This window comes from Nomascus leucogenys, chromosome 16 (assembly GCF_006542625.1).
Source record: "Nomascus leucogenys isolate Asia chromosome 16, Asia_NLE_v1, whole genome shotgun sequence".
NCBI classification, from domain to species: Eukaryota; Metazoa; Chordata; class Mammalia; order Primates; family Hylobatidae; genus Nomascus; species Nomascus leucogenys.
In genome coordinates, this window is record NC_044396.1 from 31,005,509 (window position 1) to 31,293,866 (window position 288,358).

The 288,358-nt window shown below is 35.6% G+C and overlaps 1 long non-coding RNA gene across 1 annotated transcript; it reads right to left on the reverse strand.

The window, feature by feature from the left end:
* Window positions 1–69,510: 69,510 nt before the first annotated feature.
* LOC105737658 lies at window positions 69,511–186,820 on the reverse strand. Its single transcript, XR_001113349.2, has 6 exons — window positions 186,036–186,820; window positions 159,429–159,539; window positions 117,985–118,083; window positions 83,087–83,181; window positions 74,996–75,070; window positions 69,511–70,662 (listed from the first exon to the last, which is right to left on the reverse strand). It is a non-coding gene; the product is annotated as an uncharacterized LOC105737658 (long non-coding RNA).
* Window positions 186,821–288,358: the final 101,538 nt, after the last annotated feature.

The window sequence follows — 288,358 nt, forward strand, 5'->3', positions numbered from 1 at the left end:
CCTCACTCTCTAGTAGGAAAGATGAACGTAAGATTGGTAATTAATAAATAGAGTGATAAATGTTAAATTTGCACAGGCTGTTATTGAGTACAGAAGACAAATACCAACTGTCTGAAGTAGCCAGAATCAGTCTGCCGAGTTGACAAGGTTGAGAAGGACATTTCATGCAGAGGGAATTAAAGCACAGAGGCATAAGGGCAAGGCTCATTGGACATCCACATGTAGTTCTGGGTGCCTGGAGTGAAGGACATACAGTCAGGAAATGGAGTAAATGAGGCAGGAGAGGTTTGCAGAGGCCAGATTATAAAGAACATTTATATGACATAGAAAGGCATTTGAATTCTCTTCTATGCAATATATGTGTTAGAAAGCCATTCTTGGGCTGGGCACCGTGGCTCATGCCCGCAATCCAGCACTTTGGGAGGCCGAGATGGGTGGATCACCTGAAGTCAAGAGCTCGAGACCAGCCTGGCCAAAATGGCAAAACCTTGTCTTTACCAAAAATACAAAAATTAGCCCGGCGTGGTAGCATGCACCTCTAATCCCAGCTACTTGGGAGGCTGAGGCATGAGAATTGCTTGAACCCAGGAAGTGGAGGTTGAAGTGAGCTGAGATCACGCCATTGCACTCCAGCCTGGGCGACAGAGTGAGACCCTGTCTCAAAAATAAAATAAAATAAAATAAAATAAAAGCAAGCAAACCACTCTTGTATGCCTTCCCCTTCAAGATAGTGTTTCTTCGGAGAAAAGTCTGTCCTATTCATCTCTGAATATCTAAGGCCTAACATGAGGTAGTCACTCAATTAATATTTGTTGAATGAATGAATGAAGGAATGAGTGAATGAATAAGTGAATAGTATTAAGCCCATTATAATGTTTACTTTTTGATCACTTTAACTGCAGGGGCACAAAGTTCACGGATGTCAAAAATGAGATAATGGCTGAGTGCAGTGGCTCATGCCTGTAGTCTCAGCACTTTGGGAGAATAAGGTGGGTGGATTGTTTCAGCCCGGGAGTTTGAGACCAGCCTGGACAACATAGGGAGATCCCCTATCTACAACAAAAATACAGAAACTTAGCCAGGTATGGTGGCATGTGCCTATGGTTCCAGCTACTCAGGAGGCTGAAGTTGGAGGATCACCTGAGCCTGGGAATTTCGGGCTGCAGTGAGCCTTGATTGTGCCACTGCAATCCAGCCTGGGTGACAGAGTGAGACTCTGTCAAAAAAAAAAAAAATGAGGCAAGAGATAGGAGAGAGGGAATTATGCAACAAAGGCATAGTGAGGAGGGTATTGGAAAGTTATTCAGGAGAGTGACTATTATTAACCAATACAAGATAATCCAGAGTATTGGCTGGGGGCAGAGTGAGGTGAGGTAAAGATGGGGAGAAGCAGATTTTGGGAGAATACAGTTGAGTTTTGGACGTATTGAGTTTGAAGTGGTTGGAACCTGCGGATGGAGGTTCCTGGTTGTCACTTAGATTTAGAAAGTAGGGCAAAGGGTCATTGTACTAAAACTAAGGCCATGCCTGTTTATAGTGAGAGAATGTGTAGAGGCAGACTGGAGAGTGTTCTTTATTTTATTTTATTTTATTATTATACTTTAAGTTTTAGGGTACATGTGCACAATGTGCAGGTTTGTTACATATGTATACATGCGCCATGTTGGTGTGCTGCACCCATTAACTCGTCATTTAGCATTAGGTATATCTCCTCATGCTATCTCTCTGCCCTCCCCCCACTCCACAACAGTCCCCGGAGTGTGATGTTCCCCTTCCTGTGTCCATGTGTTCTCATTGTTCAATTCCCACCTATGAGTGAGAACATGTGGTGTTTGGTTTTTTGTCCTTGCAATAGTTTACTGAGAATGATTTCCAGTTTCATCCATGTCCCTACAAAGGACATGAACTCATCATTTTTTATGGCTGCATAGTATTCCATGGTATATATGTGCCACATTTTCTTAATCCAGTCTATCGTTGTTAGACATATGGGTTGGTTCCAAGTCTTTGCTATTGTGAATAGTGCCCACTGGAGAGTGTTCTAGGGTCAAATTCTAGAAAAAAAAAACAAGCACTTTCAAGAATTTGGTACATGTTATCGAATCTTATTTACTGTCAATGGCAGAGAAAGAGGAGCCAAGAATGTGAGTTTAGGAGGAGTATGAGATGATATGAACCTTGTGTCATGAAGTCTAAGGAAAACTCAAGGAGGTATGCATCTAACAGGTAAATGCTGCAGAAAGGAGTAAATTTAGAACTATTTCCTTTATATTCTTTGGCAGAATATTTATTGGGGAAATTAAATAATATCTATGGAATTAATTTTAAAACAGTTTTAAGTGTCTGCTTTGCCTGGTGCTATATTTTTTTCCATGAGTTGGGTACATTTTATATTCAGCATCTGAAACTGAGGATTTAAGAAAAGTAAATCACACCTACAAATAGCAGTTCTTTTTTCATGAAAAAAAAAAGAAGAATATTAACACAGTATAATACCAGGAGGATACAGTGAATGTAATTGCTTGCTTGCTCAAGACATCATTAAGTTGGTGGTCAGTGCAAAAAATAATAGGACCAAATGGAAATTTCTGAGCAACTTGTGTGCTGACTTTTCTGGTGGTAAAGGCTCTCTATGATGACCATGAGAATATACTATCTCAATAGACTAAATTATTACAAATAGAAGCATAATGGAAAATTCAGCACGGTAATTCATTTATAAAAATAATGATGATGCTTCTCATGTTTTTAAAAAGTGTTAAGACTTTTTAGTTTTTTGCTTTTTAGAAACTTAAATTACAATTCAATTTTTAAAGTATTTGTTGAGACTAAGGAAAACTTGTGCCTATTCTTTGTAAAGGATAAACAAATCTATACCTTTAAAAATTTTAATCAAAGTATAATAAGTATGAGAAAAGTACACATAAATGTGTAACTCAATGATTTCTTCACAAACTGAACACAATTGTGAAACCTGAACCCAGGCTAAGAAACAGAACACTAGGAGCACCCAAGATATTTTCTCTGAGTTTCTGTTGAATTACTAAAAGCAAACACCATCCGCCTTCTACAGCATAAAATCTAAATTTTTAAACGCTAGATTTTTTTTCTGATTCTCTACCATGCAAAGGGGTAACAGTTCATTGAAGATAGTGCATTCATTCATTTATCTCATTTTTCTCCTTTATTTAGGCTTTAAGCTTGTCCACAACAGGAATTATGGCTTATGCTTTCATGTTTGCCTGAGGGCCTAGTGCAGACTTCAGAACATACTAGATATTCAATAATCACATTGACTAATAAAATTGGAAAGCAATGGAGACGAAAAAAAAAACCTGAGAAAAATTGGAGCCCAGAATTCTTGTGATAGAGATGTTTTGGTCTTGGTGACACTGAAGTACAATGTATGCCTGGACCAGTTCTCATCCTGAACATGACTCAGAGCAGGGCAAAAGAGTCATTCTCTAGAGCTGGTTTTCTGGTCTCCTTTGGTGCGGTAGAAAGAGGAGGCTTTATTACTGCATCACATCTAATGGTGTCAGGACACTCAGAGTGATTCTCTAAATAATTTGGCACAAATCTTACATAGTTGAGAATGTTAGCAATTTTTTTTTCCTTTCATTCCTAAGGGAGATTAAAATACTTACTTTCTAGAGAACCCAATGAGGTTGCAGTTGAAAGAAATGACTTACATTGCTAATATTTTATCATTGCTATTTGTTCTACGTATATTTTAGAGTTTCCTCTCAATCTGATAATTTACTGATAATTATTAGAGATAAAATGAATACAAAAAGGAGAATAGTTGGCTATATATTTTGCAGCATTTAATTACCTAAAAGTGTCAATAACCTTGATTTAAAATTTTTTTTTTTGCTGTACAAATGACATTAAATTCAATGATACTAACAATCATTCCGGTTAAGTGAATGCTTGCTGTAAACCAGCCTTATAATTTACATAAATGAACCCATTAGAGCCTCACAATTATTATACCTCCCATCACATTGTATCCTCATTTTAAGAGAATGAGGCTTAGGGATGTTCAGCTACTGGTCAAATCAAGTAGGTTTTTGAATATGGATTCAAACTATGTCTTCCTAGCTCCTGAACCTGGACTTCTACCTATGTATTAAAATCTTATAAATTTTAATATTTTGGGTTTTTACCTACTATTATTAGGTTGGTGCAAAAATAATTGTGGTTTTTGCCATTACTTTTAATAGATACTCAACACTGTTTACTGAAGTTTTTTTTTTTTTACCTTAATGTGATTAAGCAGATAAGCTTTCAACTAGAAAATACAAGCTCAAAGAGACAAAATACAGCCCAATAGTGATAAAAACAGCCCAAGAGTTTTTATCTTTAAAGTTTTGACCATGATTCACAGAGAGGTTTCTGTATCACACCAGGAAGGTTGGTTGTGAATACACAATTACAAGAAAAAAATCCCAATTATTATATACAGCTTAAAATGAAGTGTGGAAAGGCATCCTTGACCATTATATGCATAGATACAGTAGCTGAAATTCTGACCAATTTAGTCATTTTTTTTTTCTAGGTGAAGACATTGTCTCTAAGAGTTCCCATTAAAAAGCAAATGATACCTGTTAGTTTCCATTATGACATTAGCATCAATTAAACTAAGGGATTATAAGAAACGGACAAATGGTATCATAACAGTGAAATGTCTTAGTGAAAGGCCACCTCTCGGCTAGGGGGCCTCAGAGAGACAAGTTAGCCTCTTGAGAGAAGGCAGTTTGTTAGGCTCTTCCAACCTGGGGAGTTGCAAAGAGAAGGTGGTTCTAAGTAACGTCCAGTTATACCCTCAGACTAGAGTCGGGAACTAAGATTTAGTTGCTCTTCTTCATAAAACCCTTCCCAGTCTCGCTTTGTTTTCAGGTTGAGTCATCCTCTTGCACTTTCCACAAGAAACTCTTCATGGCCTCTCTTCTCCAGCCTTGTTTCACATTTTGCCAACACACATGGTCTTTCTAACCTACTTGAGCTTTTCTCAATATACCTTGGGCATTGGCTTTAAACTGCTTGAGAAGTATTCTGAGAATAGTAAACAAAGGCATATGCATGTGTATTTGCTAAATTTCCTAAACTACTAAAAATCCATGCAACAGAATTTGAATGCTATAAGATACAACTCTCTCACATGTCATTTGAAATACAACAAGACACCAAATAGGTGACAAAGAGGCAGATAGTAATAAAAATAACATACTATTATTTCGTCTTTTGAAAATAAATCACATGTGAAGAAGTAAAAGTATTCCTATAAAATCTGGTAGATTATGTTAGGCCATATCCAGAGAGAAATAGAATGTGTTCAATTAAAAATGATTGAGAAATGTTGTTCTTTACTTTAAAATAGCTGTCAATTTAATTATTTATAACTTTTATTCTCTACTCAAGATAAAAAGACAACTTTTATATAACTGGATAGCTATTATAAAGCTAACGAGATACCTTTGTCTTTCTTTTTGCTTTCATATTAAGCTCTATAGACTAAGCGTCTGGCTATAAATAAAACTATTGATGTTAAAAGGTCATGGCTGTGACCTTTCACATGTTTCTTCTCCACTATATCTATATACACTGGATACTTTACCCAGAAAAGAGATTCTTTATTTAAGAGAGCTTAAACTGTTCAAATTTGTAATGTACTAAGGATTTTGGAATGTCTAGGGGACTTAGTGGATAAAAAACTGACCTTTCATCTCTGAACCCAGACACAGTCCAACCTCAGATAAATGAAAAAGTTTTGTGTCAGTTGCCTCTATGATAAACTGGTACTCTCCACTATCTTCCAACCCAATTAAGCATTACTGGCAGGTCTGGCCTCAAGAGGCACATGGAATATAGAAATGGAATTACTTCTGCTCCTGGAGAGGGTGTCTGAACCTTCAAAATAGGATTTTAAGGTTATAAATGGGCAGTGTTGGCCAAAGTTATGTCTACAGACAGAAATCCATAAACTTGTATGAAAACCTCCCCCAGATCCCATAATTATATGCAAATTTGAGATACTGTGATACTTTTCATGATTCATACTTTTGGCTTTTATTTGGTATGTTTTCAAATTTATAAAATAATTTTATTCTATTACTTTACAGAAAAAGGATAACTTGAATGTAGTAGATAGTAGCAATTATGTATAGAAATAATAGCATACAGTGCAGTTTGAAGCTGTTACAGCTAATTTAGTTTTCACAGAGAAGTATGGACAAGATTTTCTAAAATATTAAATAATACACAAGTCCTGGCATTTTATTTTGAGTATGTAATACGAAGTTGTAAAAAGTTTTTCATTTTCTTGTTTAAATTTTACTTATATAACTTTAAATAAACAGATTTTTGGCCGGGCGCGGTGGGTCACACCTATAATCTCAGCACTTTGGAAGGCCGAGGTGGGCAGGTCAGGAGGTCAGGAGATGGAGACCATCCTGGCTAACACGGTGAAACCCCGTCTCTACCAAAAATACAAAAAATTAGGCGGGCTTGGTGGCATGTGCCTGTAATTCCAGCTACTAGGGAGGCTGAGGCAGGAGAATTGCTTGAGCATGGGAGGCAGAGGTTGCAGTGAGCCGAGATCGTGCCACTGCACTCCAGCCTGGGCAACAGAGCGTGACTCTGTCTCAAAAAAATATAAATAAATAAATAAATAAATAAATAAATAAATAAATAAATAAAATAATAAAATAAAAAAATTTTCATTTCAAATAAACATTGCAATTAATTAAAAGAATATGTAAGCTTCTAGTGGGCATAATTGCTGTTTCTTATAGCTTTGATTTTCAAGTATACAACCCAACAATACGCAGTGGATGCTCACTACCTACTTTATGATGAATTAATAAGTAATGATTGAATGCAGTATTAATGTGTATCAAGGAAGGCCACTGTAAGCTGAAAAAATCCATCAGATATTTCAGTTATGTAAATATAATGGAGGGGGAGAAGTTGAATCATTCTTATATTTAAATGATTTAAAATTTCAACAATGAAACATATCAGGTTTAACTTCAGACGAGCCTTCACTTTCATGGAGAGCGATAGTGATTGAGGGTCTCTATTTTTCTCCCTCAGAGAGAAGACAATGGCTATTACTGAATTGAATTGAAATGAGTTGAATTGCAACTTTAATTTACATATTACTAAGAACTTTGTAATGTGCATTTATACATTAATTTATTTTAAAATTAACAGAAGAAAAATAAATGATTTTTTTCCCTGTAGATATACCACATGACACTAATGATGAAAACCACTGATCTAATCTCTTTGGTTGGGTTACAAGTTACTTTCATTTACTTCTTTGCATTCTTCTGTATTTTGTAAGCCTCATACCAAATACAGAAAAATGGTATGATAAACTGGTACTCTCCACTATCTTCCAACCCAGTTAAGCATTACTGGCAGGTTTGGGCTCAATCTTTTATTCATACAATTGTACAACCTTTTATTTATTTTATTTTTATTTTATTTTTACCAGGAAAAGTAATCTCTGAAACAAACAGTGCTCCCTAAATTCTACCTTATTATAATTTTTTATGTAGTCATCCACCCATTCATATTTGGAAAATGAAATGTAATATTCACTCTGTAAATCTGAAAATCATTAAGTCCACTGGACATTACAGGAAGAATATTTGAAAATTTTTATGTGGTGAGTAATTAGATTTGTAAGTTGAGTGAAAGTGAACTCAATAAAGGTGAAAAATTAAAATTCAATAGCAGAGAAAAGTGGCTCAGAAGGGGCTGGGAACTTGACAATACTTGAGAGGTATGTATTGAGTGGTTTCAAAGAAAAGAAAACAAGACTAGCTTGATCTATGTACATAGATGATCTGGATACTTTATATTATTGGGTTTGGCCAAATTGATCAAATTAACCAAATGGTTACTCAATCACACGTTAATAAAAACATGAAATATGAACTGCAAAATATTGGGTAATTAGGAATAACACCCTGAAGAAAAAAGAAAAACACAGAAAGTAAAAGACTGATATTTCAAGGTATGAAATATCCAAATCATTACCAAATTGGAAGTGAGAAAATGATGCTATACTGTGAAGATTAAATTAGACATATAAGCTAAAATCTGAGAAGGATTAGAGTAGAACACTGATGTGAGAAAAAATCAAAAGCTAAAATCCAAGTTTTGTGACTAAGGATTTTTGTTTTTATATTTTAATATGTTCCATTTTCACTATATGGCTTTTCAAAGGGATATCAGATATAATTATTAAGGACCATTTAGAAATGGCTTATATACATACATATTATATATATATAATTGTCTTCTTATACTGATTATTTTTCCTACTTAGTATGTGAAACTAAATATGAAACTCAGAATTCTGAACTCATAAATACAAATTTTATCATCCCTGAAACCTGTCATTTGCAATCTTATCATTCCCATCTTGTTTATAGGTAGATGTTTTATTTCTTTTTGGAAACTATAAATATGAAATTTTCAGTTATTTTACTTAGAATAAATCATAGCATCCTTATGTCAGAGCTATACAAACACAAATGTTGGCAAAATTCACATTATGTGAATTTCTTATTTTCATGACCCTTCTCTATGCATCCCCTTTACAGCCAGCTAATTGTAGTTTACATAGTTATTTACTTAATTATTAATTTAATGTGTATGTCTCTCACTAGACATGAAGGCAAAGCTATGTCTGTATTTGCACCCTTGAATGTGAAGTGCCTAACTGAATGACACGAAGTGCTTGAAAACTAACTTGAATGAAAGATTGACCCAACGACTGAATAAAGATCTCTTTGAGCTTTCATTTGGACTTAAGCCACATGTAATAAAATAGATGACTGCAATTAAGGGCTTTCTGTTGCTCAGAGATGATTTTCGTTACTTGAAGGAACATTAACAGTTTTAAATTTCATTGACTTGGATAATTCATTGAGTTGGAAATAAGCATTTTCCCACAAAAAAAAGTAAATATACAACCTCAAACTCCAGGAAAATATTCAATAAAATAAACTACCAATTTAACAAAGAAAATGCAAGTCACTGAAGATCATTATGCATTTTACTTTAAAATGGCCTTACATTTCTCTTATATAGAGAATTGTTTAGAGATTCATAAATTGTAATTTAAAACGATGTCCACTTATTTAGTGTCTGTGAGCACTCAATGCATGTTAAAGCCAAGAGAAGACCACTTGCTTTAAAGATGATAACACCTTTGGAATGTTAATAGTATAAAACTTTCTAAAGGAAAATTATTTCTTTACTGAACAAGGAAAGAGATTGGCTTAGTCCATTTTGCACCTTTGTGCTAAGGAATCTCTGGGTTTAAATTACAGCAGCCTCAGTCTTTGCTTTTCAATCCCTTAATCCTTAAGGAGCATAGGTTTCAGTTCAAGACAACTTCACACAGAACACAAGAAAAGATTCTGTGAGCCTACCTCAAGTATGATGATCTTTTTTTCAGCTGTGATCTTTCACTTGCATCCCATAGTAAAAATGACTTTGAGGCAAACCAGTGTCAAATAATTAATGCATTTTCAACGAAGGACTTTTTTTTTCCACTATACTATAATGCAATGCATGAAAAGCAATAAATGCTTTCATGTAAGCCACTTGTACCTGTGGTTTTCATCACTGTTTCACTGGAATCCCTCACATTAGAGAATCTATGTGAGGTGCCTACGCTGAAATGGAAAGAAAAGCTGGCCTGGGAGGTTTCACATCTGGTAGCCTACCCCATTACTTAAACAGGCTACATCTTAAAAAAAAAAAAGAAAGAAAAAGAAAAAGAAAAAAGTTATACAGGTTGAATTGAGGCAATTATGTTCTGATCTAAGACATATATATTTGTTGATTATTTCCAGGTGTTTCTTGAAAAACATGTTTTCTTGATCTATAATTAATATTCTGCTAATGGAACTCTAGCAAAATGCCACAAAACCACTCACCATTTCTCCATGCCATAAATGATAAGAACTAATAGTAACCATATTAAGATTCTTAGGTTTTTAAGCATTATCCTAGTTTATGTCACAACTATTATTTAAAATTATAATATACAGGTGCTGTATATGGTATTTGATCAAAGGGAATCAAAATGTAATGAGTTATAAGTTTTCTCCCTGAGGGCTCAAACTGTACATAAGGGGAGAGGGTGTGATTTATTTTCTGAGTCATTCTGGAAACAGTTATGAAAACCTTTAGTTAAATGTTGGTGACTGGGGTTATTGAATCTGCTGATATTTACCACTTATAGGAGGTTGTAGGAGTGTATTATTTTGAAGGGAAAACTAAACCAAATTGTCTTTTAAAAAACTCAAAATATCATAAGGCATTACTACCAACCACTGATTTTTTTAAATGAATATTTTCAGACTCTATATAACGTGTTCATAGAATCACACACACACAAAATCAAGACTTCAAAACTGACCTTTAGAGATAACAAAAAGTGACACTTGATTTTTTTATGGTGATGAATGCATGCTCCAAATTACAATGAACAGTAGAGCTATAATTTTATGGGAACATTTCTAATTTTTCTCACATTAACCTTGTATTAAGAAATGCTGACAACTTTGAATTGCAGAAGTACATCCACTTCCCATTCTCTGCCATCAGTGAAAATGATCAGTCCTTCCCCTTTAAGCAAATGCAATAAGGAAGCATCAGAAGAGGGCTGAACATTTTTCTTTTTTTTTTTTTTAAAATTTTGATCTTCCTCAAATATTGTTTGACCTTAATCACTGTCTTCCAACAAGCTTAATGTGACATCACCTTGAAACAAAAACACACAGCTCTCAAGTCTGGCTCTGGAATGAAAAAGCCCTGATTATTAGTCCTCTGTGTGATCTTTTCAGATTGCACTGATGAGATGAAGTTTAATCTCGTTTCTCTCCTCTCCAGTACCACAAACCACAGGCAGTTTAAGGCAGCCTGAAAATCTCTTACATCTGGAAGAGCAATAATTCATGGGATTTCGCCTGACAGCCATGACAGGCAGCAAGGCAACCAGAAACAACCATCTCTTATGTTGTGCTATTTGCAAAAAATCAGAAGAGGAGGAGTCGGCACATGACCACATCCTTCTTTAGCATATGTTAGTGGAGAAAACCGTTTTATTTTCTGCCAGATGCTTCATAAATAGGTCCTAAATATTACATAGACAGTAGCTATCACTTCCAAACAAAATTCCTGGGTGTCTGCTAAGCTGCAAAGCATATGAAGGCCTATTGTCTGGCAAAGGGTCATGGTTAGATTTGCACAGATTTTTTTAAATAGATATTTCAGATTCTACATGTGATTTATAGGCATTTGCACACCCTGCTGTGCATGAATATGATACCATCTTCTGAGAAGGATTATTTCATGAAATGTATATGGGATTTAGCTACAGTAACTTTTACTGGGCAGTTTAGAATGGCCAACAAAGTACTAGAATTTACTGCAGCACAGCTTGGGCTGTCAGGCTCCGGGTTGGTGTTTATGATTTCTGCAGAAGCAGAAATAAACAACTTCTCCTTAATGGCCTTCTTTATGTGTAGGCAGCAGTGGCCCTATCTGGTCTCACAACAGTAGCTGGTGCAGCAGTCTGTCCCATTTCATGTGGAACCAATGTCTGAAGATTTGCATTTCTGCTTTTCTGAGTTTTCTGTAGTAGCAGCCAGAAATAGGGAAATAGACTGCAAATGTTTGAATGGGTAGGATTCCACTCTACTGTTTTCAGTGCTATAAATACATTGTGGATAGAATGACTCAATTTTAAGACTCTGACTGAGAGAACGGAATGGCCGTATTCATTTTCAGATTGTACATTGTCAATAAACCCTATAAAAATACTCATCAAAGAAATTTTAAATGACTTCTCTGAGAGGCCTGCTTTCCCCAAAGTATGTGATATAGTGAAGACTCCATTCAGTATGCATTTCAAGGTATATTTAAGCAATATTCAGAATGATACCAGGCATAAGCACAAGCATATGAATATGTTAAATATGCATTTTTCTATTTAGACAAAAATTATAAAAAGTAATTATCTACAAATTTCCTGATATAGCAACAGTTTTTAAAGTTCAAAAGAATGTCGACACACATTGTGTATAGAAGCAGGCAGAATATACATTTTTAAAAAACGAGACAACCGTTTCATGCCAAAGAAAAACAATTCCTTTGCCAAACTACACATTGTTAACTTAAAATGTGTTCCATGTGGAAATACGGAGACTGATTTTAAGGAAAGACTAGTGATCTTAAGTCAGCTGGCTCCCTGCCTGTCAACTATACATTTTGGCTTCTAGTTTTACAGCTAGAATTGGAAATATTTATTTCCCCTATTTAAGACTAGTTCTTTTCCTTTGCCTAGTAAACCAATGAATTTGCCTGTAAACATGCATATAGCAAAAACTTTCAGGCAATACACAAGGGAAGAATAATTCAAAATCTCTTGTAGGCAGCATATAATAGGTTGGAAAGATTGTATTTTATTCTGTTCTCGTTTTGTCCAGCCCTTTTGCCAGCATTTTTGTATACTCATCACATTTTCTGGAAAGAAATTAAATTACCGAAGCCTTCAGCTCTTGAGTTTGAAAGCTTACGACCACAAGACAGATACATATTTGGAAGGCTTATATTGTGATGACAATATTTACCCATCACCACTGCTTAGATTTATCAACATCAACAAGCCTTCACACACCCGTTACGGGTTTCTTTAAAGTAGTCATTATATTGTGGTCTTATGCTGGTTACAGATGAATTCTGAAAGGCAGCTTGAATACACAGCGATGAGCAGTCATTGGAAAGACCTTGCAAAGGGAGACATTTTTGATAGTGTTTAGAAAAGATGATCTAATATTCATTTGCTAGTCATAGCAAACTTACATTGGATAACTTTATACATATTTGCAGCATTTGATCTTTTCAATAAAGAATACAAATGATTGACCAAAACGTCTTATTGTATTATTTTACATAACATAAAATAGCAGGAATTCGAATTTCATGTATATGTGGAAAATATACCATATTTATTTCAGTTTCATTTTCTGAAAGGCTAATCCAGAGGCTTTCAGTAGCCAGATTTTAGTAAGTCTGAGTGGGCAAGAGCTATTTATTGCAATTCTGAGAGCATAAAGCTCCTCCTTTTCACACATACCCCTTTGCTGGAATACCCAAGTTTTATTTATGATTTTGGATTTTATTTCACAGCATTCCAGTTTAGTTTAGCATGATGTATTTAATAACCATGTCGACTGTCTTAATTACCCTATAAAGCAGGGTTCCATTGGCATTTGACCCTCCACGGCATTCCAGAGAAACGGCAGGACCATGATAATTACCAACCGCCTGTGAGAAAATTAAACAAAAGGCCCAACTTTTAAACCACCATTTTAAATGACCTATTACATCTCAGAAATAAATCATTGATGAAATAGCCTGCTTAACAGGAAAATAGCTATTCCATAGCAAAGAATTTCCCCTTGTGTGATCATGAAGAGAATATTAAGTATTCTTCAGCTCAAAAGGTTAGATTTTATGTCTGTCCAATGTCTTTTAATGACACATTTTTGTGTAATTTTACTGTAATCAAAGTCTTTTCCAATAGAGGTTACAGACTGTGGATATTTTGTCAGTCTCACACATTTTTCTATCCATAGAATATTAAATGCACTTAGATATGGCTGGGGGTAGGGAGAATCTGTTTATAATTGGAGAAAATTCAAATTAAAAGGAGATCTATGAATAGTTTTATTTCCCTTGATTAGCATAGCCATTTGCTATACATTCTTCAAAACGTGCTAATCAATCACTCTGTGATAAGATTGATTTATTAATTGCTGCCATAGTCCAAAAAATAGTGACCTGCTTTGAAGGTCTAAATGTCTGGATTAATTTGAGAGTGGTGCCAATATGTCATAACTAATCATGATATATCTTTATGTTCATTTCTACATAGCAGTTCTATCAGTCTGATGCTCGACAAATACAAAGCTTAAATTCTTCTCCCCTCTCACTCCCTATCGACAAATATTTGTTTTGTGAAAATTGATACTTTTACATATGCTTTCTATTATGATTCTCAGTGTGACATTAGAGATATTCTACATAATTCTTTTCTGATCTCACTATAATCTAATAATTAGGATCATCACTTTAAAAAATATGAATACAGCTCAAGTAAGGACATATAAAACTTCTAAGCTTTTGTTCTTTTTTGAAATCATTTTGACTCTCTTCTTTGCAAACGCCAGGGTAAGGAAATCTGCCTTAAGGTCACATAAGGTCCATTTCCAGGTTTTTCACACTAACGATTCTTTTTTTTCTATTGGCAAATTGCCCAGAGTACAGGGAAGCTGGCCAATGGGTACAAGAAATAACTGGGTGAGCAAGTGCGTTTCTTTGGCAAGGAGCTATGATAGCAAAGAGAAGTACTAGATTAGTAGTCAGGCATCCTGGCATCACATATGTATTCTGCTGTTTACCAGCTGTGTGATCTTCAATAAATTACTCACCTTCTCTGAGTTTCAGTTCTCTCACTTGTAAAATGAAAATAATGGTAGCTATTTCACACATTTTGAGAGGATTAAATAAATTAGTATCTGTAAAATGCATTCCATAATGCTTGACTGATAGTAGTTACTCAGTTTTTGTTGGATTTGATATTTTGGCTCTTCCCTCACCTGAGTTCACAATAATCTGGTTAATGCTTTGGGAAATGCTTTCTCATTAAAATCCACTCAGAAGCTCCAAGAGATTGCCAAGAAGCAAGGAGTAGCTGAACAAGGATCCTAAATCTATTTCCTCAACCATTCACATCACATAAATTACTCTGGCTATCAATGCCAGTTCCCAGGGGTGCATTCTCATTGTTCTTCAAAAATTCTATCCCAAACATAAACTATTTGTTTTTTCCTTCTTGGCACAGCCAAAGAAGGTTAAAGTCTTAAAATAATTTAAAAATACTATGAAAGAAAAAGAGAGAAATAAGAATTTTTTTTTAAAAAATTAGGTTTTTGAAGTAGATATTTCTGACTCTGTTATCATTAGCTCTTGCAGGGTTATCCAGTTCTAGACTGTAACCTCAAAGGGCTAGTGTCCGTGTATCTATGGCCTGTACTGCTCTTCTCCTTGTCACCCATTGAAAACAGAACACCTCCACTTCCACCAGAGTTGAACTGCTCTTCTTGATACTTTAAGCTCTACTATTCAAGGCTTAGTGCTAAATATAAACCTTGCTACCCATTTAGGACTCAAACGCAAACCAAGGTGTAGGTCTGAGAAACAACCTTTTCTGAACAAAGTGATGTCACAAATTATTTCACTTCAGATGAGACATAATAGGAATAGCTAGGTCAAGAAAGGCCTACATCACAATCATTTAAAATAAAATCTCAATTTTGGCCTTGGTGTAAAATTATCCAGGTGAAGATGGGCAGCTGGATCCAGTAGCTCCTGAAATGCATCTTTTCTTAGGGAGTTTTCAATTCTTACCTCATTGACTCTCTAGTTCAGCAGCTTCTAGCCTGGAGTCTATGGACTCTGCAGTGATCTATGAGCAGAATTCAGAGGGACTAAGGACTTGGGTGGGTGAAATTGTAACATTATTTTTACTGGCTTCAAACTAAAGTGTATAACTTTATTCAAATTTTTAAGCAGGAAACAAATCACAATAATACTAGCAGTATCTGTATTGTTACCAAAATAAATCACAAATATTTTTATATAACCTTACACATGTGGTAAATACTTATGGTCATTACTACCTGAAAATTACATGAGGAGTGATTAGGCATGTTTCCACGTCTTATCACTTAGTGTATCAGTGATAAAGCATGCATGTGATTGTATCATAAATTATTTTTAATATATTTTGATAGCTATATTTAAATATCATAGTTTTTCTTTGCAATCTTATATGTTGTGTTTTAGGAGTTTAAATACATTATTCTTAGATTGGGTTTTTTGGTTTCCTCCAGACTGCCAAAAAGGTCTATGGCACAAGAAGTTTGAGAACTAGTGCTGTGGATATCATCTATACAGCAAAGCACTATGCTTGTGACAATAGACCCTGCTTTCCTAATTGATCAAGAGATAAGTAAGTGATTCCAGCTGGCTAAATGTGAGTTTCTTCCCTTGATTTTTCAGGCTAGAAATGATAATAAAATGTCCTTTCCTTTCTGATGAAATGATAGGGATATGGGCAGACAGCCATGTGTACCACTAGGTGAAGAAAGTTCAGTGGTAGAAGAAAATAAAGCTAACGAGTAAAATAAGTCAAAGAGCTGGAGAGCAGAAGGTCCTGATAATTTTTTTTCACCATGAATTCAATTCCTGAGGCCAGCCCCACTCTTCCGATGATTGGATTATATAAAGCCAATTGGTTTGCTTTTCAAGTTAGTTCATGATGAGTTTTTGAATCTCCTAATAACTACGACAACAACAGCAAGCATCCTAACTTATAAAAGGAAGCATCACGGCTTCTTTCATCTCTCACCCAGGCAGTATCCCAGATTCCTTTCCTTGGAATATATTTATTGTGGGCATCATTTTTTCTTTCTTTCTTTCTTTCTTTTCCTGTTCGGAATCCTTCTCTTCTTCACTTGTAAAAGTAAACCATTTTTCCTTGTGAAACTTCCCCCACATCCCACATTCTCTCTCAGTCTACTCCATATGAATGAGGCTGACCCACTTTAAGCTGGAAATGTTGGGATGTGGTCCAGGATTAGCCACTCAGCACATTTCATGACCCTGGTTGGGTTCAACATAAGATCTAATCTAGGCCATTGGGAAGCAAGTCCAGTGTTCTTATAAAATTTGAGAACAAATATAGCTCTTTCCATTGGGGCTACTGACAGTAATGAAGAAGTGATGCTGGAGGCATCAGGACCCTCTCAGTGGAACACTAAGTGTTGACTTTGAGATGGACCAGAGCCTGGTAACATCATTTGAGCCCCTTCACCTGGCCATGCCAGTGGTTGATTACTGTGCACTTAGCAATGTTCACCTAGATTTGCAATTCTATGAAACAATAAATATCCCCCACATTGCTTTTTGGCTTAAGTCAGTTCGCATTTGGTTTCTATCTGTTGAAACCCCAGTAGTCCTGAATAATATACCACAGTACACCCTAGGCAGACCAAAATACTCTAAAATCTTTTTGCTAAATACTGCCAGTTGAGTTGTGTGCCTGGAGGTTCATCCATCTCTAGAAACACAGGTGATGTCTGTAGTCACTAGATCAGTAAACTTTCCCTGTGAACAAGGAAGGTTTGAGAATACTTCTTGCACATTGCTTAAATTCTGACCCTGTATGTTTCAGGAATACCACTGAGCATTGATCAGATTTCTTGGTGGTCAGATCTAGGTGTTTACCATGGTGGTGTTACTGACTCTCTACCATCTTAGGGAAGCCATGTTAGGGAAAGATGAGATGTGCCCTAATGGTCATGTTTTCTGGACTTTTCCTGTCTTGTCATGGGATGAACTCAACTCAATAGTAAGAAAACAAATTGAAAAATAGACAAAGCGACAGGTATAAGAAAAAATGTTAAACATCACAAATCATCAGGGAAATGCTTTCCTGCCTTGTTATAGGATGAAATTCTTTAAATGACATAGTCTGTTATTCCTATTGTCTGTCCTCAGCACTTTCAAAGCTATATCTCCTCCCTATTCTTCCCCTTATGAATGAACAAACAAGTGAATGAATAAATCAGGTCTCTTTGAAGTTGGCCTGAACCTATAACTGGCCTGCTATGCCTGTGACAATTGCTTCCTCACCTATTTACCTTTGTTCATTTTGTTTCTTACTTACCTTCCTCTTCCCCAAGCTCAGCAACTTTTGGCTCTCAGTAAACTGTGTTCCTGAGTTTGTCACACAGGATTGAACCTCAATCTCCAGACAAATAGAGATGTCAAATAGGAAAAGACGCTAAGATAAATAAACGTAGAGAATGCAACAAGAGTAAAAATGTCCTAGCTTCCACAGTCTTCAACACCTTAGTCTTTCAGTTCTTTTGTAGAGCATACGCCATTTGAATTATCAACACCATTACCCCAAGGGCTGACACATATTTTCAGCATTTTCATATCCTAGTTCTTGCCTTTTCTTTGAATAAAGGACACCATCTTACATATTATTCTATAAAACGTCTCAGTTTCTTCAGGGCTGAAACCATGAGGGCCATATTTTCATGGACCATACCTGCTGTATACCTTCTTGGGTCCTATACCTACTCTGAGAAGCTCTTCTTCCCCCACTTACTGTCAGTGTGAAAAATCTCAGGCTTACTGTGCCTTTTATGTCTTTACAGACTCTGTGCATAAATGAGGTATCTCAAATCTCTCCAGTCTGTAAAAACAAATGAATACATATGATTATTAATGCCAAAGGTATGATTCCAGTTAAATATACAAATAAGCATTGAGCACCTCCCTAGGGTCAGGCATTGTGCCACATGCTGGGGATATATTAGTTGAATGAGACAATATTGTTACATTCTACATGTACTTAGCCACTTAAACAGAAAGGCTGGCTTCAGACAAACCTTTAAAAACATGCAGAATATTAAAACTGTTACTAATCTAAGCTAGTGCAGGAAGTCAGGGAAAGCTCATCAGATTATGTAACATTGAAGGATGAATAGTCAGTTAAACACAAAAGCAAGAGAAAGGCTTCTCAAGCACAGTGAACAGAATATCTGAAGGGGACAAGAGAGGGAATGAAAAGTATCAGTGTGGCTACAGCCCAGAGAAGCAAGAGAGAACACAGCCCTTCGGGAGATTGGTGAGGTGGGAAGGAGCCAAATTTTGGAGAGCCTGGTAAGCCATGTTAAGAATGTTTTTAATTAAAGTAGACTTGAGGAAAACTACACAGATTTGGAACAGATGCTGTGGGAAATGGGAAATAGCTGTCAAGAGAGGAGCGAAGGGATTGCCAGTGTTTGTGAAGGCCTAGCTGAGGGTGGACATCATGACAACGTAATGAAAGCAAACAGCCCAGCTATTTAATTTTCTCCAACAACACTTAGCAGCGTGGAAATAGGCATGATGAGTACAGGCAACTAAGTTGCTCCAGAATTTGGGACTGGCTTAGTATGTGCAAACGAACTGAAGGCAAAAAAATATAAGAATGTTGGTGTAAGCAGTGGTGCCAACATTGACCAGGAGATTCAGGTTATGCAAGAAAGGAGTATTTAGAAAAGATATTCAACATAAGGACCACAAATACAACCTTGTAAGTCCTGACCGCCTTGTTCACTTCCGGGTCCTACCATTTATAAGCTCTTAGGGAAGTTACTTGAAGTGTTTGAGCTAAAAAGGGAGCATGATAGTTCTTGTGTCATAATTTGTGGGGGAGGGAAAAACTGACAAAGTTTATGCAATGAGTTTAGCCCAAACCCGGCACATAGTAGACACTCAAAAAGTATTATTTTAAAAGGGAGAAGGAAAAAATATGTCTGTGAAGAGACTAAGAGATTTGGAGAATTGGTAAAGGACAGGAGGTCCTGGGGTAGTTGAAGCTCCAACTTAGTAGGATTGAGGAAGTAATAGAGGCAGAAGGTTCTCAACAGTAAGATAGAGACTGACTTGCTAAAGAGTAGAAAAGAAAACTATTACAGTAACCATGAGAACAGCCTGTTCTATAGGCCATCATCTGTGAGCCATGAGAACAAAAACAAAAAAAGAAAAAAAAAAAAGAAAAACCATGAGCCAGGGACCAACATCCTCAGCCAAGTGTCTGGTGGAGGCATGTTGTAAAGCCAGGTATACACAGTTCACAGGGAGAACAATCACATTTTAGGATTTCACTTTCTTCATGATTGCTTTTTCCTTCTTCAGTCTTCCAGTTCTTCTACTCTTCTCAGTCTTCCCCTGAACTGACTGTCATGTTTCTGCCCTCATGACAAATCTTTTCTGGTTATGATCCTCACCTGCCCTCTGCACATGTTCTCTAGGAGCATTTTTCATTTTCCATGGTCTGATCATGCTTCAAACCCGGGCAGCAATCAGGATTGTCTGATTGAAGCCCAGAGTCTCCAAACGCCCTCCTGTTCACTAAATTCCACCCTGTTAACCATGCCTACTCTCGTTTACCAGAAACATTTATTGCATGGGCCTATCTGCTGCAGCTGGGTGTTGTGCCAGGTGCTGGGTTGGAATCATTCCAGTACTGAGTGATATGGTTTGGCTGTGTTCACACCCAAATCTCATCTTGAATTGTCACTCCCATAATTCCCATGTGTTGTGATTGGGACCCAGTGGGTGATAATTGAATCATGGGGGCAGTTTCCTTCATACTGTTCTTGTGGTAGGGAATAAGTCTAATAAGATCTGATGATTTTATAAGGGGCTTCCCCTTTGGCTTGGCTCTTATTCTGTCTCTTGCCTGCTGCCATGTAAGACATGCCTTTCACCTTCCACCATGATTGTGAGGCCTCCCCAGCCACACGGAACTGTGACTCCATTAAACCTCCTTTTCTTTATAAATTGCTTAGTCTCCAGTGTGTCTTTATCAGCAGCATGAAAACAGACTAACACACTGGGTTTCCTCCCTTTCAATGACACTCTGCCTGATACTAAATTATCTAATTTTGCCAACTTCTAATGAGCACTGGTTTTTTGTGTCATTGTCCTTGACCAGTTTCTACAGAGAGAATAAGCTCAGTGTTTATTCCTGTGTACTCTTACTCAGGAGTTTTCTTTCAATTCTAATTTATTGACCTGTCACTTCTCTACAGGTGATTCTCAAAGAGACTTTCCATTGCTGACCCTGCCCCATGCTTCAGTCTGCATTCTTGATAACTCATCTACATGAAAATTTAAAAAAATGCTAAGGGTGGCTAGTATTTGTTTCAGTGCTCGAGGGTTTACAAATTACTTTCACATAATTTCTCTTAAGGCTAATATAAAGTTTATTTGCATAATGAGTGATTTACATTTTTTTCCTTTTTTTCTATCTAGATTCTAGAGGAAGAGGTACTGTTCTCCTATGCTCTGTGACATGCTGTTTGCTTTAATTTTATTCTTGGTGCAGTCCCTGCCTCTCTCACCTGGTACCTTTTCCCATCAATTATCTCCTCTCTCTCCCATGTCTTCAATCTCAACTTTTCCCCTGGCTTCCTTTCTTCAGCCAACAAGCATGCTCACCCTATCCACCATCCCCATTTCTGAAATGACCTCCCTGCAACCTTGACTCCCTGGACAATATTGCCTCATTTCTCTGCACCTGCTTTCTTCACTTCATTACCCTCAATTCTCTCCTCATTACCATCAGGTTTCCACACCCACCACACCATTGAAGCCTACGTCTTAAAAACAGTGACTTACAATGAAATTCCTGCAAAAGTGAATTTACCATTTTGGAATTTATTCCTTCTATGTCAAAAGAAGGGAGAGAAAATTTCTTCATTTCTATACTCTCAACCTCCTTCGAATCAGGCTTTGGCCTCTTCTAACCAGGAGGAAAACGCACTGTAGCTTCAATACATAGAGAAAATAAATAATTTAATTCTCAGCTTTTGAGTTTCCAGAACCCAAATACTGAAGACATAAAGGCAATTTGAGAGATGTCTTAGGATGGTTTTGATCATGTGAGGTTATCATCTCAGGTACAGATTTTGGAATGTCTTCCTTGTAATGTGCTACCCCAACATATCTCTTCCTTGTAAACACCAATAATCTCTCAAAAGTTTTCGTTTCATTTACTTCTCTGCAGCGGTGTACACATTTGACTATACTTCTTAAAATATCTTTTTTTGGCACATAAACATCACTTTTCCATGTTTTACTCCTATTTCTCTAACTACTTCTATTAAGTTTATTTTACTCCCTGTTCTTTTGTTGTTCTCTTAAAAATTAGTTTCCTCCACAAAGTCCATCTTCAATCCTTTTTGTACTGGACACATTCTCCCTGGGTGGTCTCACTCTGCTCAGCCCCCATTCAGAACCCCAGGCCCGTATATTCCACTGCCAAGCAGGTATCTGCACTTGATATACCAGAGGCATCTTAAACAAAATATATCCAAATGTCAACATCTAAATTCTCCCCTTGTTTTCCCCCACTTCCAAAGTGCATTTGAATGCCATTTCTGAAATAAAAGCAGTAATGGGGTTTTCTGCCCTACAATAATGTCTGTCACCTTTTCACAGCCACTCAGGCTAAAAATCTCAAAGTCATTGTGGACTGATATATAATTCCACACATCAGATAGTTCGAAGTTCTACTGATTCTATGTCCTGTATATCTCAAAATTTAATTTCTATATCATCACTGCCATTTGGTTTACTATACTTCTTTTCATTTTTCATTTTACCCATACTATATTATTTGGCTCTGACAAAATTATTTTATTGTACAACCCTTCAAAATCTCAGTTTATTTTCAGCTGAAGTTATATGTTCATCATGGGTTGCCTTTGGCTCTTCACTCTGGGCTCCTTGCTGGTGTTGAGGCACTAAAAAGAAAGAAGGCAGAGCCATGTTGTGGGTTTTAAAGTTTTGCACAGAAGTGGTTAATGTTCTTTTCACTCACGTTTCACTGGCCAAAGAAAATCACAGGACAAAGCTTTACTTTAATGAGGCAAGAACTCTAATTTTCCCTCAGGGACAGAGCTGGTAAGGGCACATTTGGTAGAGATGCATTCAGTAGGAAAGGGCAGTGGATATTTTGAATAAATACTGTAATGTATTTTACACTCTGAAAAGATTCTAATGACTGCATTCTTGATTCACTTGTAATTTTACTTACTCATTAGATGACCTCATTCACAGCCATATGCTCAACAATCAGTCATACATAAAAGGCAGTCTAATCTATCTCTCTAAGTCAGCTACCTCACCTGAGCTTTAAACTTGTATTCCAAATACTACTAGCAAGGTCTATGCAGATATCCCACAGGCAATTAAATTTCAGTAAGTCTCAAACTGAATATACATTCTTTCCAAATCTGTTTTACATTTGCTCTTATATTTCTTATTTTGCTTTTACATTTCTTATTTAATCTACATTGTATTAAAGCACATGTCACATGATGTTTTAATAATGTTGTTTATTTAGCTATCCTTATCTCCCCTTACCCCACGTCTACAAGATAGTGAGCTTCTTGAAGTTAGGACCATGTTTTAAATTTTTCTATCCCCATTATTATTTTTGTTTCTCCAGCTTCATGCTTATTCATAACAAATACTCTGTAAATGCTTCCTTGTTGAATAAGTGAGTGCTGAGAGCACCCTTCTAAATGGCCTGTTTCTATTTCCTCTCCTTTCAGTCCATTCTGTACAATGTCACTCTATTTCTTTTCTGAAACTCAGAACACATTTAATGACTTCCTTTGCCCATATTGTGAAGAACAGGCTCCTCAGCATAGTATATAATTTTCATCCTAATATGGACTGAATTTCTCTTCTGGATTCATTTCCCCCCACTTTCTCATGTACCCCAGCCCCCACCCAGCTAGTCGTATTTCCTGAGGGTACTGTTTCTCTGTATCTACCTACTTCCCTTGCTTGAAATGACTTAAAGCTACCATTCCTCATCACGTCTGTATTTTTTCCGTCTGATTTCTACATACGTTTCAAAGTCAAATGTCAAATCTAAAAGTATTCTTACTGAATCGTTCCTCCATAACCCAATAAAACTAATTTTAGTTTCTTCTTGCATTTCCCCATTTTATTACATAATTATAACTTTTAATAAACTTGTTACATTGTATCACAATTATTTCCATTCAGGTTTCCCTCAACAGAGAGTGGAATTCTTGAGTTTGGGGGACTAGGTCTTATAATCTTTATTGCTAACTCCACTTGAGGGATTGGCTCATAGTTCAGTTGGAAGTGAACAGATGAGTGCCCGCATGAATAAAAAGGCTGGGTGTGATGAAAGTGTGGCCTCTTTCTCTGAACCCATATGAAAGAGGAGATGGAGAAAAAGGAGGAAGGACCAATTTGAGGTGTTTAGGAAGCTCATGCTCTCATTTTCGAGAATGAAAAGTTTGGAAAGAGGAAGCTCAGGAAAATGACAAAGGCCTGAAACATAGTATAAAATGTTCTCTGCAATAGGAATCTGCTAAAATACATCAACTGGTTAGCTAACATTAGGTGTTATGAACTTATTAGGAAAGTTCTAATCATCATAGTTCTGGACTTTTTCAGTAATGCACTCCTGCCTTAATGCAGAGTGAGAAAATGAGATAATGGAAGTGCAAAGATTTGGAGACTGGTAAATACACGTATTTATGGATTGGTAAATTACACCTGAAGCTCAAGACAGCATTAAAGATGAGCAGGAGCAGAACAAGGTGTGTCCTTCTGACAGTCAATCATGAAACTTTGTTTAAAAATCTCCTTTTTTCAAGTAGACAGAAAAATGTTTATTATATTAATATGAAGTAAATAAAATCTTCTGAGCATCATTACTGTGTCTTTTTATAAAAGTATCACTCATGCCAGTAGGTGCTAGGTGCTCATTCAAACTTTTCATGTTGGTTATTCTAACTCATTTATGTGTGTGTGTATTATATCTAACTAATTTACATTTATGTTAAATATATACATAAGTTATATATAAACCTGAATTAGCGCTATAATATAGAATTACATATATATCTATATATAAAATTAGATAATATGTATAATTAGATAGTTTTGATTCCCTAAGGCAAGGAAACCTCCTTTGAAGTTTTCTTCAAGTAATTTCTGTTATTTCTGTAATTGTCCATATAATACTCCTTCAGTGACTTATTTACATATAAAAAAACTGCAGGTGTTTGACAACAATCCTGAATAGTTAGAGAATATAATAATGACCAATTTTAGATTTGAAACAATCTAAATTTCATGAAGAGATTTGGGTAGCAGTTATAATTTGAAACAGCATCAATTAAAATACTTAGCATTGGTTAATAATCAATATGTATTATAATATGAAAGTGCTGTAATTTCCCAGAGCAACACTGACATTCAGATATAAAGCTAAAATTTTAAAGGCAATTTTAATAAACATCATAGTACTTTAAACAATTCTGTTATTGTAGGCAATTTTTATACTGAGTATAGCGTTTTAAATTACACTTAGTTTGCAGTAATAGGAGACAAGGCAATGTTGAATCTGAGATATCCTCACATGACATAGGAAGTTAAAAAAATTTCAAGATACACCAGAATTTAATAAGGGAAAGGGTAAATTCCTATTTTAATTCCCAATACTTTCCTTTCTTCCAATATGTTATTAAGGATGAATTTTGGGGATAATATTTTTGGTGGAATGATTGGAAAGGAATAGAGGGTGATTATTTTGAGGTATGAAGTTGTTATAGGGAAGAGGATTAGAGGTAGAGTGCTCATTTGAGTCAAAGCCCATTATGTCCTGTGGAAAACTGGGTTTAGCCCATCTTGAAACTCTTTTCTCTAAACCTCCTTTGTCCCACACATACTAAACCAAGTAAATAACCAAAAATTGAAGCATCAATTATTTTTATAATAGACAGTTAATATTATATGACAGAGATAATATTTGTGGATTTGTATTGCTTATTGCAGGGATTTTGATATAACTAGATCAAAGAAGCATTAAAATTATGCACAAACATTATCTGGAAATACCAGATTTGGTTTACTTTAATTTTTAAAAAGAGATTTTAGCAGATTTATTTAATTTTTCTTTTTTCTACACATTTACTCTGGAAAATTTATTAAATTAAGAGGCCTCAGGAGGTGAGACTAAATTTGGTAATTCAGTTAAAACCTAAGGCTTATGAAAAAAAAAGACGTGAAATCATAAATGTTTTTATTAAGTTAGTCTTGTATTAAAAGCATAACATAACTTTGGAAATGAAAACTCAAACAATTTATGAATTAATTCCTCTTATTGTTTGCCATAGATATTTAATGTGGTCATTCATTAGGCAGAGAAGACATGCTTTACCTACAAATGAATACATACAAAAAGTCTAACTTTATGATTTTTTCCTTCTTGATTTTGGCTAATGCTCTTCTACCACTATTTATAATAGCTTTTTTTCCCTCACCCGATGTGAGCCTTCTTTTAGATTAAGGAAATATTTATCAAAGCTTATGAATTGGGCTTCTGTAATGAACATAGATAGAGAAGAAGAATAAACACGCATTGCATAAGCCTAAGCTAAAATTTGAATATTTAGAATTCTTCAAGAAATATTGGGAAACCTGATGAAACTTAGCATACTGAATATGGTATTATTTAGGGTGAGGGGACAAAGTGTGGAATAAATGGATGTAAAATGGAAAATGGCTCAAATACAATGAGCTAATGCACCATCCCTCAAATGGCAGTGGCCATTGAGGCGCTCTCCTCTGCATGGTGAATTGGGGGTCAGCTTCCTTCCTCTGTGCCTCTGGTTGCCTAGGTTCTCATTATCATCATCTGCTTCCCGCTGGAGGCTGGAGAGAGAATAGGAAGACACACTGACTTTTTATAGGCTGTAGCCCAGAGCAAGGATCTGGCCCTCTGCTTACCTTCCATTGGCTGGAAATAAGTGATAGGACCATGCCTCACTGCAAGAGGGGCTGTGAAATATATAGCTACAATTGTTTATATGCTAGGAAGGAAAGAGCGGATTTGAGGGAACACCTAGCATTTTGCCTCACATATCTACATCTTTGAATTCAGTCTTTGATCTTAAAATTCAATTATCTTGATATGGCAAATTGTTTGATCTCATTGCCTAAATTTTTATATACAGCTCAAGTTTTCATCATTTGCAATTCCTCAATAGTTATAGTAGAAGTGTTATATCAACAAATAGTAAATAGATTTGACATTGTTAGGAATAATAAGAAATTATTTCAGTAAGAAATAATAATTATTTAAGTAAGAAATTATTTCAATAAGAAATTATTTAACTTCTCATTCAGAGGTAATATAGTGAATGAGATGAACTTCTGTATGCCAAATGTTTTTCTGGATACTAGAATACAGTGGTAAACAAGAAAGACACAGAGCTTATGTGTCAGTAGGTAGACCGATAATAAACAAACAAGAAAACATAAATAAACAATATGACTAGTTACTGATAAGTGCTGTGAAAAACAGAGTGAGTGGTTTCGATTTGCATTTCTCTGATGGCCAGTGATGATGAGCATTTTTTCATGTGTCTTTTGGCTGCATAAATGTCTTCTTTAGAGAAGTGTCTATTCATATCCTTTGCCCACTTTTTGATGCGGTTGTTTGTTTTCTCTTGTAAATTTGTTTGAGTTCTTTGTAGATTCTGGATATTAGCCCTTTGTCAGATGAGTAGATTGCAAAAATTTTCTCCCATTCTGTAGGTTGTCTATTCACTCTGATGGTAGTTTCTTTTGCTGTGCAGAAGCTCTTTAGTTTAATTAGATCCCATTTGTCAATTTTGGCTTTTGTTGCCATTGCTTTTGGTGTTTTAGACATGAAGTCCTTGCCCATGCCTATGTCCTGAATGGTATTGCCTAGGTTTTCTCTTAGGGTTTTTATGGTTTTAGGTCTAACATTTAAGTCTTTAATCCATAATCATCTCACACCAGTTAGAATGGCGATCATTAAAAAGTCAGGAAACAACAGGTCCTGGAGAGAATGTGGAGACATAGGAACACTTTTACACTGTTGGTGGGACTGTAAACTAGTTCAACCATTGTGGAAGTCAGTGTGGCAATTCCTCAGGGATCTAGAACTAGAAATGCCATATGACCCAGCCATCCCATTACTGAGTATATACCCAAAGGATTATAAATCATGCTGCTATAAAGGCACATGCACACGTATGTTTATTGAGGCACTATTCACAATAGCAAAGACCTGGAACCAACCCAAATGTCCATCAATGATAGACTGGATGAAGAAAATGTGGCACATATACACCATGGAATACTATGCAGCCATAAAAATGATGAGTTCATGTCCTTTGTAGGGACATGGATGAAGCTGGAAACCATCATTCTCAGCAAACTATCACAAGGACAAAAAAGCGAACACCACATGTTCTCACTAATAGGTGGGAATTGAACAATGAGAACACTTGGACACAGGAAGGGGAACATTACATACCGGGGCCTGTTGTGGGGTGGGGGGAGGGAGGAGGGACAGCATTAGGAGATATACCTAATGTTAAATGACGAGTTAATGGGTGCAGCACACCAACATGGCACATGTATACATACGTAACAAACCTGCACGTTGTGCACAAGTACCCTAGAACTTAAAGTAAAATAAAAACATATATATATATATATATATATATATATATATATATATATTTATATATATATAAAGAAAAACAGAGTGAGTGGCAATGGCAAGCAACACTGGAAGGCTAGTCAGAGAGGCTTTCTGAAAGGGTGACTTTTACACTGGGATGTGAAGGATGAAAGGAAGTCACCCATGCAAATATTCAAGTGGAAATTGCTAAGCTAATGATGACGGCAAATGTAAAGCCTGCTGTAGGATTGAGCTAGGAGCATTTATCAGATGTGCTTCTGGATAGCGAGTTGAAGTACAGTGATCCTGGGTATGGAAGAGGGTCAGAGAACTACGCAGGGGCCAGTCCACACAGGGCATTGGAGGCCGTTTAAGGATTCTGGCATGTTTTATTTGGAGTAGAAAATAATTGGAGGATTTGAAGTGGGACATTAGTATATTCTAATATAACTTTATTTTTATTTTTTTGAGACAGGATCTTACTCTTGTTGCCCAGTCTGGAGTTCAGTGGTGTGATCACAGCTCACTACAGCCTTGACCTCCTGAACTCAAGGGATCCGCCCGCCTCAGCCTCCAGAGTAGCTGGGACCACAAGCATGCACCATCAGGCTTGGCTAATTTTTAAATTATGTTTTGTAGAGATGGGGTCTCACCATGTTACCCAGGCTGGTCTTGAGCTGCTGGGCTTAAGCAATCCTCCTGCCTTGGCCTCTCAAAATGCTGGGATCGCAGGCATGAGCCACCATGCCCAGCAAGATGTAACTTTAAATTGCTGCCACATATAAAAGTATAAAAGGACACAAGACTAGATGCAACAAGAGGAAGAAATGGAGGGATACAGGATATGCACCTAACACAGAAATGGGAAACTGAGAATGCTTTGTTGGAGGAGGCAATATATGAGCTTGGATTTTAAGGAGTTAATTGTAGTTGAACAACTGAAGCAGGTAACCTGGCTGATAGAGTAGAGCAAAAGACAGCAATGAGGGCATAAAAAGCCATAAATCATTCTATGGCAGAACATGAGGTCCAGAGGCATAACCAGAACCCATAATGAAGGGTCTTTTGTATTATGCCATGGTATTTGGGTTTTATCTTCAAAACAATAGAGCAATGAGAGGACTTAAGCCGGGCTGTGTCATGATCCACTTTCCCTTTCAGAATTAGCCCTCCTGAAATCCTGGGAAGGATGGACTGGGTGGGTTTTGCATGGAGAATGGTTGTCTACATGAATAGTGACAAGGGCCTAAAGCCCTAAACTAGGACCATGGATGTACATGTGGAATTATTAAATAGGGGTGGGAAGAAAAGGAAACATCTAGGGGTAGTTTCTAGTTCTGTGGCTCTTGTTGGTATTCTCAAAGACAGAGCAGCAAACATGAGTTGGACAGGGGAAGGAAGGGGCTAGAATGAGGTGGTGGGCTTATATAAAAGAAGTATTATTTGCAATAAGAAATATGTCTCCAGGAGCCAATAACAGTGTAATAGTTGGAAAGTCACATACATTGAAAGCTATTGAATTGTTTCTGTCAACTTAAAATCCAAATATATAACATAGGGTCAGATAGGTGTAGTTAAATAATGTATTTAGTTAAAAAAAAAAAACTCAAGTACATATCATAGTAACATTTACAAAGCTGCACATGAGGCTGCATACAATTTTTTATCAATCAACTAGCTAATGAAGATACGTATTTGTTCAGCATTATATCAACTAATATTAAAAATCATAATCATATATTTTTTATTAAACACACTTGTTAGACACTATGCTAAGAACTTTACATATATTAATTTTCTCATTTAATCTTCTTAGCTGTCACTGTCAAGTTAGAACAAGTATTATCTCAATTTGTTGTACAATGAAGCTGAAACTCAGAGAGATTATGTAATTTGTCCACAGTCACTGGCTAGTAAATGTGGGGTACAAGAATCCTACCCCTATTCTGAAAAACAACCAGCAGCCTCTAACACATATTTTATTCAACACAGCATGGTGATTTGTTTAGATGCCTCCTTGGGGCCTCTAATCTAACCACATGAAATAATATATTTTTAAGCAAGCTATTAGCTTTGGAATACAGAAAATATAAACCTGCTTTTAAAATTTTAAATAAATTTGGCATCATTTTAATTGGATAAAGGCCCTAATAAAAGTAAGAGTCATCAGGACTGGTTTCTATGGTGGAAAAAAATGAGGGTTTTGGAATCAAGTCTGGATTCAAATCCAATTCAGCACACATTGACCGGTTTATCTTAAGCACGTTTCTTTTCCTCTTAAATTTCACATCTGTAAAATGAGGGTTGTAACTCAGTGCTGGGTGCAGAATAGGCATTCAATAAATGTAGTCATTCATTTTCCTATATTAAGTGCATTAACCATTGAGTTAGAAGCTCAATTGTTAAACTAGCTTTTTCTTCAGCAAAAATGAAACTAGCAAGCTGGTTGCAGAATTTTCTTTCTTCGTCTCTGTTTAAATCAAGATAAAGCATTCTTTTTTCTGGTCTGGGTAACTTTGCCAGTCTCCGAATTGTCCCTCTCCTCCTAATGTGGAAAAAAACACACAAAATTAATGGAGAGCTGGCTGGCCTGTGCTTTTAGAATCTTAGGGTGTGGGTGCTGGGGACTGGAACCTGCCCTGCTGAGTGTGTTCGTCACCAGCTCCTTCTCGCTTTCCGCTTGGCTTTTTGCCCTTCGTTCCCATGTGTTGGCTGTTCTCATTTCCAGATCAGAGTTGACCTTTTTTGTAAGGTTAAAAAAAGCGTTAAAAGCCTCTGCCTTTTTACTGTCATACATTATTAGCTTTCTCATCCCATCAAATAAAAGAGCTGCATTCTCCTTTACCCGGCTCTTGTGACTGATGTATTTAAAGAAAGGCCTTTTTTCCCTGTCCATTTTCTTACAGTTTACAAAGAAAAAAAAAAACCACAAAAAACTAACATCATGAATTAATTTAACAAATGTAGTAAAATAGCCTTCTGTCTTCACGTAGAACTCCCTCCACCCACTGTAATTAAAAATTAATACGAAGTTGCTTTGAATCAATTACCCTAAAAATGTCACCATAATCACAAAATTAGGGCTGTTTCTCTTTTATTGTTAAGTATATGCATTTTAAATATTTCAGTATTTATCAATGCATTGAGGGACAAACAGATAGCAAAAAAACATATTGCCATTGTATGACACAACTTAAAAAACTTTTTTGTTTTGAGATAACTGCAGATTCCCAGGCAGTTGTAAAAATAATACGGAGAGATTCCATATACCCATTATCTCATTTTTCACAAATATTTTTAAACACAATCATTTCTATTTGTGTGTGCCTGCATAGTACTTTAATAGGCCCAATGTACTTACTTTTTTCTGAGATCTGAAAAGAATCTCTTCATTGTCCATACAGTTTTTGCCTTCTCAGCAGTCAAACACACACAAATATATGCATATATATGCATATATATGTATATACATATATTATATATACATATATGTATATATATATATATATATATATATATATATATATACTTTCTGGAAAATTCTTGGAAAAAAGAATATTCAAGAATCCCAAAATAAAAATACCAGAATTGTTTACTATAAATGTATTGTTTAAAGTATGTAAAATAATTAGAATATTTATCATAACACAAAACATTTTTGTTACTTAGTATTCAAAGCATATACAAAAGGTCTCAAATTTCATTGTGTTACAATTCATATAACGGAATATGATGTATGCATGTGTGTGCACACACACGCCTGTTTGTGGTTATTTTAATTTGAAGATCATAAGTTGTGTATGTCTTTATTGTGGTAATCTCTGCTATTTTCCTTGTGACATTTATTTTATCAACTTTTCTATAGGATTAGGAATCTCTCCAAAGATGCATATCTTTTGAGAGAGACAAACTGAATAAAATCTCTTTCAAAATAAAAGGGTTAAAACTCTCTTCAGAATTCTACAATGTTTTCCATGATCTAATCATAAAACTAAATTATAATGGTGACAGCCTTCCATATCTTGTTCCTCTGAGTCCCTTTAAATTAATTCAACACCATTACAATTCTGGGAAGCTAGAGGCTGTGACTTGCAGTCCAATTAAAAACATAACATAATTTAACTATTGATAAAAAGATAATCTTAGAAAGTTCCTTTTCATGGGAATTATTAAAAACTTGATATATTCCACATGGGAATAACAATTTTATTTCACCTCAGGTAAGAAAAGTAAATGGAAATAAATTCAATTGTAAGTACAACTCAAAGAATTGCCTCCAAAAATATAGTTTTGCAGACTTAACTGGTGTTCCTGATGATTAACAAAAAAATAATGCTTTTCTTTCTAAGTTAAAAGTGAAAAAGCCAACAGTAAATCCTAATATAGCTTTAGCCTCTGACTCTAGCAAAACAAAACCACTGGATAGAAATTTCTCAGTCCAGATTGGAAAAAGCTACTAGGTCAGTGAACAATTTTAGAAATGAATTTATAGACCACTTGAGTTCTTAATAGCTGAATAATATGTGCAAGGATTTGGCACAAGTGTTAAAAATGACTAAACCTAACTAATGAGGTAGACAGTAGTAACTCACTTTTGGTTATAGCCTTTGTTGAAGCTCTAGTTTGTAATAACTTTTATTAACTATTCAATAAATCCTTAACTAGTAGAGTTACAAATTCTAGGGGATCTTATCAGGAAGTAGCAGCTCTTTTTTATTTTCTCTACTTGGTCTGGAAATGGCTGACCTCTGGGCTCTGGCACAAAGACAGAGAAATGTCTTCCTTGAGAAGGCAGCCGTGGGAATATCCACTAGGTAATGGGAAAAACAGTGCCTACATTTTTTTTTCTTTTTTAAAGAATACAACTTTTTTGTTACTTTTAAATATATTATGAACAAGATGATTGACCGTCCAAAAAACAATATCTACATAAAAACAATGACCTTTGTTCTACACTCCAAGTTTTCATTATCTTAGACACTGGCAATGACCAGGTTTCCTTTCATGACTCGTTAAAAAGAAATTCAACAAACAAATTATGTCAATGATATCAATAAGCAATTTTAAGATATTTATTTTAAGCCTCTCCTCCCTTCTACTTCATCTCCACACCACTTCATCAAAGCATCCTGATTCACCTTGTCATCTTCCCTATCAATTTTTAGCTCCAAGGCAGCCCAAATATTGAAGAAATGGATCCAGATACTGGAGGCCACTGGAGGTCCAGGCTGGTGGGCAAAACTGTGATGCCTCCAGGTTAACACAGTTACTGAACTTGGTCTATCAAATAAACAGTAATGGTGTTGTGATGTAGGTTTCAATAGAAATACAACAAAGAGGCTGGAAAGGTAGGCAGTTAACAGCTGAAAGAGCCACAGATGATGAAGGAAGATTCTAAACATTGGATTATGGCAGAGGCGGGTTCCCATAACTGAAATGGGGGCTCACAAGAGCAAAGTGATGTCATTCTGGGTCTAGACATAATGTTGCAATAAATCTTTCTGACCTTGAGATCCATGAAGAAGCCTCTTGGGGTACACAGTCTAGTGTATTTGCAGTGGACTTGCACACAAGACTCTCTTATTCTAATGATGCACCTTAGGATAGGTGCCTAGGAAATACTACAGAAGTCTTGAATGTTCCCTGGGACATTTTATTGTTGACTTAATGGCAAGGCAACTGGGTACATAAGCTAAAGCAATAAAATAAATTTCTGCTTCAAATTAGGATTGATCTGAAAACTGGTGCAGAATAGCTATACTTGAAGGAAAGTAAGTTTATTAGTGGAACACAGGATTTGGAAGATAATGGTGTTTATTGGAGTCAAAGAACAATAAGATGGGGCCTGATGTTCAGGGTTTGCTGTGAGAATCCAATGAGGTAATATTTTTAAGAGTACATTCTTTTTTTTTTATTATTTATTTATTTTTTTATTGTACTTTAGGGTTTTAGGGTACATGTGCACAATGTGCAGGTTTGTTACATATGTATCCATGTGCCATGTTGATTTCCTGCACCCATTAACTCGTCATTTAGCATTAGGTGTATCTCCTAATGCTGTCCCTCCCCCCTCCCCCCACCCCACAACAGTCCCCGGAGTGTGATGTTCCCCTTCCTGTGTCTGTGAGTTCTCATTGTTCAATTCCCACCTATGAGAGAGAACATGCGGTGTTTGGTTTTTTGTCCTTGCGATAGTTTACTGAGAATGATGTTTTCCAGTTTCATCCATGTCCCTACAAAGGACACGAACTCATCATTTTTTATGGCTGCATAGTATTCCATGGTGTATATGTGCCACATTTTCTTAATCCAGTCTATTGTTGTTGGACATTTGGGTTGGTTCCAACTCTTTGCTATTGTGAATAGTGCCGCAATAAACATACGTGTGCGTGTGTCTTTATAGCAGCATGATTTATAGTCCTTTGGGTATATACCCAGTAATGGGATGGCTGGGTCAAATGGTATTTCTAGTTCGAGATCCCTGAGGAATCGCCACACTGACTTCCACAATGGTTGAACTAGTTTACATTCCCACCAACAGTGTAAAAGTGTTCCTATTTCTCCACATCCTCTCCAGCACCTGTTGTTTCCTGATTTTTTAATGATGGCCATTCTAACTGGTGTGAGATGATATCTCACTGTGGTTTTGATTTGCATTTCTCTGATGGCCAGTGATGATGAGCATTTCTTCATGTGTTTTCTGGCTGCATAAATGTCTTCTTTTGAGAAGTGTCTGTTCATGTCCTCTGCCCACTTTTTGATGGGGTTGTTTGTTTTTTTCTTGTAAATTTGTTTGAGTTCATTGTAGATTCTGGATATTAGCCCTTTGTCAGATGAGTAGGTTGCAAAAATTTTCTCCCATTCTGTAGGTTGCCTGTTCATTCTGATGATAGTTTCTTTTGCTGTGCAGAAGCTCTTTAGTTTAATGAGATCCCATTTGTCAATTTTGGCTTTTGTTGCCATTGCTTTTGGTGTTTTAGACATGAAGTCCTTGCCCACGCCTATGTCCTGAATGGTATTGCCAAGGCATTAGCATGTGTGGTATCCAGTGAAGGCTACCCCTGGCTTCCAAGGTGGCACTTTGTTGATGTGTCTTCACATGGCAGAGAGGTGAATGCCCTGTCCTCATGTGGCAGAAAGTGGAAGGGCAAAAAAATATGACTTGTTTCTTTCAGCATTTTGTAAAGGCATGAATCTCATTTTAGAGAGTGGAATCCCCATGACCTAATTGCCTTCCAAAGGCCCCACCTTTCAATACCATCACCTGGGGTTTAAATTTTAACATATAAATATTGGAGGGATTCATACATTCAAACCATAGCATTCCACCCAGGGCCTAAGCCTCTCTGAGGCATCCTTTGAAATTGCAGTGGAGGTAGCCATGCCTGCACAGCTCTTGTGCTCTGCAGAGTCAGCACCTCAAGGATGTCACCAAGGTTTATTACTTGTGCCTTCTGGAGGGGTGGCCCAAGTTGCACAGGGCCTGCTTAAACCAAAGCTGGTGGGTGGCCAAGGGGCTCTGCACCAGAATGCAGGGAGCAGAGGCTTGAGGTAAAACTGGGCATCTGTCCTTGAGATCTCACAGATGCCCTGGGCCCCTCTCTTGAAACAATTTTGCCCTCAAGTCCCTGGCAGTCTGGGCCTATGATGGAAGTGGCAGCCTCAGATATCTCCAAAATGCCTTAGAGTCGTTCTTCCATTGCCTTGGTAAATATTATCTGGCTTCCTTCTATCCAGAATAATCTCCTTATCAAATACACTCTTGGCCACTCCCTCACTGTTCTCTCCTAAACATGCCTTTTCTTTCTTTTTTAAAAACATGGCCAAGCTGATAATTTTTTAAATTTCTAACTTCTGCTTGTCTTTTGATTATACATTCTATCCTTATTTTGCTTTTCTTTTTCCGTATTTTACTACTGGCAGTCAGGAGAAGTCATGTCACAGCTTCAACACTTTGCTTAGAGATTTTTTTTTCTGCTAAATGTCCTAGTTTATCATAATTAATTTCTGATTTACATGAAACAATAAAACATGGACATGATTGAGTCAAGTTCTTTGCCACTTTATAACAAGGATGGTCTTTCCTCCCATTTCCAATACCTTATTCCTCATTTTCATCTAGGATCTCATCAGAATTGCCTTGACCATCTATATTTCTATCAACATTCTTATCAAGAGCATCTAAGTAATCTCTAAGAAAATTGAAGCTTTCTTTCTAGCTCTCCTCTTTTTCTGAGCTCACACCAGATTAGCCTCTATAGTCCAGCCTCTACCAATTACCCAGTTCTGAAGCTGCTTCCACATTTTTAGGTATTTGTTATAGCAACAACCAGGTTCAGTGTTGACTGATTTCTGTTATAGCTTGCTCCTGCTGCTATAACAAAATACCCACGACTGGGTAAATTATAAGAAGATAAATTTATTCCTTACAGTTCTGGAAGCTGGAAAGTCCACGATCGAGGTGCTAGTAGAGTTGGTGTCTGGTGAGGGCTGCTGTTTTCTTCCAAGGTGGTTCTTTTGTTCCTGTGGTAAAGCCTTCTGCCAGACAGCAAAAAAGGTGAATGCTGTGTCCTCACATGCGGGAAGCAGAAGGGCAAGAGGCCTAGCTAGTTCCCTTCTGCTGTTTTATAAGAGCATTCGGCTCATTCACTAGGGTGGAACCCTTATGATTAATCACCTCTCAAAGGCCCCACCAACACAGGAATTTTGGAGTGACACATACATTTAAAACATAGCACAAAGATTTCTAATCTATGCCTGCATATACTTCTTGGCCTTAGTTCCCTCTGGTCTCTTCTGCTCTCACCATTAAAAACTCATTCCATCTTCTCACTTTTCATGGTGCGGCTTTCACCTTTTTTAGTTTGACTTCCTGAATCCTAGCTACAGTTACAGCCCGAGGTATGTGATGACTCTCAAATTGTTTTCCGCTGTTTGCCACGGTAGAGAAAGTTGCTTATCTGTCCCACAGCAAGGATGTAGTGAGGTGAAAATCAAGGGTTCTTAAAATATTTTGAGTCCCAGAACGCTTTGGGATCTAGTTAAAATTGTTATGAACCCTCAAGAAAGAAAGTATCCCATACGTAAGTATTATTCTGCATACAATTTTAAGAGATTTACCCCTGAAGTCATACATGTGTCTGCTACTATTCTTTTGCCCAATATAGATCTACAATCTTTGCCCAAGGAGCTTGCACCTGAGGTTTTTTCTTATGCAAAGAAAAAAGATCACAGACTTTGTAATAATCCGGAGAGCAAATCCTGATTTTGACTATGTGATTCTAAAAGAAAACAACATTTCACTGAGCTAAAGCTCCAGCTTCTGTAAAATAAGGTTAACAATATTTATATTTCTGTGTTGTTAAGGATTAGAGATAATTTGATAATATCCTGGCATAGGGAAGCTCCTCAATAAACATAATATCATAATTAAAAACAATGTCTCTCATTACTTCTGGTAGAACATTAGGTCCTGCATTAAGATAACAATATTCGGTGTGTAGTGAACTAAATTAAAATTGTATTTAAGAAATTGCTGTGCCATATATTTATCCCCCTTCAGATTTGAACTATGGGCTTGTGCTAATTTTCACTGCTATGTTACTGTATTTATGTGCTGGTTATGTGAATAATAACCAATGTTGATTCAAGCCTGTGATAAAAGTTCTTAAATTCCTTCTAGTTACAGGAAGGAGGATTTTTGGATAGAGTTTAAAGCAGATAATTTATTCAACAAAAACTTTACTCCTGTAGGCTTTTAACTCTTAATTGCAGCTTTATACATTGATTGGGATTTGTACAAATTTGGATTCTAAGTTTACAAACTGTCTTATGACCATTAAAAAATTTCAGATATCATTCCTGTTATAATTTATTAAATTGGAATCTGAAGGTTCTCAATAATTAAATAGTTGCTTACATACTTTGTACAATTTTATCACAAATGTGGAAGGAAAGAGCTGAAACTTGCCCAGGTTAATGCTGCTGAGATCTCAATAATCATGTTGATAGATGCTAACATGTAAAGATGGTAATCACACACCTCCTGACCTCTGCAGAGAATACAGGAACATGAACAGAGAGGCTCACCTTTTGTCTACACTGAAACACAAGCATAATCATATCCTTTTGAGCTAAGAGGGAGAGAAAATAAAATCCCAGTTTTAGTTGTTTATGCTCTTGGTGTACTCGTTTTATCATTTGCTCACAAACACCCATTATGGGCCAGTCTCTTTGCTTGACCTTAGAGATAAAAAGATATATAACACATAGGTCTTGCTTTGACAGGCAAAGTAGAGAATGAGTGTTTGATTCTCATTTAGAACAAGACTGCAAAGTGCAGTGGTTAAGAACACAGGCTTTACTATCCAACAGACGTGGTCAACATCCTGCCTCTGATATTTACTGTCATGTCAATTTAGCCACATTTTCAGAGCCCTCTGTGAATGGTATGTAACTTGCAGGATTGGTGCAGGAATTAAATAGCATAACGTATGTGACATGCTTAGCAAAATGGCTAACATATACTAGTTGCTCAATAAACAATGGTTATCTTTATTGCATCTACATCACGTTAATGCCAATAACAGCGACAGCTTCTCAGTGACACCATGAAGATTTATTTTTTTGCTGAGTGAGCACAGATACGAGTTGCTCTGGAGCAATTTTTAATTGCTGATTACTATTAAAAACAATAATCTACTTATTTCAAACAAATAATCATTTTCTGTTAAAGAATCTCATAGGGTATGCTTTACTAGCTATTTTCTGACAGTAATCTAAGGCTGAGACATTCCAATTAAAATGATCTATTGGTTTTTTTGAAACCCTCCATTAAGAACAGGTACTATGAAGAAAAAATAGAAAATTAAGATTAAATAAAATCTGTATCTATGTTTTGTTATCCTAAGCTCTGAAACAAATCTACAATTTATATTTTATTTCCAAAATGCATCCATTTATTTGTTTCACGAAACTACTGATGTATTCATATATACATACATACATTTACACTTACACATACACATATGTGTATTTATCAACCAAGTGCCCAAATCTCAAGAAGATACCTTATTAGGCAACATCATGTTTTCTTTTTTTTTTTTTTTTTTAAGAGACAGAGTCTCACTCTTTCACTCAGGCTGGAGTGCAGTGGTGTGATCTTGGCTCACTGCAACCTCCCCCTCCTGGGTTCAAGCAATTCTCCTGCCTCAGCCTCCTGAGTAGAGCCTCTGAGATGCTGCTGAGATCTCAATAATCATGTTGATGGATGCTAACATGTAAAGATGTTTTATTTTTTGACTACAGGCACACGCTGCCACGCCTGGCTAATTTATTTATTTATTTTTGTATTTTAGTAGAGATGGGGTTTCACTGTGTTGCCCAGGCTGGTCTTGAACTCCTGAGATCAGGCATTCTGCCCGCCTCCCAAAGTGTTAGGATTACAGGCGTGAGCCACCGCACCCGGCCACATCGCATTTTCTTGGTTAGGCATGAGCACATCTCTTTGAGAGTAACTGCCCAATAGCTGCAATTTTTTCTCACTATAGATTTTCTAACGATAGCAAGTAAAAACAAAATAATCTCAAAACTAAATTTTAAAAAACTTCTTACTTCAATTACACATCAGGAGCCATAGAACTTAAATGAAAAAAACCAAATCTCCTGGTTTCAAAAAATTGTTATTAAAAATAAAATTGTCTTATTTCCTCCTATATTTTCTTAATAAAATATTCTTCCATGACCCACAATGCATTGTATAAGAACATGTCAAATGTAAGTGACCAATTCCTTATATAAACCTTAATAAATATATATTTTTGCATGATACCTTGTATAATAAACCCTTAAGTTCTGGAATGCATTTGTAGACACAATTCAATTTTTCATAGACGTAATGTGATCTTTTAAAAACATTATTTTTAAAAGCCACAGTGCTTTTTCTTCTTCTGCCACTGACTCTAAAGTTATTGGTAATTTCTTGAATGTTTCCACGACACCTGACAAATATGGCTAAGTATTTCCATAATGTCTATCACAGTGATATCTAGGTGCTCTGAAAGAAGTATTAGACTATAAATGTAACGAATGAGGGAGAGTGCAGAGCTCATGTGTTTCCACAACTCTGTTGGAGCTGCTCAAGTAGTTATGGGTTAGAGGAAACTGTACAGGGTCAGTGCTTTTGGTTTATAGAGTTATAATTGCCATTTGGCTGGAAAAGGGAGAGAGTTGCTACTTCACTGTTGTGGCCCCAGGACTTAGGGTATTAACATTTGTAAATTTTATAATCAGTAGTTTTAGAATTTGATTTTTCAATTTTTAAAAGTAGTAACATGAACGTATTTCTAATTCAGCCTTCATATGAGAAGGGATTCCTAATGGAGTGACAATAATGAATGTATAATTCAAAGTTGAAATTAAGTAATGATAAAAATGATATGTTTATAAACTGAGATTGTTTAGTCTAAACACATAGGATAGTAAATAATAATAATAGTAACCACAGTTAATAAAGTACAGTGGACTGAATGCTTGTGTCCACCCAAAATCCATGTGTCGAAACCTATGTGATGGCATTTGGAACCGGGGCCTTTAGGAGGTAATCAGGTCATGAGAGTGGAGCCTTCATGAATGGGATTAGTGCCTTTATAAGAAGAGGCCAGAGAACTGTCCAGCTGTCCTTTCTCCATGTGAAGATACAGCAATAAGATGGCTGTTTGCAAACCAAGAACAGGACTTCAACTATGCTGGCACCCTGATTTTGGACTTTCAACCTCCAAAATTGTGAAATATAAATGTCTATTTTTTTAAGGTTTCTAGTTTGAGATACTTTGTCATAGCAGCCCAAGCTGGCTAATATGCTAAGCATAAAAATATTTAGTCTTTTGGAATTGCTCTGGTGCTTTAAATTTAAGCAAGACTTTGGTTTGTCTAAATAAGCCTTGCAGTATGCTTGCCATGTTATGACTGAGGAAAAAAAAAAAAACAAGTAAAATTACAGTCACAGTTTATGTCAGCATGAGGAGTTAAGCTTGATATAACTGTGAAGTTTATTAAGAATTAAAATGAATTCCTAAGGGGAAATATGGAATTTTCCAAAAATATATTTAAACATTTCTTAATCTACCTGACAGTTTTGAGGCTGTGTGTTAGAAAAGCAAGAAGTTGGCCGGGTGCAGTCGCTCATGCCTGTAATCCTAGCACTTTGGGAGGATGAGGTGGATGGATCACAAGGTCAGGAGATCGAGACCATCCTGGCCAACATGGTGAAACCCCGTCTCTACTAAAAATACAAAAATCAGCCAAGTGTGGCGGCATGCACTTGTAATCCCAACTACTCAGGAGGCTGAGGCAGAAGAGTTTGAATCCAGGAGGTGGAGGTTGCAGTGAGCCAAGATCACGTCACTGCCCTCCAGCCTGGCTACAGAGTGAGACTCAATCAAAAAAAAAAAAAAAAAAAGCAAGAAGTTGCATACTAGGTCTCTTGTCTCTTTATTTTCCATAAATTTGGCACATTTTAATGTATATATTTGAGTTGCACAACATGAGGTTTTGATATACACATATATAGTGAAATGATCACTACACTCAAGCAAATTAACATACGTCACTTCACAGTTACCTTTTTTTATGTGTGATAAGAGCACTTAAACACTACTCTCTTAGTAGATTTTCAGTATCTACTGAAATAGTTCTTAACTATAGCCCTTATGCCATACAGTAGATCTTTAGACCTATTCATTCTATATAACTACAACTTTGTGCCTTTTGACCTATATCTCCTCATTTTTCTCCCCCCTTAACTCCTGGTAGCCACCATTCTGCTCTCTGTTTCTACGTATTCAACTTACAGAATATTAACATGTAAGTGAAATCATGCAGTATTTTTCTTTCAATGTCTGTCTTATTTCACTTAGCATAATATCCCTAGTTTTGTCCGTGTTTTTGCAAATGACAGGATCTACTTTTTAAAAGACTGAATAACATTCCATTGTGTGTTTCTGCACGTGTGTGTGTTGTGTGTACTTCTTTATTCATCTATCAACAAATACTTAGGTTGATTTCACATTTTGACTATTGTGAATAATGCTGCAGTAAACATGAGAGCACAGATATCTCTATGTAGTGCTGATTTCATTTCATTTGGGCATATACCCAGAAGAGGTATCACTGGGTCATATGGTAGTCCACTCCCTATTGTTTTGAAGAACTTTGATACTGTTTTTCATAAGGAGTATATCAAATTACATTCCAACCAACAGAATGTTGTTGTAGGTGTACAAGCATTCCCTTTTCTCCACACTTTGGCCAACACTTGTAGCTTATCTTTTTGATAACAGCCATTCTAACAAATGTGAGGTGATATTGACATTTCACTGTGGTTTAGATTTGTGTTTCCCTGATGATGAGTGATGCTAGGCACCTTTTCATGTATCTCTTTGCCACTTTTACGTCTTCTTTGGGAAATGTCCATTTAGATATTCTGTCTATTTTCTAATCAGGTTACTTATTTTCATTTTGTTTGCTATTGAATTGTATGAGTTTCTTGTATATTTTAGATATTAACATTTTATCAGATATATGGCATGCAAATATTTTCTCCCAGTCTGTAGGATTCTTTTCATTTTATAGATTGTTTCCTTTGTTATGTGGAAGCTTTTTTATTTTAATGTAGTCCCGCTTATTTATTTTTGCTTTTATTACCTGCACTTTTGGTGTGATAGCCAAAAAATAATTGCCAAAGCGAAATTTATTATTTAATTATAATGTGAAACTATTTCTGCTTGATATAGTTTGGATTTTTGCCACTTCCAAATTGCATGTTGAAATGTAATTCCCAATGTTAGAGGCGGGGACTGGTGGGAGATATTTGAGTTGTGGGAGAAGATCCTTCATGGCTTGGTGCTCTCCTCTCAATAGTAAGTGAGTTCATGTGAGATCTGGTTGTTTAAAAATGTGTGGCACCTCCTCCTGTCTCTCTCTTGCTCCCACTCTGATCATGTAATATACCTGCTGCTGCTTTGCTTTCTGCCATAAGTAAATTCTCCCTGAGGTCTCCCCAGAAGCTGAGCAAATGCTTGCATTATGTTTGTACAGCCTACAGAAACATGAGCCAACTAAAACTCTTTTATTCATGAATTACCCTGCCTCTAGTATTTCTTTATAGCAACATAAGAACAGACTAACCCAGCAAATTGGTACCAGGAATAGGGTGTTGCTATAAAGATACCTGAAATAGTGGAAGTAGCTTTGAAACTGTGTAACTGTCAGAGGGTGGAAAGTTGAGAGGGCTCAGAATAAGATAGGAAGATAAAGGAAGTTTTGATATTTCTTAGATACTGGTTAAATGGTTTGACCAAAATGCTGACACTGATATTGACAATGACGGCCAGGCTGACAAGGTCTCAGAAATGAGAAACTTACTGGGAACTGGAGCAAAGGTCATTCTTATTAGGCCTTAGCAAGGAATTTGGCTGCATTGTATTCATACCCAAGGGATCTGTGGAAGTGTGAACTTAAGAGTGATGACTTAGCATATATGAAAGATGAAATTTCTAGGCAACAAGGATTTCAGGATGTGGCCTGGCTGCTTCTAACAACCTATGCTCAGATGCAGGAACAAAAAATTCCTTAAAGTTGGGACTTATATTTAAAAGGAAAGTAGAATGTAAAAGTTTGGAAAATTTGCATCCTAGCAATGTATCAGAAAAGAAAAACCTGTTTTCAGGGGAAGAACCCAAGCAGGCTGCAGATCAATCACTTGCTAGAGAGATCTGCATGACTAAAAGGGAGACAGGTTCTGATAGCCAAGGCAATGGACAAAAGAACTTGAAGGTATTTTGAGAGATCCATGAGGCAGCTCCTTCTATCACAGGCCCACAGACCTAAAAGGGAAGAATGGTTTCATGGGTCAGACCAGGTGTGCTAAAGACCTGTGCCATCCCAGGATGCTACTCCCCATCTCCCAGCTGCTCCAACTCCAGCTATGGCTAAAAGGTCCCCAGATACAGCCCAGGCTGCCACTTTGGACAGCACAAGCCATAAGCCTTGGTAGCTTCCAAATGGGCTTAAACCTACAGGTGCACAGAATGCAAGAGAAGGCTGCTTGTTGGCTTCCATCTAGATTTTAGTGAATGTATCAGAAAGCCTGGGTACCCAAGCAGAAGCCTGTCACAGAGGCAGATACCTTACAGAAAACCTCCACTAGGCCAGTGCAGAGGGGAAATGTGGGATCAGAGTCCCAACACAGAGTCAGCACCAACACACTGCCTAGTGCAGCATGGGAATGGGGCCACCACCCTCCAGACCACAGAATGGTAGATCCACTGGTAGCTTGCATCCTATGCCTGGAAAAGCCACAGGCACTCAACTTCAACCCATGGGCGCAGCCAAGTGGGCTGCAGCCTGCAAAACCATAGAGGTGGAGCATCCCAGGGCCTAGGGAACCCACCCTTTGCACCAGTGTGCTCTAGACGTGGGACATGCAGTCAAAGGAGATTATTTTTGAGCTTTAGGATTTAATGACCACCCTGCTGGATTTCAGACTTGCATGGGAGCTGTACCCCTTCTTTCAGTCAATTTTTCTCTTTTGGAGTGGGAATGCATACCCAATGCCTATACTACTATTATATCTTGGATGTAAATAACTTTTTTAAAATCTCACAGGCTCACAGATGGCAGAAACTCATCTCCAGATCAGACTCTAGACTTGGAACTTTTGAGTTAATGCTGGAATGAGTTAAGACTTTGGTGAACTGTTAGGAAGGTATGATTGTATTTTGCAATGTAAGGAGGACATGAAATTTGGCAGGGGGGAGCACAGAGGAAGAATGATATAGTTTGGATGTATGTTCCCTCAAAATCTTCTGTTGAAATATAATCCCCAGTCTTCGGGGTGGGGACTGGTAGGAGGTATTTGGGTCACGGGGAAAGATGTCACATGGCTTGATGCTGTCCTCACAATAGTGTGTGGCACCTCCCTCCTTTCTCTCTTGCCCCTGCACTCATCATGTAACATCCCTGCTTCACCTTCCACCATGAGTAAATAAATCTCTAAGGCCTCCTCAGAAACCAGTACTATGCTTGTCTAGACAGCCTGTAGAACCGTGAGCCAATTAAATGAGCCAATCAACCTGTCTTTCTTTATAAATTACTCAGCCTCGGGTATTTTTTATAGCAACACAAGGACAGACTGCCACACTGTTCTTTCTTCAATTTTCTCATTGAATATCTGAATGTTGATAAGTGGAAAGGTACATTCTAGTCATTCTAGTGAATAAATAGATGTTACTTTCTGGCATTATTCTGGAAAGATTACTAAAAATCTATTGACTCACCTCAAAATGAAAAGGAAGTTATGACTAATAGTACCTAGTACATGTGCATTAAGAACAAGTGAAATCCACTGGGCAGCCAAAGGATAATGTACCAGGGCAGCATGAAACATCTGACAAAATAGCTCAGGGATCCCAGTGTGAAAGCTAGAGAGACCCAAACCCTATGGTGGCAGTTTTGAGGTGAATGTTTTAATTGGCAGCCTTCTTCTACAAAGATTCTCTCTTGGGCCTTCCCAACTCAAAAATTATACTAATGACTTCAAAGAAAAGAATTATGGCATTCTGGTCACACTTTGGAAAAAGTGAACAGCCAGTGAGTGACTTTTATGATATTGTCAGGATTTTTACAAACCAAATAAATAAAATAAAATTTAATAACCTTAGAAATTGCCTCATAAAGATTAAATAAACCAGTTGTACTAATGTATGTGATGGGAAAATAGGTAATTTAACAGTGATTAAAAAGTGTTAAGTGAAAATTACCTTCATTCAACAAATATTTGTTGGACATCTAGTATCTGCCAGTCACTGTGCTACAGTTATGAATGAAAAGGTAAAGAAGACAAATATACTTTTCTTTTTAACCTCATGGAGTTACCTCCTAGTTAGTGAGATAAAAAAATTAAACAGTAAGTGAATATGTAAACAAAATAATGATTTTGAAAGTGCCAGAGGCAGAGGAGAAGGAAGGGCTATCAAGAGAATGTCCAATAGGGAAGGGATATTTTAGATAAAATACCCAGGGAGGTCCTCTTTGACCATGTAATATTTAAGTAGAGGTGTGAAGAAAGAGAAGAGGCTAATCACATGAAGAGGCATGGGACAAATTTTTTACATAAAGAGAATAACAAATACACAGTTTCGGGGGCAGAAAAGAGCCTGATGTGGTCTAGAAAGAGCTAATAGGTCAGTAATGGTGGACTGTGGAGATCCAGGAGGAGAAAAGTATATGATGACATTTTAAAGGTAGAAGGATGCTGAAACACATTATTATGGTAATCATATAAAACATCATTGTGGTCTTAATTAAGGTAGTAGCAGAGATAGAGAAAAGAGGACAATTTGAAATATACATTAGAGGTAGAACAGATAAGATCCACTGATGGATTAGAGGTTAAGGTAAGAATTAGGGAGCAGAATTAAAACTGTCTCTCAATTTTCTGGTTTGAGATAGCATGAAGTGATTGTGCTACTTCATAGAGATGAGTTAGGGTGAAAAAGATTTAGGGGAGATTCAAGATTTCCATGTTGCCATGTTTATATTAAAACTGAATGTGAGATCTTTCAGTGGAGTGCAAAATAGTCAATTAAATATAAGAGAAAAGGTCTGAATTAGAGACATAACTATGAGACTCATAAGCACGGAGATGGCATTTCAAGCTTTGTCAATATATGAGACTACCTTGGGAGAGAGCTAGAAAAAGCATTAAAAGAGGGTTCAGGACTGAGCAGGTAGAAACTCAGCATTTAGGGGTTGCAAGAGAAAGAGGTGGTGAAGGAGACCAAAGACTGGCCAATGAGGATTGTAAAATCATGTAGTTTGAGGAGACATGGGAGGCAAGAGGGAAAAGTATTTTTAAAATGAGGGAAAACATCAGCTTAATCAGATGGAATAGGATGAGAACCAAAAAGCTACCGGATTTGGCAATTGGGATGTGATGAAGATCTTGGCAACTGCAGTTTCGGTGAAGTTAGAGAGAAATACGATAGATAACAGGAGGTGAGAATAGACAGAAGAGATAGAGAAAAGAGAAAATGGAAGGCAAGGAAATAGAAACATTACATTTAATCAAATAATTTTAGAAGTTTCTGTAAAAGGAGCAGCAACAGGGTGGAGTGTTGCCTGGAAAGAAATGTAGTGTCAAGGGAGGTGTTGATGTTTAATGAAAAATCTTAACACATAATAGTATGCTTATGTAAATCTAAAAGTAACAAAGAAAGTTTGATAACTGCATGATCAAAATTCTTAATAATGCTAGAGGGAAAAATCAAAGAGAGACACAAAGTACAGATAAACATTGGTTTGTAGCTTTGGATGTAGGAACCTGAGGAAGTTGTACTTTCTTCTGTTTTCTCAAAGAAGTATGAGTTGATGTCAATAGCTAAGTCTTAAGGGGTAGAAGAATTTGTGGGAAGTTTGAGAAGAAAATATAAGGCATAAAGTAGTCATTGTGTGGGAAATATAAAAATTAGACTCCTGGGGAAACACAGTATTATTATATGGAAGGACTGAGCATCCAATTGAGGTTTGCGATAATGAATTTAAAGTGAACTAGTTAGCTTGAGTGGTTTACTCCAAATATTTTCAGCTACATTTTTTTTTTTTTTGGTGGAGATTTATGGACAGAAAAAGGGAAGTGACATGCAGAAAACAGAAGTGTTGAACATAAACAGATAGATTAGTTACAGCTCGGCATTTGCCTTTTTTGGACCTGGTTTGAAAAGTTGGCTGCTTTTGATTGGCTGAAACTCCAAGATTGTAACAAGAGTAGGCTACAGTTTGTTTACACATCAAGTTAGGTTCACTGTAACCAGTTAGGTTACAGTTAGGTTAGGCTACAGTTCACTGTGCACTGAGAAACCTTAGGCTGAGCTTAGAGTATGTAAGGAGGCAGCTTTAAGCTAAACTGCGAAACTGAATTTAACAGTTTCCTCATTTTGGTCATCTTTTCAATTTTGAGAGATTGACCTTAGGCATTGCTGTCACACTGTCATCATTCTAAATGTACTTATTTGGTCTCAAATCTTACTGGGGAATAGCGGGTCAGTGAATTTTGTAAGGTGGGAATAAGGACTTCAGGTTACTTTTTTGTAATGGTTAGAGTACAGGGGACCTCCTTGTGCTGCTATCTCGTTTTCAGAAGTAAAACAAAACCAGGTCTGTTTTAGGACTCATCTGCTTTCTTAAAGTTTTAGTTTGATTATGTCACATTTAGCATGAGTGACTGATCTTGGTTTAGTGTGGTCTGGTGTGTTGGGGCCTAGTGTACAAACTCAGTCTAAAACAATGGCCTGCCATAATTTTGTTTAACAATTACCCTTTTTTGGTCAGCTTCTCATTTAGGCGAGAGTGTGACCAAAACTTGGGGCCTTAGCTCCACTCTCAGTTGCCATCATTTTGGGTTTCTGGTCTCAGCATGTCATTCATAGGTTACTGTGTTCTTAGAGTTCACATTTCAGTTTTTGCCATTTTAGTTGAGGAAAGATCATTTGACATTCTACAGATAGCTACATGTGACCATTTAAAACTTCTGAGAGAATACAGTGCACCAGGGAGATGACTATTATGCCTATCAGGAGGATAATTCCAAGAGCTCAGAATATGCTCCTTAGCCAGGGTCCTCATCAGCCAAACCAACTAAAATCAAATAGATCAAAGAATGAGTTAGACAGGGAGTCTACTCATTTTAACCAAGCAACCTGTTCATTAATCTCCTACATCTGAGCCTCTATAATACCCAACGTACTCCTCTATGTGCAACTAGAACTATCAGCAACTCTGTAGAAATTTCTTTGCTCAGCCAGTAAGTAATCTACAGCAATTCTACTATTTAGCACAACTTTCACAAGAGAATTTAAAGCCTTGTTGTGTAACCATAGCCTTTGCAGTAGAATCTGCTATAGAGCCGATTGTGGGGGATAAATTTCTAATCATTGCCTCATTTACTCCAAGCCATGGATAAAGAGACCTAACAAATAATGCCCATCCAGAAGAGTAAAGGCCTCTGGAAATGTTTTCTTTAACCTATGCTGGCAATGTTCTCTTTAACCTATGATGTAGTTTAAGCCGACCACTGTTCTTCTTTTTCTGACTGATTATGAAGCAACAAAGGTACTATTAACATTTCTTGCCAGCTTCTTCATTTCCAGTACTAAAGAAAATGGTAAAGCTCCTCTACTGTTGTGATTTGCCAGAGGAACATTATGAAAGAAGAGAGTAGGAAGGGAATTGAAGATGTTTTAGGACAGGACAGAAAATGAGCTCCATACTGGAGAATAAGGCACATAAGGATAGGTGTAAACTTTTGAATGGTGAAAAAGAGGTAGGATAAAGGGGCTCACTTTTTTTTAAGAAAGTAACACCAGGGTCATTAGGGCAGGTTAACTTGTAAGACTATATGTCGGAGCTGAGCATGGTGGCTCACACCAGTAATCACAGCACTTTGGGAGGCTGAGGCAGGCAGATCACGAGGTCAGGGGTTCTAGACCAGCTTGACCAACATGGTGAAACCCCATCTCTATTAAAAATACAAAAATTAGCCAAGAGTGGTGGCATATGCCTGTAATCCTAGCTACTCAGGAGGCTGAGGCAGGAGAATTGCTTGAATCTGGGAGGCAGAGGTTGCAGTGAGCCGAGATCATGCCATTGCACTCCAGCTTGGGCAACAGAGCAAGACTCCATCTCTAAATAAATAAATAAATAAAAAGATTTTATGTAGTGACTAGAGTGAGATGTTTTATACTAAAGTTTCAACAGCTTCACAACTTCCAGTAACGATGAAGTCTAGAATGTGATCATGGCAGATGGTGAATAAAGGGGAAGAAAGAAAATTATCACTGGAGTTGAGGTAAAGAACTAAGAGTCCAGGGTCCATCACATGGATGTTAGAATGTTAGGTCAACACTGTACTGTGATTGTGCTTCCTGAGTGATTGTGCGGTCTTAGGCAGTATTAATGAAGGTATAGTAATTAGAAGAAGGGAGATGGTAGTTATGCTCTGTGGGACATTGGAAAGCCTTTATTTCAGTAACGTCTTTAACTCTGTGTGCCACACTTTGAAAGAGATTATGCCAAACAGAAAAAGAATCAAAGCAAGAGAAAAGGATAGTGAGAAAAATTTAAAATATATCATAAGAGAAACAATTGAAGAGATTAGGAGTGTTTAGATTAGAAAAGTGAAAAACCTTAGGGGAAATTGAGAATTGTTTCAAAATATTATGTTGCAGAAAAAGCTGAATTTGTTCTGTGTTGTTTCTGAGGAAGAACTGATCGATCAAAGCCTGTATCTTACAGGAAGAGATATTTCAGAAAATGTTCAGACAATGAAGTTTTCTTACAGTCAAGTATGTCTAAAGACAAAATAAGTTTCCTTGCAAAATATTAAAGTCTGTCATCATTGGAGGTGTCCAATCTGGTAGGCATATGGACAAGGATCTTCAAGAATCAGAGGCTAATGTCCTTTCAAATGTCCACGGTCCATAAGGTCATCAAATCCAGAATAACCCAGCATTCAAGACCGTAAGTTTTAATGTGGTGACAATTTTTACCTGGTCTATGTATTTGGGTGTGTGATACTATTTTATTTTTTATTTTATGCTTTCAAATATTTGTAACAAAATGAATGCTGTAAAGTGTAAAACTTATCAGACATAGAATTAAAATTTCCGTATTTGTACACCAACTATGCTGTTTATTACTACCTTCACTTCACTTCACTTTTACACATATGTAACGTGAGAATAACCACTTGGTTAATGAGTTGATGGTTAATAAAATATTTTTTGTAGAAAGCAGGCCAAAGAAAAGTGCTAAGGTTTATAGAAATTAGTGAATTTTCAAAAGGAAAAGAAAACATACTGATGTTTAGAATGGCATGGAGAGGTTCTAATAGCTTTCCTGATATTCCCATTGTATGGAGAGTCACTAATAAGAATGAGGTGAAAAAACAGAAAGGACTATAGCCAAAATAATAAAGCTATTATCCAACTTATAAATAATTGGTTCTTTATATATTCTCAGTACCTAGAATAGTTTTTTTAAACTTAAAATATCTAGCCTAAGAATATATTGGTTTTATGACAATTTACAAGATGAGAAGTACTAAGGCTTGATAATAGTATGGTTACATCTTCAAGTTCATGGCCACAAAGGAGCCTTTAAATATACAGAATACAGTAGAAAACTAACAGCCAGATTATGCCACCCTGGGGACTTTACATAATAGTATGTTACTTTCTATACCAATCTTTCACATTTTTACATTGACTGCCTCTGTTAAGAATTTTCCTACAGGGCTTGAGAAAACACAGGAAAAACATGTAGACTGACACCCCCAAGTAATCCAAACTAACTAAGAGAATGGAATTTTTCATAATTTAGTCTCAGGGGTTTAAATTTGGCACCAGTAGTATATTGATGACTTGGCTGGATGGAGCCTCATCATGTCATGGGACTAAGAGCTCTTGACTTAGAATTCCTAAAACTTAAAGTATAATAATAATAAAATAATAAAATAAAATAAAATAAAATAAAAAGAAATGTTGCAGTTGAGCTGTTTTCCACTAGGCCTCTTTGAATAAATCTTTTAGTGTTCTTCAGCCTCAGTTTTTTCCTGACCTGTGCTAATAATTCCATCTCACCCACCTCATGGTTTTTATGTGAGGAACAAAGTGGAGGGCACATACATTTCAAGGAGGAAGTTACAGGTGGATGTTTACACATGTTACTTTTAAAAAAGCTTCCTATATATAGTCTTCAAAGAAGTTACTGATTTGCACATCAGAAATAATTGCCAAGGCTCAGCAGTCTAAGGAACCTGCCAAAGGTCACAAGCAACAACACAGCCAACATGGAATACGAGTTTACTAATTTTGAAGCCCAAGATTTTTCTACAGCACAGAAATGCATTGATGTGTGCCAGTGTTTGCAAACAGCAAAACATTCATTTATTCCAGGAATAGCAAAAAGTTATACTAAAAAACAGATTTAATGATAGTACATTACTTGGCTCTGTAGTGAATAAATATTTACATAAGTATAATAACTTAAACCATGTCTACTTATTTAACTAAACATAGTTTTATCAGGAAGACACAGTTTTAGAGGATAATGACTAAATTAATAAACCAAAAAAAAAACAGTAGTACTAGCATATTACTTAAAAAGTTATATGTAATTACTAAAAGAATCAGATAAAACAAAGAAGATGAAAATAATGGATTGTACTAGGAGCAGAGAACACAGGAACAAAGAGCTACTGTTTACTATGATGAGATTTTTATTGCTACTTGATTTTTAACTGTGTCCGTGTATTACATTGAGAAACATACAAGATGGAAAATACAGAAAACTTTGAAAAGCTTCCTGAGGCCACCCTGTAAATATGCTGCATTTTATGTTGAGCTTTTGAGAACATTGTAGCATTGATCTTGTTCTTTACATTTTCATATTCTGGCAAGTTAGAATATTTAGTGTCTATTAAGATATTTAAAAAGTGAGAGGTTATTAGATCTTTATGAAAAATAAGTTTACTAAGTTTGAAAGCTGAATTCCTAGTCTGTGGCCAGTCTTTGTTTTTTAACTATTGCTCGTAGTTAAAAAAGCATGTTGCTTTTTTCTGTTGAAGAATTTTGGTTAAGGTGAAAACTCGCAGCAGGATGAATGTGGAAATCTATAGTAAAGATGCAAGAAACCTTGCTTAAGATATGTCCAGAAATAATCTCATAATCTTGCATCCTTCAGTTAGGCTGCCAAACTCACTCAGTATTCCTGGAGTTTAGGTACCACTAATGATGAAATGATGAGTGAATTCCTTAAGGGCTAAAATTACATGGCCAGGAAAATGCAAGTCTTTCCTGAATCACAATATGACAGGTAAAGTACTGGGTTTTATGCCTGGCCATACTCAAAAAGCATAGGGGAAATAGGTATCTTTAGCTAAAGGCACCTCTCTATTTTTAGTTGACAGATGGATAAAATGAAAATATATGACAATCAAATTTATATTTCCTAACTTTTACAGAAAATATTTCCCTCTGTGTACACGTGTATTTATATATAAGGATGCCCATACATGTGTATTACACATTTATATTCAAAATATGAATATGTAAAAAGTTATGAGTGATTTTACATCCTAACTATCAACATTTATGTATCTAACTACATGTTGTCCTTTGGAGAACAGTTCTCTTGGATAGCATTATACTTATCCTAATATTCTTTCTAAATGTAGAAGTCTCCTTTCTAAAAATTGGCTTCTTTGGCCGGGTGAGGTGGCTCACGCCTGTAATCCCAGGACTTTGGGAGGCTGAGGGGGGCAGATCATGAGGTCAGGAGATCGAGACCATCTTGGTTAACATGGTGAAACCCTGTCTCTACTAAAAATACAAAAAATTAGCCAGGTGTGGTGGTGGGCGCCTGTGGTTCCAGCTACTCGGGAGGCTGAGGCAGGAGAATGGTGTGAACCCAGAAGGTGGAGACTGCAGTGAGCTGAGATCGCTCCACTGCAGTCTGGCCTGGGCGACAGAGCGAGACTCCATCTCAAAAAAAAAAAAGAAAATTGGCTTCTTTGATAGTACATCCTACCAAAGACCCTTGGAGATAGATTGTAGAAAATCAATGATGTCTGGGAATAGCCGAAAGTATTTGGAATGAAATCTTGTGAAGGTGAGTGAGAGACCTGAGTCATAGGGTTATGAGTCAACTATAAGGTTTGATGATAAAAGCTAACTTTATGTTTCTTGTTGGTTAAACTAAAAATCTCCAACAGAAATCCAATAAAGCAAGTTCCATGTGTGCTTCTAAAAATGTGTCCTCATTGGTATATATCTCAAATCTTGAAAACTATTCTCTTTCAGTAGAAAATTTTGATGTTGCCCAATGCAGCATAAAGAAATAGGCATCTTACAAACACTTCATGCGTGAGTCCAGATATATGAATGAGAAATAAGTCTTATAAAAACAAAAGATAATGAAAAAAACATGGCTGAAGTTAAAGAAATCAGCCAGGAGGCAATATAAAGGGGAACTTAGGCTGGTAGAATGCAGGTTGATGTGGTTTGGCTGTGTCCCCACCTAAATTTTATCTTAAATTATAGCTCCCATAATTCTCAGGTGTTGTGGGAGGAACCTGGTAATTGAATTATGGGGGTAGGTCTTTCCCTTGCTGTTCTTGTGGTAGTTAATAAGTCTTATGAAACCTGATGGTTTTATAAAGGGGAGTTTCCCTGCACATGCCCTCTTGCCTGCTGCCATGTAAGATGTGCCTTTGCTCCTCTTTTGCCTTCCACCATGATTGTGAGGCCTCCCCAGCCGTGTGGAACTGTGAGTCCATTAAATCTCCTTTTCTTTATAAATTACCAAATCTCGGATATGTCTTTATTAGCAGCATAAGAACAGACTAACAGAGTAATACATAGTTCTACCAACCTAAGTTGTTAGTCATTTTGCCAACAACTATGGAAACCTTCCTAAGAAATGAAGGTAACCCAGAAAAAAGCTGGTCCAAGACAGAGAGAAAGTACATGCTTGATGACAATCTTTGCTTTCCTTGATCCAGCCATTCATAAAGACAGATATCTCTAGACTTCACAATTAAGCAGGCCAATAAGTATGCTTTATATTTACATTTATGTTTATTTATTTATTGGCGGTAGTAGTCAAGGAGGAGACAGAGAAGAGAGGAAGTGAAGATGGAGAACTAGGGATAAGAATGAAAGGAAAGGCTGAATCTACCCAGGGGAAATTATTGCTACCCTTGAGAAACACGAGAGAGTTGGGAACAGTAACCAGTTTGAGGAATTGAAGAAAGGATTAATTCATTATCTTAAAAACTTAATTTTGAGAGAATGATGTGATTTATTTCTTCCAATGAGCTCCTACTGCTTACTTATGATTATGCTTCTTATGTAACCTCAGTTCACAAAGTTACAACCTGAACGGCCCCTACCTTAAAGAAGCTTGCTGTCTAATAGCTGAACATATATTTCCACAACCCTTCTGAAATAAGTACTGTTATTCTTCTCATTTTCTAGAGAGAAAATATGGGGATTAGTGAATTTAAATTTGCTCAAACAGTAAGTTTCAGAGCTAGAATCTGACCCCATTCTTGATTTCAGATTACAAGCTCCTGAACATCTCCATTATATGTATATACTCTTTCCAGATTTCTTGCATTTTCTGCAAGCTAAATTTAATTATATATTTCCTGTATCTTTGGTAATAAAAAATATACTAGGAGATAAATGTAAGTTTCCAAGACTATATATTTCAACTTAATACACTCGACAAAACTAATAATGAGCCATACACAGCTTAATTATAATACAGTCCTGAAATGAAATAAACTTAATGTTTCATTCCATATTTATCTACAATACTCAAACTAACAATACTGATAATTGTCATCCGTAAAATACTTCTTTAAACAAGAAAACATGCAAACAATACCAGCTATAAGGAATACAAATTTCTGACTGGAAATTATATCAGAAAAGTCTGTATACTTTCAATACACTCTAAATACTACATATTGTCTCTGATCTGTGTACCAAACAAAAATCTTAATGTTATTGCTTTTGCTTATCACCTTTACCCATAGCATATCTTTGAACTAAGCTAATAGTACTATCTGCATGGTGCTTTCTACTTATTAAACACTTGAATTATTAAAGTCTTTCTTTATCTTCCTTAGTACTACTTGTGGCAATGTCAGCACTGATCTGCCCTTTTTTTCCAGGTAAAAGTTACTACTTCTTTCATTTTCCTAAAACAAATGCTGTTTTGCACAGAATAAACTAGAGGAACGGCATAAGAATGTCAGGAAAAAGGTTTAGAATTCTATGTTTCCTCTTATGGGCAGATCTCACTTTCATGGATAACCTGTAGGGATGATCTCATATGCATAGCCAGAAGAAAATGGACAGACTTTTCAGTCAATGTTAGAGTAATCTAGGAAGCTCTTCTCCAGCAGTCCTAAAGTAAGCTTCAATAAGAACAATTGGATTTGGAAACTTATGGCAGCCATTATTTTTGAAAATTAATACTTCCTTAAACATGTTTTGTATGTTATTGGAAATCAGAGATGAGTTTTATTGATGGCTTTAAAAAAAAAAGAAATAACTAAACTGAAAAAAGTGGAAACAATAGTTGCTTTCTTTTGATTCCTTCTTCCCCCCACCCAATCCTGGGAAGATGTTTAAGAGATTTTAATTATAGCTTGAGAAAAAAAATCTCCACAACTGTAAAAAGCAACTATTGGCAATCCATCATCTGTTCATCTTTATCATAATTATCTTAAAGTCAAAAAGTTTTTACTTCTAAATCCAATGGTGTGATATTTCAGGACTATATCCCCAAATTTGATTCTAAACTGTTTACCAGTATTTCATTTGCATTTGTATGAAATGAAAACTAAAGATGGGTTTGAAAAAGTACTAGAAGTGTACCCAATCTGATCTGCCATGATCAGAATTTCAAATGCTGTCAGAATTTCAAAGCTTTCTTAAATGTTTAATGAACCACCTCACATGGTGTTTAAACGTTTTTCACCTTTTTAAAAAAGCTTCACAGATATTATGAAGTTGACATGATCTCTTAAGAATTAATGTATTAATGTGACAGACTCTTGAAATTTCAAGCATAGTTTAATTATTACTCAAAAAAGCAAAGATTGTGCAAAACCATTTCTCAAGATGTAAAAAAAGATTTGTAATATTAATTCTTAAGTATTATTTCCAATATGCTGGCTTTTGTTGCCATACATCTGAAGAAAAGCATTGTCGCTGTCTTCTAATCTGTGATTGTTTTTGTTGGCCTGGACAATGGGCTGCAGAATGAATTAGCCCTTAGGTGGCCTTTCCATGGTTGGTTTTAAGGTCAAGGTGGATCATTTAAACCATTAGGAAAAACAAAAAATACGTACAGTTCACAGATATCATTTTAATTATTATACATTTCATTTGTGTGTGTAAATGTGTGTAAATAAAAGGTAATGGTTTCAAGATACAATGGAAAGAGTTGGGAATAATAAAGCTAATTTGTTCAGTGCTATAACCAACCTGGATGATTTAGTCTCCTGTGAGTGTTTCTTGTCCTGAGTCATCTGGCTTGTCTGTCTACTGACTCATCACTCTCCCTTACTACACACTTTTTCTCCTAGTCTCAGTCAGATTCACCACACAAGTTGGTATAGTTTACCTCTGAAATGCTGGTTCAGCCATGGGAGTACAGTGACCACTGAGAGGTTTTGCAGGGCATGGGGATTTTCAGTGCTTAAACAGGATAGTCTGGGAAAAACCAAGAGGCTCATCATCCTAGGTGTGTATGCTGTCAAGAGCCAAGCACATAGGCTAACTTTTACGGCACCTCTGTCAGTTCTGCTGTTCTGGATCATACAATTTCAACTTCAATCAATTCTATATTTTACTGAAAAATATATTACTTTACACCAAAAATGAATTAATATATTCTCTGGTTAAAAGGAAACAGAAAAAGGGAGAAGTTTTGGAGTTAAGGTATGTTTCTCCTAGGAATCTTTCTCTCTGGGAAACCTTGTGGATCATAAGGAATCATTCATTACTCTGTTCATCTTAATGCAGTGTATGATTAAACAAATAATGCTTAGCATAGGTTGTGAACCCACTAAAATCACAGCGCAGAACCAACAAATCTAATGGCATTTTGCAATGCATGTCTGTTTTTAATTCTCTACCCCTCAACTCGATACTCTAGTTTCTATCCTGGGCAGGGTGTATGTAAATAAACAAAAGGATGTAGCTGCCATATAAGAGAAACAAATAAAAATAAAATCCTTAGAGAGCATTTTTGTTTTCTTCTTTTCTTCCTTTCTTTAAATGGAGACTTCATTTTATTTTAATGGTTATGCTTGGATCCAGCAGGCAAACCTTTCTTACTGATGGGGTCTCTACTTAACTGGTGTCTCTGTCATCAGCCTGACCTTGTAGCTTTTTCTAGTGCCATTATACCCTGGGCACTGGCTTATTTTCATACAGCAGCCCCCTCTGCTTGATCCCACTTCATCTACTTCACGGACACAGACATTTGTTGGGCTTATTAGCTCAGCAGGAGCCTTATCATATTTTGTATCTGAGGCTGCTGGAGATGTCAGGAGATGGAAATGCCGTGTAGCTTTTTATCCTCCTTTCTTTCACTTTCTCCTAGAGCCCAACACTACATTTGGATTCAGTGCTTTCTTGCTACTAGCTTCTGAGATCTCTTTAAATATGTCTAGCTTTGCCATGTGTACCAATAACACTGCAAAGGCTTAGCCATGATTAGGCTGTCAAGATTTATTAAGTTAAAAAGTATCAAAGTTACTTGCTGCAACCCCAGACCTTTTAAGAATCTACCTTCTTTGGTATCCCTTCCCCCCTCCTCTCTAGCATTACAGTCAATGTGCTTCGCTTGACCTTGACCAACATCTGCACCCAGGGAACACTAATGAATTTGGGCCAATTCATCTCCGAACTCCAAATTTAATCAAGCTGACATGCCAGGGATAGCAGACTATAATTAACTCCTAGCATTTTAGGTAATCTGTAAATTTTCATAGATTTCACCTGATATGTTTTGCCATGCTTAACATTTCAGCTTTTTTAAGATATAATGTTAATACATGCATATGTAGTAGCTATTTTTTTAATATTAGAGAACTGTGTTTGTGTGTGTGTGTATCTATATATGTGTACTTTTAATTTTGGAAGTATACTGAAACTAAATATGACAAACAAATGCCCTTTGCTATGTAACAACAACTTACACAAACCACAAAGCTGTCAAAAATTTATTTCATGATTTTGTTTGCCTTTAAGATAACTGACTGCTCTGGTTACTTTAATACATTGACACATATATGGTTGTATGTGATTATAAATAAGTTCTAAATGCTTGTACTTCACTGTTACCACTTGGCCGTCACTTTATTAGAGGATGGATAATTTCATTCATATAGGATGTTATTACCTTTTTTGTGTTAACTAAACAGAAAAAACTCTAAGTTGATAGAAATTCTCATGTCTCCAAATGAATTGATCAGTTCTTATATACTCACTTATAAATGTTATTACTTAATATCGGGTCAAATCACAATCCAATTTGTCCTTGATAAACTTATGAATGATGTCCTGGCAAGTTTGTTAGAAAAAGTAAGTCTGCAGGGTTCATCACAAAATCAAAATAATGTAATCTTTGAAAAGTTGTCATTACTTCACTTCTAATATGTCTACACTGGTGGTGGTATGTTTGAAAGTGAGAACAGTAGCGTACAATAGAAAATCCTTCATTTCCAAAGTAGTCTGCATAGTTAAAAAGGTATAATAGTCCAGGCGTGTTGTCTCACGCCTGTAATCCCAGCACTTTAGGAGGCCGAGGTGGATGGGGAATCACCTGAGGTCAGGAGTTTGAGACCAGCCTGCCTAACATGGCAAAACCCCGTCTCTACTAAAAATACAAAATTAGCCGAGCTTGGTGGTGCACACCTGTAATCCCAGCTACTCGGGAGGCTAAGGCGTGAGAATCGCTTGAACCTCAGAGGCAGAGGTTGCAGTGAGCCAAGATTGCACCATTGCACTCCAGCCTGGAAACTCTGTCTCAAAAAAAAAAAAAAAAAAGTTATGATAGCATTATTTTATTCTTATTTTATGTCATATTTTCTATAAGAAAATCCAAAATTTGTGTTCTTTATTACAAATAGTAGGTGTTTGTATATATACATGTTTACAAATATCTGGTGCTTTAATTAATATAGAGAAAAATCTATGCACATTTTCTCATAACTGCTTCTAGAAAATAGAAGATATTAAACGTGAACAAGATTCAAGGAAGATATTTATAGGTATCTTTCAGTGAAGAAATTTTCAGTTTGTACCATAGAATAAACTCTAATGAACATATATCATCAACCAAATATTATATACATAAAGACCAATCGCACATATTTACGCTGGCTAAGAGTTAAAATTTTAATTAATGTTTCCATACAATTTGTTACAATATCAGTTGAAACACATTTTATCTTTAGTGACATGCTTTTTTACATGATGAAAAATTCATTTAGAACTTACTTGAAAATCATACCAGTCGTAACTATTAACCTTGTATGACAAGATTTTGGTTATTTGGAAATATTTGGAAGGCATAGAAGTTTCAATATTAATTAGAATAATGCATCCTAATAATTTTTTTTTAAAAAGATACTTTTTTGAAGGCAAAGATAATTATAACTTTTTTAAAGTCTGGAATATCTCTGTATGCTTTTAGCAACTGTTAGATTCCTCAATTTTCAACAGCTAATATTTATTTTCTTTAAATAAAGTAATATTATTTTCATTTAACTTTGAAAAGGGATATGCAAAGAATGAAATTTCTTACCTACCATTCATCCTTAAATCTATAGGCACTAGTTTAACTAAAACCCAAATAATCAAATTGTTTTTGGTGGCTTCAGATGTAAAATAACAAGGACAAAACCATCATGTGCTTTTTTTTTTTTTTATTCCTTTTAACTAGTTGTCTTGTTAATATCTAAATAAAGCATTCCTTCTTTTCATATTGTTTCTCATATAAAGAACTTGAGGTAAGTGCTTTTACTCATTGAACATGATAAATTGAAAAATGGGGCACCAAAATTTGACAAAACTTAATTAAAATTGAACTATAAACTTGTGATTGTATTAACAAAGAAGGTCATTCATTTTTAAAATCCAGCTCTATTGCTTTGTTCATAAAATCACCTTGTTTTATAAAGATACACAAATATTCAGTAGTAGGGGTAGTGTAAACTATGCAAAGATAAGACATGGAAGGTTTCTTTGTTTTTAGTTGGTTTCATTAATCTTATACGTTTTGGCTATATAGCCCTGGTCTGAGATTAAAAAATATAAAAATTATTTAAAAGAGGAAAATTTTGTGTTAAATGGCATCAACATTAAAGATTCTGGTTGAATGAAAAACACTTTACATTTATAAGATCTGCAGGTGCTGCATTAATGTCACCATTCTCACTTAATTGGTAGATAACACTAAAGTGCCTAAGGAATTACTAAAGATGTTCCAGGGCTAATGTAAACACTAGACTTGTGCTTTTCCGACATTTTCATATGTAGGAAAATGTCTTACTTGGGTTTCTATTTGTTTAATATTCACTAAGGGGCCATGCATATAACTAGCTTAGAAATGCTGATTTGGAATCCCTGATAGTATTTTGTTTATATAGATAATATATTTTGTCTGTGGTTATCATTTATGTGGGATGGTCCAAGATCTTCAAGTGGGGATAATTAAGGCTGGAAGTGATGTGAGGAAAATTCTCTGTTATGTTCATGTTAAGAGTAATGACAACAGACATTTGTATGGTACGTTACGGTTTATAACGTTCTGTCATGTACATTTCTCATTTGATTCTCACTAAAATTTTGTAAAATGGTAAAGTTCTTTGACCTGCCCTACAAAATTATGAGCACTGTTTTTAATATCAGATGGACCTGTGTTCAGATCTTGCCTCTCCCACTAGCTTTTTGAACCTCTTTAAGATTTGATATCATCCCATATAAACTCAGGATAATTTTTTTCCAGGGTTGGGATCATGGATGGATTAAACACGAAAAGATGTATAAAGCACTCACAAAGTTCCTAGCTCACACATCAGCTGCTTTAATTATTTAAAGACTAAGACCAAGTATTTTTAACTTAGTTCACTATTTTGTACCTGGTACAATGCCTAGGAGTCTAGTTGATGTTTGTTGAGGAAATGAATGAAAAGTAAAATGTTAGAACTGACAGTAATACAGTAAAATGATTTGTTTGAAGTTATGTGCCCAGAAAGTAGTGGAGATGAGAATCAAACCCATGTTTCTTGACTCTGAAATCCAAGGATTTTCCTGCGTGCTGCTCATGGTGGGGAGTGTACCATTGTTCTGCCTTCCTCTCTCAGGGGATTGGATTCTTCTCTGTCTACCATTCCGATGATCACTGCACCAGACATTTTGCTGCTCTAGCATCTTCACCACGAATATCTAGTAGTTATTTGTTGTTTCAAAGCTTTAACAACACACAAAAAAAGTGGTGCCAGAAGTTGTTCAAACTGATGCTATAGTGATCCACACACACAAACTGCATTTCCAGCCTTCCTGCTTTGAACAATGTCAATTGATCATACGTTATAGTACTTTTACAAACATAACTAGTTTTATATAACACACTGTGCCCTTAAATAACAACAAAGCAGAATTTCTATTTTGGTTATATAACGGCAAGAGTCAGAAACATGCATGTTATTTCCCATTTCGTGGGAAGTGACAGATTCACGATGCGCTTGCACCTGGAAGCTCACATAAAGAACCCAAAACCTTAAGGAGGATTTGGAAAGCTAAAATTCTGTGAGCAAAAACATAGCATCAAAATGTTAGCTACTTTAAAGCTAGTCTGGAAGACAGCATACAAGAAAAATGTTAACAACAAAAAGTCTTACTATTATCAATAGCAACAAAACCAAAAAATAAAACAAAACCACACAAGAAAGGAAAAGAGAAGCAAGCGCCTTAAGATTTCAGTCATTGCAATAACTTGAAGGTGAATTTCTCTTCTTTTGTCATATGATTTATTTGAGAAATCTTATTTATTATTGTTTTCAGTATTTTTTAAAGCTAACCTTTATATGATCAAGAAAGCCATATAAAAATAATCACTTGAGTGGGGATGAATAGATCTTGTGGCATTCTCAATACATGACACAAAATATTTTTTACTGTAGTCATACAATCCTAGAAGACAAGTACCTATAGGGTTGATTAAATCAACTGGGGATTACATCGTATAGAATAAATATCTACTTTTTATATATGGGATGAATATAAGCTTCTAGATTTGAAAATCTTATTGAAAGAAAGGGAAAGGCATATCTTTATGGTTACCACATTTTTTATTCAAAGATGGGAGCCTGCAAGATATTGAGAGAGAAAGAAAGAAAAAATTGACTCTGTGCTGTGTTCAGGAAAAAGTGCTTTGGACAAAAAAAATAGTAATAATAAAAGGTCACAGTTCAAATTAAACTGCCAGGCAGTCTATACATGACCTGCTCATTATATATTTATTGTTTCTTGACTATGGAAAAATGATCATTATCATCATGGTTTTCACCTGACTTTCAAAAATGAATGCACATTATCTTTTGCATTATCTAAATAGAATAGGCTATGTTCCGTGCAGTTGCTAAACTTAAAATGATAGAATGTTCATTTAGCCCATCTGTCTCACCCATCTCTTTCTCCCCTCCTTTCTGTTGGGAGGGAAAGAAAGGGGAGACAGTTTCTTTTTTTTTCCTTTCGTTTGGCAAGAGGGTAAGAAAGCAGTTGTTTCAGCAATCAATGCCAGTGTCATTTTATGAGTCAGCAAGACACATTGAACGCTCTCTTGGTTAGGGGCTGACTCTATTACTCCCTAGAGCTTCAACCTTCTCTGGCCTAATGCCTGAGGAGCTTGATCAGGTCCCCAAACCTCAGGCAGAGAAGTCCCCATCTCACAGCTCTGCAGAGCTGCCTGTGGTATCTACATTGTCATACAGGAAATTTGTCTATATGAATAGAAAGTGGTCTCTCATTTCTCACTTATAGCTGATATTGAAAAACAGTGGCTTAAAAAAATTCTAATTTCCCAAGCATGTATTGAAATGAAAGTGACAAATTAAATATAATTTTAAAGTACTTCAGTTTACATTTCTATTTATTGTCTTCAACCAAAATGGAAAAAACAGGTGTTTTGCAATATGCCTCTTAGGTCTGACAATCTAGTTTTTGATGCTCAGGGTTAAATTCAAATCCACATGGCCTGGTTACCAATCTCCACAGTTGCACCCAGGCAGGACTAGGAAAGATTGATGATTGTGATTGTGAGATTAATCCTGTAATGTTTACAAGACTCCTGAGCTGAAGCCTGGTTGGTCGTATCGTGCTACCCAGAGAAGGCCGCTTGGCTTGCCAGGGTAATTTCTTCTGATGCAGTAAATAACTAGGCGTAATGAAAATACTCTGATGTATTCCACTGCTTGATTGATGCTCTGCATGTGATACGGTAAAAGCAGTGCACTTCCTATCACAAATTTACATATACAAACCAGCAGAAGACTCATGATAATGTCAGCATCCTGCAGAAGCCCTGGGATGCTACACAATTTTATAGCAGTTATGAATTACTGTTGACCTTTCTGGCCTCTTATACCAGTAGGCTAGACTTGAGCATATTGAAAGTCATCAGTCTGAAGCAGTCATTCTTTACATAATTATGGCTATTTGTGTGGGGGGGAGGGCAGTGTTTCTTTTATTGTTAAGAATTAGCATTAAGGGATAGCAGTGCTGTGACCTGCCACATTCTCTGCTGCTTTATACACATTTTAATAAAAGCAGGCAAAAAGACACTAAAAATACTTCAACATATTTTCAAAGCACAATCATACTGAATTAAAAATGCTAACTACTTTTCAATATTTTTTTTCCTAATTGGAGAAAAATGATGCTGGCAGCTTGCATTCATTTTTTTAATGTAGTTACATTTAAATTTTTTAAAAAAATGTTTTGTAATATTTAAGCCAAATGTTCTTATTAATTTTATGTGCCTATGAGCTGGGAAAATAGTTGGTAAGACCAAAGACGACTTTTGAGTCCATATATAGATTAAATTTTTGAATTCATGTAGATGTATTACTGAACGCAGCTCCATACTTCATACCAAATATTTGAATAATCAGGCTTTCAGAACATCACTAAACACAGCTCCTTATTATCATTTGCATTTTAATGTTCTTAAAATTATTACACTAAGGGAAATGTTGTTGATACATTACAGCATTTCCTCTAAATGTGTGATTATGTTAATGAGTTTTCAATCAGTATCCTAGCCTGACACCATAAGAAAATTTATGCAAAGTTCATACTCTGTCAGGGCCTTTAATCAGGACCATTTATTAGAGCCCTGCCTTCTTTGATGGTTGCTGCTGCCTTTATTAAATATACTGACTTGGCCATCTGAAGAAAAGGACAATAAAAGGTTACTGGGGATGAAAGCATAAATGCTATTTGCTCATGTTTCCTTTACAGACACTTCTTCAATAATTAAGGAAGGGCTTTCTTTGGCATTTTAGGCTTTTGAAGTGCATATCAAACATAACAGTTCTTGTTTTTATGGAATGCTTAATACTTACACTTAAACACAAGACTTAAACTAACTTAGAGTTTGTAAGCACAGGAATATCTACTATCTATCTATCTATATGCACATGTGCATACACACATACACACATATATATTATTTCTACCAAAAAATCACAACCTTGTCAAGTATGTGTTTTTACATTACCAGATGTTTCTCTAAGGAAAATAGATATGCTTTAAGTAACACAGAAAATAATTCAATTAAAATGATGCTCCTAGTTTTTGGTGTCAAAGATGGATATCTTTTTTTTCCTTCTTTTATTTCTTCCATATAGGAACTTAAGTGGAACTGTGACACTAATATATTAAATTGTGAATTTGACAAAAACAGTTTTCAATAGAAAATGTGTGATTTTTAGCTCCTGACATTAGCACTAGTGATTTTAAACAATTAGTTAATACACTCCCTACACATTTATAGAAGGGTTGAAATTGGCATGAACAGCACCATTTTTTTCTGGATTACATGCAGAGAAAAACAAAACAAACAGAAGCCCTAGCTAAGCAGTATTGACAACCTGGGGTTTGGATACAAATTCAATATGAGAAAACAGACTCACTTCAATGAAATACAAATAAACAACAAATTCTGTTTTAACATGTCTAAATAGGTAGTAGGTGACTGACAGGCTTGGGTCTCCTAGGAAAGCCATTAGTTGAGAACTTGATAGGAAAACGTTTGATTTGAATGCACGTGGCATTTCCCCTCAGGGGGTGAGCTGAGTGGTAGAGGGGGAGTCACTGAATATGCCTGCTGGGCTATACCCAAGAAAATGAAATCTGTAGGGTACCATAATACTAACAACTGTATAACTCTATCATCAATTTCGAAGGCTTAGTAATTATAGTAGTCTGCTGATTGCTCATTTTGCTTGTTTTCTCACCTTCCTTAAATCTCACTCGTTTTGCCTTCCACTCAAATTCTAAGGGCATTTTTTATAACTAGAATGTTGTCCATCCTGAAGTAAAAATTAGTTTTCAGATTTACATTTATATTTGCTGATTACAAAAATTATTCATGACCCACCTAAGGTAACTGTTAAAATGTTTATTTTTTTTTAAATGGTTCGTTACATAAAATTTGGTAAGTGAATTGATTATTATATACTTTTCAAAAATTTTCTCCCCAATTAGCATGGTAATCCGTATATATTTATTCAAGTTTATAAACCACAATTGCTCAGCTTATAAGAAAGTCGCTCTGAATTTTTGTTTTTTGGATTGGTGATGCTTGTTATATTTTTTCTCTGAAAAAAATACATAGACTGCTAATTTGGATTTAACAATGTATAAAAATAAATAAATTGTTGGCAATGTTGATAATTTTTGGGACCCAGAAATTTATAACAAGTTACAGTGTTAATTATGCTATAAATTTAAGCATTGGTGCACAAGAATTTGTATTTAAGGAAGCTCTGAGTTAATCATATTTGTGTAGGAAAAAAATTAAAGAAAATCTTAGTAAATGAACCCTTTGACACCACATAGGTTTAATTTTATGCATGTCTTTCTAATATACTGGATCATGTAACAATTATTTTCTCTGAGTGCTTGTCTTTCACCCCTCCCTTCTTACCTTCATCTTGCTAATATGGACACACACAAACACACACACACACCCCGCAGGCCAACCAAATGAATCAGGTACTGTCTATTGGCTTGAAGAAAGAAATATGGAGAATGCATCTTTAAGCACGTCAAAACAACCTATAATGCTTCTTTGTTATTATTTGCACTATATTATTATAGAGTATTGAATTATTATTTTACTTACATTGGCATTGAAAATATATATGTCTTTGGCTTTATCAAGTAAAAAGGAATATGACACTTCAATTCACAGGGAAGAATGCAGAGAAAATACATGAATACTAAAACTAATAAATCTTACTGACAAGATATACATTTCTGGCATTAGGTTTTTTCCTAGCACTCTGTATATCTGGACAAATATTCACAATGTTTCTAAATATGTATATGTATAGAGAATGCATGTGCACGTAGTTGTTCCTCTCCCTTCCCCCTTCCATATGTTGGAGTCTTATGAGGTGAACAATAAGAATGAAAATCAGCTTCTGCAAAAGGCAGCAGCAATCCCATGATTCCATCTGAGCCCATCACTTAACATATCATTCATAATGCTAGCCTGCTCCCATCATCCTTGCCTTGTCAGTAGTATCTTTCTTCATTTTCTTCTGCTACTCGGTTCCAAGAAAGTGGAACCACTGTATCATTTACTGTCCACAATCTAAGCTGCTGATTTAAGGGTTGATTTGTTATTTTCCATAATGTCATGTACAATTCTTTTTTTATTTCAATGCAAAGTTTAGGTTGAAGAAAAGTCTTAGATAAATTTGACAGTGGAAGGTTTGGATAAGATTAAATTTATCTGTAGCTTTGAATGGCTCTATATGGTTTTAAGCATTTTAAAAGATTTAAATAAGTGTTTTATGGTAAGTAGTCCTTTTTCTCTTTCAAGACTGTTACACATTAAGTGGACAAAACAAATGGCCTAAGATATCTTTAGCATGAGTTAAAGGAAATCTTTCTTATCACTGAAAATTGGTGACTCAAAAATGTCTATAATGAGAAGGAAAAACATTTATTCACTATATCCTGAAATAGTTATGGTCCCATTATGTCTAACAAGGCCTCCTGAAGGCAAATTCGTTATAATTTGTATTTTTTCTTATTATTTTTCACAGTGGACAGTGATGACTCTCTGACTTAAAACCTAATCACCAGTGCCTATTAAATTTGGGTTTATATGTTGCTGAAGGTAGAACTGATTATCATAGCGAATGAAATACTTGTTTGGCCTATTCCCAGAGGGCAAGAAGTCATTCTTCAAGGTGATGCATCTCATTTGAGGAATACATTAACAATTGAAGGCAGTTAAAAATACATGTGAACTCCCAGTGAGGCAAATCTGAGGTTGACCACATATATTTACTGACTGACTCTTGCCTCATTCAGGGAGGAAAACTATGGTATGGAAGGCTGATTTTTGCAACATACTAGACCTTAATTTGCAACTGTAACGTGGCACATGGACCATGTGCGCTTAGAAAATATTGAAGTTTTATCATTCTGTACAGGTTTGTATGCTTTTATATATCATGAATGTCATAGAAAATTATATTGAAAAAATGAGTTCTAACAGCATTGAAAGTCAATATGTTTGGTTAAAATAAGCCTCTCATTTCAAAGATGAGACTTTGAACAACTCACTGTGACTTAAATAATATCAATGCAATTGTGTAAGCACGGATTCAAAAGCTTAGGAGAAAATGCTCAAAGCCTAAATTATTAAAAAAAAGACAATTTGGTAAAATGAAACAGGTTAGATAATGATTTTCTAAATTAGATGGACATCTATAGTCAAATAGATAGGATATGGGGATATGGTATGAATAAAAATGACCAATGTCAATTAATATCATTTTGCATTTTTGCTTTGCTAATTTGGTACAAACATACCAGTATTTAGATGTGAAATTATAATGCACTAAAGAAAAATAAAGACAATTCGAGTTCAAGCTATACTTTTTTTATTGCCCCTAAAATATTACAAGTGTAAAGAAACTCTAGGAATCTTCATAATTTTCAGATAAACATATTACTTCCCATAGCAATAGACTACAAAGAAGTGCCAGCCGTGAACTAGTTTACTGGTAAGTAAATTCAAGAAAAGTAAAAATCTGTAAATTTGTAAAGTAAAAACGTAGTAAAAATTCACAATAAGAAAAAAAATCCCCTTTTGTATATAGCAATTTTCTCAGAATGCTTTCTTATACATTACCTTATTTAGTTACCACAAGAACTCTGGCAGGTGCAGAGATGTACCATTGGTCTGCAAACTGATTTTTAAAGAGGATGCACAACTCACCCAACAGCTGGGAGCCCAAAAGTGCTGGAGATGGAACTCAAGTTCTATCTAGTCTTCACGCTTCTAGCTTAGTGCTTCTTCTGCTAAACCACACTGCTCCTTTTTTTTTTTTTTTTTTTTTTTTGGTCAAGTAAAGGGACTGTGAACATATTTCACTCAGTATGATGTATAGGTTTATTGGTGGAGTGACACAACAGAGCAGTGAAGTGCAAACCATAGAAATGAAGTCATGCATAAAGCTGTGTAAGAAATATGTATATTGAAGTCCCATTTCATGAAGGTACTGAGGCCATGTGTTTTCCTATATTATTTATGTGCACATTGCTATTCCTACATTATTATTATTATTATTGTTATTGTTTACCTTCTTTGATGCACCATATTGTTTTAAATAAATTGTGCCACAGGCCATATGAAACAAGAATGGTGCACTTTGATTAAAAAAATAGCATTATCTAGGTTCAAGTGCTAAACTTTTCCCTTGCCACAACCTGAGGGCATGCAGGTTCATGATGGAGGGAATGCATTTCTGTCTCTGGGGAGGGCATCCTTTTCAGCTGATTTTAGAGCTGAAATAACAGGAGTTTCAGAGGAAGCTTCTGCCCTTTCATTCAGCTGCCTATAAAGTGTTGTGAAAGCTGAGAAGAGAAATGGCAGTGATTGAGGATTTTTAAAAGTGAGGGAGAAAGAGGAAACAACCGAACAGGCTCCCACTGCCCTGAATGAAATCTACTGGTTTGACGTTCTGTTTGATTTTTAGAAGCCTGACATTTCCTAATTCATTTGAAGTCATTAAAAAGAATATAACAATTTTGAAATGAAAGGAAAAATACCAGAGAATGCTGAAAGATCTTCAAATATGGCATTATTTGCCATTTCTATTTTTCCACGTGCATTCAAATCTGATCTTATATTTCAACTTACTTTTAAGAACCAGATGTTAGTTTTTTCACCATCTTGCCTGTTAATTTATAATATTAAAAATATTTAATAATTATTTCTAGTTTAAAAGGCCATTAAGGAAATTGATCATACTACATTACCTCTCAAGTTAATTTAAAAAACTATATTATAGTGATAGCATGACCTTATTATTTTTAAAAATAAAATTAGGAATACTTGAGAAGTAATTTCTATGAAACACATTAAATAAAGATAATGTTTAAAGATAATAAAGGTCAGTGTAGCATATTATTTAAAAATGTGGGCTCTGGAATCAAATGACTAGATTTGAATCTTGGCATCTGACATCCTACTCTGTGCTTCAAGTTTTCAACCTGTGAAATGAGAGACAGTATAAAATTATATTTCGTGAAATTGTTGTAGGAATTTCATGCAAATATTTTGAACAGTGTCTGGAATGTATAAAATACTTGATATGCATTAGTTATTGTTTTAAGTAAGATTTTTTTAATGGTGTTACGGTACAATACAGCCTAATATATACACGGTCTAAGAAAAGGCAGGAGTTTTAGAGATTCTAGAAAGAAGTGTGGTTCAGGCAGTTTACAATGAAAGAAGTAGGGGAGTGATTCAAGCTTTGGAGTCAAGAGCCCTGACTCTTTTAGATTTTTAACTTTGGTTTAGCTACTCTTAAGCCTGCTTCTCTGTAAAACGAAATGATAATATTAATTATACAGGGTTTTTTTTTGTCTTTTAGCAGGAGAGATGTTAGTATATATAATAAGCCAGTGCCTGGAGATAGGAGGCCTTTGAGATATGGTTGTTGTCGTATTGCTGGTGGTGGTGGTGCTCAAAGAGGTGGTGCTCAAATACAAGAAAGGAAGAAGTGCGGTGGAGATACAGAGCGCATAACATAGGAAAATCACTTGCAAAACTGAAGTTAAATTTTTAGTAAGATTCATTAACTCAAACAGTTGATGCTTACTTTAGCTCAGCTTAGTGGTCATGTTCTATTGAGGTCAAACAGCCGAAAATTGGTGTTAGAGTGGTTGATTCTGGGGCAGCACCAGGGATAGCTCCCAGTGGCCCTCAGAAAAAAACAGACCACTTCCACTTCCTCTCTCAAGTCTCTGCTTAGGCTTTCAAAAGTTAGGTTCCTATTCAACATAGTACTGGATGTCCTAGCCAGAGAAATCAGGCAAGAGAAAGAAATAAAAGGCATCCAATAGGAAAAGAAGAAGCCGAACTATCTTTGTTTTCTGATGATATAATCCTCTACTACAAAATCCTAAATACTCCACCAAAAGGCTTCTAGACTAATAAATGACTTCAGTAAAGTTTCAGAATACAAAATCAATGTATGAAAATTAGTAGCAGCTCTATACACCAATAACATTAAAGCTGAGAGTCAAATCAAGAACACAATCCCATTTACAATGGCCACACAAAATATAAAATATCTAGGTATAGAGCTAACCAAGGAGGTAAAAGATCTCTACAAGGAGAACTACAAAACACTGATGAAGGGAATCAGAGATGAAACCAATAAATGGAAAAACATTCCATGTTCATGGATTGGAATAAGCAATATTGTTAAATGGCTGTACTGCCCAAAGCAATTTACAGATTCCATGCTATTCCTATCAAACTCCCAATGTCATTTTTCACAGAATAAAGACTATTCTAAAATGTATATGGAACTAAAAAAGAGCCTGAATAGCCTAAGCAATCCCAAGCAAAAAGAACAAAGCCAGAGGCATCACATTATCATACTTCAAACTATACCACAGAGCAACAGTAACCAAAACAGCATGATACTGATACAGAAACATAGACCAGTGGAATGGAATAAAGAACCTAGAAACAAAGCCACATAACCTAAAACCAACTGATCTTCAACAAAGTTGAAACAAAACAACACTGGGGAAAAGATTCCCTATTCAATAAATGGTGCTGGGATAACTAGCTAGCCATATGCAGGAGAATAAAAGTGGGCTTCTACCTTTCACTGCATACAAAAATTAACTCAAGTGGGATCAAAGACTTAAACATAAGACCTCAAATTATAAAAATCCTAGAAGAAAACCTAGGAAATAGTCTTCTAAACACTGGCCTTGGCAAATAATTTATGACTAAGTCCTCAAAAGCAAACACAATAAAAATAAAAATTAACAATTAGAACCTAATTAAAATAAAGAGCTTCTTTTGCACAGCAAAAGAAACTATCAACAGAGTAAACAGACAACATACAGAATGAGAGAAAATAATCGCAAACTATGCATCTGACAAAGGTCTAATATCTAGAATATTTAAGGAACCTAAACAAACCAACATGCAGAAAACACATAAACCCTAAAAAATAGACAAACTATATGAATAGGCATTTCTCAATAAAAGACATACATGTGGCCAAAAACATGTAAAAAGATGCTCGTCATCACTGATCTTCAGAGAAATGCAAATCAAAACCACAATGAAATACCACCTCACATCAGTCAGAATGGCTATCATTAAAAAAGGCAAAAATAACAGGTGCTGGTGAGGATGCAGAGAAATGGGAACTCCTATAAACTGTGGGAATGTAAATTAGTTCAGTCCCTGCGGAAAGCTGCCTGGAGATTACTCAAGGAACTAAAAATAGAACTCCCATTTGATCTAGCAATCAATCTCATTACTGGGTATATATCCAAAGGAAAACAAATACTTCTACCAAAATGACACCACTCATGTTCATCACAGCATTATTCACTGAGACAATGATATAGAGTCAACCTATGTGCCCACCAGTGGTGGACTGGATAAATAAAATATGGTACATGGGATATTATGCATCCATAAAAAATGAAATTATGTCTTTTGCTGCAGCATGGATGGAGCTGGAGGCCATTATCCTAAGTGAATTAATGCAGAAACAGAAAAGCAAATACCACATGTTCTCATTTATAAGTGGAGCTAAACACTGGATACACACAGACGTAAGCATGGAAACAATAGGCACAGGGGACTACTAGAGAGGGTAGTGCAGAAGAGGGTCATGGGTTGAAAAACTGCATGTTGAGTACTATGCTCACTACCTGGGTGATGGGATCCATACCCCAAACCTCGGCATCATGCAATATACCCATGTAAATAACAAACTTGCACATATACCCCGAAATCTAACACAAAAGTTGAAATTATTTAAAAAGAAAACAAAGACAATCCCAACACTGATAAAGACCAAATTTAATCCTTTATCTACCCAGGAGTTTCAGTGTTGAAGAGATGACCATGCTATGGCCTATGGCTAGATGGAAGACAAGGAATACATTTATCTCTGGCTGGGTGAGAGCTGTTTCTTTTTTTCTTTTCTTTTTATTTTTTCCCTTGAGATGGAGTCTTGCTCTGTCACCCAGGCTAGAGTGCAGTGGCATGATCTCGGCTCACTGCAATCTCTGCCTCTCCGGTTCAAGCAATTCTCCCTGCCTCAGCCTCCTGAGTAGCTGGAATTACAGGCACCCACCGCCATGCCTGGCTAATTTTTGTATATATATATATATATATATATATATATATATAAATTTTTTTTTTTTTTTTTTTTTAGTAGAGATGGGGTTTCACCATGTTGGCCAGGCTGGTCTTGAACTCCTGACCTCAGGTGATCTGCCCATCTCAGCCTCCCAAAGTGTTGAGATTACAGGTGTGAGCCACCACTTCTGGCCGAGAGCTGTTTCTTAAGCATCATCATAATTCTTTTTGGTTGCCTTATTCCTTTAGGTTGGTGGATTTTCAGGGCTAATTTCAGAGCACACTATTGTGTTAGGATCTGTTTTGAGGTATTTTGCAAGAAACTGAATTTAATAAGCAAATCAGAGAAGACTGTATATTATGATAGAATTAAAAATACAAAACTCAGAAAAAACATATTGCTTAGAAATACATACAAATGCAGTAAAAGTGAAAAAACAAGGGAATATTCAACACAAAATTCAAAATAGTGATACCTCTATATGTTGACAATTGGATCAAATCAGGAAACATACTAGTAGTTTCAAATGCATTAATTTTATTTTATTTCTTGCATTGGATCATAAGTTATTGGGTAATATTTTCAGAATTACTAAAATTGTCTCAGGCAACTGCTTCCTTCTTTGCTTTATCATAAAAATTACTTTTACCTCTATCACTCCATGTAAGACAATATGGGGACGCATTGTGACCATATGTCCAGGTATACCCAAAGGTACTTTTTCACCTCAATTTCATCAAGCTGGCTTCTGGCACATCAATTTGCCCTTATGTCAATTCACTATTTCAAAAATATTTGTGAACGATTGTGATAATAGTAAAAAGGCTTATCATATTTACCACTTATTACTGTGTAAGAAACTCACTGGCCCATATGCCTGAAACTAATGCTTTGAATAACTGAAATCTGAACTCACTGCTAAGAGAGGAATTCACTTCTATTGTTATCTTTCTACAATTTTTGGTGACAAAACATTTAAGTATAATTTAACTATATACAATTATGACTCCTTCCAGAGCTGACTGTGGGACAGAGGATTCTCTGTTTCTTTTTTCTTCTTTGGTTTGTTTTGTTTTCCCCATATTTTTGAATGCTTGTGGCTTATGACCTTGTCTTTCTTTGAAGCTCTTAACAAATCAACTGGGCTCATTGCCCAGAGAGATTGGAATTGAAAGATGAGTAGAAAAATTAGTACCCACTTTTGATCCAAGGGCCTTTTCAGGGACTAGCTTCTCATAAAAGATCAAATTGGTGGGTTTTCAGTATACAGTATCCTGAAATTGTAGAAAGAATTCCTAAGTTCAAGTATAAACTCCAAATATTAACAAGTGCCTAAGACCCTCGCTAGGTTGCTTAACTTCTCATGGTCTCTGTTTACTCCTTTGTAAAACTGAGCAACAATAACAATCGTCATTTTTTCCTTAGTGTTAGAATTAGTGAAATAATTTAAAAAGTTTTGTGAATAGCAAATTGCCATACTAATGTACAATATTAATATTATCCTCAACTTCTCTCTATTCCTCACTTAGTTTATCTAGTGACTCACAAAGTCTTGTCTATGTGACTTTCTAAATACCTTTAGAACAAGTCCACTTCTCTCTGCTATTACCACAACCTAGTGGAAGCTACCATTTTCTCCCTACCAGAGAGCTTATGGCTGTAGCTTCCTGTCTGCCCTTCCTTCTCCTTATCGCCATGCAATTCATTCTCCAAAGTGGAGTCAGAGAGATCTCTTAAGAAATGCAAATCTGATTATAACACTCTTCTGCTTAAAACCCTTCACTGGCATCCCATTGTTATCAATAGAGACGAAAACATTAAGTGGGTTTAAAAACTCTGCATGGTCTACTCCAACCTACTTTTCCTGCTTCATCTCTCTCCATAGTGCCCCTCAATTTTTGCATTACAATATCATGAACACATAGCCAAGTTTTTTTTTTTTTTTAAAAAGACCTGCTTGCTTGAGTATTACATATTTCACTGCATTAACCAAATTCTATGTATCACACACACTAATTCAGAAGTAAGATTTTAAAATGAAACAAAATGCAGCGAGAAAAAGATGAGATTATAAATACTGGGAACACTGATGAGTCTCTGCATATTGTTATTTTATTGTTGCCCTATTTTCTTTAATTCAAAAACATTTCAAAGAAAATTCACAGGACAATGTGTTTTAGGGAAGTATTTGAGAGTGAAGTAGAAGGCACCTTGAAGGATGGGCTTGAGAAACCTTCATAAGCTCACGAATATTGACAGAATGACATTTTACTCTTCCGAGTAGTACTTATTTCTAGGTAATGGGTAGGGAAATTTAGTATGTTGCCTGTCTTTTCTAAAACATTTTTTTAATGCTTTGACATGTTGAGTTGGATTGATTCACCTGTGTAATTGAATAGTATAATTTGGCCTTAGTGTAATTGGTCTTCTCTTTGAATGCTCATCTGACAGAACAGATCAATTATTAGGTTGGTTCTGTCTTCTACTCCCACACAGATAATAACATACATAAATTTTTCCTGGAAATTCACTTATTAACGATATCCATATATAAACATGAACATGAAACCTAATTATATCTACATATCTTTCTCCCTCTGTCTCTACATATATATATATACACATGCATGCATAAACATATATGTATATGTCCATTCATTCATATGTGTGTAAAAACATACAAATTAAGTTTTAATTCATACCGATTACTTTTGTTAATAATAATTTTATTACACTTTATAGGCATCCACTAGTATTTTTAAGATGTAAACATAATATAAGCAAGAAAGATGGTTAAGATTGCTTTTCTTGCATATTCTTAATAATTATATCAGTCAATCTGAAAAATGTACGTTTTCTTATTCAAGTTACATGCAATCCACGAAGTTAAAATTAGTCTTGTTTCCACATATCTTTCTTCTCTAATCTCTGTGTCTTTCTGATTACTTCCTGAGAAACAAATCTGATGGTGTCACTCTCTTGTTTACGAGTCTTCCTGGCTCCACATTACCTAAGGGAAAAAGACCAAACTGATTTGTCTTTGGAATCTCACCCAACTTAACATCACTTGCCGTTCTCCTCTTATACACTTCAAATGTCAGTCACAATGAGCTTCTCAATAGTTTGCATGCAAGATATGTCTTGTCATGACTTGGGGTTTTTATATTCTATTTTCTCTTCCAGGAATATCCTTATCTTCTTTTATATCTAGAAAAATATTATTTATCCTTTAAGGCCCAGTTAAATGTCACTTTATTTCTGTAAATGTCCTCTTGATTATGTTTACTGGAGTGAGTTGATCCTTCTTTTCTGGAACACTCAGTTTATACCATTATTAAATCACTTGCCAATTTATGTTGCAATCATTTATTAACATGTTTCTCTAACTCTTGATTTTGACTTAAAAGAAATAAAAGGGGTGTAGAGATCCCATATTAGGATACAATTAAGTTCATAAAACAAAACAAATAAGTGGACAAAAGTAACCATATAGCTTAAACAAGATCGGTTTTCTTTCATCCATCTGATATAAGCAGTTCACAGTTGACATGTCAACTCTGCAATGTCAGGACATAGCTCCTTTGACTTTTTCCTCTACTATCTTCTAACTATTGCCCCCATCTTGTCATCTAGGACAGTTTCTTTCCCTTCTGTCATTCTGAAATTGGCCAATCTGAAAAATGTGTATTTGTTCATATTCAAATTATGTTTCATGAAGTTAAAATTATTTTTCATTACATCAATATTTCAGCCAGTGAGAGAACAGGGGAAAGGTGAGGGATGGGTGCAAGATCTCAAATTTAACTAGAGGTCATTTCCATATTTTTCCACTCAAAACACATATACTTCACTTCCATCACATTGGTTTGGAAGCTGGGATATAAAGTCTTATATTAGCTGTCAATCTTTGGCCACTGAAAATACTACAACTATAAAAGCAGAGAACAAATACTGGGAGACTCTACCAGTTTCTATCATAGAATACATCTTTGATTTCTTAATGCCTAGCACAGTGTTGTTTCACATTATGAATCAGGAAATACGTGGTAAATGAAGAGATGAATTGCAAAAATCAGCAATTTAGAACTGCAATGAATCTGTAAGTCATCTACTTCTACCTTCTCATTTCATAATGATGCAGCTGAAGAACTTGTGATTTCTCTGAATTTATTATAATAGTTGGTGTTGTATGATTAGGAGCTTATTAGCAATTTTGTTCTTTTAAATTTATTTTAGACCCAGGGGTACTTATTATGCAGGTTATGTGGACATATGTCATGATACTGGGGTTTGGGTTTTTATTGAACCCATTGTCTAGATAGTGAACAGAGTACCCAATAAGTAGTTTTTCAACTCTTAACCCCTCTCTCTTTCCATCCTTTTAGAGTTTCCAGTGTCTATTTTTCTTATCTTTATGTCCATGTATTAATGATGTTTAGCTCCCACTTATAAGTGAGAACATGTGATATTTTGTTTTCCGTTTCTGTCTTAATTCACTTAGTAAAATGGCCTCCAGCTCCATCCATGTTTCTGCAGAGGACATTATTTTATTCTTTTCTATGGCTACATAGTATTCCATGGTATATATACCACATTTTCTTTATGCAGTCCGCCATTATTGGACACCTAGGTTGATTCTATGTTGTTGTCTCAATGAATAATGCTGTGATAAACATATGAGTGCATGTGTCCTTTTGGCAGGATTATTTGTTTTCCTTGGGTATATACTCAGTAGTGGGATTGCTAAGTCAAATGGGAGTTCTTTTTTAGTTCCTTGAGAAATCTCCAGCAGCTTCCCACAAGGAGTGAACTAATGTACATTCTCACCAATAGGGTATATGTGCTCCCTTTTCTCTGCAACCTTGCCATCATCTGTTCTACTTGCCTTTTTCATAACAGGCATTCTGACTAGTGTGAGAAGGTATTTGACTGTGGTTTTGATTTGCATTTCTCTGAAATTATTGTTGATGAGTATTTTTTCATGTTTGTTGGCTACATGTATGTCTTCTTTTGAGAAGTGTCAATTCATGTCCTTTGCCTATTTTTTAATGGGATCATTTGGTTTTTGTATGTTGATTTGTCTGAGTTCCTTAAAGGTTTTGGGTATTAGTCCTGTGCTGGATGCCTAGTTTGCGAATATTTTCTCCCATTCTGTGGGTTGTCTGTTTACTCAGTTGATAGTTTCTTTTTGTTGTGCAGGAGCTCTTTAGTTTAATTAGGTCCTAATTGTTAACTTTTATTTTTGCTGTGTTTGCTTTTGAGGACTTAGTCATAATTTTTTTTGCCTAGGCCAATGTCTAGAAGAGTATTTCCTAAATTTTATACTAAGTTTTTTATAGTTTTTGGTTTTACATTTAAGTCTTTGGTCTATCTTAATTTTTGTTTACAGTGAGAGGTAGGAATCCAGTTTAATTCTTCTGAATATGGTTAGCCAATTTTTCCAGCATCCTTTATTGAGTAGGAAGTCTTTTCTCCATTGCTTGTTTTTGTCAACTCTCCTGAAGATCATATGGCTGTAGGTGCACAGCTTTGTTTCTGGGTTCCCTATTCTATTCAATTTGTCTATATGTCTGTTTGAAGTTGGGTAATGTAATGTCTCTAGCTTTGTGTTTTTTCATTGTTGTTGTTCAAGATTACGTTGGCTATCATTAACACATACAAAAAAATAAAGTAAATCACATTACTTTGATAATTCTGAAGGATATCTAACAGAATACTATACTTTTTAAAGGGGAGATTACATCTCTGTTGTTTCGCACTGAAGCCTTTTTGGTATATGCTCCTTTATCTTCAAAGAAGCCAATGGGATATCACAAAGAAATTAAGGAAGTTTGGACTGAGTCTCCATAATGAAACATTTTTTTTCTTTCTCAAATGTAATCCAAGTATATGACAAAAAATTTACTATGGTACAAAATGCTGGTCTGAACAATAAGCATCCTCCTGTCTCTTTCCCGAGTCACCTGGTTGCCCTCCTTGTGAGAAGTATTGTTTTCAGTTTCTTGTACAGCTTTGCATCTAAAACTGCAAGATGCAGCTTTGCATCTTCCTTTTTTTTTTTTTACTTCATTTGGATATCTGATAAGGCATATATTAAATTTAAAAAAGGTAGAAATGTGAAAATATGGACTTACTTAATGAAACCTTTCTTAAATTCAAAAAACAGTCTTCAAAATTTATCATATCTTCTTGAAAGGGCTGTGAGCCTTGTCCTTCCATCAGTAGATATCAAGTCATTTTTGGTCTTATGCTGCTGATTAGCCTTCTATAAATTCCAAGGACAGGTCAGGTTCTTCACAACTTTGATCTTTGCTCTTCCTGTTCTCTCTGCCTTGAACCTTGTTCCCCTGATAATTTGCATGGATAACTTCTTATTTTTCAGGCTTTAGCTTAACTTTAAATTCTTCAAAAGGGCTTCTATAACATTCTTTCTGTAGTTCACAACCCCTGCTATCAGTTTTATGACAGCACACTATGTAGATACTTCAGAGTACTCACCCAATCTGCAATTATGCTGTTTCTTTGTTTATTTGTTTAATGTCTGTGTGTGTGTGCCATTGAAATATGATGTCAGCCAAGGCAAAAATAATGTCTGTCTTGTTTTTCTTGTATATCTAGCACCTTGCTTGGCACACAGTCAACATCAATGCGTATTTCATAAATGAAAAAGAAAACAAATGAATAACAAACAAAGTCCTCTTTGAAGCCTCTGATTAACAAATCTGTGTCCAATCTCAATTTCATAAAGAAACTTTTCAATCTTTTTACATACAAAGTATATAAAATATATTAAAACATATGAGATAAGATATAAAGGCCTTTTCCTTTTGTTCTTATAAATAAGACTACAGGTACATTTCATCTACTAAATGCTTTCACTTCCTTGTGATTTCCCATAGCACCATAAATTTTTAAAAAGGCAATATTTTCTCAATGATCCCTTCTCATTCCATATTTACATTTGCTATTTTTTACAACTTCTCTGACACTAAATAGGTTAACCTCTACCTAAGAAACATGACAAATATGGATAGCAAAGCATTTACCAAGAATCTTTTAAAAACAAAACTAGATAATCATTTCAGTGACTAAAAAATTAATGCTACTGCTAGGGGTGAAATAAACTTTAGCAAGGCAGTGACGGAATGATGTTAGAATTTGATGTGTTTATATTAATTCTTCTTATATCAGCATTCTTTACAATGCCATAAAGGCAGGGCCTAGATGCTTATTATAAAAATGTAAAAGTAAATGTTCTATCATATTTGACTGTACAGGAGTTTGAACCACTTAGATGTTAAAATAAGAGTGTCTGTAGTTACCATTTCTCTTTTTAAAACAGTGCCTTTGTTTGATATGTAAGAATACTATTTATTCACAATTACAAATATATTTCCTGTATTGTTGCTTTTGAAAAATGTCTGTTTTGTCAAAATTTTAATTTTCCAAATTATCAACTATTTTATTCATGATTACTGTTGTTTCATTTTATCCTCCAACAAATATTAATTGGTCACTTGTATCAGGCACTGTAAGAAAACAGGAATGTGTTCATTTCCTACTGCTAAGATCCGTGAATGGTTTTTCAAATTTATTTTCCTGCCAAATTCAGCCAGAGATATTTCTTACCACACAAGTAGCTTGTAAAAAGTAGTTACTTGAATTATGATTATTGTTAAATATAGTAATGAAGGCTCATGGAAGAAAATTTTAAATGTGCAAAGAAAAAAGGATTGCATAAAATGTGACTAGTTGGAAATCTCTCTTTCAATATTTTTTCTCACTTTGTATATATATATGTACATATTATATATATACACAGTTACTTCAATTATTTTTCTAAGTATAGTTACATGAATATATGTACTCTATTTATTTACAAAGTTATTTAATTTTATAGATGTAGTTTGTAACTTTTTAATATAACCATCTACTTTGAGCATATTTCCATAAAAACATAAACATATTTATTAGAAATATATATGATTACCACATTTACTGTCATCATTTATTTAACCAATCACTGTCATATATTATGATTGTTTCTTTTAAAAAATCTATTATACAAATCACTGTGTTGAATATACTTATGCATACATCTTTTTCTAATTACTTCTTAAGCTAAGTTTTCTGGAAGTATGATTGCAGAATGACAATAATAATACTTTAGTGCTTTAAATGCATTCACTCAATACTTGCATTACATGCATTTATTCATTTAATTCTTAGAACAACTCTATAAAGTACATGCTGCTTCATGATTACTTTTGTTCTGTTTTTTTCTCCAACAAATATTAATTGGTTACTTGTATAAGGTGCTAAGATACTGACACATAAAGAAGCTAAGACTGAACCTAATTGAATTGAAATGGCCGTCTGGTGTATGAAACACTATTATTAAGTGCAAATAAAAGTAAAAACAAGTACTGCCAATTCATTTATGAGAAATATTTAAATATGCATGTTAGTATTAATAAAGTATGATAACTTGTTGAAGATTCTATATTCTTTAAGGGCAGAGGTGGCACTGAATTCCAAGTGTAGACTTCCAAGTGTACACTCTTAAGTATCAAACTCTATTTTTAAAAAATGTATTCACATTTTTAAGCCTTTTAATACTAGATTGATGACCAGAAAGTTTGTAGCTATTTGCACTTCTCCAGCACTGTTTTTAAAAGAAGAACTTTTCTCTAGGTTTCTTTCCAATGTTAGTAGATATCTTTATGCATTTTATCACTATGAAAGGTTATTAATATAATTTCATTTGCATCTATTCAATTACTCATGAGTTAAAGACTTTTGTCAAGTATTTATTATTTGTATTTCATCATTTAAAAATTGTAGTTATGTGTTCATTTATCTTTTCACATATCCAGGATACTAACAATTTTTTCATCATTGCAAATCTTTTCAGTTAGTTACTTTCTTTTTAGCTTTGTTCATAATGTGTTTTTAATTATAATTTTTAATTATAAACTCAAATCTATAAATTTTTTCTTACATAGCTATTGTTTTAGTATAACTCATTCCCATGTGGCACATATACACCATGGAATACTATGCAGCCATAAAAAAGGATGAGTTCATGTCCTTTGCAGGCACATGGATGAAGCTGGAAATCATCATTCTCAGCAAACTAACACAGGAACAGAAAAACCAAACACTGCATGTTCTGCCTCATAAGTGGGAGTTGAACAGTGAGAATACATGGACACAGGGAGGGGAACATCACACACCAGGGCCTGTGAGTGGGTGGGGGGCTAAGGGAGGGATAGCATTAGGAGAAATACCTAATGTAGATGACGAGTTGATGGGTGCAGCAAACCACCATGGTACGTGTATACCTATGTAGCAAACCTGCACTTTCTGCACATGTATCCCAGGACTTAAAGTATAATAAAAAAAGAAAAATTAATTAATATGATTAATTTTTGACAATATATATTTCTTGAATCTGCATGTATTGATCAAGAACCAATGCTAAATGATAAAAGAAGAAATAACCTGAAAGACTATGCATAATTCATAAAAATTCAATAAAACAAAAGAATCAGTTTTGAAAATTGGGCCAGAACCAAGAGGCATGTTGGACAAAGATAGGCAAAATTATTCTGAAGGAACTTTCTAGTAAGGATCTCAAAGCTGGCAGTGTTATTGTGTATTAGATGCTGTGGATTGTCACCAATAACCATAATAAGTTGATTTTGTTCTTACCACTACTGCTGTCAGAATTGATTTTATACTAGAATGTATTCTTCAGATTTAAAGTTCTGTCCAAGACAGGTTGATTGTTTGAAGGAGGCATTTGAACTTCAGTGGTTTTATATTTTGGGCTTATAATATGTCAACGGAGCAAATAGCAATAGCTAGCATAAGCAAAATAATAGTAAAAGAATGTAAAACTACCATTTAAGGAGGGAAAAAGGCAAATAATAACATATTGATAAAATAAGGCAAGAAAGAGGAGGAAAGAAGCATTTAAATATGTAAATCTAAGGCAAAGTAATAGTAAGATACTAGATATAGACAAATCATATCAATAATCACATTAAACATAAATGGACTAAATACTCCAATTAAATGATTACAATGTCAGACAGAATGATAATTTTAGAATACCTTACTGTATGCTATTTTAATATGAGACTTATAAGAGACACTCAGAATATGAGGACACAGAGCCATGCAACATGAGCCTCCCTAAAAAATATGACTTATGTAGTTATACTAATATTAAAGTAGATATTAATGAAGGAAGGATTACTAGAGGTAAACAAGAATGCTTCCTAATGAAAATAGGTCAATTTACTGGAAAGATATAATAATTCATAATCTGTATAAATGCAATAATAACTTCAATATAATGCAAAAATTAATGATATTAAGAGCAAATATATAAATTCCCAATTATGTTGGAAGATTTGAATACATCTCTCTAACTGATAGAAAAAGGAGATAAGTTGTCATTGAGAATATAGAAGATATGAGACCTGAGCAACATGATAAAAAGCCTTAACCTAATTGAAATGTACAGAAACCACACTCAACAGTGACAGAATATACATATTCTTTTCAAGTGCACATGAAACATATCAAAAAAACTTCAAAGGAATGAAATAATTCAAAGTATATTTTCTGACCACTGTTAAAATAACAAGAAATGAATCAAAAATGTATAACAAAAATATGCAAACATTTGGAAATTATCAGTATACTTCACATAGCTCATAGGTCAAATAAGAAATCATAATAAAATTTTAAAAGATTTTGAACTGATTGTTAACACAGATATAATGTACTAAGACTTGTGAGATTGCATTAAGGCAGTGCCTAGAAGTGCATTACAATATATATTTAAAAATGTAAGACTGAAAATCAATTATTTGAAGTGTCATATCAAGGAACTAGAAAAATAAATCAAACCTATCAATCCTAAGCCAAAAGAACAAAGCTGGAGGCATCACGCTACCTGACTTCAAACTATACTACAAGGCTACAGTAACTAAAACAGCATGGTACTGGTACCACAAAGAGACATAGATCAATGGAACAGAACAGAGCCCTCAGAAATGATGCTGCATATCTACAACTATCTGATCTTTGACAAACCTGACAAAAACAAGAAATGGGGAAAGGATTCCCTATTTAATAAATGGTGCTGGGAAAACTGGCTAGCCGTATGTAGAAAGCTGAAACTGGATCCCTTCCTTACACCTGATACAAAAATTAATTCAAGATGGATTAAAGACTTAAATGTTAGACCTAAAACCATAAAAACCCTAGAGGAAAACCTAGGCAATACCATTCAGGACATAGGCATGGGCAAGGACTTCATGTCTAAAACACCAAAAGCAATGGCAACAAAAGCCAAAATTGACAAATGGGATCTAATTAAACTAAAGAGCTTCTGCACAGCAAAAGAAACTACCATCAAAGTGAACAGGCAACCTACAGAATGGGAGAAAATTTTTGCAACCTACTCATCTGACAAAGGGCTAATATCCAGAATCTACAATGAACTCAAACAAATTTACAAGAAGAAAACAAACAACCCCATCAAAAAGTGGGCAAAGGACATGAACAGACACTTCTCAAAAGAAGACATTTATGCAGCCAAAAAACACATGAAGAAATGCTCATGATCACTGGCCATCAGAGAAATGCAAATCAAAACCACAGTGAGATACCATCTCACACCAGTTAGAATGGCCATCATTAAAAAGTCAGGAAACAACAGGTGCTGGAGAGGATGTGGAGAAATAGGAACACTTTTACACTGTTGGTGGGACTGTAAACTAGTTCAACCATTGTGGAAGTCGGTGTGGCGATTCCTCAGGGATCTAGAACTAGAAATACCATTTGACCCAGCCATCCCATTACTGGGTATATACCCAAAGGACTATAAATCATGCTGCTATAAAGACACATGCACACGTATGTTTATTGCGGCACTATTCACAATAGCAAAGAGTTGGAACCAACCCAAACACCCAACAACGATAGATTGGATTAAGAAAATGTGGCACATATACACCATGGAATACTATGCAGCCATAAAAAATGATGAGTTCATGTCCTTTGTAGGGACATGGATGAAACTGGAAAACATCATTCTCAGTAAACTATTGCAAGGCCAAAATCCAAACACCACATGTTCTCACTCATAGGTGGGAATTGAACAATGAGAACTCATGGACACAGGAAGGGGAACATCACACTCCGGGGACTGTTGTGGGGTGGGGGGAGGGGGGAGGGACAGCATTAGGAGATATACCTAATGCTAAATGACGAGTTAATGGGTGCAGGAAATCAACATGGCACATGGATACATATGTAACAAACCTGCACATTGTGCACATGTACCCTAAAACCTAAAGTATAATAATAAAAAAAAATACAAAATTAAAAAAAAAAGTATGAAAAAAAAGAAGTACAATGATAGTAAGGAGCAGGGATCAACAAAATAGAAGATAAATATAAAAAATAAAAATCATCAAAATAATAACAATTTTATAATTTGAAACGCTTATAAAAAGATCCCTAGCAAGATGAAGAAAAAAGATAACATAAATGATCAATATCAAAAATAAAAATGGAACTTCAACCCAGATTCCACAAACATTAAAATGATAATTAAATGTGATTATGAAGAATTTTATGGCAATAAATCTGAAAATTTAGAAGAAACTGATGAATTTCTTGGAAAATACAACTTATCAAAATTTTATACATAATAATCAAAATAACAATATTTTATACATATTAGAATTGTGCTATGGTTTGAATGTCTGTGTCCCCTAAAATTCATATTTTAAAAGCCCAGTCACTGATGTGATGATAATAGAAGTCAGGACCTTTGAGAGTCAATTAGATCATGAGAGCACCAGCCCCTTGAATGAGATTAATGCCTTTTATTTTGTTTTCTGTTTTTTTTTGAGAGGGAGTCTTGCTCTATTGCCCAGGCTGGAATGCATTGGCATGATCTCGGCTCACTGCAAGACCCGCCTCTTGGGTTCACGCCATTCTCCTGCCTCAGCCTCCCGAGTAGCTGGGACAACAGGCGCCTACCACCACGCCTGGCTAATTTTTTGTATTTTTAGTAGAGACGGGTTTAGCCAAGATGGTTTCGATCTCCTGACCTCATGATCCGCCTGCCTCAGCCTCCCAAAGTGCTGGGATTACAGGCATGAGCCACCATGCCCGGCTGCCTAATGCCCTTTTAAGAGTGGCTCCAGAGAGCCCCTTTGCCCCTTCTACCCTCTGAAGACACAGTTAGAAGGCATCATCTCTGAACCAGACACTGAGTCTGTTGCTACCATGATGCTAGACTACCCAGCCTTAAGAATTGTAAAAAACAAATGCCTCCTCTTTATAAGCTACTCGGTCTAAAGTATTTCATTACAGTATCCTAAACAGACTAAGACAAATGGATTGATTCTTCAAATTTCTCTCAAAGGAAATAAGTTTAAGGCCCAGTTGGCTTTGCAGTGAATTCTAGCAAACTTTTAGTATAAAAAATAATTCAAATCTTTAAAAAACCTGAGATAAAAAAGTGAGACTATGTCCCAATTCATTTTATGAGGCTATCTTGCCTCAGGGTAGTACCAACAAATTGGTGTCATTCGTGTTCCAAAGCTTCCTGTGGGATTAGCTAAAGCTAGAATCCAGGTGAAACTACGTCTGTGCTTAGTTCCTTCCCATGTCTTATCCTGCTTCCTCCACTCCCTTTGTTCTGAGAGTATGCTCTTAATAAATCACATGCACCTGAATTCTTGTGTCAGGCTCTCTCCTTGTGAAGCATCTGCCCCAAGACACTTGGTACCAGAGGCAAATTCTGAGGACAGGATTTTGAAGTTGGATCACTCACTGGTTAGTTGGCAGTGAAGACTATTAGTGGTGTATGTGGAATGTCGATAGTCCCTGACATGCTGTATAAAACATCTGCTAGAACTTCATCTGCGGTGAATTGGGATGGGATGAAAGTGGGAGAAAATGCACTGGTATGTGTAATATCTGTGGTGTTTGATGGGTGAAGAGCAATGTAAGAACTGTGGCGTTTAAGGTGAAAGCTGGAGGGCCTCCTTGGTAATATTTAAAGAAACTCAATCTCCCAAAGCTGGAGGTCAGGCCAAACTGAAAATCAGTCTCAGGACCTAATTATTGAAGAGGCTGAATGTCAGTCTCAACAACGCTTATGCTAAATCCAGAGTCCTGACAGGAATAGTTTGGATATAGAGACTTGGGATAGGCATATCATGATATCTGATATCCCCTGAAGCACTCCGAGTCTGCAGAATTGGCCCATTCTCCTGTTTTTGAGGACAGTGGTTGTCCCTTGCTTGAAAATTATGTAAAGTCACACATAAGGTATGTTTCCTACAAGGCAATAGTCAGTTTTTTCAAAATTTGCCTACACCTCTCTTGCTGGCCACCGGATCAAAAATTCCACCTTCTGAGGGAGTAAAGGGATTGTATGTCTAAGAGTTATGCTAGAATGGATCTACTACTACAGAAGAAGAGAAAACACACTAGAGGGCATGGAGAACACTCTGTTTAACAAAACAATAAGAAACACACTGGTGAAGGGATCAGGATCATCTAGTACTCAGTAGTGGCTTTTCTCTGTAGTCCTGGGATATCAGAGGGAGGTTTTTTTTGGAGAGGGGTGCTTTTTTTCCCCAGTGGCCATCTAGTAGCAATTAGGGTGATAGGATGATGCAATAGCAAAGGCAGCACTTGACCATCAGAAACAAGATGGGATAATCACTGTAACTGACAGAAGAGTCAGACTGTGAGTCATAGGGTATAACTGATATACAAAGGGCTAATATAACATGCTGTCCTAACAGCATGGTAGATGAGCATCCAAAAGGGTATTGTTTACTAGCTACAATCCAAAGAGTTAAGAAATAAACAGAAGACTGAGATTAACTACTACAATGGATATCCATTCATCCTTTTTCAGTTTCCAAACTGAGTCAATTTTCAGACCCAGAGATTGCTTGTTGCCATTTACTTGGATATTCATATACTCAAAAAGAGGAAATACTCATATCTTTCAAGGGTTATTAGGTTTAGGTTCAAGTTGTCTCCAGTATCTAGGGACCTATAGTGCCATTGCAGATCCCTGTTAGAGTAGGGCCACATGTAGATCAGGTGATATGAAGTTTTCAATCAGGTACAGCTCATGGTGGGAAATTTGGTGGTCATTCCTCATTTCCCAAATGTGTCATTGAAGCACTTAGCAGTTGGCAGAATTCTCTTATTAATTCCTTGATTTAGGATTAAAACAATTAGAGTAGAGTAAAAGCTATTATGGTAGGAAAGGCCACATAAAACTCAACACATAAAATTGATAAGTGTCCAAGGAGGCAGGTATCCTATATACACTGATTTGATTGTTACACATTGCATACATGTATTAAAATCCCACACATACCCCATAAACTTGCACAAATTTTATACATCAATTCAAAAAAGACTTAAAGATGCAAGGTTCAGCTTCCATTATATCGTCATTTAATTCACCAGTTTGGTCCCAGCAAAAAATAAGATAGATCACTGTATACAATAGTGGACTACTATAAACTTAAAGAGTAATAGCCCCATTTTTAGTTACTGTGCTGGATGCTGTAGCTTTACTAAATTAATATAGTCTCTGGCATGCAATATATTTCTAGTACTTTGTTGAAAGCATTCCTTTTAATACCCATTGCTATGGTTTGAATGCTTATCCCCTCCAAAACTCATGCTGAATTTAATCCTCAAGGTGGCAGTATCGAGAGGTGGGGCCTTTCCATTCATGAATTAATGTATTTATCAATTAATGGGTTAATGGATTGATGAGTTATGGGAGTAGGACTGGTGGCTTTTTAAGAAGAGAGAGACCTCAGATAGCACACTCAGCCACCTCACCATGTGATTCCCTGTGCCACCTCATGATTCTCCAGAGAGTTCCCACCAGCAAGAAGGCCCTCAGTAGATAAGGCTGCTTGACTTTGAACTTCTCAGCCTCCATAATTGTAAGAAATAAATTATTTTCTTTATAAATTACCCAGTTTTAGGTATTCTCTTAAAAGCAACAGAAAATGGGCAAAGACACCCATCACAAATTTATCAGAAAGAGTTCATATTTACAGCATTTATTTATGGTCTTACCCAGTGGGATGTAGCCTATATTTTAACATTTTGCAGGGCACCTCATTGGTGCCATTGATGGTATTGTATATATTATCTGGAACAGATGAGCAAGGAGTGGCAAGTACTTGAGATGCTACATGACAGTCCTTCTTCGGTGGCCAAGAGAGAAGCAGTGAGACAAAATCTTGTCAACACATCAAACTGCAGATATCTGATGGTCATCTACTTTGTGTGAAGGGAGAAGTGACCCAAAGATGGGTATGTATAGCCTCATGGGCAATAGTGAATGGTTTGGCTAGTTAGGGCCTCAAATGGGAAAAAATAGAATACATAGCAAGGAAGTCTGAGAAAGTGGCACTAAGTAGAACTATAGGAATTAGTGAAATGTTTAACATCTTTGTATACCACACCAGTGAGAATCCGCTGTGTACGAGACAGTAAATAATCAAGTGGTCAGGACAGTTCATGTCAATCCACAAGGCAGCCAAATATACCACACAAATTTTAGCTGACAGAAAGGAAATCTCTAATGGATGGTGGAGGAGAGATATAATGACTATAAGTTTCACCTCAAGACCAACTACAGCAGTAGGGGCTGAGCTTCACCCAACTAACCTTCGTATTATGAGTTTTCACTCAAATTTTGACCAATTAGAAATTATCATTGTGTGTTTCAAGTCCTGTAAGTGTGTACAAAAATACTATGGCATATTATAAAGAACTATTACATGTTTATTCAGCTGATATACTAACTACAATAAATAGTACGTGGTTTTGTTTGTAATTTTGTCTGCCTTTTTGCCTTCTTGAATTTTTTTTTTTTTTTTTTTTTTTTTTTTTTTTTTTTGAGACGGAGTCTCGCTCTGTCGCCCAGGCTGGAGTGCAGTGGCACAATCTCGGCTCACTGCAAGCTCCGCCTCCCTCATTCACGCCATTCTCCTGCCTCAGCCTCTCCGAGTAGCTGGGACTACAGGCGCCCGCCACCATGCCTGGCTAATTTTTTTGTATTTTTAGTAGAGACGGGGTTTCACCGTGGTCTCGATCTCCTGACCTCGTGATCCGCCCGCCTAGGCCTCCCAAAGTGCTGGGATTACAAGCGTGAGCCACCATGCCCGGCCGCCTTCTTGAATTTTATAAGCATTTGGAGGGATCATTTACATAACTTTTTTTTAAAATTATACTTCCTTGACTTTAAAATACAATATCATGTGGCTTTAAAAATTAAGAAACATATGTAGAACAATACATTTGAAATAAAGATAAAAGAGGACTTGTAAATAATAAAGAATAATGGACATAGTTGTGTTAGAAACTTGAAATAATTTTTGCGATTGTCTCCTATGTTTCTTAATGAAAGTGTGAATTTCCTGACAATCAGGCCTTAGAGGGAAATAAAATGATAGGAGAATTTTATATGACACCAGAAATCACACTTTTTTTCTTCAAATTTTTGGAATGTATTTCTTAGACCTATTCTTCAGGAAAAGTTTATTATGGTAAGTATATATAAGCATTGAGAAAATTAATGGAGATTGTATTCAGCTGTAGATTTCAACAGAAGGGAATCAAACTAATTAGTTTTTACTGAATGCTTAGTATTTGTTAGGCACATTTTGTAGATGATCTTATAGAGATTTAGAGTGATTACACAATTTATTCAAGGTTGCATAAGTAATAAGTAGTAGTCAGAACTTGAATTCAGGCCTGTCTTCGAAAGCCCGCGTGTATTCTTTCTACTACCTTATTCTGCAGAATATGCATCCTATTCTTGATAAGACCTTATGTATATTGATTCTTTATTAAAAATGGCATCTATAAATTTTGTAATACAAAGAACACATACTTTGTGGGCTTTAAGCTAATGTGGACTAAGCATAACATCCTCTTCATCTTAATGTAATATGAACTATATGAAATTGTCAATATTGATCAAGTTTGATGCACATAAATGATAATACCATGTTTCAAGCTAATGGAAGGATAGACCTCTGAGAAGGAAAAAAGGAATCTCTAACAGCTGGGCCTAATATCTATGCCTGATGTTGTTAAGAGCTGGACTGACACTTATAGGTTGGCTATTGAATTTTACTGTGGGATATAAACTGTTTTAAAGATCACCAACATCTGATAACATTGCTCTGTGAATGTGGGAAGTGAGACACAAACAAGACTACTTGGCAATTATGTTTAAGTACAAACAAATTCAATGTTACTATGCAAACTTCAAAACTTACCAAATATCCCCCTTGACTCCTTGGCTAACAGGACAGAATTCTGCTTCTTTACCATTCAGATCTGTTTTATTTTTTATTATCTCATCCTGATAAAAATTATTAAGATATCTAATCATAGTATTGCCTCCTCTCTAAAAGCTCCCAATCTAGAACAAGCCCCTCCTTCCTGGAACACTCCCCAACAATTATCTAATGTGAGCAGAAATCCTGTAAGTCTCTTCCAAGTCCTTACTGAACCCAAATCCTGTAAGTCCCTCCCAATTCCTAACTGCTCCCTATGGTGTGTGGATTTGCTTGCTACAATCAGCGAATAAACCTAATTTTGTTTCACTTGTAGGTGTGTTGCTGGCAATATGTGGCTCCAGGGGAAAGGCAAAAGTGGAGGTTCCTGAGTCATCTGAGATTTGTTGCCTTGGAACAGGATCCACAGCTCAATAATAGTAAATATATCTGAGATTCCTTGTGTCTCTAGCTGTCTGAGGCATTACCCCACCAATGGCTGAGAGTTAAGTTCCTTTGCATTTAGACTTCGTTTACAGGTCACTGTTAACAGAGAATATGAAAAACTATGCTGTCTCACACAAGCAATTTCCATCATGCTTCTGCAGGGTGGTCATTAGGTCAAAGCTGACCTCCTTGATAAATGCTTCAAATCATGATATGTTTTAGGATATGTTAAGGAAAGATACTATATATTAAAATCAATGCAAACAGGTGTAAAGATGACATTAGGTATGAACATTACAGAGCCTAGCACATTCAGCTTGAGACAGAGGCCATTGTAGAGGAATATAGACTGTAAGTATATGTGCAGACAGAGCCCAAACTGAGGTATTACAATTTTATTATCTACTGGGATACATATGTAAATGAAATGCTAATGTACTAGTATACAAAAATGCATGGAAGAGTTTATCTTGGCTTTTAAAAAGGTGGTTATTATTGACAATCTTGACCATGAGATGATTTAATTATGAAATATATAAAACATTGGATTTGCAATATATATCCTCAATGGTCAAGGAAACAATAATTTACTATGCCTGCTTTAGCATTTGACAATAATTCTAAGTATTCTAAAATGAGGACCTTTTTAAAATTACCAGACATTTCAAACAAACACAGAAATAGAGAATGATATATCGAACTCAAAGACAGTGGTATATATCACTCAACTTCAGAATTTTGCCATATCATTTTATGTATCTTTTCATTTATTCCATTTCCCTGATGGATCACTTTAAAGTAAATCTGCTTAAGAAGCTTTTGGGCTGAGACTATGGGGCGTTCTAGATATAGGATCATGTCATCTGTAAACGGGGATAGTTTAACTTCCTCTCTTTCTATTTGGCTGCCCTTTATTTCTTTCTTTTGCCTGATTGCCCTGGCCAGAACTTTCACTTATAAGTGAGAACATGTGGTATTTGGTTTTCTGTTCCTGTGTTAGTTTGCTGAGGATGATGGCCTCCAGCTTCATTCATGTCTCTGCAAAGGACATGATCTTGTTCTTTTTTATGACTGCATATTATTCCATGGTATACATGTACTACATCTTTTTAAATCCAGTCTATCACTGATGGGTATTTAGGTTGATTGCATGTCCTTGTTAATGTGAATAGTGTTTCAGTGAACATGCACATTCATGTGTCTTTATAATAAAACGATTTATATTCCTTTGGGTATATATATATACCCAGTAATAGAATTGCTGGGCCAAATTGTATTTGTCTTTAGGTCTTTGGGGAATCATCACATGGTCTTCCACCTATGTAACACGGCTGCCCATATACCCTTCCCCTGAACTTAAAGTTTTAAAAAAGTAAATCTCAAGTATGTATAATTTTACTGGTTTACATCTAAGCCTGATTATATCAAGATATTTTTGAAAATAACTAGCCAAATGTCTGCATGTATTTTTAAGATGTCTATTACCATATGTTAGTAAAACAATTTCAAGAGAGGAAAAGGCTTATTCTCTTCTTCTATATGCTTATTTGCTAGGGCAGATGGGAAAACAAATTATTTAGATATAAACTTTAGAAGAAAGGCATTTGCTTTGTTTTGATTTACCCTATTTATAACTTAATTTACAAAAAAATTATGAGTCAGTAGCAATATGGTACAGAATTTGAAAAAAAAATTAAAACTCAAATACTGAGGAGAAAAGTAAGATGCCCAAATAGAACCCTCTAGTGATCATCCTCCGCTCCTCTACAGGAACACTAAATTGATCAACCATCCACGCAGGAAAGCACCTTCATAAGAACAAAAAATCAGATGAGCAGTCACGGTACCTGGCTGTAAAACCCTATTAAAGAAAAAGGCACTGAAGATGGTAGAAAAGCCACTCCTGAATTGCTGTCACCAGCCCTCTCCATCCTGCGTCAAGTGGGCTCCTGGGGTCCTTGATGCAAGGCCTTGGTCCCCAAAAAGCATTTTTTGACCCACCCTGGGACAGAGGGGAGCCCACTGACCTGAACAGAAAGACCTAGGTCTGGCGGCATTCACCACAAGCTGACTGAAGAGCCCTTGGGCCTTGAGTGAGCATCGGCAGTAGCCAGGCAATACTTGCTGCAGGCCTGGGGTGGTGATGGCCATGGGGAGAGGCTCTTTCTGCTTGAGGAAAGAAGAAAGGAGAGTGAGAAGGACTTTGTCTTGTGGCTTGGGTGTCAGCTCAGCCCCAGAAAAATAGAGCACTGGGTAGATTCCCAAGGTTCTCATCTCTAGGCTATGGTTCCCAAACAACATTTCTGGACCTGCCCTGGGCTGTGGGGAGCTCACTACCCCAAAGGGAAGGCCAGAAGCCTGGCTGGCTTTGCCACCTGTTAATTGTAGAGCTCTTGGGCCTGGAGGGAACGTGGGCAGTAACCAGGCACCGGTTGCCAAGATCCTTGGGTGAGAAGCAGTGCTGTGCTGGCTTTGGGTCTGACCAAGGGCAGTCCCAGTGGTGGTGGCCACAGTGGTGCTTGTGTCACCCCTCCCTCAGCTCCAGACAGCTCAACGAAGAAAGAGAGAATCAATTTTTTTGGTGGAAAAGTAAGGGAAGAGAACAAGAGTCTTTTCCTGGTGATTCAGAAAATTCTCCTAGATCTTACTCAAGACCACAAATATGATACCTCTACGAATCTTCAAGAGTCACAGTGTCACTGGGCTTGAGTTGCTTCCTAATGCAGATATGGCTGCAGTGACCAAAGACTTAGAATACGACACATAATTCCCTTTGAATACTTGGAAAGCCATCCCAAGAAGAATGAATACAAATATACCTAGACTATGAAGATTACAATAAATGCCTAACTCTCCAATGCTAGACACCAATGAACATCCACAAGCATCAAGACCATCCAGGAAAATATGATCTTACCAAAAAAACTAAATTTGGCACCAGTGACCAATCCTGGAGAGACAGAGATGTGTGACCTTTCAGACAGATAATTCAAAATAGATATTTTGAGGAAGCTCAACAAAATTTAACACAATACAGAGAAGAAATTCAGAATTCTATGGATAAATTTAACAAAGAGATAGAGATAATTTAAAAGAATGAAGCAGAAATTCTAGAGCTGAAAAATTCAAACGATATACTGAAGAATGTATCATAGTATCTCAGTAGCAGAGTTGATTAAACAGAAGAAAGAATTAGTGAACTTGAAGATAGGGTATTGAAAATACATAAAGGAGACAAAAGACAAAAGACTAAAGACTAAAGCATGCCTACAATGTCTGGAAAATAGCCTCAAAGGGCAAATCCAAGAGTTACTGGTCTTAAAGAGGAGGTAGAAAGAGAGATCAGGGTAGAAAATTTCTTCAAAGGAATAATAACAGAGAACTTTTCAATCCTAGGGAAAAATATTAATATTCAAGTAAAAGAAGGTCAGAGAACATGAAGCAGATGTAACCCAAAGAAGACTACCTGAAGACATTGAATAATCAAACTCCCAAAGGGCAAGGATAAAGAAAGAATCCAAAAAGTAGCAAGATAAAAAACAACAATGATGGAGCTCCAATACATCTGGCAGCAAACTTTTCAGTGGAAACTTTACAGGCCAGGAGGGAGTGGCGTGACATATTCAAAGTATGAAGGTGAAAAAAACCTTTTACCCTAGAATAGTACATCTGGTGAAAATACTCTACAAACATGAAGGAGAAATAAGTACTTCCAAACAAAGTGAAAGCTTTGGACATTCATCAACACCAGAACTGTCCTACAAAATACACTAAAGGGAGTTCTTTAATCTGAAAAAAAGGTTGTTAAACAGTAAGAAATTATCCGAAGGTACAAAACTCACTGGTAATAGTAAACACACAAACATGGATTTTTAAAATTTTTATGTATTTTATTTAACCTGAAATATCTAAAATGTTATTTCAACATGTAATCAATATCAATTATTAACAAAATTCTTTTGGTATTTTTTTCTAAGTTTTAAAAAATTTCATTTTAGGTTCAGATGTATATGTGCAGGTTTGTTATAGAGACAAACTCATGTCACAGAGGTCTGTGGTACAGATTATTTCATCACCCAGGTACTAAACCTAGTACCCAATAGTTATTTTTTTCTGCTCCTCTCCCTTCTCCAATCCTCCACCCTCAAGTAGCCTAAAGTGTCTGTTGTTCTCTTCTTTGTGTTCATGAGTTCTCACTATTTAGCTCCCATTTATAAATGATAACATGTGGTATTTGGTTTCTTGTGTTAGTTTGCTAAGGATAATTATAGCCTCCAGCTCCATCTATGTTCATGGAAAAGACATGATCTTGTTCTTTTTTATGTCTGCATAGTATTTCATGGTGTATTTGTACCACATTATCTTTATCCAGCCTGCCATTTATGGGCATTTAGGTTGATTCCATGTCTTTGCTATTGTGAATACTGCTGTGATGAACATAGGAATGCATCAGTCTTTATGGTAGAACGATTTATATTCTTCCAGGTGTATTGCTGGGTCAAATGGTAATTACAATTTTAGCTCTTTGAGGTATTGTCATACTGCTTTCCACAACGGTTGAAATAATTTACACTCCCACCAATGGTGTATAAGCGTTCCATTTTCTCTGCAACCTCGCCAGCATCTGTTCTTTTTTGACTTTTTAGTAATAGCCATTCTGACTGGTATGAGATGGTATCTCATTGTGATTTTGATTTGCATTTCTCTAATTATCAGTGATATTGAGCTTTTTTATATATTCTCATTGGCTGTATGTATGTCTTCTTTTAAAACATGTCTGTTCATGTCCTTTACCTGCTTTTTAATGAGGTTGTTTGTTTTTCTCTTATAAATTTGCTTAAATTTCTAATAGATGTTCCATATAGGAGCTTTTTCAGATGAATAGTTTGCAAGTATTGCCTCCCATTCTGTATGTTGTCTGTTTACTCTGTTGATATTGTCTTTTGCTGCACAGAAGCTCTTAAGTTTAATTAGATTCAATTTGTCAATTTTTGCTTTTGTTGCAATTACTTTTGACATCTTTGTTATAAAATCTTTGCCTGTTTCTTTGTCCAGGATGCTATTGCTTAGGTTGTTTTACAGAGTTTTTATAGTTTTGGAGTTTACATTTAAGTCTTTAATCCATCTTGAGTTGATTTTTGTTTATTGTGTAAGGAAGGCAATCTTCTGCATATGGCTATCCAGTTATCCCAGCACCATATATTGAATAGGGAATCTTTTCCCCATTGCTTCTTACTGTAAGCTTTGTCAAAGACGATATGGTTCTAGCAGTGTGGCATTATTTCTGGACTCTCTATTCTGTTCCTTTGATCTATGTGCCTGCTTTTGTACCACTATCATGCTGTTTTGGTTATTGTAGCCCTGTAGTATAGTTCAAAGTCAGGTAACATGATGCCTCCTGGTTTGTTCTTTTTGCTTAGCATTGCCTTGGCTGTTTTGTCTTTTTTTCATTCCCTGTGAATTTTTGAATACATTTTTTCTAGTTCTGTGGAGAATTTCATTGGTAGTATGTTGGAAATAGCATTGCATCTGTAAATTGCTTTGGATAGTATGGCCATTTTATTGATACTGATTCTTCCTATTCATGAGCATGTAAAGAGTTTCTGTTTGTGTTTTCTTTGATTCTTTGAGCAACATTTTGTAATTCTCATTGTAGAGATCTTTCATCTCCCTGGTTAGCCATATTCCTCGGTATTTTATTCTTTTTGTGGCAATTGTGAATGGAGTTGCCTTCCTGATTTGGCTCTTGGCTTAGCTGTTTTTGATGTATAGGAATGCTAGTGATTTTGTACATTGACTTTGTGTCTTGAAACTTTGCTGAAGTTGTTTATCAGCTAAAGGAGTTTTTGAGCTGAGACTGTGGGGTTTTTTAGATATAGAATAACATCGTCTGAAAACTGGGTAGTTTAACTTTCTGTCTTCCCATTTGGATGCTCTTTATTCCTTTCTCTTGTCTGGTTGCTCTGACCAGGACTTCCACTAATGTGTTAAATAGGAGTGGTGAGAGAAGGCATCCTTGTCTTGTCTGGTTTTCAAGGAAAATGCTTCCAGCTTTTGTTCATTCAGTATGATGTTGGATGTGGGATTGTCATAGATGGCTCTTTTTATTTTGCCGTATGTTCCTTTAATACTTATTTCATTGAGAGTTTTTAACATGAAAGGATGTTGAATTTCATTGATAGCCTTTTCTGCAATTATTGAGATAATCATGTGATTTCTGTTTTTAGATCTGTCTATGAAACAGTATATTATAACGCTAGTAGTGGTGTGGAAACTACTCATATCTTGAGTAGAAAGGCTAAAAGATAAAATTATAAAAAAAACTACAACTTTTCAGGAAATAATAAAATAAGATATAATAGAAACAACAAAAAGTTAAAAAGTTGGGGGATGAGATTAAAGTGTAAAGTTTTTATTACATTTCTCTTTGCTCGTTCATTTATTAGCTTGTTTTTGCAGTGAGTGTTAAGTTGATATTGGTTTAAAACAATTGGTTATAAGATGTTATTTGCAAGTCTCTGGGTAGCCTCAAATCAAAAAGCTTCCCAAAGATACACAAAAAATAAAAAGCAATAAATTAAAACATACCACTGGAGAAAATCACCTTCACAACAAAGAAGGAAGGAAGAGAAGGCTACAAAGCAAACAGAAAAAAATAACAAAATGACAGTAGAAAGTCCTTAGTTATCAAGAATAAAATTGAATATAAATGGACTAACTTCTCTAATCAAAAGATAGAGAGAGGCTGAATGAATAAAAAAATATATATAAGACCCAACAGTCCATTCCTTACAAGAAATACACTTCACCTATAAAGAAACACATAACTGAAAAGAAAGGAATGGAAAAAGATATTCATTGCAGTTGAAAAAAGAAAGCAGGAGTAGCTATACTTATAGAAAACAAAATAGATTTCAGACAATTCTACAAAAAGAAACAAAGAAGGTCATTATATAATGATGAAGATATCATTATATAATGATCAAGAGGGTATAACAACTTTAAATATATATGCACCCAACACTGTAGCACTCAGATATATAAAGCAAATATTATTAGAGCTAAAGAGAGAGATAGATCCCAATATAATAATAGCTGGAGACTTCAACACCCAACTTGCATTATTGGACAGACATTCCAGACAGAAAATCAACAAAGAAACATTGGAATTAATCTGCACTGTAGACTAAATGGACCAAATAGATATTTACAGAACATTTCATCCAACAGCTGCAGAATGCACACTTTTTTCCTAGCACATGGATCGTTCTCAAGGACAGAAAATACATTAGGCCAAAAATAAGTTTTAAATTTTTTTTAAAAAATTAAAATATTATACAAATGTCTGCTGTGACCACAATGGAATAAAACTAGAAATCAATAAGAAGAGGAACTTTGGAAACCAATACAAACACATGGAAACTAAGCAATATGCTCCCAAATGACCAGTGGGTCAATTAAAAATTAAGAAGAAAATTTAAAAATTTCTTGAAGCAAATGAAAATGGAACCACAACATACCAAAACCTATAGGATACAGCAAAAACAGTACTAAGAAGAAAGTTTACAGCAATAAGGAACTACATCAAAAAGTAGAAAAACTTCAACTAAACAACCTAACGATGCATCTTAAAGAACTAGAAAAGCAAGAACAAACCAAAGCCCAAATTATCAGAAGAAAAGAAATAATAAAGATCAGAGCAGAAAAAAAAAATGAAATTGAAAGAAAAAATACAAAAGATCGACAAAACTAAAAGTTTTTTTTTTTAAAAAAGATAAACAAAATCAACAAACCTTTAGCCAGACTAAGAAAAAAAGAGAAGGCTCAATTAAAGAAAATCAGAGATGAAAAAGGATACATTATAACTGATACCACAGAAATTCAAAGAATTATTAGAGCCTACTATGAGCAATATATGTCAATAAATTGGAAAACCTAGAAGAAATGGATAAATTTCTAGACTCATACAACCTGCTAAGATTTAACCATGAAGATATCCAAAACATGAACAGATCAATAACACGTAATGAGACCAAAGCTGTAATAAAATGTCTTCCAGCCAGGAAAAGCCTGAGATACAATGACTTTACTGCTGAATTTTACCAGACATTTAAAGAAGAACTGAAATGAATTCTGCTCAAGCTATTCTGAAAAATAGAAGAGGAGAGAATACTTCCAAACTCATTCTACAAGGCCAGTATTATTCTGAAATGAAAACCATACAAAGACACATCAAAAAAAAAAAAGAAAACTGCAGGCCATTATCCCCGTTGAACATTGATCCAAAAACCTCAACAAAATTCTAGCAGACCGAATTCAACAATACATATACAAGATCATTCAGCATGCATGACCAAGTGGGATTTATCCCAGGGATGCAAGGATAATTCAACATATGTAAATCAATCAGTGTGATAGGTCATATCAACAGGATGAAGGATTCAAATCATATAGTCAATTAATGTTGAAAAAGTATTTTATAAAATTCAACATCATTTCATGACAAAAACCCTCAAAAAACTGGGTGTAGGAAGAACATACCTCAACACAATGAAACCTTATATAATAGCCCCACAGGTAGTGTCGTACTGAGTGGGTTAAAACTTAAAGCCTTTCCTCTAGGATTTGTAACAAGACAAGGATGCTGACTTTCACCACTGTTATTCAACCTAGTACTGGAGATCCTGGCTAGAACAATCAGACAAGAGAAAGAAACAACGTGCATCCAAATTGGAAAGGAAGAAATCAAATTATTCTTGTTTGCAGATGATATGATCTTATATTTGGAAAAGCCTAAAAACTCCATGAAAAAACTGCTAGAACTGATAAGGAAATTCAGTGAAATTGCAGGATATAAAATCAGCATACAAACATTTACAGCATTTCTGTATGCCAACAGCAAATAATCTGAAAAGGAAATCGAGAATGTAATCCAATTTACAATAGCTGCAGATAAAATAAAATACCCAAGAAGCAAGATAAAATAAAATACCCAAGAATTAACCAAAGAAGTGAAAGCTCTCTACAGTGAAAACTATTAAGACATTGATGGAAGAAATTGAAGAGGACACACGAAAAATGGAAAGATATTCTATACTCATCAGTTGGAAGAATCAGTATTGTTAAAATCTCCATACTACCCAAAGCAGTCTACAGATCAGTGCAATCTCTATCCAAATATTAAGGACATTCTTCACAGAAATAGAAAAAAATCCTAAAATTTACGTGGAACCACAAAAGACATAGAATAGCCAAAGCCATTCTGAGCAAAAAGAACAAAACTGGAGGAATCATGTTACCTGACTTCAAATTATACTACAGATAAATAGTAGCCAAAACAGCATGATACTAGCATAAAAACAGGCACATATACCAATGGAACAGAATAGAGAGCCCAGAAATAAGTCCATACATCTACAATGAACTCATTTTAAACAATGGTGCCAGGAACATACACTGGGGAAAGGACAGTTTCTTCAATAAATGGTGCTAGAAAAACTGGATATCCATACAAAAGAATGAAACGAGACTCCTCTCTCTCACCATATACAAAAATTAAGTCAAATGAATTAAAGACTTACATCTAAGATCTTAAACTATGAAACTATTAAAATAAAACATTGGGGAAACTCCAGGACATTGGACTGGACAAAGATTTGTTGAGTAATACCCCATAAGCACAGGCAACCAACACAAAAATGGATAAATGGGATCACATCAAGTTGAAAAGCTTCTGCAAGGCAAAGAAAACAATCAACAAAGTGAAGAGACAACCCACAGAATGAGAGAAAATATTTGCAAACTATCTATCTGACAAAGGATTAATAACCAGAATATATAAGGAGCTCAAACTACTCAATTTAAAAAAAATGTAATAAATCTGATTTAAAAATTAGGAAAAGATCTGAACAGATGCTTCTCAAAAGAAGACATACAAATGTCAAACAGATATATGAAAAGGTGCTCAACATCATTGATCATCATAGAAATGCAAATCAAAATTGCAATAAGATACCATCTCATCCCAGACAAAATGGCTTTTTTTTTTTTTTTTTTGAGATAGAGTCTCAAACTGTTGCTTGGGTTGGAGTGCAGTGGCAGCGAGATCTCGGCTCACTGCAACCTTTGCCTCCTGGGTTCAAGAAATTCTCCTGCCTCAGCCTCCCAAGTAGCTGGGATTACAGTCACCCACCACCACACCCGGCTAATTTTTACTAGATACGGGGTTTCACTATGTTGGCCAGGCTGGTCTTGAACTCCTGACCTCTTGATCCGCCTTCCTCGGCCTCCCAAAGTGCTGGGATTAAGGTGTAAGCCACTGTGCGCAGCCTCAAAATGGCTTTTATCCAAAGGACAAACACTAACAAATGCTAGCGAAGAGGTGGAGAAAAAGGAACCCTGTACACTGTAGGTGGGAATGTAAATTAGTATAGCCATTATGGAGAACAGTATGAAGTTCCCTCAGAAAACTAAAAATAGAAGTACCCTATGATCCAGAAATCCCACAGCTGGCTATATCCAGAAGAAAGGAAATCAGAATATCGAAGAGATGTCTGCACTCTGTGTTTATCACAACACTATTCCCAATAGCCAAGATTCGAAAGCAACCTAAGTGTCCATCAACAGAAGAATGGATAAAGCAAATGTGGTACATATACACAATGAAATACTATTCAGCCCTAAAATGAATGGGATTCTGTCATTTGCAACAACATGGATAGAATTGTGTTAAGTGAAATAAGCCAGGCACAGAAAGACATTGGTGGGAGCTAAAAATTAAAACAATGGAACTCATGGATATAGAGAGTGCAATAATTGTTACATAGGCTAGGAAAGGTAGTGGGTGAGGGGGCATGTGAGGATAGTTAATGGGTACAAAAATGTAATTAGAAAGAATAAATAAAATCTAGTATTTGATAGCACAATAGGGTGATTGCAGTCAACAAAAAATGTATTGAATATTTAAAAATAACTAAGAGTATAATGGAATGTTTGGAACACAAAGAAATGATAAATGCTTGGGACAATGGGCACTCTCTTTACCCTGTTGTGATTATTTTACATTGTATGTCTTTATCAGTATATCTCATGCACTCCATAAATATATACACCTACTATATACCCATAAAAGTAAAAAACCTTTTAAAATTAAAACTTTTGAATTGATTCCCTAATTACTTCCTCTTTTACCCCACAACTAGAATTCCATTCTTTTTCTCATCTGTTTCTTTTACAACTGTTGGGAGCACTTAGAATTCTCTCAGCTTAGTACCTTTGATACTGGGGCAGATAATTTTAATCCTTTTCTGTCTTATTTCACACCCAGAGCACATTATTTTTATTTCCTTTTCTATTATTCTCAATAATAATAAAATTAAATCAAAAATAATAATCAGAAAAAATGAACAAGAAAAAAGTAACAGATATTTCCAAAAGAGTAAATTCTCTATGGTTTAGAGAATAGTTTGTATGTATTATTAAAATGACAAAATTGAAATAACTCAAGTTCCATTTTTTTTATTTTACAGGTCACTGTACTGTCATCGTTTATTTGAAATCTAAAGGTGTAATGCAAGAATATGCAAAACCAAAGGGATTGGAGACACAAAGAACATCTGAAGAGAGCTTGAATGACTCCCAACAGTCTCCCAAACAGTCTCAGAGTTACCATGTGCAGCACAGTCAGGGGAAGTCTGTCTAACTGGGCTTCTTTGAATTAACTTCCACATAGAATACATTGTTTATTAAAGAATAAGTATTTTTTTCTAGCTTAAATCTTGCATGTATATAATATTATTAAATCTCAATGGGAACCTCAGCAATTGTTTTGAAATTAGATCTATCAAAGATGTTTCTCAAGGAGTATTTTATTTTCGAATTGTTTAGAATTGCTGGAACACAGTGATAATAGTAGGGCAAATTGTAGCCAATTTGTTATTGTTATTAAATTGTCTATAGACAATGCACACTCTTGTCTGTACTGGGGAAGACTGCACCCTCTGCTCCACTCTTTGTACACTATGCGTCAGCTTTGACTTAACTATTTTTACTACATTTCTGTATTAGATTCCAAGTTCCAAAGAGAAGGTACATTGGATACTATCTTCTTCCCTAACCTTATATCCTTTTGCTCCACATTTTATTACAGCCATGATGACCCATTTTACATCAAATTGATCAGATCATGAAATATCCAAATATTTGGTGAAAAATTATCCTAGGTGTTTCTGTAAGTGTATTTTTGGATGAAATTAACCTTTTAATCAGTAGAGAAAATTGCCCTCCATAATGTGTGCGGGCCTCATCCAATCAGTTGAAGACCCCAAAAGAATAAAAATATTGACTGTCACTTCCCTGAGCAAGATAATTTTCCAACAGACTCCCTTTGGACTTCATCTACACCATTGGTTTTCCTGAGTCTTGAGTGTGCTGGTCCACATTGCAGATTTAGATTGCCAGTCTCCATAATGCATGAGCCAATTATAACAAATCACTTCACACACAAATTCTATTAGTTCTATTTCTCCGGAGTAACAAACAGCTTCTTAAAGGTGCCACTTGACAGAACTTTAGTATAATTGTTCTACATAGATCTCACTTTCTTGGAACTATGCTAACTCTGTTGTTATTCATTAAAATATAGAACAGAGGCACACTGATTGACTTGACATATCACAGTACACTAGGCTAGTCCACCATATTGGCGGCATACTAATAGCACCTGTTGAAAAGAAGCTAGGAAATATTTTGAATACCTTAACAAGGCATGTTAATGAAAGTGAAGGAGAGATAACCCCATGAAGATCCAAGACCTTGCCAGACTGATAAAATTTTTCTGGACCTTGCTGATATACCCTATAAAATTAAATGGTCATTATAGAAAACAGTATGGAGTTTTCTCAAAAAAATAAAAATAGAACTTCCAAATGATTCAGTAATCCAACTACTAGGGATATATCCAAAGAAAATGAAATTAGTATGTCAAAGAGATATCTGTACTACCATGTTAATTGCAGCACTATTCACAATAGCCAAGTTATGGACTCAAACTGAGAGTCCACCAACAGATTATATATATATATATAAAATATTATATATGTATTATATATATAATATTATATATTATATTATATATAATATATATTATATATGTATTATATATAATATTATATATATTATATATAATATATATTATATTATATAGATTATATTATAATTATATTATAATAATATAATTATTATATTATATATAATATTATATATGATAATTCTGCTCCAGTCTACATACCTGGTGACTACTAGTTTTGAGCGGGACCCATAGGAAGAAAGAACTGTGAAGTAGGTTATATATGTGTATATATATATATATAGAATATATATATAGAATATATATAGAATATTATATAGAATATATATATTCTATATAATATTATATAGAATATATATATTCTATATAATATTATATAGAATATAATATATATAAAATGGAATGCTATTCAGCCTTAAAAATGAAGGAGATCCTGTCATTTGCAACAATGTGGATGAACCTGGGGAACATTGTATTGAGTTAAATAAGCCAGGCACAGTAGAATGGTGATTACCAGGGGCTGGGATGTTGGGCATAGGATACAAAATTTCAGTTAGACAAGAGGAATAAACTCAAGAAATCTATTGTAACACATGGTGACTATAGTAAATAACAATGTGTATATAATATCTTGAAAATCACTGAGTAGATTTTAAGTGTTCTCACCACAAAAAATGATTAGTATGGAAGATAAAGTGCATGTTACTTAGCTCGATTGAGCCATTCCACAATATATATATTTAAAAGCTAATGGTGTATTACAATAAACATATACAATTTTAATTTGTCAATTTAAGAAATTCATGGGAAGGTATGAACTTTGCATCCCCTAAAACTAAGAAAGTAATGGACTATTGATGAGCCTCATTGGATTTTGGAGGCCATATACTGCGTATGGTAATTCTGCTCCAGTCTACATACCTGGTGACTACTAGTTTTGAATGGGACCCATAGGAAGAAAGAACTGTGAAGTAGGTTCAGGCTGAGGTTTAAGCTGCCCTGTCACTTGGATTGTATTACTCAGCAAATTGGATGGTGCTGGAGGTATCTGTTGGATGAGGATATTTTGTGGTGCCCCTATCATACCCTGAGTCACAGAGCAAACCATTATAGTTGTGGAGCAAGAGGGGGAAAACTTAGCATTTGGCATATCTTCTGGAATGACACTGGGCCCCAATAAAGACTGAACACCTGACCGTGGACAACAATGGGTTGTCCATAACAAATTGAGTTCTATGAGGCATACATTTGGGTTAGTACAAAAACAAGCCATTTCATGATTGAAACGATATATTCAAGAGTGAATCCAAGCAGATCCCAGAGGGTAAAAATAACTTACATGAACAGGTTGCACAGGTTGCTATGTCATCTACCTATGTTGCACTGATGCCTCTCTCCTTGAAATTACACATATGAATTCAGGGGCTGGGCAGTGTATTGGATTGGCAGTATCATAGTTCAACATAATGTATTGATGATTACCAATGGTTTCAGTCTGTTTTGCTACTATAACAGAATACGCAAGACTGGGTAGAAAGGTTTATTTAGTTCACTGTTCTGCAAGCTGGGATATTCAAGGACATGGACCTGGCTTCTGAGGAGGGCTTTTGTGCTGCATCATAACATGGCAAAGAAGGTCAAAAGAGAGGCAGACATGTGCGAAAAGACAAAACCCAAGGGGCATCCTCACTTTATACAACCCATTTTGGAGGGAACTAATCCATTCTGGCAAGAATTAATTCAGTCTTGAAGAATGAGAACTCACTCACTAATGACAAAATGGCACCAAGTCAGTTATGAGGAATCTGTCCCCATGACCAAAACACCTACTGCTAGGCCACACCTCCCAACATCACTATGTTGCAGATCAAATTACAACAGTTTGAATTTTGGTGGGTATAAACCAAACCATAGTACCAATGAAAAATGGTGTTGCTTCTCTGCAATGAGTGAAGGGACTCAGGAAATTAACTGACAACATTTTTGGTGTTTTCAGGCTTGCAGGGCCCGTGGGAGCAAACATGCCTGACTAGGTAAAGCAACAAAGGCCTCTAACTCTTTTGGAGATGAAAAGCGGAGTCATAATACCAGGCAAGTCATACCACTTGACCTGCTTAAATGCTGGCCAAGAGTGAGATAAATCTAGAACATGTGGTAAAGAAAGGAGATTATGAGTATCTATCATGGCCTCAAGATCAGTTGCAACAGCAAAGAACTCATTCCACTCGTCATCCTATATTTTCTTTTGGAGAGGTTGAGGCTAGCCACCACCTTGATGTTTTGGGGCCTAAGGTCATGAATTATCTAAAAGCTACACATGACTGTATTGGGTAACTCTTGAGGTCCACCTCTCAGCTTCTATATTACTCTAGCCCAGAGATTCTCAAAATGTACTCCCTGAGCCGGTAGCCTCAGCATCACCCGGCCTCTATCCCCAGGTGATTCTGATGCACTCTGAAGTTTGAAAACTACTGCTGTCGCCATTTCTGTGCTAATCGACATCAAGCAGGTATAATTTGCCAGGACATTATTTGAGCATCTATTACATTTTTGGTTCCCTAATGGCAGTGTTTATATACTGGTTCGGCAGAAAGATCCATGGCACCATGCGTCTTATCTGGGGTTCCCTAGTTATAGGGACTCCCTAATGATGTGGTAACAATAAAAGGAGTGGGATTAAGATGATGGGTTTCAAGGTTTAAATAATATGCAGATATCTATAATAATGTCAGGCATTTTGAAATAACATGAGGAATTTCTTTTAAGTTTTATTTTTTTCTGGCGGAAGCTAGAGTTCAAGCATAGTTCTGGGGTAGAAAGGTGAGAATCAAATGCTCCCACTAACAACTTTACGCCATTTGAACATTCTTCTTCCATTTTAATTCTCCCAATAATGAAAACAGTCCAGTCTCTGATCATCTATATCATTTAAAAGATGACAATTTATCTAGATAAGCAAGTCATTTGTTTATTCTGTTAATAATTATTAACAGAATAATTAATTATTAAATATTAAATATTAAAATAATTAATTAATAATTATTAACAGAACAAACAAATATTTTTAACAGAATAAACAAATATAAACAAATTATAAACAAATATTTATTCTGCTAATAATAAAATAATTATTCTGTTAATAATTGAATAATAATATAATATAATATAATAATATAATAATAATAAATAGTCTGTTAATAATATTCTGTTAATAATAATAAATGACTATTTTCTGTTAATAACTAGCACCAAAAAATTATGCCATAACTCTTAAAATGGAGACAGTGACTTTGCTACAAAATGATAGTCTTAACCAAAAATCACAGTAAAATAGAGAAGTAATGAAAAATAGCATTTGACATACATTTTAATAAAATTTGTGGCCAAATACAGCAACAGAATTATTCTTTTTCTCAACTTTCAAGTTGCACCATAAGTACTTTACATTCCAGGCAGTCACTCTCTCCATAGCAAGCAATGATTACCTGAAAGATGTGTTGTCCCACTTGAGAAGATCCCTTAAGAGCAGCACAACCATCATTACAGGCAACCTGAAGACTCTCAGTATGTTCTACATTAGAGAATATCAGTTATGTGTTAATTAAAGCTATATATAGAGAAGATTACCTAATTAGGTTAACTGTATTCCAAGATCAACTTTCACTGAAGGAGAAGTTTCACCTGGAATTTTTACAAAGTTATTTAATTCTCCATTTGTTTGTTTAGGTATAAAGTAAAGGAAAGAATCAGATCTGTGGTGACATTTCCATCTCTTTTTGCAAAACAAAAGAGATCATTGAACATACATTTTATAGTAAACTTCCATTGGACAGCATAGGTATTTGCACTAATTAATTTTTATTATTCTCTACCATATAAGTAAATCACTTACTTTCAAATGTGAGGTAATCTGTGCTAATATTATTTACAAGTTTCTTATAATCATTATATTATTTGTGGTTTCTAATGAAAACATATGGTAGGTTAAAGAAAGAACTTTGGATATGCTGGGTTAAGTTTTGGGTCTTGATTTAAAAGAAAATTATAAAGTTGAAATTTTTTTTTTATTATACTTTAGGTTTTAGGATACATGTGCACAATGTGCAGGTTTGTTACATATGTATCCATGTGCCATGTTGTTTTGCTGCACCCATTAACTCGTCATTTAGCATTAGGTATATCTCCTAATGCTGTCCCTCCCCCCTCCCCCCACCCCACAACAGTCCCCGGAGTGTGATGTTCCCCTTCCTGTGTCCATGAGTTCTCCAGGCCCACACCTTTTCTAACTGCCAGTATACCAAAACTTCCCTTTAATAAATTATTTAAGAAGCAATGTTACTATTTTGCTCTTAAAATTTTTCATTCTGGATTACAAAGGAAGTAGACTTTTTTTTTCCTAAAGAGCCAAGTGGTCGTAACTATTGAAATTGGGTGAGGGGTTCTCATGTTTTCCTATTTTCTCTACTTGTGATAAATTTGAAAATTTAAATGATATAATTTTATGAGAAATATTAGACAAAGGAGATAGGACTAACTGCCTAAATAGTGTGCATATATCAATTACAAATGTGTAAAGTGATGGTGGTATTTATTTTTTTCTTTTAGTTCACAAATATTAATCAATTAGGACCATTGTGGGCATACAAACATATTCTATGTTCACTTTGTCTAATATTTTTTAACTATCATTGGAATAGTTTCTTATAAAACATATCTAAATAAAAGTTATAACCATGATTTTGTTGGTATTTAAAAATAATAAATACATGTAAGCCTAAAACAAAATATTTTTCATATTTTTTAAATAACAAAAATTATAGAATAAAGAAGAGAAAAAAACTTTTTATAACTTAGTGTTATCAACATTTTAGATTTATCTGCAAATATAGATTAGGTTTAGAAGAAGAGATGCTAATACTTTCTTTGTAGGAGCATAGTATTATTAATATAAACAGTATATTGCTTGCTTTGGACTGAATTGTGCCTCCCCACAATTCATATGTTGAAACCCTAACCCTCAATGTGGTTCTATTTTGAGATGGGGCCTTTGGCAGGTAATTAACTTTAGGTGAGATCATAATGGTAAAAGGTCCTCATAATGGGATTAGTGCCCTTATCAGAAAAGATCAAAGAGCTTGCACTCTTTCTCTCTTTCTAGCATGTGAGAAGAACAACAAGAAAACTGGGGTCTGCCAGAGAAGACGGAAGCCCTCACATTAAACTGAGTCAGGTGGCATCTTGATTTTGGACTTCCAAATCTCCAGAACTGTGAGAAATGAATGTCAGTTGTTTAAACCACCCAGTCTATGGTATTTTGTTATAGCAGCCCAAGCAGACCAAGACATTACTTTTCTACTTTTAAAAAATTTACACTTTCTGTAGATTAGCAGTCAGCTGAATATTGATAAAGAAAGAGTATATCATTTCAAAAATAAAAAATTGGTTTGGCAACATACATTTATCTTTTTATAAAATGGGAATATGACCCAAGTAACATGTGTTATCAGCCTAAGATGTATTTATTTTGTCATCAATGTAGTGCTAAGTAATAGTTTTAGTAATGTATGTTCAAAAATCTAGAATTAAACTTTCTACACACTGGGGCAGACCTGTACATTTTGGAAGACATTTAGGTTCAGTATCTTTGAAATATTAAGGCAGTTTCATTTATAACTTGAAGTGTCAGTTCCCATTGATTTATAGCCTTTCCCACAGATTAAAGATTAATGATTTCCAGGCATGAGAACATAGGAAAATTCTCTCTTTTTTGTCTTCAATGTTGCCTCTTTTGGAGGAAAGCTCTTAATGTTTGGTTGGTTTCCAATAAAAATCAAAAGGAGACAGAATCTGGCATGACAGTTGTTGTCCTGGTCATTGTTAAGAACCATGAAGGGTCTGAGATTTTATCCTACTTATCCACTAACAAGTAATCTGCTATAGATTCATAGAAGCTGGCAGAACACTTGAGACTCTAGGATCAGAGACAAAGGATTTTATTCCTGACAGCAATAGCAGCATCCAGAGTCTCAGCCTTTGTTCCAGTTCCTTGAACGCCAGTTCCCAAAAGTCAAAGCAAGCAGGGTCAGGTGATACCTGTGAACACAGTGGGTTGTGTTCCAGGACAGCAGTCTGAGTTTGGGGAAGCCAAATCTTTTATAAGAGGCAGTAAGCCTACCTAATCTTGGCCCCAGAGGGAGACATCATTATTATTCTATCAGACAGTGAACAGAGTGATCCTTTGTTTCTGAGAGAGACACTAGCTCTCATTTCCACCTGTTTGTTATCCAACTATCCCTGCAAAGATATTCCAGAGCAGACAGTCCATGCTTCTACTCACAAGAAGTACACAAATGCTAGAGACCCATCGCAAATTTTCTCCTCACAGAGATAAAATAAAAACATTAAGACAAAAAAAGAGTTTATAAAAATAACCAAACACACACACTATATATCAGGCAATGGACTAGGCTCTAGGGAAGACCACAAACATCCTTCCTCCTCAGAAAGTTCACGTTTTTCTCAGAGAGGCAAAAATAAGCTTAACACAAGGCAAACTTTCACAGGCCATCACAAGAGAGAAAAGAACGTACTACAGTGTGGAAAAAAATTTTGCCGAGAAAAATGAGGAAGGTGTCAAAAAATTTAGCAATTGCTATGTACTTACTGATGAGTAGGATTTTTTATACTTAAAGAAAAAATGAATGACACCATTCTGGGGGAATAAAAGATGAAATTTAATAGTGCTTTTTCTTTGGAAAAAGCGAGTAGGATGGCATGGTGAAGAGAGGCAGAAGATGACACTATTTTAATGTAACTTAGAGCTAGATTGTGGAAGTTTCTCAGTTTTATAAATCAAAGATTCACGATTGGGGTATGTGGGGTTTTCAGATTTGAAATGGAGATTATAGGGGAAGGAAATAAAAGGAATTTAGTTGCTTAGAGGAAAACATTTCTATGCAGAGATTCTCATGTCTTTTTATATTTTCCATCTGCAGGTTGAAAATAAGCTTTTATTATTTATTTATTTATTTGAGATGGAGTCTCATTCTGTCGCCAGGCTGGACTGCAGTGGCGTGATCTCGGCTCACTGCAACATCTGCCTCCTAGGTTCAAGCAATTCTTCTGCCTCAGCCTCCCAAGTAGCTGGGACTACAGATGTGCTCCACCATGCACAGCTATTTTTTTTTTTTTTATTTTTAGTGCAGACAGGGTTTCACCATGTTGGCCAGGATGGTCTCGATCTCTTGACCTTGTGATCTGCCCACTTTGGCCTCCCAAAGTGCTGGGATTACAGGCGTGAGCCACCACGCCCGGCCTGAAAATAAGCTTTTAAAATTATTTAAGGCATTCTTTAAGCAATGGAGAGTCATGTATGATTTTTATGCAGGACCAGATCTGTGGATTTTAAATAGTCATTAGTTTTAATGGGAAAGGACTAAAGAAGGGAGACGGTGGAATCCTTAGACAATTTGGAATCCTCTTCAACGGATTAAAGTGGATGAACCAATGAAAAGTTACATAAAATGAAAATGTCTTCATGTGGGGAGATGATAAGGAGAACTATTTTGCTTTGTATCATACTATAATAAGTCACAATTAATATAATGTTTTTGCTTTAAACATTTTTTCCTTCTTGCTGGAAATAGGTTCATCATAATATTTATTCACTGGTGATTTCTGTAAAATTTTAAATATATAAGCTAAATCTCAAGTGCAAACATTCACTTTCTTCTTCATTGTCCACAGCCTAAGCAAGGCCACCATTTGCTCAGGCTTGACAATGGCTTATCCACAACTGAACTTCTCTCCATTTGCTCTGGTTCAAGCAAAACTCAATCTAACCTTTAAAACACTAATAAGTGTATGTCATTCCTGTGCTGAAAACTGCTCTATGGTTTCTCATTGCTCTAAGAATAAAGGTAAACATCTTTAAAATGGGTGAATGATTTCTCTCTATCCAGATTTATAACCTCATCTCAGGCCATTCAGCTTCTTAGTAAAATGAATTAAAAGCACCAGTGGCTTTCTTGCCAATCTCTAAAGTGTGCTATGTTCCTTTGGGCTCTCAGCCTCCCTCATTTGCTATTCCTTCAGCTAGAAGGCTGTCCTCTCTTTACCTCCTGCTAATTCCTACTCTTTTGCCCCTCAGCTCACTTCCTCAGGGAGATTTTCCCCAATTTTCTTCTCAATCTTTATTTGTTACTCCTGTTTTAAAACCTTTACCTTTCTTTAATAACTCATACTAAGATTGAAATTTTCAATTACTTAGGTGAGTATTTGTTGCCTGGTAAATCCAGCCTCACTTTCTACCCTACTTAACCCCAATGCCACTAAAGCTAAACCTGTGATAGAGAAGACAGCTATATCTGCCATATCCCTAGACCTTGCATCATACTTGACACATGCTGAGTGTTCAGTAGTGTTTGGAATGAACATGGTCAAAGTGTATCTTAAGAAGATCAGTCTGGCTATCATTTGACTGATGAATGGGGGCAGATAGTATTGGAGGTAACGGAGGTGAGCTGGAAGGCTAAAGTGAAGAGTGATGAGAGAGGCTCTAGGACATTGATACAAGATGGTGTTAAGTAAAAAAAAAATTGATGCAACAATCACCTCCAAGCACACCAACAGGTAACCTGTGCCAGAGGTTATGGAATAGAAAGACTCACAGTGGAAACTGAATCACCACTTCATTAAGTCCATTTTAAACCACACAAGAAGAACTATGGGGAAAGTGATACAATAAAATAACACATTTAGAATAGGGAGCAAGTTGAGTAAAGAACCACACAATTGAATTTTTGGGGTATTCAATATTTTTATATCTTCTCTCTCTCTCTCTCTCTAACTCTCTCCCTCTCTTCCTCTTTCTCTCTCATTCTGCCACATCAGTCTCCCTTGCTGATGGTGAACCACGGACAGAAGGTGCCCTGAATCAATAGCAGACACTACCTCTATCAAAGACACTGAAAGATAAGTATGTGCAGTTAGTTGCAGTTTGCCAATTAGTTTGATGAACATTCAGGAATTTCATATGTGTTTCTTGGTTGAAGGTCACATGCATCAGAATGGGTTTAATCAATAGGTGACTGAATTAAGATCTCATGACTATTAGGTGTTATGTATATTTAGCACATTTTGAATATTTTAGTGCCTCTTGCAGGCTTAGTCTCAAGTACCTGAGGAATATTCAGTATCTTATGGTCCTGCCATTCCTCTCTGTGTTTAATACATATGTACTTGACTTGCTAACTACTTATGTTATGCTTTATATGTTGTATACTTAACTTACCCTTAACATATTGAATGAATTCTGCTCATGCCTTACCAGCTTTAGCTTACTAGCTTCATATTTGTACTCAAAACATATTAAACATTTTGCCTATGATTTATATTTGATGCTTATGTGATAGAGTTGAATGTTCTCAATGGAAATGTACGTTATGAAAGTGAGATAAAGAGTCATTTGCATCCGATTGAGCTGGAAAGTTAGCAAGATATTCTGATAAATAGGTTTGGGAGTGAGGGTGAAGAAGACAAAGATGTCAAAAATATTTCTTATGTTTCCAACTTGAGCATTTGCATAAAACTTACTGAGTTAGATAATATAGGGATTGATATAACGGTAGTTGAAACCATAATTGTGGGTGAGTGCTCCCAGGGAAAGCTGTGAAGGGAACCTTGAGAAAACCAAAAGTCAAGGAGTCAGGGGGAAGTATTTAATATAAATGAGACAGAGAAGAAAATGTCAGAATAGCTAGGGGATACCAGGAGAATGCCCTTGTATTGAAGCCAAAAGGCCAAAGTCTTTTTTTTAAAAAAAAAAAAAAAAAAAAAGAATGCTCTATCATATTCAACATCAAAATTAGGTCCAGGGTCAAAGACTTTAACAGACAACTCTAAATATATATATATATATATATGAAAGTTATATAAACATGTAAGAAGATGCTCCACATCATATGCCATCAGGAAATGCAAACTAAAACAATAATGAGATATCACTACACAGCTATTAGAATACTTAAAACTCAAAACATCGACAATGATATATATTGGTGAAGATGTGGAGCAACAGGAAATCTCATTCATTTCTAGTGGGAATGTGAAATGATATAGCCACTTTGGAAGACAGTTTGACAATTTCTGACAAAACTAAATATGTTATTTTCATGCAATCCAGCAGTGACACTCCCTGGTATTTACCCAAATGAGTTGAAAACTTATGTCCACACAAAATCCTGCACAGAGTTGTATATAGCAGCTTTAGTCAAAATTTTCAAAACTTGAAAGCAACCAAAATGTTTTTTAGTAGGTGAATGGATAAATCAACCGTAAACAGTTGATTTCAGACAACAGAATATTATTAAGCACTAAAAAGAAATGAGCTATGAAGCCATGAAACGACATGGAGGAAATTTAAATTCATGTTTCTAGGTAAAAGAAGCCACTTTTTAAGAGCTATCTACTGTATAATTTCAGTTACGTGACATTCTGTAAAAGGCAAAACTAGGAAGATCATAAAAAGTACCAGTGGTTTCTAGGGGTTAGAAGGAAAAGAGGAAGAAATAGGTGGGGAATAGAGGATTTTTAGACAGTGAAACTACACTGTATTATACTACAATGATGAATGTATGTCTTTAAGAATTTATCCAAACACATAGAATGTACCACACCAAGAGTGACTCTAATGTAAACTGTGGACTTTGGGTGACCAGAAAAATTAGGTCAAGTTTACCTGGACAAAAAAGAAAGTGCTCAATAGGTTGTGTGGTAGCCTGACTTATGGTGGAATTAGCCAATGTTTTATTCTTATACAATTCTTTCTTTCTTTTTCTACGTGCCAATGCTATGTATTGTTCCCAGTCTTAGCAAGTTTTAAGGGAAGAAGGGGAGCCACTTGAAGTGAAGTTTCTCACAGTTTTGTTTTGAAAGCCTAGATCATGGTAGATACCATAGATAAGAGCAAAAGTGAGGAAGTCTTTTGAGGACAAGGAGACAATGAGAACATGTCCACCAGATTCATAAAATTGGAAAGTGGATGAGTCCCTCAGTAGACACACCCTGCTCCCTGCCTTGTTTGGTGTCCTGTGGAAATCCTACACTTTAGAATGAATGAACTCAGAGATGCTGCACCCTAGGTACAGGATTCTCATTCTCAAAAATGATGTCTTGGTCCCAGGAGTAAATGATTTCAAAGCATCAGAGAATCTGCACTAAAAAGCTCCATGTCAGCTTGAACATGAAATTTCTTGTCTCTAACCAGTGTCACAGAAGACTTTAAAGGTCTCTTCAATGCAAGGTCCTGGAGGATCTTGCAAGATGGAGATTGATTATCTTAAGAGCTGAGTAAGATATGGCTTATAACTAGAATTAGGTTGATTTAAAGAATCAATGTACTAAATTAAATTGTGATATATTTCTTGTACATCTGAGTTTGTAGATCAAGATTCTTGTTTCTACAATTAGAGAATTAAGCAATTAAGGAGTCAATAGTGTAAGTTCAGCAGAGCAATGAGAAAGTATACATTGAGCAGAGAACAAGAAGTAAGAAAGTTTGAGAAAGGAGGAGAATAAAATTGAATGGGAGCTTGATAGCAAAAGAAAACTTGATTAAGTTTACTGGCTGAGAAAAATAACCAACAGACAGGGAAACACAGTGAGAAGGAAAAGGGCACAGAAAATTATCTGTATTTGCAAACACTATACATGTACAGACAATACTGTTTTTTCTTTCTGTTTAAGCCTCCTCACATTGAAGATGCAGACATCTCTAACTGGTCTTTTATAAGCTATCATTTAAATTTCTTAACTCCTGGATTTCCTTTGCTATTACAAGCCCATGCAACCCTAGCCTGTTCTCTCTCTCTCTCTATTCTTTTTCTTTCTGAGATGGAGTCTCACTCTGCTCCCCAGGCTGCTCACTGAAGCCTCCATCTCCTGAGTTCAAGCAATTCTCCTGCCTCAGCCTCCCAAGTAGCTGGGATTACAGACACCCACCACTACGCCTGGCTCATTTTTGTATATTTAGTATAGACAGGGTTTCACCATGTTGGCCAGGTGGGTCTCAAACTCCTGACCTCAGATGATCCACCAGCCTCGGCCTCCCGAAGTGCTGGGATTACAGACGTGAGCCACTGTGCCTGGCCAGCCTGCTCTCTTTCTGTCTGTCTTTAGGCTTTTCTCCAAAGATATAAGGTCAATTTAATTCAATTCAACTGATTTGACCTGTTGTATTTATTGATTGCCTGGCCACTGATTAAGCACTTCACCATCCTACTTGCTCTTCATCTGCAGCTTCTTCTCTCAGAGTTGAAAGGAATCATTCTCAGGCTGTACAGGTCTTCTGGTCAGTAGGAAGATCCCTCCTTTGATGGAACTGTGGATGAACCAATAGTTGTTAGGTTGCCTTTAGGAAAGGAGTCCCACTTCACTACTTTTTATGTAGAAATTTTGTAGACAAAGATACCATGTCTATGATGTGAAGTCGTGTCTAAGGAGTTCAGTTTATTATTTATTTGCTAATGAAAGATAAGGATTTTGTCAATGGCAATAAATGACAGTCCTCATTTTATTGCAGGGAGGGAGAGGGAGCAGATCTAAATATCTTGCTAAAACATGATGTTAGTTTATGTTTTTAATTTAAATGAGGGCATTCTGCAATATTTGGTCTGAGATAGTATACATTTATCAAAAGTCAATGGCATTGGCTCTGTTTTTCTTGTGTACTTGTGGAGGGGAAGTGCACATTTCATTTTTGGCAGCTGCTACAGCTAGGAATATGGAGATTCCTCTCCATGTGCACAAGAAACAGAAGTTAGGCCCAGTCAATCCTTGCTCAGGGACATACTGTGACCTAGACAAGTCCCTGAATTAAAATGTCCTTAACTACATCTAAAATGGGGTGACTAGTACCTATTCTGAAGAATTATTAACATATGCAGAACACTGAGTCAGGTGTCTGTGTTAAGAAAAAGTAGCTACTCTGGTTAATATTATCAGTCTGCTGCTAAATGGCAGCAGAACACTGAGTCAGGTGTCCGTGTTAAGAAAAAGTAACTACTCTGGTTAATATTAATTATCAGGTTGCTGCTAAACGGCATCTGCTACAGACATTTTGGAGGGAGAGGGTGAAGGGTAAAATATTTTCCATTATCTCCATGATCTACCCCAAATACTCGTTCCTGCTGCACTTACTTCATTTTTGTAAAAAGCTGGAACTGTCCCCACAAAAATAAACATAAACCCAATTCATTCATTTCTTAGTTTTGCTTTTTAAGCAAACACTCACATTTTAGTATGCCACAGGCTAGCTAAACATTGTGGAGTTTGGGAGGCTTATAGGGGTCAAGCAGCACCGCAGAGATTGGGTTAACATTAGGTTTATCTTGAACACTCAACTCAAAGGTTTCTAACACCTTAGTAAAAATTTCCCCAGACTCTCCACCCCAACACCTCCCAGTTCATTGATTTTTCCTTACTGTTGCTTCTTGTTACATATCTTGCTCTTGTACTGTCCCACTATATTATGTGGTTTACATGACTGTCCATCTACTTACATAATAAGCCCACAGACTTTGCCTTTGACCCTTACTACTGAGAAGATGCTCAATAAATGCATGCATCAATTCATAAATAGAATTCTGAATAAATTAATTAATACCAATGGAGAGGTACAGACAGGTTATGAAACTGTAGCCTAGTTCAGTTAGAGCAGGGAACCAGCCATCTTCACCTTCACAAGGACAACTTGAAGGCAAGCTCCAGGGCATGCATGCTTTAGGTGTTACTGGAAGAGGTTGCACTGAGGACTAAGAACAAAAGGGTGGGCATTTAGGGGGCACTGGGCTGCTTTAGAACCTTTTTTTTCCTCCTGGGATTCACTTTCCTACACTATGCCCCACCCTTATTCACCTAGCACTGATCCTGATAGCTTCCATTACCTGAGAGACTTTTATCTGCATAACAAGACATTTATTCACCAGGACTTCTCCCCTCAGCCTCCCATGACTTGTGCCACCACCTCCCAGAAGCCCCAAGTCCCTATTCCTTTCTGTAGCCCAGGATGCTATAGAAGCTTTAGTCACCTGATCCTTCTTCAAGTGTCATTTTGTGGAACTCCCATGCATGTGTACATCACTAAATATATTTTCCTCCTGTTAATCTTATGTCTTATATCAATTTAATTCATATTCTAGCCAAGAAACCTAGAAGAGTTGAAGGAAGCCATTTTTTACTCCCCTACATTAACTTCTTTAAACTTTAGTTCACTCACATGTATAATGGAGATATTTGTACAGTATTATGTTCCTTATAAGATTCTTATGAAGATGAAATCTGGAACATCTTAAAAACTGAACAAATGCTTTTGTTATTATTGTGGTTACAATTAACCCTTGAACTTGACTACTAACAGGCTATTGTTGACTGAAATTCTCACTGATAAAATAAACAGTTGATTAACATATATTTTGTATGTTATATGAATTATATGCTCTATTCTTACAATGAAGCGAGATAAAATGATATTAAGAAAATTGAAAGAAAGTGAAAATATATTTACTTATATATTAAGTGAAAGTGGATCATCCTAAGGTCTTCATCCTCACAATCTTCATGTTGATTAAGCTTTGGAGAAGGAGGAAAAGGAGGGGTTCTCGCTGTCTCAGAGGTGGCAGAGCTGGAGGAAAACTATATATAAGTAAACCCATGTAGTCCAAACCTGTGCTCTTTTTTTTTTTTTTTTTTGAGACGGAGTCTCGCTCTGTCGCCCAGGCTGGAGTGCAGTGGCGCCATCTCGGCTCACTGCAAGCTCCACCTCCCAGGTTCACGCCATTCTCCTGCCTCAGCCTCTCCGAGTAACTGGGACTACAGGCGCCCGCCACCACGCCTGGCTAATTTTTTGTATTTTTAGTAGAGACGGGGTTTCACCGTGGTCTCGATCTCCTGACCTCGTGATCCGCCCGCCTCGGCCTCCCAAAGTGCTGGGATTACAAGCGTGAGCCACCGCGCCCGGCCTCAAACCTGTGTTCTTTAAGGGCCAACTGTATTTCGATTTATGAGTTTTTGTTTAAAAGTCGACAACATCTTTTACCACTGGTAGTATATATATTCTTTCATATTCAACTTAGAATAGACTTTCTGTATTTGATTGGGAAGAATTTTCTTATGTCTTTAAAGAAAATATGGGAACAGAGGCAAGATGGTGGACTAGACCCAGCCAGGAGGAACATCTGCCATTGAGGGACTGGGACATCAGGAAGACTGGTGCACTCCGAGTAGGTCTTCAAACGGGAGGTATTGAGAGTGGACAGAGGGAGGATATAGGCACTGGGCTGAAGGGGGAGAAAACTGGGAACCCTGCACGGGGCTAGTGCGCACTCATTCCTGGCCCCTAAAGACTCTTGGGGAAGGGGTGACTTGAGCAGGCAAAGAGAAACCTGTTCTTACCATGTACCCCTGGAATCCTGGCAGCAGGAGACCCCACAATCCCTCTGGACACTTGAGCTGGCAGGGAGAGCTGCTTAGAGAGGTGGTAGGGGCCAGACTCCAACCTGTGCAGAGCCCAGAGGGTTTGATGTGAGAATATCTGCAGTGGAGCATGGCCAGGGATACCCATCCCTCAAGGCTTACCATGCTCCCCTAGGAGATTTTTAACCTTAGGGTGATCATTGGACCTGAAGATAGCAGGGCATTCTTGCCAGTGAGATGGGACCAGTCCAACCTGAGCACCTCTTTGTCTGTTGGTCTCTCCCAGGGTCCTAGCTTGCCTGTGCCTACTTGCAGTGCAGCCTTGGATGCCCAATTGGGGTGACTCCTGGGAACCTGCATGAGAGCTGCTGCACTGGCAGGATGCACCTGACCATTGGAGAGCTCCACCAATATGCACCAGCCCACTCACACCTTCCTCCCACAGCAGCCTCTCTCATGCCTCTTTGCTGGCACACACTCATCCATGGCCCCCATTGCTTTGCTGGTGTATGTGTGCACAAGTGGACCTCGCCTCTCGTCCCCAACAGGTTCCTGTGTGTGTGTGTGTGCACCCACTGTGCCACTGCTGATGGTATAAGCACACCCTGCTCTCTCCCTCACCATGCCAACATTGCTGATGCAAACATGCACATGGAGACTAGTAGGTCCACTCCCCTGCCCTGCATCACCATTGTTGCTGGTGCAAATGCATGCACAAAGGCCAGCGGCCCTGCATTTTCATTGCTGCCATAGCAAACCTGTGCACAGAGGCTGTCAGCCCCGCACTTACCAGTGCCCTGCCCCCACACCAAGACTGTTGCCAGTGCAAATGTGGACACAGATGCTAGTGGTTCCACCCCACACCATGCTACCACTGCTCCCACAGCCAAAGCCTGCACAGAGGCTGGTAGCCCTGTGCCCGTGCCCTGCCCGATCTCATGAGCATGCACCCTACATGTTACTGCTCCTGCTGGCATTTGTGAATGAGCCTGGATCCTGCTGCTACCACCCAAAGAAGTGCTTTGGCTGGTACCACCCACTGAAGTGTTGTGGCCAGCAGTCTGGGAACACCTTGACCTCTCCCGTGCAGCAGGATCCTAACCTCACAGGAACAGAGAACAAGGCAAAGGGCCCGCCAGCCCCACAGAGTGAGAACATGTAGCCCAGAGTGCTGAGCTGAGCCTTGGCCCTCTAAAATATTACTGAAATGAAGCCAGTTAACTAAACCTACCTTATACCACAATCAACCCACCAAGGATATGAAAATAAAAGCAAAAAAATCCCATCCAAAGGACAGCAACTTCAAAAATTGAAGAAAATCAGCCCACGAAGATGAGAAGGAACCAGCACAACAAGTCAGGAGGCTCAAAAAGCAGAGTGTCCTCTTACCTCTAAATTACCACACTAGTTCCCCAGCAATGATTCTTAACCAGGCTGAAATGGCTGAAATAAAATTCAGAATGTAGACTGAAACCATTATCAAGATTCAGGAGAAAGTTGGCCGGGTGCAGTGGCTCACGCCTGTAATCCCAGCACTTTGGGAGGCCAAGGCAGGTGGATCACGAGGTCAGGAGATTGAGACCATCCTGGCTGACACGGTGAAACCCCATCTCTACTAAAAAAAATACAAAAAATTAGCTGAGTGTGGTGGTGGGTGCCTGTAGTCCCAGCTACTTGGGAGGCTGAGGCAGGAGAATGGCGTGAACCCGGGAGGTGGAGCATACAGTGAGCTGAGATCGCACCACTGCACTCCAGCCTGGGCGACACAGTGAGACTCCATCACAAAAAAAAAAAAAAAAAAAAAAAGAAGATTCGGGAGAAAGTTGAAACCCAAGTGAACAATTCTAAGAAATACGTAAAATAATACAGGAGATGAAAGACAAAATGGCCATTTTAAGAAAAAAACAAACTTATCTGACAGAGCTGAAAAACTCACTTCAAGAATTTCAGACTACAATTGCAAGTATTAACAGGAGACTCGTCCAAATTGAGGAAACAATCTCAGAACTTGAAAATAAGTTCACCAAAATAACTCAGTCAGATAAAAATACATAAAAAGTAATAAAGAAGTATGAAAAAAACCTGAGAAATGTGGAATTATGTAGAGAGACCAAATCTATGACTCACTGGGGTCCCTATAAGAGAGAGAAAGCAAGCAACTTGGAAAACATTTCACGACATCATTCATGAAAACTTCCCAAACCTCACGAGAGAGGCCAACATTCAAATTCAGGAAATTTAAAGAACCCCAGCAAAATACTACACAAGAAGATAACCTCCAAGACAGATAGTTATCAGGTTTCCAAGGTCAAAATGAAAGAAAATGTTGAAGGCAGCAAGAGAGAAGGGGCAGGCAACCTACAAAGGGAACCCTCATCAGGCTAACAGTGAACCTCTAAGCAGAAACACTACATGCCATAATAGACTGGAGGTCTATAAATAATCAGCATTACTACAGAAAGGAAATTCCAACCAAGAATTTTACACTCAGCCAAACTAAGCTTCATAAGTGAAGGAGAAATAAGAACCTTTGTAGACAAGCAAATGCTAAGGGAATTCTTTACCACCAGACTTGTCTTACAAGAGGTCGTGAAGGGAGTGCTAAATATGGAAAGGAGAGACTATTACCAGCCACTACACAAACACATTTACATATATAAATCGGTGACACTACATGCCAATCACACAAACACATCTGTATAATAACAAACTAACAACATGATTCATAGGATCAAATCCAAACATATCAATAATATCCTTGAATGGAAATGGGCTAAGTGCCTCAATTAAATAAATGGCAAATTGGATATAGAAGCAAGACCTAACAGTATGTGTGGTCTTCAAGAGACCTGTCTCACATGCAGTGACCCCACAGGCTCAAAGTAAAGGAGTGGAGAAAAATCTGTCAAACGAATGGAAAACAGAAAAAAAGCAGGGAGTTGGTATTCTAATTTCAGACAAAACAGACTTTTAAGTGACAAAGATCAAAAAAGACAAAGAAGGGAATTACATAATGGTCAAGAGTTCAATTCAATAAGAAGACCTAACTATCCTAAATATATATGCACCCAACAGAGAAGCACTCAAATTCATAAAGAAAGCTCTTAGAGACTTACAAAGAGACTTATGTAACCACACAATAATGGTAGGATACTTCAACACACCACTGACCATGTTAGACAGATCACGGAGGCAGAAAACTAACAAAGATATTCAAGACCTGAACTTGACACTGGACCAAATGGACCTAACAGACATCTACAGAACTCTCCACCCCAAAACAAAATATATATATGCTTCTTATCTGCACATAACACATGCTCTAAAATCGACCACACAATCAGCCACAAAAAGATCCTCAGCAAATTAAAAAAACAAAACAAAACTGAAAACATACCAAACACATTCTAGGACCACAGTACAATAAAAATAGAAGTCAATATTAAGAAAATTCCACAATTCATACAATTCCACATTAATTAAACAATTACTCCTGAATAACTGCTGAGTAAATAATGAAATTGAGGGGAAATCAAAATCTGGCAGAGACACAACAAAAAGAGAAAGCATCAGATGAATAACTTTGATGAACATTGACGCAAAAATCCCCAACAAAATACTGGCAAACTGAATCCAGCAGCATATCAAAAAACTTATCCACCATAATCAAGTAGAAGTTATCCCTAGGATGCAAGGTTGGTTCAACATACACAAATTACTCAATATGATTCATCACATAAACAGAGCTAAAAATGAAAAGCGTGTGATCATCTCAATAGAAGCAGAAAAGGCTTTTGAAAAAGTTCAACATCCCTTCATGTTAAAAACTCAATAAACTAGGCACTGAAGGAGCATACTTCACAATAATAAGAGCTATCTATGAAAAACCTACAGCCAACATAATACTGAAAGGGCAAAAGCTGAAAGCATTCCCCTTGGCAACTGGAACAAGAAAAGGATGCCCTCTCCCACTCCTATTGAACATGGTACTGGCATTCCTGACCGGAGCAATCAGGAAAGAGAAAGGAATAAAAAGCATCCAAATTGGAAGAGAGTGTTTCAAACTATCCTTGTTTGCAGATGATATGACTTTATTTATAAATATTTTAGAAATATTTATTTTAAAATATTTTATTTATAAATCATATCATCTGCCAACAGGAAGAGCTTGCAGGGTTTTTTACATAAAATCTGTGGGCTTTTTCAGATAGAATCAGAGAGTCAAACTATCCCTGAATCACATTATTCGTAAACAGGGATAGTTTGACTCCCTGATTCTATCTAAAAAACTCAATAGTCTCAGCCCAAAAGATGCTTGATTTAATAACCACCTTCAGCAAGTTTCAGGAAGCAAAATCAATGTATGAAAATGAGTAGCATTTCTACGCACCAACAACATGCAAGCTGAGCACCAAATCAAGAACATAATCCCATGCACAATAGACATGAAACAATTAAGTACCTAGAAATACAATTTACCAGGGAAGTGAAAGATCTCTGCAAGAATTGCAAAACACTGCTGAAAGAAATCAAAGATGACACAAACACATGGAAAAACATTCCATGCTCATGGATAAGAAGAATCAATATTTTAAAACGGGCATGTTACCCAAAGCAATTTATAGATGCAATGCTATTCTTATCAAACTACCAATGATATTCTTCACAGAATTAGTAAAAAAAAAAATTTTTAAGATTCACAGGGAATGAAAAAGAGACCAAATAGCTAAGGCAATCCTAAGAAATAAGAACAAAGCTGAAGGCATGACATTATCCAACTTCAAACTATACTACAAGACTACCAAAACAGCATGGTACTCATATAAAAACACACATATAGACCAATTGAACAGGATAAAGAGCCCACAAATAATACCGCATACTTAGAACCATCTGATCTTCAACAAAGTTGAATTTGTTGAAAGCAATAGGGAAAGGACTCTCATCATATATAAAAATTAACTTAAGATGGATTAAAGACTTAAATTTAAGACTTCAAGCTATAAAAATCCTGGAGGAAAACCTAAGAAATACTCTTCTAGTCATTGGCCTGGGCAAATAATTTATGACTATGTTTTCAAAAGCAAACACAACAAAAACAAAAATTGACAATTGGGACCTAATTAAACTAAAGAGCTTCTGCATGGCAAAAGAAACTGCCAACATAATAAACAGACAACCTACAGAATGGGAGAAAATACTTGCAAACTATGAATCCAACGAAGGTCTAACATCTAGAATCTATAAAGAACATAAACGAATGTCCAAGCAAAAACCAACCCCACTAAAAAGTGGGCAAATACATGAAGAGACACTTCAAAATAAGACATATATGTGGCCAACAAGCATATGAAAAAATCCTCAGCATCACTATTCCTTGGAGAAATGCAAATCAAACCACAATGAAACACCATCTCACAGTAGTCAAATTGCTATTATTAAAAAGTCAAAAAATAAAAGATTTTGTCAAGTTTGTGGAGAAAGAGAAATGCTTATACACTGCTGGTGGAAATATAAATTAGTATAGTTATTATGGAAAGTAGTTTGGCAATATCTCAAAGAACTCAAAGCAAAAATTATTCAACCCAGTAATCCTATTATCAGATATATACTTAAAGGAACAGTCTACTGTAAAGACACATGCACATGTATGTTCATCACAGTATTATTCACAATAGGAATGACATGGAATCAACCTAAATGCCTATAAATGGTAGACTGGATTTTTAAAATTTAGTACATATACACCATGGAATACTACACAGCCATATAAAAGAATGAGATCATGTCGTTTGCAGCAACATTGATGGAGCTGGAGGCCATTAACCTAAGCAAACTAACGCAGGAATGGAAAACCAAATACCACATGTTCTCATTTATAAGTGGGAGCTAAACATTGAGTACATATGGACACAAAAATATGAGCAAGAGACATGGGCACCTACTCGAGGGTAAAGGAAGGAAGAAGAGGATTGAAAAACTATTTATTGGGTACTATGCTTATTAATCTGTATACCAAACCCCTGTGACATGCAATTTACCTACATAACAAGCCTGCACATGTTCCCTTGAACCTGAAATAAAAGTTAAAAAAATTAATAAAAAAAATAAATAATTTTTTCCTTAAACTACAAAACATTGCAAAAAGAAATTAAGGAAAATCTAAGTCAATGGAGAGTGATTGTGTATACACTGATCAGAAAATTCAATATTTTAAAAATAATTTTACCCAAACTGCTGTATAGATTTAATGCAATGTCAATAAAATCTTAAAGAGAATAATTTTCTACTCCCTCCAAAAATAATGTATTAATGATAATATAAATTATTCTTAATTGAACCCTACCTGTCAAACTTTGTGTAAACATCTTACGATGATTTATTCATTGACTTAATTCCATAAATACATGTAAATCATGCAATACTGGAGGCAGATTTCAAAAATAATTTTGTCACTTTTATGTAGTTAATGAATGAGGTTCAGAAAATGGCAAACTTCTTGAAATTCTAGATAGTATCTCCGGGTGAAAGTGCGTTTCGTCAGTTTCTCAATGGAGTCTATAACCCACTCCTCTCCCCCAAATGATTACAAATTGCTTCTCTGTAAGTACTGATTCAAATTATTTTTGGAAAAGAGCAACTTTCATTACGTGTACTAAAATAAATTAATTCTATAAGTAAAGAGTGCTTCAACCTCATGCAAATTTGTAGCTTGTTTGAATGGTTTTCAGGACAATAGCAACAAGCTCCTTTTTCCATACTTAACCTGGATCTAAATAATTAACAAATTCTCCGTGGGACGTTAAACATGCTTAATAATGATACTATTCTAAAGTAAATGCAGGGGCTGAAAAGGTTCTGTTCCTTTTCCAAGTTTCAAACCAAAATGGTTGGTGTTTTAAAACAAGGAGCATGTTCTTTGAGGCTGTGTTTTCATTATTAAGCTGTAGTTCATGGTCTTTTATTGTCATTTTGTCTGTATTTTAAGCCAATCCTGAAATAGCTTTTTTTTAAAGAATAGGGTTAAATTTAAGAGTTAGAACTTGCCAAAGATGACCAAAGGGAAGGGGAATGAAATTACTAGCTGCTAGTTGTAGCTTCTAGGCTGAATCTGTAAGAAGTGGATAAAGGACTTTCAATACTTCTTTATCTAACACACTTCCTGCAACTAGTAGTTAACGGATGTGTCAAAATTTTCTGTATTTCTTTCTCCATTAAAAAGTCAATTGTGATTGTTATTCTGATCAATATTTTCAGAGCAAACAAAACAATGTATCTAACTTTTAAAAATAATGTTTTATCATGAGCCTGATTGTCTGACTCATTTAATCTGGTGGTGAAAAAGATTGAGTTTGCCGTTATCTGAACTTTGTAGTGATGGCAATGGTCCTATTAGGTCTTCTGGGTCTCTCTTCTGTATTTTAGTGATGTGTTAAATGTGCTAAAAGTATCGTTGAAGGTTCCTTTGAATTCTGACATTCTGTGATTCTTTAAGCATTGGTTGTTGAGCAGGATCAGAGTTTTAGAGCTTGAAGTTATTTTTAAAATCATTTGTTTTCTAAGTACCAAGAGTTAACTTCTTGTCCAAAATTACAGTATTAGGAAGACAGCAGTCTCTGCCTGAAGTCCCAACATCTAATCAGATGCTTCTCTCCAACATGGAAGAACATGGGTTTTGTCACTGTGACTACTATGTGGAATTCATCCTAAAGATTATGCAAGGAAGCCTCAGAGCATGTTCCTTGCAGAACAGTGCCCTGGTTATAAGCACAACTCAGGTCACTAGGACAGAAATAAGGGCTGGCTTACGGTTGTGAAAGGGGTAAGACAAAAGCAAAAATGATAAAGCAAATCCTTGAAATAGAAAGAGTTGGGTTTTTATATTATTTTTGTCTACCTATAGGGCTTCCTTATGGTCACTTTATATTTCATTGAAAATTCCTTTATACTTAACATTTTTCAGGTGTATCTGATATCTCATACTCTACATGGACTCATTCATGCCTTTTAATGCAGTTCGTACATAACTTTGTAATAATCACCTTGTTAATGTAGCAGTATATTGGAGCATTTATTTGAGAGTAGGGTAAGATAAGAAGAGGAGGGAATCATATTGGAGAGATAGATGATAGGGAAGTGAAATGAAAATGTGAAGTCTATGATTACAAAGGTAAACAACTTCCTAAAGAAGTTTTAATAAATTTAAAAGAAAACTAAAAATACTATTATTGAAATCCTTTTTTGTCTTGTATCCTAACATTAAACATATATCTATCAATAATCTATACATGCACACGCACGTGCAAACACACATATATGCATATTAAAGAGGATAAACTGTGATTTAGAGATATAAATGCCTATTTTAAACTTTGAAATATCCTTAAATCTTCAAAGTAATTTGTGATATGAGCTTTTATTCGATAATCTCATCTTTTTCATTTAATATTGTTTCAAATAATATTTTTCTATCTCATCTTTGGCCATCTTTGAAGTGTGTGACTTAAGTATGTTTTAAAAAAGGTACTATAAAATGGAGACATATATAAAGACCTCACACACACACACACACACACCCCACACAAAAATATAGGAACACTTTAGGGAGAGAGGAAGCATTTCCTGAATATGGTCCTTGTGGGACAATGATCTCAATCATTCATTCTTATATAAATGGGCAGCTTTTGTTATTTTTTTGATAGTACATTAAAAAAATCAAATCCAAACCTAGTCTCCTTAATGGCTGGATGTGAAATGCAGATTCATAGCATTTATCTTTCACACACAAGCTATAAATTATTTCCATTCACAGAGTTTTTATAGATCCTTTTTTCCAAAAAAGAATTTTTGTGTCCAAACAACAAATTTAGTAATCATTTACCAAACTTTGAAAGTGGTGTGACTATTAGAAAATAAAGGAAGGTGTTCAAGACCCTGGTTAAAAGCAAATGTCCCTTCAGCAAGTGGGAAGTGTTGAAGTGTAACAATCAATGTGTAGAGTCTTGAATAGTTAAGAAACAGGGGCCCAAAGGGTGAGCACATCTAGTTGTGCTGTTCTCCCATTAACGACCCTACCATATGTCTAACATTTAGCTAATTTTATTTTCAGAAGGTATAAGGTGCCAAGTCATCCACCACATTGGTACGTTTAAAGAGCTGAGGTTATTTTACCTCTTTGCTTACATGTGAAAATCAATACATAAGCTCACCCGTTAGGTTTCAGTCAAGCCTGAACAACTTGGGAGTAGGGATACAAAGTTTATTTGTGGTCCCATCATACACAATAAAGATCCTGTAGTGGTTATTTTTCTATCGCCTCTGCTTGACCTGAAATATTTTAATAGGATCTAAAATATCTCATGATTGACCTTCTACTGTCAAATAGCAATCAAGATGCTGTGTTTAAAACTGACTTTAAAGCAGAACACAATTTGCTAAGCAATATTGAATGAAATGCAAATTTCTCAGTAGTTGCTAGTAAAATAGTTGTTAGACTGTTCAAATATAAGCTTAAAATATGAAGAACAAGTATGGCATTAAGGGAGGATGCTTAAGTCTTTTTACTTTTCAGGGGAAATAATTCAAATCTTCAAAGTTTGGTTACCTTTAGACAGGTGTTTTAAAATAAATATATGTGCATCTATACTATTAACTTAAAATTATGTAGTCTCATATTTTATATATTACATACTAAGTAAATTCTGAACCATTTTATGCTACCAAATGGTTATTTATACATTGTATACAATTCTATCAAGTTGTACATTCATAAAGTACGTATCTGAGGGAAGTATTTATTAAAAATATAAATGATCTACTCAAAATCCAATGTCAATATATTTTAAAATAAATTTGGAGAATTTATATTATGCCATATTTGGTAGGAAGATAGGAACCTAGATATTTTATGTGCTTAACTCTTTAATATTTTATGGTTCAAATATTAACTAAATGGTATATAATGTATAGATTCCAGATTTTCAGATACTCATCAGCCTTTTCCCTCTAATTTTATAAAGATTACATAATGTTTGAGATTTGGATTGCTCATTTTACTGAAGACTATGGTCAGCGTTAGGTTAATAGAAATAGTGTAGCCTGACTGCATACAGTAAGTTTTGAATCTGCTTATAAAGACATGTAAAAGTGCACCCTGCTAGGAACTCTACTATTCATGCTGAGGTTTAAACACTGGAATTGGGTTCCCAGTGGATTTTCACTTTCACAAGTACTTAATGCAGCTTTAGGTGTCTCAGGGGCAATCTGAACTAGCCACTGAATATCCTTTTTAAGGGGAGTTAACAATGGCTTAGTTCCACCTCTCTTGAAATACAGGATTCATGTTTTTCTCTCTTAAAATTTAGTGTTCCTAGAGACAGTCGGGAACATTAGAGAATAAGACTGTATTTATCCATCCCAAGCTAGGTACAATGTAGGTGAGGGCAATCCAATGTTCCCTGCAGTGCTTTGTCAAAGCTTTTTAACCCTACGCTGAAAGGATAACCACTTCAGAGTGGGGTTACAATTGAAACTCCAAACCTATTAAAAACTTGGGCCTTTACATTGGTGTAGGCTTTTGATTATAAAAAAATTCTATGGACTTTTGATGATGTACACTTCTGTACTCAAGGTTATATTGTGAGCCCTGGACTTATTACAGGTGCAGCCAATTCTAGGATTAGAACCCAGACCTTAGATCCTTTCTTTTTTGAAAAGTATTGTGATTGTATTTTGGGCTAGAAGAGTTATGGGGAGAACCAACTCAAGTAAAACTCATAAAGTACACACATAAATGATGCCAGGAATATATTTGTCAGGAATGTAGAAAAGTTACACACAGGATCTAATATCTCATGTTAAAATAATTGCACACATGTATGTACATACGCAAATAGATCATATAGGAGAAGTCACGATATCATTGCATTTTGGTAATTTAGAAATTTTAAAAAACACTTAGAATATGTTAGTCAGGATAAGTAAGATTATTTATGCTGTAGTAACAAGCAACTCCCAAATCTCAATGTATTTGAACATACTTTGTTTATTTCTCCCTCACAGAAGCCCTGAGGACCCTGCAGGCATCTGTCTTCCATTCTTAGTGATTCAAGTTACCCAAAATCTCAACATAGGTTTTCTCCTTTATCTCCATAGTAAGGGAAGAGACAGCTTGGAGTCTCCCATGGATAAATGAATGCATTCACCTGGAAATAATACATCACTTCCACTCATGTTTCATTGGCCAAAGAATATCAAGGGGATGGGGAAGTTCAGTGACCACTCTCTTCCACCCCCACCACAAACTGAAGGAAGAGAAGAACTGGAAATACAGGTGAGTAACCTAAATGTATACTACAGAAGAGCTGATAGAATCGTAGGTGGGAAATCCATGAACTCTTTAACTACTGCAAACATATACACTGTGTTGCTGAATTAACAAATATAACTAATTTTGAATAAGAGGGATTTTCTGAAATTATTCTCAATGATTTCTCTCTAAAAATCAGTAAAATTATGATTATAAAACCCACACAATATGCATATTTATAAAGTACTGTATTTCATCCAATATTTAAATGACATTTCAATATATAAAAAAATCCATAGACTAATTTCATTATTGTCACAGGCAGAATATTATATTACTTGAAAAGTGCTCAATAAGATTGATTTGTGTTCTCTGTGAAATGTAGTCTCCACTGACCACTTGCCAGGTTGGGTTACAAGAGCCTTTCAAACCACAAACTGTGCTGTGGTCTTTACAATGCAATGCCTGGAATGCTTACACTAAGCTCTGAAATACTACAAAATATCAATGGCCAGTTCACAGCCAATACCAATCCAGGCAGAAGCACTTTGCTTCAAATCGTTTGAAGTAGCTATTAGTGTAAATCAAAGATTTTGTGTATTCTCATTTTTTCTATACCCTTCTAGAATATTCATAAACAAATTGCACATCTCTTGCATTCACTGGAAAAAATCACCACTTGGTAAATCTTTAGCTACCATAATTTAATCCCCCGCCCCCTTTTAAATAAACCCCATCAATACCATTTATAATTAATGAAAGGTAGGATGATTCCTGGATGAAGTTTTAGTCCAGACGTCAAATCGATAATTCTGACCATGTCTGTTTCATTATTGACAACGTCTACCCACATTTACTCTTATAATTAAGTTTTAGTTCTACTTCTAACTTTTCTCAAGTGTTTGAAATGGCTATATGGTGTTCTTAATTTCAGCTGCTGTTTCATCTTTCTCAGTAGGTGCCTATTTTATTGTTAAAGGTCATACTCATTTGTCTGCTCCAACAAAGGCAGCCCTCAAAGTTGGCTGTGGTTTTGACAGACAGTGGTCCCTATAAGTGATGGCCTTAAGGACAGAGCTGGCACTGGGAGACAGTCACCACAGCAAGGGGAATAACAGATAACAAATCATGCCACTATTTTTCCTCCTGGCGTGATTGACGACAGCACAGCGGGTGTAACTTTTCAATGTCCTCAGATTAAAAACCCCTCAAACAAATGAGTTCTGAAAATACTGTCCAGAGGCATTACAGGGAGCTGTTGGACTCAAAATACTCTTTAAAAAAAACAGGTTTTTTTTAAATGGACAATTTATGGCCACTCAATGCAATTATCTAATTTTCAGTGATACTTTGAATTTGACACGCACAAAGCTCAGCTATAGATTTGAGGGGCTGTTGCTGAACCAATGTAAAGCTTTCAGAGGGAAGTATGCAGGTCTCTGCAAGGCCTATCAAGCGGCATTCTAAAGAGGAAATTTGGTATTTGTTAAGGCATGATATGTATTTCAGTGTTTACGGATTATTTTTCAAAGTATTGTTTGCATAATATTTTAACTGATTGGTGGAAATAAAGATACTCAAATGACCAAGCTGGGGCTACATGGTAAATCACCTCTGAATTTTCCTGGTCCATCATAGGAATATACAAAGCAGTGCAGAATAAAATACAAACATTTCCACTTAAAATGTTATTTCTACTTTTTCCTAATGTATTGTATTGTCTAATAAGTTTTTGATATGCTGCAAAATGAACCTATCTACCTGATATAATGCATGAATTCTATAATTCTTGTTTAAAAAGTGCAATTAGACATTTTTTTCTATACTTATAATTATGTAATATAGTTAAGTATAACATATATACTCATAATTTTATGTGCGCATATAAAATGTTATGTATATGTATCATTAATAAATATAAACCATGAGAAAATAATAATATTTTTCTGGAAGTTGTAGTCATTTTAGTAGTTTATGCCTATGGAGCGCAGCTTGGTGTAAATAATGATTATGGGCCTCAGTCCCAGGAATTTTGAAACGAGGCTTGGAATCCGCATTACTACATGTCCTAGATGACCTAAATATAACCTACCCTAGCTATAATCTGGGAACCACGTGAGGCACCTTAGGAGTTGGATTAGCATTCCTGGGTCACATGATTCTGCACAGATTCACTGGCTTTGTAGCCAGGTGGATGAAGGTTCGAATCTTGGTGCTGAGTCTTACTAGCTATGTGGCCTTGGGGAAGTTAGTTAATCTCTCAGTATTTTAGGTTTATGGGCATCTACACTGGAATAACAAATTTTATCTCGAAGAATTATTGGAAGACTAATGAAGCTGCCAAATGAATGCAAGTGGTCTTTACTTGCTAAAGATGAAACTAAAATGCTTAAAACAACACAATCAGGAGCTTGGATTGAAACAAACTTTTTTAGAAGATAAATGGATTCTCCCACCTCTACCAGTTCCACAGCCCCAGGACTTTGGCCCATATACATCAATGAGGTCATCTATCCTCAGTTTGTAAAACAGGAGCTGAGATACTTCCTGAAACAACCATAGACCTAAATCAAGTCTAGTTGTCCAGATATTAGCCATTCTCTTAAATCTTGTCCTTTCCTTCCGGTTCTGGGTAAAACTGGGCCCTTGGCAGGCACTCATTCAACACACTTACTCAATCCCTACCACACACCGAGGCTCAGAACTTACTTCATAGAGGATAAGATAAGCCAGAGTCTCCATGGACTAGGAACCATTCCAGATGGAAATAGCACTTGCTTTCTTCATCTCACATCTCCAGCTTTTCTTACAATATGGTGTGGGAGACTTTGATTTCTGGTAGTGCCTCTGTTTCCTCAGCTTTAAAATCATGATAATAACAAGACTGACCATTGTAATAAGGACTAAGAAAAGTTAGTATATGTGAAATGTTTAAAGCAGCATCTGGCAAATAGAAAGTGACTTGCCCTAGGTCACACTGATGAAAAATGTTAATGGATTGCAACCCAGGTGCTGGAGTCTAGACATTGCAACATTGCTTTTGCTAAACTTGTTTATAACTTCTGTGTTCTTCTCCAACCATATAAACTCCAGACGAAAGAGCAAGCATTAAAATATCTGAAGTTATATAACTAGACATATAAATGCCAGGTGATAAACACATTTTAAAATAAAATGAAAAATATTTAAAATTTTTATTTGTTTTGTTTTTAAGTAGGTAATGGATGTAAACAGTAAAAACGTTAAAAAGTATATTAAGGAGGCCGAGGCGGGCGGATCACGAGGTCAGGAGACCCAGACCACGGTGAAACCCCGTCTCTACTAAAAATACAAAAAATTAGCTGGGCGTGGTGGCGGGCGCCTGTAGTCCCAGCTACTCAGAGAGGCTGAGGCAGGAGAATGGCGTGAACCCGGGAGGCGGAGCTTGCAGTGAGCCGAGATCGCGCCACTGCACTCCAGCCTGGGTGACAGAGCGAGACTCCGTCTCAGAAAAAAAAATATATATATATATATTAAAATATGTACCAGAAAACCTCATTTTTACTGCTGTTTTCTAGTCTTCCAATTTTTCCAACACAATGGCCAGCATTATTACTACATTCTGAGTTCCTTCAAGAGATGCCCCACAATTATACAGCATATATGTGTATAGATGATCACCTACTTAATTAAATGGTAGCATACTATACTCACTCTTCTGCCCCCCTCTTGCACTTGACTTTCTTTATCATTATTGTCATAAAATTAACATATTTTTAAAATAGAGAAGCATATGAGTAAAAAGTAAACGTCTTTCCTTCAATCTTCTAAAAGTAACAACTATTAAAAAATTAGATGGTTTTAAAAATTGTCTTTACAAAAAAATTGGAATTTTGTAATATCCCTTTTCTATTCCTTGCTTATATTTAACATTGATAACGTTTTCTCAAACTTATATGTTCGCATCCACCTTATTTTTATTTATTTATTTATTTTTTTAGACAGTCTCACTCTGTCGCTCAAGCTGAAGTGCAGTGGCATAATCTTGGCTCACTGCAACCTCCACCTCCCAGGTTCCAGTGCCTTTCATGCCTCAATTTCCTGAGTAGCTGGGATTATAGGCATGCACTATCACACCCAGTTAATTTTTTGTATTTTTAGTAGAGATGGGGTTTTGCTATGTTGGCCAGGATGGTCTCAAACTCCTGGCCTCAAGTGATCTGCCTGCCTCTGCCTCCCAATGTGTTGGGATTATAGCCGTGAGCCACCATGCCCAGCCTATCCACCTTGTTTTTTAATGACTGCTTAAAATTAGAATTTAGTGTATGTTAAAATGTTTATATGCTCTTACCTATTGGTGGACGTTGACGTTGTTTCTAATTTTTAAAAAACCATTTTATGGGCTGGGCACGGTGGCTCATGCCTGTAATCCCAGCACTTTGGGAAGCCGAGACAGGTGGATCACTTGAAGTCAGGAGTTCAAGACCAGCCTGTCCAATATGGTGAAATGCTGTCTCTACCAAAAATACAAAAATTAGCCAGGCATGGTGGCGTGCGCCTGTAGTCCCAGCTACTTGGGAGGCTGCGGCAGAAGGATTGCTGGAACCCAAGAGGCGGAGGTTGCAGTGAGCCAAGATTGCGCCACTGCACTCCAACCGGGGCGACAGAGCAAGACTGAGTCAAAAAAAAAAAAAAAAAAGAAAAAGAAAGAAAACCTGCCATTTTATGTAATGCTTCATTTTCTTTATCTCTTATATCTTTTTTTTAAATTTTACTTTAAGTTCTGAGTTACATATGCAGAACATGCAGTTTTGTTACATAGGTTTATATTCATTTTTGTAGGATAGATTCCTGGATAAGTGAATCCTAGGTAATAAGGTAGACCAAATTTCTTTTCAAAAACCTGTACCAATTTACAATGCCACCAAAATTGTAGGAGAAAGTCTATTTCCCACACTCTTGACAACATTGGACTGTTTCAATTTTACAAGTGTAGATTTCACTGATTCTCAGATGCACTTTTTTTCCCCCATTTTTAGCGGCTCCAAAATTTGAATATGTCTTATAACCAATGACATGTAATAGTTTAATTGGCAGCATGTTTACTTTCTCCATGACATAAAATCATGATTATGTCTTTTAATTGAAAGTACCTTAGATTCAATAAAATGTGGTATTTTCTAATCTAACAGCTGGTGAAAATCAGATCTTAATGGTGTTTATGTTTTATTTTATTAATTTCTAGTAAAATTGTGCATTGTTTCATATTTATATTTTCTAGAAGTAATTTTTAATGAATTATAAATACTTTAAACTATTTTTTATGGTAAATATAGGGAAATTATGCAAAGGAGCACAGTGTGGCTGACAATCCTTGCAGAGCTAGGTCCATTAAAAACTTACGGTGACCCAGTACCTTGTGATGACAAGTCTGTTTTCAATAAGGGGATCCATTTCCACACAAAGATGACATATATCTTCATAAAGTCTATTTTGCTGGGAAAAAAGACTTCGCAAATTTTAACTTTTTAATTGACAAAGTGCATGTTCTTCAGGGAAATGTTGGCACTCCTCTCCTTCCCAAGAGAGAAAACTTTGTGTCCTAAAAATAGCACTTTTTCTCAAAGTTACAGTAGACCATAACACAGCTATGTTTACTTGCTTTTTTCCAATACTGACAAAATACACTGCTGCTGTTTTTTTAAACCTTTTATTCCTGAATATGACACCCCAATTATTATCTTGTTCACCAATTGTGATGAATATATATCTTATGAAGATGTCTGCTGCTTGATTTAAATCAACACTTCTCTCCCTGTTTATACCACACATGCTTTTGGCTCAGTGATTCCCAACAGAGGGCAATCCCTTCCTCACCCCACACCCCCAAGCAGAACAACTGGCAATGTCTGGAGACGTTTTTTATTGTCTTGACTGTGTGCGGAGGGCAGGGGGCTACTGGCCTCTAGAGGGTGGAAGGCTGGGATGTTGCTAAATAGCTTACAACACACAGGACAGCTCCCTAAATTATTCCATTTAAAATGTCAGTAGTGCAAGGTTAGGAAGCCCTGCCCTAGAGTTTAAGTTTTAAGATGGCCTTTACCTGCAAATCACAGTCTTTGGAATTGCAGTGTGATTTGCTGGGGTTTCTCAATACCTACTACCCTGTTCCCTACACCCCCAGCCCCCAGCAAACACCTGGGTGATGTGTGACATATTTTTATTAACAATATTTTCCTGGGGGAATGATGTGGGAGGGTGTGGACAATGACAGTATGCCTATAATTTGAGAAGAGTTCCCAGGTAATTTCTTTATTGCCCCCTCCTCTCAACAGTTGAGTTACCACTATAATTTAGAAAGTCTGAAGACAGTGATTGTCAAAGTGCTTTGATTTACATCCTTCTCCATCTTCTCCCCTTCCGAAGATTTACCACTTGTTTGTCCATGGCTGCTTTTGAAAGATATAAAATGTCTCAAGCTAGAATTTTCTACTCACAAAATAAAGCTTCTTTTGTTATGTAGTGATGTTGGAAAAAATAAGTCGTAAAATTTCTGAGAAGGTACTTGTATATTAATTCCATGGTATTACTCCAGGAATTTGGACAAATAATCTGTTCCTTGGTAAATATGGATGACTTACAGAAAGTCAGTTTCATTTGATATTAAGCACTTTTACTTAAGCACTTATTTTGACATCCCCAATCCATCTAGTCTATGGAATAAGTCATACGTTTTAATTTCCAAAATTTGGATCTTTGGTCACTTAGCATTAATATATTTATTTCTATTATGTATAATACATATTATTCACTCATAAAAATATATATTCTCTATATGTGTAATATATGTCTGTGATAGTATATATAATATATAGGTATATATAATATAATAATGTCTGTGATATCATATAGAATATGTATGTTCATTCTTATGGTTATTTCCTGCAAGCCCCAAACCCCTGCACTCCTGCATCAAAGCAGTAAATTGCTGCAGCCAACCCTATGGACTCAGAATCCAGTGATGCCTCAGATAGAGGCAGTGCTGACCACAGATATCACATCCCTCCCTCTTCACTGAGCACAGATGCCACCCACGTTCACTGTAGTCTGCCAACATTTTCTCTTTCGGTTTCAAATGTGGCAAGAAGGGAAGGGCTGATTGTGGTTCTGGAAAGAAAGAACAGGTTGAAAGGGCGAGAGATCTTGGCAGTAGTTACTCCTTATTTCTGCCCTGTTTGATAGCCTTTCTGCCTGTTTTCACAAGCATATAGTGTGTATTTGGTTTTCCAGCTGCTACTTTTGGAGTTCATCTTCATCTGTTTATGTATAATGGGTACCAACACTTTCAACATAGTTATTAGAAATAGTTATTTTAAAACACTTTCAAGTCATTTGAAAAATGTCCTACCCCTCAAGTAGGGCCCACATAATATGCAAATATCAATTGCTTTGCTAATCATTATATTTATGCATATTTTATCTTAATATGTGATCATTGGGACAATAAAATAATATTAAATAAAAATTTGGCAAGAGAAATAAAAAATCTCTGGTAACAAATAGCATAGAAGGCAAAAGTATTTTACAAAGTTGTTTTCAGAGAAGTGAAAGTGGCATCTCAATGAAGCTTTTCAAATATGACTTACCAGAATGGCTAGTCTGAGTCCCTCACAAAACTATTGACATGTTTTCCATTGAACAGGAGGGTAAATTGTGAATCTTAAAATGCTGCAACCTTCACTTTGCTTCTTTTCCCCACTTTTCATAATCAGTGACAATCCGTTGTATTTTCTGTGCATCTCAACTTAAATCTAAATAAATAATATTTTACATTCATATTGTTAACTGCAATTAAGATATAAGAACTCTTCTCATTTTAGGCATTTGTTTTTATTTATTCTCAAGTATGCCATCTGTTAGAATTGAAAAAAAATAGCAACATATGGATGAATTCTTTGTGTTTCTCTAGATATTTCAGAATCAATATGTTCCAAAATATGTTGCCAACTACATGTTTTTGATTGCTGGTGCTTACATTTGGGTCTATGAATTAACATGCAGACAATAAAAGGTAAAACTTCAGCTCTTGCAGGAAGTAGTTTATGAATTAATACTAAAAAACATGCAGCTTGTATATTTCAAAATAACTAGAGGAGTGGATTTAGAATGTTTCCAATAAAAATAAATGATAAATATTTGAGGTAATAGATGTCTCAGTTACCCTGATTTGATCATTACACATTATAGGCTTATATCAAAATATCACATGTACCCCATACATATGTACAGCTATTATGTACCCATAACAATTTTTAAAGGTAAAAAAATGTAGCATAAATTTATATTTTCTAAAATCAGGTCAATAGTAGAGTAATTGGAAATGTTGAACTGTATGCTTACAATAGTTTTTAAAAAGTATATTTTTGGTAATGATATCTCTAAAATTATTATAAAATCTTCATATCCCTTTTGATCACTAAAGAGAGATTAGATTGCACCTTGCATAGTTTAACATAACATGAATACTGTGTTCTAATCTGAAACTGGTAATTGAAGTATGGTGTAAAAGTTGGCACTCGGTTACCTATTAGGTTGAACCAAATAAAATTGCCATTTTTTGTAGGTTAAAAATGATTTAATATTAGTAATTTCATATGGATCATACTAATTTAATTTTTAATGATGTTTCACCTTACTGACCATTTTAAGGAAGTGGTTTTATATTTTATTACTTTAAGATGTTTATGTTAAGCTAGTGTTATGCATAGCATTCTAAGGACCAAAATGACTTCTTGTCTCACTTAATATAATTGTTAGCACCAGGTCCACATATCCTCTATCCTAATGTGTCTAAGGTATTCAGCATAGAACCTCAAATGCTCACAAAGCAATGACAGCACAAACACATACGTGTAAATAAATTAGAGAATGAGTATAGCCAAACTGCAAGTGGTATAAATTATATTTTCTTTTTTACCCAAAATTTAATCTGGGGATAGCAAGGGTGGACCTATACATGATTAATTTCAGCACACAACTGTTAGCATTGGCTTACTTTTTCTCATTTTGGAGTTAAAATATTGAGAAAATCAATTTTGAAAATATATGTAAACAATAGATACTGGTGAGTCCAACAAATATTTATTGAGTGTCTACTCTTTCCCAAACAATTTTATATGTATAGAGGTAACACATGAGACACATTTATAATTGTCTCCTCTGAACTCGTATTTCTCTCCTTGCATAATCTCTCCCCTGAACTTGTAATTTCAGGGGAGAGATAAACACATGTACATGCTTCAGTATAACATGATAGGCTTTGTTATTAAGAACACAGACTTTGGCACAATGTCTGAGTTTGAATGCTAATTCTGCTACTTAAAAGCTCTGTGACTTTAGGCAAGTTCCTAAATGATTTGTGCCTCATTTTTGTTATCTGTATAGTGAGTGTAATGATAATATCTATCTCTTAGCATTATTGTGAGGAGTCAGTAAATTGATATAGGCAAAGCACTTAGTGTCGGCCACAGTGCAATTGCTAAGTATTAGCTGTTACTATTATTAATAATAAGACACTGTAAGACTAGGGAATATTTGCTTTTCCCATATCTAATTGTTCGTAGGAGATAAAATATTTTTGGACCCTTTTGATTTAGCTGGAAGGCCATACACATTGCAGCCAATCTATGCTGGGTTCAAATCTTTATTACCTCCTACCCATGTGAGTCTTAATTTTCTTATATGTAGAAATAGAAATAATACAACCACAATTTTATGGTTATCCTGAGTATTTAGTGAGATAATGTTTGAAAGGCAGTCAATAAATAGTAGCTATTAATATTTGTTAGATTAAAAATCCATTCACTCAACTATATCCCCCAAAGAAAATAAGGAATACTATAAAAAATGTTGTGTGGTTACTCATTGAAATAATTTTATTATTCTTTTAAAAATATAATTCAGAGATTGGATAATTCTCAACATTAAATTTCATTCAAATGTGGTTATTACCAAGTTCCCTTTTTATCTTTATAAAAATAGTTTTCCTCCTTTATTTTCATACTATTATATAAAAATTTTTACAAACATAAGAGATCATCTTATTTTTGCATTGTAGAATGGAAGCTGTCTATACAAATTTGTAATGTGATAGAGTTTATTCTAATTTTGCTATAAGTTTCATGGAGATATTGGAGGCTTGTTAATAATTAAAAAATTTTACTTCTTCAAGTTACAAATAAGTATTACAGTAAATACTTTCCAATCTTTATCTGACATGACATCTTACCAATACAGGCATCACAAAATAAATAATTTATGAAAAATATTTATTTAAAGAGCTGTAATTTACCTTGCATTTACCATATGCCATTCATCCAAGTAGCAATATAAAATATTCATTAGAGAAACTCATTAAAACAAACTTCTATACAATGAGGTGATGGGCCAACAAAAAACATCAATCATAGCAAGGCTTTAAGTTTTTATTAGTGCATACGGGCACACTAATATTTCAAAGTAGAAAATTATGAATATTTTGCTCTGCCTCTGAAATGACCAGGCTGATACAAAGACAAATTTGATAAGAGTGTAACAAAGACAGGATCTGGTTTTTCTTCATTTGTTTTCATTTTAGTCAAGAAATCAGTGACAGTTCACTGAGATTTATTTTATTAATGATGAATCAACCTGATGTTATAATTAATGGGAAATCTATAGCTAATCTTGGAGGAAAAATAACTAGGCACATAATGATGTTTAAACCTGGCATTACAGAACTCTGAGCTGCTGTCTCTTGACTATGTGAGTGGTAGGCAGAGCATTTGCTGTGAATACCAGCGACACCCTAATGCACTTTGAGGCCCATGAGAGAATTCCAGCCTCACTCATGCCTAAGAAGTAGTGTTGACAAAACAGTACAACGTTGGACTTTTAAAAAAAAAAGATTCTACTCACACTAAGTAACTATGTAATTATTGCATTGTCAATTTCAAACATACACACACACACACACACACACACACATTGCTTCACAATTCTAGTGAAGCTCTTAAATATGATAGTATCAGAGTTCCAGAAAAATAACAAACTCAAATCACTACATGATGGGATTCACATAAGCAGCATTGTATTCTTCTGGATCTCCCTCCATAAACTAATTCACAATTCATTAGGAAGTTCTGTTAAATCTCTGCTTCACATTCCCTGCCCTTCTAGTACACTGTTGATCTGTGATTAAATGTTCTAATAAAATTAACTGGCTTTGCTACAAACAGAACATCTGGAGCTATGTTTAATTTCACGTCAAACATACACAGGAAACACCTGTCTAGGTGAAGTAATTTTTTTTAAATGACATTAATCCATCTGTTTTGGAAAATGGTGTCATGGTTGTCACATTAAAAGGTAATATCAACAAACACAGAAATCCTGAATTGCTTTGGAGCATAAGTTTTCTAAAATTAACAAAAAATTGCTTATCTAAATGTTATCGTGTCAGCCTTATTTTGTGCTGAAAAACAGGAGGCCTTCTTCTTTAACTCAGCAACTTTCAATCCCTGCGCTGTAAAACTTCCAGATGTTCAGTTAGTCCCCGTACTTAAAAGATTAAAACCACGGGTGTGATTCTTTATCTACGTATCTGTGTCAAAAGCAAACTGACACCATCCACTAATATCCTCATGTGACAGGTAGATGTTAGTTACATGCATTTTTAAGTATGCAAATGTATGCATAAATTATTTTTATGTGATACCGGTGAGCAAGCATATACTTTTTAGAATTTAAATGTTCACAAATGTATAGAGTTTGCAGTGGCTTCTGATAGAAGGTAGGAGCACACAATGGAAGCCTGATGGAGGAATTGGCTGGATGTTATTTACAACCTGTTTTTCCTTTAATTTGGTCTGTTTCAAAATTCTCAGCTTATTGGGCTCCAAAAATGCTTTCTGTAAATCTTCTTTCCAATTTTTATTTCCTTGTGAGGGACAGGTGGGCTGCCCAGACAGTAGTTTTTCATGACAGCTTAGTGTCTTAATTATTTTGTGAAAATCATACTATTATATTTTCTTCTTTAAAAAGCAAGGTTGCTGAAGAGGTGAAAAAGCTAAATGACTTGACCAGGATCACCCCACATAGCCTGAAATGCAGAATATATTATGCCAGTATGTATAATTTTTTTTTTTTTTTTGAGACAGAGTGTCACTCTGTTGCCAGGCTGGAGTTCAATGGCGCGATCTCAGTTCACTGCAACCTCTGCCTCCCGGGTTCAAGCGATTCTCCCTGTCTTACCCTCCCAAGTAGCTGGGATTATAGGCGCCTGCCACCAGGCCCAGCTAATATTTGTATTTTTATTAGAGGCAGGTTTTCACCATGTTGGCCAGGCTGGTCTTGAACTCCTGACCTTAGGTGATCCGCCCGCCTTGGCCTCCCAAAGTGCTGGTATTACAGGTGTGAGCCCACCGCACCAGGCCAAAATGTTTTTAATATAGGTGTCCTTTGCAAACTTTTCCATTAAAGTGCATACAAAGGCAAACTATGAATTCTCAGTGGGGTTGGGGAACAATTGGTGGGCAAGTGAGAAGTCTGAAGGCACAGTCAATAAGGCTTATCCATCTTGTGTTTTCCTATAAATTAATGTGAATTTCTAATTCTACTCCCTAATATTCTACATGCAAATGGGTGCTTTTTGTTGTTTTTCTTTTAAAAAGTCTATAAATAAAATTAATATTCCAGAGAGACATGCCTTACAACTCTGCCTTCTCCTCCACCACGGCTTTATCTATTCACAACATCCAGTTTGGTGTCCTCAGGGTGTAGTCACTGAAGGAAATTATAAAAAACAATTTTAAAACCAGTACGCCAGCCCATAGTTTTCTGGAAAATTGTCGATAAGCTTTTTATTTTAAAAATATGACTATAGGGCTGGGCGCGGTGGCTCACGCTTGTAATCCCAGCACTTTGGGAGGCCGAGGCGGGCGGATCACGAGGTCAGGAGATCGAGACCATAGTGAAACCCCGTCTCTACTAAAAATACAAAAAAATTAGCCGGGCATGGTGGCGGGCGCCTGTAGTCCCAGCTACTCGGAGAGGCTGAGGCAGGAGAATGGCGTGAACCCGGGAGGCAGAGCTTGCAGTGAGCCGAGATCGGGCCACTGCACTCCAGCCTGGGTGACAGAGCAAGACTCCGTCTCAAAAAAAAAAAAAAATATGACTATAGGATAAAAGAATGCAGATTTGTTAACTATGTCTAAGAATTTGTCACAGATAACAATCTGCAAAAATTTTAAAATTTTTTGAAACTTTAGTGTTTAACGCTTTGGTCAATAAATTATTGGTTACTAATTTTCATAGTTGTAAGTAACAGATTTTTATGCTGTTTATTTCTGTAGTAGCAAAGAGGCATAGCAGAAACACGAAGGTTTGGGCACACGGTTTTGGGTGAATTCTGGTAGAAGTAGTTAGAAGTTATTGAAAAATGGAGATCGAAAACATGTCTTATTACTAAATGATTATTTTGGCAGACTGGAGATATATAGGTAGGGACAGATTGACTGGTGAAGGAAGTAAAGGTAGTGGTATTGTACAGAATGACAATCAGTTTAAATAAACTGTGTCTGGTTGAAGCATGACAAGTATTGCTAAGACTAAATTGATGGTAAACTCTTGTATGGAAACTCTGTAATAGTGAGTGACATGTTATAGTCTCAAGAGCCCTGAGTTTTACTGCTTTATATCAAAACTTGTCCCAGGGGATGGGAGGAAGCTGGGGAGGTAGAATTATGGACCTTCTTCCCCATAGTTTCATAAGAGCTCTCTCTGTCTCTTTATCTCTCTCTGTCTTAGCCTCTCTCTAAATAGGTATGTTTTATATTATATATGTATATACGTGTTTATACATACACACACATACACATCTATATATATAAAACATTAGGTTTTTAGATGGGCTGGGTTTTTCGTAAGTGGTGTTCTGCTATAGGGTCTTTTTAACTATTGGTTTGCCCAAACATTTCTTTTTAATTGAGTACATAGGGTACTTTCAATTCCCCATTGCAATGACTCTGACTCTATAAGACGTAATAGTCTTCATGATTACTTAGTGATATGGTTTGGATCTGTATTCTCACCAAATCTTACATCAAATTGTAATCCCCAGTGTTGGAGGTGGGTCCTGGTGGGAGGTGAGTGGATCATGGGGGTGGATTTCTCATGAATGGTTTAGCACCATCCTCCTTGGTACTGTCCTCATGAGAATGAGTGCGTTCTCATGAGATCTGTTTGATTAAAATTGTGTAGCATCTCCCTTTTTGCTCTCTCTTGCTCTTGCTTAGGCCATGTGAAGCATCTACTCCCTCTTTGCTCTCTGCCATAGTTGTAAGTTTCCTGAGGCCTCCCCAGAAGACAAGCAGATGCCAACATCATGCTTCCTGTACAGCCTGCAGAACCATGAGCGAATTCAAGCTCTTTTCTTTATAAATTACCCGGACTCTGGTATTTATAGCAATGCAAGAACAGGCAAATACACTTAGTATTTTGATAATGAAATATATTACCGAAGTTGAAATTAATGCCTCCAAAAATAACTTTCACACCATACCAATTAACATGTAGTAAAACAGTATTGACTACTTAGGCTATAAGTTGACACATTTGTTCTGAAAGGGGCAGACCATAAATATTTTTGGCTTTGTGGGCCACTTGGTTTCTGTTGCAACTACTCAACTCTGAGATTGTAACAAGAAAGCAGGCATAGATAAAGGAAAAAAAAAAGGGGGGGGCATGACTATGTCCCGATAAAACTTTATTTACAAAAAGAGGCAGTGGGTTGATTTGGCAAGCTATAATCTACAGACCCTTGACTTAAACTACGGGAGTCTACCATAGAAACAGCAGTCATCATGTGAATAATATATATGGATCTCAATATGTGTAAACATTTCAATATTGTTTTAACTATATGCATGGTACATTATTCTTATACCATAAAAATATTATTTTTAAATTTTACTGCTAAATCAAGTGAGACCTGCTTAGTAGGGACCTCAATTTCCAAATCTAAGTAATAGATATAAAATAAATGAAGCTTTTAGGATGAATTTTTGGAATAATGCAAATAAAGTATAAATAAATACAAAAGATTATAAGTAACCATAACAAATTGAGCAAAATATCATGCAAAACATGAATCTATACACGAGTAAACAACTAGAAAAGGAGATCGGCAAGCTCTCATGAATTCCAGAATGATTTTTTGATGGCAGAAGCAAAAACTGATGAAAAACAATAAATGCTAAATTTTCTAAAATGGCATATTACTTAGGTTATTAGTTTAAATTCCAAGGAGAGGTGTATTAGTTGGGTAGCTATAGGAGCAAACAAACAATCCTTCATGTTGCATATGGTTATGGAGACATCAAACATTGTGGCAAATTCTAAATATGAGTCTCCTTTCTCTTGCCCATTGAAGGTGATGGTAGTCTTGGTGATAATTTGATGTCTCTTGTCTCTCAATTTCCATAATTCAATTATGTTTTATTAATCCCATGAGAGGGAAAACTAAACAGTTTTCCAGAATAAGACAAGTAAATTAATTTAGGAACTAAAATAATTGAAAATTGATGTCTAAAGGCAGTGATCCCTAAACTTGGGGAAAATCCACAAATTTAAGGACATCTCTAAATTAGAATATCTCATTAATATTATAACATCAAGACTTACATTCAGCCAAGTGGGTACCTCTTTTACAACTACTGCTCTGCAATACTAAGAGGCTAGGAAGAGCAAGTTCCAGACTACATCATTCTGTCTCTTTCCTCTTATCCCTTTTCATTCTGTACCTTCTGCTTGGAGATATATATATATATACACACACACATATATATGTACACACATATATATATACACACACATATATATGTACACACATATATATACACACACATATATATGTACACATATATATACACACACATATATATGTACACACATATATACACACACATATATATGTGCACACATATATATACACACATATATATGTACACACATATATACGTACACACATATATATATGTACACACATATATATACTTATAAATATATATATACGTGTATATGTATATATACACACATATATATATATACGTGTGTATATATACATGTGTATATGTATATATATATATATGCAGCCAACTCATCCTGCAAAAGTCAGATATATACAGCCATTTCTTCCTCCAGGACTCATTAAACATTATCTTCTTGTTGAACCCCTTCCTAGGACCTTCTTTCTCTTTAAAGTTAATGTTGATCAGTCTCTAATCTTTGAATCTTTTATATGGGGTTAGTGATGAATTTATTTTATATATGAGGCAATTGAATCCCAGAGAGTTTATATAACCTGTTCAGGGCCAGATAGCTAGAAAGCAGTGGAGCTGGCATTGCAAGCCAGGCTTATTTGACCTTGTAGTTCATGCTATTTCTCTCACTTCTAAGGGACCTTGCATACCAAGGTAAGCAAGTATGGATAGAATCAAAGTAGTAGGGCTCATGACTTTTTCCAATTATGAAAGTATTCAATTATGAAAGTAATGCATGCTGATCAAAAAATATATGGGAATATAGAAAAGTAAAAGAAGAGTAAAACTATGTTTCCACCAACTGTTTCCTTAGAATATTTTGCTATGCTAACTTTGCATACTTTGCTATTAATATATGTAATGAGTACAGTTTTGTTTTCTTGTTTTTTCTAACCTAACATACTATAAACAATTTGCATGTTATAAAATATTTTACATAAAATAATTTTCAATGACTGAATAATCATAATATGTGATCAAAAGAATATAGCATAATTAATTATTGAAAACGATAGTTATCCTCAATTTTTCCATTGTTAGTAGTGTTGCAATCAATATACATATATATCTCTCTCATGTTACATTAATTTTCTTAAGATCTATTTTAAAGATTGGAATTTTCCAGGTGCCATCTGCCACCCCTTTCTTTGACTAGGAAAGGAAATCCCATGTTCTCACTCATAGGTAGGAATTGAACAATGAGAACACATGGACACAGGAAGGGGAACATCACACACTGGGGACTGTTGTAGGGTGGGGGGAGGGGGGAGGGATAGCATTAGGAGATATGCCTAATGTTAAATGACGAGTTGATGGGTGCAGCACACCAACATGGCACATGTATACATATGTAACTAACCTGCATGTTGTGCACATGTACCCTAAAACTTAAAATATAATAATAAAAAAAGATTGGAATTAATGAGTCAGAGGTTATGAATATTTTTATGGCTCTTGATATAAAGTTTATACTCGAGCAAATACATGGACAGCACAGTTCCTGAAACATTGTAAGTACTCAAGTAATGATGTTTATATTTTCAAATTGCTTTCCAGAAAGGTCATAATAGCCTGCACTTCCACCCATGTTAAATGAGCATTCGTTTCACAATAAACTGGTGACGGTGACTTTTTAAATGTTAATAAATATTTAAAATATTTTTTAATTGATAAGTGAAAAAATGTTTCCATGATTATTTTGGATAAATTGTATAGTCCAGAAATGATCTTGAATCCCCAAATTTTTTGGTAGTTTCCTTTCTAATAACCATTGCTCATTCTTGAATAGACAAGAAATTGTCATACAAAATTTCCAATACACTAATTTTTATTTTAAAATATATCACTTGTCTGATTAAAGATATATTACTACCTGGAATATTAAATTTTAAGTAACTATAAAACCTCTCTATAAATTCAATTTTTATAGCAATTTAAAGACAGAAATAATTGGATACACTTTCTTATATTATTATTTAAATTGTATACAAAATTCACAAAGTTGTTTTGACTGTCTCTTAGTAGTAGAAGTGAATTAAAACTATCTTGTTCAAAATTATGCTCAGAAATTAACCAACGAATGTTAATTTCAATTTGCCATGGTTAAATATGAAAAATCATCAATATTCAGCAGTTAATTATACATAGCCTTATGTTCTTTGTTTACCAATTTGTTATTTGAATTTGCATGTAGTTAAGGTGTTTAGTGATGTTTACTGCCCTTTCATTATTTTTCAAATACGTTTTTTAGGAGGCACTTCTAAGATGGCCGAATAGGAACAGCTCCAGTCTACAGCTCCCAGCTATATCGATGCAGAAGATGGGTGATTTCTGCATTTCCAATTGAGGTACATGGTTCATCTCACTGGGACTGGTTGAACAGTGGGTGCAGCCCACGGAGGGCAAGCCAAAGCAGGGCGGGGTGTCACCTCACCTGGGAAGTGCAAGGGGTCAGAGAATTTCCCTTTCCTAGCCAAGGGAAGCATGAGTGACTGTACCTGGAGGAATGGCACACTTCTGCCCAAATACTGCATTTTTCCCACGGTTTTCACTACCGGCAGATGAGGAGATCCCCTTCTGTACCTGGCCCGGCGGGTTCCACACCCACGGAGCCTTGCTCACTGCTAGCACAGCAGTCTGAGATTGACCTGGGATGCTGGAGCTTGACAGGGGCAGGGGCAACCACCATTGCTGAGACTTGAGGAGGCAGTTCTATGCTTACAGTGTAAGCAAAGCGGCAGGGAAGCTCGAATTGGGCAGAGCTCACAGCAGCTCAGCAAGGCCTACTGCCTCTCTAGATTCCACCTCTGGGGGCAGGGCATATCTGAATAAAAGGCAGCAGACAGCTTCTCCAGACTTAAACATCCTTGCCTGATAGCTGTGAAGAGAGTAGTGGTTCTCCCAGCATGACGTTCGAGCTTCAATAATGGACAGACTGCGCCCTCAAGTGGGTCCCTGACCCCCGTGTAGCCTGACTGGGAGACACCTCCCAGTAGGGGCTGACAGTCACCTCATACAGGCGGGTGCCCCTCTGGGACAAAGCTCCCAGAGGAAGGATCAGGCAGCAATATTTGCTGTTCTGTAGCCTCCAGTGGTGACACTCAGGCAAACAGAGTCTGGAGAGGACCTCCAGCAAATTCCACCAGACCTGCAGCTGAGAGGTCTGCCTGTTAGAAGGAAAACTAACAAACAGAAAGGAATAGCATCAACATCAACAAAAAAGATATCCACAACAAAACCCCACCTGTAGGTCACCAACAGCGAAGACCAAAGGTAGATAAAACCACAAAGATGGGGAGAAACCAGAGCAGAAAGGCCGAAAATTCCAAAAACCAGAACGCCTCTTCTCCAAAGGAACACAACTCCTTACCAGCAAGGGAGCAAAACTAGATGGAGAATGAGTTTGATGAGTTGACGGAAGTAGGTTTCAGCAGGTTGGTAATAACAAACTTCTCTGAGCTAAAACAGCATGTTCTAACCCATCGCATGGAAGCTAAAAACCTTGAAAAAAGGTTAGACGAATGGATAACTAGAAGAAGCAGTGTACAGAAGAGCTTAAATGACCTGATGGAGTTGAAAACCACAGTACGAGAACTTCATGAAGCATAGACAAGCTTCAGTGGCTGATTCTATCAAGCGGAAGAAAGGATACCAGTGATTGAAGATAAAATTAATAACATAAAGCCTGAAGACAAGGTTACACAAAAAAAGAGTGAAAAGAAATAAACAAAACCACCAAGGAATATGGGACTGTGTGAAAAGACCAAATCTACATTTGATTGGTGTACCTGAAAGTGACGGGGAAAATGGAACCAAGTTAGAAAACACTCTTCAGGATATTATCCAGGAGAACTTTCCCAACTTAGCAAGGCAAGCCAACATTCAAATCCAGGAAATACAGAGAACACCACAAAGATACTCCTCAAGAAGAGCAACCCCAAGACACGTAAGTGTCAGATTCACCAAGGTTGAAATGAAGGAAAAAATGTTAAGGGCAGCCAGAGAGAAAGGTTGGGTTACCTACAAAGGGAAGCCCATCAGACTAACAGTGAATTTCTCTGCAGAAACCCTACACATCAGAAGAGAGTGGGGGCCAATATTCAACATTCTTAAAGAAAAGAATTTTCGACCCAGAATTTCATAAGCAGCCTAACTAAGCTTTATAAGTGAAGGAGAAATAAAATCCTTTAGAGACAGGCAAATGCTGAGAGATTTCATCACCATCAGGCCTGCCTTACAAGAGCTCCTGAAGGAAGTGCTAAACATAGAAAGGAACAACCAGTACCAGCCACTGGAAAAACATGCCAAATGGTAAAGACCATCAATGCTATGAAGAAACTGCATCAATTAACGGGCAAAATGATCAGCTAACATCATAATGACAGGATCAAATTTACACGTAACAATATTAACCTTAAATGTAAATGGGCTAAATGCCCCAATTAAAGACACAGACTGGCAAATTGGATAAAGATTCAAGACCCATCAGTGTGCTATGTTCAGGAGACCCATCTCACATGCAAAGACACACATAGGCTCAAAACAAAGAGATGGAGAAAGATCTACCAAACAAATGAAAAGCAAAAAAAAAAAAAAAAAGCAGGGGTTGCAATCCTAGTCTCTAATAAAGCAGACTTTAAACCAACAAAGATCAAAAGAGGCAAAGAAGGCCATTACATAATGGTAAAGAGATCAATTCAACAAGAAGAGCTAACTATCCTAAATATATATGCACCCAATACAGGAGCACCCAGATTCATAAAGCAAGTCCTTAGAGACGTACAAAGAGACTTAGACTCCCACACAATAATAATGGGAGACTTTAACACCCCACTGTCAATATTAGACAGATCAAAAAGACAGAAGGTTAACAAGGATATCCAGGACCTGAACTCAGCTCTGCAACAAGCAGACTTAACAGACGTCTACAGAACTCTCCACCCCAAATCAACAGAATATACATTATTCTCAGCACCACGTCACACTTATTCTAAAATTGACCACGTAATTGGAAGTAAAACACTACTCAGCAAATGTAAAAGAACAGAAATCACAACAAACTGTTTCTCAGACCACAGTGCAATCAAATTAGAACTCAGGATTAAGAATCTCACTCAAAACCACACAACTACATGGAAACTGAACAACCTGCTCCTAAATGACTACTGGGTACATAACGAAATGAAGGCAGAAATAAAGGAGTTCTTTGAAACCAATGAACAAAGACACAACATACCAGAATCTCTGGGACACATTTAAAGCAGTGTGTAGAGGGAAATTTATAGCACTAAATGCCCACGAGAGAAAGCAGGAGAGATCTAAAATTGACACCTTAACATCACAATTAAAAGAACTAGAGAAGCAAGAGCAAACAAATTCAAAAGCTAGCAGAAGATAAGAAATAACTAAGATCAGAGCAGAACTGAAGGAGATAGAGACACAAAAAAGCCCTTCAAAAAATCAATGAAGCCAGGAGCTGGTTTTTGAAAAGATCAACAAAATAAACACTTTATTTTGTATTAGTCTTGTATAGCAAGACTAATAAAGAAGAAAAGAGAGAAGAAACAAATAGACACAATAAAAAAAGATAAAGGAGCTATCACCACTGATCCCACAGAAATACAAACTACCATAGAGAATGCTATAAACATTTCTATGCAAATAAACTAGAAAATCTAGAGGAAATGGATAAATTCCTGGACACATACATCCTCCTAAGACTAAACCAGGAAGAAGTTGAATTTCTGAATAGGCCAATAACAGGTTCTGAAATTGAGGCAATAATTAATAGCCTAAAAACCAAAAAAAGTCGAGGACCAGACAGATTCACAGCCAAATTCTACCAGAGGTACAAAGAGAGGCTGGTACTGTTCCCTCTGAAACTATTCTGATCAATATAAAAAGAGGGAATCCTCCCTAACTCATTTTATGAGGCCAGCATCATCCTGATACCAAAGCCTGGCAGAGACACAATAAAAAAAGAGAATTTTAGGCCAATATCCCTGATGAACATCAATGTGAAAATCCTCAATAAAATACTGGCAAACCGAATCCAGCAGCACATCAAAAAGGTTATCCACTACAATCAAGTCGGTTTCATCCCTGGGATGCAAGGCTGGTTCAACATACACAAATCAATAAACTTAATCCATCACATAAAGAGAACCAATGACAAAAACCACACGATTATCTCAACAGATGCAGAAAAGGCCTTCAACAAAATTCAACAGCCTTTCATTATAAAAACTCTAAATAAACCAGATATCAAAGGAACATATCTCAACATAATAAGAGCTATTTATGACAAACTCACAGCCAATATCATACTGAATGGGCAAAAACTGGAAGCATTCCCTTTGAAAACAGGCACAAGACAAAGATACCCTTTCTTACCACTCCTATTCAACATAGTATTGGAAGCTCTGGCAAGAGCAGTCAGGCGAGAGAAAGCAATAAAGGGTATTCAAATAGGAAGAGAGGAAGTCACATTGTCTCTGTTTGCAGATTACATTATTGCATGTTTAGAAAACCCCATCATTGCGGCCCAAAATCTCCTTAAACTGATAAACAACTTCAGCAAAGTCTCAGGATACAAAATCAATGTGCAAAAATGACAAGCATTCCTATATACCAATAACAGACAAACAGAGAGCCAAATCATGAGTGATCTCACATTCACAATTGCTACTAAGAGAATAAAATACCTAGAAATACAACTTACAAGAGATGTGAAGGGCCTCTTCAAGGAAAACTACAAACCACTGCTCAAGGAGGTAAGAGAGGACACAAACAAATAGAAAAACATTCCATGCTCACGGATAGGAAGAATCAATATCAGGAAAATGGCCATAATGCCCAAAGTAATTTATAGATTCAATGCTATCCCCATCAAGCTACCACTGACTTTCTTCACAGAATTGGAAAAAACTATTTTAAACTTCATATGGAACCAAAAAAGAGCCCATATAGCCAAGACAATCCTGGGTAAGAAGAACAAAGCTGGAGGCATCATGCTACCTGACTTCAAACTTTACTACAAGGCTACAGTAATCAAAACAGCATGGTACTGGTACCAAAACAGATATATAGACCAATGGAAGAGAACGGAGCCCTAAGAAATAACACTACAGATCTACAACCATCTGATCTTTGACAAACCTGACACTCACAAGCAATAGGGAAAAGATTCCCTATTTAATAAATGGTGTTGGGAAAACTGGCTAGCCATATGCAGAAAACTGAAACTGGACCCCTTCCTTATACCTTATACAAAAATCAACTCAAGATGGATCAAAGACTTACACGTAAGGTCTAGGACCATAAAAATCCTAGAAGAAAACTTGGGCAATACCATTCAGGACATAGGCATGGGCAAAGACTTCATGTCTAAAATACCAAAAGCAATGGCAATAAAAGCCAAAATTGACAAATGGGGTCTAATTAAACTAAAGAGCTTCTGCACAGCAAAAGAAACTATCATCAGAGTGAACAGGCAACCTACAGAATAAGAGAAAATTTTTGCAATCTATCCATCTGACAAAGGGCTACTATCCAGAATCTACAAAGAACTTCAACAAATTTACAGGAAAAAATCAAACACCCCATCAAAAAATGGGCAAAGGATATGAACAGACACTTCTCAAAAGAAGACATTTATGCAGCCAACAGACTTATGAAAAAATGCTCATCATCACTTGTCATTAGAGAAATGCAAATCAAAACTGCAATGAGATACCATCTCACACCAGTTAGAATGCTGATCATTAAAAAGTCAGGCAACAAAAGATGCTGGAGGGGTTGTGGAAAATTAGGAATGCTTTTACACTGTTGGGAGTGTAAATTAGTTCAACCATTGTGGAAGACAGTGTGGCGATTCCTCAAGGATCTAGAACTAGAAATACCATTTGACCTAGCAATCCCATTACTGGGCATATACCCAAAAGATTATAAATCATTCTACTATAAAGACACACACACACGTATGCTTATTGCGGCACTTCACAATAGCAAAGACTTGGAACCAACCCAAATGCCCATCAATGATAGACTGGATTAAGAAAATGTGGCACATATACACCATGGAATACTATGCAGCCATAAAAAAGGATGAGTTCATGTCCTTTACAGGGACATGGATGAAGCTGGAAACCATCATTCTCAGCAAATTGTCACAAGATCAGAATACCAAACACCACATGTTCTCACTCATAAGTGGGAGTTGAACAGTAAGAACACATGGAGACAGGGAGGGGAACGTCACACACTGCGGCCTGTAGGGGGTGGGGGACTAGGGGAGAGATAACAGGAGGAATACCTAATGTAGATGATGGGTTGATGTGTGCAGCAAACCACCATGGCATGTGTATACCTATGTAACAAAACTGCACATTCTGTACATGTAAACCAGAACTTAAATTATAATACAAAAAAATACATTTTTTACTCTAGAGCTTAAGAGTCTTAATATAATTGATGTACATAAAATTTCTCTTGATTAAGGCAGCACTTATTTAAAGAAAAAGGTGGAATAGCTATAGTCTGTTTGCTTTTCTAGGTGCAAATCACCTTTCCCCAGACTTAATAATTCTACCATCAGTACATGGCTAATTTATCAACCAATAACTGTATTCTGAGGCATTATCTATATCATTTAGTCTTCTACATTTGAACTTACAAACTTATACTCCAAAGAATTTGATTCCATGTTAATCTATGGCATAATATTTTGATCATTTTTGTGCAATAAAGTCCTTCTTTTTTATGTGGGAGAAAAAATCTCCTGTCTAACACAAACAACATTATCTCTAAAAGTGTGATACATCATCATACATGCAAAACCAAGCCGAGGTAGGCCAGACTGGCAGATTAGATGGACCACTTCAATTTTCCATCAATCAAATTATAGTTTATTGTTCAGATGAACTACCTTAGGCAACACAAATCCAAGAAACTGTCATTTTGGAAACATTACATTTTTTTCCTTGTCACATTATAACCCGAGCTATAGTCATAAAAAAGAATGTCATACCATTACTGGATCATAATATTCCTTAATTCAAGACCAGCTAATTCACATCTTTAAAGATTATAGAGTATAGGAAATAATACCAGCCAACCATGTTGTTATTTTAATTATTTCCAAAATAATGATGATTCAAAAAATATTCAATTAAACATAGGGTGGTTGCCTAAAATGCTGGTTTAATAATAAGATTAGAGACAAAATTATAATTCTTGATTCATCTAATATTTCAATTGTTTCATGCAAAAAATAAAGTTTTAAAAATTTAAAGATTCCATCTTTGAAAATAAAATAATAATAACTTTCAGTTTTTAACCATTTTTACAACAGAAAAAGTGATTCATTGGTCAGATGAAAATTTTAACAAAAACAAGCAACAACAAAAATCTAACAGCCAAACATTAAAAATCTGATTACATTCTATCACCCACAAAAGTGTGTCAATACATTTTTCTGACATTTATTCTGCAAAGTTCCTCTTAGGTTGAGGAATTATCATAGATGCTGTTGCATTTTAAAATCTTTCTCTCGGTTCATCTTAGATGTCTGAAACAAGCTGATGGCATTTCTATAGCTAGAAATACTTAGTTGAATGCATGCAACAACGATGATTGCTTTTCTTTGTAGTAGAGGTATTACAATTTGGAAAGTGAGGAGGGAAAATGACAAAATAAATTTTATTCTCAAAATACAATTTCTTCAAAATTGAATGAGATATTTGTGCAAGAATGAACCTGGTTAAAACCATGGTGGTTTCCAGTTGCTATCGACTCATATTTATACTTAAAATGTGTTCATGATTACTTGATGAAGGCATAAACATGCTCAAGAAATAACACTCATAAATAATACATGCTAAAGCCTGAAGATCATCAGACAAGTTATAAGAATATACCTCCCTCCACAAATGTATATCATTGCTACATTTCATGAAAGGCCATTTAATTGACTACCAGATAAAGGAATAAACCTGCTAAAAGAATAGATTTACTGTGCACTGAGGCAATGCATTTAAGAGGTCTCCACTGAATAAAAAACTAGTTCCATTGGCTGCGCTATGATATGTTCTTGAACGCGTTGGGACTTATTAACTGAACTTTTATGTGCCTTTTACGCATCATTTATTTTTGAAAAATCAGGAATTTTCATGATAGCAATTACTTAGGCACTAAAGTCATGCGAAATTCCTGTGGTTGGTACCACAAAATCCACCCCAAGAAAAGACCTTACCCTCTTTTTAACACCTCTGGAGTTTAGGATGGAAAAAAAGGAAGTGGAATAACACCAAAGAAGGTGTATATGGCTCAACTGAATGCTGTGGGTTTTCCTTAAAAAGGTAGCTTGAAGGCCTTACACTAACTCTTCTGTAGATTTTATTTTATTGGCATGGAAGTTAAAAAAAACCCAACAAATTCTTGAATGATTTTTTGCAAATATGATGATGATAACACCTAACACTTACTGAGAGTTTTCTATTTGCCTAAGCAAATTTGTAACATTTGTTTATTTGTACCATATTTGTGCAAATATGTCTATGCTTGGCATGACCATAAACATCTTCATTCTGTTCTATTTAGCCAAGATTTGTATTTGCCTGTTCTGCAATTCCTTCCCCGCATTGGAACTACAAAACCTATTGGCAATAAAGCTTTTTGGTTCAGCTTTGCTATAAAATTCAGAGTGTTTCTCAACACTATATAATTAAATGCAAATGCTAAGCTGTAATTATATTATGGATGTGACTAAAAGAGACTGAGGGAAGGAAATTCTTGGTTAAATCTGCTTCCACCTTGTTGTTTCTAGGTTTCCTGTGGTTTCATCTCTGCACTTTCACTCTGTATTTGATCCAAAGTAACTTTTAAAGGCCTCATTAAGATTTAACTGAATGTGCAGGTTTTCAGTCTTCCCTCTGCAGGGCCCTGGACAAGAAGGATGAAATAGCATTCCTCTGTTGATGCATTGCAAAGTTCTATTCCATCCCCCGCTACTTATATTTTTTAGTTATGGACACATAAGGGGTTGAATGTACCAGCAGAGACTCTGAGATTGGAGACTCTTTGTAAAGAGCAGTGTCTGACATGGCTTACTTGCAAATAGGATTCACATCATTAGACTTAGCCTTCATTTTCCTCCTTTCACTACACCTTAGTGTCTGCTCCTCATTCTCTCCTCTTTCCTTCTTCTGTGGCCGTTTTTTCCTACAAAGACAGGAGCAATATGTTGTCAGAAATCATAGTTACCATAGGAAAAAAAGGCACGGGGCAATTGAGAATTTAAATATCAACAGTTCTGATCAGCCTGACTTTTTATCTCCTGTACTGTGATTTTAAAGCTACTACTGGACTTACGTGAAATGTGTCATGCCAGGTTGAGCAGCTATTATTTCCCACTTGCCCAAATTTTCCCCTGAGGCTTGAAAGGACAAGACCTGGGAAACAGGCTTTCTGAAATCCCTGGGTTCTCAGGTGGCATCTGTAGGGTTGGTCTGATTTAGATATTTAACTCTTCCTAGAGTGCTAGAATTCTAGAGCTGATTGGAAATCTAAATTAGCTAGTGTGAGATTCAGAGTTGAGCCCATGTCGCACAGTCTTTGAGTGATAGCGAGTGACTAAAGCCTGGTCCTCTAATACTTAGTTTAGGGCTTATTCCCATATTACGGTAGTTTCTAAATCTTGGCCTTCAGCCCAGTGCTGGTGCAGGAGAAAGCATGCATTAATCCTCAGCTAGATAGAAAAAAAGGCCACAATAAGGTGAATTTTTCATAGAGCAGACTTCATTCCATAGTAAGAATGTCCTAAACTTTGATATGGCAGGGTCTGTTTTTGGGTGAAATTGTGGTGAAAGTCATTTATATTTCTTTTGCCTTTGTTTGTTTAAAATGTCTTTTCTTGGCAAAATTAAAATATTGGCAGCCCAGTGATGGAACTTATGTATTTATTTGAAATGTTGTTGCTCCATGAAATCTAAGTCTGGGAAACATTGCAGTACGCTGGCTTCCTCCCCCTTTCGAGTCCCAGGTGGGCATTGCTGGGAGTCTCTCTTTCAGTTTTCTTCTTGGCAGAATATGTCCTATGATTCTTGGCTGGAGGCTGTGGAAACCTCTATGGATGGAAGGTTAGTGAGCCTGGGGTTCAGACTCAGCTCTCACCAATTAAGGTGCCACATTTGTCAAGCCATTAGGCTCCCTGGACTTCATTTTTTAAATTATATCAAACAAATGGTGGTCAAGTTAACCTATGAGACTCTTTTAGCTCTCTTTCTCTTGTGTGTATGTGTGTTTGTGTGTGTGTGTGTATTTGTGTGTGTTTAGCATGTCCTGTTTTTGAGGCAGTGCTTGTGGACAAAAGTTTTATCAGTTTGGACTAAAGAAGCGTGGTGTAGACAAGTGGGGATTAGGGAGAAGTAAAAAGATAGAAGAATCAATTTTATTCCCACAAAGAAGGTGAATCCTAACTAACAACATGCAGACCTCTGAATTGTTTGCTATGTTTACTGAAGCACTCATGTCTGGTTTTGCTCCTTCCTTTACCTAAGTTTTGGTGCTCAGGTTGCTTGATATTTGAATGCATAAACTAAATCTGAACTTATGCACATGCCAAATTTGCTGGAATACATTCACTCTGTGTATAAATTGTTGCTTTAATTGCAAGGACACTGGCATTGGGGGCTAAGAGCTGGGTTGGGAATCCAGCGTTTTTAGTTTTTAGGTTGCTCCACATGAGCTGTCTAATTTTTAGACCTACATGGAGATACTGCCTTTCTTTGTGATGACTTTAATTATTAAATAAGGTTATAAACATAAACACGTATTGTGAACTGCAAAGAGCTATATATCCCAGTGGAGTGGGGGCAAAAAAAGAAACAAAGCAAAACCAAAAAAAAACTGTACATGTCAGGCATTTATTACTGTTTGTGATCTATATTTTATTTTACACATGATACACGTGATGGATTTATATTATATACAGAAGTATCTTTCTCTGTTTCACAATTTTATTAATGACTGCATAGTCCTAGGATCATCCTTCTTTCCTTCTTTCTCTTCTTTCCTTCTTCCTTCCTTTTAAAAATTTCTTTCTTTCTCCTTACTATGCAGACCCTATAAAATGTTGTCTATTTTTCATCTTTTGACTTTCTCACCTAGACTCAGGAGTCACTAAATACCCCTAGCTCATTTAAGCTTTTATGAGTCACCTTGTTGTCTGCAACGTAATCTCTAAGTCTCTTAGCAAGGCACATCAAGCCTTGTATAAGTTTACTCCAAAATATCTATCCATGCCTCTTCCTTGCCCTGTATTCTCTGACACACTTTCGAAAGTCTGCCTTTTTGAACACTTCGTTATAGGCTGAAATTCCTACCCTCTCACTTCATCTGACAAAGTCTTACTCATCCTACTCAAATCTGCTTTTCAGCTCTCCTAAGCTGTGTTAGTCTCTCATCTGTGAACCCCGTGCACTCGCCGCCCACCGACATTGCTATGTGGTGACACATGTTATACTGTAAATTTCTATGGTATCATTTATCAGAAGCTAGAAATCGTCTTATTAGGCTTTTTGTCTCTCATTGCCTATTAAAATATCTGGCAGACAGCAGATACTTAGTAAATGTTTATGGGCAAATACATACAACATCAGTAATGTTGTATATTTTGATGTTGTTGATATTTTGTCACTTAGTGCTGGTCTGGTAAAATTCAATTAAGATCAGGGTTTTGCTTATTATTATTGTTATTGTTGTTATTATTTTCCTTGTTTTTGTTTTTTACTCCCAAGCAATAAAATTGCTAAATTTTGAGAAATCATTTACAGTATAGTATATTTGATCTTATTTTTACTATTAAAACAGTGAAGTATGAGACATTGTTTAAAGTTCTCTAAATTATTCAACTGGACCAACTTGGCAACAATCCAACTGATGGCATGGTGAGCAATTTTCAACAGTAGATTTAGATTTCCATAGTAAAGGTGATCTTAACATCTCTTAAAGCTTCCCCTTTATTTTTAGCTGGAGTGTAATTAAATACATTATCTTACTTTTTATATGAACATTTCCTAGAAATTTCATGAAAAAGTAAAAAGAGGAGGCTAGAAAAAATTTTGCTTAATTCCCCCTGAAGATTGGCACAAGACAAGGATGCCCTCTTTCACCACTCCTATTCAACATACTATTGGAAGTTCTGGCCAGGACAATCAGGGAAGAGAAAGAAATAAAGTGTATTCAAATAGGAACTGAGGAAGTCAAACTGTCTCTGTTTGCAGATGACATGATCCTATATCTAGAAAACCCCATTATCTCAGCCCAAAAACTTCTTAAGCCGATAAACAATCTCAGCAAAGTCTCAGAATACAAAATCCATGAGCAAAAATCACAAGCATTCCTATATATTAAAACAGACAAGCAGAGAGCCAAATCATGAATGAATTTCCATTCACAATTGCTACAAAGAGAATAAAATACCTAGGAATACAGGTAACAGGGGAAGTGAAGGACCTCTTCATGGAGAACTATGAACCACTGCCCATGGAAATAAGAGAGATAACAAACAAATGGAAAAACATTTCATGCTCATGGATAGGAAGAATCAACATTGTGAAAATGGCCATACTGCCCAAAATAATTTATAGATTCAAAGCTATTCCCATTAAACTATCATTGACATTCTTCATAGAGTTAGAAAAAAACTATGTTAAAATTCATATGGAACCAAAAAGGAGCTTGTAAAGCCAAGGCGATTCTAAACAAAAAGAACAAAGCTGGAGGCATCATGCTACCTGACTTCAAACTTTATCACAAGGCTAGAGTAACCAAAATAGCATGGTATTGGTACAAAAACAGACACATAAACCAATGGAACAGAATAGAGATCTCAGAAATAAGACCACACATCTACAAGCACATGATCTTTGATAAACCTGGCAAAAACAAGCAATGCGGAAAGGATTCCCTATTTAATAAATCGTGCAGGGAAAACTGGCTAGCCATATCCAGAAAATTGAAAATGGACCCCTTCCTTACACCTTATACAAAAATTAACTCAAGATGGATTAAACACTTAAATGGAAAACCTAAAACCTAAAATACTTAAATGTAAAATCTAGGCAATATAATTCAGGACATAGGCATGGGCAAAGACTTCATGACTAAAACACCAAAAGCAATTGCAACAAAAGCCAAAATTGACAAATGAGATCTAATTAAACTAAAGATCTTCTGCACAGCAAAAGAAACTATTATCAGAGTGAACAGGCAACCTATAGAATGGGAGAAAATTTTTGCAATCTATCCATCTGACGAAGGTCTAATATCCAGAATCTACAAGGAACTTTAACAAATGTACAAGAAAAAATCAAAGAGCCCCATTAAAAAGTGGGTGAATGCTATGAACAGACCCTTCTCAAAGAAGACATACATGTGACCAACAAACATGAAAAAGAGCTCAACATCACTGATCATTGGAGAAATGCAAATCAAAACCACAATGAGATATCATCTCATACTAGTCAGAATGATGATTATTAAAAAGTCAAGAAACAATGGATGCTGACGAGGCTGTGGAGAAATAGGAATGCTTTTACACTCTTGCTGGGAATGTAAATTAGTTCAACCATTGTGGAAGACAGTGTGGCAATTCCTCAAAGACCTAGAACCACAATTACCATTTGATCCAGCAATCCCATTACTGGGTATTTACCCAAAGGAATAGAAATCATTCTGTTATAAAGATACATTCACACATACGTTCATTGCAAGATTATTCACAATAGGAAAGACATGGAATCAACCTAAATGCACATCTATGATAGACTGCATAAAGAAAATGTGGTACATGTACAACATGGAATACTATGCAGCCATAAAAAATGAGATCATGTCCTTTGCAGGGACATGGATGGAACTGGAAACCATTATCCTCAGCAAACTAACACAGGAACAGAAAACCAAGCACTGCATGTTCTCACTTATAAGTGGGAGCTGAATAATGAGAACACATGGATGTGGAGAGGGGAACAGCACATGCTGGGGCCAGTCGGGAGAGGGGTTCTTGTGGAAGGGAAAGCATCAGGGTAAATAGCTAATGCATGTGGAGCTTAATATGTAGGGGATGGGTTAAGTGCAGCAAACCACCATGGCACGTTTACCTACGTAACAAACCTGTACATCCTGCACATCTATCCCGGAACTTAAAATAAAATAAAAATTTTTTAAAAAGTTGCTTAAAAATCCAGGGACTTGGACCTACAGATTATTAAAGAATAATCATACTTTTTGAAATTGATAGTCACAATTAATTTTAGAAAAAGAATCTTGCCCACCCACCCACAAGCTTTAGTCACGTAAATGAACTCGGTTGTAAAGTAATTAAGAAGTGAAACAGAGAATGACAATATCAAAGTTAGTAACAACAATATAATCGTATCACATAATAATTCATAGCATTCCCATGTACAGCTATAATTTTAAGCTTGTCATTTTATGAAATGGATTTGGAATGTATTTGGATAATGATTTCCACACATTCAAATATTTGTTGCAGCTCAATTTCCTCTTAAATCATCAACTGTTCAAAGCTAATAGTTGCAATGAAAGTTGAAGGCCAAGTCAGAAAGAAAATTATATCTTTGACCTAATTTTGTCTTTTAGATTTTTTAACTGGGTTGACTTCTGGCTGCCATACAGAGGGTTGTGTGTATGTGTGTGCATGCACAGATTGGGGCAGGGAGGCGACAGTGATTAAAGATTTCTGATCTGAGTCTCTCTAACAGTTTCCAAATCTTAAAATAAATGTCATTGACATAGTTGTTTATCCAACATTTCCTAACTGCTTCAAATACTTCATGGAATGTATGTGAAGAAACAAACAGAAAAACCAAATATTTTATTTCATTATTTGTTTGTTATTTTATATGGGAATACCTTTGTCATAGTTCAGATTCCCTGGGAAACAGACTGAGAAATGCATGCAGGATGTTTTTTGGAAAGTGATCTGGGGAACAATTCCTGTGAGGAATTAGGAAGCAGGGTGTGGAGGGAGAAGGTGAATTGTAATGCATTTGCCACAGGGGCCATATTAAATCCCAGGAAGAGCTCTAAGGTGGGGATTGTTCCTCCCAGATGTCTGAAATAAGCAACCTGAGCCAGAATTTTTCCTTCTCCATCATCTGGTCATTAGTTATGAGCTTTTGCACTTTCTCCACAGCAAACTTAATAAGTGAATTATGGCTGATTTCTACTATTGTTCGAACTCCAAAATATTCACTTTATCCTATTTCTCCATTATATGGTAAAGATCTTAAAGGCTGGGTTAGGCCTATTTTGTTTGTTTTGAGACAGCATCTCACTCTGTCACCCAGGATGGAGTGCAGTGGCATGAACACGGCTCACTGTGCAGCCTCTATCTCCAGCAATCCTCCCACCTCAGCCACCCATGTAGGTGGAAGCACAAGGTGCACTCACCACGCCCAGCTAATTTAAAAATCTTTTTTTTTTTTTTTTGTAGAAACAGTGTCTCACGATGTCTCATGTTTGTCATGACATGTCAATATGGTATTGATTCAGATAATATATAGGAAGAGATAGTTTGACTTTATTTGTGATACTCAAAAATGTATAACATAGAACTAGGCAAAATGGCTTTCCAAATAAAAACCCAAACTAATTGATTAATTACTGAAAACACTACTTTTAACCTATTACACATAATAAACATGTAAATTTCAAAATATTATAATTGTCCTAAAATATTTTTAAATAAAATAGCTAGGTAAATCATAGGAGTAGAGAACTTTGCTCAATGTAAATTTCACGTATTTTCCCCAAAGTTTGTATTGTTTTCCTCTAGAACTTTAAAAGGAAAAGCTAATGATAATTTGCAACATCTTAAGTCTTTAAATACAGTGAAAACAAGCTAGTTGTGCATTTCAGTATTTGCCTCTATTACAGTCCCATTTTACCTTTTAAAATTGAGTTGGATTATAGAAAAATAAATAGGAGAGAAAACCTGGAATTGAATTCCATAATCACAGGAAACATGTGGATTCACTTAGGGCTACAGGTGCTTCTTGGGTAAAGGAGGGTACAGCCTGTTTCTATCTGAATTGGTCCCTATTTGGGTCCAGAGGCATCCCGAATGTCAAGAAGACCGAGGTGGTGCCTAGGAATTGGAGACTGGATGGTGAGGGGTGTCAAAAATTTAATTTGCTGTAAGATTTTTGAGCTGGAAATCCACCAAGAACTTTCTCTGACAGCTTTTATGCTGAAAACTTCCATGGATGTTTCATTTTGAGAGACAGTGTAGTGTAGTTAAGAGCATGGATTCTAGAGTTGGTCTGCTTGTGTTTAATTTCAAGATCCACTATTTATTTGCTGCGTGTCCTTGCTCAACTTACTTACCTACTCTCTCTGTTCTTCTATTTCCTCATCTTCAGATGGCGGTAATATTATCTACCTCATAGTTGAGGTATTAAATTAGTCGATACAGGCAGGACACTTATGACAGTACATGGCATATAGCAAATATTTACATAGCACCTACTAGTCTTATTTACCAGCCTTTAGCTTAAATTAATACCAGTCATATTTATGAAATACCAGTCCCCTTCCTTGATTAAAACCAGCTCCCCATACACCTAGTTAACAACCCAAAGTCTGTATCTACCACTAAACATGGCAACTTACTCATTTACCAACTTAGGTTCACATTTAGTGGAAAGAAAATAAGTGATAAGGTAAAGTTTAGGAAGAATTGACCCACTTATGCCTAGGGTTCCATAATTGGAGTGCTAAGCATGTGAGAGTTTTTATATCCTGCTGCTCAAGGTTATCACCAAAGTCTGATTTTTTCACTCATGTAAAAGTTCAAAAAATGGCAACCTCTGGCATAAATGGGTTAATAATAGCCAGGGACAAAGTTGATGGGCGCAGATGCAGGAGATCAAGTGCTATTTTTGGCACAAAGTTACTCACTGTCTCCGGGTAATACTCAGTTGAGATTACCTGGTCACTGAAATCTCAGACTGACTTTCCAGCTGGATTTTATATAGTATGAGAGAATAATTTTTATGAAACAGGGAAAAGGTAATTCATAGCAAGTGTGATGTGGCTATTTATACATATGTATATGTATATGCTCCCACACATATTTATAAACTAATTTGTACTAGATAAAATTAATGCATAATTGTCTCTTTTTTTAGGTGACAAAATGGTGAAGGAAAATTTAAATATACCATGCTAAACTTACAAAATAGAAAGTACAAGAATTTTCCCACGTATTTTTCTCTACAAAATTTTTGAAAATTTACTAAACATATTGTTAACCTGGCTCATATAAGTTTAGATTTTCATATAAATAGAAGACATAATTACTGTAGAAATGCATGTGCCCATAATTGCATTTTAAAACTTTTGCTTTTATAATTGCTGCTTCTGAGCATTTCTCACACGCACACGCACACACACACACACACACACAAATTGTTACTTAGATTAGCCAAACACCATATGATCTACCACTTAAATCCAGCGACCATTTTTTAGGCTCTTCGGACATGACTCTGTCAGGCTTTTGCAATAGAGAGACTTTTAGTTTATTTATTTTGTGATTACAGTAACATGTCCAGAGTCAGGAGTAGGTCTATGTGGTAAGTGCATCTGGGTTTTGTGTACTCTGGACTGGTGATTCTCTGAGCAGGGATTCACTCTGTGCATTTGAAATATAAAAATGCAGTAGAAGTGGAAAAAGAATGTTTGTGTGTTCTTTTGGCCTCAAAACATTCACAGCCCATCGTGCCACTCAGGCAGTTATTTGGGATAACAGAACTTATTTATTTTTCTTTTATTTTTTGTGTATGTAATAACTACATTTCTATGACAGATTTTACTTAATATCTATTTTTAATACATTATTTTAGTTATCTATCGAATAGTGAATAAAATGCAACAGAATGAATACTTTTTCCTCTTTAAAAATGGGTGATTTTAGGCATGAGAGTCAAAGGATAATATGAATTAATTTATAAATTAGAGTCTGGGTTCCACATGTTTCTTGGCTAAACAACTTGGAACAAGACTTGATCTTTTAAGTAAGTGTTTCTTTTAAGTGATCTTTTAAGTGTATGTAGCCTTCTTCATGTAAGGTGTTTTGCCTTTGACTATGAGCCCCAGCTTTATTTTATTTAATAAGGATATATTTCCTCTACTAAAGGAAGATTTGCAAAACAAAATCACTAAGTTACCAAAATAAATATTAAAATTGTTATTTTCTTCTTATTTCTAAAACTGTTACCAGTTTTTTCTGCCATGTATGGATTCTTTATGAAGAAAATAAAAAAGTTTTCATGTATCTATTAGTGTTACCAAATAACCTTTATAGAAGTTATTGGACTAACTTTATAATTTGTAGACCAAAAAAATAGAATTTTCTGACATTGATATAAAATACATAGTCTTCTAATTCCCAGGCTAGCTATTTGAGACTGAGCAGGGGACATAAGGAGCCAGAGCAATAGATACTCTATTTGTTGTGAATTAGTCAGAAAAGGCGGAGCATAAAGGTCTGGTTTCCATAGCTCATGAATTCTGGATATTTTATGTACCTAAAATCATTCCATTGTTAAGTTATCTTGACTTTAGGAAACTGATTTTTATTAATAACTCCAGCAATGATGTGCATCTATGTGTGATGAAATAACCTTAAAGAAGTTAAGATGAGTAGTTTTACTAACCACACATTTTCTATGGTTTTCTCATGTTTTCTGAACTAGTTTAGAAATGTATATAAATTAAAATTGAATTATCTTGGATAATGTTTTTATCTTTGTCATATAAGAAATAGTACAAGAGAGATCTTTACTCACAGTTTTTCAATCCTTGTGGCTCCGGTAATGCACCAGAGAGAAATAAAACTATAAAAACGTCAAAACAACTTTTGGGACTTTAACAAAATGTGTGAAAGAAAGAATGATTCAAAAAAAAAAAAGCTGAGCTTTTCAGTGGTTTATTTTAACTAATTCAATCTATACTGAGTTAAAATTTAAAACTAAAGCTGGCATATTATAACAGGGCAGATAGAAAATCAAGAATTGAAAGACCTGCTAAAAATATTTAAGCAAATTACAACTTAGAAACAATTTGAAGACTTTTTTCCACGCGACTTTTCACTAGACTCTAAATTTTGATGCAGTCCAATTTATAATAGCCTTTCAATAAAGATAAGTGTCAATGCAACATATAAATATACATGCAACAAAATAATATTGCTTTGGGTAGTGAACAACAACAAATAATCATTTATTTTTATAAAGGACGAGACCTACGCTTGTGACTATTACAACCCACTGAATGCTTATTATGCTGGGTCTCATTGTAATAAGAAACCGCCCCCCAACCAATCCCATATTTTTAGCTCTATCTACTGACATTGTGTTACTTCATTACTCAGTTGGTTGTTTACAATATGTTTCAAGGAAATAAAGAATCAAAAATATAAAAAAGATCCATCATAGCATATAGGCTGGATATAGTGGGAAGTGAGGATAGTAGGGAATGGATACATAGAATGAATATAGAAGAGTGCATGGCAAGAAGTAATAAAAAGACAAAAACAGGTTCAGTGACATAATGACGTTATGATGCAAGCTGGAGGTATCAGAGGTTGTGTTCAGAAATGGGAAATTTGAATTGAAAGTATCAGAGGTAGTGTGTGGTCCTAATGTAACCACAGCACTGAATGAATGTATCACTGCGTAAGGCTCATGAAATTTAGATATTATGTGATTTATGGATAACTCACAAATATGATGATTTCACCAAAAGGATGGTGAGGTTTAGAAAAGACCAGAAAACTTGACCTGTCTCCAACAATCTTAAAAAGTGAGAAGGATGTCAGTCTATGAGAGTTTTCAGGTAATATAGCTTACTGCCATAAAGTAGAATGATAATTGACTTTAAAGTTCTTAGGCCTGAAACACCTTCCCAAGTTAGAACACAGACTGAATATGTAAGAAAATCGTAGCCCTGAAACTTGGTTGTTTATCAGGATGTCTCAGCTCTGCTAAAGTCGAGGTAGAAAATGTGTTTAAGAGGTATGCTGCAGGTTTCCCACTCCAGGAAGTCTACACCCTGAGTATACCCAGTTAATTCATGACTGCTCTTCCTTCAGATGAAGGGACCATCCTGTTCATCCTGGTCCCCTCTGTCTCCAGAGAAGAAACCCTTCTGCCTTATATGTCAGTGTGGGTCCTCCAAGATGCACACAGATATCAAGACAAACTTCGTTATAAAAGAGATTTATCGGTAGAAATCACTGTGAAGACTAAAAGGGAGTGGGAAGAGGAAAGAGAAGGCAGAGAGAGCTCTTAGACCTCAATGCATGTCTAATACCTTTGATAGGAGAGGGAAAGAAGGAGGATTAGGTAGAAAGAGCCTGGGTCTATAGTGAGGTTCAGAAAAGCTTGGCCAGGCTGTGGGGATGCCCCATGGCAAAGTTTCCCCTTTGAGGAGTTCTGCCTTGGGCAGACCGGCCATGCTGTGGGACCTCCGCTTGCTGTGCTCAGTTATGACTGGGAGCAGGCTATGGAGCACAGCCTCAGCATTAAAGCTACAGGTGATCAGAAGGGGCAGCAGCTGGAGGTCGTCAGTTGAGTTTGCAGGTGCAGCATGTTCCCTTCAAGGCAGATCAGAATGGTGAACCTCAAAGGCCATCACACTTTTAGGAATTCAGCTGCCTACAAAGACCACATGCATGGGCACACCCTAGATGATCCCTGAGCAAACCGCATGCTGTGCCCAGAGTCTGAGGAATGCAAACTGAAGATCATGTCTATAGTCACCTTTAACTATGGAATTTTGGTTCAGTGATCTATTCAAAAGATACTTATTGAGCATCTACTGTGTCCTTGGTACTGAGGATGCAGCAGTGAAAAACAAATCAGAGAACACAACAAAAGGACAGTAAATTTAATATCTCTACTCTTATTCCATCTTTCATCTCGTTGTATAGTTTCAACTCTTTAAATTTTAAAAATACATGATTTTTACTTTTACTGTTTTTACTTTTTAATCTGTATTTATTTAGATTTAGCTTTGGTTTTTGCTCAGTATAGCATTATACATCCCATCCCTTCTGTTTTTTTCTCTTTAAATTAATGATGTACATATGTTAGTAATTTTAGTGATAGTATGGGTAGAAAATTGTTCCCTTTGTATGAAAATGTTTTTAACTTTGAATGGTAGTCTATCTGGGTATAAAGTTATTATTTGATAGACATTTGCTCTTGAGAATTTAGAATTATTATGTCTTTTTACTTTTTATTGTCCTTCCTTTTTATGAGACAGGGTCTTGCTGTGTTGCCCAAGCTGGTCTCAAAACCCTGGGCTGAAAGTATCCTCCCATCTCAGCTTCCTGAGTATCTGGCATTACACACTAAAATTGTTTTTCTGTTATTTCTTCTGCTATTGATGATGAGTATCTTTGTTTTGTTCAGTTTCGCTAGATATATCTGAATGTAGATTTGTTTTTGCTAATATAACACATAGATTGGTATGATTCTGTGTGGAAATCTAAAGTTTTGTGTCTTTGAATATTTCCTCTCCTTTTATTTTATTTTATTTTATTTATTTTATTTTTTGAGACAGTGTCACTCTCTTATCAAGCTGGAGTGCTGTGGTATAATCAGCTCACTGAAACCTCTGCCTCCCAAGTTCAAGTGATTCTTGTGCCTCAGCCTGTCAAGTAGCTGGGATTACAGGGGTGCACCACCACACCTGGCTAATTTTTTGTATTTTTAGTAGATATGGGTTTTCGCCATGTTGTCCAGGCTGGTCTTGAATACCTGGCCTCAAGTGATCCACCCGCCTTGACCTCCCGAAGTGCTGAGATAACAGGCGTGAGCCACTGCACTTGGCCTCCTCTCACATCTTTTATAATTACTTCTTTTCAGCCGTCTATTAAATATATATTGGGTTTGCTTATTCTGTCCTTCACAACCTCAAATTTTCTCAAATTTTTCTTATCTCATTCTAGGTAAATTTCACAGATAAACCTTCCAGCACAAATTAACTTTTTAGCTGTATTTAACATGGTGTTTAAATCATTCATCGAATTTTAAATTTCAGTATTTTTTTTCTAGAAGTTCTATTCTTCACAGTGAACTGTTATTTTATTAAGGTTTCTATTTCATTTTTATTTCTTTCATTAATATTTGTATAGTATCATCTTTCAAATTATTTGTCTCAAGTTATTATAAGTCTATTTTATTGTATAGCTTGTGATTCTTTTTATTATGAATTCATTTTCTATTAGAGTTGATTCATTCACCCTTCCCACCCTAAGTCCCTTGGAATAAGACGTGGATGGTTAATGTTAAAGTCCTGAATGAATAAAAGCTTTCATATTTTGATGGCAGTTTTATCTTAATTTCTCAGTCTGAGATAACCGTATTTTGAGCAACAGAAATTCAAACTCCACGTACTTGTATGGTATAGGCTTTGCATTTTAATTTATTTTCAACTGACTTCATTTTTTTCTTCCATACAGAGTCCCAGGCAGAGATAGGTCCCCATCTACTTCCCTGAGCTATTAGTTTTCTAGAGTGATAGTGGATCTGGACTACAAGGGTTCCAGCTTTATGCTCCCTGTCTCACCCCAGACTCAAGATGTATTTTTTCTCTTTTATCCCTACATGACCTTTAAAATAACAATCACTATGTGTTAGGGCCTAAATCTAATAGGATCCTCCTTGACCCCAAGGATAGGAGCTAGGTCACTTACTACTCTGGCTGTGAGTTTCTTATTTTTATTTCCTAGCACTGATTTTTTCTTTTTAGCTTGCTTAATTTTTTTTTATTAATTATATCTTTATATTTTGTGCTTACATTGGAGGTAGAGCTGCTCAGTCATCTTTGATGTGGCACTAATGCTCCTATTTTAATTCATGACCTCTGCTAATGACATGGCAACCTTTTAAAATTGTTATTTTCAAAGCTTATGTGCTCTAAATTTTAGGGCCCCAGGATAAACTTCTGATTTTCCACAGACTAGTTGCAATTCTGTTTCTTGCACATTGAGAGAACTCCCAAAGGAATTATCTTAAAAATCAACATGCAGTTCCAGAAGTGCGAGAATTCTACATGATGTGAGGGAAATGTGTTCATTAGGGACACTGGTTGAAATCTATTGTGACTTTAGATTCTATCCTACCTCAAAGATTTCAAAATATGAAAAAAATGTAGGAAAACATTATCAAATGCCTATGTGGTAGAATTAAAGCAGTTTAGCAGCTCAATTTTAGTATCAGGGCATAAAAATGGCTTAATATCTAACATGAGTTGCCAGTTAGCACAGAAGTTAGGGGCACGAGGTCTGAAGGACCTTTCCTGTGTTAATTCCAGCTCCTTCATATGGCAGTTGTGTGACTTTGGATGTGTTTTTTAACTTCTCTATATTTCAGTTTTCTCATTATGAACATTTGAATAATAATGGTGTATTAGTCTGTTCTCACACTGCTATAAAGACATGCCTGAGATTGGGTAACAAAGAAAAGAGTTTTAATGGGCTCATCTTTCTGTGGGCTCTACAGGATTCTGCTTCTGGGGACATCTCAGGAAACTTACAATCATGACAGAAGGTGGAGGGGAAGCAAGCACATCTTCACATGGCTGGCTGGAGAAAGAGAGAGTGAAGGGGAAAATGCTACACCCTTTCAAACAACCGGATCTGGTGAGAACTGACTCATTATGATGAAAACAGCAAGGGGGGGAAGTCCACCCCCATGATGCAATCACCTCCCACCTGGTCCCTCCCCTGAAACTGGGGATTACAATCAACATGAGACTTGAGTGGGAACACAGAGATAAACCATATTAAATGGCAAGTTTCTCAGAGAGTTGTTACATTGAATTTTTTTTTTTTTTTTTTTTTTTTTTTGAGACAGGGTCTCGCTCTTTCGCCCAGCCCGGAGTGCAGTGGTGCAATCTCGGCTCACTGCAAGCTCCGCCTCCCGGGTTCACGCCATTCTCCTGCCTCAGCTCCCCGAGTAGCTGGGACTACAGGCGCCCGCCACGGCGCCCGGCTAATTTTTTGTATTTTTAGTAGAGATGGGGTTTCACCGTGTTAACCAGGATGGTCTCGATCTCCTGACCTCGTGATCCGCCCGCCTCGGCCTCCCAAAGTGCTGGGATTACAGACGTGAGCCACCGCGCCTGACCGTTACATTGAATTAATATAGCTAAAGTTATTTGAGCAATCCTTTGCACATAGTAATTAACTTTCAGGTGTTAGCTATTCTTATTACAACTTCTATGGATACTGTTAACTTAGTGATTTCCCAAATTGGTATTCCATGGAAGAATATTTTTAAAAATCAAAGAAGGGTCTGGCATAAAGTGTCAATGTTTTAGTGTTAGTTAAAAAATAATTACTACCATCTGTTACCCAGTATATGGGAGAAATACTTCAAGATATAAAAGTGAGAAAAAAACTTTATAAAGTTTCATTAAAAAAAACTAATTACTAGCATCTATTATTTAACTGTTTATGGAAGAGTGAACACTTCATCATGAAGCAGCACCAGACTAGGATTTGAGCATCATTGTTTTAAACGTAACTGACTGAAAGGTAAGACGAATTGCGCACCATGAGTGTTTTACAATAGCTTCAGTGTAACAGAGAAATAGCTCCTTGTAGTTAGAAATAGCAATCAAAATGTCCTTGCTAAAAGAAGGGACCAAATTAATTTGCAAGAATCACTTAATAAGGACTACTTAAAAGAGAAACAAGTTGTCCAAATATAGGAAATGACTATGTATAGGTCTAAAAGTTAATTAATATGCTATTTTGTAAAACATTATACTGGAAAGACTCAAAAGTCGTTGAACATGAAGAAGTAAATCATTCATCACTGACCTAATTCACTAGAATATAATGCCCCCTCTGCACTCCACAGCCTAAAGAACAATTGAATAACTTGGAGGCTAGTAAAAGCAATGCAAAAATTATTAAGGAATTAGAAAATAAAATAGAAATATTAAGTAAAGCACATGGAATTTAATTTTTACTTTAGCCTGGAAATAATATGGTTGAAGATCAATATAATGACTATTTTAAACTATAAATAGGTATTATTATATGTTGAGTTGAGGTAGCCATTTCTTTAAAGATTCAAAGTTGATTGGAATTTAACCTTCAGAGGAACTAAACTATCCATTACCATTCATGTACACATCTATCGGACTCTGTTGGTTATAACCTCTGTGAAGATACTAGGCCAGGCTGCTGAACACATGTAGCAATTAAAGATTTGGATGAAATGATTGCTTCCTACTTTCATGGTGCTTCTATTTATCCATTAGGGACACTGACGTGCACACATTGTAGTAATGGAATACATTGTAAAACAAGCACTCTGCAAATGAGATCACAGAAGGAAAAGAACCTTTCAACTGAAGCAGTTAGAGTAAAATGACTCTTGACATTTCAGATCCATGAACCCCGTTAACATGGGTAGAAAGGTATAAAAGTCAGCGCTGAATGAGTATTCAGCAGGTAAGGCATGTTTGCTAAACCACAGGAAGAATTAATTTGTTGGTAACACAGTGGGATAATAAGAAAATATGGGAATATAAATTTGAAAAGATAGATTATAGCCAGATTACATGTTGCATAAACTTTTAATGCCTTAAACCTGGGAGAATCTTTTATTATTATTTTTGTCTAACTTCAAAAACACCATTTAGGCCGGGCGCGGTGGCTCACGCTTGTAATCCCAGCACTTTGGGAGGCCGAGGCAGGCGGATCACGAGGTCAGGAGATCGAGACCACAGTGAAACCCCGTCTCTACTAAAAATATAAAAAATTAGCCGGGCGTGGTGGCGGGCGCCTGTAGTCCCAGCTACTCGGAGAGGCTGAGGCAGGAGAATGGCGTGAACCCGGGAGGCGGAGCTTGCAGTGAGCCGAGATTTCGCCACTGAACTCCAGCCTGGGCAACAGAGCGAGACTCTGTCTCAAAAAAAAAAAAAAAAAAAAAAAAACGTCATTTAAAAACTCCAAATAAAATAGCATACTGTATTTTATCTAAACAATAATAGAAAATGGACTACCTGAAAACATCTTAATGTTTGACATTGAATATATATGTAGTCATTATAATGATATATAATGGTGATATAAATATTCAATGTATATTAAATATATACTGCCTTTATATATAAATATATATTCTATATATGTATTCAATACATATTCAATTATATATTCAATGTATTCTATGTATGTTTGACATTGAATATATATATTGCCATTTTATAGATACATGTATAGCCATTTTATATAAAATGGCAAATAATGGTCAAATAAATGGCATATATATATATATATATAAAATGGCAAATAATGACCAAGTAAATGGCCATTTTATATATATACACAATGGCAAATGACATATATGTATGCCATTCATATATATATAATGGCAAATATATATATTACATTATATATAATTTTGTAAATAATGGCTATATATATTCAATGCAAACATTAAAATTTATATATATAGTTTTATGTGTGTGTGTATATATATATATGTATAAAATGGCCTCTATAATCTTAAGAATTGAGAACATTTTTCGCTTTCCAGCAATTAGCACTGACTTAGAAAATAAAAATACTATATTTTATCTGGCAATCCTTTTAACAATATACTTTGACTCTGTTCTGCATTTATAGCTCTGTTTTAAATTAATGCATTCGTGGATCGAAATTTTTAAAAATAGCTTTTCTTTGGTTTTACAAGATATAAGCAATTCATGACAAATTGATCTTTGTCAACTTTTGTTTTGTTTTTGGGTGCAGAGTATATCAAGAATTTGCCTTATAAATACATAAATCCTCTCTATTTTACATCAAAACATTTCCTCTTCTCTATCTTAAAATTAGTGTACTCATGTTTAAAAAGCAGCAAACTATGCAAAAGCATATGCGGTGAAAATTAAACTCTTTCCCACAGAGACAACTGTTTTTATTAGTTTGTGATCCTTGCATCATTATTTGCATATTCCATTAAATGCATGTACAGTAATTCCCCTTTATTCATGGTTTTGCTTTCTGTGGTTTCAATTCAAGGTCCAAAAATATTACAACATTTTGAGAGAAACTGAGAAAGAATATATTCACACGACTATTTTTTACAGTATATATTTATAATTTTTCTATTTTATGATTGTTGTTAATCTTTTACTGTACCTAATTTATAAATTAAACTTTATCATAGGTATGTAGGTATAGGAAAAAACACATAGGATATACAGGGGTCAGTGTTATCCAAGGTTTCAGTCATCCACTGGGGTATCTTAGAAAGTACCCCTGGAAGATAGGGGGTACTTTCACACACACAGACACGTATACGTATATACATATATGTACACATATATGTATTTTTTTTGAGATGGAGTCTCACTCAGTTGCCTAGGCTGGAGTACAGTGGCATGATCTCGGCTCACTGCAAACTCTGCCTCCCGGGTTCAAGTGATTCTCCTGCCTCAGCCTCCCAAGTAGCTGAGATGATAGGCGTGAGCCACTGCACCCGGCTAATTTTTTGTATTTTTAGTAGAGAAGTTTCACCATGTTGACCACGCTGGTCTTGAACTCCTGATCTGAGATGATTCGCATGCCTCAACCTCCCAAAGTGTTGGGATTACAGGTGTGAGCCATCACACCGAGCCTTACTGTACATATCTTTGCGTACATAGGAGCATATTATTTACATTCTTCTGCACCTTGCTTTTTTATTTAACATATCTTGGAAATTATTCCATATAAACGCATTAAAGCACTACATTACTATTTTAATTGCTACATCGTATTTTATTGTTTTGATGTACCTTAACTTATTTGAACAGTCACCTAATGAGAATCACACAATGGCCTCTCCCCAGTGTTTGTTTTGTGCATGCAATTGAATTAATGGCTATAAAACTTTTGTTTGTTATCTTCAGTTAATATTTTTATAACCATGTCCCCACATTACTCCACAAATCAAGATGCCATTTCCATTTTTTACAAGTTCACAGTTTAGCTTCAGGGTTAGCATGAACAGCACGGGGAAACCGCTGTGCATTGATTGCCTACGATGTGCCATCCCATCTTCTCACCATCCAGAGGTAGAGTAAGCTGTGTGGAAGGCACAGCAATGACCTGACCATGAAGATACTGGCTGCATGTCTCTCAGTAGCTTAGAGAGAACTGGTTTATTGTCTTCCATCAAAATTTAGAAAGGGCAAAACACCGAATCACACTCCTGTAGTTTGCAAGCAGCAAAGCCCAGGTTTCAGAGCACAGTCTGATTTTAAAACACTTTCTCATTGGTAATAGGATGTCTCTGATTCCAATATTAGATAGAAGGGGGAAATGTTATAAACAACAAATACTATAGATATACAAAAGAAGATTCTCTACAAAAAGGGCTCCCAATACCTATAATTTGCTGTCCTTTGGCTACATAGATAAAAACAATTTCTTTACAGGCCAGATAATTGTGATTGTATTTCTGTCTCTGGAAGGATTCTGTCTCTATAATTTCAATAATTGCAAACAAGCAAAAAACTTGCTTATCTACCCCTCGCCACCCTAACATTGCTCTGAAGATTTCTTATTAATATTTCAGGATGGATTATACTTCATCTTTAAAAGAGGAAATCAAAGTCCCTTTATCAAATTTATAATAACATAAATATTATAAAACAATTATAAAAACAATTTCGTTTTTAGTTAGTGAAAGAAAACAGAGTGTCTGAGTGTATTTTATTAAACATCATACTTTAAGGAGGTTTAAGAGGCTGATAAAGTGCTTCTATAAAACTTTCCCTTGTAAATTTGGGTAATTAATTGGATTTTAAAAATTTGTCTATGGAGTGTGAAGTCAGACTGGCATGAAAAGAATACTTACTTTAAATTAAGAAAATTATGAATGCACAAGGGGAGGTGTACATTTTTTCTATGCACAATTATATAATATTAAAATAGAAGAGAAACAGATCATGTAGTAATTCTCTTTCATCATATGGACAAGGAAACCAAGGCATAGTGATGATAAATACTTTTAATTTTTTTTTTTTTCGAGATGGAGTCTCGCTCTGTCGCCCAAGCAGGAGTGCAGTGGCGCAATCTCAGCTCACTGCAAGCTCCACCTCCTGGGTTCACACCATTCTCCTGCCTCAGCCTCCCAAGTAGCTGGGACTACAGGCACCCGCCACCACGCCCGGCCAATTTTTTTGTATTTTTAGTAGAGACGGGTTTCACTGTGTTAGCTAGGATGGTCTCAATATCCTGACCTCGTGATCCGCCCGCCTCGGCCTCCCAAAGTGCTGGGATTACAAGCGTGAGCCACCGCGCCCAGGCCATGGCAAATATTTTTTTAACATAGCGAAATAGTTATCATCAAGACTAGTGTTCAGGGCTTCTGTTGCCTTTACTTGAAAAGTTTTACACAAGAGCACTTCATAAATTTCAGAAATTATTTTTTAAACTTCTGCTCCCTGTATTCCTGTACCCCCTAAGATTTAAGTAAGTTTTTCTTAGTCAATACAGTTAAAGCTGACCTGTATGAGGCTGAATAGAACACAACGCTGATTTGAAATGATCATTTTGAAGGTTGAAATAACTGGATCATGAACTGGTTGGTGATATTTTAGCCAATATAATGACCAAATCAGCTATCAATCATTATGGCAGTTAAGAAAACTAGGCATGATGAGGAATATCACATGATTATAGTGCAATTTTGAACAGTGATGAAATAGGTATAATGTGGGACTTCCATGCCAGAAAGGATTTGAAATAAGATTTATACATATACATATAATTTTCTCATAGTGCTTAAATAAAGACTTGCTAACAGGCTGATGGTACAGGACTTGTTCACTATTCCTTAAATTAGAGGAGGCTGTGAAAGAGTTATTTTTAACAGCTATGGTAAAATGAGAACATTAAACTTCAGAAAATCTGGATATAAATCTAGATTCTGCCATTTATAGTTCTTGTGACCTTGAAAAGGTCATTAAATGCAGCTGTAATTTTTTTAAAAAATGGTGATAATGCATTGGGTTTTTGAAAGGATTAAACAAAATATATATGTATACATATAAACAAGTATGTACACTATGAGAACATTATATGTATATATATATAATTATATACATAATGCATTGCAAAACAATATAGAAATGACGGGTGTTGTTATAAGTGGTAGTGAGTTCTAGTTAATTTTATGTGATACTGAATATCAGATTATTAGTAAATGATTAGAAAATATTTATAGATATTTTAGTTTTTTCTAGGCTAGTGATTCTCAAAGCATAAGCCCAGACCACTGAGGAACACTGACATATTTTTAAGGAGTCCTGGAGGTCCAAAACCACTTTTATATCAATACTTTTGTTATTTACTTTTTTTCTTGGGTTGAAATTTGCTCGCAATGCTGGAGCCTTAGTAGTCTTGGCTTCTTAGCATGAATCAACAGCACCAAACTTTGCTAGAAATCATTGTGTTCTTCATTTTGAGCAAAGATGATACACTTCCACTAAAAAAAAAAAAAAAGTGTTGCTCTTTGAAGAAGCAATTACTTTAATGAAATGTTTTCTCTTAGTTATGAATGTTTTTAATACTTTATATCACAAAGTGGGAAGTGCCCATAAAGAACTTGTGCTACATACTGAAGTACTAACCGTGATGGCTACTTTGAGGTAAAGGAGTTGTGTGATTCAGTTTGAGCTGAAATAGCCCCTTTTATACAAATATCTACTTGAATATCTACAACAAGTGAAACAACTCACAGTGTTTGTTGTCAATGATAAGATTTTAACGTTCAAGGAGAATTAGAATTTTGGAGAATTTTTATCTGCCATCGTGAGCATGACAGATTGCCGATACTTAATGATATTTCTGATAAGATCATAGAAGTTATATTAATACATGTGATTACTTTTTGATACTAGATAATGAAATGTGTCAAAATTTGCATAACTCAGTGAACCAATGTTTAATAGAAGACCAATTCATGATGCTACAAAATTATACATGGGTCAAAGATCCATTAAAAATGCAAGATAGTTGATAGATTTTAACCTAAGAGTGAAATATTCATTGATATGTTTTCTCATTCCCTGTTGCAACTAACTTTTAAGAAACGATTACTTGTTGATGTTTGGTGTATCAAAGAAGAGTATCTACAATTAACTGAACAGTCTACTAAAATGTCCTTTTTTTCAATTATATATTTGTGGAAATGTGGATTTTCCTCATAACCTCATCCAAATAAAATGTTGCAGGACTAAATGTAACAACAGATATTAAAATTCAGCATCTTGGATTAAGCCATGTTAAAAAGATTCGCTAAAGTGTAATACAATGACATTTTCCTTGCTTTTTCATTTTGAAAAATATAATTGTTTTAGTATAATACACTATGTTAACATTTAATATGTTTATAGTTATTTTAAATTAATTGAGGAATAATTTTAAAATATAATTTCTGTTTTATTTTATAATATGGTAGATGTGATTAACTATTATCTGCATAAACAAAAGCTGTTATAATCTCAGTGATTTTTAATAGTGTAGAGTAGTCTGTTCTAAGCTGTCATTGCTAAGGATAGTTGAACCACCACAGGGTTACCAAATGGAATTAGAATAGAAAGGTGATGATTTATTCAGGTAGCATTTTGAATTGTATTTTGAATTCCCAAAGACCTTCCATATGTGCATAAGAATGAACAAAATGTCTAGCTGTAAGTTTGTGTATATCTTCCTGAGCAGATTTTTGTATTGCTTACTACTTTAACAGTTTGCCTACCTTCTCTGTCTAGCTCACCTTTGTAGTCATAAAGCTTCTATAAAAGTGCATAACACAAAACAGAGGCTCCATGCATCTGTGTTGCATTGTTTTATATATATATATAGCTACATATATATATATATATATATATGTAGCTATAAAGTAAAACTATTTCTGTCATTTTCAAACAGCAAAATGTACAGCAATCATGAGTTACATGTACATGATACATTTCCTTTCATTGGCATCTTCCCATATCATACAGGCTATGAGATTTATATATTTATATAATTTATATATTTTATAGCTACTTGATCAGTATAGCTTCATGAAAGAGGTCGGATTTCTAAAGTAAGGGGTACTTTTCAGCATTAATAGCAATGAAAAGAACAGACTAGGGGACAATATAAAATATTCAAAATGTAGTTTAGTGAAGGAGGAAGAAGGTAAATTCATTTAGAAAGAGAACTAAGGAATGAAGAACACGGCCTTTGATTGAAGATGTGAAACTGACTCAGCTGAGATGTGATTACCTATATGAACAAAGGAGGAGTGAGTAGCACCTTCAGAGGAAACTGTGAAGTTGATTGGGTGGTATTTTAAAATTTAGGGCAGGAAGCCCTTCCCACACCTGAAATTATAGCTGATCAACCTAGCGCACTGTCTTAGAAGATTAATCAAAATAAGAAAATTAGAAAAAAAGTGTTTTTCCGAGAAGCTGTCCATTTCAAGTTAGGTCCTGAAATTGAGGCTTGCCTACTAATGTCAGAATGTCTAATAGGTGAGACAGTAGTCTGAAAAAAAAGTATTGAAAAAAAAGTATTGAACTGGATGTAGTTGAGTCCTTGCAGAGAGAAAAGGGAGAGAGATGTTTGATTTATGCCTCAGGTGTCTGGGAAAGAATGTAGTCTAGTTCGATGAAGATAATAGTTGAAATAAAAATAAGAATTTTTACTGTTTTCTTACAGCTACCTAGATGGGTATCATTATACTTAACAATTTTCAGTATATTTAGAAATAAGACTATTATAAAAAAGATTTTGAATGATTATTTAAAATTATTTTACAGTAACAATTGATAACACAAAGTAGATATTACCTGTATAAAATCTTGCTCCAATTTATTTTTAAGTAACTAGTATTTAAAATGAACTCTTAAGGCAGAGATTTAAATACACATTAATTCTCTTATGTCATTTTAATTGTCATAGAATATGTGTTTTTTTCATAATTAAAGTAAAATCTTCCAAATGATCTCAAAATCACTGAAATATTAGTAAGTCTTTCTATTTATTTCTGGAATGGCCTGTTCTATGAATTATGAAAAGGGTCAGACTAAGTATTTAAATATAAAAATTAAACCTATGTTTTTATTTAAGTATAGAGACTGTCAGGTGATACCAAAAGTAAGAATAATTTTTATTTGATCCTATGTTTTGGGGATGTTTTCTATCCTCTACTTTGATTTCCTCATTTCTTGATGTCTATATATGTCAATCATCCATTTTTACCATCAAACACTTTTGGTCCTGCATATGTACGCAAATACATATACCATATAAGTACACACACATTTTCTATTCTTAATTGAAAGAATTTGTAGTTATGAACTGTTAATAGTTCTCTAAGTAGCAATGATGTATATACAATTTAAAATCTGAGAGGAAAGCAAATACCTATATCTATCTATCCACCTATAGATGTAAATATCTATATATGTCCTCCAGAATTAATGCTCCAGTCACATGTCATTTTGTATCTTCAACTGGAGCACCTACTACTGGCTTTCCTTTCTTCTGTTTGAGACTGACATCATATAAATGTATGTATATACATATATATCTATCTGTATCTATCTACATATCTTCCTATAGTTGAGAATAAATTATTATACTATTTTGTATATCTCTACTGTTTATATATGTTTATATATTTATATAGTTTATATATAGCTACTTAAATAAATATGTTTATTTTTAAATTTTATCTATTCAAATATAAATACATGTATATTCTTATAGGTCTAGAAATTTCCCCTTCATTATTCGTTTAGAAGAAAACGAAGAAAATGTAATCAAAACAGTACTGTTGATTATTTCCTTCTTAATAAAAGTGAAAATATTAAACTGACTTTAAAGGTCGAGTCATGAACGCGTGTGTGTTCTAAGTGTTGTGGCCTAAGTCTTACAGTTCTGAGTGCTTTATAAATACGGCAAAGCCCTTAGCTACCCTACCAAAAAGAACAACAAAACATGTTAATGTTAAATTCAGCAAGGCTCAAGTTCTCAGTTTAACACACATGGGGCTCCACTGCTCTAATCTGTACAGGACAAGGACTTACTGGCCCTGGAATGCTCGGCCCTGTTTTCTGGGCCTTGTTCCTCTGGCTAACAACCTTACTAGTTAGTATAACAGTGGCTACATAAGTTATGGTGGGAAAAGCGTAATAATAATGTGCATTTTGACCAGTCAGTACAAAGTCCTCTAGTATAAACAGAAAGATAACACAGAGAAATTGCCCTGAACTCATGTCATCGTACTATTTTCCCATGCAAGGGGCACAAATAGGCTTGCTCCCTTCTCAAACTTGGATGAGACAGTTCAGGTTTAAGTGGGCATTTTAGTTTGTTTTTGGTTTTGGTTTTGATTTTCTGGTTTAAAATATGTACCCAGTAGTATTCCTACACAGAAGGAAGCGATAATAGCCAATAAATATGAACCATATCTACAAAACTCTGATAAGAAATTGTACATGCTTTTCTGTGCGGATGTTAAAACAGTATCATTAATATTATTTTGGATAGAATTTTCACTCCTGCTGTTTAGAAAGCAAATGAGCTAATGCTATAATTTCTCTTCTTGATAGAGATTCATCAGTGTGTTGATTCCCAAAACTGCATGGTAAGTACCTGCACAAACGTAATCAACCAAATCATTAGCATTTATTAAAGAAGACAATTTCAAATTGATGGGCAGTGCTGAAGAAACGTATAAATATAAATCTTTTCCTTTCTAAATCTTATTTGAATTACAACCAAAATATAGTCTTTGAATATAGCCAAATGTATTCTTACTTTTTTAAATAAAATGGTCGACACCATCTATTAGAAAAAATATCATTTTGAAGACTAATAAACTGAATTTCAGATTCATATGAAACAGCAAATATATGTTAAAAATGATGCAGTCATGTATTTGTTTAACATGTATAAACAACATTGTTTCAAACTAATGTATCAGTCTCCAATCTTTGCTTGCATTGTGTTATAAAGTTGATGGTTATACTCCGTCATCAGATGTTATCATTAGGACCCTAGAAAAAGAGTTCCATTTAAATATTGCTTCTAACTCTGACAGTAATCAGAGATTTCTATTATTACCAGATCAAGGCAACTTTATGTTAGTTATCATGCTTCCATCTTTTCACATAAAAGAGTAAATACAAAAGTACAGTATTGCCAGTTAGTAGTAATACTCTTGCTTTTCAATATAGAGGTACTTAGTACCAAACTATCAAGTAGTTTATTTTCCTTAAAAGTTAGATAGTGGAATACAAGCACATAGTTTCCCAAAAAGTCATAATTTACATTTTTCTTCTCAGATTTAAAACTCAGTTACTAAGAAAAATAGCTAAAACCCTACTTTAAAATGTGCTACATTGTGATTTATTAATATCATACCAATATACACTATGGAAAGATCATTATACATATTTTTACAAGTTTATGGAAGCTTATAAAATATGACTCCTCATTCTACATACTTGCTGGTATGTTTTTCAAAAAAAGGTCTAGCATCTTTCATGAAACATTCTCCCATTTTTTTCCATATACAATTAAACTTTACCTCAACCTAGAGTAAGACTTACCTGTCAGTTGCTTATAGTAGTTATTAAAAGTTCATAGTTCCTTGCAATATACCATAAGAAAATGTCTTTATGATAAATTCAGTCTACATTTTATCATTTAATCGGTTTATATTTTAAAAAATAGAATAGAAAGGAAAACCACTATTAAATGTCCATTGTAAGTTTTTTAGTTCTAATATGTTTTATTGCTCCCCACTAGTGAAATGTTCTAGAGAGAAAAAGGGATGGCAAGAAGTGAGAGTTTGTTAATAGGTCATAGATTTAGGCTCTGTTTACAAAAATCTGAAACACTGGGGTAATGCATGAAAAATTGAGTTATGCACAAATGTTTCCAATTACTCACTTGTTTGGCATCACATAGGGTGGACCAAGCATGGAAATTAAAGTCTACATTTTTCACCCCATTGTTGGCTGTGTTGTAGAAATGACCTTATAGGTCATATTGCTGAATTTATAAGTTTGCTTGCAGTAAGTATAACTATTCCTGTTTTACCATTTCAGAATCAAGCAAAACTAAGGATTAAGTCAGTCAATCCATGGAGGCTTAATAGAATGAGGCATTTAAAATATTTCAAGAATGAGCATGAGTATATCAGTGAGGATGACTCAGAATGGTGTAACTGAATTATTTTGTGAGTAAAGAGCTACCTTGGTCCTCCTCCAACCTTTAGAGGCTGTAAAAAATGAGTGTGAACTTTCATGAGGTTAATGCATTTTGAACATACCAGAAAGATCAAACTTTAGCCCACACATGAGAATTAATTTTCTTACAGCTTCAACTACTTAAAGACATCTCTTGTGATATATGGACTCTAGAATTAATGCTACAGTCACATGTCATTTTGTACCTTCAACTAGAACACCTACTACTGGCTTTGCCCCTCTTCTGCTTGAGACTGACATCATATAATGAAAGATGAAGGAGCCAATACGCTTCTTAAGAAGCCAGTAGTCATGAGACTTCACCTGCCACCACAGATAGAGAGAAAAAAAAAGGGGAGGGGGTAGTTAGCAATTTCAAGAGCCACAATTTACCATGGAAGCCTCTACTTAATATTCCGCTTGATCTGCCAAGTTTATAGCCTGGCAAATCTGAATACAAATGTCGATGCAAATGAGGATTCATTATTCTTACAAGGTCTTTGTGTTGAAACTTAATGTAACTTGGTTCCTATGGTTGCTCAGGGAACGTAGATTGCAAGACAGAAAAAAATGATGAAAAGAACAAAAATGGAAAGGAAAATAATAGAAATAGAAGGAAATGCTTAAAATGCACTTTAGCTTGAAATAGGAGGATGCACAGGGACAAAGCATTGTCATTACAATCTCTGCTTATTGCCAGTCCTGGTATCTACTTCTCATCAGCAACAGAGGAGTTAACCACTCAAGAACATTCTACACAGAGAGAAAACAAGTCTCCTTTTACTGATTATAACACATTGTTCCCATTATAAAACCAATTCTTCAGATTGTCAAATTTTTTACCATTCTTTTATAATTATAGAGCTCATGGGCTGGTGGGACCTACACATTCCGATCTCTAAGAAGACTACAAATGCATTAAAAAACCCCACCCAACAATTCCCTTTCTTTCATATGGATTTATTGCAAATAATTCAGAATCAATATGTTAAGAAAGCTAAAATTAATAAACTACACATTGAAAAATCACAACACTTTAGCATCATTCATTTATTGTTTACCATAACCCATTGCACACAAAGGTTGAGAAACCTCCAAGTTAGAGGAAATCCTGAGAGGCTGCAAAATTATGATTATATCTCATATACCACAGTATATTGTTCCGATGAATCTTTTGCATGGTTAGCTGTTGTTTACATATAAATACCTTCTCCGGAAATAAAAAATGTACTGAAGGTAACAGGAGCTGCAAAGCTTAGCAGATCCGATGATCCCAAGATCATGCAGTAAGGCTTGCTTCTTCATCCATAAATAAAGCGCATTTGCATCCATTCAGTCAAATTAGCTCCATTAAAAAGGTGGTTATAATTAGCTCCTTTTTCTGGTTCACGGGTGAAATTCTTGCATGCCTGCTGTTTTGATTAAATCCACCATTGTCTTCCAATAGCTAGTGCTAATTCTTCCAAGGAAATCTTCAGTTGAGGTGTTATTTTATTCTGCGCTTCCGTTAGTTGTCTAATTTACGCCAAGTCCCTGCAGTGTTTCCTTAAGCCATCCTCTTTGTCTTGCCTTTGAAATTTACCAAATCTTACAAGAAATCAATACTTAATTGATTATTCACTTTTCTGCAGCTTCAAACAGCAAGCACGCATAAGATCCTGGAGTAGTCCCCCGATTTCCAATGCAGGAGGTTGCTTGGTGGCAGAGCTCTGCAAGTGTCCAACAGCAGGCATTCCATGGAGCCGTGCACTGGCGTGGAGTGCCAGCCAGCGTCTGATAAGGAAAACGAAGATACTCTAACGAAGCAGGAAAACTTCCTGGATGAGGCAGATCCATCTCAAGGCTTTGGATAAAAGGCTGAAGCAGGAGCAATTGGATACCAGAACATTATAATTTTTTTTTTTTTGCATTATTCCTTTTGCTTTTTGCTTACCATTTTCTTCCCATGGCACTGAAGTGGAATATCCCAAGTGCCACCGAACTCAGAGAGCTCCACGCCGGAATGGGGGTGAGACTGGTGTTGTACCTCTGGCATAGGATAAGGATGGCAGGCACGTAACATTACGAAATGTAGGACAAATTCAAGCGAAAGAGAGGGAGAGGGAGAGAGAGGGGGAGAGGGAGAGCTAGAGACAGATGGCGGATCTGGCTAGGAGCCAAAGCCAGTGAAATGAATTACATTGCTGAATAACTGTACACCATTGATTCTGCCACTTGTTGCTGCATGGTTAAAAAAAAGGAATTTTTAAAAAGCCCCAGTGTATGCTGGAATCCCCTTATTTGTCATGTGTGAAGCAGACAACTTTCACACATAACTCCATCCTGACAATGATATGCTGTGGGTGTCTTGCATAGGTGTGTAGATGCGTGTGAATGTGGTTGTGTGCATGTAGGTGTGCCCAAGAAAGTAAATGTGAGTGTGTGTGCATATGTATGTGGGAGAAAGGAAAAACAATTCCTGCAATCCAGCCATTTTTGTTTAATGAAGAATGGAGGACTGGCATTCACAGATGTGGTTATGTGTTGCATATTAATGTGTGCTTACCAGACATTCTCCCCCACTTTAAAAATGAGTGGCACAGGAGTGAAGCCCTCTATAGATCAACCACGTGGGAGAAGCAACTCATGAGGTAGCATGTCATCTCTAAACCTACAAATGTGGCACAAAGAATTCCGCAGAACAAGTTGCTCTCTGACAAGAAGAAAAGCTGGTCCCAGGAATACGATGTTTGGGTGTTTTCGAAAAGACAGCCAGTCTCAGCAGATTGTTCAATAAATGCTTCATACCCAGGATGAAGGGAGACATTATGGGATGCCCAGGGGGCTTTGGAAATCAAATACAATGTTTGAGTAGCACAATTTGAGGTACATTATAAAAAAGCAATTTGAATTGCCAATGAGGCGACATATCTGCATGCTAATTAGACCTGTGTCAAGCTTAGTCTGCAGGCTTCTGTTGATGGGGAGGAATGTGCATGTAGCTCTGCTGAGCGATTGTTTCTGCATAAATTATCAGCTTTGTCCTACTGATCATTTTCCCAAACAAACATGAAATGCAAGATCAAAAAGCGATTCTAAAATTAAAATTATTGATTGACAAAGCCTAGATTTCAGAATCTAATTAGAGGAGGCACAAACAAAAGCTGATATTATTACTGACTATGCCTGAGCTAGCAGCCAGATTGTGCAGGGTTTGTAATTTATCTTTGTTTATGCAGCCAGGATATTAAAAATGTAATTAAAATGGTAAAATGATCTGATCAGAAATAGCCACCTAGTGGCAAGTATATTATTTTAAATGGATTATAAACGCATTGGTCTGTGCAGATAAAAAGCTTTTTTTTTTTTTTTTTCATGACAAACCTAGCATCTCATTGAGATTGTGCTGAGCAATTTATCTTTGGCTAATAAGTTGTCTTTTGTGTTTTGTTCCATAGATAAGCAACATCATTTATAACCCTCATTTGTGCACTAATAAACATTCTGTTATTACAGGTGGCATCTTGTTATTACAGAAATATCTTTCATAAATTATACTTTTTTCACAAATGGAAGTAATGCAACACCTATTTGGTATACTCATCATATATGTTAAATATAATAATTGCATAATTGATAACATCAGCAGGTAAGGTCACTCTCCCTTCTTTTGAATTTTCTGATTTGAAATGGATCTGGATATCTCTGGAATTTAGCATTGATGGTAATCTAGAGCTATGAACCTGAGATTGTAAAGCAAACACGCTTGCCTACTGAGAAGCTTCAACTCACTACTACAGAACAGATTTAGTTACTTAAAAGCAAGCAATAAGGTGATTCAAGTGATTTATAGGCTGCATCATCTCTCATTTAGCAACATTTTGGAAGTGCCAATGAATTATTTTAGGAACAAATTGTCTAATATAAAATTTATTAACCAAAATGCATTGGCTGTCATCAAATTGTACATTTTGCAGCCAGCCGCTAGATCCAGTCCTGTGATTCTCTAATAAAGCACCTAAAAATGCGTGATAAATACTTTTAAGAAAAATGAGAGCCCAGGCTTGTGAAGTCTACATAAGAAATGTAGAAATACATTTCTTTTCCTTTTTCTTTTTTTTTTTTTTTAATGAAATCACTATGGACCTGCTCAATTCCCTTTTAAGAAATTCACAATTTAGGGTCCTGTCAGCAGCTCTAGGGTCTTTTGTTAGGTGCACTTAAAATGCCAGATTAAATATTAATATGTGGTTAGAATTGTGCTATTTTGCAAGATCTGAAACCCTATTAGTAAATCATGATCTGGTGACTGATGCAAGAAATTTCAAGGCGCCAACAGTGCAGATTGCTTTATGCCCATTAATCTGATGGATCACTAATTTTTAGTAAATTGGGTCTTTGGAATCAGAGCTGTGAGCAGGTACATGTTTTTCACCAACAGAGAACACAGTCCACATAATATAGCATCTTTTTTTGCAATATGTGCACCATAACAGGCAGATTTGTTTTGCATAATCAATAACAATGCTTGCATGAGCAATGCTGTATTTCAAAATATACTTTTAGCTGTATTGCAAAGTGCCCAAAGAGAAATAATTGTAGATTTCATAGGCTTCCAGAAATGTTTTAAAGGGAAATAAAGAAGGGCAGAGCCTGATGTGGGGACAGAATACATCAATCTCATTTGCACTCTTTATAAATCAGAAACTATGAACTAACGGTGACATTCTAGAGAGATTCAATGGTACCTCTGAAACTCTGGTGAACTAACAGATAAAACCACACACATAAGATCAGTTAAAAGACTGTGAAAAGGAAAATAGGAAATAATGAACAATTGCATGAAAGCAACTTCCCTATTATTTCTGAAAATACGACTACATAACACGCTACTGCCCTTGAGATGTGAGAGATGTTTTAACATATGGCTTGTCTCTGAACTGTGGTTGAAATTACTATTTGATCCTTTGATAACACAAGTGGGAAGACATATTTATTGGCGATATTTGTTTCACACAGATGGGCCTTGACTTCTAAATCCTTGTAATGTGAATTAACATATTTCATTATAGTATTTACCAATTATAAAGCATTTTCCTCCTGGTGGATACCATCCAAACTTATGCTGGGTTCTGCCTTGCCATCTGTCTTCTCTTTCATTTTTACAGACCATCCTACAGTACAGATATCGTGAATTTAAAGGGACAACCATGAAGGACTAATGACTTGTTTCTTCCTCTCTGCTTTATTATTATTATTATTGCTATTGCCTTAGCAATAAGTAGAGTTGCAATGTTCAAACCAACATGTAGGTAATATATGCCTTTAGTCACATTCTAATTCAGTGCCTTCACTGAATTCTCACATCTAGTACTACGAAACTCATTATTATGTTATTTCAAATTATTGAAATCAATTTTTAATCTATAAAATTAGTTTTCTATATCATAATGGATACATCCTATGTAAGATTCATTCACACACACATACACACAATATTTTATTGTTTCTATAACCCTAAAACTCAAAGTTATGACAATCACACACTCAAAGCATTATGTAGTTATAGAGTTATGCTTATTTAACTTAAATAGGGTCAGTGGGAAAGAGGTATTATTCTCTGGATAGACAGCCAAAAACTTCTTTTGTTTGTTCTTCTCTTTCACTTTTGGTTGTGGTTTGATGATTCCTCCCCATTCTGTCCTACACATAAAGAGGGTGCATGAAATTCTTCTGTTATTTTTCTCTATCACTAGGATTATTTTCACCACAACATGAAAAAGGATGTCTCGCTTTACACTCCTCCTCATGCCCTCAAAATTTTATTGATCAGCTAAAATTAATAGAATTTTACCATTATAACAGATTATATATAAAAATAAGTTCGAAACAAAAAGTTTAGCATTCTCAACGCCAAATTATGTTAGGTCCTCCTGTTTAACACCCCGATACAAGTATGTGCTTTGCCTTAGTAATGTTGACTAGACTTGCTAATTTAATTATTTTTAATAACTTTGGTTTTTTTAAATCAAACATGAGGACAAGAATATTTTCCAAGCACAGTTCCTGTTATGTAGCAATTAGTTACTCATTAACTATTTGTGATCCCATGTTTGAATAAATAAATAGTTATAAGAACATAAGTAATAAGTTAATTTTGGAGAAAAAAGTTATCTATGCTTCAGAGGAACAGTACGTAGCACTACAGCATAAATTTCTCTCTAAGTGACATACTCTTTAGTTTGCTGCTCTCATAGGCATATATTTTTAACATGATGCTTTAGTGGAGGAAAGCTTGGTAAGTTAATGATAAGATAAACAGTTGCCAAGATATTTCTCTTGAATTGTAGGTTGCAACTTCTCAATGAAATTGCCTAATTGTGTATCTATCAGCAAGCAGATAAGTGGTTGGATCAGGAATTCCTTAAGGTCTCATTTACCACTAAAATTCTACGTTCTATGTATCCAGATAGCTGGTCTGAGGGCATATTAGGGTACAGACTATGCTGCAATAAAAAGACATCCAAAAATACAATGTTTCAAACATTCAGAATATTATTCCTCATGCAATAATCCAGGTATAAGAAGGCAATTCAGGGCAAGTAGGCAGCTATCCTCCATAAGCTCATAGAGGCTCCCTGTTTCCTTCCATCTTGTTGTTTTAACCCAGTTGTGCCCAACCCTTTTGGCACCAGGGACTGGTTTCATGGAAGACAATTTTTCCATGGACAGAGTGGTGGAGGTGGGATGGAAATGGTTTTGGGATGAAACTGTTCCACCCTGGATCATCAGGCATTAGTTGGATTCTCATAAGGAGTGTGCAGCCTAGATCCCTCACATGCACAATTCACAGTGGGGTTGGTGCTCATATGAGAATCTAATGAAAGGAGGTGATGTTCCCTTGCCCTCTGATCACCTCTTGCTGTATGGTCTAGTTCCTAACAGGCCACGGACAGGCACCGATTCACAGCCCAGGGATTGGGAAACTCTGCTTAACCTTTTCAGTTTAAACCATATCTGGATTCCAACTGGTGGGAAGGTATGAAAACAGGAAGAGAAGAAGCCCAAGCAATTTAATCTCATTGTCATACCTATTTTAAGGGACCCTTCAAAATGTAGTCTTTAGATGAGTGATCATGTGCAGCTAGTAAGAAAAACTGAAGAATGGCAATCAGGGAGAAATTAACAATATGTATTTCAAGGCCTTCTCTCAAATTACTTTCCCTCCTGACTAGGAATCCCACTCAGTTCTCCTTAGAGCTGTTGAAATTCTGGCTCTTTTTGGTCTTGGGAGTCCAGGTTTCTCTGTGTTAGTTTTCTCTTTGGCCAAAATGAAAAGTTTGAGCTATTATTGCAAAATATTATTCTATTTCTAAAATTTCGTGATTCTTGTTTTTCAAGAGAAATAGAGAATTTGTTGATTGTGCTTGCACATGTGTAAAAATCTCCCCAATTTAAAATATATTATTGAGCAATGTCTGATAAAAGACAAATTTATTCTTAAAACTGACCAAAATGTTAAAGTTTATCAATAATTCCCAGTCTTCTCTGTGACCTTCAAGAACTCTGAATCTTCATTTTTTAATATCAGGTTATTTTAGGACATATTTTCAGCTGTGAACCAATCATGACCAGAATAGCTCTCCCTAATTTCTCTTTAAGTCAAGAGCCAAAAAGACAGTTTCAACCCTATTGTGGTGTCATGAGGTAAAAAGGGATAATGAATGGAGTATAAAACTCATTTGATAAATATTTGAGTACCCTCCTTATATGAGATAATGTACAAATTATAGTGAATGATTCAATAAAATATAAAACATACTCCTTTTCCTTAATAAGGTCGTAGTCCCATGGGTTTATAAGAAATAGATAACAACACATGGAAGCTTGCCATATTTGTTATAAGAATAAAGTGAAACATATTCTAGAATATTTTCACAGAAAAAATATTTGCAGACATAGTCAATCAATAACAGTAAGCAGAGTAGAGGTTAGATCTGGTATCAGATTCACCCTCTTGGGGGAAACCCATTCCTCTTATTGAAAGTAAAGTTCAATTTGGTGGACAAATACACTTTGATGTTCAAAATTCATGGTAACTTCTGGTCGTGATGCATATGAAAAGAAAGAAATTTGCAAAGGGACATAACAGGAATGCCCATTGTTTTTTAGGGAGTTCATTCTAGCAGTGCATTTTTTTCTTAGGAATTGTACAAACTCTAACTCACTGCCTTAGAGACAGAATCAAAGTTCTAATCGCTGGAAAGGAGATTGGCAAGACTTAGGTAAGAGTTCTAGTCTTAGTGAGGACTGAAATATTAAATAAGCTAACAGCATAATTCCAGAATGAGGAGCAAAACAAATGAGATTAGGATTCAGAAAAGAAGGTTAGTGTTGGAAAAAGTTGTGGCGTATTAGACAAAAGAGTTTGGGATTTTCTTGATTAAGTAATGCAGAACTATTGCAATGTTCTGTTTTTGTTTTAGCTGGAGTAGCACACTGTCAAAGCTTCTTTTCAGTAGGAAAAATTCATTAGAGGTGGTTTGGAAAGGGCTGAGATTATGTAGGAAAATTCACTAGTTTTATACACTTTCTATGGAACAATTACTCTATGCTATACATTGTATTTTGCATCGGGGGAAAACTAAGCCTGTAATTCCATGCTTAGAAGGCTCAGAGAAAATGTACTGTTGATGTGAACCATAGTGTTGTCAGTGAAATAAACACAAGACAAAATACAGAGGCAGAAACTTCAAGACTCTATGTCCGATTGGAAAGTAAGAAGTTCTGACAAAAACTGAGATGTTGAGCTTCAATAACTGAGATATAAATGACATAAACAGAAATATAGAAAATGTGATGACCAGGAGACATACTGAATTTAATCTATTGGTGATGAAATTGTATAGGGAATTTTTAACAGGCATTTTAACATCAAGATCTAGAATTTGGTGAAGAGTACTGTAGAGAAAACAATAAGATAATTAAGACTCATCTAGAAAGGCAGAAAATAAAACTGTGTATGCATCAGATGGCAGAGAAGAAGCACTTAAAAACAGAGAAGGTAAACCAGGAGAGTATAAACATTCATTTGTTTATTCATTAAGTAACTATTTAATTTTAAGAAAGCGAGAGGTTTACGTGCAAGTAGTTGCCAAGTAGACTAATGTATCCTACTAATGAATCCTCCCAAGACAGTGTATCCTACTAAGAAATAATTAGTGACTTTTAAAGTAAGCAGTCTTGGCCAATGAAGGCATACAAGCTAATTCGCAGTGAGATGAAAAGAAGGAACAATGAAGACAGTGAAGGCAACAAGGTAGTATTTTTTTCTACATATTGTGTGAAAAGTCTTAAGAAATTTTCATTTCACAGGTCGAAATGAAAGTTGTCATGGCAAAAGAAAAATGGAGGGATAACTTAGGTGGGTCAACAAAGATAGTTTAGTATTTCGGTTCCAGGGAGAATTCTTTGTTATGTGTGAGACACGTACCTTGGTTTTTAAACATTATTTTTGTAAAGCCTGTCTTCATAATTTTGTAGGTTACCTTCGTTTTCAGAGCAGAGCAACACTGTAAGATCCTTGACATTTTTAAGGATGCTAATGAGCCAAGTAGATGCTTGTATCTTGAGGATAGGCGTCTGGCCAATGGTCATGAAGTTGCAGGGCTTATCAAATTCTGTCCTTGGATCCCAGTGAAAAGTGAAATATCCCTAACTGATCTTTGGGATACTAAAATTCATGCTTTAGCAGTATGGAAAAGTATTAAAGAGCTTTATTAGGTTACAACTAGTTTTACCCAATCTAAAAAGTTACCTTGCACCTAAGTAAAGAAGATTATTTATGTAATAATCTGCACATATGTTCCCATCAACCACTATATATAATCATTTCATGGCATTCAAATTCAGCACAAAAACATCAAGACCTAAGTACAAATATTACTGTAATGGGTATTCATTTCTAGAGGTCATCAGGGGAAGGGATTAATTTTGCTTTCCTTATTGTACACACAGCACAGCACACGGAGTCATGTTACAATGTCTCTATCTTGAAAATTGCATTTCAATGTAATGGGAAAGGCACTTTTAAAAGCAATTTTATAATTTTAGATACATTAACTGCATTTCACTCCACCCTTCTTTGCTAACAGATTTTGAGGCCTTTCATTTGGATAAAATGGATTTTTGTCAATTTTAGAAAGAAAATGTTGCAAATGTTTTCTTAAAATTCTTTTTCCATACTTTCTTTGATGATTTTGATTGCTCATCTAGGTCCATATGCAAATATTCTGTATCATGGCATTTCTGAGGGGCAATTTTTAATTTAACAACATGGAGAATCTGGTGTGACAGAGACCTGACTTATTGATCTGAGATGCAGTTTTTCATTGTTATGGAATTCTTAAATTTCCGGTAATAGATAACATTTAGCAGAGTCTTCAACCAGATTTTTCCCATGGAGACATTATAGGCATTATTTTTTAGGCACTATGTAATTAGAACACCATATTAATCTTGTGACTCCAGGAAATGTCTATTTGACATATGTGAACAACAGTACTTATTCCGTGAAGCATTACGTTTTGAAGAGGTCTGTCTTAAAGAGATTGCCTGTCTTTGCAACGGAAAGGTAGCCTTGGTAAAGCTACTGGTCTTTATGAAATGACACGATATAGCACTTAAAGCAACCTATAAGTTAAGTATATAGTTAAAAATATTTGTTATAGGTAGTGTGGGGCCTGCTGAATATCGAATTCCTGATCCAAAGTTCTTCCCATCCAGGATATTGATATAATTATGGGCACTGTGCACATTGTCATTGATTTTGAAATTGTCATTACTGATATATTGGTTCATACACAAAAATAACATGTTCCTTTGACAAAAAATAAATTCAGAATTTTCAACATTTACCAGAATGCAGTAAATTTTAAACTATTAATGAATATTTAGATGCTTTTTCTTATGCATTAAGAAGGTAAAACAATCCCATTACTAAAACTGTAAACACTTTTGAACAGTCGGAAACTTTGCACATCTATATAAAAGATTCTTAACCTTTTTATTTTTTTGTATCACGATGGTCTAGTGAAGCCATGAGCATCTTCTTAGAATGTAAGTGTTAAATTAGTAAAATGAAATGTTGCAAAGTTACAAAGAAAACCCATCATAAAAGTTACTATGATTAATCACCTTTGATAGAATAATATTTATGCTTATTTGTAAATTAATATGAGGTCATGAGTTTAATGGCCATCATTTTAAGTAGCCATGAATATAAAAGATATTTCAAAATAGATGCAACAGCTATAATGTGATACAAAAATATCTGATTTCTCCTGCTAATAAAGACACCAGTACAGTTTACTAATACTTTTATGGTTTTTGCCTACATTTATTTTGAATGAAATGCTCAGTTTCAGTTAGAAATTTATAAAAGTAAATATTTTTTCCAAATTCTAAGACTCCACATTAAGGACTCTTGATCTACCCCAATTTCCATGGTTTTGGTGCTTCAAACTGAGGGCAAAACCCACCCACCAGGAGGATTAAGAACTAGAGTCAAGGGCTATTTTAGAAAACAACTCTGGTCTCTCTTCACAGAGGCAGTGACTGCCCTAGCTCCAAACCGTCTACCTGAAGACAGTGGGAGCCGAAGCTTGCCTGGTTACCCTGATGTCAATCTTCCCTCTGGCCCTTCATCCTCACTTAATGCCTGTCTGTATGGAATTTCAGTCTCTGCATTTTCTAATAAACTTTGACTTGACTTGTCCCTTTAACTCTGAGATTCACTCTGTTGTCTGCCCCTCTCCTAATTGTGGGCCCTCTTAACTCAATCCCTGATTTAGATGGCTTGGCTACCACTGGAGCCTGGAGCACTAATACACTAATAAGTAAATTTTCTCTTTTTGATTTAAGAGTTTAAAATGTATTCTCTTAATCTCTCTCCTCTCTCTCTCTCTCTCTCTCTCTCACACACACACACACACACACACACACACACACACACACACGCATGCACATCTCAATTCTAAACTGAAGGCCAGTAAGTAAAAGCATTTATCAACCACATATATTTATCTTATGGGTGCTATTATTTGACTTCTTAATTTGATTGAAATACTTCCAGATTTAAAGAGGAATCCAGAGAAGTCAATGGGTGCAGCACACCAACATGGCACATGTATACATGTGTAAAAAACCTGCAGGTTGTGCACATATACTCTAGAACTTAAAGTATAATAATAATAATAAAAGAGAAATCCTTCTACTCAGTGCCATTTTAGTGAGAAATCTGACTGTAATTCAAGAAAATTTAAGATAAAATTGGTTGTCTTGTATGAATATAAAGAATGCCTGGCTTATATTTCTCTGTTTCAGTCATTTTATTTTATAAGCAGTGTACGTGATCTCAAATATTTTAGAAAGAGAAAAATACAGTCCAAGCAAATATTATGTAAGAGGTTGAAGAAACATTCACATTCCAAACATAACATCTAAACTTTTGGGGGGGTTCTTGGATATAAGAAAATATTCTTACATCATATCGAGTATTATAATCAGAAAATAATGCTTTTATTAATAGGAAAAATACCAATTTTCCATCTGGACTTTCCGTCTTCCTGGCACATATATGTATATTTCCTTTTGTGTTTAAAAAAATACTCTCTTTCTGCTTAGACATTAATGGAAAGTCAATATCTATACATGGGAGCTGTAAAATACATTTTTTGGCCTATTTTAGAATTGTTTGGGTTATAGACTCTTTAAAATCTCATAAATGTGTCACAAGCTTTCTAGCCAAAGAAGAATGTGTTTGTATGTACCTTTTATATATGTGCAGTTTTTCCCTATAGTTCTGGAAGTTTAAGGAATTTCTAAATTTCATATCTAGATTCCCATAAAATCAACAGATGTGGATATACTATTTAGAATAGTCTAGATTATACTATGGTAATAAATAAGCCCCAAATCTCAGAGGCATACAATAACGAGAATTTAATTCTCACTCATGCTATGTATCTATTGTTGTTTGACTGTATTAGGTAACTATTGTTCAAGGGTCTTTTGCACTTCTGCATATCTTGCAACAAGCACTAATTGTGTCTTTTCAAGGAAAGAACAGTATAAGGACACTGTTTTTCTCCAGGGCAAATGTTGGGCAGCCTTGCTGCCCATTAAAAAGTTTTGGGTTCCCTACGCTAGTTGGTTCCTTACCTATAAAGCACCCCACTCCATATGCAGGTATCCCTGGCCTTCTTTTTGCTGCCCTGTAAGAATTGAAGCTCAGGGAACAGGGGCAAATAATGATACTCTAGCTATTGTTATTACTGTAATAAATTAAGCCCATGGAGCTTAGTTTTTTTTAGGCATTATTTAATTAGAATGTCATATTGATTTTGCAACTCTAGGAAATGTCTGTTTGACATATGTGAACAACAGTACTTATTTCATGAAGCATTAAGTTCAGTCGAGGTCTATCTTTAAAAGATTGTCTATTTCTGCAGAGTAATACATTCCTTTGTCTGTAATACAACATCTTTGCTTTATTTATTTATATATTTTTTGCCAGCATCCATAAAACTGTGACAGGCTTCCCTGTTAGCTTGTAAGTGGAACAAAATTTTAGACCTTTCACAAGTTATAGCACTCTTCCCTTTTAACTTCATTTTGGAACTTAGGCTCACCGATCAACCTCCATCTGAAACATTGCTGGTTCCTGTAACAAAGGGTAAAAAGAGAGCCTGCTAGCCATGTTCTGGCCTTGACAGCTTCTTCTAAACCCATAACCTATGCTCACATTCATTTTTCAAAGTAAGTCTAATGACCAAGCCTCACAGATACGGAGTGGGGAACGTAATTCTTTTCCTGGGACGGACAGTGAGGATTTGTGCATAATAATAGAATCTACCAGAGCAGGTTAATAACTGTGCACTAGCCTTTTAATTTTCCACTTTTTCTTCAGGTAAGCGGATTTACTACAACATCAAGTTTTCAGCTTATCTTAGACCAGTGTTCTCATATTTCAAAACCGTAAAAGCTACTCTTAAAGCTTGCATATGACTAGTTCTCACCCATATTATAACATATCCAATATTTTCCCTCAAATTGAGTGATAATATTTAGTGATGTCCCATGCGTATTATCTGAAAAGTTGTAGGTTTCAGAACTGGTCTATATATTCTAAGCATATGAAGATAAATACTTATTATAATTTACCTATGTAACATATAATTTATTATGTAATACAAATATTTATAGAAAATGTAATTTATGATATAATAAAGTTTTATATTTATTTATTTATTTTTGTAATATGGTCTTGCTCTGTCACCCAGGCTGGAATATAATGGTATGACCATGGCTCACTGTAGCCTCAACCTCACAGGCTCAAGTGATCCTCGCACCTCAGCCACCCAAAATGGTGGCTGGGACTACAGGCACCAGTTATCTTTTTTTTTCTTTTAAATTTTAGAAATGGAGTATTACTATGTTGCCCAGGGTGGTCTCAAACTCCTGGGCTCAAGCAGTCCTCCCTCCTTGGCCTCCCAAAGTGTTGGGATTATAGGTGTAAGCCAGCAAGCCTGGCCTATTTATGTTTTTAAAATAAAAAACCTTAATGGTTTTTCATGTGCCATCTGAGATCATATTGTATACCAACAGTGAAAACATTCCACCTTATGGGACACTCTAATTTTATACATGTATATGTGTGTGTGTATACATACACATACATATAATGATAATAGCCATTTATTTAATGAATATTAAGTGTCCACCATATATAAGATACGAAATAAGTGGGCTGGATTACTGTGTTGAAAAAAGTGATATGAGTGGCACTCAGTTTTTATAGGCTAGTGAAATGATAAAAAAGAATAAAACAAAAGCAAGTAAATATTAAATAATAGATTTGATAAGTTATTGAAGGAAACAAGTTTTTCAGATAGATAATAAATGAAGAAAATATATTTTAGAAAGCATGTGTAGAAGAAAGGCTATGTAGGGATATGTAAAGTGAGATGTGATACTTAAGATGAAACAAACTCTGCAGAGACTGGGCTCAGGGGAGTGGAAATGTCCTTAGTGCAGCTTGAAAATACCGTAACTGGGAAACAGGATTGAGGACATGAATGAAAGTCAGTGTGGCTGAAGCAGAGTGAGCCCTGGGAGATGGTGAAAACAAAGATAGAGTTGGAGCGTGAAGACTGTGGAATGTGGTGAGACTGAAATTCCCTCAAAGTGGCATGTATTTTTATGGAAAGCCAGGGAAAATTCCATATTTTATTATAAATACAATTTAAATTATTATGCTGGTGAGTATTATAATCCAATTTTTATGTCAAATGATCACTCTTGAGAGGAGGAGTAAGTCATTATGTTAACTAGACTAGGATGGAGGCTGACTTATATGTCACGAAGTAAACAGATTTAAGGGACATTTAGAAGGTGAAATTAATGATATAGAAAAGTGTGATGGTTGGGTTCCTGACTTTAATGACTGGACAGATGATCGTATTCATCATTTTCTAAGATGGAAAATGATGTCTCTGTGGGTTGACTGAAGGACAGTGTTCTGAATCAAGTGTTTCATTCTGAACAAGCTAGGTTTGAGATATCTGTGAAATACCTAATTAGAAATGTTAGACAAGTTGAATACATTAAAATGTTAACCTGTAGCTCAGAAGAAAGATCCTGGGTAGAAATATAAATACATGAACTGTTACCAGGCTATAGCATTGAAAACTATGAAATTAGATGAGCTAATCAGGAAGAGAGTACAGGAGTAGAAAAGAAGAGGACCCAGGTCCATATCCATAGGAATATAATCATTTACAGGCTGATAGAGAAATAGAAACCAGGGAAAGATGCGCAGGAATAACAGAGAAAAAGACAGGAAAATGTGGTGTCACAGAATCAAAGAGTGGGGACTCAGAAGAAAAAGGGAATAGTTGACAGGTCACTTTAAACAAAAGATTTAGTACATTGAAGTTAAGAAACTTCCAGCTGGATGCGGTGGTTCACACCTGTAATCCCAGCACTTTGGGAGGCCGAGGCAAGAGTATCACCTGAGGTAAGCAGTTCAAGACCAACCTGGCCAACATGGTGAAACTCTATCTCTACTAAAAATACAAAAATTAGCCGGGAGTGATGACAGGTGCCTGTAATCCCAGTTACTTGGGAGACTGAGGCACGAGAATTGCTTGAACCCAGGAGGCGGAGGTTGTAGTGAGCCGAGATCGAACAACTGCCGTGCTCCGGCCTAGGAGATGGAGCAAGACTCTGTTTCGAAAAAAAAAAAAAAAACCAAACAAAAAAAAACTTCCTTTTCTATAGCAAGACGGAGGTGATTAATGTTTTGGAAAAATAGTTTAATAACATGTAAGGGGTGGAAACCAGATTGGAGTATGTCAAAGTCAGTATCACGTGAGGAAATTGATTCAGTGAATCAAAACAACATGTTTAAGAAATTCTGCTTAGACAGAGGGCTGAAGAATAAAGTGGAATTTAAAGGATATTTGGGATAAAAGGGAGCTTTCCTTGCTGTTTTGCTCATGAACACAGCTCATTATGACTTGGTTGTGTGCATATAGGAACACTGAAAATAAACCAGAAGAAGGTGGCGAGGTGGGGCTTGCAGCAAAGAAGAGGCTGGTGTTTGGTGCAATAAACATGGATGCCGTCTCTTTTAGTAGCAAAGAGAAGGAGAAAAATTCTTGGAGATGTAAGTAGATTTCTATGGTGGTGAGAAAAGATGAGGAAATTCACACTTGATGACTGCTGCTTTTTCAGTGGAGTGTAAGGTTAGAATTAATCACCAATTGAAAGTGAGGGTAGAGAAAGGGCAGGTGGTTTAAAAAAAAGAGAAGGGGATTAGGAATGCTAGGCTTTGGGGAAATTAAGAAATAGGGCAAATTGTATTGAATGCTCATTGGTCGTATTTGATCTTGAAATGAGAATGCAGCACCTAACGAGCTGGTTGTGTTATTTTTCACCAAGTCTGGTGATATTAAAAAGAAGACAGCTAGTAAGAATTATCCCAGTTTTAACTTTTCTCCCTTGAAAATAATGAGAGTAAAAGGCAAGAATTTCAGAATATTTGAAAAAACAGTGAAGATGATGACAAATTGTGAAATCTGTGTTAGATAAGAAGGATAGTGATAGCTGGAGGGAATTGAGAGAACATACGAAATTGATGTGGTCAGTGGATCAGAGATCTCTATAAAGTCAAAGATTGCATCAAAGTTTGGATAACTTCATCAGTTATTAGCCACTCCCCTTTTAGATAGTTTACATGCTTTTCAAAGGATCATTTAAGATATGTAAATATCATAATCACTGGCTATAGGTGTAATAATGATGATGAAGGGCTTGGTCCAGGCTTGGAAGTGTAGATAGTACAAATATATAAGAGATGCTTATGCCTAAACACTGTATCTGCAGAGTAGGCTGTGTTTTTACTATTTTTTTCTGGCATCATATGCTATTACCGTGAAAGAATTTGAGCCCTGAATTAGACAATCTCCAAAGAAAAGCATCATATGTGTGCTTAATAAATGTTTTGGATGATGAGGGTGACATGATGATGTCCTGTTTTTGAATAAGTAGCATTAAAGTAAATATTGTTTTTTTCTGAATGGAAGAAAACAGAGAGACTCTTCATTAATATTTATATGTACAGTTCAAAGTCATGAATGTAATATATTTTTCTCCTGTTATACAAATTAGTGTTCCATAATATGACATGACTTTAGAAAGAGTGCTGATATTTAAAACAATGCATTATGTACTAATGACCTCATACTTTAGAAGTCCTTTTAACAAACGTTCGAAGACGTGTGTGAAATAATTATTTCAATGTAAGAGAATACTAATACGAGTTAGTATTTATTTTTAGCTACTCCTTGATACTCTTTTGTTTTCTTTTTGCAGCATTATTGAGTTTTATGTTCCTTTTTTTTTTTTTTTCTTTTTGAGATGGAGTTTCACTCTTGTTGCCCAGGCTGGAGTGCGATGGCGCGATCTTGGCTCACCGCAACCTCCGCCTCCCGGGTTCAAGTGATTCTCCTGCCTCAGCCTCACGAGTAGCTGGAGTTACAGGTGTGCAACACTGTGCCCGGCTAATTTTGTATTTTTAGTAGAGATGGGGTTTCTCCATGTTGGTCAGGCTGGTCTTGAACTCCTGACCTCAGGAGATCCACCGGCCTCGGCCTCCTAAAGTCCTGGGAATACAGGTGTGAGCCCCCATGCAACTGCATGGTAGTTCACCTTTCCCCCTGCCCAATGCTGTCTCCCTTATTCCCTCAGAGATGTTCAAAGTGAGACGGATTTGTTCTTCCTGTAAGCTTACCTGTTTATTCTATCCCTGTATTGATGCATTTATGTCACCCCATTCATTCTGAGAATCTATCTTCAATAAAAGAAAAATGTTAAGTGTACATAGAGTTTTAGCTAAAATAATGTTTATTATAGCGTTATTTATAAAAGCAAACAAGTCAAGATAAAATTTTAAAAAATTAAAATAAGGGATAGATATGAGCCAAAAGTCAACAGATGATGAGAAAGTGGAAACAGTAAATGCGGAAAACACCTAAGAAAGTATGAATAGTGTTTTGAATTAAGCATTATTGTTCTAATGCTGTATTTGCCTCCCCAAATTCTCTATATTCTATATGAATTTATTATTCATATTCATATTCATACTTCTATTCAACAGTATTCTACAGAGTACTGTTCCATGTTACCCAGCGAAAACCCTGGATAACACATACTTAAATATCTACAGTAACAGCTGCAGTTCCATAGAGTTAAATATATAAATAAACTTTCACCACTTGCTCTGGTGCCATATTTTCCTCTAACATCAGAATAACTTAATAACCTTCTTTGGATTTTGAAAATTTCCCTTGAATCTCTCTCCTAATCTCCCAAAATACAGGTGGGCATTTAGTTATGTGTGTGTGTGTGTGTGTGTGTGTGTGTGTGTGTGTGTGTGTGTGTTTGGCTTTGAGAGTCTTTTGAATTTTCTAAATTATGCTACATTATTGCTTCTGCATGAACTCTGTGGCATGGACTGAATAAATAAATCAGAAAATCAAGTCTTTCTTGTCAACTACATTCCAAGTTTCTTCCCAAAGGTGGCAGTAATCCATGTGGCATTCAAACACTTCTAAATATGTCTAAAGTGTGTGTTTATTGCTCTAATTATTTTCCTTGAAAGCAGTTCTACTTTATTACCCAAATGAGAGTTATTATTGTCTTTCCTTCTGATAATTGCATTTGTGGTATTTATTTCAGGGTTTTTAAGATCCTTAAAAGCCTATTTAGTTTTTTTTACGAATTTAATGCTAATTAAAATAATGGATTAGTAGGCTTGGCAAATCAAATCACTATTCAGCCAGAACAATAGAAGAGCTTATTTAATTGACCACCCTGAATCATATTAAACCAATCCTGAAAGAATCATCACAGAGATTCAGATATTATAGATACTGTCATTCTTTCTATATGGGATACTAAAATATTTTTCCAGATATTTTTAAAGAGTAAATTAAAGGCTGATTAAATTAGTAAGTGGTTAATCTCTGATCTCGTAAAGAAGGCAGATGGACATTTTTTCAATAAACTTCTATCATTTTTAAAGTTAATTTCTGCAGACACAGTTATTTCAACTGATGCTATGGAAGTTAAGCAACATTCAAAGTAGGGATTATTAACACCATCGAATGCTTTGTTTTTGATCACAGGTGGCTATGGACAGTGAATCACAGCTACTATACAGTTTTCAAACAGGGAGGCAACTTGCCTATCAGGATTAAGATTATAGTAGAAGGGTAGCACTTCTTTATTAGAAAATAAGTGATATTTTTAAATAAAATGGCAAATTATTTGCCATGGTTTATAAGTTTATACAAGTTTTAAACTTGTAGTTTTGCAAATATTTCTTTATTATCTAATATTTATTATTAACATTTATCTTTATCAAATCTATCTTTATTATCACATCAATTGAATTTATTTCTATAAAGTAAATCAATAATAAATTTGATTTGTTTACTGAATTTTATAAGCTGACTAAATGTTTTGGTGTTTGAAAAACACAGATTCTGCAAGAGGAAACCGAATCTCACTGGGTTCAACAAATTCTTGATTCATCAGATTTGTTTTAAGATGTGGCTTCTGGCTGTTTCAACAGACCAACATCACCTGCAAGTGTGCACTAACCCAGAGAAGGTTCAGACATAGACACTCATATGCCGTGCTGACGATGTACTCTAACACAATCTTTTTGGAGGACAATTTTTAAGTATGTTAAAGTCTCTAAAATGGGCTTAACTATTGGTCCCACAATTTCTTTCTAATCGTTTTTTGGAGACAGGGTCTCACCATGTCGCCCAGGCTGGTCTCAAACTCCTGGGCTCAAGCGATCCACCCACGTTGGCCTCACAAATTCCTGGGATTACAGGCATGAACCACCGCACCTGTCCTGTCCTGTAATTTCAATTGCAGAAATCTAATTTATGGAATGAAGCAATGATGTGTGATTTAATTAGGGGAAATATTCATCACAGTGTTGTTTATAATAGAGAAAAAATAGAAGTAGGCATTTAACTACTATACAGTTAATGCAATAAATTAAGGTACATCACCACGATGGAGAACAATACGGACAAGGAAAAATGTTAACCTATATTTAACTGATATTAAGATCTAATTACAAAATATGTTTTTGGTGTATTAAATGTTATATATCTTTGCAATAAGTGACAGGGACAGTACACCGTGACAATTCTGAGTGGAGTCAGTGGCATTCAAATTTTCTTCTTTTTGGTTGGCTTTATTTTCTAAACATAGTTTTACAAGGATGGATATTTTTGTATAAGAAGGGAAAAGCTAAAATTCGCAGCACATATCATGGACTGGTTTTTCAAGAGAGATAACTCCATTTGTCCCTAAACTTTCATCTTTAGCAGATATGTAAAATGAGGATTTAAGTGAGATTTTTTTTCTTAAACCACTTTATTGAAGTATAATTGACATGCAAAAAGTGGTACATATTTAATGTATATAACTCGATGAGTTTGTGAATAATAATTAGACAACCAATACAGTGTTGTATACTTACGATTTGCTGAGTATATGTAGATACTGTGTGAAGTGTTCTTACCAGAACAAATAGTAATAACGACAGTGGCATTTTTAATAACATATTGTCTTCTCCAATCAGGATAGCACAATTTTATAATTTCAAATTTGGGGATTTATCATCTTGGAGTATAAGGCACATAGTCCTATTTTAATCCCTCATCAGTGCTGTATGTCAAGGCAGCTCTTGTGTGCTATTTGTATAGGAAATATATGTGTGTGTATATATATATATACAGAGACACACATATAGATACACAAATATATACACAAACATATACATACACACATATGTGTGTATATATATGCAGCTACATATTACATAATTTATGTACAACATTATTTTATCTATTAACATATTAGCACGTTTTATTAAGAAAAAATAAAACTCCATCAAACATGTAAGGCGAGAGAATGAAAGCACAGCAAATAATACAATGCTTTTTTCCCCACAAAGGATCACAACCTAACTGTGGTTGCCTACTAATAAGTATGTTGATTAATATGCACCCCAGCGAAAGTAGCAAATCATTCTGAAAATGGAATTAATATGCAGTGTTTTTTAATTATTTAAACTAGATTTAATTTCAACTGCTTAAGCTATTCTCTCAACCAAGGGTGTCCATTCAATCTTCAGGGTCAAGCAGAGATAGCATCACTACCAGTAGGCCTTTCCTGACTTTCTCAAGCAACACAATTTTTCCATCTTTTGTAATGTGATAACATTTAGTCTGTATTTCTACTATAGCAGTTAATTGAACTCATATAAAAGTTGAATCCATCCTTGTTTGCCTTTTCCACTAGACTGTAAGCTCCCACAGGCCAAGAACCATGCCAATTGTGTCTTTACACTACTTACAGAAGCTTTGTATAATAAATGATTGATATGGTTATATATTGTTTATTACAAAATTTATGTTTATAATTGTCTAGTCAGTTACTGCCTTTTAGATGTAATGGACTGATCATTTGTGTGCCCTCAAAATTCATTTGTTGTTGGGCTCAATGGCTCACGCCTGTAATCCCATTTTGTGAGGTCAAGGTGGGAGAATCACTTGAAACAGGAGTTCTAGACCAACCTAGGACACAAAGTGAGACCCCAGTCTTGACAAAAAATTTTAAAAAAATTAGCCTGGCTTGGTGGACTTTGTCTTTAGTCCCAGCTATTAGGGAGGCTGAAGTGGGAGGATGGCTTGAGCCCAGAAGTTCCAGGCTGTAGTGCACGATGATTGTACTACTATACTCCAACCTCAGTGAAAGAGTGAGGCCTCGTAGCAAACATAATAATAATAATAATAATAATAATAATAATAATAATAATAATAATAATAGTATGTTGAAGTTCTAAGAGCCAATGTGGGTATTTGGAGATTGGGCTTCAGGAAGGTAATCAATATTAGATGACACTATGAGGGTGGGGCCTCAGTCTGATGGGCTTAGGGTCTTTCTTAGAAAAGACACCAGAGAGCTTGCTTTCTCTCTGAGCATATGCATAAAGAAAAGGTCATGTGAGTTCACAGTTGATGGTGACGCTCTTCAAGCCAAGAGGAGATACTTCAGAATGAAACTTACTTAGCTGCCAACTTGATATTGGACTTGTTATCTTCCAGAAATGCAAGAAATAAATTCTTTTGTTTTATCCTCTGGTCTATTGTATTTTGCTATGCAGCCCAAGCAGACTAATACGTTTATCACAACTTATTATCCTAAACATCATTTTGTCTGTTGATTATTTCACCAAAGCTTTAGGCCTGTATGGCATCAGTAGGAAGCAAGTTAATAATATTTTATCTTAAACATAGATTATTAAAATAAAACATATCGAGGGTCTTTGCCAAATATTATTTAATATAATAAATGTATGATTTAGCATAGTTCTCTCATAACTTAGAAGGAGCATATTATTTCAAAAAGCTTCTAAGAGTATGGCCTTATATTCTGTTTAGTTATGAATGGGAGCCTATCTATTACATAAAATTTAAGAATGTATTCTGTATTAGTATTAGACCTCTGTACAAGTACCTTTCTTTATTATTCTGTTTATTTATGTATGGGAGCCTATCTATTACATAAAATTTAAGAATGTATTCTGTATTAGTATTAGACCTCTTTACAAGTACCTTTCTTTATTACTCTCTTTTGTTTGATGTGCTGGTTTAACACTTGAATCCCACAGGTTAATCTAAACCACCATGGGACTGCCAAGTTATGGGAATATTTATGGGTTTTAGTTCACATGTCACTATATCTGAATTCTAGCTGCATCAATTAAAACATAAATATCTCAATGAAATAAAAATTGGATTAGAAAAAAAATTGTTTCTTAAATGCTCAGAACACTCGTCATCCATTACACTGAATACAAAACTGCTAGACTATACTGTCTGCATAGAGATGCCAAATAGGTGTAATGCAAATCAGGAACAAGTCATTGACAGATAAATTAAATAGTCATGATCTGAATATTGAGTTTAGGCAAGTATTGCAGTCTATTGGCGCCAAGCTAGATTTCTTGTCCTGTACAAAAATGTTATGTTGTTCTCCATAAGCAGTCATCCATCTAAGTGACTTCAAGGCCCCTAAGACCCGAAGAGACAAAGCTCATCTATCAGCCTCTTGACTTCAGTCAGAGCCACAGCAGGTGCCATAATAAGCTGAGTTCATATATACTGATCATTTTGTTCCAGGAGCACATTTTAAAATCTCAATTTTATTGTAATTTTATAGTGAGATAACTATACTAGCTGGCCTTCATTAAGAACACTTTTTGATGTGTTAACTCCTAGCTATGGACTATGATATAAAGAAGAGCAGAATATAAGTTTTTGAAGGGAGATCTCTCATAATTTGTGCTTAGTCTTTTGTTTGACTTCAGTGGGAATCTGGGAAAAAATGATTTTCTAATAACTAAATACAGCAAGGCTTGTTAACTACTGACAGAATGTTTCCAAAGCAGACTAGAATGGCAGGATCCATAAGATGGAGAACAATTACAGAAGCAATTTCCAATTCAAAACAGGTGATTCTGTTACAAATACTTAATCAGTGTATCAAATCCAAACTAGTATAGTAATTTTGAGTAACAGATTTAAATCTAAAAATTAAGTTAAACCATTCATTTGGCATCATATTGAGAAGTAATAGTTCTGTAATATAATTTAAGTCTTTTTCTGATAAAGTTACAATGCTAATTACCCAAAATAAATTCATAATGATAACATTTCTCCTTTGAAATAATTTAAAATTTAATATAATTTCAATGAAAACAGAAAAGGTATCTATCCTGTTAATGACTGTCAGTGGGGGGACCAAAACCCCTAGCGGTATAATTATCTTCTTTTTAAAGTTGAATAGTATTCCACTGTGTATATATATATCACATCTTCTTTATTCATTCATCAACAGACACTTAGGTTGTTTCCATATCGTGGCTATTGTGAATAGTGCTATGCATTGCTTATTTTGACCATAGTTGCCGACTTATGGAGAAACTATAATTTTGCCTGTTTTAAATTGAGAAGAAACTGAAGCAAGTAATCAAAAGAGGTGGATTCTCTTAATTGAGATTTAATTGATATACAATAAACAAAATGTATTTAAAGTGTAAGATTTGATAAATTTCATTTTTAGAAACACTGCCACAGCACACCATCATCCCCCAAAATTTCCTTGTTATCTCTTGTAATCCCACCTTTCTATTTCTCCCCATGGCCCCTTATGTGCCAGTTACAAGAAACACACTTGAAATATAAAGATATGAATAGGTTTAAAATAAACAGGTGGAAAAAAATATGTAGCATGCAAAGAGTAAACACAAGAAATCTGGTGTGGCCATGTTATAATAAAAATAGACAACACCAAGAGTGTTCTAAGTGAAAAAGACAAATTATTATAATAATAAAAGGGTCGAATCATCAGAAAATTGTCATAATACTATTGATAATTGCACATATACCCAATCATTGAGCTTCAAAATTCATTAAGCAAACAAACAATCAAACAAAACAACACAAAACTAGTGGCTACTCTACGGGATATTACAGGTATAGATCAGAAAGTTTTACCGGACAGTGATATCTATAGTTTTCTGAAATGTAACCCAAGAATCCAATATTTAGCCACATTTTATCCATCTAGAAGAAGAACAGACATCTAAAAATATAAAAAATTCAGATAGTATAGCACCCATGAGTTCTTTTTGAAATAATCCTTCTCAATAAAGTACTCTATCTGACCAAGATTTGGTGCCCAATAAGGAACTCTGAAACGAAACTCTATCACGGCATAGACTGAAAGGGAGGGGAGGGAATTGAAATTATTACGTAGGCAATAGAATCAAGGTGATTGGTAACTCTTTTTTTTCATTATTATTATACTTTAAGTTTTAGGGTACATGTGAAATGAAAGGCCATGTAACATATAATTCATAAAAGATATGCTATAAATATAAAATTCTTTCAACTATAAGCAACTAATTTAAAAATCCATTTCAAATAAAAGAATGAGGGAGGAAGCATGAAAAAATTGGGAGGAAATTTAAATCAGCAAATGTCTGTATATAAAACATTTTAAATAACAAAAAAACCGTAAAATATAATATCTAATAGTCTGACATTTACAGTCACACTTGTATGATAAAATCATAAAATGGGATAAAATCAAGTATTAAATTAATTAAAAACTCAGTTTGGATAAAAAAACAAAATACAAGACATACGCCTAAGAACTTTTAATGTAAAAATATGAGCGTAAATATATGAGGCAAATATAACCAATAAAAAAGTTAGGGCCATCAGTATTGATAGCAGACGAAATTGACCTCAGAATCTAAAGCATTAAATGAAATCCAAGTCATGTAATTCACAAAAAGCATAGTTCCAACTAAAACAGCATAAAAATACAAAACACAGTAACTTCAGGAAATACAATAAGAAATACACATCAGACTATTTAAACTTTCTTTGCACATCACAGATTGACTAAGTGGCAACAAAATTAGAATTATATAATTAACAATTTATAGTACATAAGTACTATAGTCTCTAAAGAGTAGATAATATATTTTCTTTTCAAGGATTTATATTGTATTATAAATGACCCTAATACCTTCTAAAAATTACAAATTAGAAACAAGTCATGAAATAAGGAATAAAAGCATAAGTAAACACCTATGGAAACAAAGCCACAGTATTATCTTGGGCATTTAAAACAGTCCTCTAAATAATTTAAATCCAGTAGTCATCAAAACTAAAATTCAAGCATATGAAAACATATGATATACAGTTAAGCTAAAATCACAGATATTATCTGAGTCAAATGCTTTCATTTTTCAATAAGAAAATAACGAAAAATTGAACTAAACATTTGATTTTAGATTAGAAATCAGGGAGAGTATATTACACGAGAAAGCCAAAAGATTTAAATGCTGTATTTCAGTGCCTCAGATTTAACATTTTAACTCTTTACTGAATTACAAGAATGTTTAAATAATATTCATATTGATAGAGGCAAAATATTTCGTATGATTTTATAAACTATAAAGCCTGTTGTTATAATTGTCAAATAATTTACTGTATCAATTTTTAATACAAAAATATAGAAACTCATGTTTTTATATAGATAAGTCAGTTTCCAGAATTTTGAAACATATGTTCAAAATCAAAAATAACTATGTAACTGTCATTTAAAAAGTCTACCTATATTTGTTTTTTACAGTAGTTCCTTTTAAAGAATTATTTTAAATGTATAGTTTCTGATGAAGAGTATTTAATTATTCATGTTTATAATTACTATTTTTCATTCCAATTTAGTGATCATTTTCTAATGGAAGTTTCCATTCTATATTTTTTTAAAGTGCAGTGTATTAAATATACTCATGTTTTATTTAACTGTCTCATGTAATCTATACACAGCAAAGCATTTAAAATGAGTTATCTAATGTTATCTTCTTTAGTAGAATAGAACTTTTCTATACTAACCAATCATTGTTTTTTTTTTTTTTTTCTGTGCCATAAAATAAAGTGCTGCTGATCTAGGAACTGTACTTTTAAAGAGGTGTTAATTACATTCTCTTCTCTATGCTTTTGTTTTTGCTTTATGGGATTACAGAAAATATTTTGGAGAAATATATACGTTTTCTGAAATTCAACTTAAGATACAGTCAGGGTGTTAACATTTTTGTGATAGGCCAGTCCATATCAATGAACACATTGTAGTTGTTTGTCAGAATAATTTTGAAAGCAATTAATGTCATAGATAGAACAGTCCCATGAAATTTAACTTTCATATGTGCATACTTTTGACTATTATCATTTAGAAGAATCAGAACGTATCACTTGTATACCTGTTTTTTTAATGATAGTGCGCTATTTTTAGAGATATGCATCTTAGTACTCTACCTGATTAAATTTTCTTTCACATGTTGTGAGAATAAACGTATAATGTGAACTCTGAATCACAGAATTCAAGTGGAAATTGCTCTGCCATATTTTTTAAGGTTAAGAATATATTCCGAACTTCCTAATGAAATGTATATAGATAGCTCTTCCCCTCAATAGATTGTCTTATGCATATGACATGATTATCAGCACTTATAGTTGCTGTTGTTGCTTGTTGACTGATAAAGATAATCATCATATTTCATTTATAGATATAATTGATAATCTAAATTAAGACACATGTTTGAGGATAGAATTTTCTCTCATCAGAATATACGTGAACATTTTATGATAAAATTACATGTGTACATATGGATTGTAGAATAAAATATGGTGAGTTAAAAATAGAAAAAAACCTCTGTATATTAAATAAGGAAAATTATAGGTCTTTATACCTCATAGATGGAATGGTTGATTGTACATCTTTTAGTGTAAGACATCCTGGATATGAATCCTTTACTTCACAGTTGTGTGTCTTGGACAAATATTTGCCCATATCATTTATGATATGGGGTAAAAACTAGCATCTACTTTATAGAATTTTTGTAAGTATTAAATGCGTCAGTCCACATAAACCACTTATCATGATGCCTGGCATATTTCAATTAATGTCAGAGACTATTGTTATTCTTGAAAATAGGGTTAGTTGAGTCCAACATACAGTGTTATCCCTGTTATCAATTCTGGGATCCATCTTATCTTAAGGCTTGAAAAATAATATGGTGGGGGGGCAACAGGGTGGTCTTTGTGGTACATACTGGAGTTTATAGATGCAACTTAATATTGATATCGATAAAATATAGATTCAAATATGTTTTCTACTAAAAATAGAATGCAGAAATTTCAAATTATGGGAACAAAGTAAATATAGCAAACAGGAACAATTCTGCTTTTAATGTACTTTTGTCTGTATGTAATAATAATTAAGTACTTGCTCTATATATCTACGTCTCTTGCTCTCTTTGCATAAAAGTGTCCTGAAGGACAAATTTCACACTATTAAAAGTGGTAATCTCTCTCTCTCTCTCATTCTTTTATCAGATTTTTTTTCTGAGAAGTTTTTTCGAGAAAGAGCAAAGGGGAACTCATAAAAGCACTGGGATACTGATCAGGGTAATCATAATTTTAAAAATTATATTATCTTACATTATCTTTTAAAACAATGAGCTTGAATTACTTTTATGGTCTTTTTATGTGGACTTGATTTTATTTATTCTGATTCAGATTTGATTTTCTGGTGCTTCATAAATTTGAGGCTTTCTCTCTTTCATTAAATTTGGAAATATTTGTCATTTGTATATTGCCTTTCTCATATTCTCCCTGTTTTCTCCTTCTCTCCTTCAGGGACTCCAGTTACTTCTTTGTCATTGCTATTTTGTTCTCTATCTCCCCTAATCTTTCTTTCACATTTTTCATCTTTGATGTGTCCATTGCTTGGGGCAATTTTTAAAAGTTATCTTCCAGTTCACCATTCTTTTTCTAGGTATGTTTGATAGAGAGCTTGACCTGTCCACTGTGCTTTTGTTTTTTTAACTATCAGAAGTTCTACTTAGTCTTTTTCGTATTCTGTATTTTTATTTTTATAAGCTTCCATAGCACAACTGTGATTTTATTTTACTTGCATTATTATAAATGTTTTAAAAATCCATATATGTAGTTCTTAGAAGTCTAATTTTGCTCTTTTTTCTTTTGCCAACTCTTGATCATAGTGAATTTGTTTCCTTGTTTTCTAATTATGTTTTTGAGCTCATATTTGCTTAATCTAAATCTGTGGACATTCTGTGAGGTCCGAGTTGAAGGGATGTTTTTTCAGAGAGAATTTGCCTCATTCTAGGTTAAAGAAAGCCAAAAATACACTAGCTTTTCTGTTTCAGGTTTCCCAGTCCATTTAGATAGAGCCATTGAAATCATAAGCCTGTGTAAAAAATAACCTGGCTTTTGAAGGGAGGATGAGGCAGAGAGAAGCAAGGCATTTTTTATTTTTTCTTATAAGATATCAGGCTGAGAGCTGTGTTTTCCTATTTTCTTCCTTGGCTGGCAGATAGACTCTTTTTCTTTCTTTCTTTTCTTTTCTTTTTTTTTTCTAGCTCTCTCTTAAACTATAGTCCTCCAAGGATCCTGATTTATGACTGAAGTCATTGTTCTAACTCTCTACCATGCATGAGCCCCATTCTTCATGCTTGGAAAACTGAGACTATTAATCCGGAGTATGCCAAACACTCGTAGCCCAGAAGTAGCTTTAGTGCTCACCCAACAATTTATTATTTTTTTCTTTATGTATTTTAAAGACCCAGGAATTTCCCTTTATTTCTTGTACTCTCAGAAACGCATTTAAAAGTACTTTTTTTCTTGTGTTTTAGGCATAATTTCTAAGCATTCTTAGGTGTGAGAATTTTTAATATTTCTAATCTGACGGTTTTCCAGAAGTGGAAGTCAACCAGGTGTACTTGTTTAATTAAAAGTATTAAAAAATAATGTTAAAAAATATTTCTTAAAGAACAAACTAACACTAGTCCCATTTTACTCTTAGAAAATTAATTTTCTAGGCCTGGAGCAGTGGCTCACACCTGTAATCCCAGCACTTTCAGAGGCCGAGGCGGGAGGATAACATGAGGTCAGGAGTTAGAAACCAACCTGGCCAACATGGTGAAACCCCGCCTCTACTCAAAATACAAAATTATCCAGGCATGGTGGCAGATGCCTGAAATCCCAGCTACTCGAGAGGCTGAGACAGGAGAATCACTTGAACCTGGGAGGCAGAGGTTGCAGTGAGCTGAGATGGTTCCACTGCACCTCAGCCTGGTTGACAGAGTGAGACACCTGCTCAAAAAAAAAAAAAAAAAAAAAAAAAAGAAAAGAAAACAAAATTGACTTTTAAAAAATATTTAATATTTTAATTGTTATGGCTAATGGATACAAAAATACAATTAGAAACTTAATTTTTTGTACATAAATTTGTTCTTAGTCTTTTCTTCATTATCGTATCTCATTTCCTCAGACCCCAGGTTTCCTGTCCCAGAATAACAAGTAAATTCTTCTCCTAGCTGCAGAAGAGATTGTCATTTCTCTGTTCCTAACTACCAGATGCCATTATTACCTTTATTGAGTGTTGGATTTTCATCCCATAGCCTCCCTAACCCGAAAGGGAGAAAAATCTGACTTTTCTGGAATGTAGTTTGTACTTTTTTTGATGGCATTAAGACCCACCTGCCATTTCCCTTGATGATTGAGGCCCAGGTTTTTGAATTATCTTTATACTCATATATCTTTGTGCTTAAGCCTTGAATCACTAAACCCTGTCCTTATTCAAATATTTTGAAACTGGCTTTCCCCTGCCCTAGGTTTTCCCTGGGTTCTTGGTCTTTGTTCTTCTTCTACCTCACGCTGCCTGTCACACTGCCACCATGGCACGGGCAATAGACATTTGCCTCAGAGAATTACTTTTCCTGTTGTTCTATATTTTTTTCAAGAAGGAAACATATTATTTCATTTTTTCTTTTTCCCAAAATGGGCTTATTTTATTGTTTCAGAGTTATAAAATAATATGTCTTCATTAAGAATTTTCTCCTAATTGTAATAAACTATAAAAGAAGAAAGTGAATCTTCCCTGTAATCTTACACAGCAGGGAATATCACAATTAACAGTTTGGTCCTTCATATGAATTTATGGATCCAAAACACAAACATAATGACAGATGTTATTGTGCCTTAAATTTCATTTTGTAACCAGACTTTTTCACACCAAAGTTATTATGGACATATTTCTATATTAATGAATAGAGAACTACCATATTGTTTTTAATTACTACAAAGTATTTAGTCATATGGAGTATGCATAATTTATACATAATCCTTGCCTGGAGAAAATATAAATTTTCTTAAATTAGAAAAAATGCTGTGGTAAATCATCATATGTACAGTGCACTATATGACTTATTTCTATGGTATAAAGTTCTATAAGTGAAATTGCTGAATAAAATGGTATGCCCTTTTTAAAATTTGATACATATTGGCAGGTTGACCTCTAAATAGGTTTATACTTCTCAGCACTGAGCATTACAAATCCTATTAATCTTTGTCTATATAATTGGTAATTTATGATATTTAATTGTATTTGATTTAGTTAGAAATATTTAGCAGCTTTTAAAATCTGATATTTAAATGGAATGCCAGCTTTTTCAAAGGTTGAAATATAGATATAGATATAGATAATGTCAATTTACATGTAAATGACTTACTAACAGTAATACAGTACTTTATTCTTTGCTAAAACAATTTACAGGTGTATTTAGTAAAAATGGTGAAATTTTTCCTTGACTGCCACCTTTTCTGCCTTTTTTAATCCCCAGGCTTAAATACTATTACTATTTTGCTATGTGTCCTAAGAAAGCTTTTATTTTAAGAAATAAAAATGAAATGCTCAGGAAGGATTGTGGGAAGGGTTGGAGGCAGAGAGAAGCAAGGAAACCAGGTTCTTTTTTTCTTTTTTTTCTTTTTTTCCCCCCCCCCTTATGTGTGATCAGGCTGAGAGCTGTGTTTTCCTACTTTCTTCCTTGGCCAGCAGATACATTTTATTTTTTTCTAGCTCACTCGAACTATAATCCCCCAAGGATCCTGATTTGTGTAGATACTCTCACACATCTTGGTGGTTTTTTTTTTTTCCAACATAAACGTTTGTTTTTGAGAAGTGTAGATATAACTACCTGCTTTAGATGGCTATAACATATTTAATAGTGAGGATGTCGGATTGTCTATTTTAATATTCCCCTGATGGTGTACATGTTTTTCGTTTCAAGTTATTCACTCTTATAAAGTGCTGTGATGAACATTTCTGTACCTGTCGTTCTTATAGTGCCTTTTCTTGGCAATGGCTCACTCTTTCCTCACCACAACTCTAGATATCAGAAACAAGATCAGAGAGGTTGTTACTTTGTTGAACCAGACCCAGGTGGTAAAGGGGAGGGTGCACTTGAATGCAGGCCCAGATTCCAAAACTAGTTTTCTTCCTACACAAATTATGTCTCTGGCCACCATATGCAATATACAGTATCATTTTCAAGTGCTCTAACTCAGCAGTAACAGATTGCTGGTAACCAATATAAGAAAATCTCACGCTAACATTTTTCTCCTAGCTATTCTCCAACTCCAACATGTGATGCTTCCCTTGCTTTACATGTTTGAATGTTGTCCAGTTTTTACCAAACTCAGCACGCTTTCTCATTTTTTGCTCAATCTTTAGCTACGCCATTTCCGTGGTATGTCTTGCTTGATCTCTCTGCACTTCGTTCTCCCTCATCCTTGTTTGCAGAATCTCCCTACCATGGATCAAAGCCGGAGACTTCATTCTGGTCTTAGTTTAGCTTTCTAAAGCCAGCTTTTCATACAGAGGTAAGAAGGGAGGGTCATACTTCCTTATAAAATGAAGCTATTTTGCATAATTATATGTTAAAATTTTTTCACATGCATAAACTGAATATAAGAAACTGACCGCCACGCGTGGTGGCTCACGCCCGTAATCGCAGCACTTTGGGAGGCCCAGGCGGGCGGATCACCTGAGGTACGGAGTTCAAGACCAGCCTGGCCGACATGGTGAAGCCCTGTCTCTACTAAAATTACAAAAATTAGCCAGGCTTCGTGGCGCATGCCTATAATCCCAGCTACTCGGGAGACTGAGGCAGGAGAATCGCTTGAACCCGGGAGGTAGAGGTTGCAGTGAGCCGAGATTACACCACTGCACTCCAGCCTGGGCAACAAAGAACAAAACTCTGTCCAAAAAAAGAAAAAAAAAAAAACCTGACAAAAACAACAAAATAATAATAGCTAATAAAAAATAATGAGTCTAACTCACTTGCCTGATAGTGGGCCAAATTTTTCACATGTATTTTTTTTAATACTTCTAATTTCTTTCTGAGGTTTTTGGTATTACTGTGTTCGTTTTATAGGTAAGAAATTGAAGCTTAGAAAAGTTAAATAACTTGGCAAAAATAATTCACTTATTAGAGAAGAAACAGGGATTTCAATCAGATCTGTCTGGTTTCAGAGACTTACACTGTGTTTCCTTCTCCAGGTGAATAATCAGATGCATAAGTATGATTTCTATTATATTGAGGGACAAATTATCTTCCTACAAATGTAATCTCTGAAATAATAATGGGAGTAAATGTTGAAATAGATTTTAATATATATATATTTATTCGACTTATAACTTTTCAGGATTTTATCCAAGGCTTAGGGAAACGAAATATTGTGTGTAAAACTGTGAATGCGTCTGTTACCTTAATTTATTTTGTATGCTATGCTAATATACAGTTTCTGGGCTTCAATAGAAAGCTATTGCTAATTTATCATATTGACTTATTTAGGATATTTCTTACTTAAGACAAATACAATAAACATTCAAGAACCATAGATCTAGGGTAAAATACTTGGAATATATATTGAGATAGAATAATAAGATCTATTCAGAAGGCAGATTTAGCATGGGAAGTAAAGCTAAAGTAGGAAAACTAAAGATAGCATGAGGTCAAGACGAGGAGACTCCTCATAATAAACATTAATAATAACACCCCACCTGTAGGTCAAATAATTCTCATATGAATACAGTCTGTGTGACACTCAGCCTAGTAGAGACATCTCTCAGTGTCTGATGTTGCCTTTGATAAAAATATTGTTATTGTCTTATAATATTTTATCAGTCTAATAGTTATTGTATTTATATTCATATTTATTTTATTCAACAAATTATGAAATTCTTTTCAGAGTGTCAATAAACGAAATGTTGTGTGAAGAATAGAGAAAACATCATCACCATGGATAGAAAAACAGGCAGAATATGGTAGGATCTGAGAAGGTATAATTGCATGCTTTGATATTTATGATGAAAGACCGCAGCTGAAAGAAAAATGACAAAAATGCTATCTTAGCCCTTTAGAAACAAAGAAAACCTGAAGGTCGTGCAATAGTAATTTTCATCATTCCTTCCAAAGCTTTGGCAAGCTTTGAAAATTCATATGTAATAGCAGCTAGCATTTCTAAGTGAAAATACTTTAAAATCATCTTGGGATATATAGTCTATTAAAGGAAAAACTTCATTTTCTTTCCATAAAGAAAATATAATTCTATTTCAGAACCTTATATTGAGTCTATTTAAATAAGTGTATTTTTAGTGCATATTTTTTATTTCATAGTTTATGGTTATTTCTTCCTTTCTCTTTTTGCTTTATTTCAAAGCAGGAAGTATATTTAGTTAAAAATCAAGGATCTTATATTCAACAAATCTCTGAAAACTATTTTGTTAAAAAATGACTTTCTGGACAAAGAATAGGTTGAGAAATCTAAAATGCTGTTGTACTTTCTCTTATTCTACAACGGATATTGTGAAAATCATATAAATACAAATTTCCTGGAGAATTGAAGGGAAAATATTTTAAATATTTTAAAGTTCTTAATAAAACCCAATTTCTTTTACATCAATTGAACATGTTATAAGACAGCCAGAGCTTTTGCCTTATAGAATTACTTATTTATGTACATTCATATATTCTCTCATGAAAGTATGGCTTTTGTTGTTCCATTACTGGGAAACATGAAATATTTTTAAATGATTCCAAAACCTGTTTTCTCCTGTCTAGGAACATAGAAATGAATAAATTCTAGCGGACAATTAACTGAGCTAGACTTGTCCCAACATATGTCTAAAATAACTACCAAACAAGTAAAATATTCACTTCCATTCATGATATATCATTTTCAGTGATGCTTTTTAAAAATATTTATTGCTTAAATATAAACATCTATTTGCTCTCTTGAATTCACCACACAGTTGTAGGAAATCATGAGAGAGAATGAATTTGTTCGTTGTAATGTTGTTGATTGTTTTTTCTCTCCATTTCTGCCTTACTTTTACCAACACTCCTTATTTTAAAAGAATTTTTAAATAGGGGAAGCATAATGATTATTCAAAAAAGGAAAGTATGACTCTTACTTACCCAGTTAATACTATGTGAATGTGCCAAACATCTGGGCTTTATATTACCTTGGTTAAAACATCTGTTACTTTTAGCTCTTTCATGTCTGTCATTCTTATAAAGTTTCCCAGTAAGGTCTTAGTGATTCTTTTTCCATCCTTTAATTAAGATGTGCTTTAACTATGTAGTACTACAGTGAGTCCCTTCCAGGAACTTCTTTATTAAAAAGTAAAAAAATAATTAATTAAATTAGATACTTCACTTGGACGAAAATCCAAGAAATGATTATGGCTGAAATAAGCTGGAAAGGAAGGCACATTTATAATCACAACTTTAGGGGTAGACAGTTTTTTTTTTGATGCAATAAATTTACAATGTATAGGGATACAACTGTCCTAATTGCAAAGAAAAATCCTGACCTACCATCTCCGGAATCAAAAACAAAGCCAAATTTCTCATTTCTTTTCAATTATAACACAATCATAATCTTATATAAAATATTGTTGAGGTAAATCCTACATATTAAAGCAGAAATTTTACTTAAATAATTTACTAAGTTACCTACTTGTCAATCTGTTTTTTCTAACTGAAATATTTACTTGGAATACCTTTTTTGGTCGCTATGCATAGACTTCTAACAGTATTATTTTGACTCATATTTAGTTCTCTTTAGTATCTGAAAGCTGTCTAAACAGCTTTCTGGTGAAAATGGTGGCCCACTCCCAGCCCGCTGATGAGAGACACTGTGTAGCAAATAGAACTTTGTGTCATTGGCTATGCCAGTAATGTGTTATTGCCTATGTTTTGGTTTTGAGTAATAGGGTATATGTTCTTATTACGCAGTAGACTGTTTTTCCAACAACACGAAACACTGTATCTCAGCTTTAGTAGATTTCCTGTTTGCTCCGAACATATTGCCCTAAATAAATTATTCTTTTCATATTTAAAAAGTGAGTCACAAGTATAATATCAAAGACTATATAAAGCACAATGTATTCACATCAGAATGATCTTTGTCCCATTAACCCTGAGAGGGGAAGAGATGTCATGGGTTTTGGGAGGCAACATAAATGGCCATATTTGGACTTGCATATTTGAATTTGTAAAAGATATTTAAGAAGAGCCAAGGAGATAAAATTCTTTTAACACTATGCAATACCTTATAAATTATAAATTGTAAATTGCTATTGTTTTGATTAAGTAAAAATACAGTTATCTTAAAGACAAGATCTTTTTTTTTCTACAGAGTCAAGAATCATGAAGATCAGAGATAGAATGATCCTCACAGAAATCAAATAAATAAGAAATAGGTTATTTACATTCAAAAATATTTCACGGTGAGAATTTTGCAAAGTATTGTAGGGAACAAGCTAAAAAATAATTGTTTCTCTTCGATTTGGACATGCATATACTTCTGATTGTTCCCAGAAATTTACCATAGATAATACTTTTGTTACTATAATTAATAAGAACTAACTATTGTGGAATAAGTTTGGTAGAAGCCATGGTCTGTTTGCGACAATTAATAGAGTGAGAACTAATTCGTATTTAAGAATGTAGCAAGAATTTACTCTCAATTAAAGCTGGGTTCCGTGATGAGAATATAGTTAATAAATACCATAGGAAATCTTATAAAGTACTTTGAAGATAGGATGCAAGAGGACATGAAGTCCTTAACTATTTTCATGGATATATTTTGCCATAAAAGACCGTAATCTGTTTAGGGTGGCAATTGCCATTTCTGAGGTCTCCAAGCCAGGAAAACAGGTGGCTGATTTATGTCCCAAGGGTGCCAGAGTGCCATCAGTGCCATCTAGTGGCAGTCATGGTGAACTGAAGGTACCTGGCCCCCATGATGCAAAGAACTTGACAATAGGAACCAACATTTGAACGTCTTTGTCTTTTACTGTTGACAGAATTCACATCCAAACAACAGTAATGTTAAATATGAATAAAAGTTAAATGAATATGAAATATTTTATTACATGGCTGATTCCATCATCATGGAATGGATTTTCTTGGACTCCTCAATATCCTTATTTTTAAATTACAATGTTGATTTGACATGAATTTGACGTGATTTGACAGTTATTGTGGCACAAATGTCAAATATAATAACGCTTGGTTTATATATTTCCTATTTTTTGTTTCTCTCAAACTGATTTACACTAATTATATAAGCATTATATAAATAATCTGATCTCTCAATTTAACAGTCTCCTTTAAATCCATTCACTTTAGGTAAAACATTGTAACAAATAGCCTGTGGAAGTATTTCCTCTCCCCAAAACACCAGCATACTATTTCTAAATGTATGAAAACCATTCGATATTTGGGGTTTTCTACATAGAAATGATTACCTGTTTTTAAAATATATTAACACTGGATTCCTATAAAATAGATTACAATCGTTAGTCTTGACATTTCTAGATCGACCTCTTATTCTTCACAATAGTTTTTGAACAATCTTATCATAGGGCTAACAAATGACTACCATAGACTAAGAGGCCAGTAAGTTCCATTTGTTGTTATTGCAGAAAAGTGAGGCTGGGCATGGTGGTTTACCCCTGTGGTCCCAGCACTTTGGGAGGCCGAGGTGGGTGAATCACGAGGTCAGGAGTTCAAGACCAGCCTGGCCAAGATGGTGAAACCCCATCTCTACTAAAAATACAAAAATTAGCCAGGCGTGGTGGCAGGCGCCTGTAATCCCAGCTACTCGGGAGGTTGAGGCAGAAAATTGCTTGAATCCGGGAGGCGGAGGTTGCAGTGAGCTGACATCACACCACTGCACTCCAGCCTGGGCAACAGAGCAAGATTCTGTCCAAAAAAAAAAAAAGTCAGTTACCTGGAGTCAGGAGACTTATCCCAGTCTTGGTTAGCTTCTGACTTTATGGCTATGGTCACCCAATTCTTCTTTTTCCCACTTATTTCATCTGTAAAATGAGGTAACTTGTTCTCAACAGAATCACTTAGGGAGCGATAAACAAGACCTACTATATCTGAGAAGGAAATGGATGGCATAGGAATTTTGACTGAGATCTTTATAGGATTCAAAAAAACTCAACTTTATTGAAGTTTAATTTTCATATAATGATATTAACCTATTTAAAATGTACCTGAGGAGTTCATAAAAGCATACACCCATGTAACCACCAGGAGAACAAGCATATGGAATACTTTATCACATCCAAAACTCTCCTCTTCATTCCTTACAGTCAATACTTCCTCCACCCTAGTCTCAATTTTTGATTAATTGTTTTCTCTGTTTATGTTCCCTACATATCCCTTAATCTCCTTCCCTGAGTATTTGAATTTGAGAACTGTAACTCTCAGGTGACAACCAACTCAAAGGTGCTATGATTTAATGAAGTTTATGTGATAAATTTGATCACTGCATTGGCCACCATTTTCTTCCTGCTGCATGGCCATAGACCTTACTGGTAATCCAGATGAGTTAACTTGATGAGGCACACAGTTAATCACAAAAGAAATAGTAAGAAAATCTAGATAAATCACTGAAAAGTTAAAAATGACTTTATGTCATATTAATGATATCAGTAGCATTATCTTTGAAAGTAGGCTAAATAGTTATTTGCTTACAAATCAACAAAATCAAATCAACAAAATCTAAACTTAAATGTGAATTAGTAATAACTTTTTCCCATGAAAAAGGTTTTAATAGTGCTAATACTCAGAATGTGGTCTCTAAATGTTACTTCCCATAGGAATAAAAAAACCATAGGAAAGAAACAGAGGTTATTAACAAGTGGTTAATTCCAGATCTAGAGCGGAAAGGATAGAAGATAAGCTATCTTCTTTTTTTTTGCCAAAAAGAAAAAAGTTACCAAATACTGATGAATTCATATAAAATGAACCAGGTAGTCCAAAATATTTCTGTGGCCTAACGAGTGACAATTTGTTTTTCATTTAAATAACAAATGCAATGTATTAAAATATGTCAAATATACTTTTAAAAGGGTAAAGAACTTTGAGAAGTTAATATTAGGTTTTCTTTTATTATTATTATACTTTAAGTTTTAGGGTACATGTGCACAATGTGCAGGTTTGTTACATATGTATACATGTGCCATGTTGGTGTGCTGCACCCATTAACTCATCATTTAACATTAGGTATATCTCCTAATGCTATCCCTCCACCCTCCCCCCACCCCACAACAGTCCCTGGTGTGTGATGTTCCCCTTCCTGTGTCCATGTATTCTCATTGTTCAATTCCCACCTATGAATGAGAACATGTGGTGTTTGGTTTTTTGTACCTGCGATAGTTTGCTGAGAATGATGGTTTCCAGCTTCATCCATGTCCTTACAAAGGATATGAACTCATCATTTTTTATGGCTGCATAGTATTCCGTGGAGTACATATGCCATATTTTCTTAATCCAGTCTATCATTGTTGGACATTTGGGTTGGTTCCAACTCTTTGCTATTGTGAATAGTGCCGCAATAAACATACGTGTGCATGTGTCTTTATAGCAGCATGATTTATAATCCTTTGGGTATATACCCAGTAATGGGATGGCTGGGTCAAATGGTATTTCTAGTTCTAGATCCCTGAGGAATCGCCACACTGACTTCCACAATGGTTGAACTAGTTTACAGTCCCACCAACAGTGTAAAAGTGTTCCTATTTCTCCACATCCTCTCTAGCACCTGTTGTTTCCTGACTTTTTAATGATTGCCATTCTAACTGGTGTGAGATGGTATCTCACTGTGGTTTTGATTGGCATTCCTCTGATGGCCAGTGATGACGAGCATTTTTTCATGTGTTTTTTGGCTGCATAAATGTCTTCTTTTGAGAAGTGTCTGTTCATATCCTTTACCCGCTTTGTGATGGGGTTGTTTTTTTCTTGTAAATTTGTTTGAGTTCATTGTAGATTCTGGATATTAGCCCTTTGTCAGATGAGTAGGTTGCAAAAATTTTCCCCCATTTTTTAGGTTGCCTGTTTACTCTGATAGTGGTTTCTTTTGCTGTGCAGAAGCTCTTTAGTTTAATGAGATCCCATTTGTCAATTTTGGCTTCTGTTGCCATTGCTTTTGGTGTTTTAGAAATGAAGTCCTTGCCCATGCCTATGGCCTGAATGGTATTGCCTAGGTTTTCTTCTAGGGTTTTTATGGTTTTAGGTCTAACATGTAAGTCTTTAATCCATCTTGAATTAATTTTTGTATAAGGTACAAGGAAAGGATCCAGTTTCAGCTTTCTACATATGGCTAGCCAGTTTTCCCAGCACCATTTATTAAATAGGGAATCCTTTCCCCATTGCTTGTTTTTGTCAGGTTTGTCAAATCTCAGATAGTTGTAGATATGTGGCATTATTTCTGAGGGATCTGTTCTGTTCCATTGGTCTATATCTCTGTTTTGGTACCAGTACCATGCTGTTTTGGTTACTGTAGCCTTGTAGTATAGTTTGAAGTCAGGTAGCGTGATGCCTACAGCTTTGTTCTTTTGGCTTAGGATTGACTTGGCAATGCAGGCTCTTTTTTGGTTCCATATGAACTTTAAAGTAGTTTTTTCCAATTCTGTGAAGAAAGTCATTTGTAGCTTGATGGGGATGGCATTGAATCTATAAATTACCTTGGGCAGTATGGCCATTTTCATGATATTGATTCTTCCTACCCATGAGCATGGAATGTTCTTCCATTTGTTTGTATCCTCTTTTATTTCCTTGAGCAATTGTTTGTAGTTCTCCTTGAAGAGGTCCTTCACATCCCTTGTAAGTTGGATTCCTAGGTATTTTATTCTCTTTGAAGCAATTGTGAATGGCAGTTCACTCATGATTTGGCTCTCTGTTTGTCTGTTATTGGTGTATAAGAATGCTTGTGATTTTTGAACATTGATTTTGTATCCTGAGACTTTGCTGAAATTGCTTATCAGCTTAAGGAGATTTTGGGCTGAGATGATGGGGTTTTCTAGATATACAATCATGTCATCTGCAAACAGGGACAATTTGACTTCCTCTTTCCCTAATTGAATGCCCTTTATTTCCTTCTCCTGACTGATTGCCCTGGCCAGAACTTCCAACACTATGTTGAATAGGAATGGTGAGAGAGGGCATCCCTGTCTTGTGCCAGTTTTCAAAGGGAATGCTTCCAGTTTTTGTCCATTCAGTGTGATACTGGCTATGGGTTTGTCATAGATAGCTCTTATTATTTTGAGATACGTCCCATCAATACCTAATTTATTGAGAATTTTTAGCATGAAGGTTGTTGAATTTTGTCAAAGGCCTTTTCTGCATGTATTGAGATAATCATGTGTTTTTTGTCTTTGGTTCTGTTTATATGCTGGATTACGTTTATTGATTTTCATATGTTGAACCAGCCTTGCATCCCAGGGATGAAGCCCACTTGATCATGGTGTATAAGCTTTTTGATGTGTTGCTGGATTCAGTTTGCCAGTATTTTATTGAGGATTTTTGCATCAATGTTCATCAAGGATATTGGTCTAAAATTCTCTTTTTTGGTTGTGTCTCTGCCAAGCTTTGGTATCAGGATGACGCTAGCTTCATAAAATGAGTTAGGGAGGATTCCCTCTTTTTCTATTGATTGGAATAGTTTCAGAAGGAATGGTACCAGCTCCTCCTTGTACCTCTGGTTGAATTTGGCTGTGAATCCATCTGGTCCTGGATTTTTTTGGTTGGTAAGCTATTAATTATTGCCTCCATTTCAGAGCCTGTTATTGGTCTATTCAGAGATTCAACTTTTTCCTGGTTTAGTCTTGGGAGAGTGTATCTGTCGAGGAATTTGTCCATTTCTTCTAGATTTTCTAGTTTATTTGCGTAGAGGTGTTTATAGTATTCTCTGATGGTAGTTTGTATTTCTGTGGATCAATGGTGATAAGCCCTTTGCCATTTTTTATTGCATCTATTTGATTCTTCTCTCTTTTCTTCTTTATTAGTCTTGCTAGTGGTCTATCAATTTTGTTGATCTTTTCAAAAAACCAGCTCCTGGATTCATTAATTTTTTGAAGGGTTTTTTGTGTCTCTATTTCCTTCAGTTCTGCTCTGACCTTAGCTATTTCTTGCCGTCTGCTAGTTTTTGAATGTATTTGCTTTTGCTTCTCTAGTTCTTTTAATTGTGATGTTAGGGTGTCAATTTTGGATCTTTCCTGCTTTCTCTTGTGGGCATTTAGTGCTATAAATTTCCCTCTACACACTGCTTTGAATGTGTCCCAGAGATTCTGGTATGTCGTGTCTTTGTTCTCGTTGGTTTCAAAGAACATCTTTATTTCTGCCTTCATTTTATTATGTACCCAGTAGTCATTCAGGAGCAGGTTGTTCAGTTTCCATGTAGTTGAGCGATTTTGAGTGAGTTTCTTAATCCTGAGTTCCAGTTTGATTGCACTGTGGTCTGAGAGACAGTTTGTTATAATTTCTGTTCTTTTACATTTGCTGAGGAGAGCTTTACTTCCAACTATGTGGTCAATTTTGGACTAGGTGTGGTGTGGTGCTGAAAAGAATTTATATTCTGTTGATTTGGGGTAGAGAGTTCTGTAGATGTCTATTAGATGTGCTTGGTGCAGAGCTGAGTTCAATTCCTGGATATCCTTGTTAACTTTGTGTCTCATTGATCTGTGTAATGTTGACAGTGGGCTGTTAAAGTCTCCCATTTTTATTGTGTGGGAGTCTAAGTCTCTTTGTAGGTCTCTAAGGACTTGCTTTATGAATCTGGGTGCTCCTGTATTGGGTGTATATATATTTATGATAGTTAGCTCTTCTTGTTGAATTGATCCCTTTACTGTTATGTAATGGCCTTCTTTGTCTCTTTTGATCTTTGTTGGTTTAAAGTCTGTTTTATCCGAGACTACGATTGCAACCCCTGCCTTTTTTTGTTTTCCATTTGCTTGGTAGATCTTCCTCCATCCCTTTATTTTGAGCCTGTGTGTGTCTCTGCACATGAGATGGGTTTCCTGAATACAGCACACTGATGGGTCTTGACTCTTTATCCAATTTGCCAGTCTGTGTCTTTTAATTGGAGCATTTAGCCCATTTACATTTAAGTTTAGTATTGTTATGTGTGAATTTGATCCTGTCATTATGATGTTAGCTGGTTATTTTGCTCATTAGTTGATGCAGTTTCTTCCTAACCTTGATGGCCTTTACCATTTGGCATGTTTTTGCAGTGGCTGGTACCGGTTGTTCCTTTCCATGTTTAGTGCTTCCTTCAGGAGCTCTTGTAGGGCAGGCCTGGTGGTGACAAAATCTCTCAGCATGCTTGTCTGTAAAGTATTTTATTTCTCCTTCATTTATGAAGCTTAGTTTGGCTGGATATGAAATTCTGGGTTGAAAATTCTTTGCTTTAAGAATATTGAATATTGGCCCCCACTCTCTTGTGGCTTGTAGAGTTTCTGCCGAGATATCAACTGTTAGTCTGATGGGCTTCCCTTTGTGGGTAACCCGACCTTTCTCTCTGGCTGCCCTTAGCATTTTTTCCTTCATTTCAACTTTGGTGAATCTGACAATTATGTGTCTTGGAGTTGCTCTTCTTGTGGAGTATCTTTGTGGCATTCTCTGTATTTCCTGAATGTGAATGTTGGCCTGCCTTGCTAGATTGGGGAAGGTCTCCTGGATAATATCCTGCAGAGTGTTTTCCAACTTGGTTGCATTCTCCCCACCACTTTCAGGTACACCAGTTAGACGTAGATTTGGTCTTTTCACATAGTCCCATATTTCTTGGAGGCTGCGTTCATTTCTTTTTATTCTTGTTTCTCTTAACTTCTCTTCATGCTTGATTTCATTCATTTCGTCTTCCATTGCTGATACCCTTTCTTCCAGTTGATCGCATCGGTTACTGAGGCTTGTGCATTCATCACGTAGTTCTCGTGCCGTGGTTTTCAGCTCCATCAGGTCCTTTAAGGACTTCTCTGCATTGGTTATTCTGGTTATCCATTTGTCTAATTTTTTTTTCAAAGTTTTTAACTTCTTTGCCATTGGTTCAAACTTCCTCCTTTAGCTTGGAGTAGTTTGATATTCTGAAGCCTTCCTCTCTCAACTCATCAAAGTCATTCTCCGTCCAGCTTTGTTGCATTGCTGGTGAGGAGCTGTGTTCCTTTGGAGGAGGAGAGGTGCTCTGATTTTTAGAGTTTCTGGTTTTTCTGCTCTGTTTTTTCCCCATCTTTGTGGTTTTATCTACCTTTGGTCTTTGATGATGGTGACATACAGATGGGGTTTTGGTGTGGATGTCCTTTCTGTTTGTTGGTTTTCCTTCTCACAGTCAGGACCCTCAACTGCAGGTCTGTTGGAGTTTACCGGAGGTCCACTCCAGACCCTGTTTGCCTGGGTATCAGCATCAGTGGCTGCAGAACAGCTAATATTGGTGAACTGCAAATGCTGCTGCCTGATCGTTCCTCTGGAAGTTTTGTCACAGAGGAGTACCCAGCCGTGTGAGGTGTCAGTCTACCCCTACTTGGGGGTGCCTCCCAGTTAGGCTACTCGGGGATCAGGGACCCACTTGACGAGGCAGTCTGCCCATTCTCAGATCTCAAGCTGCATGCTGGGAGAACAACTACTCTCTTCAAAGCTGTCAGACAGGGACATGTAAGTCTGCAGAGGTTATTGCTGTCTTTTGTTTATCTGTGCCCTGCCCCCAGAGGTGGAGGCTATAGAGGCAGGCAGGCCTCCTTGAGCTGTGGTGGGCCCCACCCAGTTCGAGCTTCCCAGCCACTTTGTTTACCTACTCAAGCCTGAGCAATGGCGGGCGCCCCTCCCCCAGCCTCACTGCCGCCTTGCAGTTTGATCTCAGACTGCTGTGCTAGCAATGAGCGAGTCTCCATGGGCGTAGGATTCTCTGAGCCAGGTGCGGGATATAATCTCCTGGTGTGTCATTTGATAAGCCCATTGGAAAAGCACAGTATTAGGGTGGGAGTGACCCGATTTTCCAGGTGCCATCTGTCACCCCTTTCTTTGACTAGGAAAGGGAATCCCCTGACCCCTTGCACTTCCTGGATGAGGTGATGCCTCACCCTGCTTTGGCTCACGCATGGTGTGCTGCACCCACTGTCCTGCACCCACTATCCGGCACTCCCCAGTGAGATGAACCCGGTACCTCAGTTGGAAATGCAGAAATTACCCATCTTCTGCACCGCTCATGCTGGGAGCTGTAGACTGGAGCTGTTCCTATTCGGCCATCTTGGCTCCACCCCAACATTAGGTTTTAAAAAATCTCATTGCTTCCTGTTGGATGTTACTAGAATACCAGATAATTATTTTGAAAATTGAAAATGCTAACAAGCATTTAATTTGCTCTTCCTGCATAAAATATATTTTAGGTTAACAAAATAGTGGGTAAGTGTTTTAGTCTGCTTGGATGCCATGACCAAATATCATTGACTGTATAGCTTAAGCAACAGTAATGTATTTTTCACAGTTCTAGAGGCTGGAAAATTCAAGATTAGGGTGCCAACTGATTCAGTGTCTGGTGAAGACTCTCCTCCTCACTTCCTGGTGCCACCCTCTCCATGTAGTCTCATAAAACCTTTCCTAAGTGAGTGTTATTGGAGAGAGAGAGAGCAAGGTTCTGTCCTTAAAAGGGCACTAATCCCATCTTGAGGGCCTCACCTTCATGAACTTCAATAACTCTAATATCTCCCCAAGACTCCCAGCTCCAAATATCACATTGGGGGTTAGGGCTTCACCATATGAATTTGGGGAGGGGGCATAAAAATATTCAGTCTATAACAATAAGGAAAACGTCTTTAAAAAAGAATTCTGCTTGTTAAAAACAGAAGGAAGAGTAAAATAAAATTTAAGCATTTTGCATGCTTTTAAAAATGAAAAATAAAAAAATATGCACCTAGATTACAATCACCCATGGATATTAAAACATTGAGATAAAAGGCTTATGGGCATATTTTTACTAGAAGAATCATGCTAACACCATATGAACCCAACAATCCATTTTAGCATCACTGAAAGTATGTGGTGGATTGAATGATTGGTCCCAATTCCTTTTCTTTCTTTTATTCTTTAATTCTCTTTTATTAATATATAATAATTTACATACTTATTGGGGGCATGTGAGTCTTCCTTATGTGCAGAGAATGTATAATGATCAACTCAGGGTAACTGGGGTATCCATCATCCTGAGTGCTTATCATTTTTATGTGTTGGTTTCATTTCAGATCCTCTCTTCTAGCTACTTCAAAATCTACCTAATATTGTTGCTATGTATTGTCACCCTGGTCTGCTCTCAAACATGAGAACTTTTTACAAAAAGTCCACCGAATTCTTGTTCCCATAGCCAACCTCTCTTCATCCTCCCATCTCCCCACCCACTCTTATCCATTTCTGATATCTATGGTCGTATTCCCTATATCCATGAGATCAAGTTTTTTAGCTCCAACATACAGGTGAGAAAATACAATCTTTGTCTTTCTGTGCCTGGCTTATTTCACTTACCACAGTGACCACCAGTTCAATGCACATTACTGCAAATGACATGATTTTATTCTTTTTATGGCTAAATAGTATTCCATGGGGTATCTTTACTATGTTTTCTTTATCCATTTGTCTGTTAATGATGATCTCAATTCTGTAACCCTTTTATATTGCCAGGTTTCACTTGGTCTGGACATACGATTTGCTTTGGCTGAGGTATATTTGTGGAACTACTATGCCCATTTCAAGGCTGGGCTTTAGGAAGCTTTACAGGTTTCCACTTACTTTTCCTGTGCCTTTTCCATTCTGTCAAGAATGAAGCTGATGCTCTAAGGTGGATGAGAGAAGTTTCAAGTAGAGCTCCCCCAGCCATCAGTGCCTATATCTAACTACCTTCCTAATGTACAGATTTGCTGAAACACAGCTGACACACAGATTCTTGAGAATAAATGCTCATTTTTATATACCAATGAGATGTTATGGCTTTCTTTTGTTCTGTAACATTATTGTATTAATAACTCACTGACACAAATGAGATAAACAATGTGCCTCATGATGAATGTAACAGGAAGGACATAACACAACCTGTGAATCATTCTTCTCCAAACAATGGAAAATTAATCTAATCTATTCAAATATTAAGAGTAAAAGGATGTCAAATTTTGTCACAAAGAAACAGTTGGACATTCTGCAAGTCAAATGACAGTTTTTACCAAAAAATGGGAAAAAATAAAAGGAAGAAAGGAGAGAAAAATGGAGAAAGAGTTACAAAATAAAAGAGACTTTAGAAATACAACTAATGCTGCAAGTGGACTTTGGACAGTCATTTGAACCAACCAATTATAAGAAAAAGATGTGTGAGACAGTCAAGAAAATGTGAATAAAAATAGATGTCAATGAATTATTGTTAATTTAAATATGACAATGCTGTGATAATTGTGTTTAAAAAGTCCTAAAACAGCTAACAATGTTAACTGTTAATAAAAGTCTGAAATATGAGGATTTCTTCATACTAAGAAAGTGAATATTCAGAAATATATTTAGTTCTTAAAAGTTGTATTGTGGATAAAAGTTAAATTCAAAATGGGTATCAAGAGTTCATTATTCTACACAATTGAAATTTGAAGCTCAATTTTACATTGCGCCATAAATGGATAACATTATATGAACAGCCAATATGTCCCCTTCAGTATCAGCTCTATTAATAATATGTGTAGTATTCACATAAGCACTGAATGCTGGAGAATTTACACAGTGGGGAGGCTGAACATAGAAAATATTCCTGTTAACTGTGATGCTGTATAATGTTTATGTATCTATATATGTGTATGTACATGTGAGTTTATTCATCCCCTAAAACAGCATAGCATTTTCAATAACCTGCACACATCCTCCCACATACTTTAAATCCTTCTAGATTACTTCCTCTCTAGATTACTTATGATACCTAATGCAATGTAAATGCCATGTAAATAGTTGGTGTATTGTACTCTTTTTTGTTTGTATTTTTATTATTGTAATGTTATTATTTATTGACTTCCAAATACAGTATCTGCAATTGGCTGAATCTGCAGATGGAGGATTCACAGATAGGAAAGGCCAGCTATATATGTATATTTATATTATTTGTGTGCTTTTTCATGTTGTTTATCACAGAAAGGGAAACTCAAAATTGGGTTGTATTAAGTTCATGTTGATAGAACCACTCCTAGATTGCTATCCCCACACCCCTGCCCCTTTTTATTCTCATTAGTTTTTCAATATAATTACTAAAAACAACTTTGAAACACCCTCCCATGCATTAAATTGCCAGTTAGAATTGGCATATCCTATAGGAACCATGACTTATTTCAACTGGATGAAGTTATCTAATCACTCAAAATCACGAAGAATCAATGAGTCAGTGGAAAAATCAAAACAATGCTCTTATTTCTGACAAAACCAAGCAGGTCTTTGACTTTTCTTTTTATAGTGTCATAAATGAATTAGCTAAAATATTTACAACAGCTATATATTTTTATTGATTAGTTTAAAAAGCATCTCCAAAGCATGGAAACTATAATGATAGTCTACCTTTCACTTAGCTTCCCATACCCTTGCAAGTCATCAACATACTCTTGGCTGCATCTCGGCAAATGACCAGCCACCTGAATTCATTCTACAGAAGTGTCCTGCTAAGCCAGAAGCAGACCATGTGCCATTTTGAATAGATGATAGTTATCTTGACTATGAGCTCCATGGGAAAGTTATTTAATTCCTTCCTTCTTTGGGTTTGTAGTTGGGACAATGGAATTGCTGATTCTTATTGCTTACTTTAACAGTGACATGTGAGAAATAATGACAAAGTTTCTAAGGAGTTTTGAAACTTTCAGAAACATATTTTCTAACACTTTTATGGTATGTTCTCACCATTCATTTGAAATTAATGGGCTGATTCTCTTTTTGGACTCAGCCCGCCTGCACCCAGGTGAAATAAACAGCCATGTTGCTCACACAAAGCCTGTTTGGTGGTCTCTTCACAGGGACGCACATGAAATTTGGTGCCGTGACTCGGATCGGGGGACCTCCCTTGGGAGATCAATCCCCTGTCCTCTTGCTCTTTGCTCCCTGAGAAAGATCCACCTACGACCTCAGGTCCTCAGACCAACCAGCCCAAGAAACATCTCACCAATTTCAAATCCAGTAAGTGGCCCCTTTTTGCTCTCTTCTCCAACCTCCCTCACTATCCCTCAACCTCTTTCTCCTTTCACTCTTGGTGCCACACTTCAATCTTTCCCTTCTCTTAATTTCAATTCCTTTCATTTTCTGGTAGAGACAAAGGAGGCACGTTTTATCCATGGACCCAAAACTCCGGTGCCGGTCACGGACTAGGGAAGGCAGCCTTCCCTTGGTGTTTAATCATTGCAGGGATGCCTCTCTGATTATTCACCCAGGTTTCAGAGGTGTCAGACCACACAGGGATGCCTGCCTTTGTCCTTCACCCTTAGCAGCAAGTCCTGCTTTTCTGGGGAAGGGGCAAGTATCCCAACCCCTTCTCTCCATGTCTCTACCCCTTCTCCACCTTTCTGGGGGGCAAGAAACCCCCAACCCCTTCTCCTTCACCCTGAGCGGCAAGTCTTGCTTTTCTAGAGGAGGGGCAAGTACCCCAACCTCATATCTCTGTGCCCCAATCCCTTATTTCCATGCCCCAACCTCATATCTCTGTGCCCCAATCCCTTATTTCCACACCCCAACCTCTTATCTCTGCAATCTGATCCCTTATTTCCATGCCCTGACCTCTTATCTCTGCACCCCAACCCCTTATATCCATGCCCCAACCTCTTTCCTGCTTTTCTGGAAGGTAAGAACCCCCAAACCCCTTCCCTCCGTGTCTCTACTCTCTCTTTTCTCTAGGCTTGCTTCCTTCACTATGGGCAACCTTCCACCCTCCATTCCTCCTTCTTCTCCATTGGCCCTTTTTGTTCTCAAAAACTTAAAACCTTTTCAACTCACACCCAACCTAAAACCTAAATGCCTTATTTTCTTCTGCAATGCCGCTTGACCCCAATACAAACTCGACAGTAGTTCCAAATAGCCAGAAGACGGCACTTTCAATTTTTCCATCCTGCAAGATCTAAATAATTCTTGTCATAAAATGGGCAAACGGTCCAAGGGGCCTGACATCCAGGCATTCTTTTACACATCGGTCCCTTCCTAGTCTCTGTGCCCAGTGCAACTCATCCCAAATCCTCCTTCTTTCCCTCCCACCTGTCCCCTCAGTCCCAACCCCAAGCGTCGCTGAGTCTTTCTAATCCTCCTTTTCTACAGGCCCATCTGACCTCTCCCCTCCTCCCCAGGCTGCTCCTTGCCAGGCTGACCTAGGTCCCAATTCTTCCTCAGCCTCCGCTCCTCCACCCTATAATCTTTTTATCACCTCCCCTCCTCACACCAGGTCCGGCTTAGTTTCATTCCGTGAGTAGCCCTCCCCCACCTGCCCAGCAATTTACTCTTAAAAAGGTGGCTGGAGCTAAAGGCATAGTCAAGGTTAATGCTCCTTTTTCTTTATCCCAAATCAGATAGCTCTTTTCATCAAATATAAAAATCCGGCCCAGTTCATGACTCGTTTGGCAGCAACCCTGAGCCACTTTACAGCCCTACACCCTAAAAGGTCAAAAGGCCGTCTTATTCTCAAAATACATTTTATTACCCAATCTGCTCCCGACATTAAATAAAACTCCAAAAATTAAATTCCAGCCCTCAAACCCCACAACGAGATTTAATTAACCTTGCCTTCAAGGTGTACAATAATAGAAAAAAGTTGCAATTCCTTGCCTCCACTGTGAGACAAGCCCCAGCCACATCTCTAGCACACAAGAACTTCCAAATGCCTGAACTGCAGCGGCCAGGTGTTCCTCCAGAACCTCCTCCCCCAGGAGCTTGCTACAAGTCCCAGAAATCTGACCACCAGTCCAAGGAATGCCTGCAGCCCAGGATTCCTCCTAAGCCGTGTCCCATCTGTGCGGGACCCCACTGGAAATTGGACTGTTCAACTTACCTGGCAGCCACTCCCAGAGCCTCTGGAACTCTGGCCCAAGGCTCTCTGACTGACTCCTTCTCGGCTTAGCAGCTGAAGACTGATGCTGCCCAATCACCTCGGAAGCCCCGTAGACCATCACAGACGCCGAGCTTCGGGTAACTCTCACAGTGAAAGGTAAGTCCGTCCCCTTAGTCAATATGGAGGCTACTCACTCCACATTACCTTCTTTTCAAGGGCCTGTTTCCCTTGCCTCCATAACTGTTGTGGGTATTGATGGCCAGGCTTCTAAACCCCTGAAAACTCCCCTACTCTGGTGCCAACTTGGACAACACTCTTTTATGCACTCTTTTTTAGTTATCCCCACCTGCCCAGTTCCCTTATTAGGTCAAGATATTTTAACCAAATTATCTGCTTCCCTGACTATTCCTGGACTACAGCCGCATCTCATTGCTGCCCTTCTCCCCAACCCAAAGCCTCCTTCGCGTCTTCCTCTCCTAACCCCCCACCTTAACCCACAAGTATGGGACATCTCTAGTCCTTCCCTGGAAACCAATCACATGCCCGTTACCATCCCATTAAAACCTAATCACCCTTACCCCACTCAATGCCAATATCCCATCCCACAGCATGCTTTGAAAGGATTAAAGCCTGTTATCACTCGCCTGCTACAGCATGGGCTTCTAAAACCTATAACTCTCCTACAATTCCCCCATTTTACCTGTCCAAAAACTGGACAAGTCTTACAGATTAGTTCAGGATCTGCACCTTATCAACCAAATTGTTTTGCCTATCCATCCTGTGGTGCCCAACCCGTACACTCTTGTCCTCAATACCTTCCTCCACAACTCACTATTCCGTTCTCAATCTTAAAGATACTTTTTTCACTATTCCCCTGCACCCCTCATCCCAGCCTCTCTTTGCTTTCACTTAGACTGACCCTGACACCCATTAGGCTCAGCAAATTACCTGGGCTGTACTGCAAGGCTTCACAGACAGCTCCCATTACTTCAATCAAGCCCAAATTTCATCCTCATCTGTTACCTATCTCAGCATAATGCTCATAAAGACACAGGTGCTCTCCCTGCTGATCATGTCCGATTAATCTCCCAAACCTCAATCCTTTACAAAACAACAACTTTCCTTCGTAGGCATGGTTAGTGAGATCAGAATTCTTACACAAGAGCCAGGACTGTACCCTGTAGCCTTTCTGTCCAAACAACTTGACCTTACTGTTTTAGCCTAGCCATCATGTCTGTGTGCAGTGGCTGCTGCTGCTTTAATACTTTTAGAGGCCCTAAAAATCACAAACTATGCTCAACTCACTCTCTGCATTTCTCATAACTTCCAAAATCTATTTTCCACCTCATACCTGAGGCATATACTTCCTGCTTCCCGGCTCCTTCAGCTGCACTCACTCTTTGTTAAGTCCCACAATTACCATTGTTCCTGGCCAGGACCTCAATCTGGCCTCGCACATTATTCCTGATACCACACCTGACCCCCATGACTGTATCTCTCTGATCCACCTGACATTCACCCCATTTCCCCATATTTCCTTCTTTCCTGTTCCTCACCCTGATCATGCTTGATTTATTGATGGCAGTTCCACCAGGCCTAATCGCCACACACCACCAAAGGCAGCCTATGCTATAGTACAAGCCACTAGCCCGCTTCTTAGAACCTCTCATTTCCTTTCCATCGTGGAAATCTATCCTCAAGGAAATAACTTGTCAGTGTTCCATCTGCTATTCTACTACCCCTCAGGGATTATTCAGGCCCCCTCTCTTCCCTACACATCAAGCTTGAAGATTTGCCACCACCCAGGACTGGCAAATTAGCTTTACTCAACATGCCCCAAGTCAGATCACTAAAATACCTCTTAGTCTAAGTAGACACTTTCACTAGATAAGTAGAGGCCTTTCCTACCAGGGTCTGAGAAGGCCACCACAGTCATTTCTTCCCTTCTGTCAGAGATAATTCCTCAGTTTAGCCTTCCCACCTCTATACAGTCTGATAACAGACCAGCCTTTATTAGTCAAATCAGCCAAGCAGTTTTTCAGGCTCCTAGTATTCAGTGAAACCTTTACATCCCTTACGGTCCTCCATCTTCAAGAAAAGTAGAAGGGACTAAAGGTCTTTTAAAAACACACCTCACCAATCTCAGCCACCAACTTAAAAAGGACTGGACAATACTTTTACCACTTTCCCTTCTCGGAAGTCAGACCTGTCCTCAGAATGCTACAAGGTACAGCCCATTTGAGCTCCTGTATAGATGCTCCTTTTTATTAGGCCCCAGTCTCATTCCAGACACCAGACCAACTTAGACTGTGCCCCCCAAAAACTTGTCATCCCTACTATCTTCTGTCTAGTCATACTCCTATTCACTGTTCTCAACTACTCACACATGCCCTGCTCTTGTTTACACTGCCGGTTTACACTGTTTCTCCAAGCCAGCACAGCTGATATCTCCTGGTGCTATCCCCAAACTGCCACTCTTAACTCTTGAAGTAAATAAATAATCTTTGCTGGCAGGACTATGCTGAATCTCCTTAGGCACTCTCTAATCAGATGTCCTGAGTCGTCCCAATTCTTAGACCTCTTATACCTGTTTTTCTCCTTCTCTTATTCCATTTAGTTTTTCAATTCATACAAAACCGTATCCAGGCCATCACCAATCATTCCATATGATAAATGTTTCTTCTAACATCCCCACAATATCACCCCTTACCACAAGACCTATCTTCAGCCTAATCTCTCCCACTCTAGGTTCCCATGCCCCCCCTAATCCTGCTTGAAACAGCCCTGAGAAACATCGCCCATTCTCTCTCCATACCACCCCCCAAAAATTTTCACCGCCCCAACACTTCAACACTATTTTGTTTTATTTTTCTTGTTGATATAAGACGGCAGGAATGTCAGGCCTCTGAGCCCAAGCCAAGCCATTGCATCCCCTGTGACTTGCACATATACATCCAGATGGCCTGAAGTAACTGAAGATCCACAAAAGAAGTAAAAATAGCCTTAACTGATGACATTCCACCATTGTGATTTGTTTCTGCCCCACCCTAACTGATCAATGTACTTTGTAATCTCCCCCACCCTTAAGAAGGTCCTTTGTAATTCTCCCCACTCTTGAGAATGTACTTTGTGAGATCCACCCCTGCCCGCAAAACATTGCTGTTAACTTCACCGCCTATCCCAAAACCTATAAGAACTAATGATAATCCACCACCCTTTGTTGACTCTCTTTTCGGACTCAGCCTGCCTGCACCCAGGTGAAATAAACAGCCATGTTGCTCACAAAAAAAAAGAAAAAAAGAAATTAATGAGGAATTCTTTTGTTAATTTCTTGAATTTCCCATCTTGTTAAGTAGTAAAATCTCAAATAAGAATGACTCCAAACTTTCTAAAAGCATTTGTTTCACAAAATGAGAAGTCATGGAATAATTTTGGAATTAATTACAGCTCATTATTTATCTATGAAAGGATGCTACTTTCACAATATGTAAAGTAGGAAATAGATTCTAGAAATAACACTTTTCCGATTTATTGAATAATGTCTTCAACAGAAAGAAATTGCTAAATGAAGAACAACAAAAATGTTCAAGTTAAAATCAGTTCCTTATATATATAAAGCTACTTTATAAGTCTGGTTGATTTGGTAATCATCTAGCTTTTTTTTTTAATTATATAGCTTTTTTATTGAATATTGGCAAATTATATGCATTTGTAGGAAGCAAAGTGGTGCTACGATATACGTATACATTATTTGGAATAGTGGATATGTTAATTAGCTGATCTAACCTAGCTTTAGAAATGATAGCCTTCATAATAATGTTCGACTCAGTGATTTTTACATGAACCTATAGTATGTGGCAAGAAAAATGCTTTTGTATATTTTGCAGCAGCAATTTTACCAAAGGAAAACTTTCCTGTTATTTAGTCATTTTAATGAACTGTTTATTTTAAAAGGGTGCATAGATAAAATTCACCATATAAGATCAAAGTTTCAGAAAGAATTACAGACGTTAGTAGTCTGTGTTTAGCATATGAGACTGTTTTAGATAATTTAGGTTAGAGATTACGTATATGGTCACACACATATACTTTTTTCAGTTCTGCTTAATATGGCTTTAAAGTCATTGTGTTGATGATTCACCCCATCAAATAATATCATCTTGTGGCTATAAATGTATACGTTGAAAATCTGTTTTTGCTTTCTCATGTACTTTAAAATGTTTTTTATTTTTTATTTTTATGCATACATAGTAGGTGCATATATTTATGGGGTATGTAAGATATTCTGACACAGGCTTATAAGGCATAATAATCACATCAGGATAAATGGAATATCCATACCTCAAGCATTTATCCTTTCTTTTTGTTGCAAACAATCCTATTATACTCTTTTAGTTTTTAAATATGCAATAGATAATTGTTGACTGTAATCATCCTGTTGTGCTAACAAATACTAGATCTTATTCACTGCTTTCTTATGCGATTTTCAAAATGTCCCTGCTTAAGTTTGGGAATTTTTCAAATGCATACATTATATATTTATCCACATTTTGGGTATTATTCTACATTTCTACATTATGAGCATTTGAAATAGGATTATTCAGTGTTGATACAGTAATTAGGATTGAAGAATTGAAAAAATATTCTAATGCATTTATCTAGGAATTTAGTCATAAATGCATTATGGCAAGAACTGAAAGATAATCAAAATTATTTTGCTTTAATGCATTATTATTTTGTTGTACTGAATATTTCTGAGACTATGTAACAAACTAGGTCTGGAAATTCTTTAACCTGAGATTATCATTGAACCCATGTACTTTCCTTAATATAAAATTGTATGTTACCAGAAAATAGCAGTGTTGTATATGTGATTTTTAACCTAATTAATATCAATTTGAGAGAGAGACACACATCATTTCTCTATATGATGGTATTATATAATTACACCATTTGAAAGGTTTAAAACCATCTTTATGATTAGAATAACAACTTTTAATAAGCAATGTCTTGAAAAGTATGCTTTCTAATACCAGAAGTTATTACATTAAGAGTAGTCATATAGTGACATTGTTTACAGTGGAATTTTTCTGTATTATGGAAATGAATACTAACCTTATTATTAGCTTTCATCAAGTAGTTGTTTACCTAATTGTGTACTATATGATATTCTTAAAAGTAATACTAATTAACAATGGAAAAATAACACATGTTCCTTGTTCAAAAATTATTGAGAATTCTATAGTGTTTACTGTTCTCTTGTGGTGCTTAGGGAAAAAAAAAATCCTAGATCTTTTTAGTACTTTTCTTATTAAAGGAAAGGATAGGAGAAAAGGATGATATAATTATTCAAATTTTTTTGTCTACAACTTGATTTTTTATAAAAAGAAAGTATTGTAATCATGTATCTTGACACCTTAAAAGATGTAAACTAATTTATGTCCATAAAACATTCAAAACAGAATCTTCTCAAAAATGAAAGGAAGTTAATAGATGGGGGTGAGACGAAAAATAGCAAAATTCTATGAGAAGTTTGAAAAGGTAGAATGACCAGTAAAGAGCACAGGCATGCTACAATTCAATATTCTAGCAAAGTCTCTGCTTACAAGACCCAACCTATTTGTGTTCACAAAGTCCTAAGTTTAAAAAGGACATAAACAAAAAAAAAAAAAAAGGAAAATGAGCTTCTATTTGAAACCTCAAAAAAAAAAAAAAAAAAGGCAATACTTCTGAGAATTCTTGGTTATTTACAAACTCAACATTCTAATGTTTTCATCAAAAGCTTATTCTGGGAAGTTAATGAAGTAATCTTTTTGGAAAGTAATAGGATTTTATTCTCATGAGATTCCCCCACAGAGAGGTGGCCACTTCCTTAAATCAACCAGTCAGGTATGATGATACCTCAAGTCCCAATGCTGGAAGCAAATAAATAATAAATGAAGATGGTATTTGAGTCTGAAAAAATCATCTGCGAGGTCAAGAACCTCCTTTTTGTGAACTCCGTAAGATGTGTCATGCAGAAACAAGAGTTAAAGGTTGGGAGCTTGACCACACACTCCACTTTGGCTTGTAAACTGAAAGTGGCGACTAACCCAGTACCACGTGCATCACTGGTGGGAGTGTTTTCTTTTCTATTTTTTTTTCTCTCTTTCTTTCTTTTAAAGGTATAAGTTCTTCTTTCATGCCAGGATAGCTGAGGGTGAGAAATACTAGGAAGAAAAGTTAGCATTCTTACTGAGCACAAACCTGCTGCTAAGCTGGTATTTTGTATTGATTTTTCCTGAAGCCTGTAATCTTGAAAGCTTGTAACAGAGGATGAGGTAAATATCATTTTATTTGCTCAAATAGGTTTAGATTAGATTGAGATGAAAATGTAGGGACAGACCAAATTAGTACTGAAAGCAGCAATTACAGATTATTGTTTCCAGCAGTAACTAGAATAGGTTATTTCACTGATAAAAAGGCTTATTGAAAAAATTGGTGATTTTATTTTTTAAATAAATAAGTAAAAGGAAAACATGAAATTAAAACTATGTTTAAGTATTAAAGTCATTGATCTTCTTTCAAATCAAAGCAGAACTTGAATTGTGTAAATTTACCTACCAATGTAGCCCCTTACAATGAGTTCTTACAATGCATAAAGTAGCAAACCAGTAAAATACATTTTTGATTATGCAAGCATATTATGTGATATTATTATTTAGCTTAAAAAAATCTCTGAACACTAAAGTCTGAAAGCATAAAATAGGCTCTAAAATTAATTCCTTAAATCACATGATTTCAGAAAAAAAAAGTGTACCAAGCCATTCAAATGATACTGACAATAGGGCATGGAATTTAAAAGGTTTAACCATGTCTTATCTCAGAGTCTGTTTTATTTCTTCATCTTCTGAGCACTTCAAACATATAAGCTTTTATTCCATCTTTAGATCAGTAACTTTGAATTGTTCTACCTGTCATTCTGCAGTGACTAGCCCAGCTAGATGTCATACAATGATTGTTTGCACTTTCATTCTTTCACATTAAATGGCAATCATTCGGTCCTTTTGATTTGTTTCTTTTATTTAGCCCTGAAGTTTTTACACTAGAATCTCATTAAAGCTGAACTAGTGTACTCCTGTCAAAAAACTAATGGAAAAAAGTTTAAAAGTGAAATGTGTCCTCTATATTGTCACTACTAGCGAAGTTGCATCTATCAAGATTTTGCAAGTTTAGCACTTTGATTTATGTTCTATTGGGTCTGCTTGTCTCTTACTTTCTCTCTTCCATCTCATCTATAAAATGAGGAAAACCCAAAGAAACCAAGTTCATTTATGTATAAGGAAGGACAGAAATATTTAGAAATATTTATGTTACCTCAAGTTCTCTGCTATTTAAATTATGTGTGTGTATACAGCTGAAAAAAATAACATTAATGTGTTTTGACATTTAGATGCTTTATTAGCAAGGCAAGTTACAATTGAAATCTTCTCAAAAATAAATGTATTAAAACAGATCACTTAATGGCTTATTATATAAATGCTTATAGAAAACTCCACTTTTTCTTTCCTAATTAAGAAAATATTCTTCATATAAGGCAAATAACTTATGATCAAGGTAAGGATATCAATCATGACTAAAAATGAGAACTAATAAGAATGATAGTTCTTAAATTGCATAGGATTTATTTATGCACAAGTATGTCCCATTGTGTTCAGAAAAAAAAAAGTCTAGGTCATATTCATATAATCTAGGCACCATGGACAATGACAAATATATTCATTCAACATGAATCTCCTTTCATCATGTGCTGCTGTTCTGAAAGATAAGTGAAATAGATTGCGTGGAGGCAGATCCCTTTCTGAATTCCAGAAAATAAGATAAGTGTCTTCAGACTGCTGGCAAATTAATCCCAGTGAAATTATGAACCACTGACTAAAGATCCATCCAGAAAGGGATATAAATGGCAAGGGTGATAGCTGTAATTTTACAGGCACCTTTTCTATTCCCGCTGTATTTGTTCACTGATACTATGGTGGATTTTGCTCCTAAATTCTGTATCCAGAAATAAGATGTCCAATATATCTCAATTGAAGTCATAGGTTATATATAGAATATGTGTGATTCTATTATAGCTATCTTTGTACTCAATATATAGATAGGATTTGAGATTTGGAATACAATTTCATTGTCAATCTCAAATGTCTTTATATTTTAATTATGCATCTGTAAATAATTTTAATGGCATACAAGTGAATATAAGCTATCTAAACATATTGCCTGAGAAAAAAATTTTAGAAAATCTGTTTTCTCTTGTCTTAAATATTTTCTGGACTGCCTAATGCAAATGAACATTTTGCAATGATTTATATAAAGAAGCCTCTAGATTACATAACACTAAATTATTTACTAAGAATTATGACCCCAGAAAGAGACAAATTTAAAGTACATTTCTTATATAATACCATAAAACATGAGGTTTGCATTTAAGAAAATGTACCATGTGATTTGAAGTGGATCTTTGCTTTTATATAATAAATATACATTATATATAAACAAACACACAGACACACACACATATATATATCATGTTTTTAAATAAATACTTTAAAATAAAATTCAAAGTCATCTATTTGACATGAGCTACTGAGACAAAAGCATTTATTTAAACCTATGTACACCTTTTATCCAGAGTTTGAAGTTTCATATGTAAATGTGAACAGTGTTTTATCATTTATTTGAGATTAGAAGCAAGTACTTGGAATATGATTACACTTATACTTTCACTTGATTATGCAAAAAACACAAACGGCTTTATTAAGTGTTATAATCTCCTTAATGCCAAGTCCCCATTCCTTCCTTCTCTCTCAGGGAGTTAATTACATTGACTGGTTGTTTTGCCCTGTGCTAGCAACACAGCCTGAGTGAGTGATTGGTAGGCTCACGATTAGACTTAAGAACTTTCATCTTGGAGCCCTGGTGTGGGGTCTATCCACTAGGTTATGCTGCTGCTCCTCTGGAGAGCAGAGCCGATCCCACCTGGTGTGGTCTGGGAGAAGATGCTTGTTTTCAGGGCCTGTCCCAAAGAAATGAATGCTGTGGCTTTATTTTTTTTTTTTTTTCCTCCTCAGAGCAATCTTGTTTGAAAAACCGGCGTTGCTACTGCAACACTATTTGGATGAAATTTTGTAAAAATTGGGCATGCTGTGCCATACACTTTGAAAAACTGAAGAACATAAATTTTTATTTGAATTAAGAAAATTCAAACAAATTGCTTTTCTGTAGCTGGAGGCCTGCTTAATTTTGAGTGTGTCTGCAGGTTCCTGAGCTTGTTGCTGTATATTAAACAATAAGAAATTCAGGAACAAAATCAGCAGGCAAATAATATAAACAGAACTGGTGAATGCTGTGCCAATTTACCCAAACAAATCTTCCATTATGTCATGGTAATTATTTGAAATATCCCTGTTGTTTTCAATAGCTTGCATATTTCATTGTAGTATATGTGACTAATACAGTGGAAGTATTGGCTCCAGTTGTGGAAATCAAGCAGAAACACAAAGACTACAGATTTTATGATACTTGAGGTAAAATTACAATCCACAGATAATATTGAAAAGATAAAATGAAAAAAAAATTTGTCTAATGGCATATATGAAGTTGTGTTTAAATTCTATTTTTTTTTTTTAGTAAAATGTGGTTAAAATCAACTTTTTTTTAAGTAAAATTTTCTTAGAGCTCTTTCAAATTAGGAAAATTAAAATGCATTTATTGGACCAAATGTTCAAATTTGATATAAATTAAGACACTCATTGCAAGGAAGCTATCAAGGAGAAAAGTCAATCAATTGGAAATAGATCAGAACTAACTTACCAGGTTTTGTATGAAATTACAGATTAGTCCTAGAGATGTGAACAAGAATTAAAAAGCGCAGTTCATTTTGACAGATCCAGTGCCAAGAGGAAGCTTGTAATTGGCTTAGGATAGATGTTTAACTTGTTCTGTGAGTATACCAATCTTCTTGCATTTTAAACGCAATGAGTTAATAAATGTTCATTGGATATACTTCCCGTACACAAAATTATAATCAAAGTTTCTCAAAACCTGAAAAATGGCAAAGTATAAAAAAACTACAGAATAAATTGACAACTGTACTTTTCACAGTGACAACAGTTGGAAATTGATACAGCATTTCGAAGTATCTTCCACTACAACGTAACTCCTCTAGTCGAAGCCAAATTTCCATTTGACCATTGCCAGTGGCTCCAATATTTTTAGAAACCAAAAAAGTTGATTATTCAATTTGATCAGTTCACTTTTTTTTTAAATTATGGGTGGATTTAGGAGCTCCTGCTGTGTACAAGGCATGTGCTGGGCAGTATGAATCTGGAGGAACTGCACTCAATTCTAAATATTTTTGTAGGTTATAGAGGAAATTAAGTCTGCCAACTACTAATTTCAATAGCATCTTCTATCATCAAACTGACACGTGCAACAAAATACTGAATTTTTACATGAAGGAAAGTTTTTTTTTTTTTTTTTTTGTCTAAACTGAGAGTTCAAATAGAGATGTTTCTAGCCTTGATTGACGGATAGATTTTGAAGATGCAGAGTTGAGGCCAAAAGACATTAGAAACATTCTTGGGAGATGGTGTTATGAAGAAATATGTATAAAGGAGAAGATTCCCTTAAAGAGTATCATAGCTCTTACAATTCTAGAGTAACAATTTAAAAATAAGGTAGTCAATGCTCCCACTCTGATTCCAGTTTATATTTGAGAAAAATAAACGTGACAGCACTTTTTCACTCTCTGCCATCTCCATACTTTTGTGTTAACTCAATAAAAACCAACAATGGATGAATACTACTATGATAACAGTAATTGCTAACAGATTTTAAATGCCAGATATGTTCCTCTTTTACTGATTCACAAAAACAATGATGATCAGGAAGCCTGCAAATTCACCTTTTTAAAATCTCAGTTAGACCCTCAACTGCCGAGGCTAAGTTTTTGTAGTAATCCTTGATCAACTCTTTCCCTGCTTCCTTTCAATGACTCCTTCAAGTCTTTATTACTTGTCTCAAGGGGTACTACTCAATATCTATCTCCATCACTTTCTATGGTCCTTCTACAACATAAAGAAAGAATGATTATCAGTCTCAGAGAAAGAAGGGACTCTCCCTCTAACTATTTATGACCAATCTCTTCACTAGAGTTTCTCTTTATACCCCAAGCTCCAGACTCCAATCACCTATCTTGAAATATTTTCTCCCATCTGGCTTTCAATCAAAACACATATTTGGGCCAGGCATGGTGGCTCACACCTGTAATCCCAGCACTTTGGGAGGCCAAGGTGGGTGGATCACCTGAGGTTGGAGTTCGAGACTAGCCTGACCAGCATGGAGAAACCCCGTCTCTACTGAAACTACAAAATTAGCCAGACGTGGTGGCACATGCCTGTAAACGTGGCTACTGGACAGGCTGAGGCAGGAGAATCGCATGAACCCAGGAGGCAGAGGTTGCAGCGAGCCGAGATTGCGCCATTGCACTACAGTCTGGGCAACAAGAGTGAAACTCCGTCTCAAAACAAACAAACAAACAAACAGAAATACATATTTGACTCTCTTCTTTCTACAAACCGACAATGGAAAGAAGGGAAAAAAAAAAGAACTGCTAAGATTCAGATTTTATGTTGCATTCTGGGGAAAACCTTTCTTCTGTCCAGCTTACACAGCATTTTGTGATTCTGTAGCATCCATAGTATTCTGTTTTGAGACGCCAACTTACATGTTTGTCTCCTCTGCTAGACATTGGAAGCCTTAAGGTCAGCTATAGTATCTGATTCACTGTTAAATTGCCAGTTCTGACTGAGTAGAGGGTTGGTAAATATTTGGAAAATAAATCAATAAATGATGGGCTATGATTTTTCTGTTCCTTTATACTCTTTGAATTTTCCAGATTTTCAAATATGATCATGTATATTTTGGGTACAAGGCAAACTAAATTAAAAATATAAACAAGAATAAAGATCATTTGCCATTTAAGATGATAAACTGAATGAATCTGTCAGCTGCTAGCATCCATAGCAGCTGTTAAAACTCTGCTTTTCTACATGGAAAACAATACTGATGTTTTTGATTTAAAAGAAAAAATGTGAGAAAAAGGTAATATTTTATGACAAAATATAGCATAAGTCGTAGGTTTATTTTAAGAACAATTGCATGTAGATGTAACAAATAGTTCATAGTAAATCTATATTGTATATTTCATCCAGTCCTACTTAAATTGGTATCTCCTTTATTATATTATTTTCGTAGTTTTAAGTATTCAAATGGGTTTGTCAACAAATTGGCATTAATATTTATGTTATTTGTGAAATGACAAAATTAACTCTGGAAAGTTTATTTTTAAATGTAATCAATTAATTTTAGATATTTGATCTTGAATAACAAAATAGCACCATCAAGTGGAAGTAAACTCAAAATCCAGTGAAAACTACCTCTTGATAGTTTCACAGTTCTTCTGACATGAGGCTAGAGTTTACATTTATTTTCATTTACTCAACTGTGACTTATCAGCATTTGAGCTGCTCCTAAACCAGCTCTACTCTCCTCACTGTGGGAGAAATCTTGGCTCTTCTTTTATTTTCCCTCAGTTTCCTTGCATCTTTCCTGCCTCCATGCAATTTACCCTCCACCTGTCTTTATCTTACTCTTATATTCTTAATTTCAAACTTATACCACTTTTCTCCAGTAATCTAATTCTCAGTAATAAATTATTTTAGTATATTCTCCATTTGCCTTATTATATTTTATTGCTATATCTCAAGCTGAAAAGTAGCTTGGCTGCTGAAAATTTTGTATATGTTTCCTGCAGCATGGTTATTGGCACATACTAAGTGCTCAATAAATCCTAATTGATTTATTGACTAATATACCACATTGACTTTTCCTTCACATTTTGTCTTAGAAATGAGTAAGAAAAAGCAAATCGCTTTTTCCTAGCAAAGATTCCACCATTTTTTTAAGTTAAAGTAGACTAAAAGAGAAAAGATTTATTTGTAATAAAGTTAAAACAAAGTTGAGCATGAGAGTACAACAAAGACTACCATAGCTACCAAAGATATTGCATTTGACTTCCCAAAAATCAAAAACAAATGATATATATATAGGTCAGATATAAAAAAGAAGAATAACTAAACAGAGATAAGAGATTTTAAGGCAAATTTAAAGAAACTTTAAGCAAAGTTTCAATTGGTCTCCCATACATAAACATTACTTTGTGTTTATTCTTATAACTTCTAAAGTCAGAGAGAAATTCAAAATGATTTTTGATTAGCATAATAGCTAGATTAAAATATCAAGATAGATTGCAGAACAGGTATCATCTACCTCAAACACTAATGTATGTTTCTGCTTGTATTACTCACATTACAGTAATTGTATGACATTTTCAAAAACTCCAGAAAGTTGTTTGAGAAATACTATAAAGACCAGAGTGAAAGCAGAGAGCTTCATTTATTAAACTATGTTCAGTATTGATTTAGTATTATTTACATCCTTCACTACTGAGATTACTTAACAGAGAACACTAAATAGGTAACATCCATATGTAAAAACTGAGAAACCCAGATGACATAACTTAAATGTCTTCAACTGCCAGAAATCAGATTGGTTCTTTTGCTTCACAATACTCCTTGAGTATCTAGATATTATGCTTAAATTTGCCTGCTAAATCCATTAGATAGCCATCTTCTAAAAACTGAGAAAATATTGAACTTTTATGTAATAACCTGATTAAAAGCTGACCTTATACTTTTTGCTTAAGGCAGGAGTTTGAATAATCCTGTTTACAATGCAAGGCAGTTGCTTTTTTTTTTTCTACAGCCCTAGTAAAAATCATGATTTAACTTCCTTTTTTTCTGTGACACTGTAAAACACAATGGCCCTTGTAAAAAGCCTTAGAGATGCCTCTAGAAATATTAGCTCATCTATATGCCTTAGCCCATCTAATTAAATAGAAATTGTATGTCTTCAGTATAAAACTCCCTTTGATTAAAGTTAGTCTGAGAATATGGCTGAGAAGATAATGAATTTCGGTTACCCTATCTCCAAGAGATGCAGTGAAATGGCCCTTTAAAAAATTCTTTATGACTTGGATACAAACAATTTAATGAAGAGAACTTGAATTTTTCAAAGTATTGCTGAATTCAGCTTTGAACTCCCTGTCTATTAATGAAGCTATGTTTCCTAAAACAATAAGGCCTTTTGTAGCCTTGCAGATGCATTTCTGAAAAAGATCCCTATTTAATACTACATTCCATTGCCCTTTCTTCCTCCCAGTAACTGTCACTGACTGTCAGTTCCTGTGTGGTGGTGTTGCCTATGCTGTCAGATCAATTTTTAGAGATAGGGCAAAGTCACAATAAAATTCAGTAGAGTAGAAAACCCATTAATGTTGAAGGGCCTATGTATGTTGTATTCTCCAATGAAGCAAAGCTAGCAAGGATTTTAATAATGATAAAACCAAACATACAAATAGTCAAAACAAACATCATCAACAAACTCTTCTATGTCTCAGTGAAAGATCAAACCACACAAAAGAGTAAATATTGTCTCTGAAACTTTGGAAAGCAGCACTATAGGACTGGAGAAGAAAAGTATAAGGCTGTTGCAAAAAGCCAACAAGTCAAGGTCGTGTTTAAACCTTTTAGGATTGATTTAGCTGGTGATTCCAAGCCTTCAAGTTTTTGCGAATACCCTTCCTAGCTTTTGCTATAAGTATCACCTGGGTTAAATAAAAACTACATTTACACAATAATTTTCTTTAGATTTACTCACTTTTTAATCTTAAGTAAATTTGGCCTCAACCTAAATATCAATATGTATAAAATTAGAAGCTTGATATGATAATTTATATATATAGTACATACACTTTAAAATAAAAATTTAAATTAAAAATTTAAAAGTTCATCTGCCTAATTGCTCTCATGTGCCACTATCTCTACTTATACCAAGGTTTCAGAAAGCAGGGTCCAATTAACCATGTTTCTATAAAAAGAGAATATAGTCTTCTATGCCAAGGCAGAAATAGCAATACCCAAATGTCAAATCTACTTAGTCTGGAAGTATCCTGTCTTGTATAGAAGCCTCCCTACTGAAGGCACAGCACACGTGGGATCATTGAGCATTGGAGCAGGAAGGCTTTCATGAACATTTAGCCTAAATCCCTGGTTTAAGTGAAATAAAGTAGAGAGGCATGAGATTTAAATGGCTCCTCCTCTGCCCTGCAGCTGGTGGGAGGAGCTCCTGAGAATCCAGCTCTCCTGGGTCTCATTACTGTGCCTTGCACACTCTAATGCTTATTTCAATGTCACAAAAAATCATGATGCATTGAAACAGAACTGTAAAAATGCCAATTTTCACACCAATAAATATCAAAAATACAAAATATAGTTTTAAAGTATATGTTATGGTTAAAACAATAAAATACATGCGATTAGTAATTTGAGTAAAAGAATACAAAGTAATCATATGGTAACATCTGAAGAGGGCATAAACATATAAGTGAGTTTAGTATAATATAAACTCTGTAGTGTTTAGCACAACTATAGTGAAATGGTTATACAACTATTGCCAATTTAAGAGTATACAAGACAGAATAAGGGTGAAACCAGCAACATGGGAATGAGATTTGGATACCAAGAAAACAGTACAAGATACAGTCTAAGAGGTAGTGTGGAGTATTGGGATAAGGGGTATTAATTAATGTCATCCTCACTTGGTTTCATAGTGGAGGTAGTAGGGTCGTGACTGTGTGGAAAGATATTAAAAAATTAAAGAATGAGAAAACAAATGGAAGAAAAAAGAAGTAGAATTCTAGAGGGGAATACCAGGCCAAGTGACTATTACTGGTTGTAAATTGGTTTAAGGTTGCTTGTCAGAAGCCTGGCAGAGTAATAAGCATCCCTTATCACTGACAGCATGCAACCTTGATTTAGAGACTGTTTCTTCTATTCTGCATCTGTATTTCTCTATTAACTATTTCCTAGGATTCTTCTTCAACTTACTTTTACCTGGAGCTATTTCATTAAAACAGCAATTTAAAAAAATACAAACAACGACAAAAAGCCCTACAGTTAAAAGTTTGAACAGTTACATTTTTTCCCCATGGTTTGCAAAAGTCGTAATAACAATGATTTACCTTGTTATTTAGTCTTGGAACTTTATTGAATACTTGTTGATTTGCCCTGGAGTTAGCTTTATTGTTACCCAGCTAATAATAATTATGAAGATAATAAAAAAGTCTCACATTTATAAAAGGCTATTATGTAGTTTGCAAAAAATTATATTAACTTTGTCATTAAAATTAGCGTCACTACCCATCCATTTATTCACTCATTTTTTGTGTGCTTTCAACAATATGAAGTGCATACTACCTATGTAGCAATCATTGTTCTACAAGTTTAAGATACACCAGTGAACAAAACGGAGAAAGTTCTTGCTTTCATGAAGCTTATGACATCATAGCGGAGGCAGCAGTCATTAAAATAATCCCACCAATAGCCATAAATTATATATTCATATTAACATAGTGATGGATATATTGTAGGAAAGTATCAGTGCTATTAAATAGAAAATATGGGATGAATTTCAACTTCTTTATGTGCAAATAATAGGACAGATTTTGAGAAGCTATTTTAATCTGATACCAAAGAATGAGAAGGAATAATGCAGAGAGAAAAGTGGAGAGTAGGGGCTGGAGAATCAGAGAACTGGGATGAGAAGATAATTTCAAGTAGAAGAAAAAGAATGCCCAAAAGTCCTTCCCTGGATGACAGCATAGAGATTTGGAAAATCTAGAAGATTTATGTGTTTAAAGAACAGTGAAAAATGAATTATGAAGAAAATAATCATATGCAGACTAAAAAACTATGTGAAAGAGAATTTTTAAAACTACTCAACATTTACTTTCAAGAACCTCAGTAAAATCTCTTAATTTTGTTTGAAGGTCCATCCTCCCCATTCATTTCTTGTTCAGATCAAGCTGCCTACTACTAGCTTCCAGGCGGAATGAAGTATTAGCCATCACTGACTCATCAATATCTCCCCTTCCCTAGCCTCAAGGATGGATTTAAAGTAGGCAAGTCTTTTGAAGTTACTAATTGAACTTATTTACACTTGAAGAAAAAGAGAAATGGCGGTGAGGGGAAAGTACAAAGATACACAGCATCCCAGAGAGACAACGGAAAGAGGAGTCAGTGAAAAAGACCATAGAAGGAGGTTCATGTAGCTCTCATTATACCATAATGTACTATTTGTTATAGTATTTGCAAATAAGCCTTACATCCTCAATATGATCATTGGTCCCTTGTTATGTGGTTTATGTCTTATGTATTACATGTAATTGGCAGCATGGCCCTAGATAAGCAGTGGATGATCAATAATTCATTAATCAGATGTTTCTAGTTCGGATGTGATGGCAGGTTGCAGGGTGCTACCCATACTTAAGTTGCCAATGAGCAATAGTATTGCATTCACAAATATGCAAAGCAGGTCAAGACTGCAGTAGAGAGAGAGCTGGCTCTCTTTTCTTCTCTCTGCCTCAGTGTGTCTCTCTGCCTCGGTGTGTCTCTCTGTAGAAGTCCCTTTCTACCTGCCTCTTTGGTCTTTCTCTATCTCACATATATTTCCACTTATGTATATGAATGATTAAAAGTTGGTAGAGAAACACTGTGGCTTAGTGAATTTCAGTTTTTTTAAAAGACCAAATGATTTTTCTGAGCATATTAAAAGTAAAGATATGAGAAAAATAGAATGTTCTTGGTTCAGCGAAAGAAAGAATAAAGCATGTCTTTTTAATCTCTGAAGAACAGAAGCCTTGCTGAATCTCTCTCTCTTCCCATTTTTGCCCAGTGAAGCAGACAAATTCAGAAACAGCCAACATTTATGACTTGGATGTGAATGGTACTGTTTCACAGTGACCATTAAAGAAATATATGATCTTAGGATAATATTCCAGAGTTGGTTCTTATTATTCACACTATAAAGTGGCTAGAGATCCCAGTGAAATCCACTTGAAGATAAAAGATACTCAGAGTCCAGAATCCATCAGATACAAATCCTCTGTTAATTTTGTGAAGAATGCTAGGTTAGTCACAAATTAGTAAGTGTGCTTCTAAGTTAAAGAGTCAACTAGTATTAATTATTTTAAATATAGGATGATAATTTAACCTTATTTTCATATTGTTAGGTAAGCTGACACATTTTCTAAGAACTACTACTTTAAATGTTTTTCAGATTCTTAAATAATCTATAAAGGAAATTAGCTTTCAATGGAGGAGCATTTTAAAATTGTATTCTTTCTTCCTATTCCCCTTCCACACCCAGTTGTATTTTTCATATGGAACTTTATCATAATTGAACTTCTATACTTGTACAAATTAATTACATCATAAACAAAATGCATTTGTTTTTGCAATAAATGATATTCTAAAACTTCTTGAATAATAAAGAAAAATTTAAATCTTCTACCAGCATTCATAGATATTAGGTATTAGATATCAACTCCATTGAAGAAACTATATAGAATTGAGAATAAATCTCTGAGGAGCTGAATGATGTGATTTGAACCAAACTTTTCATGTGATTCCACTCAATATTTTCCCTAAGAAAGAGTAAATTATTAGGATTTTAATAGAGTGGACTCTTTCTATCATGTTCAATGATAAAAATAAATTATTCATCACTGGCATATCTGGGTTTTTCATATAGAAAAAAATGGCTTTTACATTCATTTACTAGCTACAATAAATACTGTAATGGTTCCTATTTTGTTCTCCTATTTGAAACACACTCTATGCTTCAGAGTCCTCTCTCTAACCCCCAATTCCCACACATAGATATTTCTCTACCCATTATGTAAAGGTGACATTATCTCTAGGTGACTATACAGTTTATTCTAGGACTTTCAAGCCCTGAGAATAACACCTTAACTTCTTTTTATGAGGAAAGATTTCTTTGAATTTAACTCAAAGGGTGAACTACTCAATAGCAACAACAATAACAACAAAACATTTATTTGGGAGTTGTTAATAGCAATTTGGAAAAAAACTAATATTTTCTAAGCAGCGAATCAAACAATACAGCTCTCTATTCCATTAATAATACAGTCTTCAGTATGATAACGATACTTGAATTCGAGATGGCAACAATTTGCTAGCTTTGGAATCTATATTCATCCTCATTTCAGGATATTCTGTTGTCCTTGTCTGATATTCAAACCACTAGATATCAAATTGGTGAGTACCTGCTATGTGACAAATTATACCACATAAACAATACATTCTTAGTCATGTATTTGCTTTATAGTCTATGTTAATAAGCTTTATGATGGTTTTAGATTTACAGAAAAGTATCAGATGATACAGAGTTCCCATATCATCTCCATACACTTTTCCTTGCTACTCACATTTTACTGAATAGAATACATTTGTTATACCTAACTCAAATTGATACATTATTACTAACTGAAGTCTCAGCTTTATTCAGTTTCTCTTTTCTGCAGTCTTGTTCAAGATACTATGTTACATTTAGTAGCCATGTCTCCTTAGGATCCTCTGGATGTCACATTCTCTGACTTTCTTTTTATTTGATGACCTTGACAGTTTTGAGGTATACCATTCAGGTATATTGTAGGATGCCTTCCTATTGGAATTCATCTGTTGTTTTTCTCATGATTAGACTGGAATTACAGATTTTTAGAAGAAAGACCACAGAGGTGAAGTGCCATTTTCATTACATCATATCAAGAGTACATAGTATCAATATGATATGTGATGTTGTTGTTGACCTTGAGAGCCTGGCTGATGTATGTTTGTAAGGTTTCTCCCCTGTAAACTTACTCTCTCCCTCACCCCCTTCCCTTTCTATATTGTACGTTTTGGAAGGAAGTCACTATGCTCAGCCCACACTTCAGGGGTGAGAAGTTATGCCCTTCCCCTTATGCAGTAGAGTAATTGATTTCATATTGATTTCATAATTGATTTCAAATTCCTCTGCATAGAAGATTGCTCTCTTCTTTCTCATTTATTAATTCACTCAATCACTTATATCAGCATGGACTCATGCCTACTTATTTTACACTTTGGTTTATAATGTAATGCAATTTTGCTTGTTTTATTGCTCCAGTTTTTCCAGCTTTGGCCATCGGGCACTTGCTCTGTTGGCTTCTGCACCTCTGATGTACCCCCATAATGTGTGTGTGTGTGTGTGTGTGTGTGTGTGTGTGTGTGTTGAGCATTTTCTTAAATTCTGACACTATAAGGCTCATCTTGTATATTTTATGCCCCCATTCTAAAATCAGCCATTTCTTCAAGGAACTGTGGTTTGTTTTAATGGACAATGGTATTAAAAAATCTAGATTGGGGCAATATGTATGCTTGTTGCAAGTAGGAAGTCATTTTTTAGATCATCTCAGCTGACAAAGCAAAGAAGTATGCATATATAATAACTCACGTGATATGGTTAGGCTTTGTGTCCTCACCCAAATCTCACCTTGAATTAGAATCCCCATAATTCTCACCTGTCAAGGGAGAGACCAGGTGGAGGTAATTCAATCATGGGAGTGGTTTTCCCCATGCTGTTCTCATGACAGTGAGTGAGTATGAGTGAGCACTCAGGAGACCTGAAGGCTTTATAAGGGACTCTTCCCTTTTTGCCTGGCACTTGTCTTTCCCACTGCTTTGTGAAGAAGTTGCCTTGCTTCCCCTTCACCTTCTGCCATGATTGTAAGTTACCTGAGGCCTCCGAAGCCATGCTGAACTGTGAGTCAATGAAACCACTTTCCTTTTTAAATTATCCAGTCTCAGACTGTTCTTTATAGCAGTATGAAAATGGACTAATATATCACGTGTACCCAAATATCTAGAAGTATTTCTATAGGTAACTATCTGTATGTGTATCAAGTTAAATGTAAGTTCTTATTGATGTCTCCATCTCTTAACTCATTACCACATAGTTTATTCTAGCCTCCTGTTTTTGCTTATCTGTAAATTCCCACGCCAAGGATGAGAATCCAGGCTTCCACCACCTACCTTCTATTTCATTGTTCCATTCCAGTGTACATACAAATCAGTATGAAAATTGTACCCTCATGGCCGGGTGTGGTGGCTCATGCCTATAATCCCAGCACTTTGGGAGGCTGAGGCGGGTGGATCACCTGAAGTCAGGAGTTCGAGACCAGCCTCATCAACACGGTGAAACCCCATCTTAACTAAAAGTACAAAAGTTAGTAGGGCATGGCGGCGGGCTCCTGTAATTCCAGCTACTCAGGAGGCTGAGGCGGGAGAAGCTTCAACCCGAGAGGTGGAGGTTGCAGTGAGCCAAGATCGTGTCATTGCACTCCAGCTTGGGCAACAAGAGCAAGACTCTTGTCTCAACAACAACAACAACAAAAAAGAAAGAAAGAAAATTGTACCCTCATAAGAAGCAACTTTATCAACTGGAGTACAGTGCTTATATGCAGTTATTAACTTTTTTCTAATAAAACTGTTAAAGTTTCTTGCCTGCACATACCTACTTTTTATCTTCAATATCTATTATATTAAGTCCTTTATATGTTTTTCTTCAATCATGAAATTTCTCAACTTTTTCTCTCACTTCACTGATTTTATTTTCCTTTTTGGAACTTAGATGCATAGATTTGAATTAACCCTATTCCAAGTTTGTAAAACACTGTAATTTTGTTAATCCAAAGCCATACTTTTTATCTGGTTTATTATTTCTTCTTAATCCCTTATCTCTACTCCCATCCCCTTTACCCCATAGACACCTACCTAAGCATTTATTTAGGTTTGTATGTATCCTTGTACATTATATTGTTTGGCTGAGTGTTTAAATATATGGAAGAAGAGTTTTGAAATAATTTTAAACTAACTTCTCATTTAATACTATGTTTCTACAATGCATCCACATCACTACATTTGAGGAAAGTTCATTAACTCTGATTGCTGAAAATTATTCTATCATATGCACATACCATGCACATTTTACATTTTATTTAGCCAACCAAGTGATCTCCAAACTCTTGTTACTAAATCCAGTCACTGTAATACACATCCTTGTATGTACTTAGGTGAACATTTTTGTGGATATATACCTAGGACAGGTTTAGCTAGGTTTAGGATGTAAAATACTGACTTTTATGAAATACTGGCACACTCTTGTTCAAAATTTCTGTGCCAATTTATACTCCCACCACCGGATTTTGAGGGCTCTTACCAGCTCAGGTTTTCAATAGCTCTTCATAAGATTTATCTTTATTTCTTCAAACCTGATAGCTAAAAATTGCAATATCACTGATGTTCCCTAACCCCATCCTCCTTCCTCTGGTTATTAGAAAAGTTGTTCACTTCTTCATTTATAAGAAAGCTGTCCATTTAGAATCCACCTGTTTGACCATAGTTTTTGTTAATGGGTTTCATGTATTTTTCTTAATGATCTGGAGAAGTGCCATGGGTATTTTATATATTAATTCCTGTAACTTTACACATTGTATTAACTACTTCTTTGGGGTTTTTTCCTAATTTTTAGAATTTATCTATAATACAAGTTATTTAATTAAAGTCATTAATTTTGAGAAGGTTTAATACATTTACCTCTATTAATTTTTAATTTTTGAGCTTTGATTAAAAACCATTTCCTAGAATCAAAGTGATGCAATGTGAGAAAGATCTCACTGGCTTTTGCTGGTTTTGAAAATTCTACAAGCCAAGGAACGTGGGCAGCTTCTAGAATCTAGAATAGATCATCATGGCTGACAGGAGGCAGGACTAGATTGCAGCTCCAACCCAGGCTGACAGAACAGTGTGCAGAAGCTCAAATTATGAATTTTAGCTCTAGAATGACTGCAAGAACAAAACAGGAATCCCAAGAGGACCCACAGATCCTCTGAAGGAAACAGACTGTTTCTGCAGGACCTGGGAGATGTGCTGGTATCTACGGCACGTAGATGGTTCACATCACAGCACTCTGTACAGACAAGCCCCAGTACCAGCCTGGAGCCTGGTAGATGTGCTGGGTGGCTAGACCCAGAAAAGAGGTAACAATCACTGCAGCTCAGTTTTCAGGAAGCCACATCCATAAGATAAGGGAGAGAGTACTACATCAAGGGAATACTGAATGAGACAAAATAATCTGAATAATAGCTTTCAGCCCTAGGCCTTCCCTCTGACAGAACCTACCCAAATGAGAAGGAACCAAAACACCCAACTCTGGTAATATGACAACACAAAGATCTTCAACACCCTTAAAAATCACACTAGCTCACTAGAGAGCCAAACCAAGAAGAAATCCTCTATTTTCCTGAAAAAGAATTCAGGAAGTTAGTTATTAAGCTAATTAGGGAGGCACCAGAGAAAGGTAAAGCCAAATGCAAGGAAATTAAAAAAATAATACAAGAAGTAAAGGGAGAAATATTCAAGGAAATAGACAGCATAAAGAAAAAACAAAATTTCAGGAAACATTGGACACACTTATAGAAATGCAAAATGCTCTGGAAAGTTTCAGCAATAGAATTGAACAAGCAGAAGAAAGAAATTCAGAGCTTGAAGACAAGGTCTTCGAATTAACCCAATCCAACAGAGACAAAGAAAGAAGAATAAGAAAACATGAACAAAGCCTCCAAGTAGTCTGGGATTATGTTAAACGACAAAACCTAAGAATAATTGGGGTTGCTGAGGAAGAAGAGAAATCTAAAAGTTTTTGAAACATATTTGGGGGAACAATTGAGGAAATCTTCTCTGGCCTTGCTAGAGACCTAAACATCCAAATACAAGAAGCACAAAGAACACCTGGGAAATTCATCACCAAAAGATCATTGCCTGGGCACACTGTCATCAGGTTATCTAAAGTTCAGATGAAGGAAAGAACCTTAAGAGCTGTGAGACTAAAGCATCAAGTAACCTATAAAGGAAAACCTATCAGATTAACAGCAGATTTCTCAGCAGTAACCCTACAAGCTAGAAGGGATTGGGGCCCCATCTTCAGCCTCCTCAAACCAAACAATTATCAGCCAAGAATTTTGTAGCCCATCATATACGAAGGAAAGATAGTCTCTTTCAGACAAAAAAAATGCTGAGAGAATTCACCACTACCAAGGCACCACCACAAGAACTGCTAAAAGGAACTCTAAATCTTGAAACAAATCCTGAAAACACATCAAACAGAAACTCTTTAAAGCATAAATCACATAGGATCTATAAAACAAAAATACAATTTAAAAAACAAAAACAAAAACAAAACAAGGTACACAGGCAACAAATAGCATGATGAATGCAATGGTAACTCACATCTCAATATTAACATTGGATGTAAATGGCCTAAATGCTCCACTTAAAAGATACAGAACTGCAGAATGGATAAGAATTCACCAACCAACTATCTGCTGCCTTCAGGAGACTCACCTAACACATAAGCACACATATAATCTTAAAGTAAAAGGGTAGAAAAAGGAATTTCATGCAAATAAACACCAAAAGTGAGGAGGGGTAGCTATTCTTATATCAGACAAAACAAACTTTAAAGCAGCAGCAGTTAAAAGAGACAAAGAGGGACATTATATAATGGTAAAAGGCCTTGTCCAACAGGAAAATATTGCAATCCTAGATATATATGCACCTAACACTGGAGCTCCGAAATTTATAAAACAATTACTAATAGACCTAAGAAATGAGATAGACAGCAACACAATAACAGTGGGGGACTTCAATACTCCACTGACAGCACTAGTCAGGTCATCAAGACAGAAAGTCAGCAAAGAAACAATGGATTTAAACTATGCCCTGGAACAAATGGACTTAACAGATATATACAGAACATTTCATGCAACAACCACAGAATACACATTCTATTCAACAGTGCATGGAATATTCTACAAGGTAGACCATATGATAGGCCATAAACGAGGCTCAATAAATTTAAGAAAATTGAAATTATATCAGGCATTCTCTCAGACCACAGTGGAATAAAACTGGAAATGAACTCCAAAAGGAACCTTCAAAACCATGCAAACACATGGAAATTAAATAACCTGGTCCTGAATGAGCATTGAGTCAAAAATGAAATCAAGATGGAAATTAAAAAATTATTCGAACTTAATGACAATAATTATACAACCTATCAAAACCTCTGGGATACAGCAAAGGTGGTGCTAAGAGGAAAGTTCACAGCCCTAAACACCTACATGGAAGAGACTGAAAGAGCACAAACTGACATTCTAAGTTCACACCTCAAGGAAGTAGAGAAATAAGAATAAACCAAACCCTAACCAAGCAGAAGAAAGGAAATAACCAAGATCAGAGCAGAACTAAATGAAATTTAAACAAACAACAACAATGACAACAAAAAATACAAAGGATGCATGAAACAAAAAGTTGGCTCTTTGAAAAGATAAATAAAATTGGTCGACCATTAGCAAGATTAACCAAAGAAAGAAGAGAGAAAATCCAAATAACCTTATTAAGAAACAAAACAGTAGATATTACAACTGACACCACTGAAATACAAGAGATCATTCAAGGCTACTATGAACACCTTTATGCACATAAACTAGAAAACCTATAAGAGATGGATAAATTCCTGGAAAATGACAACCCTCCTAGTTTAAGTCAGGAATAATCAGATACCCTGAACAGATCAATAACACGGAGCGAGAATGAAATGGTAATTAAAAATTTCCAACAAAGAAAGTCCAGGACCAGACAGATTCACAGCAGAATTCTACCAGGCATTCAAAGAAGAATTGGTACCAATCCTTTTGACACTCTTCCACAAGATAAACAGGAAACCCTCCCTAATTCATTCTGTGAAGCCAGTATCACCCTAATAACCAAAATCAGGAAAGGACATAACCAAAAAAGAAAACTACAGATTGATATTCCTGATGAACATAGATACTAAAATCCTTAGCAAAATACTAGCTAACCGAATCCGACAACATTTCAAAAAGATAATCCACCACATCAAGTTGGTTTCATTCCAGAGATGCAGGGATGGTTTGACATAAGCCAGTCAATAAATGTGATACACCACATTAACAGAATTGAAAACAAAAATTACATAATCTCAATGGGTGCAGAAAAAGCATTCAACAAAATCCAGCATCCCTTTATGATTAAAGCTCTCAGCAAAATTGGCATACAAAGGACATACTTCAATGTAATAAAAGCCATCTATGACAGACTCACAGCCAGCATAATACTGAATGAGGAAAAGCTGAAAGCATTGCCTCTGAGAATCGAAACAAGAAAAGGATGCCCGCACTCTCACGACTCATCTTCAACTTAGTACTGGAAGTCCTAGCCAGAACAATCAGACAAGAGAAAAAAATAAAAGGCATCCAAATCAGTAAAGAGAAAGTCAAACTGTCCCTTTTTGCGGACAATATGATTGTTTACCTTGAAAACTATAAAGTAAAGACTCCTTCAGAAAGTTCCTAGAACTGATACAAGAATTCAGCAAAGTTTCTGGATACAAGATTAATGTACACAAATCAGTAGCTCTTCCAAACACAAACAGTAACCAAGCAGAGAATAAAATCGAGAACTCAACCCCTTTTACAATAGCTACAAAAAAATTAAAATACTTAAGAATACACCTAACCAAGGAGATGGAAGACTTCTACAAGGAAAACTAGAAAACTCTGCTGAAAGAAATCATAGATGACACAAACATACGTAAATACAGCCCATGCTCCTGGATAGGTAGAATCAATATTGTGAAAATGACCATAGTGCCAAAAGCAATCTACAAATTCAATGCGATCCCCACCAAAATACCACCATCACTCTTCACAGAATTAGAAAAAGTAATTCAAAAATTTATATGGAAGCAAACCAATTCAGTAAAGTTGCAGGGTAAAAGTGAAAATTAGTAGTGTTTATTTATATACACCGATAATGAACTAGCTGAGGAAGAAATAAGAAGGCTAGATCATTTGTAATGGACTAAAAAATATATGTAGCTAGGAATAAATTTAGCCAACCAGGTAAAAGAACTCTACAAGAAAAACTATAAAGCATTGATAAAAGAAATTAAAGCTGAGACAAATAAAAAGACATCCATACTCACAGACTGAAAGAATTAATATTATTAAAATGACTATACTGCTCAAACTAATCTACAGAGTCAATGCAATTATTATCAAATTATCAACATCTCTTTTCAAAGAAATAAGACAAACAATCCTAAAATTTGTATGGAACTAAAAAAGAGCCTGCATAGCCAAAGCAAGACTAAGCTAAAAGAACAAATCTGGAAGCATCACACTACTTGATTTCTAAGTATATTATAAGGCCACAGTCACCAAAACAGCATGGCACTTGCATAAAGATAGGTACAGAGACCAACGGAACAGAAGAGAGAACACAGAAATAAACCCAAATACTTAGAGCCAACTAATCTTTGACAAAGCAAACAATAACATAAAGTGGAGAAAGGACATTCTATTCAACAAATGGTGCTGGGATAATTGGCTAGCGACATGTAGAAGAATGAAACTGGGTCCTCATTGCTCACCTTACATAAAAATTAACTCAAGATGGATTGAACAGTTAAATCTCAGACCTGAGACTATAGAATTATAGAAGATAATGTTGGCAAAACCCTTCTAGACATTGGCTTAGGCAAGGATTTCATGACCAAGAACCCAAAAGCAAATGCAATAAAAACAAAGATAAATATCTGGGACTTGATTAAACTAAAGAGTTTTACCATGGCAAAAGAACAGTCAGCAGAGTAAACAGAAACCTACAGAGTGGGAGAAAGTCTTCATAATCTATACATCTGAAAAAAGACTAATATCCACATCTGCAACAAATTCAAACAAATGATTAAGAAAAAAACAATCCCATAAAAAAGTGGGCTGAGGACATGAACAGGCAATTCTCAAAAGAAGATATGTGGCCAACAGACATATGAATAAATGCTCAACGTCACTAATGATCAGGGAAATGCTAATCAAAACCACAATGTGATACCACCTTACTCCTGCAAGAATGGCCATAATCAAAAAATCAAAACAGTAGATGCTGGCATGGACGCGGTGAACAGGGAACACTTCTATATTGCCGATAGGAACGTAAACTAGTACAGCCACTGTGGAAAACAGTGTAAAAATTCCTTAAAAAACAAAAAGTATAACTACCATTTGATCCAGCAATCGCACTACTGGGTATCTACCCAAAGGAAAAGAAGTCATTGTATGAAAATGATACTTACACGTGTATGTTTACAGCAGCACAATCAGAATTGCAAAATAGTGGAACCAAGCTGAATGCCAGTCAATAAACGAGTGGATGAAGAAATTGTGATGTATGTGTATATATATATATATATATATGTGTGTGTGTGTGTGGTATATATGGTGTATATATATGTGGTATATATATGGTATATATATATGTGGCATATATATGTGAGATATATATGATGGAATACTACTCAGCCATAAAAAGGCATGAATTAATGGCATTTACAGCCACTTGGATGAGATTGGAGTCTATTATTCTATGTGAAGTAACTCCAAAATGGAAAACCATACATTGTATGTTCTCACTGATATGTGGGAGTTAAGCTATGAGGACACAAAGGCATAAGAATGATACTTTGGGGACTTGGGGGGAAGGTTGAGAGAGAGGTGAGGGACATAAGCCTATAAATAGAGTGCAGTGTACACTGCTCAGGTGATGGGTGCACCAAAATCTCACAAATTACAACTAAAGAACTCATGTACCCAAACACCACCTGTACCACAATAACCTATAGAAAAATTTAAAAAAATTTCCTATCCCATAGGCAAAAAGATATGTATGTTTCTCCTTTAATATCTCATATAGAAGTATTTAATTCACTAGGAATCTTTTTTTTTCCATTTTGTAATGCATAGATAACCTTGATTTTCTATAAGCAGTGAGGCAGTTTTTCCAATACCATCTAGGACTAAAAAATTCTTATGTTTCCTCTTAATTTGTTATGTGATGTCTATCCATTCTTCTTTCAGTGATATGTTTGTCTTTTTCAACACAAATAGCCTGCTCTTACATTTTATTATTTTAACTTTCTAATGTGTCTTAATGTCTAGTGAGGCAAATTATCTTTCTTTAATGGTTAAAATTTTCTCAGCTATTGATCAAACTTTATTCTTCCATATGAATTTCAAAATCAGTTTGTCATACTGATTCAAGTAATGCTAAGAATCCTGTTGGGGTTTTATTGTTATTTAATTGAATTTATAGATTTATTGGAGCAAACTGACATCATATTGTGTTATGTTTTGCCATCCATGAACATTATATCTCTTTTCATTTATGTAGTTATCTTTCAATGTTCTGTAATAGTCTGAACATATTCATTAAAAAGGACGTGTGTGTTCTTGGTTTTGTTCATTACTATAAAATCTTATTAAATGTTATAATTTATAGATGGCAAATTTTTGTAGGTAAATTTTATATCTGAAAACCTTGCTGAACTCTCATATTTGTTTAATTAATTCATTGATTCTTTTGGATTTCTAAATAGAGAGTCATATCTACAAGTAAGAACAGTTTGAATTCTCTATCAACCGGCTAATATTTTACGTCTAATTTTCGTAACTGCTGGTTTTACTTGGGGTTTTATGAATTATTTTTGTTAATATTTTTTCATATTTATTTTTGTATATCATTAAATTTATGTTATACTCTTGACCCATCCGTAGTAATACTTCTGCTTCTGGTGATATATTTTGCTTGGCTTGTTGTGTCTCATTATGTTGGCTAGTGAGAATAGATTCCTTTTGGGCTCTAGGATTCTTTTCTAGAAAAACTTTGGGGAAGTTAGAAGCCCACACCCTAGTCTCTGGCGAGGAGAGGGAAAGGGTTGATGCCTTGGGTGGAGATGGCCAGGCACAAAAAAATTCCAGTTCATCACTCTGTCATTCAATAGCTCACCTACAGATCATCTAGGAGAAGCAGACCTGGCAGGAGGCATCTACCTCTGCCAGGCTGAACTGTTTACTTCTTTCTTCACTTACTTTCTTCAACTTCTCACCAAGCCACATTTTATACTTTCCTGATTTTACATCTCTAGTCACCTGCATGAGAGGTTTGAGCCTTTATTATAGATTGCCACAGGACTGGAACAGGGAATTATTGGCAGAAGGCAAGAGTGTGGGAAAGAGAAAAAAATCAAGAGGTTTCTCTTCAGTTCCCACTCCCAGAATGTCAGCCACACTGCGCTCCAAGTGGCAGCCACACGCTCAGTGTCTCTGGGTTATATAAAGTCAGAGGACAACTTTCATGTCATGGTTGATGTAAATAGCACTCTCTGGAGTTGGATCTAGGAACTCCAACCACTCTCTCCAGTCCCACATACAGTAGCTCAGAGGAATCTTCCATTGACTCAGCTATTTCTAGTTTATTGTTGTTGCTGTTTCCTTGGCGTTTCTTGTATCTATTTTTGTATACTATTAAACTTATTTTATATTCTTGGCCCATCTGTAGCAATACATTTTGCTTCTACATTTACATGTTCCTCACTAGCTTAGCCAGGGTTTAGAGAAGGAACAAGCAGCCCATGGTATTACATAATCTTGGCTGAACCCAAAATAACTGAGTCTCAGTTTTAATCCTGCTTTCGAAGCCAGGTATTTCTCTCTCTCTCTCTCTCTCTCTCTCTCTCTCTCTTTTATAGTATTACAGTAGAAAGGACCTCCAGTGCTATAGTTAAAGAGTATTCATAGTTTTCATTACTGTTTTCACCCTCATTTTAAATGGAATGTGCCTACATTTTCTTCATTAAGTGTAATATTTGCTGCAAGTTTTGGTGGAATGACCTTGAGGAAATTCTCTCACATTCTTCATGTGCAGTTTTAAAATCCTAAGTAGGTTTTAAAGTTTATATAATATTTAGTGTCCTGTAGAATTTTTGTTTTTAATTCCTTATGATGATGAATTCCAATGATAGGTTTTCTATGTTTAATTGCCTTTTTATTTCTGGGATAAGTCCTACATTATTATGGCTTTCTTTTTCCTAACCCTGGAGAATTAGGTTAGCTAAGATTTTTTTTAAGTTTTGTTCTGTTTTCTGTAACAACACATAAGATAGGAATTATTTATTCCGTGACAATTTTTAACACTCAGGAAACCTTCTTAACCTGTCATCTTTATTTCCTTATTGCAATTTCCTCATTGTAATGTAGTTTATTCACATTTCCATTTATTCTTTTATCACTTTTGGAATTTTGTTTCCAGATATTTAGTTAGGTTTTACAAATTTATTTTAGTTCGGTTGTGTATATTGTTTTTATGATCGTAATTTATTTGTTCATATCAATTTCACTCTTCATTGCTTCAAGTTAAGATTTTAATTCTGCTTCTACATTTTTTGTTTCACTCTATTTTTTAATCTCACATTTTTTCTTATGTCACCAAATGATCTTTCATCTCAATCTATACTCTTTTTTTTTTTTTTTCTTTTTTTTAAGATGGAGTCTCACTCTATTGACTAGGATAGAGTGCAGTGGTGCGATCTCAGCTCACTGCAACCTCTGCCTCCCAGGTTCAAGCAATTCTCCTGCGTCAGCCTCTCGAGTAGGTGGGATTACAGATGCCCACCAACACACCTGGCTAGTTTTTGTACTTTTAGTAGAGATGGGGTTTTGCCATGTTGGCCAGGCTGGTCTCAAACTCCTGACCTCAGGTGATCCGCCCACCTCAGCCTCGCAAAGTGCTGGGATTACAGGCATGAGCCACCACAGCTGGCCTCAACCTATACTCATATTATGCCTTTCCATCTCTGTTTCATTGAGTTTGCTTAAATCTCAGAGACAGTTTAACATAGTTTCCTAAAATTATATATTATTTTAATTTCCTGTGGCAAATGATTGTTAGAGATTGCCTTTTAATTGGAAGGATTTAATTTTCTTTCTGTTGCAGTGCAATTTTTGTTGTTGTTCTTGCTATTATTTCCCCCAGTTTCTTCTTTTATTGCATTAGAAAAAATATCATTTTAGATTAAGTTCTGTTCTTAGTTTTTTTGATGAATTTCAACAGCATGCTAGCTCTTTATTTTATGTCATTCACAATTTTTTAAATATAAAATTAATATTAGGCATTAAGTTATTAATCTTCAACAAATATTTTAATAAACATAAAGATTTACAAACATACTTTTAAAACTAGATATATTTATGTACAAGAGGTATGTATAGAAAAGTAAGTGATTCTCAATAGGATAAGATAGAATGAAGAATGGCTATGTAGTGTGAAAAATTATTTAATAATATACTAATAATTTAAAAATATTTGCGACAAAATTATCATCACTTAAACTTCAAAACATATATCATAATCAAGTTGATTTGCAGAAGCTAGACAACTTGAGATGGGAGATTTGACTGGAATGAAGTGTTAATTGAAGAAACAGTGAAAAATACTATTCTAAGCACTGAGACTCAGGTCACAGAATACTAACTACTGATTATTCTTTGTCTAAGTTAATTTTGTTTTCTGTACATATTTCCTCTACGATTCAATTTATATTAATAAGCATTTACTGAGAATCTGTGTACCAGGTAATATGTTAAATATTGGAGGTGATACAAAGGCGAGTCAGTACAAATTCTTGCCCTTCATTTGCTTAAAATACTTTTAAGTTAGATGAGCAGATTTTAAGAGCATAATCTCCTAATTCATACCACCTGAGTTTGCATCCTGACTCCAACCTTTGCTAGCTGCATGAACTTGAGCAAGACGTTTGACATATTGGTGTCTCAGTGTCCGCATCTGAATAATCATTTTAGGATTATTGTGAAGATCAAATGAGTAATCCAAGTAAAGCACTTAGAAGAGTTCTTAGCACATAATGTATTACCTGTGAATATTAGGCATTATTTTATTAAAATAAATACTTGATACAAATAATTAAATTGAGTACCATATAAAAAGTGCCAAGAACACCTTTTAGTTAGGCAATTTTATCTAGAAATTATACATTTTGGAGCAGTATTCATTTGCGAGTGTGTCTGACTTTTTATTAAGTATATAATACTATTTTGTCTTCAGTTTTTATACTGAAATGGGTATACACCTGACTTTGTAATACACTCCCTTCTAAAGTGTTAGGATTACATACTTATTAGTTAACACAGTTACTTAAGAAGCTACTTCAGGGAAAAACCTATGCATTTCTTTTCTCTCTTTGAGATGTTTACTTTAAAAAGATTTCATTTCTTGGTCAGACAGTTAGGCAATGATTTAGAAAAAGTTAAATTTTGCAGACCTAAGAAGGCTTCTGATATAGGTAATTCCTATTCATTTTTTTCAGAAACAGCTCTATAGTTAATAACGTATGACTTGTAATAGTTTCATTTATATCTGTGCCCTACAGTTATCTCCCTGTATCACTTGAAATCTATCCTAGTTAGCCTCATCAAATAAAAAGTATTCTTAGGTATAACAAAGAGAAAAAGTCTCAATCATTATTTAATAGATAGTCTACTAACTACTGGATAAAGTAGTTTTATTTAAACTCTGGGCACAAAACAGTCGACCCCCCTCCAAAAAAAAAAAAACCCAAACCACAGCAAAACATTGACAATATTCTCTGTTTCAGAGCCTGTGACCTGGCTTATATTGGATTATTTGTTTTTAAAAAGTTCACCAAGATTAAGGTTGTGTAAAGATTTTTCTAAGACAAAAACTAAGTTCACTGCTAAGAGAAGCTTCCTAACTTGTATCAAAACTCGGTTTATATTCCCACAGATGTCTAACAAGCTCTGTATATGGTCTTGGATTATAGACAGGGAAAAAATCAATAGCCTGCTGTCTCAAAGGCACCGATATAGATTATGAATCACAGCCAGGAAGTTGTCAGTGATTTCAGCTGCCAACAGCGCTTCAGTAAAGATATTTGCTACCTCATATTCTTTTAATGTGAAGCTTTCATATACGAAATAGAACAGGTCACTTTTGGACAAAAATATAAGAGAATTTTAAGTACAGCAATGAGAGCACACACATAGCTGTGCTCTGGATTGATCAAATAAAAACTACACCTTCTCCACTTGCCCACATGCTGTGTGAAAACAAAGATCCACATAAATGTCCTGTGTTGCTAGTTATTAGTTCCTTCTCCACCTGGCTGTATCTACATATACATACACATGCAATGGTTTGGATGGACTAGGCCAAGCCCATCTAAATCACCTTTTATGCCTATAATAAAAGGAGCTCACCGGTCTAAATGAAGAAAGTACAAAACAACACTGAACTTTTGAGTTGAAATAGGCTTCAGATTCTCAAATCAATCTTCTCTCATTGGTCGATGAGAAAACTGAGTCTCAGAGATAATGCAGGTGACTCAGCCAGATCAGTCAAGGAAAAGTTGTTGGAGACAAGATGAGAACCTTCTAGTGAATCACATTTACTCAAGATGTGTCTACAATATTCTGAAAACCCGTATGACAAACATTCCTCAAAGATAAACACAATATTGTTCCCTGAGATAGTCTAAAACAGTAGTAAATAGATTCTAAAGAATATTTTAAGTGTTTTGAATTTAAGAATAAAAGTATTAAAGGTTTTTTCTCTATATGTATTTAGATATGTTTATACATGATATTATACCTATATTAATATATATATAGTCAGCGTAAGATTATGGCAAAAATTTTAAGCATTCCTCATGTAATTTTTGGAAAAGTGATTAAAAAATGTGAAAAAATTTAGTAACAGTCAAATGAACAAACTGAAACAGGGAATATATGAGATTGTTATTCTGTTACATGCCTCTTAACCTTTCTGTGCATCAATTTCCTCATTTATAAAATGAGCATAATTAATATCTTGATACAATGCCAAGAGGATTAAATTTAATTTATGCAAATCATATAGTATACTTTTTAGCACTTAGCATTTAGGTAGTCAATACCTGGTTGCTCCTTTTATTACCTAATTTGTTTCAAAAAAAAAAAAAGAGTCTGAATCAAATGTGCCAGAAAAGAACCAAATGCAGTGACGTGGAGAAAGTCAGAGATCTACACTAGGCTTTAATTGAAAAATTACTTAGAAGATGGGAGATAATAAAAATCTGTTCCTTTGATAACTTACGGGAGAATTAGAGAAGATAATGCTGTTCCCATTTTTAGAAAAAGGAAGAAAAGTTGATTCTGTAAATTAGAGTAGTTCAGTGTGAAAAATTGCGAAGATAATAGAATAATCAGCAATCAATCTAGTGTTCTTCTAGAATACTCTCAGGTACAACACATATCTTTGCAAAGAACATATCTCACAGACAGGTTACATAGGCAAAAGGGGCATATAAGATATAATATATATGTGTATATGATTTTAAGAAGGTTCTCAATTCAATATCATGTGATATTCTGATTAACAAGGACACCGCTGGAGCATGTTCCTCTCAGTTCTTAGATGATTCACAAACATAACTTGGAGGCCAAAGCCAAAAAAATGGCTTAGGAAAAACTTGGGCTAACATGAATGTTACTTTAAGAGTGTCCTCTGACATCAAATGTTGTTAAAAAATGATCTACTTAGTATTTCAATTAGATTGTAGAAAACAAGGATTCTCCAATTAAGATATAAGCAGGAAGAAATAAAACAGGAGAAAAGAAGCACAAACTCCAGAACAAATGCAGATTTGGCAAAGACTGGTTAGACATGAAGGTTAACCTGCTTTAAACACATCAAAAGATGAATCTTACGAGAATGAGTCAGATAAAAATGTTAATGTTCTTTTAATTATGTGTTCTATTATGTTCGCTGCAGTAAAGTCATACAAAAAAATGTTGGAGATCATTCACAGAAGAAAAGCAGAGGTGTTTAAAGGGAGAAAATTGATTCCATGAAAAGTAAATAAGTTGTGATGTGAAATTAGATAAGATCAAAGCTAAAGGATAATTTATTTATTTGTCTTTAATGTGGGATAGTGTTATTTCTGGAGTGTAATGTACTGTTCTTGACTGGGTGCAGTGGCTCATGCCTGTGATCCTACCACTTTGGGAAGCCCAGGCAAGAGGATCTTTTGAGGTCATGAGTTTGAGACCAGCCTTTGTAGCACAGTGAGATCCTGTCTCAACTGCAAAATGAAAAATAGCGAGGCGTGGTGGTGCACACCTCCCAGCTACTTGGGAGGCAGGAGGTGAGAGGATCGCTTGAGTAGATTAAGGCTGCAGTGAGCTATGATCATGCCACAGCACTCCAGCCTGGGTGTCAGAGTGAAACCTTGTCTCCAAAATAAATAGATACACACATAAATAATAATATACTATTACTTTTACAGAGGGCCAAATATTACGTTTGACCCTGTGAGAGTAAGGACAGGCCACACACTCACTACTGCATCCTCTGACAGTGTCTCACTGCCTGTACTCCATTAGTGTTTAGGGATAAGTGAAACAGAAAATCATAAGCTTAATTAATGTTCACCAGCCTTGGCTTGCCTACATTTCAGAGGGTTGTTTTCCTGTGTTGCTCCTGAAATAAACTTTGTACTCCCGGATAGTGGGCTTCCAATGTCCCTACTCCTGCTGCATACCAACCTAACAGCTCAGCTCACCTGCACCTGGAGAATTTTTCTCTGCTTACCCAATGAATCAGGAACAATAAACTGCACCATCCATGAGGATGCAACTGTGCCTTCTTCAATGACATCTGCCATCCAGCCCTGAGGTGCCCCAAGTTAGTCCGCTCTTGGGTGTTCTTCTGCCCTAAGGTACCTGTGATGGTTAATTTTATGTGTCAACCTGACTGGGCTAAGGGATGCCCAGAAAAGTGGTAAAAAAAAAAAAAAAAAAAAAAAATTCCTATTGGGGATGTCTGGGAGGGTGTTTCTAGAAGAGATTAGCATTTGAAGGAGTAGACTGTGTAAAGAAGATCTGCCCTCACTGGTGTGGGTGAGCACCATTCAATCTATTGAGGATCCACATAAGACAAAAATGTGAAGGAAAGGTGAATTCACTCTTTGCCTTGAGCTGGAGAGTCCATCTTCTGCCCTCAGACATCAGCACACCTGGTTCTCAGGCCTTCAGACTTGGACTGGGACTTGCACCATTGACCCTCAGTCCTTGGACATTCAGAATTCAGCTGGAATTGCACCACTGGCTTTCCTGGCTGTCCAGGTTGCAGAGGGCAGATTGTGGGACTTCCTAGCCTCCACAGGCTCTCGAGCCAATATCTTACAATAAATATCTGACTACATATCTATGTATATCCTATTCTTTCTGTTTCTCTGGAGAACCCTGACTGACACAATACCCTTTAGAGTTCTCATTACATCTTTATAGTTAGAGCTTTATCGTAAGTTTAGTTTTCTTTATATTAAACTTCCCCGATTCAAATTACTATGTACTTTGATCTCCTAATCATACCCAGACTTTTAGTTTTCCCCATTTCTGAGTCTTTATTTTTAAAATATGTTTCTCATACACACTACATTGCTCAGTTTGATTTACTTTTTAATTTTTCAATTGAAGCTTTTTGTCCCTTTAAATGGATTGTGATTACTGTTATATATGTCTAGATTTATTTCCCTCATCTATCTTACCTTGTGCTTTCTGTTTTTTCTACTTCCTCTCCTTCTTCCTCCATCTCTCTTCCTCCTTTCTTTTTTACTTCCTCTTTCTTTGTCTTTTCCTTACCTGTTAGAAATTTACATGCTTTAGTCTACTTTCTCAGAATGTTTAACATGTATATTTAAATTAATATAATCTCATCAATATCTTTACTCCCCTTCTGAAAAAATGTTTTGCTCATATTAAATCTCTTCTGAATTGTTTGCTATGGTTGTCAAGATTCTATCATAATTATTTAAGCTTACAAATTAGGCATAATCATTATCACTTAATCAGCCATATAATTTGGGCTCATCAGAAAGTTTATAATTTAATTTTTCTCACCCTTTCTTTTAACGTTTTTACAGATTTCCTTTGAGGACCATTTTTCTTTCTTTTTCTGAAGTGTATCCATTAGATTTTTCTTTTAGCGAATGTCTGTTCTTAATGAATTTATTCTGTTTTTTCCCCTTTGATAATCGCTTCACTTTTTCCTTAAAATATAATTTTTGAAGTCATATAATACTGTGTTTACTGCTGTTTTCATGAAACTTTCAAGATATTTTATGTATTTATTAATTTTATTTATTTTCTTAAAGATTTTCCAGCTTTTATTTCCTCGATTTTTGCCTTGAGAATTCCACTGTCAATCTAATTAATGTTCATTTGTAGGTAATTTTTTTCTGAATACTTTTGAAACGTTATTTTTTGCCTTTGGAGGTTTGTAGATTCACTAAAATGTGAATATTATTTTATCTTGGAATTTTTAGCTTCTTTAATCTAAATGTTAATATCTATATTAGTCAGGGTTCTCCAGAGAAGACATTTAGTAAAATGTATAAGAGCGAGTGTGTGTACGTCTGTGTGTGTGTGTGTGTGCGCGCGCCTGTGTGTATGTGGGGAGAGAGATTTAGAGAGAGATTTATTTTAAGCAATTGGCCCACACAGATTTGGGGACTGGAAAGTCCAAACTCTGTAGGGCAGGCTGGCAGGCTGGAGACCCAGGGAACTGTTGTCGTTGAAGCTGGAGTCCAAAGACAGTTGGGAAGCAGAATTCCGCTTCCACAGTGGTCCTCAGTTCTTTCTGTGATGCTTTTCTACTGATTGGATGCAGCTCACCCACATTACGGACGGTAACCTGCTTTGCTCCAAGTATACTGAGTTAAATATTAAACACATCCAAAAAATACCTTCATGGCAACATCTAGATCGGTGTTTCAGAGAACATCTGGGCATGATAACCCAGCCAAGTTGCCACATAAAATTAACCTTCATGGTATCTTTTATCAATTCTGGTAAAAATACAGGAAATATTTATTTCTATATTTCATTTGACTATTCTCTTTATTGTTCTTTTCTGAATATAACAAAAATGTATATTGGATTTTATTTTCTATCCTTTATATCTCTTATCTTTCAACGTCTCCATATTTGTGTTACACTCGGGGGGTTTCAAATCTTTTCTCAGTTCATTAATCACCTCTCCATCAGTCACATGGTACAACCAAAGAAACAGAACAAGTAGGAGATATGTGCTAAGAGACTTAATGCAGAGAGTTGGTTTATGAGATGCTGGGTCTAGCAAGGAAAGTTCAAGTACACAGGACAGGCTTTTAGGAAGGTCAGGTTGAAACTCCAGTCATATGCTACAGCTTCTGTCCCACAAGCAGAATTTCTTTTCCTTCAAGGAAACCTCAGATCTGCTCTTAAAATCTTTCATGTGACTTAACTCAGGTGCATCCAGATTGTCCAGAAAAATCTCCATTATTTCATGGCAACTGATTACAGACTTCAGTCACATCTACAAAATACCTTCAAAACAACACGCCTAGATTGGTACTTGATTGAATAATTGGGGATGACTAGCCAAGCTGATACATAAAACTAGCCAAGTTGACATAGAAAAATCCCTGTTACTTCATGGCAACTGATTATAGACTTTTGTCACATCTGCAAAATACCTTCACAACAACATACCTTGATTAAATAATTGGGGATGACTAGCCAAATTGACACATAAAACTGACCATCACAATCTCCTAAAGAGTGTCTAATTTGTTTTCTAATGTAAAAATTTGGTTTTTAATTTCAATTATTGTATTTTTCCAGATGCTCTACTTAGTTCTTTTTTAAAAATATCCAGGTTGCTCTTGGTGATATCTTGTACTTTACTCTACTTCTGAATTCCTTCTTTTATTTTTAAAGTATTTGACAAACGTTCATTTTACATTAGGAATGTGATCATACCAAAATATGTAATTTTATGGGCCTTGTTTCTTCTGGTTGTTGTTTCTGCTGGCTTTTGTTCTTGATGGCTTGATTTCTTGTGAGGAGTGTGGTGGGTGTGTGTGTGTGTGTGTGTGTGTGTCTGTGTATGTGAGAGACAGTGGGAGAGAGAGAGAGAGAGAGCACTCATGCTGCTTTTTTTATCTGTTCAAATTCTAAGATTATGCAGATTAAAATACACTCACCAAGTGAGAATTTGACTTTACTTTTGTTAGGTGACTGGTGACACTCCAAGTCTGTGATCACATTACACTAAATTTTGGCTTGAGCTCCAAAGGGGATGTACATTCTGGTCCTCAGGTCACATAAACGCTGGGTTTTGTTTAGGAATTCTCATAAGTTTCTATCTCCATCAGCCCTGTTAGCTATGACAAAGACCAAAATAATCAACTATTTGTCTTTGAAGTGAATGTTTTACTACCGTATCCACTAAGAGTATCCTAGCTTTATACTTGGTCTCTATCTTGACTTCCAACTTGAATAGGCCCCAAATTTGTCTTTTGTCTCCTAATGCTTGTTGGTCATTAAACCCAGATTTAGGCTTTGAGAGTAGAGCAGGGTTTTTAGAGTGTACTCTTTTGCAATGACAAATCTTTATTGTTTCTCATTTTAGTTGTTTCCCTTACTTTACTGATTGCTCAGCCATGCTTTGAAAGAGATGTTTCTTATATTTTAGGCAGTCTTTTAGCTCTTCTGCTCTAGAAAACTTTTTTTTTTTCCTGCAAAATCTAGTCAGCCACATGAATAGAAATGGAGGTATCTCATTCTCTCTTTTACATGTTTTCATCAGAATCTCATCCCCATTGCTCTGCAGAAACTTCTCTTTTCTAGGTCAACAATGACAGCCACTTGCCAGATCTAATTTTCATTTTGCTGAGCTCACATAGTTTGACCTGAGCAGGACTTGACAGTTTGATCTCTTTCTTCTTCTTAGGAAAGTTTCTTTACTTTGCTTCTGTTCACTATGTTTTTAAGTAAACTATACAGTTTACTTCCTGTGTCACATATTTGGTGTCACTTTCCTGAATCTGTCTCTTTTATCAGGACTCAGCCCTCAAAGCCTATCTCTTCTTAATTTATACTCTTGATAATTGCATTTGCCTGAACTCTCATCCTGACCTTCCAGATTTGTAGATCTCTGCCTGAGGGCTAATGAGATCTCAACAGAGCAGGTGTAAAATAGAAATTTTGATTTTTGTTTCTCAAATTTAGCCCTCTTAATTTGCCTCAAACTCACTAAATAGCACTATCATCCTTCTAGTTGTTGTTAAGCCAAAACTCTAGACCTAGTTCTTAATCCTGCTCTTTCCTTTATACCTTACATTCCATTAGCCGCAGTCTTCTTACTTCACTTTTGTAATATATGCAGAGTCCAACCACTTCCCACCAACATTCTCTCTTAAATGAATAACTGCAGTAGATTTTTTACTGTTCTCCCAGCTCTCATCCTTGCCCCTGTACTATCTGTTCTTAACACACCTACCAGAGTGATCATTTAAAAATATAAATATGGGCCAGTTGCAGTGGTTCGTACCTGTAATCCCAGCACTTTGGGAGGCTGAGGTGGGCAGACCACAAGGTCAAGGGATCGAGACCATCTGGCCAACATGGTGAAACCCCGTCTCTATTAAAAATACAAAAATTAGCTGGGTGTGGTGGTGTGCGCCTGTAGTCCCAGCTATTCGGGAGGCTGAGGCAGGAGAATCGCTTGAACCAGGAGGTGGCAGTTGCAGTTTGCTGAGATCGCTTTACTGCACTGTTGCTTGGTGACAGAGCAAGACTCCATCTCACGATTTTATCATTATGTTCGATGTACTCCAATGGCTTCTCATCTTATTCAGAGTAAAGGCAAATTGCTTGTAATGGCCTAAAATACTCTAAACACTCTCTCACTTCTTTATGACTTCTACCACTCTTAATCTACTTTCTGGACGCTGTTCTGTTTTTTTATTCTATGTGTCTATATTTGTGCAAACACCCCATTGTCTTTTTTTTAACTGTAGATTATTAATTAATGAAAAATCCACAAAGTTTGTTCTTCCATATTGACTTACTATCTTCTTGGCTTGTTCACATACATCTTAGAATAAGCTTGTTGATTTACATACACACACACACACACACACACATACACACTTTCATACCTGCTGAGATTTAAACTGAGATTGAACTGAATCTGTAGTTCAGTTTAGGGAAATGACATCACTGCAGTATTAAGAGTTTTACGCAATGTTTTTGTATTATTAAGAGACTCTGTTTTTCTGTTGGCAAATACTACTTTTATCCTGAATAAATATTGACTATTATTATCAAATGTCTTTTAGCACCTATGATGATGATGCCATTTTTATTCTTTGTTTCTCTGATATTAGTACATATTAATAGAGTTTCTTATGTTGTTTCCTCATTATCTAACTAGGCTAGACCCTACTTGGTTATGTTTTTATTACTTGACTAACAACACTCTGGATTTGCTTTGCTAGATTTTCATTACAAATATTCTTAAATGAGTTCTGTCTAGGTTTCTCTGCCTGTTTTTGCTAATGAGTTACGTTATCTTCTAAAAACAAATTAACACAATTTTCTAATTTTTCTATGCTCTGGAACCATTTCTAGGAGACACGTTTTTGTTTCTTGTGGATTTAGAAGAAACTATAATACCAAATGAATCTGAAAACTTTCCTTGGGAAATCTGGAATATCAATTATGAAATATCTTTTATTATTATTATTCTGTTAAACCCCTAAGCATTGGGAGATCATTTTTGTTGATTTATATATTCTTAGAATATTGTATTTCATGAAGCTTTTAAAAAGTATTAGCATAGGCATTTCTTCCTTATGTTTCCATATTTCTGTTTATTTTCCCTTACTTATTTTTAGCCTTTTTAAATTTATGTATCTTATGTATTTTTCTTTGTTTCTTTTTTTTTGCTCAACTATACTACTTAGAGGCTTCTCAACTATACTGTGATTTCCTATTGTTTTAATAATGTGGTTATTTAAAAATTTTTTTATTTATTTAAAAATATATCAATTTCTGCCATAATTCTCATTTGTTCATTTTTTCTATGGCTAATTTTATGTTTTTAATTTTTTAACAATGTAGTCTAACTCTGAGCAATTTATTGCTTAATAATAAAAAAAAAGCTCAAAAGTTCAGCTTTCACATCACTGATTCAGTTTTTACAGTATGGATTCTTCTCTTTACTGCTTTCAAAGCAGTTTTAAAATTAGTTATTGTATCTTGAGTTTCCTTTCATTTTTTCCTTATCTCGTTCAGCTCCTTTTGCCCTTCTGTCTGGCTCCCAGCTAGCTCCATTTTATATCTCAGTCTGTTGTCTTATCCTCTCATCTTTCATCTCTTGTTTCATGGTGTTCAATTCTTTTCTTTTTACTGCAAGACAAAGCAGGCACTTTTTAAAATCTACTTCTTTATTCTGTAGGTTTGGAAAAACTTTTTAAGTAGGTTTTTTCTCTGATTCTGAGGGGCTGAGCTCACCTTATCTTATTGTGTGTACTGTTTTTATATGCTATGTGTTATGATTTTTTCCTCTCTACCCACACACAAATGGTGGCATGCAATAACCAATATATCCAAAATCAAGTGCGTATATTAACCTTTTCTCCTCAAAGTCTAGTTGATATCAGTGCCCATTGTAGCCGGCAGCAGGCCTGCTGATCCAGAGAAAAGCCCAGTTATGCTGAGGTGGGGAGAAGGCAGCTGTTGATGCCCACTGTGTTTTCTGCTTGGAGATGCTTCTGGAATTCTCTATGAATTACTTTCTAATATTCTTATTCCTACTGGAGAAAGGGATTCCAAGGCAAGTGTTCTCTGGTTACCCCTCTTTCTAGCTCTTGCCTCTAGCAATCAGGCTCATTTGCTGCATCCACATATTCCTCTCATCTTTCTGCTTTTACTTTGTTTGTTGTTGTTGTTATTTTAAAATTTTCATTTGAACCCTGTCTAGAAAATATCCAACTGAAATTCCTCTGTGTTATTTTTAGTTAATTATACTTTCTATTAATCCTGGATCCTGAGGCATGATATCTCTAATTTTTCTATCATTTAAATAATTTTAGAAGGAGTTTAGAATAGGATAAGTTAGCACACTGTGTTCATTATGAATTTTCAGCTAGTATCTGAAAGTTATGTTTATATAAATGTTTATCTTTTGCTGAGAACATATGTCCATGAATGAATGTGAATGAAATTGTAACACCTCATAATGTTGAATTGTTAAAAGATATAGATGCTGTATATTATTAAATTACACATATGTCTTAGTCTGGGTTCCCCAGAGAGAGACAGAACCAAAGGGAAATATATTTTTATACACAATGTTAAAATATATAAATATGCATGCAATGTTATATATATGTATGAATATTAAATGTGTAAATATATACACCTAATATATATGCTTGTAAATAAATTATTATATGGCATTGTCTCATGAAATTATAGAGGCCGAGTAGTCTCAAGATCTGAAGACAGCAGAAACCTGGGAAATGATATAAGTTATACTCCAAGCGTGAGTCTGAAGACAAGAGAAGACCAACGTCCAAGCTTGAAGACAGTCAGATAGAGTGAGCAAACTCTCCCTTACTTTGCTTTTTGTTCTAGAGAGGCTTTCAGCTGAGTGGATGATGCCCATCCACATCAGGGAGGGCAATCTGCTTTACTCAGACCACCAATTCAAATGTTAATCTCCCCCAGAAACACCCCCACAGACACAACCAGAATAATGCTTCACTAAATATATAGGCACCCTGTGGTGCAGTCAAGTTGGCACATTAAAATTAACCATTACACAATGTTTTACTTCTGGTTTCATGAATTTTCACTATTCACACTCTGGAACTATCAAAGGTAGGAGCTCCCATGTCACTATCTGTCAGCTAAATCTTTGTTAAAACAGACATACATATTGTCAGGCCAGTGACTTGCGCTTTGCAGACCTTTTGTGTCCATGCTCTTGAGTTCCTTAAGATGAGCTGGTGGGGTGAAGCTGAATCTCCCGTGTGACAGAAGTGTAAGGAGAATATGAAAAAGTCATCCTGCATGTCTAGGGAGAGCAAGACTCTGAGAATAGGTTCAAAAATTGACCATGAATATATGTGAACATAATATATGAAAGTCCGTTTGTATACCTGCTTTCTATTCTGCAGTCAGTTTTCTCACTAAGAATATCCCATCTTCAGCAGAAATTTGTAAAGGAATAAAAATAAGAAGGCAGACACAAACACATAGAAACTGAAAAACCCACTCAAGGGATTTTGATATGTCAGCCTAGCTTCTTTCTCTTCTCATATCTGCATTTTACTCACAGTATTATGAGTAAAGATTCATGTCTGCACTTATATAGAATTCAGTCAATTTCCAGCCCAGCCCAGGAAGGAATTTATCTGCATTTCTGCTTAGATTTTAAAAACTGCAATATACCTTGGAAATTATCAAAATGGTGATGCAATGTTAAAATTGCAAATCACAAAAGCAAATAAAAGTGTAAGTTTTATGAGGTTGATATTGAATTGTTTATTCTTCTCGATAGATTCTTATTTTTTAACAGCCTAGCCTAATAATAATCTGAAATACTATAAACAGCATACGTGTTGGCACATAAGTGAATAAACCTTTGCATTTTGTTATTTCCTATTTTCAGTCCTTGAAATTCCAGGCTTAATATTGCAGGGCTGGAAGCTTTTTATTCTGCAATGTGAATTGTATAAGTGTCTATCTATGTACGGGCACAATCCATTTTAAATATCCACAAATTTCCCTAAAGTCCCAAGTGGTTTCCTTGGCAACAAGGCTGCTGAAATGTAAAGGGCTGAGGTAGTTAGGATATTGCCTATCATTCTTCCTCTCTAGGTTATTTTAAATAGCTGCAATTTTCTTTGCACATTTGAAAAAATCCGCAGTGGTTGGTGATGCAAAGACGAATATGAGAGACATTAGAGAATAGTAGTACATCAGAGTCTAATTTGTGTGGACAAATTATTACTTTCACTACTCCCTGATTTGTAGAGCACCATTTTCATGTACCAAATTGTAGTACAAAAGAAGAGCAAACCATAAATACATCGGAATAATTTTTAGATAGAATGAGATAAAATATCTGCAAATAGCTTTTGACAATAGAGGCAGTGATTAATCATGGCAAGGTATCTATGCAACTTCTTTTCAATTCACCTGGAATAGCATGCCTATAATGAGGCCAGACCTTGGTACAATGAGTAGAAGAAAATGAAACACACTGAGGGGGACAAGGAATATTCTCTACAACCCTTCTACCAGCTGAAACTTCAAATGCCTGTACATGCGTTTAGTGACATATTTTTAAGTAGTCTTGGTAAATTATTTCAGTTGTTATTGTTTGCTCTCGTTTGTCAATCCACTTCTCACTGTACTTCCTCACAATGGTTTAGCATGTTGTAGGATTTATCTATTTTTAGTTCAGTCCATGGAATACATTCTACAGAGATTATCAAGGCAAAGGGACATTTCCCACTGTTAGCAATTTTGTGGATCAAACTGCAAAATTTCCTTCCAGTGTCTCCTGCTATGCTGCCATTTCCCATATCTGCATAAAGGCCCTAGCAATGAAGGCACTTGTCTAGTAGCAGCAACTCCCCTGAATAAAAATAGCCTATTACAAATTATAAGCCAGGCTTTTTAGACCTATCTCACACCCCTATAAACACAGTGATCAGAAACCTTTGGGAGAACCAAATGAGAATTTGTATCAGTAAAACATGGCAATCCCACTCAAGTCCCCATGTTTTCTTGCCTAGTACCTGCCATCCTACTGGATAGCTTCCTTCCAACTCAGAAATTTGGAAAGAGATTGTTAATTTTGTTTCTTAATAATTCTCTTGTGTATAGGATAAGGAAAAAATGGAATGTGGTGATGGCTTTTGATGACATATTAATAGTTTCTTATACAGCTTTCTGATATTATAAATCTTCACTTACAAAAATTATTTTAAATTATATATCTTAAAAGTGATAAATGCCACTCCAACAAATACCACTCCAACAAATTGTATTATTCTTAACAGATAGCACAACTCTTCAGACTTTCCAATTGAGATTCAACACCTGCCACCCTGGTTCTTTTTTACAACTTCTTTCCTTTCTTCCTTCCTTCCTTCTTCCCTCTCTTTCTCCATTTCTCTCTTTTTCTTCTTCCTTTCCTCCATCCCTCCCTCTCTCTGTTGTTCTTCTTTCTTTCTTTTTCTTTCCTTCTTTCCCTTCCTTCCTTCCTTCTTTTCTTTCATTCTTTTTCTTTCTTTCTCTTTCATTCTTTATTTCCTTGTTCTTCTTTCTTTTTTTCCTTCTTTCTTTCTTTCCTTCCTTCTCACCTATTCAACCAACCTACATGTGGTTCCAGGGTAATTACTCTACCATAGCAAAGAATCCTTAACAATAAATACAGTAGTTTTTGACTACAAAGATTCACAAATAGAGACTGTGGCCTACTTTTATATGCTTAATACTTACTGCAAAACATTATATATGTATGGAGCATTTAGTAAATGCTAGCTGAAAGAATGAATGGAAGTATATAAAAGGTGATTTGTGAGAATAAAATATGACTAATTCTATTTGAAGTAGTAGCTATTAGAAATCATGTATGATTCTAGACTTCATGGCAAATTCTGAGCCTGGCTGGACTATCAGATACTTAAAGGACAATGTAGAAAAACAAAATGGAATGGTTATAAGGATTTTACATTTATCTTAAGGAATATGAACTTTATCTTGTAACTGTTCTTAACATTTTAGTACATAAATCCTTTTAAATTTTATGAAAAATATGCATTATCTCTCTTTATCTCATTCTCTTTTGCTCTCTCTGTATGCATGTATAAAATCAGAAAATGCACAACTACCTGAAACCCATTGATGGGTCTTCTAGGTCGGGGGTCCCCAAACTCCAGACCATAAACCAGTACCAATCATGGCCTGAACCATGTCTCACAGCAGGAGGTGATGAGTGGTCCAGTGAACAAATCTTCATCTGTATTTAAAGCCGCTCCTCATCATTCTCATTACTGTCTGAGCTCTGTCTCCTGTCAGATCAGCAGCAGCATTAGATTTTTGTAGGAGTGAAAATCCTATTGTGAACTGTTCATGTGAGGGCTCTAGACTGCATGCTCCTTAGGATAATCTAATGCCTGATGATCTGTCACTGTCTTTCATCACCACGAGACGGGACCACCTAATTTCAGAAAAACAAGCTCAGGGCTCCCACTGATGCTATGTTATGGTGAGTTGTATAATTATTTCATTATATAATACAATGTAATAATAATAGACTAAAGAGCACAGTGAATGTAATGTGCTTGGCTTATCCTGAAACGACTCCCCATGCCTTGTCCCCGGGTCTGTGGAAAAATTGTCTTCTACAAAACCCATCCCTAGTGCCAAAAAGTTTGGGGAACATTGCTCTAGGTCCTTGCCACTAAAGCTGAGGTTCGTGGATCATCAATGTTGATGTCACATGGAAGCTTGTTAGAAATGCTGACCCTCAAGTAGCACCTCAGACTTACTGGATGAAACATTTTTTAAAAATCTCAAAATGATCCATATACCTTTACATGTGAGAATTACTGCTCTAGGCATTAAATTAAATTGCCATAGTAAAAAATGATTAAGATACAACATAAGGAAAATAATAAAATGCTCAGATTTTCCATATTCATCTGCCTTTGCTTGTAAAATTTGACATTTTGGAATATCTGATAATTATTCCTAAAACAACTGGATGCATTTTGAGAGCAAAAATCCTGCCTCTCACCAAAGATGGGAAGACATTTCTGAATGATATAAGAGAAGCAGAACAGTATGCTGAATGTATTTGTCTTATTATTCTGGTATCCCTGGCTCTAATTCTTTCTCCATAATTAACTGTGATGCCTTGTATTTAAGACCTCAGTTATTTCTTCTCATCTTGTAGATGATGACAAAAGTCCCTTGCAAGCTCAATAGTCAAAAATAAATACTTTTGAAAAAAAACACTAAAATGTGGAAAGGTAGTGGAGGTGACAATATAGTTTTTGTACCTCTTAAGAGCCCATAGAAACAAGTAAGATAGAAAAAAATATCAAAACCCACAAAACTTTAACAGCAAAAGTAGGAGGAAAAATACCACTGAGTGGAGACAAGTCACCAAGATTTGGCAGATCACAAATTTACTAATAGTGTCAATTAGAGGCCCTGCAGACTGGTTAGAGCAATAGCTGAAGTAGGAGGTGGCCTTCACAAGCTCCAATGTGTGGGGAGAACAAATAAACTGCAGGAAACTTGAATAATTATGGAATAGTCCAGAACCTACGAGATCTCAGAACTAGTCAACCAAAAATCATTGCTGCATCACAGGATATTAGTTTTCTATCACTGTGTAACAAATTACCACAAACTTGGTACTTTAACACCACACATATTACTGAAGGGTTTGGGAAAATGAGTGCTAACTTGAGTAACTTTGGAAAATGGCTTTGACTGGAAACCGTAAGACTAAAGACAAAAGGATCTGCACATATCTGCACATACATACTGTACTCTAGTTGGTAAAATTGTTTCTTAGATGGGAATGGGTTATCAGTTCTAAAACTGCTATACCTGTAAATGAGAGTTGAACAAACACACGCATGGAGGTGGAGGGTGGGAGCCAGGCTTCTCATTGTTGGGGTGGGAGGTACAGGTAAGCAAGAGGCTTTTTATTAAAAAGTCCCAATAAATCACGTTGTACTGGGTGACAGTGAAGGGTATCAGTATGCATGCTTGTTTAGCTTAATATAAATACAGATGGACAGATACAGAAATAATTATAGATACGTATGTACACATGGGTAGATATGCATGCATATATTTCCTAGCTCTGCCCACTGAGAGGGCATAGAAGCAAGAGTGCTCAGTCTAGCAATGGGCAAGCCCAGTGTTTGGATCTTGGTTTCTAATGCCATTTGCCAATAGAAAGAACTAGCGTTCTTTGGAGAACTTGTTATAACTAGGGCTGGGCCAGGGAGTATACCAATGAGCCTAGAGCATCTTGTACTACCAGAAAGTAAGGAAGCAAGCACTAAAAAACAAAATGATAGGAGTATGTCAAAGGGACAGAGAAGACAACTTGGAAAAGACCAGAACGTTTTGACTAACAAAATAGGTAATGTGGTATTGGGTTATGGCTCAAAGTATAAAATAAACACCCATGAGTCAGCACCGACGTAGTTAAATTATTGAATAATTTTATAAATGAAGGGGAAAGACAAATCTCTTGAAGAGAAAAATTCCAGATAGTTTATGTGGCTATCCCCCCTTTAGGGAGGTGGGGCTTAACTTCC